We start from the raw sequence: 288358 nt of genomic DNA on the forward strand, positions 1-288358 counted from the left end.
CATGATGCAGCCTGCTGTTTGGTGGAGGAAGTAGTATGCATCTCACCATTTGGGTAGCTTTGTATGATTTTCTAGGGTCCAAGTCTGGGAGAAAAGTCAGGCTATCTCAGGTGATGCCTTCTCTAGCAGAAAACAAGCAAAGTGGAAGGAAGGGGAGTAGGCAATGGAATGCCCTTGGAATTACCTGAATGATGGCCCTCCAAACAGAGTCTCACTTCCATGCTGAGAACAAACGGGCTCAAGTCTGCTTATTGGATAGTAGTCATAGTGGTAAAAAAAGGACCTGGGAGAAATTTTACAATCACTGTACCAAACGTCCTCATCTACTAATCTTCATCATGGGAACCCTACTTAATAAGTAATCCCCTCATTTATATTCACACACTAGCAGCTCTTTTACCTGTTGCCTGTATTACATACAGAGAGCCCATCTTTCATATCAAATAACTTTTACAAAACATACTATACTGTAATACATAAAAAGAAAAATATGTCTAAGTGCATTTTTGTGTATTACTCCTTTGTATTGTAGATGTCAAATCGTCATTATTATTTCTTGATTTTCCGGGCAGTACTTCCTAATAACAAAGGATGAACTGGTGAGTCTGGAAGATTTGTCTGCTTCTGTATCTGGAGCTGTATAGCCACAGCATGTATTGGACCAGGCATGTAGATATGCCCCAGCATGGAATGTTCTAGATGTTTACCATATGTTGATTGGTGAAAAAGATGTACACAACCAAACACCTATCAAGGAAGGCACGTTCACATGTTCCTTGATACAGAGAAATCATAACTTATTCACCTGTACAGTGTTTAAAGAAATGTAATGCCTTTGTCACAGTAATTGCAATAAACCAGGTAAATATGCAGATAATGGGAAATGATGCACAAGAACTATATTTATAAAGGATATAAAACAATTTAAATTAAAAATTAAAATGAGCTTGCAAGCACAAAATAGATACTGCTTGCAAATGATTTAAACTGTGGTCTACATAGTATAAATATATCCAGTTATATATTTCTGTATATGTAAAAAGATACACACACACACACACCACACACACACACACACACACACACACACACACACACACACACACACACACACACACACACACACACACACAGGAGCATGACCAAGCAAACAATTCAATAATCTGGGACACCTATACTTCCAATGTAGGACATGCCCCACAATTTCTAGACTTAATAAACTTCCTTTGAGCAGCTAGTAAACCTACTAGATGGCACAGCATTCTTGACCCTATTCTTACAAATATGGGCATCTCTTGCGCTTCTCCTCTTGTATCGCTTTCCCTAGTGATGTCTGACTATAAACTTGGAACTTCCTCCTTTAAATTCCCAAAAGCTCCTACAGCAAACCCTACTGATTCTAAGGAGTGTCAACACACTAAGGAATTATCCACTCATTTAGAAAATATGCATAGAGCTAGCAGCTGCTACTAGAGACAAGTTTGTTAGGAAAACAAACCACCCTTGCAGTCCACTTCCATAAATAAATTTTACAACAAAAGAAAGAAACTTTTTAAATTATTTAGTACATCCAAAACCCATCTTGTCAAGAATAATATCAAAAATATTACGAAAAAAACTAAGAATGCTATCAGGGCCACTATAGGAGCTCATGAAGGTAGGCTGGTCTCTGAAGCCAAACATAGTTATAAATACTTCTTTAGCTATGTTAGAAAACTAAAAAAAAAAATACTCCACTGTTCTCTGAACATATTCATAATGAGGCCTCTTATTCTGAGCCAACTGACATTCCCAATACCCTTGTGAACTAATTTACTGTCAACTTTATCCTTGAGACTTCTATTTAAATCCTGAAATACTGGAATCTCTTATTCCCGCAATTATCTCTAATGATCATTTACTGAAAGTACTAACCAAGATGAAAAATACTTCTTCCATGGGATCTGACATGGGTGCTTAATTAATAGTGTTAAACATGCCCTTAAAGGTACATTCTTCAAACTATTAACTTAAGTTTAGATACTGGTTCTGTCATTGATAAGTGGGGCACAGCAGTGGAGATGCCCCTTCAAAAGAGTGATCTTACAATCGATCCAGGTAATTACAGACCTATCAGACTTACAACCCCCATGCAAAGCCATGTAAAGCATTATAACTGACCTCATAAACTGTGATATTAAGAGTCTTGCTAGACTTGACCCCCAACACTTTGCTTTTGTGAAGGGTAAAGCCTGTTTGTTTAATCTAGTACATTTATTTGAAAGAGTTGTGGAGGCTGTAGATGATGACCACACAGTGCATGTGGCGTGCCTTGACCTGGCTAAGGCCATTGGCACCATTCCTCATGATCACATCATATAAAAGCTCCGTATGTTGTAAGGATAGTAAACTGGCTGAAAAACAGAACCCGCACAGTGAGAGTTGCAGCTGCCTCATCAGTAAGAATGAAAATGACCAGTGGTGTCTCTCAGGGTTCTGTGCTGGGACCTCTATATTTTTGGTATTTACTTCTCTGACCACCAAACAGAGAGTCAAGACCTCTAGCAAACAAAGCATGTGGATTATTGCAAACTGGGGTATGTTGCTAAGTCACTCTGTGGTACCCAAACCCTCCAGAATGAACTCTTCCTAGTAAATTCTTAGTGCACTAAAATGGGCTCAAACTAAATGCTAATAAGTGTAGTATCATTACTTTTGGTAGGCAACCCAGCCCTTCATCATACTTTGACAACAGACTTCTATAAAACATAAATGTAGTCAGGGACCTAAGTACTTTGCCTGATAGCTCCCTCTCTTTTTACTGTCATGTAACAATGATTGTCAGAAATCCTTTTATTTAGCCCAGCTGATTGCCAAATGAATATTGTAAAAGTCTAAAGAGGTAATTGCTCCTGTATACTCAACATTGATCAGGCCAGTTATTGAGTGCAATACCCGCTTTAGGATGTACCTCATTGAACATATTAAACAATTAAAAAGACCCTAGTGGTTCCCAACTAAAAATAAGCCTGAAGTTCCTGAGCTACCAAAAGAGGCTAGAAACTCTATCCCTTTATTCATTGTCTTACAGACTTTTGAAGGGAGACCTCTGTCTCGCGTACCACACTATTAGAGACCCAATTATCCTTGACCTGCTGTTTCTCTGCAAGTCCAGGATCTCCACCAGTACTGGAACCAGGGACCTAAATCTTCACCATCAGCTAAATAAAATACGATGGAGGACGAGGTTTATAACCTAGTACCTCCCAAACCACTGGAACATACTCAATCTCATAGAGCAGGAAATCTGGACAAAGTCTTAATTAAATAATGGGGTGACAAAGGCCAAAAATAGGGACAAGTTTTAAATATTGCTCTTACAAATTTAGAAAGTTGATAGAATAACAGGTTTTACATTAGTATGAGTTTTCTGAAGTGTATGACATCTGAAACTCAAATGTCTGTCATTATTTTCTGGCTTCAGTCCAATGATTTGTCAGTGATTTCCTAGAAAACCACAATTATGTGAAAAACAGACCAAAAATATGAGGCAAACATCTGGGCATTCTGCGAAAATCTGTACAGTTGAGAGGTATGACTCATGGTAAGCAGTGCAACTTACTGACTTCCTTTAAAGATAATGACCTTTATAGGTATCCACAAATTCACTCCAGGATTCACTGGCATGGCTTTCCTGGAGAAAGGGGAGGATACTGACAAGACAAGAATGGTCATGAGACACAGTGGCCTTGGAATGTCTATGAAACTATGTATCTGACCATACACACACACACACACACACACACACACACACACACACACACACACATCTCAACTGTCCAGATTTTCAAAGAATGCCAAGATTAGATTTTTGCCTCATATTTTTGGTCCATTTCTCATAAAATGTGTTGTTGCAAATCATTGACGATAGAAGTCACTAAATAATGACATGCATTTGAGTTTCAGATTTCATATTCTTCAGCATATGCATGCTAACACAAATCCTGTTATTCTAGCAACTTTCTATGTTTATAAGAGAAATATTTAAAATTTGACTCTGTTTTTGGGCCTTTGTTCACCCATTACTTTAGCATTTGTCCAGATGTCTTGCATTAATAAGTTGAGAGGTATCACACATCCACACCCCTCCACACACACACATACATACACTGTCTGACTCTCTTCCGTGCACACACACATTATATATAGTTAGATCACCAGCGGAAATTAACTCAGAATAGTACGGAACTTTGTTTTAAAACTGGAAGTAAAAGTAGACTGCCTGGTATTTTCTGAGGAGCTGCAGAAATCCAATGGTTCAATCTACCCAAGGTGTTCCAAAGAAATGAATGAATAAATGCATACATACATACATACATATACACAACCATGCAAAGTCAGGAATATTCCAGAATTCACACTGTTATCATTTGTTGCTTCTTGTTGTAGGTGGGTTATATAAGATCAAAGAATTCAAAATGAAAGCAAAAGGTCTGCTTTTCAAATCCTGTGCAGATAAAATGTTCTTTCCATTCTTAGGGTATTTTACAGCTGCAAAACGGTTGCACTCCTCCTCCTCCTGTTTTATATTACTTGTAACAATGAGACAGCACTCAGATGTCCTGCCCCTGACAATAATCACTCCATGATCACATGGCAAATCATACACTGTTTTCATTCTGAAGTTTATAGCTGGTAGATCAGTTTACAAAAGTATACAAGGGTAGAATGTGCGCTAGGATTGATGTGGTACATTTCTTCTATGAAAACCAAATTCAGCAATTTCTTGCTTTTCATTAATCCACGTAATGCTTGTTAGACATGGCTTGAGCTGGAAGTAGTTAAAACATTCCTTTCACTTTCACAATTGCTGTTCAAGCCCTGCCCCTGTGAAGATTTTCTGTACTGTAGGTGGGTGCTTCAGTACAAGGGCTTGCAGTTTTCTTCAGACGATACCAGAAAACTTGGAATTAAGGAGTTATAAAGGTACAGAAAATAAACACTTTCTTTATTGAGAGCTTTGGAATAGATAGAGGAAGCATTCTTTACTGCTTTGTCTTAGTTTGTCAGACTCTGTTGTTTATGGCATGACAAAGGTAATCTAAAAGGGGAAAAAGAGAGATCCAACACTAACTGCAGACACCAGTTGTAGCTGGGCCAGCCTGAAGTCCATATATACATGCTATCGTTTACGTGTGAAGCTTTAGTATAGTGATCTTTGAAAGGCAGGTTTGTTTTCCAAACAGGAGCAGCAGGTATTTCAGATGAAACTACCAGAATAATAATCTTCTGGGACTGTAGGTTGAATGGGTTTAAAGTTTACCCTTGAAAGGTTCTTGCTGTCTGGGATTGTTTATTATGGAAAAGTCTAAAATGTAGTAGTGAAGAGTGGGGGTTTATGGGTTATTCGTTTTACAGAGTACCATTTGTAAATAACAAAGGGCTTGGGTGACTGTTAGTAAGTAAATGAGTATTTTAGTGACTGTATTTGAGAGTTATGTCTGACTTTTTTTTCAGAGATGTAGGATGAAGTTTCCATTTTCTGACGCCTGTGTAAATCTGTCTGTTATGTGTGCCTTTCTTAGGATTTCTTGCAACCTCTTTAGATTTCACATCAGAAGAAATGAAACTTAAGTGCTTCCTGTTTTTTTTTTTTTTTTTTTCCTGAAGCGTGCAGGGTGCAGCTCAAGTGTACGAAAACAGTGGAATTTAGACAGCAGTAAAATGTGATGCTGTTGTATTTCATTAACTTGAGTTAGTTGGAACTGTGTTATAATACGAGAGGGCTCATGTAGCTGCCTGGCCTCTGTTTAAAACGGTGACCACTGCACAGTTGTTATCTTAGTAAATATCTGATTCCTTTTGCTGTTTACTTCTTTCAAAAAGTAGTGATACCTATTGAGCTTTATGTGTAAAGTTGAGTACACATGAGTTATGGTAGGTTAAGGTAGCTTAACATGACAGAAACCAAGAATAAGGAGAAAAAAGACATGTCATCCATTGCTGTCTGTGTGTTAGAAGGCATTGGTGCCTGTGGAGTACATTTCATGCAAGCCGCTGTCAGTAGTGGTGAGAAGAGTTCATGAAACAATAACTAGAAAGGCTGATCCAGGAAGGAGACAATAACTGTGGAAGGCACAAATTATGCTGCCTGCAGCTGTTCAATGGTACTGGTAGGGCAGAAATGAACTGTGCTGCCTGCAGCTGTTCAGTGGCACAGGTAGGGCAGAAATGAACTGTGCTGCCTGGAGATGTTCAGTGGCACGGGTAGGGTAGAAATGAACTGTGCTGCCTGCATATGTTCAATGGCACGGGTAGGGCAGAAATGAACTGTCTGCCTGCAGATGTTCAGTGGCAGGCGTAAGGCAGAAATGAACTGTGCTGCCTGGAGATGTTCAATGGCACGGGTAGGGGAGATGTTCAATGGCACGGGTAGGGCAGAAATGAACTGTCTGCCTACAGATGTTCAGTGGCACGGGTGCTGTCTGCAAATGTTCAATGTCACTGGTAGGGCAGAAATGAACTGTTTGCTTGCAGATGTTCAATGGCATGGGTAGCGCAGATATGAACTGTGCTGCCTGGAGATGTTCAAAGGCACGGGTAGGGCTGAAATGAACTGTGCTGCCTGCAGCTGCTCAATGGCACGGGTAGGGCAGAAATGAACTGTGCTGCCTGCAGCTGCTCAATGGCACGGGTAGGGCAGAAATGAACTGTGCTGCCTGCAGCTGTTCAATGGCATGGATAGGGCTGAAATGAACTGTGCTGCCTGCAGCTGCTCAATGGCACGGGTAGGGCAGAAATGAACTGTGCTGCCTGCAGCTGTTCAATGGCACGGGTAGGGCAGAAATGAACTGTGCAGCCTACAGAAGTTTAATGGCATGGGTAGGGCAGAAATGAACTGTTTGCTTGCAGATATTCAATGGCACGGGTAGGGCAGAAACGAACTGTGCTGCCTGAAGATGTTCAATGGCACGGGTAGGGCAGAAATGAACTGTGCTGCCTGCAGCTGTTCAATGGCATGGGTAGGTCAGAAATGAAGTCTGCCTGCAGATGTTCAATGGCACTGGTAGGGCAGAAATGAACTGTGCAGCCTACAGAAGTTTAATGGCATGGGTAGGGCAGAAATTAACTGTCTGCCTATAGATGTTCAATGGCACAGGTAGGGCAGAAATGAACAGTGCTGCCTGCAGATGTTCCATGGCATGGGTAGGTCAGAAATGAACTGTCTGCCTGCAGCTGTTCAGTGGCATGGGAAGGGCAAAAATGAGCTGTCTGCCTGCAGCTGTTCAATGGCACGGATAGGGCAGAGATGAACTGTGCTGCCTGCAGATGTTCACTGGCATGGGTTGGGCAGAAATGAACTGTGCTGCCTGGAGATGTTCACTTGCATGGGTAGGGCAGAAATGAACCTCTGCCTGCAGCTGTTCAATGACACAGGTAGGGCAGATGTGAACTGTGCTGCCTGGAGATGTTCACTGGCACGGGTAGGGCAGAAATGAACTGTCTGCATGGAGATGTTCACTGTCACAGGGCAGAAAAGAACTGTCTGCCTGCAGATGTTCAGTGGCACGATTAGGGCAGAAATTAACTGTTTGCTTGCAGATGTTCAATGGCACGGGTAGGGCAGATATGAGCTGTGCTGCTTGCAGATGTTCAATGGCATGGGTAGGGCAGAAATGAACTGTGTTGCCTGAAGATGTTCAATGGCACGGGTAGGGCAGAAATTAACTGTGCTGCCTGCAGCTGTTCAGTGGCACAGTTAGGGCAGAAATTAACTGTCTGCCTGTAGATGTTCAGTGGCGCGGGTAAGGCAGAAATGAACAGTGCTGCCTGCAGATGTTCAATGGCATGGGTAGGTCAGAAATGAACTGTCTGCCTGCAGATGTTCAATGGCACGGGTAGGGCAGAAATGAACTGTCTGCCTGCAGCTGTTCAGTTGCACAGGTAGGGCAGAAATGAACTGTCTGCCTGCAGATGTTCAGTGGCACAGGTAGGGCAGATATGAACTGTCTGCTTGCAGATGTTCAATGGCATGGGTACAGCAGATATGAACTGTGCTGCTTGCAGATGTTCACTGGCATGGGTAGGGCAGAAATGAACTGTGCTGCCTGGAGATGTTCAATGGCACAGTTAGGGCAGAAATGAACTGTCTGCCTGCAGATGTTCAATGGCACGGGTAGGGCAGAAATGAACAGTGCTACCTGCAGATGTTCAATGGCATGGGTAGGGCAGAAATGAACTGTCTGCCTGCAGATGTTCAGTGGCATGGGTAGGGCAGAAATGAACTGGTAGGGCAGATATGAACTGTCTGCTTGCAGATGTTCAATGGCATGAGTAGGGCAAATATGAACTGTGCTACTTGCAGATGTTCACTGGCATGGGTAAGGCAGAAATGAACTGTGCTGCGTGGAGATGCTCAATGGCACGGGTAGGGCAGAAATGAACTGTGCTGCCTGCAGCTGTTCAATGGCACGGGTAGGGCTGAAATGAGCTGTGCTGCCTGCAGCTGTTCAATGGCACGGTTAGAGCAGAAATGAACTGTGGTGCCTGCAGCTGTTCAATGGCATGGGTAGGGCAGAAATGAACAGTTCTGCCTGCGGATGTTCAATGGCACAGGTAGGGCAGAAATTAACTGTCTGCCTGCAGCTGTTCAGTGGCACAGGTAGGGCAGATATGAACTGTCTGCTTGCAGATGTTCAATGGCATGGGTAGAGCAGATATGAACTGTGCTGCTTGCAGATGTTCACTGGCATGGGTAGGGCAGAAATGAACTGTACTGCCTGGAGATGTTCAATGGCATGGGTAGGGCAGAAATGAACTGTGCTGCCTGCAGCTGTTCAGTGGCACAGTTAGGGCAGAAATGAACTGTCTGCCTGCAGATGTTCAATGGCACGGGTAGGGCAGAAATGAACAGTGCTGCTTGCAGATGTTCAATGGCATGGGTAGGGCAGAAATGAACTGTACTGCCTGGAGATGTTCAATGGCATGGGTAGGGCAGAAATGAACTGTGCTGCCTGCAGCTGTTCAGTGGCACAGTTAGGGCAGAAATGAACTGCCTGCCTGCAGATGTTCAATGACACGGATAGGGCAGAAATGAACAGTGCTACCTGCAGATGTTCAATGGCATGGGTAGGTCAGAAATAAGCTGTCTGCCTGCAGATGTTCAGTGGCACGGGCAAGGGTAGGGCAGAAATGAACAGTGCTACCTACAGATGTTCAATGGCATGGGTAGGTCAGAAATGAACTGCCTGCCTGCAGATGTTCAGTGGCACGGGTAGGGCAGAAATGGACTGTCTGCCAGCAGCTGTTCAGTTGCATAGGTAAGGCAGAAATGAACTGTCTGCCTGCAGATGTTCCGTGGCACAGGTAGGGCAGATATGAACTGTCTGCTTGCAGATGTTCAATGGCATGGGTAGGGCAAATATGAACTGTGCTGCTTGCAGATGTTCACTGGCATGGGTAAGGCAGAAATAAACTGTGCTGCCTGCAACTGTTCAATGGCACGGGTAGGGCTGAAATGAACTGTGCTGCCTGCAGCTGTTCAATGGCACGGGTAGGGCTAAAATGAACTGTGCTGCCTGCAGCTGTTCAATGGCACGGTTAGGGCAGAAATGAACTGTGCTGCCTGCAGCTGTTCAATGGCATGGGTAGGGCAGAAATGAACTGTGCTGCCCGCAGCTGTTCAATGGCATGGGTAGGGCAGAAATGAACAGTTCTGCCTGAGGATGTTCAATGGCACAGGTAGGGCAGAAATGAACTGTGCTGCCTGCAGCTGTTCAATGGTATGGGTAGGGCAGAAATGAACTGTCTACCTGCAGCTGTTTAGTGGCACAGGTAGGGCAGATATGAACTGTCTGCTTGCAGATGGTCAATGGCATGGGTAGAGCAGATATGAACTGTGCTGCTTGCAGATGTTCACTGGCATGGGTAGGGCAGAAATGAACTGTGCTGCCTGGAGATGTTCAATGGCATGGGTAGGGCAGAAATGAACTGTGCTGCCTGCAGCTGTTCAGTGGCACAGTTAGGGCAGAAATTAACTGTCTGCCTGCAGATGTTCAATGGCACGGGTAGGGCAGAAATGAACAGTGCTGCCTGCAGATGTTCAATGGCATGGGTAGGTCAGAAATTAACTGTCTGCCTGCAGATGTTCAATGGCACGGGTAGGGCAGAAATGAACTGTCTGCCTGCAGCTGTCCAGTTGCACAGGTAAGGCAGAAATTAACTGTCTGCCTGCAGATGTTCCATGGCACAGGCAGGGCAGATATGAACTGTCTGCTTGCAGATGTTCAATGGCATGGGTAGGGTAGATATGAACTGTGCTGCTTGCAGATGTTCACTGGCATGGCTAAGGCAGAAATGAACTGTGCTGCCTGGAGATGTTCAATGACATGGGTAGGGCAGAAATGAACTGTGCTGCCTGCAGCTGTTCAATGGCACGGATAGGGCTGAAATGAATTGTGCTGCCTGCAGCTTTTCAATGGCACGGGTAGGGCAGAAATGAACTGTGCTGCCTGCAGCTGTTCAATGGCATGGGTAGGGTAGAAATTAACTATGCTGCCTGCAGCTGTTCAATGGCACGGTTAGAGCAGAAATGAACTGTGCTGCCTACAGAAGTTTAATGGCATGGGTAGGGCAGAAATGAACTGTCTGCCTATAGAGGTTCAATGGCACAGGTAGGGCAGAAATGAACAATGCTGCCTGCAGCTGTTCAGTGGCACAGGTAGGGCAGAAATGAACTGTCTGCCTGCAGCTGTTCAGTGGCATGGGTAGGGCAAAAATGAACTCTCTGCCTGCAGCTGTTCAATGGCACGGATAGGGCAGAGATGAACTGTACTGCCAGGAGATGTTCACTGGCATGGGTTGGGCAGAAATGAACTGTGCTGCCTGGAGATGTTCACTTGCATGGGTAGGGCAGAAATGAACCTCTGCCTGCAGCTGTTCAATGACACAGGTAGGGCAGAAATGAACTGTGCTGCTTGGAGATGTTCACTGGCACGGGTAGGGCAGAAAAGAACTGTCTGCCTGGAGATGTTCACTGGCATGGGTAGGGCAGAAAAGAAAAGAACTGTCTGCCTGCAGATGTTCAGTGGCACGGGTAGGGCAGAAATTAACTGTGCTGCCTGCAGCTGGTTAGTGGCATGAGTAAGGCAGAAATTAACTGTGCTGCCTGCAGCTGGTCAGTGGCATAGGTAGGGCTTCCCCCCACCATGCCCCAGGATTCACACTCCTCATTTCTTGATACACTGGAAAGTATTAGGGTACAACCCAACACCCTAATAATGGGCGATTTCAACTACCCCACCATTAACTGGGAAAACTACTTGTGTACCAACTCTTTTGCTCAACGTTTTCTAGAATTCATAAATTCCAATGCCTTGGATCAACTTATTCACACCCCCACCAGGGGGCAGCAATATCCTAGACCTGGTCATTACCAACATGGGAAACCAGTGTTCCACACCAGAGGTCAATTCCTCGTTGGTCAGATCCGACCACAAGCTAATCAGCCTAGATATCCACATCCCACCCCCAGCCCCAATTAGGGAAACCATCGTAAAAAACTTCTCCAAAGCCAACTTCACACTTCTTAAGACAGAAGTGGCAAACTTCATGACACCCATGCAGATGGACAATAGAGGTATGACTGCCGAATCCTACACAAATGCACTTTATAAGCACTTACACGAGTGCATGGATCATGCTATCCCTAACAGAACCAAGATGTTATCCTCCGAAAAAAGGAAGCCAATCTGGTGGTCCTCTGCCATAAACAAACTCTACAACAAAAGAAAGAAACTGTTGCAAAAAAGAGTAAAATCTCATGACTGGAGGAACTCCCTGGTCAACCTCAGTAAGAAGCTGAGATCCCTCATAAAATCCTCCAAAGCTACTTACAAAAACAAAATTGCCACTGACTCTAGACAACCACAAAGCATTCTATAGCTATGTCAAGAATCTAAATGGGAACACTCGGATCTGCTCTGAGTTACAGCACAATGGCACTAAATATACAGAACCAACTGATATTGCCAACATCCTAGCAGATAGGTTCAGTGCTAACTTTACCCCCCTCTCACCCCCTAGAGGGCCCATCTCTATACCGGAAGAATGCAAAGTTCCTATAATCATGGCTGCACAGGTAAAAAACACACTCTTCAAAGCCAAGAACACAGCATCCATGGGACCTGACAATATCCCAGGCTGCATTCTACATGAACTACAGAATGAACTGGCACCCTACCTAAGTACCATATTCAATCATTGCCTCACCTCAGGCTTTGCACCCACTGAATGGCGCACCGCGACGGTTATCCCACTCCATAAAGGGGGAGCCACGACGGACCCCGGGAACTACCGCCCCATTAGCCTGACGAGCCTGGTCTGCAAGGCCATGGAACGTATCATCGTGGAACTCATAAACAAAGACATTGGTAATCTCCAAACTCTGGACCCTACCCAGTTTGGATTTGTAAAAGGCAGATCATGTCTCCTAAACCTGATTGACTTCTTTGAAGAAGTCACCAAAGCCATAGATGAGGGTAAAATGGTTCACACAGCTTATCTAGATCTTGTCAAGGCTTTCGACACCATCCCCCACTCTAGAATTATAGATAAGCTCACTAAACTAGGTATAAATCCCTATGTCACAAGATGGGTTGCCAACTGGCTCACGGACAGAACCCACACTGTGAAAGTAGCGGATTCCAAATCCAACATCAGACCAGTGACAAGTGGAGTACCACAGGGTTCAGTCCTGGGTCCTCTCCTGTTTGGTATCTACTTCTCTGAAGTGCAGGCCAACACAGAAGGTCTTTGGCGAACAAAGTTTGCAGATGACTGCAAACTAGGAGCCATAATCATAACTCCTAACGATGTGGACAAACTACAAAAGGGCCTCACTGAGACAGATACCTGGTGTCAAAGCCATAGCCTGAAGCTCAATGCCAAAAAGTGTATTGTCATCCCCTTTGGTAAAAACTCTGTACCCATGAACTACCACATAGCTGGTAGTCTACTTAATGCCGAAAATGTGATAAGAGACCTTGGGACACAGATGGACAGTAGTCTCTCATTTGATAATCACATCGCCACAGTGGTCAGGAAATCCTTCTACGTGGCTCATCTCATCACAAAAGGATTCTCATCCAGAAAAAAAGAGGTCATTGTTCCCCTCTACTCATCACTCATTAGACCCATTATAGAGTACAATGCCCCTTTTGGTATGTACCTCACAAGACATCTACAACAACTGGAAAGACCACAGAAATACCTCACAAAGAGGATTACTGGCCTCAAACAGATGCCCTATGCTGACCGTCTCAAAAAACTACAGCTTTACTCCATCGCATATCGCCTACTCAGGGGCGATCTCTGCCTAACATACAAAGCTATGTCAAACCCAGAGCTATTGGACATGCTCCACTTAAAGAAATCCCAATCCCTCCGTTCTACATGCTCTAGGGACCTAAACCTTGTCACCACAATAAACAGAACATGCTGGAGGGATAGATTCCTGTCCCAGAGACTTCCCATACTCTGGAACAAACTACCTATCTATGTCAAACAGAGCTCCACATTAGCACTCTTCAAGAAAAATCTTGATGATTGGATGGGAAATGGGAAAATCACCCCGGGGATCACTTTTGTGGCTCTGCTCGACAGGGGCACAGGAAAATAACTTTATTGGGTGGCGAAAGCCAGGGTACATTTTTTGGCTAGGCTTGTATGGGCCCTAGGGCCGATAGCCTAGGTCCTACCTATGAACTGTCTGCTTGGAGATGTTCAATGGCACAGGTAGGGAAGTCAATGGTACGCGTAAGGCAGAAATGAACTGTGCTGCCTGCAGATGTTCAATGGCACAGGTAGGGCAGAAATTAACTGATGCACAGCTGTAGCTGTAGCAGTATGGGGGATTAAAGAGAGCAGGAAAGGAGCAGCACAAAGATTCAGGTGTAATGTTATGTAGTAACTGGGGATGGCTGAACTGATATAGCATGGGCTCAATTTTAGGGGCCCGTTCTGCAGGCAGAGTCTGCCTAGCACTAATCACATTTGCCATATAATCAGGTATGAGAAAAGGAACAGTGGCTGGCATGTGCTCTTGTAAACAAGCTAAAATATGGGGATGGGGAGTTGGTGGGGATACAGAAAGGCAGTCTAAATGAGTAGTGTTAGATCTGCACGACTTTTAAACACATAAAATACTGTACACCTCTTTATAGTACTGAATATGCCATTTATGTTCCAGGGCCACATCTTAAAAAGTATTTGACCCTGTAAATAACTTTTAACTGTTTTTTTTTAATTGAAAAAATGATTAGTGGCTATTAGTGATGTTAAATTCTGTTTGGTAAGTTATCTGATGGACAAACTGCTGCTTCCTGCCGCAAAGTATTTTTTACTAGAATTTGGCTATATTCTTTCTGTTTGTTAGTCTTCCTGCAATAACCCTCAGGAAATATATATATATATTTTTTTAAGCCTGAATACCTCATAAATGTACTGGTCATTATCATACTATTTTCAGATTAAGCATTACAGTTAATGGTAAATTCTTAATTAAAAGCTGATGGCTTATATAATTTTCGGTATGCCTAAAAGTTATATTTTATTGTGCAGAAAATTCAGCAAAAACAGTCATTAAGTGCTGTGCCTGCCAGAAGAGAGAACTGTGCCAGGGCAATTGATTTTTATATTTGTCAAGGGGAGCAGAGAGATTATGAAAGTAGTGATGGCCACATCTACGTATTCCTTTTAAGAAGTGCTGTGGAGAAAGCTGGATTAATGTGTGTTTTTTGTGGAAGAGGTAGTCTATTCCATGTAGCAGGGTTAATGACTCTATAGATGTGTAATTCATGGACCAGTGTTCCACAGAAGGTGGTGAAGGTGTTTATAACATAGAGAACAGTGTGCCTGTAGAGAGAGCTGGGAAGTGGGGAATAAAAGTTTAAATGAAATAATTTAAAAGTCTAGTCTAGTGACATACTTAGCGTTTAGTGCTGAATTTTGTAGGCAACCAACTAAGGTTAGTGAGAGTGTGTGGAGTTATGTATTTAGAGAAAGAAGCATATGCTTACCATTCTTTAGTGAGGTGCTTAGAAATGTATAACATGACAAACGGTAAGATTTAAGTGGGGGAGTTCAGATTCAAGCCAGAGAATGAAACTACTGCCAAGACCAGTTATGTTTTCAAAAGAAACTGCTCTTCTGATGCTATAGGGAGCACTGCTTTATCTGAGTCCACTTCTATTGATAATAAGAATGCAATATGAGGATCAGACAGGGTTAGTTTCTCAATGAGATCACCATGCCTACTAGAATGTTATTAGGGAAGGATGCAGTCAGGCATGGGGTTCTGTAGTCAGCTTTGCTCTTGTTCAAGACATCCTTTATTTTTGCTGGGCTGAGCTAGTGTTATTTATTTTTTATGAAACTTCCACAAATTAGTCACCCTAAATGCTCTTTCTTATGAGCAGAATGTCTTTGTAATATCTAAGAAGGATATGTCATTGTGATGTAAAGTAGATCTAAGGTGATATAAATCAGTAATCAGATTAATGAAAAGAGAGAAGAGCAGGAAAGCAGAAAATCACCATTGAGGTACTGAAGTGAAGACTGGTTAGTGGTTGGAAATGGGTTACTTGCTTTAACCTTGTTGAAACAGTCAGAGAAATAGTTTTGAAACCATAATGACAAATCTTGACTATGGTAAGAAGTGCGCTGTTGAATAAAAAAAAATGAAACCCAGAGTCCTAGACCCTGATCCAGTCAAGAAAAAGGTTCCTGTTGACCCTTAAGGCCCATGGTTCTGTAAAATGTTTTTGGTAATTGAAAGCAAAGTTATGCTACTACTAAAATCTTCCCTGAAGCCATACTATTCAGGTCAGAGGCATCCATTAGTTTAAAAATGTGCTTAAAGCAAATTTAAAGCAAAATATTCTAACATTTTTGATAACTGTGTACTTAAAAGTGATGGGCATGTAGTTTAAGATGACTTTGCATCACATGGTTTTGAGACTGGTGCTATTGTAGCAGACTTTTACAGATCTGGGACTCCTGAAGTTGTTAGGGAGAGGTTGTTAGTATGAGATACGAGACGAAAGTCTGTAAGCTTGCTAATGAAAGCTATCCAAGTAGGGAGATGTGTTTTTAGACCTGGTAACCCTTTGCCCAGTTTTGTTGCAGTGGCTTTGTTGAAGAAAAATGTATAAGCACAAAGCTAAGATCTTTAACAGCCGTAGTTATTGCCGTAGTAGAATGGTTAAGCCGAAGGGAATACCAAAGTCATTGTTAAGGTGTAATAAAATCAGAGCAGGTGAAACAGTACAATGTATGAAACAGAATGAAATGTGAGTGCTCTCTGTTGGATAACATATCGACTGTTCTAAGCTTGCACCAAATTTTGTTGGTGACAAAAATAAGTAATGCTGACCTTTTGCATTCATTTCTGCACTGGGTATAATTCCTAGGCAAGATGGCTTGGATTAGTTGACTAATTTGCTTTATTCATATTTTTGCAGTTTAATGAGAGCATTTGTGTCTTTGTTAACATGTCTTTACTAAATACATTCAGTTCTTACGTAGCCTCTCTACTGTCAAATTAAAACTACAAAGTCATTCTTTATACACTGTATAATTCAAGTACACAGTGTGTTCCTACCCACTGTATGGTTAAAAGCAGACACTGTCTCCTCAAAAACACTGTTCTTCTAAAAGTGCACATTTGTATCCTAGCAACACTACAGTTAAAGCAAGCTCTGTTTTTCTAAAAAATTAGAAGTATCCAGTGCTAGTCTGACAAGCAGAGATGCGCTGTCTACTTTAACTGACATGTAGTGTTTCCCTAACTGCTATACAGTTAAAAGGTACTCAGAGGTCTGTTAACCACATTATAGTTAGTTGTGCAATCAGTTCCCTACCCAGTGTGCTGCTGATGGTGGCAGTATTTACCTAACCACTGGTTTCTTTCAGCTATTTTGTTAAAAAAACAGAGGAAGAATAAGCTCTACAGCTTGAACAAGCAAATAAGATATCTTGTTAAGTCCTCTAAGGATAGCTGCAAGTCTAAATTAGCATCCCTAGCTAAAGACAATCATAAGGCATTCTTTAGCTACGTCCCAAACCTTAAAGGGAATGTGGATCTGTATCAGAACATTGAAGTATTAAAACTTTGAATGTTCTAATATCGAACACTATTCAGCAAACGCTAAGAATAGCGAAGCTGCAGAACAGTGAATTCTTTCCTCAGGAAAGAATTTGGTTGGTCGTTTCTGTGGCTTCGCTGTGGTGGAAAGTTACGGGTTGTGTTCAGGTAAGTGTGTGATTGTTTGTACGTTAGGTTAAGGGGCAGATTAAGTGAGTTAGTATTGGGGCGCGGGTTAGGTGTGTGTGCAATAGTGACAGAATTTAGGGTTAGGGGCAGTTTAAGTGAGTTAGGGTTAGGGCGCGGGTTAGGTGAGTGTGCGATAGTGACGGACCTTAGGGTTAGGGTTTGGGTTAAGGTAAGTGGATAGATAGTAGTGTATGTTTAGTTTAGTGTAGCGTTAGATGTAGGAATTTAAGTGTATGTGTGTGTTTGCTGTTTGTTTGATGTGCTTGTGTTGTGTGTATGTGTTTCGGAGAAGCAAATTTTTTCCACAGGAAAAAATTTGCTGTTCTGAATGTTCAGTATTTTCATGTTTAGATGTTTTGGGGCTGATTTAAATAGCATTCGCTATTTTCATCTTTCAATAACGTGATAGGAAATTGCCGACCTGCTAGCTGACAGATTTGACAATAACTTCATCCTCCTGTCCCCACCAGACATACCCCAAAGCATTCTTGACACCATTCCTCTGCCGAGTAGCTCCAAAGAACAGGTCATACATGCACTCTTCAAGGCCAAAAACATGGCATCTGTGGGACCAGATAACATCCCAGGCTGCTTACTAAACAGTCTAAAACAAGACCTAGCAGAGCCACTTGGCACTCTCTTTAACAATAGCCCAAAAACTGGCTTTGTCCCATCAGAGTGGACAACAACAACAGTAATCCCCTTGCACAAAAAGGGTCATCAACTGATGCTGGGAGCTATCGACCCATGAGCTTAACCAGCATTATCTGCAAGGCCATGGAAAGAATCATCATGAAACTTATCCACAAGGACATAGGTGACCCTCAAACCCTTGACATGACCCAGTTTGGTTTCAAAGGTAGATCTTGCTTATTAAACCTAGTGGACTTCTTTGAGAAAGTCACCAAAGCCCTGATGAGGGTAAAACAATACATATCACCTATCTTGATTTAGCCAAGGCCTTTGACACAATCCCCATTTAGGCATCTTAGAGAAACTCTCGCAGCTGGGGATTAAGGGGTCCAGATGGAGAGATGATAAGTCAGTAAGCAAAGGAGAGTAGTATTCCTGAAATCTGAATTCATCCTCAAGTCTTGGTGAGTACCTTCACGAGGTGGACTGTGTTTTTCACAAAATCTCACCAAGACTACACTGATATATAGACTGTATTTTAAATAGCATACATCATGGACAGAAATAGGTCAAAAATTAAAAAAGATAGTGGGGTGCACAAGACCCACGATAAAAAAGTGCCCAATCCTGGTAGGCGAGCTGGTGCCAGGACTGGAAAAACTGACAGTGTAGAATCCTCAAAATACAGAAACATTCCTACAATTGGGCCAGGCCAGGCCCAGAGGGAGGATGGCCCCCCTGTTGTAGAAAGAAGTAGCAATCCACAAAAATCACAAAAATTGATAGGCCATAAAGACGATAGAGTGGACTATTGAGGATAAGAAAAAAAAATATGTATTGTTACATTTATGGAAAAAGCCCAGAATTTCCAGACAGAAGATATACAAAAAGGTTAAGAGAGAAATTAGAGAAAAGAAAAATGCTTCCACGAGAAAAAAAAACTGTCAAGAGGCTTCAAATAAAAACTCATGTTCATTAATACAACAGATTCGAGAAAAACAGTATATAGACCAAGACTCTTTGATCTGTTTGGAAAAAGAAGCATCTGAGGAAGTGCAAAAATATAAACAACAAAACCTACAGAGTTTTGAAAAGTATATAAAAGAAATATAGACATGGGAAAGAAAGAGAGATTTGATATGGTGCAATATTTATGCAAAGTCGAAAGCCAAATTAATCAATACAAAAAAGGCAGCCCCAAAGATATTCGAACAGAAATACAGGCAAAGGCATCCAGATATGAAAATTTTCACAATGAAAAAAAATATATCACAAAGAGGGAATGTAGAAAAGAAGATTAGTAAAGTAGAAGTTAAAACAAAATAGAAGTTGAAGTTATGAAATGCCTGCAAAGTGAAGGATTTGATGTAGAAAGTCTAACACAAGTTACATCATAACATGATGGAACGACTCCCCAAAATGAGGAGAAACAGGAATATCAGGAGACATCTGAAGAAGAAATATTGACATGGGAAAGAAAAAGAGATTTAATATGGTGTAATATTTATGCAAAGCAGAAAGCAAAATTAATCAGTACAAAAAGATCAACACAAAAGATATTTGAAGAGAAATACAGGCAAAGGAATCTGGACATTGAAACTTTACGATACAAAAAATAAGAAGACAAAGAGGAAAAGTAGAAAAGGAGATCAGTAAAGGAGAAGTTCCAGAAATAGAAACTGAGGTTATGGAGTACCTGTTAATTGAAGGATTCAGTGTAGAAAATCTTACTCAGAAAGCACCACAGCAGGATAGATCAATGGGCATCCAAATTAAGGAGAAACCAGTGGAGTGGGAAGCAACTGGTCGGTTGCCATATGAAAATATTTTGGAGCTTTCCACAAGAGTCCACTTGAAGCTGGACAGTAAGGGAAGGAACAGGAAACTGTGGCAATTGTGACACAGTCAATGTTGAGGAATGATAGGCCAGTGAGTTCCCATATGGACCCAAAATGGACCTACGTCCAGTCCAGACACTCCCGGTCAACAAATATAAATAAATAAATATGACTGAGCAATGGATGACACAGGATGAAATTGAAGAGAATGATTATTTGAGAACTATTTTGGGTTCTGAATGCAAGTTCACTTATCGCAGAGGCAAAACTTTGGGGTCCCTGTTTTCTCATTTTAAACATACTGAGAGCGGTGGGGCCATTTATAAGCAATTAACTATATCTGGCGACCAATTGGTTGGCACCTTTCCTTGTGGCCACTGTGGTTCCTGTAAACAGGTAAACAAATCAAAACAATTTTCAAGTCAGAACACTAGCAAAGTTTTTGATTGCAAGGTTTTTGGCAATTGCAGCAGTAATTGGGTTGTCTATTTGGCTAGTTGTAGGTGTTCGGCCTTTTATGTTGGCCAAACCTCCAGACCACTTAGAACCCGCATTAATGAGCATCGCAGTGATATCAAGACCAAGAAGGAAACCAATGCCCTGTACCGACATGTGTTGAAACATGATCATGCCCAGTTCTCTTTCATGATTATTGACAGAATCATAGGGGACAGAAGCAACACCCAAGGTTGGCACAGCATATTAGATCATAAAGAGAAATACTGGATTATCACCTTGGGTGCACTTTTTTCTCCTGGCCTTAATGACCATTTATAATTGATCTTCTATCATGATATATATGTATTATATAGTTTTTTTGCGAATATTATTCATTGTTAGTACCATATTTCTCAATGGGAACATATATTGCTATATTGTCATTGTCAGCACTGGCATTTAATATTGTGATTTAGGTTTTTTTTTTTAAAAAAAAAATAGGGAATACAATAGTCACACCCTACATATATATAGTAAAACTTTTACAAGCGTAATATTTCCATTTAATTTTTGTACTATACATGTGTATCAATTTTTTTTATTTTTTGGCATCTGGTCATTATATGGGTTATTATGTGGTTGAGTATAACCTGTTCAGGATCTTATTACCTTTATTAACAACAATATCATTTTATTTTTATAGATATGTCACGCATCTCTTTATTTGCTTATGCATATTCATAAGCTATTGGAATAGACTATGGTTTCATTGGTGGAGGTAATTTATAAATATGTATGCTATGAACAAGGATGTATGTCTATTTATTTACACTGAAGAAGGCATGGATTTGCCGAAACCGGTCTGTGTCTGTGTTTAATAAAGCTATTTGACTTTATTTTTTGTTTTTGTGCTCTTTTCGACACATTAACTGCTGGCCATTTGGTTTACATACTTGGTACTTTCCAGCCGCGCGGAACCTACGTGCAGAGCATTTCGTTTGGATTGAAGAGAATGTGCCATAGGAAGATGCTATAAAACTTTCTATAGTTCGCCCACAGGAAATAGAAAACAAAAAATGTGCCCTCAGTTTAGAAGAAAATAAGCTAAGAGAAGAGTTGCTTGATTTAATAGACATAGATAGATAGATAGATAGATAGATAGATAGATAGATGGGTCTACTTCTTTTCGTTGAAAACTCATTTCACTGAATTTAATTTCACCTAACCCAAATCACTGAAAGCTCAAATTACTGAAAACTCATTTCACTGAATCTAATTTCAATGAAGTACTGGCACTGTGTAGAGTAGTGTAAGGCAAGTAAAAGGTATATGCTCTTTTCCCCATTGTAGTGCGGTCCTGGAGTAAGTATAAATAGGGGGTGTGGGAGGCACAGTCGCCTATACTGGGGGATGTGGGGGGCATAGACCCCACCTAGTTTGGGTTTATATTATATTTCACCAAAAATTTACAGTGTTGAATTTCAAAACTCTACATGTTAAACTATAGACATGCACACTTACAACACCAGTGACCAACTCTTTCCAGAAGACAGTTTAAACCCACACTAGGTGGGGGGCTACACCCACCCACACCCACCAATGTGGGGGGCCCCGCTAACTATATATACTAACTCCACAATTGCACTACAGTAGGGAAAAGGGCATATACCTTTTACTTGCCTTACAGTAGTCTACACAGTGCCAGTACTTCAGTGAAATGAGTTTTCAGTAATTTGAGCTTTCAGGGATTTGGGTTAAGTGAAATGAAATTCAGTGAAATGCGGTTTCAACGAACAGAAGTAGACCCAGATAGATATATTAAGATCAATGAAAAAATAAACTGCGGAAGGTCAATAAAACCCAAAAAGGCAGACGTTTGATAAAACAAATGAACACAGTAATTATGACTGTCCGTAGAGCTTTATTTATTTATTTTTATTTATTTTACATTTGTTAACAGGGAAAATCCAGCTGGACCAGGTCCATTTTCAGTGGAGGCCCGGGGAGAAAAGCTCCACAATTAAGAAGACATTTGTACAATTAGAGATATACATACAAAACAGGTACAAATGTATTTACAAGTAGTTATTCTTTACTTTGTTAACTGTAGTTAAACTTGCAGTGCAAGACTAAGATACAGTTTTGAAAAATATTTACAAGGGTTCAGTGAAAGGGTTTAGACAGATATATTCAGAGTTTGGTTTCCAGTAGTTACCAGGTTTTGCAGGACAAAAGTTACAGTTAGAGAGAGTTTCACAAAGGTAGTAAGAACTGCTTACAGATTTAGTAAGTATGTATAGAAGGGAGCAGAAAGAACAATATGATATATGATAAGAGTCAGTATTTCAATGTGCATAGATATCGTGTGATGTTTAAGGTATTCGCCTCCCATGCATAAGGTACAAGGTTTGATCCTGACCTCCGGCCAATGCATTATCTCTGGCCTTTGCATTATCTACTTATGCTTCTGTGGGGGTCTTTCCCCCAAACCATGCTGAATGTTTCCATCTGGAACTCATCCATAAATGGAAGACAATTAAATGGGGAGAATGAACAAGAAACTCCTCAGTGCTCAAGTACCCCAAGACAAATAGAGGAGGAAACAGACTTAGTCGAAGAAGAATGGCAGCACCTCCAAACAGCATGTGGGATGGCTACAGAACAGATATATGGCCAAGCAAGTGATAGAAATAAGCTACTTACAGGGGCACAGTAAACTAATTATATTATATAAGGGGACCTTCACTGTGTTACTACTAGACAGAGGCACAGTATTCTAGATTTATTCTGTACATTTTTGTACCATTTCATGGGGTGGCAAAAGCCACATCACTATGGCTAGGCTTACAAATGCCCCAGGGCAGATAGCCTAGTACTATACTATGAAACTATGAAACTATGAGTAGATTGATAGAGGATAGAAGAAACGTATAGGGATTGTCATGTGATACATGGGCAAATCCAAGTTGTCCTGAGATGAGATTTGAGTGATTTTTTTGAAGTTTGCATTTGTTGTTGTGGAGGTTATATTGGTGGAGAGATCATTCCATTTTTTGGCTATGATGTGGAAATAAAGGGCTTTTCCTGCAGTGTGGTTAGCAGTAGTAACACTGAGCAGGGGTTTATTGGAAGAACGTAGAGGGCGACTGGAAGAGTGGGAGGTTATTAGCTGACAGAGGGCTGGAGTTTTGTCTGGGTGGTTTCTGATATTAAAGACGTAGGTGAGTTGTTGGTAAGGTAGTAAGCTAGGAAATTCAAGCCATTGAATTTCTTTTAGTACTTAGCAGTGATGAGTTCTAAAGGGGGAATTGGCAAATTTAGCTATTTTGTTGTAGCATGCTTCTAACTTATCCAGATCTGATTTTTTAGTGTGGGTTAGGATAGGTGCTGCGTAAGTAAGTGTCGATAGGAGGTGTGTTTGAGCTAGAGTGATATGTGCTTTTTTCTGTGAGATAAGTTTTGTGCCTGTATAATAGGGTTCCCATTTTCTTATGAACCTTTTGAATAGTTTGTGTTATATGAAGATCAAATGCTAGGTTGTTGTCTATTTAAACTCCTAGGTGTTTTGTGTGAGTGGATGGAGATATGATAGTGCCATTCCTAGATGAGATAGAGAAAGTGGAAAGGGAGGATTTAGTTTTATTAGGTGTGAGCAGCAGAAGTTTGGTTTTGTTAGGATTAAGTATAAGTTGGATGTCGGTGATCCAATTTTCAATAGCAGAGAAAGATTCCTGGGCTAGTTGTTGGAGGGTATTGACAGATGGGGCTGCACAGATGAGAGTGGAATCATCTGCATACTGAATTAGTGAGGCTTGCTTAGAGGAGGTATATAGATTGTTTGTAAAAATCGTGAAAAGTAGTGGGCCAAGTATAGAGCCTTGAGATACCCCTATTGAGTTGGGGAGAGGAGGGGATAGCTCATTATTCCATTGTACAGATTGCTGTCTCTTTGATAGGTAGCTATTAAACCAGGAGATGGTAGAGGAAGTAAAGGATAGAAAATGAAGGCTGTCCAGTAATTTAGGGTGTGAGACCATGTTGAAAGCTTTTGAGAGGTCTAAGAAGGTAGTAGATACATATTTGTTGTTGTTTCTATGTTAATTAACCAGGTTGATGAAAGAGAGTAGAGCAGAAGTTGTACTATGGTGAGGGCAGAAACCATGTTGGGTGGATGAGAGATGCTTGTATCTAGGAATTGCATAACTTGTGAGTGTATGCATACCTCTAGGAACTTAGATAATGGGGAAAGAATAGCTATTGGCCTGTAGTTGGAAAAATCGTAAGATTTGCCTCCTTTGTGAAGATGTATAATGTAGGATATTTTCCATAGTTGTGGTACATAGGCTTCCTGAATGGAGGACCTGTTTATTAGGATTGATACTGGATAAGCAAGAGAGTCAGCTGCTATTCTTAGGAAGTTAGTGGGTATACTGTCAGCAGCTAGTGTGGTAGGTTTTAGTTTGTGGAGCAGGTTTCTAATTTTTGATGTAGGGACTGGAGAGAGGGAGAAGGATGGTTGGTTTGTAGTATTGTCAGGAGTGTTTCTAGTGGCTGTGTGAGATGAGGTATTGGTGTTTGTTAGCTGGTTGGATAGAGTCTGAATTGAGTTTATGAAGTGAGAGTTAAGCTGGGAGGTAGCAATTGTTCCAGGTTTTAGCAATGAGTTGATAGAATGCCAAAACTTTTGGGGGTTGTTTGCTTGTTTGTTTTGAAGGCCTAGGAAGTAGTTTTGTTTGGCCTGTTCAGTTTGTATTTTGGCTAGGTTTCTAAGTTGTTTGTACTTTTGTTTGGTTTGTTCAGAGCTGTCTTGTTTCCATTACTTCCAGGTCTTGTCTCTGGTTTTGAGGAGGGCTCTTGTGTCCCGACTTAACCATGGTGCGTAGATTAATTTGATTCTTCTCTTTCTTAAAGGTGCTATGGAATTTAGAACTGAGATAAATATATTATTCGAGTATTTCACTGCCTGATCTAGGTGTAGGGTTTTTAGAGGGAGCCAGTTACATTGGTGGAGAATGCTGTTTAGCATGTCTGGGGTTAAGTTACAATTATCCCTGATGTTTTTATAGGTTATGGGTTTGAGGATTTTGGTTTGTTTCCTGAGGAGGAAAGTAGGGAGAGCCATGCAATATAACAGAAGTAAACAGGATATATCACTGTGCAGCCAAATTAATAACAGGTAATGTTCTACCACAAGAACACAGGGTAGTAAAGGAAAGGATGGGGAGAAATTGAATGCTGTCATGGAAGTATCAGATAGAGAAAACTATAAAGCAATTAAGACAAAGTGTCAAGACTACAGAAGAGGGAACAGATCAACAAAAATACTCAGATAGATGTGATAAAAGCAATGCACATTATTAGAACAGATCAGGATCTATCGTGCACTATCACAAATAAACTAAAAATCTCAGCACTGGCAGAAAAAAATTAGAAAATATGCAGATAAATATAAAGTAAAATTACAAAATAAGCAATTTATTGATGACCCCAAAAAGTTGTACAGAGAATTGGGGAAACAAGGCAAAAGGAATTGAAAGACCACCCAAAAAAGAAGAAATAATACATTTATGGAGAAGTATCAATGAAGATCCTGTGGAACTTAACAAAGATGCTAAATGGATAGAAGAAATAAAAGAAAGAATAAGAAGTTCAAAGGTACAGGATATGAAACGAGACGAAGTAACAGCCAGAGAGATTGAAATAAAGTTAAGAAAAGTCTCTAACTGGAAAACCCCAGGCCCAGATGCAGTACCTAGCTTCTGGCTAAAAGTATTAACATCTTTGCACGAAGATTTAGACATGAGTAAGAACTATTTCTATGCACACCCCAAAGAGACACCAGCCTTGTTAACAACAGGAAATATAATCCTCCTACTTAAGAGTGAACCTGCAAGTTACCCTAAAAATTATAGACCAGTAACTTGCCTTCCAACGACGTAAAACTATGCACCCGAAATGATGATGACAGAGTCTATAGTCAGTTAGAAGAAAACTCAATTATGGCAATAGATCAAAAGGAAAATAAAAGATAGCCACATAGAATAAAGGATCTTTTATTGTTAAATAAAGTCATAGTGGAGAACTGCAAAAAGGGGAAGAATCTAAGTATGGTATGGATTGACTACAAAAAAGCATTTGACAGTATCCCACATCCATGGATAAAAGAGTACTTAAAATATATAAGATACACACTACACTGATTGATTACATTGCAGTGACCTTGAAACACTGGCAGACCACGTTGCAATTAAGCCATGATAAAGACCAAATTATTATTCCAGGGATAAAAATTCAAAGGGGGATATTCCAGGGTGACTCCCTGTCACTACTGCTATTCTGTACTGACCTTAACCCTTTAAGCTGTCTACTTACAGATTAGGGCACGGCTATAGTTTGGCTTCCAGAAAGCAAGAAAGCATAAAGACTTCTCATCTTTTGTTTGTCAATGGTTTAAAACTGTATATCTCTTCAGATGAGGAACTGAAAGCACAACTGCATGTAGTCAAAACTTTTTAAGATGATAAGAATGTCATTTGTTTTGTCATTCTAAGGGGATCCAATATCTGTCTGCCTGGGACGACATGGTTGACAGACCATGATGCTTTGCCAGAAATGGCCTGGGATTCCGGATACTGGCTAAGGCTCTTACCACCCTGTAGTGCCTTTTTTAGGCAAGGTTCAAATGACAAATTCACCACCCTAACAGGAACAGGCAAGCAAAAACTGAGGGTAATGCTACTCAATGCTAAAAGTCTAAATCTCAAAACGCACTCACTCGAGGCACTCCTTAAAATGGAGAACATTGATATCTGTGCAGTGACTGAGACCTGGTGCAAGGCTATAGAGAGCACCCCTGCATTACCAGGCTTAACTCATATGACACATTTCGGCCACCTAACCTGGACCTGAACACCAAAGGCAGAGGTGTGTCCATATTTATTAAGGATATCCACACCTCCAGTCTAGTTGCTCAGCATAATGCATCCAAGGTTATCCAAGTGCAGCTAACTCTGGACAAAACAGCAATTAAAGATCCCCCACCATGCCCCAGGATTCACACTCCTCTTTTCTTGATATACTGGAAAATATTAGGGTTTAACCAAACACCCTAATAATGGGCGATTTCAACTACCCCACCATTAACTGGGAAAACTACTCATGTACCAACTCCTTCGCTCAACACTTTCTGGAATTCATAAATTCCAGTGCCCTGGATCAACTTATCCACAGCCCCACAAGGGGCGACAATATCCTAGACCTAGTCATTACCAACACGAGTGACTGGTGTTCCACACCTGAAGTCAATTCCTCATTGGTCAGATCCGACCATAAGCTAATCACCCTAGATATCTACATTCCACCCCCCATTAAGGAAACCACAGTAAACAATTTCTTCAAAGCCAACTTCATGCTTAAGACAGAAGTGGTGAACTTCATGACACGCATGCAGATGAACAATACAGTTACAACTGCTGAATCCTACACGAATGCACTCTGTAAGCACTTACACAAGTGCATGGATCATGCTATCCCAAACAGAACCAAGATGCTATCCTCCAAAAAAGGAAGCCGATCTGGTGGTCCTCTACCATAAACAAACTCTACAACAGAAGGAAGAAACTGTTGCAAAAGAGAGTAAAATCTCATGCGTGGAGGAGCTGCCTGGTCAGCCTCAGTAAGAAGCTGAGATCCGTTATAAGATCCTCCAAAGCTAGCTATGAAAACAAAATTGCCACTGATTCTAGGGACAACCACAAAAAACATTATATAGCTATGTCAAGAATCTCAATGGCAACACCCAGATCTGCTCTGAGTTACAGCACAATGGCATAAAAATTATAGAACCAACTGATATTGCCAACATCTTGACAGATAGGCTCAGTGCTAACTTTACCCCCCTCTCAGTGCTAACTTTACCCCCCTCTCACTCCCTAAAGGGTCCATATCTATACAGGAAGAATGCAGAGTTCCTGTAATCACAACTACGCAGGTAAAAGCTGCACTCTCTAAAGCCAAAAACACAGCATCCATGGGAACGGACAACATCCCAGGCTGCATTTTACATGATCTTCAGAATGAACTGGCTCCCCACCTAAGCACCATGTTCAATCATATCCTCACATCAGGCATTGGGCCCACTGAATGGCACACAGCAACAGTTATCCCACTCCACAAAGGGGAGCCACCACTGATCCCAGGAACTATTGCTCTATTAGCCTGACAAGCCTGGTCTGTAAGACCATGGAACGTATCATCATGGAACTCATAAACAAAGACATTGGTAACCTCCAAACTCTGGACCCCACCCAGTTCAGGTTTGTAAAAGGCAGATCATGCCTCCTGAACCTGATCGACTTCTTTGAGGCAGTCACCAAAGCCGTAGACTAGGGTAAGGTGGTTCACACAGTCTATCTTGACCTCGCCAAGGCTTTCAACACCGTCCCTCATTCTGGAATTATAGCTAAACTCATTAAACTAGGTATAAATCCCTATGTCACAAGATGGGTTGCCAACTGGCTCACTGACAGAACCCACACTGTAGAAGTTGCATGCTCCAAATCTGACTTTAAACTAGTGACAAGTTGAGTACCACAGGGATCAGTCCTGGGACCTCTCCTGTTTGATATCTACTTCTCTGAAGTACAGGCTAACACAGAAGGCCTTTGGCTAATGAACTTCACAGATGACTGCAAACTAGGAGCTATAGTCGAGTCCCCAAATGATGCGGATATCCTAATGAAGGGCCTCACTGAGACAGATGCCTAGTGTCAGAGCCATGGCCTCAAGCTAAATGCCAAAAAGTGCATTGTCACCCCCTTTGGTAAAAACTATGTACCCATGAACTACGACATAGGCAGCAGTCTACTTAATGCCGAATGTGTGATAAGAGACCTTGGCACCCAGGTGGATAGTAGTCTCTCCTTTGATAATCACATCGCCTTAGTAGTCAGGAAATCCTTCTACGTGGCACACCTCATCACAAAAGGGTTCTCATCCAGGAAAAAAGAGGTCATTGTTCCCCAATGCTCGACACTCATTAGATCCATTATAGAGTACAACGCCCCTTTTGAAATGTACCTCACAAGACATCTGCAGCAGCTGGAAAGGCCACAAAATTAGCATATCACCTACTCCGAGGTGGTCTCTGCCTAACATATAAAGCTGTATCAAACCCAGAGCTGATGGACATGCTACACCTAAAGAAATCCCAATCCCTCCGAGCTACACACTCTAGGGACCTAAACCTTGTCACCACAATAAACAGGACATGATGGAGGGATAAATTCCTGTCCCAGAGACTTTCCATACTTTGGAACAAGCTACCCTTCTATGTCAAGCAAAGTTCATCATTAGCACTCTTCAAGAAAAATCTTGATGAGTGGATGGCAAATAGGAAATATACCGTGGGGATCACTTCTGTGGCTCTGCTCGACAGGGGCACAGGAAAATAACTTTCTTGGTTGGCGTAAGCCAGGGAACCTTGTTCACTAGGCTTACTTAGCCTCTTGGGCCGATAGCCTAGTACCTACCTATGAACCTATAAATGTGCAAAAGCAACCTTTAAAGCAGGAAAGCTGCAGCACCAAGAAAACATCAGTTTGGGACAAGAATGTGATATAAAAGAACTTGAGCAAGAGAGAGTGTATAAAAATTTGGAAATTTATGAAGGATCAACAATAAAACATGAGCAAATGGGAATAAAACTTAGTAAGGAATATTTTAGAAGACTTAAATTAATCCTGGAAACATCGTTGAGATGTAGGAACAAAATTCAAGCTATAAACCAATTTGCTCTTCCTGTCCTAACTTACAGTTTTGGAGTGACTGACTGGCTCCAAGGGTGTTGGACAAATTAGACAGGAAAACAAGAAGGATGCTTCATGCTCATCAAATGATTTATAAAAATCAGTGCATACTAAGATTATATATTTCCCATTCTGAAATTGATTACATGTATAGATCTGCACCGTGGGACTGCATACATATCTGCTGACCTCACAAGATCCAAACATAGTGAAAATGTTTGAAACATGAGGAAAATAAATCTAAGATGACTTCACTTCTAAGTCTAGCAGAAGCATATTGGCGTGAAGAAAGAATGGAAATTTAACCAGAATGAATAAAAATCAGGCAGCAACTGAATGTGCCAAAAAACAAAGAATATAAGGTGAAGGATCAGATGAGAAGGCAAGAAATGTGGAAAATGCATAAATATAGTTGTAAGTATAGAGAACTCCTGGAAGAACCTCATGTTGATCAGGATCGAATGCAGGAATGGTTAAGGAGAGGCGAATTCAGTCCAAAAGATGAAAGGTTAATATTGAAGGCCCAAGATAGTGGCCTACATGCACATTAGTTTATAAAGTACATTGAACATGTGGGAGAAACAGACAAATGTAGGTTTTATAAAATGGAATTAGAAACAGTTGCACACCTCATTCCTGGTTGTGACTTACTAATGGCAGAATGACTGTATACTGAAAGGCATAATAATGTGACAAGACTGTTACACTGGGTATTGTGTAAACATTATAATAATGGGTTGGGAGGGTGGCTTAATGGTTCAGGTGTCTGCCTTGCAAACACAAGGTGCAGGGTTGGAGTCTCACAAGGGATAATTGGCTAGGCTTAAAATGGCTCGCAAGGGCAGTTAGTCTAGTACTAATCTATGAACCTATGAAGTAGCTGAAAAACACTAGAAACATGAGCCACAAAGCATCATGGAAAATGATGACGTCTACATCACATGGGATCACCCATTACCAACAGTTCAAAAGATAGATGCTAGAAAATCAGATATAGTGGTCCATGAAAAGAAGACAAAAGTAGCATTGATCATTGAAACCACTACATCAAGTGACTACAGTGTCTTACATACAGAGAGACACAAAGTCATAAAATACCAAGATGTGCTTACAGAAACAAGGGCAATGTGGAAAAAAGGTACCCAGGCAGTTCCAATGATAGTAGGAGCAACAGGTCTTATAAAAAGGAATATACAGTCATATTTAGATATGTTACCAATACATGTAACTCCATACAAATTGCAGAAGGAGTCATTACTGGGAACATTGCGGGTAATGAGAAGAGCACTTCTGGCTGACATCAAAGATTGAAACAATATTAATTTCATGAACTTTAACCATACTTGGACTTAGGAATGGGGTGCAGTCCCATCATGGTATTAGAAACCCAAAGAATTTGGAGAAATAAAAAATGGAGATTAACCCATACATTAGTAGATGGGTAGCAAACTGGCTCACCGACAGAACACACACTGTCAAAGTTGGGAAGTCCACCTCCTCCAGTAGACCAGTTACCAGTGGTACAACACAAGGATCTGTGTTGGGCCCTCTACTGTTTGGAATTTATTTCTCTGAAGTCAAGGTAAAGGCAGATGGCCTGTGGCTTACCAAGTTTGCAGATGACTGAAAACTGGGCCCAGCCATTGAGTCCCCCAGTGATGTTACCATGTTGCAGAAAGGGCTGACACAAGTGATTGGTGCCAAACTCACCAACTAAAATGTAATGCAAAAAAATGCCTCATTATCCCATTCGGCAAAGAAGTAGCCCCTGCTAATTATGATATAGATAGTACCCTCCTAAGCACAAACTCAGTGGTGCAAGACTTGGGAACAGAAGTTGATAACAATCTAAACTTCGATCACCATGTGTCCATAGTGGTAAGAAAAGCATTCTACATTGTGCATCTCATAAATAAGGGCATTGCATCCAAGACCAGGGAGGTTATAGCTCCACTGTACTCAACCCTTATCAGACCACTAATTGAGTACAATGTACCTTTCTGTATGTACCTCATCAGACATCTGCAGCAACTGGAGAGACCACAGAGGTTTTTAACAAAGAGAATCTAGGGCCTCCAAAACATGACATGCATGGAAAGACTTAAAACTCTGTCACTGTACTCTGTATCATACAGGCTGTTGAGAGATGACCTGTGCCTGGCCTACAGAGTAGTTTTGGACCCTGCCCTAATGGAAATGCTGCACATCTGCAAATCAAATGGGACAAGAATAACTTGTTCCAGGGATCTCAACTTATCCTGTGACATTAACAGAACAAGCTGCAGTGACACACATATTTCCCAGCAATTGCCACTCCTCTGGAATAAACTCCCACTCCATGTGAAGCAGAGCTCCTTAATGACTCTGTTCAAGCGCAACTTTGACAAGTGGATGGGTGACCATAAATTCACCCTAGAGGTGGCATGTATGTCCCTCATGGGACAGATGCATTCAGTGCTGATCACAGAAGGGCTCTTCTAGCAATGACATCCTAACTGTGGTCAATAAGGGTGTTCGGGTTATTACACTGCTAGGCTTGCAAAGGTCCACCTTTAGCCTAGTAACCTCCTATAGGTTCATAGGTAGGTACTAGGCTATCTGCCCAAAGGCATTTATAAGCCTAGCTAGAATGTTTTGGCTTTTGCCACCCCCTTAGATTAGTTTCCTGTGCCTCTGTCCAGCAGAGCCACTGAAGTGATCCTTGGGGTAAACTTTCTGTTTCCCATCCACTCGTCAAGGTTGATCTTGAAGAGTGCTAGCAAGGAGCTCTGCCTAATGTAGATTGGAATCTTGTTCCAAAGCATGGGAAGTATCTGGGACAGGAATCTATCCCTCCAGCACGTCCTATTTATTGTTGTGGTGAGGTTTAAATCCCTAGAGCGTGTGGCTCAAGTGGATAAGGTTTTCTTTAGGTGGAGCATGTCCATCAGTTCTGGGTTGGACATGGCCTTGTATGCCAGGCAGAGATCACCTCTGAGCAGGTGGTATGCAAACAAATACAGCTGGAGTTTCTTCAGTCGAGCTGCATAGGGCATCTCTTTGAAGCCAGTGATCCTCCTGGTGAGGTACTTCTGTGGTCTTTCCAGCTGTTGCAGGTGTCTTGTAAGGTACATACCAAGTGGGGCGTTGTACTCTATGATGGGTCTGATGAGTGATGAGTAGAGGGGCACAATGACCTCTTTTGATCTGGATGCAAACCCTTTTGTGATTAGGTGGGCCACATAGAAGGATTTTCTAACCACTTTGGCAATGTGATTATCAAAGGAGAGATTACTGTCTACTTGGGTCCCCAGATCCCTTATTACGTTTTCTGTATTTAGGGGACTACCAAATATGTGGTAGTTTGTAGGTACTTTATTTCCAAAGGGAATAACTATGCACTTTTTGGCATTTAGCTTGAGGCCATGATTTTGACACCAGGTATCCGTCTCAGTGAGACCCATTTGGAGGATGTCTGTGTCAGCCGGTGAGTCAGTTATAGCCCCTAGTTTGCAGTCATCTGAGAATTTGGTCAGCTGTAGTCCTCCTGTGCTTGTCTGTACCTCTGAGAAGTATATGCCGAACAGGAAGGGTCCTAGGACTGAGCCCTGGGGAATGCCACTTGTAACCAGTTTAGAGTCAGACCTAGCTCCTACAACTCTCACCATGTGGGTTCTGGTCGTGAGCCAATTGGCAACCCATTTTGTGGCATAGGGGTTTAAGTTCAGGCTGGTGAGCTTGCCTATAATACCAGAATGGGGAATGGTGTCGAAGGCCTTTGCAAGGTCTAGGTAGGCTGTGTGTACCACCTTTCCCTCGTCTATAGCCTTGGTAACTGTCTCAAAGAAGTCCACCAGCTTTAGGAGGCATGATCTGCCCTTAACAAAGCCGAACTGGGTAGGGTCCAGTGTTTGGAGGTTCCCAATGTCTGTTAATGAGTTCCATGATGATGCACTCCATAGCCTTGCAGACCAAGCTAGTCAGGCTTATAGGGCAATAGTCCCTGGGGTCTGTTGTCACTCCACCTTTGTGGAGCGGAATAACCGTTGCTGTGCACCACTCTATGGGTATGTAGCCTGTGGAGAGGCTGAGTTTGAACAGTGTGTTTAGGTGAGGGGTTAGTTTGTCTTTGAGCTCATGTAGGATGCAGCCTGGGACACCATCCGGTCCCATTGATGCTGTGTTTTTGGCTTTGGAGAGGGCTATTTTAACCCGAGTGTCTGTGATTTCAGGGGCTCTACATTCTTCTGGTAAGGTTATGGGCCCTTTTGGGAGTGAGAGGGGGGTGAAGTTTGCACTGAACCTGTCTGCCAGGATGTTGGCAGTATTGGATGGTTCAGTGTATTTTGTGCCGTTTTGCACTAACTCCAAGCAGATCTGAGCATTGCCACTTAGATTCTTGACATAGCTAAAGAATGCCTTGTGGTTATCTTTGGAGTATTTGGCAAGTTTTCTTTCAAAGCTCGCCTTGGACGATTTTATGAGGGATTGTAGTTTCTTGCTGATACTGATCAGGGATGTCTTTCCTTCTTGGGATTTTACTCTTTTCTGTACTAGTTTCTTCCTTCTATTGTATAGCTTGTTTATGGCAGGAGTCCACCAGAGTGGTTTCCTTTTCTTGGAGGAGTGAGTCTTGGTTTTGCTTGGGATAGCACGGTCCATGCATTATTGCAGGTGCCCGTAGAATGCATTAGTAAAGGATTTTGCAGCTTGGACAGCATTATCATTTAGCATGGGGGCTTTGAAACTTTCCACCTCCGTCTTAAGTAACGTGAAGTTTGCTTTTGAAAAGTTTTTCATGGTGGTTTCCTTGTCTGGGGGTGGGGGCAGAATGTGGATATCCAAAGTGGTTTGTTTATGGTCAGATCTAACCAGCAAGGGGTTGACCTCCGGTGTGGAACACCGGTCACGCATGTTGGTGATGACCAGGTCCAATATGTTGTCACCTCTGGTGAGAGTGTTGACCAGTTGTTCCAGGGCATTTGAGTTTATAAATTCTAGGAAATGTTGGGCAAGGGAGTTAGTACTTGAGTAGTTGTCCCAGTTAATGTTTGGGTAGTTGAAATCACCCAATATTAGGGTGTTTGGTAGGACCTTTATGTTACTCAGTGTTTCCAGAAATGCAGAATGGGGGTCCTGGGACATGGTGGATGATCTGTAACAAGCTACAATTTGAATTGCAGTTTTGCCTGTTGTTAGTTGCACGTGGACAATCTCTGACGCATCGTGCTGTGCCACTAACCTGGAGGTGTGGGTATCCTTGATGAATATGGATACTCCCCCACCTATTGTATTTTGGTCCGGATTCTGTGGCCAAAATGTATGGTATGAGTTGTAACCTGGTAGTGCTGGGGTGCTTTCTGGAGCCTTAAACTAGGTTTCTGTTACTGCACATATATCGATTTTCTCCATACTGAGGAGTGCCTCGAGTGCGTGCATTTTGAGGTTTAGACTTCTAGCATTGAGTAGTATTACCCTGAGATTTTTGTTACTTGTGCTATTTATGACAGTGGGTTTGTCTTTTGAGCCTTGCCTAAAAAAGGCACTATGGGGGTGGCAAGAGCCTTGGCCAGTATTCGAAAGCCTAAGGGTGACAGGTGCAAGCTGTCTCTAGCGAAGCAGCTATGATCATATAAATAAAAGTAAATGTGAATGTTTCTTTCTCTTCCAAGCTTGAAAAACCTTAAAACCCTATACTACAGTTTTGCTGTGGCCTAACATCTGTTTTATCATGAAGTTATTTTCTCTGCATTACTTTTATCTACGGTATGTCAGATGCTTCTGTTTCTGTTCAGGTTGCACAAATGTTCTTTATATATTCAGATTGTGATACCTCTGTGTGTGTATTCTTCTTTGACCATATTGTTGTCTTTGACTTGTATTCATCATTGTTGTTGTTATGTTTAAATGGTTGTGTTGTGCTTTATGCCCTAAGTAGTGGTTATAATAAGTCTTGTTCAAGACAATCCAAGGCACCACAGGACCAAGAATCATCCGGAATTCTTTTAAAATCCAACTTTAATTTAAGCACAAAGTTGGATTTTAAAAGAATTCCGGCTGATTCTTGGTCCTGTGGTGCCCTGGATTGTCTTACTAGTTTCTTTTGGTACCTGGTGGCTGTTTTTTCAAAGTCTTGTTCAAGCCTGCTAACTGGTTAAACAAACCAGATAAGTAATCTAACCAATGCATTTAGCATGTTTCTAGAAAAGACTGTTTGCAGCTCTTTTATTATCACTTAATAATAATTGCTGACTATTTTTACGTGGAGACAAGCTGTGTGCAGGTACAAGCAATTAATCTTGAAGATTCTGAGCATTTTTGCTGAGGTTAAAGTATCTTTTAAAGGTACAATGGCAAGCAGTGAAAAATAAAGTTTGATATTATGAGAAGTGAATAAAAGCTTCCCCATCAGTTTTAGTACTTCAATGCTTATAATAGAACAGTGCCGAAATTAGCTTTATTTAAAGGTAGTCAGTGCACTTTTTCTTACAGCTAAAATTAATGTTTTCTGAAAGCATACACAATATTTTTCATATCTGGGAGAGTAATCGAGATAAGAAAAGAACAGACGGCAATTAATGTAAGTGGGAGTACAGGCTGTAACATGAGCTTTAGCATGGGTAACTAATTTTACATTAAGTAATGCCTGTGGGTGCAGCTGTCAATTTGTCAATACCTTACAGAGACAAGGTCCAGGGTTCAGTCCTGACTGCCAATCGCCATATATGTAGAGTTTGCATGTTTTTCTATGTCTGTGTGAAGTTAAATCCCAGCACTCCCAGTCAAAATTGACAGGTATGCCAAGAGAGTGTGACCAAAAATGAGCAGATATGTGGGCTGCAGCACAGGCTGTAGATGATGGAGAAGATTTATGCAGACCAACCACGTTACGCATCAACTGTGATGTCCTCTAGACAGTAGAACATGGTCCAAAGATGGAAAAAGCATATCAGGTCTAGCCAATCAGTAGTCTAAAAAGTGGCTCTAGATGATTTGGTTACATTGAATAATGTAATCAAAAAGGGGCATGCATATTTAATATGGCTGTTGGTCTAGGGGTATGATTTTTGCATTGTGTGTGAGATGTCTTGGTTTCAAATCCCACACAAGCTCAAATTTTTCTAGATCATTCTTCCCTTTTATTTATCACTGATTAGACAATTTACATAGTTGAATATCCCCTTTTGGAATGTACCTCACTTGACATATCAAGCAATTAGAGAGTCTATAGAGATTCCTAACTAAAACATTTCAGGCTAAAAGACCCTGAGCTACCAAGAAAGGCTAGAAGCTCAATCTGTTGAGGGGGGGTCTGTGCCTCACTTACCACCCCATTAGAAACCCTGTTGTACTTTGTTATGTCTTTGCAAGTCTTAAAGCTTAGCAAACACCAGAGCTAGGGATCTAAATCTTCACCAGCAGATAAACAGAATGTGATGGAGAGATTCACTACTCAGTGCTGCCCCATCTCTGGAATAGGTTTCTCTGTATCAATCTTTACATAGAACATAGATGACTGGATAGGTACTTGTAAATTTACCCTGTGGGGAAAGTGGTGTAGCCCTCCTTGAGAATGGGGTATAGCCTGTGGATGAGTATTGACAAGGAGTTGATGGTCACAAGACTAAATTGCCTTGAAATCCTATGAATCTGGTGGTCAGAATAGGACAACATCATGTCTGAATTACAATATCAAAACACTGATTTTCAAAACAAACTTGATGAAAAAGAGCAGAAAAAAAGTGTTCAGATGATAAGGCTGGAATGGTCTTAATCTTGTATCATTTTTAAATAAAGAATATAAGAAACTTATCAAACAGACATACACACAAAATTACCAAGCAAAACCATAAGTGAGTGTTTCTAATATATAGAATTCATTGTACCGCATCCCTAACCAAGGATGGCTAGACATTCAATATAAACTTTTATGGTTAAGGAATGAAAAGCAATCAGGACTGTTATTCAAAATATCAATTCTGCTGCCTTGTTTGAGGGCAGTCAGTCCACACCTCATTTGCAAAAAGGAAGCTTTATTTCCAAAATGCATTTCAAAGAATTTGGGTAGACTACCTTGCTCTATTTTTTCCCATTTGTTCTAGTCACATGAGATGCAGATGTCAGCCAGCTGGTTCTTGGTGAATAGTTTGGCTGCACTGATTGTCTATTTAGCTTTGTTTTCATCTCCCTTTGTCTCTGAGGATGTTAACCATCAGAGGCAAATATCCAAGTGCACTAGAGAAGTTTTCCACTGTTGTCATCCAATATTTTAAGTACTAGCTGAGAAATAAGTCCCTCTCACTAACCTCTAAATGTGCAGAAGTAACTCAAAGTCCTGGTAGAAGAAGACTCATCCCCTTGCATATTCCTAGGATGCAGATGTAGAAAATTTTTATTTTTTATTTTATTTTATTTACATTTGTTGACCGGGAGTGTCCGACTGGACGTAGGTCCATTTTCAGCGGAGGCCCGGGGAGAAAAGCTCCACAGTTAAAATAGACAGTAGTTACATTGGATTACATAGCGATTAACAATTTAACATAGCAATTACTTACAGCATATTTACAGATGAAGAACATAGTACATCAGTAGACAACTAGAATCTTTATCTGTGAGGTATATAACAGACATTAACAAATGTTACAATAAGAAGTTCCTGCTGTATAATAAGTATTAGGCTTATGAGCATCAGAGCTTGCTATAATCAAGGTAATTAATAGAGTGGAAAGAAAGGTAGTGGTTGGATAGGGTGGGTGATATTAGAGTGGTAGTTGCAAGGGCATAGCCAGCATGTTTTTAGGTGCGCTTTTAGTAAAGTTTTGAAGTGGGTGCATGATGGTATGGAGGTAATTGTGGGTGGAAGGGAGTTCCATAATTTGGCTATGGTACAAGAGAATAGTGCTTCACCAGCAGAGTTATTGGCTTTAGTGATCTGCAAGTGATTTTTGTTGCTGGATCTTGGTGGTCTGGTGGTGCAATAGGGTTGGAGTAGATTCTGGAGGGATGGGACATTTAGAGGATGGTTTACTAGTTTGTGGGCCAGTGAGAGTTGATACCACTGAAGAAGGTGAGGGAGTTCAAGCCAGCCCAGTTCAGCAAGTGAGACACAGTGGTGACTACGGTAGGATGCCCCTGTGGCGAATTTGGCGATTTTGTTGTAGTTGGTCTCTAGCTTGTTTATATCGCATTGCCTTAGGTTGGTATATATTGGAGAGGCATAAAGTAGGGTGGAGATAAGGTGGGAATTTGCTATTGAAATCTTTGCTGCTTTGGTGAGAAGTTGCTTATATCTGTATAATGCTCCTAGTTTTTTGTGGACTTTTTTTTTATGGTCATGGATATGTGAATGTCAAATTTTAGTTTGTCTATTTCCAGTCCTAGCAATTTGGTGTGTTCAGTTGGGTATATAGTGGTTTTGTCTTTTGCTGTGATGTTAAAGTGAGAGATGTTTTGAGTAAGTTTGGTGGGTTGGAAGATGAGTAGTTTAGTTTTGTTTGGGTTGAGTATTAATCGGGCATCAGATAACCAAGTTTCAACAGAGGAAAAGGTTTCCTGTGTGACATTTTGCAGTTTGGGTAGGGACTGGGCTGAGCAGATGGTTGAGTCATCTGCGTATTGTATAAGTGTGCCATGTTCGGTGGCAGAGGCTAGATTATTGGTGTAAACAGAGAAGAGTAGGGGTCCAAGGATGGATCCTTGGGGAACTCCTATGGAGACAGGTAGTTGGGGAGATATGTCATTCTGCCATACGATGGATAGTTGGCGGTCAGACAGGTAACTCTGAAACCAGTTGGTGACTGATTGAGAGAAGGATAGGTTATTGAGGACAGAGATAAGTTGTTTGTGTAGGACCATGTCAAATGCTTTAGATAGGTCTAGGAAAGTAGCAGAGGAGAGATGGCCATTGTTTTTATGCTGAAGGATAGTGTTAGTAAAGGAGAGTAAGGCAGTGGTGGTGCTATGGTTTGGTCGGAAACCATGCTGAGTACTGGAAAGGAGGTTGTTAGCAAGGAGGTAGTCTGAGACCTGAGAGTGTATGCATCTCTCTAGTATTTTGGAGAGTGGAGAGAGAATAGCTATGGAGTGGTAATTGGTTAGTTCTGTGGAGGGTCCGCCTTTGTGGAGGGGAATTATATGTGATACTTTCCACAGTGTGGGAACGTAACTTTCTGACAGAGATCGGTTAATCAAGATGGATACTGGGTAGGCCAGAGCATCAGCTGCGATTTGTAGGTATTCACTTGGGAGGTTGTCTGCTGCTAATTTGGTGGGTTTAAGTAAGTTAAGAGTTTTTTTTATGTTGGAGGTAGGTACAGGAGAAAAAGAGAAGGCAGTGGGGAGAAAATAGCATCTCAGTGGAAAATACCTCCTGTCACAAAGAAGCAGCCCCTAGGTCGACTCTGTTACAGAAATTAACTGCATTAATAAACAGCCACCATGAAGTAATAAGGTAAATTTATACATATAACGCTGCATTTATTAATTTAGTGTAGTTGACTACAAATAAAATGTTGATAAGCTAAATGTGTTCTGTGATATTTTAATTCAGTCTAATCTATTTATTGTATTCTTTTACCTAGCCAGCACATTCTTTTATGTGCATATGCACTTCCAGCCTATCCAAAATCCAGACTGTTGTTCACACTGCAGACTCAGAAGGCTTGCCTTGATAATTCCTGGTATCTTGCAGTTATTCTCCTAGTACTGTTTTTGTCATTTTCTATTCATTTTTTTTATTTTATCTTGTTTGTTTAGTTGATGGCCTATCCAGTTTTCAAATACCAATGTGTTAGTTCACTTTGGCTCAAGCATTACCAGTGTTGACTGCATATGTGCCACTGTTTTACAGTCTTAGTAGAGTAATTCTGTTGTATAAATTAAGCATAAACATTACATATCAACTGCAGTTAAACAGCAGCTTATTTGACTCCTGTATGGACTTCACTCTTGTTATACAAACCCACATACCTGTAAAGGGACTAGCACTATGGACTGCACTGTGTTATACAAACCCACATACCTTTAAAGGGACTAGCAGGTCAGGCTAGGCAGTTGCCATAGTAAGGCTTCTTTTTTGTCTTTTCCCTCATTGACATATATCAAGAGTATTTAGTGCTTTTTGCGTATGCTGCTAGTTTCTGTTGAAATATTTCCCAAAATATGGCAAGCAGCTACTGAGAACATTATTCGTTTACTAGTTTCCTAGATGACATTTTATTTGTTGTTGCTTTTGCCACAACCAGTTGTAGTTAATCACCACACTGCACTGTATTTTCTACATGTTAGTGTTTAAAGTAAACTGGAAATATTCATGTGACAGCTTCCTTCATCATCATCATCATCATCAGGCCTGCTTTCTCATTTTCTACATGGGGTCAGGGTATCATGTTAACTGTCATCATCTCTCTCGATTCAGTGCCACTCCTGCCTTCTTCAACATGCATGCCTGACTGTCACAGTTCTTCTTTCACACAATCCATCCACCTCTTTGCTGGATGCCCTTGTTTCCTCTTACTTTCTTCCTGTCTGTCCCAAATCTTCTTTACCAGATTGTCTTCTGCTTTTCTGCATGTGTCCAAACCACCGTAATCTGTTCTCTTTGATCTTTTCTGCAGTTTTGCAATTGGAGCTTTACTTTGGCTTCTGCTTTGATGTTCTCATTTCTTCATCTGTCCCACAGTGTGCATCTTATCACCCTTCTTAGGAGCTTCATTTCCATCACCTCTAGCTTCCTCATCTGTTCTGCCTTTACTGACCAGGTTTATGTTCCATACAGTAGTAGTGGTCACACCAGTGTCTTGTACACCTTATTTTTCAGCTTCTTGGACATTTTGCTGTCATAGACTACACAAGAGACTCTATGCCAGTTGGCTGCAGCCCCTGTGATTCTAGCTTTGACTTTCTCATTTGGAATTCCCTCTTCAGTCACCCCTCCCAGATATTTGAAGCTGTTAACCTGTTCCTCTATCTTCCCGTCTATCTCAGTTCTCAACTTCTTCTGATTTCCCCAATTTACTGCCATTACCACTGTCTTATCTGTGCTTAGTTTTATCCCGTGTGCCTTCAGTTTTGCATTCCATTCCCCTATCCTTTGCTGAAGTTCCTGCTGAGTCTGCCTGAACCCTGGTGCACACCTACTCCCACTCGGAACCCCTCTGTAAGATTGAAGGTTGGGAGGGTGGCCTAATGGTTAAGGTGTTTGCCTTACAAACACAATGTGCAGGGTTTGAGTCTCACACGGGATAATTGGCTAGGCTTTAAATGGCTCTCAAGGGCAGTTAACTTAGTACTAATCTTTGAAATCTTTGAAACAATGTCCATACTTGTTGTTGGGTCCTTGTAAATGGCCTGCATTAATTCTACCGATGTTTCAGGGACTTTGAACCACCATAGTACTGCCCAAGTCACTTTCTTGGGACCTTGTTATATGCTTTCTCCAAGTCTAGGAATGCCCAATTGGACTATTTCTTCATATCTAGCTTCTTCTCAAGTATCTGTCTCACTGCAAACATCCGGTCAGTTGTGCTGCATCCTGATCTGAATCCAAACTGCTTATCTCCCATCTTACATTCTAGCTTCTTCTCAAGTATCTGTCTTACTGCTAACATCAGGTCAGTTGTGCTACAGTATCATCTGAATCCAGACTGCTCACTTCCAATCTTACATTCTACTACTTTGCGTATCCGTTTATCAGTCACCCTCTCCAGAACTTTCATGCATTGTGATGGAGTTTGATGCCTCTATACTACCCACAGTTGTGTACGTCCCCTTTTATCTTGTAATTTGGCATGAGTATGCTCATTCTCCAGTCATCTGGGATACATCTTTCTCTCCACAATGCTATGAGTACCCTCAGGAGCCATTTCTCCCCCATCACACCCAGCATCTTTACCATATCTGCTGTGACCTCATCTGAGCCTGCTGCTTTACCTGACTTCATTTTCCTTAGTGCTATTCTTACTTCTTCTCTTCTTCTGTCATTGTAGGTTGTTTCTGAGGCAGTACAGCTCCTTTGGGTTTTTTTTCCTTTAGAAGTTGCTGGAAATACTAACTCCATCTGCCTTTGATGTCCTGTGGACTCGTGAGTAGGCTGTTGCTGGCATGCCTTATGAAGGGTGTCTGACTATCTTTTTTATCTTTCTGTGTTTGCCTTGCAACCTGATATAGTTTCTTTGTGCCACCTACTGAGTCTCTTTCCAGAAGCTGGTAGAGTGCCTCCAATGCACTATTCTTTGCTATTGCAACTCCTTTCTTAATGTGTTTGGTAGCCAACCAGTATTCCTTCATAGCCTGGTCAGTCTTTTCTATCTCCCACTTTTCCTGCACTCCTTCTTTCTTTTGATGACTTCCTGGACTTCTGCATTCCACCACCAGCTTTTCTTAAGTACCTTATTTCTATAAATGGCTTGGCCACACATCAGTTCTGTAGTCTTCACACATGCTGTTTTGAGGTGCTGGCAATTTTCTTCAACTCCACCTATTTCTTCATCTTCTTGGAGTGCTATAGCCCTGAGTAACTTCTTGAACTGTTGTAATTTCTCTCCAGTCAACTTCCAGGTCTTCAGCCTGGTCTCTGTTGACCTTAGAGCCTTCTCCGACCACTGCTTGCAGCTGATTGTGGCAACCAGTGGTTTATGCTGTGGGCCGACTATTTCACTGGGGATAGCTTTGCAATTATTGATTCTATCCTAGTGCCCTTTCCTTACTTGGAGGAAGTCTACCTGAGGTGCATGTTGGCCACTCTTGTATGAGATCTTGTGACTGTCTTTCTGATTCATGTATGAGATCTTGTGACTGTCTTTCTAATTCATGTGTTGTACACCTTACTTTTCAGCTTTTTTGGCATTCTTCTGTCTTAACTATCCCTGACACTTTATGCCACTTGGCTGCAGCCCCTCTGATTCTAGTTTTGATCTTCTCATTCAGACTTCCCTTTGACCTCCTCTCCAACATACTTGAAGGTGTTAAGCTGTTCCGCTATCAGCTTTCTTCAGTTTTCCCCATTTGTTGCCATTACAACTATCTTATCTGTACTCAGTTTCATCACACATGCTTTCAGTTTTTGTATTCCACTCCCCTATGCTTTGCTAAAGTTCTTGCTCAGAGTCTGTCTGAAATGCCATATCATCTGTGTACAGCAACTTTGTTAATTTGCTCCCACAGCCTGTTTTCTAATATAGTCCATCACCTGTGTGAACAGCAGTGGTCTGAGAGCTGAAACTGATGTACACCCACTCCCACTAGAAACCCCTTTGTGAGACGGAACACTGTTCATACTTGAGTCATTGGGTCCTTGTACATAGCCTGCACTAACGTTGCCAATGTTTCTAGAACTTCAAACAACCCCAGGACTACCCAAATCAGCTTTCTTGGGACTTTGTCTTATGCTCTCTGGAAGTCTAGCTGTGTCCGGTTGAGTTAATTTCTCATCTATAGCTTAACTGTCTGTCTCACTGCAAACATTGAGCTGGTTGTTCTGCATGTTGTCTGACTCTGAACTGCTTAGCTCCCCTCTTCATTTTTAGTACTCTGCACATTTGTTTATCACTCACCCTCTCCAGAACTTCCATGCAGCGCAACAAGATTATTGGTGTAAACAGAGAAGAGTAGGGGTCCAAGGATGGATCCTTGGGGAACTCCTATGGAGACAGGTAGTTAGGGAGATATGTCATTCTGCCATACGATGGATAGTTGGCGGTCAGACAGGTAACTCTGAAACCAGTTGGTGACTGATTGAGAGAAGGATAGGTTATTGAGGACAGAGATAAGTTGTTTGTGTGGGACCATGTCAAATGCTTTAGATAGGTCTAGGAAAGTAGCAGAGGAGAGATGGCCATTGTTTTTATGCTGAAGGATAGTGTTAGTAAAGGAGAGTAAGGCAGTGGTGGTGCTATGGTTTGGTCGGAAACCATGCTGAGTACTGGAAAGGAGGTTGTTAGCAAGGAGGTAGTCTGAGACCTGAGTGTATGCATCTCTCTAGTATTTTGGAGAGTGGAGAGAGAATAGCTATGGAGTGGTAATTGGTTAGTTCTGTGGAGGGTCCGCCTTTGTGGAGGGGAATTATATGTGATACTTTCCACAGTGTGGGAGCGTAACTTTCTGACAGAGATCGGTTAATCAAGATGGATACTGGGTAGGCCAGAGCATCAGCTGCGATTTGTAGGTATTCACTTGGGAGGTTGTCTGCTGCTAATTTGGTGGGTTTAAGTAAGTTAAGAGTTTTTTTTATGTTGGAGGTAGGTACAGGAGAAAAAGAGAAGGCAGTGGGAGAAAATAGCATCTCAGTGGAAAATACCTCCTGTCACAAAGAAGCAGCCCCTAGGTCGACTCTGTTACAGAAATTAACTGCATTAATAAACAGCCACCATGAAGTAATAAGGTAAATTTATACATATAACGCTGCATTTATTAATTTAGTGTAGTTGACTACAAATAAAATGTTGATGAGCTAAATGTGTTCTGTGATATTTTAATTCAGTCTAATCTATTTATTGTATTCTTTTACCTAGCCAGCACATTCTTTTATGTGCATATGCACTTCCAGCCTATCCAAAATCCAGACTGTTGTTCACACTGCAGACTCAGAAGGCTTGCCTTGATAATTCCTGGTATCTTGCAGTTATTCTCCTAGTACTGTTTTTGTCATTTTCTATTCATTTTTTTTATTTTATCTTGTTTCTTTAGTTGATGGCCTATCCAGTTTTCAAATACCAATGTGTTAGTTCACTTTGGCTCAAGCATTACCAGTGTTGACTGCATATGTGCCACTGTTTTACAGTCTTAGTAGAGTAATTCTGTTGTATAAATTAAGCATAAACATTACATATCAACTGCAGTTAAACAGCAGCTTATTTGACTCCTGTATGGACTTCACTCTTGTTATACAAACCCACATACCTGTAAAGGGACTAGCACTATGGACTGCACTGTGTTATACAAACCCACATACCTTTAAAGGGACTAGCAGGTCAGGCTAGGCAGTTGCCATAGTAAGGCTTCTTTTTTGTCTTTTCCCTCATTGACATATATCAAGAGTATTTAGTGCTTTTTGCGTATGCTGCTAGTTTCTGTTGAAATATTTCCCAAAATATGGCAAGCAGCTACTGAGAACATTATTCGTTTTACTAGTTTCCTAGATGACATTTTATTTGTTGTTGCTTTTGCCACAACCAGTTGTAGTTAATCACCACACTGCACTGTATTTTCTACATGTTAGTGTTTAAAGTAAACTGGAAATATTCATGTGACAGCTTCCTTCATCATCATCATCATCATCAGGCCTGCTTTCTCATTTTCTACATGGGGTCAGGGTATCATGTTAACTGTCATCATCTCTCTCGATTCAGTGCCACTCCTGCCTTCTTCAACATGCATGCCTGACTGTCACAGTTCTTCTTTCACACAATCCATCCACCTCTTTGCTGGATGCCCTTGTTTCCTCTTACTTTCTTCCTGTCTGTCCCAAATCTTCTTTACCAGATTGTCTTCTGCTTTTCTGCATGTGTCCAAACCACCGTAATCTGTTCTCTTTGATCTTTTCTGCAGTTTTGCAATTGGAGCTTTACTTTGGCTTCTGCTTTGATGTTCTCATTTCTTCATCTGTCCCACAGTGTGCATCTTATCACCCTTCTTAGGAGCTTCATTTCCATCACCTCTAGCTTCCTCATCTGTTCTGCCTTTACTGACCAGGTTTATGTTCCATACAGTAGTAGTGGTCACACCAGTGTCTTGTACACCTTATTTTTCAGCTTCTTGGACATTTTGCTGTCATAGACTACACAAGAGACTCTATGCCAGTTGGCTGCAGCCCCTGTGATTCTAGCTTTGACTTTCTCATTTGGAATTCCCTCTTCAGTCACCCCTCCCAGATATTTGAAGCTGTTAACCTGTTCCTCTATCTTCCCGTCTATCTCAGTTCTCAACTTCTTCTGATTTCCCCAATTTACTGCCATTACCACTGTCTTATCTGTGCTTAGTTTTATCCCGTGTGCCTTCAGTTTTGCATTCCATTCCCCTATCCTTTGCTGAAGTTCCTGCTGAGTCTGCCTGAACCCTGGTGCACACCTACTCCCACTCGGAACCCCTCTGTAAGATTGAAGGTTGGGAGGGTGGCCTAATGGTTAAGGTGTTTGCCTTACAAACACAATGTGCAGGGTTTGAGTCTCACACGGGATAATTGGCTAGGCTTTAAATGGCTCTCAAGGGCAGTTAACTTAGTACTAATCTTTGAAATCTTTGAAACAATGTCCATACTTGTTGTTGGGTCCTTGTAAATGGCCTGCATTAATTCTACCGATGTTTCAGGGACTTTGAACCACCATAGTACTGCCCAAGTCACTTTCTTGGGACCTTGTTATATGCTTTCTCCAAGTCTAGGAATGCCCAATTGGACTATTTCTTCATATCTAGCTTCTTCTCAAGTATCTGTCTCACTGCAAACATCCGGTCAGTTGTGCTGCATCCTGATCTGAATCCAAACTGCTTATCTCCCATCTTACATTCTAGCTTCTTCTCAAGTATCTGTCTTACTGCTAACATCAGGTCAGTTGTGCTACAGTATCATCTGAATCCAGACTGCTCACTTCCAATCTTACATTCTACTACTTTGCGTATCCGTTTATCAGTCACCCTCTCCAGAACTTTCATGCATTGTGATGGAGTTTGATGCCTCTATACTACCCACAGTTGTGTACGTCCCCTTTTATCTTGTAATTTGGCATGAGTATGCTCATTCTCCAGTCATCTGGGATACATCTTTCTCTCCACAATGCTATGAGTACCCTCAGGAGCCATTTCTCCCCCATCACACCCAGCATCTTTACCATATCTGCTGTGACCTCATCTGAGCCTGCTGCTTTACCTGACTTCATTTTCCTTAGTGCTATTCTTACTTCTTCTCTTCTTCTGTCATTGTAGGTTGTTTCTGAGGCAGTACAGCTCCTTTGGGTTTTTTTTCCTTTAGAAGTTGCTGGAAATACTAACTCCATCTGCCTTTGATGTCCTGTGGACTCGTGAGTAGGCTGTTGCTGGCATGCCTTATGAAGGGTGTCTGACTATCTTTTTTATCTTTCTGTGTTTGCCTTGCAACCTGATATAGTTTCTTTGTGCCACCTACTGAGTCTCTTTCCAGAAGCTGGTAGAGTGCCTCCAATGCACTATTCTTTGCTATTGCAACTCCTTTCTTAATGTGTTTGGTAGCCAACCAGTATTCCTTCATAGCCTGGTCAGTCTTTTCTATCTCCCACTTTTTCCTGCACTCCTTCTTTCTTTTGATGACTTCCTGGACTTCTGCATTCCACCACCAGCTTTTCTTAAGTACCTTATTTCTATAAATGGCTTGGCCACACATCAGTTCTGTAGTCTTCACACATGCTGTTTTGAGGTGCTGGCAATTTTCTTCAACTCCACCTATTTCTTCATCTTCTTGGAGTGCTATAGCCCTGAGTAACTTCTTGAACTGTTGTAATTTCTCTCCAGTCAACTTCCAGGTCTTCAGCCTGGTCTCTGTTGACCTTAGAGCCTTCTCCGACCACTGCTTGCAGCTGATTGTGGCAACCAGTGGTTTATGCTGTGGGCCGACTATTTCACTGGGGATAGCTTTGCAATTATTGATTCTATCCTAGTGCCCTTTCCTTACTTGGAGGAAGTCTACCTGAGGTGCATGTTGGCCACTCTTGTATGAGATCTTGTGACTGTCTTTCTGATTCATGTATGAGATCTTGTGACTGTCTTTCTAATTCATGTGTTGTACACCTTACTTTTCAGCTTTTTTGGCATTCTTCTGTCTTAACTATCCCTGACACTTTATGCCACTTGGCTGCAGCCCCTCTGATTCTAGTTTTGATCTTCTCATTCAGACTTCCCTTTGACCTCCTCTCCAACATACTTGAAGGTGTTAAGCTGTTCCGCTATCAGCTTTCTTCAGTTTTCCCCCATTTGTTGCCATTACAACTATCTTATCTGTACTCAGTTTCATCACACATGCTTTCAGTTTTTGTATTCCACTCCCCTATGCTTTGCTAAAGTTCTTGCTCAGAGTCTGTCTGAAATGCCATATCATCTGTGTACAGCAACTTTGTTAATTTGCTCCCACAGCCTGTTTTCTAATATAGTCCATCACCTGTGTGAACAGCAGTGGTCTGAGAGCTGAAACTGATGTACACCCACTCCCACTAGAAACCCCTTTGTGAGACGGAACACTGTTCATACTTGAGTCATTGGGTCCTTGTACATAGCCTGCACTAACGTTGCCAATGTTTCTAGAACTTCAAACAACCCCAGGACTACCCAAATCAGCTTTCTTGGGACTTTGTCTTATGCTCTCTGGAAGTCTAGCTGTGTCCGGTTGAGTTAATTTCTCATCTATAGCTTAACTGTCTGTCTCACTGCAAACATTGAGCTGGTTGTTCTGCATGTTGTCTGACTCTGAACTGCTTAGCTCCCCTCTTCATTTTTAGTACTCTGCACATTTGTTTATCACTCACCCTCTCCAGAACTTCCATGCAGCGCAACAAGAGTTTGATATCTCTATACTGCTAACAGTTGTGGCTGTCCCCTTTGTTCTTGTACACTGACACTAGTATGCTTATTCTCCAGTCATTTGGGATACTCCTTTTTCTCCATACTGCCGTGACTACCCACAGGAGCCATTTCTCTCGTGTCTCACCAACACTTAGATCATAACTTCACTGACCTCATCTGAGTATGCTGCTTTCATTGGCTTCATTTTTAGTGCTGTTCTTAGTTCTTCTAGGGTGCACTCCTCCTATTCTTTCATTGCAAGCTGTGTCTGGAGCAGTACAGCTTCTGCAGGTTTTCTTCATTCAGATGCTGCTGAAAGTACTCCTTCCATTGCTCTTTGATGCCTTGTAGACTGGTGAGCAGGTTGTAACTGGCATCTGTTATGAAGGGTGTCTGACTATCTTCTTTAGCTTTCTGTTTTTGCCTTGCAATCTGATAGAATTTCCTTGTGCCATCTACTGAATCACTTTCCAGAAGCTGGTAGAGTGCATATGTTGTCTCGTTCTTTGTTATTGCAAACCTTCTCTTAACTTCTTTGTTAGCCAGTCCAGTAGTTCTACTTAGTCTGGTCCATCTTTTCCATCTCCCACTTTTTCCTGCACTACTCCTTTCTTCTGATGACTTCCAGGACTTCTGAATTCCACTACCACCTTTCCTTATGTACCTTATTTCCATACCTGACTCAGCTGTGTTTGAGATGCAGACATTCTTCTACTCCACCTATTTCCTCTTCTTCCTGAGCTACTAGAGCTGTGAGTAATTCTTTGAACTCTTGTGCTTTCTCTCCAGTCAACTTCCAGGTGTTTAGCCTAGTCTCTGTTGACCTCAGAGCCTTCTTTGACTATTGCAGCTGATTGCACCAGCTGGTGGTTTATACATGGGCCACCTGTTTCTCTTGGGATGACTTTGCAATCATTGATCCTACCCCAGTGTCCTTTCCTTACTAGGAGGAAGTCTACCTGAGTTGCATGTTGGCCACTCTTTTATGGGATCTTGTGACTGTTTCACTTATTGAACCTTGTGTTGACCACCATCAAGCCATTTCTAGACTGAAGTCTAGAATGACTTTTCCTTCTTTATTCCTGTTGTGCCCTATCCATGTAGACTCGGGCAGTCCTCATATCCTATTCGGTTTGTCCCAGTATGTACATACATACTGTTCATCCATTATCAACACCAGTTCCTGTTGTCCTGCTTTGTATAGTAGGTCCTGCAACTGCTATCTGAATGCCTTATCCTAACACTGGAGCCTGATTCTCATGAGTCCGTCACTAATTCTGATAACACCTACACATTTCCCACACCATTTCAGTCTGTCCTCCTCATGAGTAGTAGATTTTTGATCCCAAGCCAAGTGGCTTTGCTTCACTCCCCTTCCATCTTGTCTCCTGGTTACATAGGATGTCCATCATCCTCCTTACCATCATGTCATTCTTTTGGAAGCTACATGCTGTCAGTGAACCTAAACTGAGTGTAGCAATTCTTAGTTCATGTCTGGCAGGTTGATTCATTTTACATCCGTCTTTCATTGAACACAGCTATCCCAAGTAACCCTGGACAACTGAACACTGGGCAGCCAGTAGCTTATTGATCCAGGGCTGCTGGGCTTTATGGTGGGCACACGCTAGCCAGTGGGGGCAGATATACCCTCCCACCATTAGAATGTGTCCGTGGTGTAGGTTGGAGTAGGCCAGGTCCTCAACCCACTTATCATTGGCAGATACCCAAGCCAATATTTGGCGACATTAGTCAACATAACCAGATCACCTATACCCAGTTTTTGCACCATCAAGTGGCTAGCCCTGACAGGGAGGGCAGCATGTGATCTGTGTTTTCCTATCTTGAGGTACTGCACATCACAGTTGATGCACAAAGTGGGTGGCTTATACAACTCTTCCCACTATAGGTACCATCTAGAATCTGTGCTATTGCCAACAACTCCATTCTTTGAGCTAGTTTGAGGTGGAAACCCTCTGCATGTTTTTTTAAGAATCCCACAGAGACACAGGGAGAACATGCAAACCCCATACAGCCATTGCCCAGAGGTCAGGATCAAACCTTGTACCTTGTGCATGGGAGGCAAAGACCTTAACTATTATGCCAACTAATCAGAAATGTGCTACCTACTACCTATTCTTTCCATTTCCATCATCTCTGGACACCATTCAGCTGTGGAGCCAATTGAATTTCACTCTGCAGTATCTGTCTTTGATAGAGACTGCATGTTATTTGTCCTTGTTAGAGACTGCTGCTTTCAGTCTTTGATAGGAACTAGGTCAGAATAAATGGCACTTATTGAAAAGAGCAGGGAAAATTCACTGCTGCCCTTTCCAACATTTTCCCTACTTAGTATAACTATCATCCTTGGTTCTCCCCTCAAAAAGTGACCACCAGCATAGTGGGATTAACTTGGTCAACAAATGATGGAAAGATGGATAGATAGATAGTTTGTTTACCTTACAGACTTACAAAATGAAAACAGGCAACACTGTGCATAGGTGTTCACATCCCAAATTCGTAGAGAAGAAGCTAAACAAAAAGCTGACAGTTCCTGGCATCTGTCCCAATTCCTTTAGAATTCTAATAGCCATTAGATGATCACTATGGGCAAAAATTGAAAAAAAATCTATATTTTTATCTTGCCGTGAAATTCTATACAATCCAAACCTGCCAGCATCATAACTACTTATTACTAATTTTATTTTTTTTTCTGTCTCTCATGAGAAAGACACACTGTCCTGCTTTTGTTTTATTGGAAAGCATCTACTTTATAATGCACTGGGAGAGTGCAGCTGATGAGATTACAATGTCCTGGTGTGTCTTATCAGATTACAGTTATGTGTACTTCGAATCGAAGTAGTGAGAAATACTCTCAAGTTTGAGAATCTTCACTAAAAATGCTAGTGATATTTAGAAGTGACTCTTACATGTTTGTTTCCTATATATGCATTACAGTCTCTGTGAAAGGTTCTTGCAAAAGACAAAGAAACATCTAAGATAACATTGCTTTTTAATGTGATATTTTTTGAGTATCAAGACCCATCTTCCTTTCCTGAGTCAACCAGAATGTTATATTCCCTGGCTGTAAAGCTCAGGTAATTAATGAAGTTGCTTGCAGTGGATAGCAAGTTTATTCACCTTCAGGCTACAAAAGCCTTTAATATGTTTATAGTCTAATGGAAGAGAAAGAATACAGCTTTGTATGATGGCACAAAGTCAAAGAGGTTTTAAAGTTTGAACTTGAATAGCTTTCAGTGTTTGACATTGCAAAAAATAGCTACACCAAATGTGTATGTTTTCATTGGCAAAAGACTTTCAGATATGGTAGGCAAAATGATGCAAGATCAAGAAAGACAACTTAATGAAGGAGGTTTAATGAGATTTCTTTTGGCATAACATGGTGTGCAATGACAAAGCTGAATAGGAGAGGAATGCCACAGAGGGGGAGAAGCAGTTAAGTAATTCTTTTTAATATGTGAAAGTATGGAGATCATTCTTTATTGCATACTTTTTCCTTTAATTAGATGAGGTCTTTTGTGAAGATGTCACCCACATTATTCAACATGACAAGCAATGTATTGCCTCAGGCTTACTGAGCATTACCTTCAGTTTCTGTAGAGTTTATAAGGAGAAAGTAGGTGTTATGTTGAGTAAACTATTTACTAAGGTAGACACACATTTTAACCTACATTTTGCATTCTGTTAGGTCTGACAATACCATCCCTACCAAAAATGGAAAGTCCACTCTTTCTTATACTGCAATAAATGCAGCGAGGTTAGAACTAGCTCTCCCCAAAGTCACTCTTCTGGATCAAGCAGACTTACTAAAGATAGGGAAGGAATTAATGATTTATGCATATTACTAAATTTAATTCCTTGACACAGGTAGAGATTGTCAGTGAGTTGAGTAGCTTTCATAGTTTCATAATTACAGTACTGGATATTGGGTACCTATGAAGCTTTTCAAACAATAGACACCATATTTATTGAATACATAAAAGATCCCATTAATGTGAATAATGATCTTTTAAATCAATGATTCAAGTTACTCTGCCAGATATTCAAAGGTAGTTTGTTCCATATCTTAGCCAGTGATTATGTAAAAATGTTGCTGTCAAGATGGTTCTACTTCTGTTTAGTTAATGTGTAACCTGCCCACCTCTTGAACTATTTAATGGCTGGAGGAGTTCTAAGTTCAATAATATCCTAAGTTTCCTGATTATGTAAGAATTTAAAGATTAAGCACAATTTGCATTTGCCACTTAGCCATCTGTAGATGGCTGAGTACAGTTTAAGACTCTCATTCATACTACTGCACTGTCCTTATAGTCTCAAATTCTTTTAGTAAATTTCCTTTGAACATATTCCACGATAAGATGGTGGTGTTTGTCATATGTATAGAATAAAGAGTTGTTGTTTGTCTTTCAGCTTTTCCCAGTTAGGGGTCGCCACAGCGGAACTCCGGTCCGCTAATGATTGGCAGTTGGTTTTTATGGTGTTGAATTGCCAGCCCGACGCCCAACCTTCAACGAAGGCACGCCCATTCAACGCATGTCTTTCGAATGCCCACTCGACCACGGGGAGGACATGCAGACTCCACACAGAAGGCACTCCCAACCCAAGCCGAGAATCGAACTGGAGAACCTCTTGCTGTGAGGCAACAACGCTACCGCTGCACTACCATGGAAACATGTATAGAATAAAAAGTTATACTTTTGATCATTTACATTATTATTTTTGGAGTATAATTCTTTATGTATAGAATAAAGAGTTATACTCCAAAAATAATCTAATGTAAGTGATCAAAATTTTAAATGAGGTAGAGTGTGTGCATGTACGTCCTAAAACTTAGATGATTTGTCAATGTCGTGTGTGTGTGTGTGTGTGTGTGTGTGTGTGTGTGTGTGTGTGTGTGTGTGTGTGTGTGTGTGTAAAGAAAACAAGAAAAAAACGCACCCAATGAAGATCAAAATTTTATTGCAAAAACGTGTTTTTGTCCTTCATTTGTCATGGACTTAATTAGAAAGAACCTTAAAAAATGTTTCCACATCACTGAATACCGAATAACTTCATCACAAAAAATCCATTAAAATATTTTGCAATTTTTTTTCCTCTACATTTCCACAAAATGCATTAAAAAGCACATTATACTGCAAACATAATAAAGTAAATTTCAGTTACCTGTACATAAAACATAAATCAAATAACCTCATTCATTTACCTGATATTCCCACGTTTTAATTCAAGCTTTATATTCAATAATTCATTTATACCTGAGGGACAATATATAACCAGTTTGATATACTGCCTCATTTTCCTTTCTCTGTTAATTTTGTTTCTTAATCTCCAAATATACAATCTAATTCAGCTTTTTCCACCTCACAAAATGTACATTTCTTCCACTTTTTACAATCCGGTATATGTTTGAACAGTGCATTATATTGTGGCCTGTTTTTGTTGCACACAGATAATCTCTCACTTTAAGCAGCAATTTCCTATTTCTTTTTCCTAAATAAAAATCAGGATAGGAACTGCATTTGGCAACATAAACCACAGATTCAGTGCTGCAATTAAAAAGACCATCTTCTGAAAATATTCTGTTCAAGTGTTCCTGCCAATAGATCAAACTGTTTGACATAAACGTATACTATTTACATATACTACATGCATAGATGTCAAAAAGCTTAAGAATCTTAATATTTTGTTTAATATCTAATGCAGACTTAAAGTTACAACATTTTCTGCAGGCAAACCTGGGCTCGATAATTGGCCTGCTCCTTTTTAGCATGTATTTCTCTGAAATGGAAGCAAATGCTGAAGGTTTATGGCTGGCTAAGTTTGCAGATGATTGCAAGCTGGGAGTTGCATAATTGTCCCCTTTGGGAAGTGAACCATTCTGGCTAATTACCGTGTTGATAATACGCCCCATAGAGTTGACCCAGTGGTCAGGGATCTGGGTACGCACATAGCCTTACATTCAGCCACCAAACAACTACCACCTCAGAACACAACACCTGCAACACATAGACCACACAGTCAGAGTGTCAAGCAGTCACAGCCCTTAAGGCCAAACACAATGCCAGACACACTAGTCATTGGTGACTCCATAGTCAGACACACTGACGTCCCGCTCACCAGACTGAGTAAGGAGAAGGTCACAGTAAGCTGCCTGTCGGGTACTAGAATCCGCCACATAACGCATGCACTCAGGTCTCTCAACAGCAGGTACAAGTACGACTCAATCATTGTCCACGCTGGTGTTAACGACCTGAGACGTGCCTCCTTGGACTACATGAAAAGAGACATAGAGGAGCTCTCTGATTATGTAGCCCAAGCAGGTATGACCCTGACCTTGAGCAGTATCCTACCTTCACCAAGAATGATGCCACAATACAGAGATAAGATGATCAGCTTTAACAATTGGCTTAAACTCTGGTGTCATTCAAAGGGGATCCAATGTCTGTCTGCCTGGGATGACATGCTGGACAAGCCACGCTGCTTCGCAAGGGATGGCTTGCACTTGTCACCCTGGGATTCGGATTTTGGCAAAGGCTCTTGCCACCCCATAGTGCCTTTTTTTAGGCAAGGCTCAAATTCTAAACCTACCACCCTAGAACAAAACAAAGAAAAAAAACTAAGGGTAATCCGCTCAATGCCAGAAGTCTCAACCTCAAGATGCACGCACTCGAGGCCCTTCTCAGTATGGATAACATCGATGTCTGTGCTGTGACAGAAACCTGGTTCAAGGCTCCTGAGAGCACCCCAGCACTATCAGGTTTTACCTCATATCATGCGTTCCGGCCCCAAAACCCGGACAATACCAAGAAAGGAGGAGGGGTATCCATATTCATCAAGGACACCCACACCTCAAGATTGGTGGCATTGCACGATGCATCGGAAACCATCCAGGTGCAATTAACCATAGGCAAGACTGCTCTGCAATTTGTAGCATGTTACAGGCCACCCTCACAAACTCAGGAACCTCATATGGCCTTCCTGAAAACACTGGAGGGAATAAATGTATCTCGAACACCATCATACTAGGTGACTTCAACTACCCTAATATAGACTGGGAACACTACTCAAGCCCAAACACTCTAGCCCAAAAGTTCCTGGAATTCATAAACTCAAATGCCATGGAACAACTAGTCACCATCCCCACAAGAGGAGAAAACATACTTGATCTCATCATCATGAACATGGGAGCACAATGTTCAACGCCGGAAGTATACCCCTCACTGGTGAGATCTGATCACAAACTAATCTCGCTGGAGGTCCTCATCCCGCCCCCGAAATGAAAAAGACCACAGTAAAGAACTTCTCGAAGCCGACTTCACACTTCTAAAGACTAGTGTGGTCTCCTTTAAGGCCCCTGAGCCGGCGGTTAACATTACTCAAACCGCTGAATCACTTACAAATGCCTTCTACCAGCACCTGCAGGGCTGCATGGATCAGGCAATCCCAAGCAAAACAAAGACTCTTTGTACCAAAGGCAAGCGTCCAGTCTGGTGGACCCCAGCCATAAACAAACTCTACAACAAAAGGAGAAAGCTACTACAAGATAGAGCAAAATCCTTAAAAGGTAAGACACCGCTGATCACTATAAGTAAAAAGCTAAGAGCTCTCATAAAATCATCCAAAGCTAATTTTGAGAAATAAATAGCTAAGGACTCTAAAGACAACCATAAGGCATTCTTTAGCTATGTCAGAAACCTAGGAGGAAACTCCCAGATATGCTCAGAATTAGTTCAAAATGATGTGAAGATTACTGATCCTACAGACATTGCCAACATACTGGCTGAAAGGTTCAGTGCAAACTTCTCACCTCCCCTAAAGGAGAGATATCTATACCAAATGATTGTAGCCCCCAAACATCTCTAACGCCCAGGTGAGAACTGCTCTCTCCAAGGCAAAGAACACAGCATCCATGGGACCTGATGGTGTCCCCGGCTGTGTGCTCCATGAACTCAACGAGGAATTAAACCCACAGTTAGGACAGCTGTTTAATCTTAGTCTCACCTCTGGATGCACTCCAGGAGTGGCACAGTGACTGTGGTCCCACTCCACAAAGGCGGTGCCTCCACCGACCCTGGAAATTACCGTCCCATTAGCTTGACAAGCCTTATCTGCAAAGCCATGGAGAGGATCGTAATGGATCTCATAAATAAAGACATAGGGAACTTGCAGACTTTGGATCCAACCCAGTTTGGCTTTGTCAAAGGCAGATCATGCCTTCTAAACTTGGTTGACTTTTTTGAAACAGTCACCAAGGCCATTGACGAGGGAAAGGCAGTCCATACAGCCTACCTAGACCTGGCGAAGGCTTTTGATACAATACCTCACTCGGGTATCATTGAAAAACTCATCAACTTAAATGTAAACCCATACATTACAAGATGGGTTGCAAACTGGCTGAGTGACAGAACCCACAGGGTCAGAGTTGCTGGCGCCATGTCAGACTCAAACAAGTGGTGTCCCACAGGGCTCAGTCCTGGGCCCACTCTTGTTTGGCATCTACTTTTCTGAAGTACAAGCAAACACAGGAGGGTTATGGCTGACAAAGTTTGCAGATGACTGCAAACTGGGCGCCGTAGTTGAAAACACATCCGACACAGATATCCTTCAGAAGGGTCTCACAGAAACGGATAACTGGTGCCAGAGCCATGGCCTAAAGTTAAATGCCAAGAAATGCATAGTCATACCCTTCGGGAAAAATAAGGTTACCCCTAGCTACCATATAGGTGGCAATCCCCTGAACACAGAAGAAGTTATTAGGGACCTGGGAACCCAGGTTGACAGGAGCCTTTCATTCGACACTCATATTGCTAAAGTAGTTAGGAAGACCTTCTACATTGCCCACCTTATCATGAAGGGATTCACATCTAGATCAAGGGAAGTCATAGTCTCCCTATACTCATCACTCATCAGACCAATGATCGAGTACAATGCCCCACTCGGAATGTATCTGACCCGACACTTGCAGCAGCTGGAGAGGCCACAAAAGTTCCTCACCAAAAGGATAAAGGGTCTCAAAAATCTGTCTTATGCAGCCCGACTGAAAGAACTCCAGTTATATTCAGTTGCTTACCGCTTGCTCAGAGGTGACCTATGCCTGACATACAAGGCCATGTCAAACCCAGATTTGATGAACATGCTTCATCTCAAAAATCTAGATCCCTCAGAGCCACAAGGGCGGGAGACTTGAACCTCGACACGGTTATTAATAGGACGTGCTGGAGGGATAGATTCATCACCCAAAGACTCCCTATGCTGTGGAACAAAATCCCGGTTTATGTGAGGCAGAGCACCTCGCTGGCCTTGTTCAAGAGGAATCTTGACCAATGGATGGGAGATCGCAGATACACCCCAGGGGTTACCTCAGTGTCACTGCTCGACAGAGGCACAGCAAAATAATGGGCATAGTTTCTCCAAACTAAAGGGGTGGCGTAAGCCACAAAACTATGGGCTAGGCTTATAAATTCCCTCGGGCAGATAGCCTAGTATGAACCTATGAACCTATGTGGCCACAGTGGTGACGGAATCCTTCTATGTTGCACAACTTATAAATAAGGGCATGTCATCTAGGTCCAAAGAGGGCATTATCCCACTGTACTCTGCCCTTATCAGACCAATCATAGAGTACAATGCTCCTTTTGGTATGTGCCTGAATAGGCATATGCAGCAATTAGAACAAACTCAGGTTTCTGACAAAAAAAATAAAAGGCATAGCAAACTTGCCTTATGCATAATGCCTTAAAGCCATTTCCCTCTACTCAGTCTCTCATAGATTGCTGAGGGGTGATCTATGACTGGGTCACAAGGCATCTGCCAACCCCAGACTTATGAATCTCTTGCATATTAAGTCAAGGACTACCAGAAATACAAGGTCAAAGGACTTGAATTTTGTCTGTGCCTTAAACAGAACATGGTGGACAGGCAGATATGTGTGCTACCCCTCCTATTGAACAGGCTTCCCATCCATGTGAAGCTGAGTTCATCTATTACCCAGTTTAAGCGCAACCTAGAACAGTGGATGGGGAATAGGAAATTTACACTGGACCTGGCACCCATGTCCGTTATGACGAGAGATAGCTTATAAATGCTTGGCACTCAATGTCCTGTTTGGATACAGGGCATCATTATTCTTTCAGGGAAAACTTGGCTAGGCTTAGGAAGACCCCACAGGTCATTAGCCTGGTGAATATGGTAATATATGAATCTATGAATTTATTCCCCCACACTGTTCCATATTATTTGATTAGCTTTGCATATCGTTCAGTTTACTTTTTTAATTGGGGTTTAAGCTACTGAATAATCTATAAAAATACTTTTATATTTGTTTTCTGTTTCAAACTAACAGTCTGATTAAATCTTGTTTGTTCAGATCAAAAGTTTTTGCTCTGCTGTTTTGATAAAGTTTGTACTGAGTTCAGAACACTGGCATTTTTACTACCACTGACATGCCCTCTGGCCAGCCTTCTGCTGATGCCTGCCATATTGCCTGCTGTCTTATGTTCCCTTGGGGACCATGAACATTGTTTTCCCCCTCTGCATTTGGTTATTGAAGCTGTGGACATAAAAACACATTCTTCTCTTTGTCCACAGGGAATTTGCAAACAGCCATATTTCTCTGCAGCTGACTGTCAGTTCAGCCATGAGTCCCCAGTCAAAAGTACCACAGGGAAATGTCTCGCTGCCTAGGCACCTGAACCCCACCTAATTCAACATTACAAAATATTAGTCATGCCTCTCAACCTGTTAATGCAAGAAATCAAGATAAAACCAAAAATAAAGGGAGACAAAGACCAAAAAATAGGAAAATATTATAATTATTGATCTTATAAGCTTATAAAGTTGACAGATTAACAGGGTTTGTATTATCATGCTTTTTCTGAAGAGTATGACTTCCAAAACAGAAATGTCTGCCATTGTTTAGTGACTTGAATCTTCACTGATTTGCCAGAAAACCACAAATATTATAAGGAGCAGATGAAAAATATTAGGCAAACATCTGGACAAGTTTTCATATACCACACAACAGACTCCCATGTATTCTGTTTTTCTGTTTTGTTGTGTTAGACTGTTGTAACCCAATGACATCACTCATACTTCACTGAGGAAGATTGTAAAGTTGCCTAGCCTGTTTACTGAAGTAAGATAAAATTCCTACAAGGCATCAGTGTTCAGGATTAAAGATTTATTTTCCTTGGTAGTTTCAGAATTTATTTCAGTCAGTTGCTGGTGTTTCTTGTTTTGATTTGTATATGTAGCCTGATGACAGAAAGTGGATTTGAACTATGTAATACCTATCCCTGTGTATAGCTGCCCTTCTTTTTATAAACCTCTCCTTCCTCTTCCCGAAGCTCTGCTTGACTTTCTTAGTGAATTAATACTTCACCGGTTCTGAGAAGAGTGAGTTATGTGAATCTTCCTCAAGTTCTGAGAAGTAATTTCTGCTCGTAATTTTCCTAAAGGTTGTCTCATACCCGTAATACCCACCTGTGCAGTAACTGAGACCTGGTTCAAGACTTCAGAGAGCACCCCTGCAATACCAGGCTACAACTCTTACCACACTTTTCAGCCACCAAACCAAGACCGAAACACTAAAGGTGGAGGAGTGTCCATATTCACCAAGGATATTCACACCTCCAGGCTAGTTGCCCAACATAAGCACAACTAACACTAGGTAAGACTGCAATCCAAATTGTATCTTGCTACAGATCCCTCACCATGTCCCACGGTTCTCACTACACCTTTCTAAACATACTGGAAATATTAAGATACAACCAAACACTTTAATACTGGGTGATTTTAACTATCCTGCCATTAACTGGGAAAACTACTTTGGTACCAACACCTTTTCCCAACAGTTCTTGGAATTCATAAATTCCAATGCCCTGAATCAGGGCTCCAATATCCTAGACCTGGTCATTACCAACATGGAGATAGATGCTCCAAACCAGTGGTCACCCCCTCATTGGTCAGGTCTGACAATAAGCAAATCACCCTTGACATCCACATCCCACCCCCACCCCCCACCCCCAGTAAGGAAACCTCTGTAAAAAAACATCTCTAAAGCCATCTTCATGCTACTTAAGTTAGAAGTGACAAACTTCATGGCACCCATGCAGACGGGAGCTGAAAGTTCGACTGCTGAATCCTACACTAAGGCACTGTACGGGCACATCCACTCATGCATGAATCGTGCCATCCCAAATAGAACCAAGATGCTCTCCTCCAAAAAAAGAAAGCCAGTCTAGTGGTCCCCTGCCATAAAGAAACTATACAACAGAAGGAAGAAACTGTTGCAGAAAAGAGGAAAATCCTAGGATGCAAAAAACTCCCTTACCAGCCTCAGTAAGAAGCCGAGATCCCTCATAAAATCCTCCAAAGCTAGTTACGAAAATAAAATTGCCAAAGATTCCAAAGACAGCCACAAGGCATTCTATAGTTATTTCAAGAATCTAAATGGCAATGCTCAGATCTGCTCTGAGCTACAACAGAACGGCATTAAATATACTGATCCCAAGGATATTGCCAATATCCTGGCAGATCGATTTAGTGCCAACTTCACCCCCTCTCACCCCCTAAAGGGCCCATCTCAATACCATAAGATTGCCAAATTCCAGTAATGATGGCCACACAGGTAGAAACCGCACTCTCCAAAGCTAAGAATACAGCATCCATGGGACCAGATGACATCCCAGGCTGTGTACTACATGAACTACAAAATGAACTGGCACCTCACCTAAGTGTCATGTTTAATCATAGCTTCACCTCAGGCTTCATGCCCACTGAGTGGTGCACAACTACTGTTATCCCACTTCACAAGGGGGGATCCACCTTGGATCCCAGGAACTACCGTCCCATCAGTCTGACGAGCCTGATCTGCAAGGGCATGGAAAGCATTATCATGGAACTTATAAACAAAGACATTGGCAACCTTCAAACACTGGACCCCACCCAGTTTGGGTTCGTGATGGACCAATCTTGTCTCCTGAATCTGATTGACTTCTTCGAATCAGTCTCCAGAGCTGTTGACCAGGGTAAGGTGTTCCACACAGCCTATCTTGACCTCACCAAGGCCTTCAACAGCATCCCCCACTCTGGAATCATAGATAAACTTACTAAGCTGGGCCTAAATCTTTACGTCACTCGATGGGTTGCCAACTGGCTTACTGACAGAACCCAGACTGTAAAAGTAGCTGACTCCAAATCCATCTCCAGACAAGTGACAAGTGGAGCACCTCAAGGTTCAGTCCTGGGATCACTCTTGTTTGGCATCTATTTCTCTGAAGTACAGGCCAACACTAAGGGACTCTGGCTAACAAAGTTCACAGATGACTGCAAACTGGGAGCCATTATGATGTGGATATTCTACAAAAGACACATACAGAAACAGGTGCTTGGTGCCAGAGCCATGGGCGCAAGCTTAATTCCAAGAAATGTATAGTTATCCCCTTTGGGAAAAAACATGTACCCATGAATTACTATATAGGTGGCATTACACTAAACACTGAAAGTGTGATGAGAGACTTAGGGACACAGGTGGACAGTGGTTTCACCTTCGATAACCACATTGCCACAGCAGTCAGGAAATCCTTCTATGTGGCACACCTCATCACTAAGGGCTTCTCATCCGGAAAAACGCAGGTCATTGTCCCACTGTACTCATCCCTCATTAGACCCATTAAAGAGTACAGCTCCCCATTTGGTATGTACCTCACAAGACATCTGCAACAGCTGGAAAGGCCGCAGAAATACCTCACTAAAAGAATCACAGGCCTAAAGCAGATGCCCTATGCTGACTATCTAAAAAAACTTCAGCTGTACTCTGTGGCATATCATCTACTCAGAGGTGATCTCTGCTTAACATACAAGGCCATGTCAAACCCTGAGCTGTTGGACATGCTCCACTTAAATAAATCCCAATCCCTCAGAGCCACACACTCCAGGGATCTAAACCTTGTCATCATAATGAACAAAACATGCTGGAGGGATAGGTTTCTGACCCAGAGACTTCCCATACTCTGGAATAGACTGCCCATACATGTCAAGCAGAGCACCTCCTTGGCCCTCTTCAAAAGGAACCTTGACAATTGGATGGGAGATAGAAATTCATCCCTGGGATCATGTCAGTCACCCTGCTAGACAGGGGTCCAGGGAAGTAAATATCGTGGGAAGAAATATCCGGGGAATTGTTTGGCTAGGCTTGTATAGGCCGTAGGGCCGATAGCCTAGTATCAACCTATGAACCTAACCAATGAACCTTAACCATTCTAATGAACGTCACAACCCACTCACCTTTATTTTAGATTTATGTGCACCTAGTACGCATCTGTGGCAATAACATACTTAAAATGGTGTATATTTAGGACTGCACATTTTGCTCACATTCTGCAACTCTCCCCAACACACAGACACACACACACACACACACACACACACACACACACATTTGATATTTTTTTTTGTTTGTTTGTTTACAGAATAGGTAGGTAGGCTGGTCCTTAGACCTAGTCCTTTTTTCAGCCACTAGCTGGGTGCATGTTGCACAAAATTACATAGAAGTCAAATAGTTGATAGCACAACATTACATAGAATGCACCATTTCATTTAATGGTTAAGAGTTTATAGTATTGCATATGAATGAAACTGTGCAAGTAGTAACAAAGAATGCATCATTTTTTTTTACAAGTACCCTAGTCCATTGCAAAATAGGTTAAGTAGGATTCTAAAGGAGTATATTTGTACAAGAGATTTTCATTTCATAGCAGAGAGTATAAAATGTTGCATGCAATTGACAATGTAAAGTTTGCACAGCACGTCAGTGTAAGTGTGTGCTGGAATATAATTGTAGTAGACCTGGACTACAGAGGAACATAAAGGGATTGGAGATGTAGCAACAGGAAGTGGGTCTTAGGATGCTTGCTTCAACAGCCTAATGCTTTCAGATCTGCATTCAATTATCCAGACAGAACCCTTAGAGCATGACACCTCACAGATGGCTAAACTCCACTGGTAACTTGCTAAAACCCAAGTTTGATGATTCTTTCACTATTTATATAGGACTTTATTCAGTACTGGAAAAAAATGTTACTTTTTTATCCCACACCAATCCAAATACTTAAAAAATAAGAAGTTGTGCAACCTTGGGAGTTATGGCATATCTAATTTTGTTTGAAAATTGTGAGTTCTCATACCCAGTACATATGGAGTGCAAAGAGCTTGCCCCTCCACAAAAGCATTTTTTGGTGAGCTGGCAGTCACTGAGCACGTCATCGATGATAAGGCAGCAATCCAGAGCCCCTAGCAGTGTTTTTTATAATGGAAGAATAAGCTGTTTCCCACTGAGCCCCACACTCCTCTGTACGGAAACCCTGTGCTTGTTCTTGTTACAGTTATGCAGAGTAACTCTTGACATGCTCATTACTGCTGGGTGCCTTGATCTTCCTTCCCCAGTTCTAGAGTAGTCATCCCACCCTCACCAGAAGAAGATTTTCCTTAAGGTTTTCTTGCTGGAATACATGATCTTGTACATTTTGGCATTTTAATCCCATCTGTTACCTCTTCAAACATTCTGTGAGTTTCACTTTAAAATGCATCATCTCATACTTATTAGCGTTTAATCCCAGATGCCACCTCTTCAGACAATCTGTGAGCTTCTTTTAAGTATTTCTAGAGCCTTTCCCCCATTTGTGTCTGTACCACTACCCCTGTATCATTTGCAGACAGATTTGCCCTATTAGTTAGATGATTTGTGATATCAGATAAAAAAAAATCCAAATGATGCAGTGATCAAACTGACCACTGCAGAACCCTGCTGCTTCTCAAAATATTATACTGTTCAATTAAACTGACCACTGCCGAATCCTGCAGCTTCTCTGAATGTTACATTATTCTTTAGCCATTAAACAGCTGTTAACCCATCCTGATATTTTCAGCCCTGACCTAGTTTGTTTTCTTACCGGTTGTACCATGGAGCTGAATGCTTTGCAGAAATCTGACTGGAAAACATGTACTTGAGTTATTTTTGTCCATTTGGTTGTGACATAGTCATAATACTAGGTCATACTGGACTTGAAGGGCAACCCTTTTTTGAAACTATACTGAAGATGGTACAATACACCATTTGCTTTCAGTTTATGTGACAGCCCCTGAGGACTTTTTTCACTGAATGTTCCAGGCTTATGATGAGATGTATTGACTTGTTAGATCTCATCTCCCTCTCTGAAGACTTTTCATTCAAGAACACCCACATGCTTAATTTGCTTGCCAGTAACCCCTCTCTTAATTGTGACTTGTACCTTAGTATAATCAGTTCTCGATAACTTCTCCCCTAATAGTGATCTATAGAGCAGCAGCATCACTATCCCTTCTTGGTAAAACTCACATAATTGTGACCTGTGAGCACTGTCCTTTCTCAATAACCATTCCTCTATCTGTGGCCTCTACTGCAGCATTATCACTGTCCCATCTTGGTAACCCCTCCCCTAATTGTGACCTGTACAGAGGCATGCATGATCACTGCCTTTGTCAGTAACTCCTCCCCTAATTGTGAGCTATACAAAGCATACTCACTGTCCCTTCTCGGTTACCTCTTCCTTAATTGTGACGTATACAACTGTATGATCACAGTTCATTCTTGGTAACCTTTCTCCTCTAATTCTCACCTAGCCAGCATGATCGATCTCTCTCTCTCTCTCTCTCAGTAGCTTTTCAGTTTTCATCATACTACTCCAGCCCCCACCTTGTCCACACCTGGGCAGACAAGGTCTATGTTGTCCACTTTTTATTTCATTTCTATTTGAGCCTCAGTTACTCTAGAGCAGAGCTTGCACAAAGCAATGTCATTGTATTATAAAGCATTACTGCTTGAAGATACAGTGATATGCAAGCTAGCAGAGGTAAATGAGTGATGCATTTATTCTCAGAGAAAAGGGAGAATGTGTGAAATAAAAATACTGCAGAATTGTTTCATATAGAGGAAGGAGATTTAAAATAATTTGCGTGTATTTCAAAAAGTGCTAAGTTTTTGTATGCCAAAGGAGCTGATAACTCACTATGGGCGTGTCTAACCAATCAGTTTTCTTGAAGGCTTGTTATGCAAAAAACATTTCAAAAACATTTTTGCATCAAAATGCATGAAAAGAGGATGATCCATGGGCGGACATGCTAAAATGGTTAATAAATTAACCTTGATGGAGGAGTAAGAAAGGCCATAGCATAGTAACTCGCAAATATTGTAAAACAAGAGAATAACTAACCATGAATGAGTGTTGGTTATGTTGCTGTTACCAACTAGAAAACATTTTCCATTTGCTAATACATGATTTTCTGTCTTGCCTGCATGGGTATCTGCAGCACTTCCTCAGTAAACAAGTGCCTAAATGGAGTTAAGACCCTGTTATCCAGGCAGTTATTTGACGTTCATTGAGTAAGGGGCATATCAAATACCCAATCGTGTGTGAGTAGATCCACTCTGTGAGGAAGCTTGTGGTAACTGCCCCCGACCATTTCCAAAAGAAGGGAGAACCACTGTTATTTTGGCCAGAAGGGAGTCACTATAGTAATCTTAGGGGATTCCTTCTGAATCTTCAGATGTACCCTGGATATCAGTCGAAAGGGTAGAAGACCATACAGGAACACAACAGTCTCTAAGGAAAAGAAAAAAAAATCTGTCCAGACTTACTTGCATGGAGTCCTACAGTAGAATGTTGCCTGCTGATTATTCAGACAGGAGGCAAATAGGTCTATTTCAACAATTCCCTATAGATGGATCAAATGTTGGAAGACACCATGATTTAGTTTCCATTTGTGAGGGATGGCCCTCATCCTGCTTAGCTTGTCTGCTGCACAGTTTTGCTCAGACAGAATGTAGGATGCCTGTGGAGTATGACTGTGCTGTGAAGCAATATCCCAAGCTAATATGTCTTGTCTGAAAAGGTGTATAGCCTGTTTCCCTTTGCCTGTTGACATACCACAACTGTGGTATTATCTGTAATAACCTGAAGCAGTCCTAGAACTAAAGATAATTCTGAGAGTTGAGTGCTTTGATCAAGGCAAGTATCTCTTTTATATTGATGTGCTTGCATCTGTCCTTGGTGTCCCTCATACCTTGCACTTTTATCCCTCCTGAAACTGCTCCCCAGGAAAAGTCCAAGGCATGTGTGGTGACTCACTGCTTTGGAACAGGGAGGAACAAGGGGAGACCCAGATCTAGAGATATTTGCAGTCTCCACCAAGTGATTTTTCTTCTGACAAACCCCAGCACTGGGATTTGAAAAGACAAATGATGTTGGTACTGAGATCAGAGACTTCAGATACAATTGTATCTTTCTCATGTGGAGTCTTACCAGGGGTATCATAAAAATCATAGATGCCACAAAACCCAACATCCTGAGGTATTACCTTGGAGTGACTGAAGTCTGGAATGTGGAAAACCTTAGAAATAGATCTAGATGTAGATCTATTTTTTTTCTGTAGAAGAAAATCTCTTTAAACTGAGGTGTCTAGCTGACACCCCAGGAAAACAGTCATGTGAGAAGGAGTCCAAACAGACTTTTGAATGTTCTCTTAGAATCCCAGATTGTGTAAGAGGTTTCACACCCAAGTATGGGATTCATAAAAATTTGAAAAAGATTCTACAAAGATAAGTCATTTAATTATGGAAAAGTGTGTATAACCTATAGCCTGCAGTGAGTTTTTAACTAGAGCTAGACACTCTGTGAACACTTTTGGTGCAGTGAATAGTCCAAAGGGTATGACAGAGAACTGATAATGCAATCCAGACACACAAAACCTTAAACGCCTGAAGTCTGGATGAATAGGGATGTGATGATAAACATCTTTTAAATCTAGTATTACCAGGAAATTTGAATGAGGAAAAAGAGGTAACAGGTTGTGACATGAATAATTTTTAATTTGGCATTATAAGAAAGGGAAGAAAAGATAATTGGATCTAATACTATTTTGAATTTAAGTGACTTTGAATTAAATGCAAGCCATAAGTCAGTTCTTAGTAAGGGGTTTTCTTTTATACCTTCTCAGAAAGCTAATTTAACTAAGGTATTGATAAATCTTAAATCATATATTTTGAAGATGAATTTACACCATATTTTGCATACTGTCCCATATTTTTCATCTAATGATAAAGTGTTTAAAAAACATACTACTTGTACTCCAGCATTACATTCAACTTTGCAAGTTTTCAATGCTGTGCATAAAAGTGAAAGTGAATTGAGACAAAAGTTACATATAAACAGTGATTGAAAGTTTTTTAGTTTGACTATGAAAGGAAAGCATTGCGTAATTTAACTGCTAACAAACAAATCCTTGTCATGAAAGCAAACAAAGGTAACAGAATTGTAATTCTAAATGTTAGTGATTTATAATCAAACCATGTTAGATTTACTTCAAGATGAAGGCTGTTACAAAGAAGCTAATAGTCATTAGATTGGCAAAAGTTTATCTAACATAGATTGCTTTATGATTTATTTATTCAGGGTTACATCATTCATGAACTCTGAGTTTTTTAAGGTAGGGTGTCCAGAAACGGCTAGATTTTTTGGTATTCCAAAAATTCACAAGGACAAAGTCAAGCCACCCTTCAGGTCAATTGTGGCAGCTGACTTCTATAAAACTGAAACTATCTCTATTTATTTAAAGTGTTGAATCCTATTGTACAAAATTCAGAATTTTACTTTAGAGATTAATTTAGCATATTAGAATTGTTACATAATTGTGAAATCACAGATCGTCAAGGATTTTTGGCTGTCACAACATTATATACTAGTATGCACCAGGGACTAGGGATTAAATATATTTGGCAGCATTTATCTAAATGTACTGACTTTGTCAATATTAATTTGAATACTATATGTATTTTAATTGAAATTGTTTTGGAAAACAGTTACTTTTCATTTGAAAGTAAATATTTCAAACAGCTCAAAGGAATAGCTATGAGTACCAGATTTGCACCTGTTTTTGTCAACTTAGTTATGTCATGGTGGGAAGAAGAATATTTAAAACACATAGTTTATTTAATGAGATGTTTTTTGTAAGTGATTTATAGATGATTTGTTTTTGTATTGGGGAGGTCAGGAGACTGATCTATTTTTTTAATGATTTAAATCAAAGTACTGATTTTTTAAATCAGAATACAAAAAGTTTTGAAAGTAAATTTTTAGGAAGGACACCTTTGTCAATACTTATCTACATAAACAAAGTCAACATCCTATACATATAAAATGTAAGAGGTCACTTTATTAGACTTAGCAGAATGACTAGTGTGGATGATGAGTTATATGTAACTGATGCAGATCATTTACCAAAATTAGTTTTAGAAAGAGGCTACAGCAAAGATTTCTTAGAGAGAATTAAGACAAAAATATTAATGCAGCAAGATAAATTTAATCCTATCTTGAAAATTAACGATATAGTATTTAAACAGAACACAGCACAACAGAATAATTGTGGAGCTAGAAAATTTAGTAGGGGATTTCCTTTGCCAGTTTCTAAAGATATGAGAGTAATAAAGGATATTTTGAATGGAAATTGGAAGATTATTCTGGATAATGAAGACTTGACTGAATTGTTGAGAAATAAGCTAGTATTTACTTATAGAAGTAGTAACTGTATAAGATCCATATTAGAGAGGTCAAGTAAGTCAGTAAACAGAGACTACAATATTTTAGGGACATACAAGTCAAATAATTACAAATTGTGTAGATATGTTACAGATACATCTTGCATTTATATTAAGAGCCTTCACAAGGAACTTAAAACCACAAAAGCCAAGGCAGCGGTGACTCACACACTCCACCAAAAATAACATATCCAAGAAATAATAAATAAGTAATTTATTTTTATTGAGCAGAAAAAAATGTGAACTAAACATTACAATATATTTTACTGGAATTAGAAAACATTGTTTGATTACATTTGGTAGCTTTTAAGTACTAAAAACATATATATTGTTTTTCTTGTGTATGTTTTTAAAAAAAAGTTTTCTGGTATGGACTGTCATTTTAATTGTTTGTTTTATTTATTTATGTAATAATTAGAGTCATTTGTATATTTAGCCAATGAGTGAACAGAGTGGATAGTATAAGAAGTGTTCAGTGATATTATGTAATTTACTCTGATGAAGTCTCCACATTGGGATGAAAGCGCTCAATAAAAATAAATTATTTCTTTAGTGGAGTGCGTGAGTCACAGTTACCTTGGCTTTCATGGTTTTAAGTTCACTTTTTAGCCTCGGTGCCTACAGCTGTTTGAGGTTTTTAGTCTTCGCAAGGAAGTTTGGGCTAAAAGTGATTTTGATTGTAATTCATGTAGTAGAGTTTATATAGCCCTTTGTAAAACCTGCGGCTGTTTTTATGTAGGTAAGACTAGAAAGCTTCCTAAAAGAATATATGAACACATTAAAAAGGTAACCTCAATAATCCCTTGGCTAAACTTGCAATAGAGTGTGTTGATTCAGAAAGTTTACATTTTTTGTCTTTGATAAAGTTCAAGTTGGTGATTTTAGAGGTGGTAACATACTTTTGGAATGTAAAGAAGCAGAATGGCAACTTAGGCTAGCTTCTAACAAAAGACCCAGATTAAATGAGAATATTAATATAAAATGCTTTTATTAGCTCAAAGACTATAAAAACGATGTATATTGTTACTAGTTTTGTATTTTAAGACTGTATATATGAACACATTACAGCTATTAAAAAGGTAACCTCAATAATCCCTTGGCTAAACTTGCAATAGAGTGTGTTCATTCAGAAAGTTTACATTTTTTTGTCTTTGATAATGTTCAAGTTGGTGATTTTAGAGGTGGTAACATACTTTTGGAATGTAAAGAAACAGAATGGCAACTTAGGCTAGCTTCTGACAAAAGACCCAGATTAAATGAGCATATTAATATAAAAATGCTTTTATTAGCGCAAAGACTATAAAAACGATGTATATTGTTACTAGTTTTGTATTTTAAGACTGTATATTCATATAATTAAGTGAGCTGCGGTGGCAGTGCTGCGGTAGCATTGTCGACTCACAGTAAGATGTTGTCCTGTTCGATTCTCAGCTAAAGCGTCTTCTGTGTGGAGACATGCGTGAATGGGCGTACCTTCGTTGAAGGTTGTGTGTCAGGCCTGGCAAGTTGGTACGTAAAAATCTACTGCCAATCATTAGTGGACCGGAGTTCCGCTGTGGCGACCCCTAACCGGGAAAAGCCGAAAGATACAACAACATATTCATATAATTAAGTGACACTTTAAAAAGTTCTCAATTTTATACGAGCAGTATTTTTTAATACAGAGTTTAAAGGTTAATTAATTAATTGATGATTTGTCATGTGATTTTTTTTTTTTTAGCTATATAAATGAAGGGATGTTAATTTATTAATTCTAAAGAAGTTCTCTTACAATAAAGAACAAAATTACTCAAAATTAATACCCTTGGTTTTCATCTTCTGTGGTACAGTCTAAGCAGAACATTTGTTTGTTTTTATTATCACAAACATTTTTAAGAAAGTAAGATCCAGAACTGATCTCCAAGCATTTTCTTTCTCTGGCACAAATCATCCTTGAATAAAATCCTTTCAAAACCTGGAGGAATTGGTTCTATTACTCCGTGGGCCAGTATATGTTGAAGTACAGGGAGAAATAAGATAGTCTGGTCTGGTGGATGGGGAATTACCACCTGAAAAGGAGAGATTTTCTTCCACTGCCATATGTGTCATTGATGACTGATCTTCAGAACCTATTTGTCTGAAACAATCTTTTGCCAAAGTGAAAAATGGAGATTTATACTTTCAGGAAGGGAAAAGGGACTGCCATGGGGGGTGGGGTGGGGTTGGAGGAGTTTGGGAACAAGGTCCTTAGTCTTTCTGACTTGTTGGACTGTCCTTGTTGTTTTTGGGGGGATGGGTCCTCAATACTTTTTAATATACACACACACACACACACACACACACACACACACACACACACACACACACACACACACACACACACACACACACACACACACACACACACACACACACACACACAATTTCTTGTTAAATATCTGTTTACCAATTTGGTCCAGACTATTTATTTTATTTTTTTGTGAAATTTGGATGAGGGGTTAGAGTACCCCTTAGAAAATTTTGGAAAAAAAGGACTGAAAAATCTTAGAGATTCCCTATATAAACTTGCCGCTTTCATCACACTTTTTGATAACCTCTGCATCATAGGAACCAAAAACTAAGTCAGTATCCAAAGGAGAATTTAAAATCTCATTTTTTCACATCATCTTAGAGGTTTTCAGAATGCAGCCAGGCAAACCTCATCAAAACAGTGCCAGTGGTCACAACCCTGGGAGAAGTATCAACTGGGTCGTACACACACTTTAAACAATGACTTGTACACTGAAAGAAACTAAATTATTTAAAGCAGGATTTTTCTTCACAACAAGAAACTGCAAACAAAATATTCGTCATACTTTCACAATTAGTCAATATGAACTTTAACATATGAGCCTGGCAATTTAAAATTCTGATCAGAGCTGCAGGAGAGTACCCCCATAGTTATCAGTAATCTTCCAACCCTTGTCAGAAAGAGTAGGACTGGAATTAACCAAATGTTTAGCAGCAATAGGATTAAATAAAGCTATAGCTGCTGGGTCAGGTTTAAGAAGGTATAAAAACTTAAAATACTTAGGAACATTATACAATCTATCTGTCTTTAGGAGCAGCAGGCTGACTAGCAGGAAAATTCCAGACAATGGCACTAATCCTCCAGAGCTGACTTAACTGGAGGAATGGGTTAAGATTCTGGAAATTCCTTCTGTAACAGCACATAGTATTTTCTTAGATATGGAAAAACCTCAGTGTTCTCCCACTGAAAACAGCGGCACATTCTGGAAATAGTCTCAGAGACAGAGAAACACCCATAGGTAGAATCAGAAACTGAGCTCTCATCTCAGTATAAATCAGAAAACTGAAGAAAAACCTCTGTGCCTGTCCCTTCATCTTGCTGTCCAGATTCAAACTCTTGAATCTCTTTATAAAAGAGGTAACCTTCTTTTTGTGTCAGAAACAACCTTATAAGAAGGATCAATGGCCTAAATTAAATCCTTAGCTAGAGCGAGATAACTACTCCTGTCTAATGAAATTTAAGGAGGAGGAGTAGATACATTTTTAGGTTTGTCTTTCTTTTTTACAGGACAGATTGGACAAACTGTGTTATTAATGGCAGTAACAGCTTCTCCAGGGATGGGCACAACATTCTGTCTAAACAGGGAAGTCTTCCCTGTTCCCTCTCCCAGGACTGACGAGAGTGGCTCCACCTCATACACTGAGGGGACCCCAGCAGCCACAGAGGATGTGACTAATTTTCGGTCCATAGTGGCTATAGTTGCTACACCACAGGGATCCGAGGTAAAAGAAGAGTGGTGTGAGGAAGAAGCTATAGCCCCAGTAGAGTCCCTCACCTGTCACTGACACAAATTGCTAACCTGCGGTGGTGGCAAAGGTTGTTTGCTTAACTTTTTGTTTTTGTGGCTGTAAGAAGGAACAACCATGGAACCAGTAGTTTGTTCCATTGTCAAGTTAAAAATGGTGCCCCTTTCCTGGGGAAACCAAGCAGCAAAACCTGATAAAGATGTAATGTAAATTTTTCCACACAAAAACAGAGTAAAAAACTTTAAACACTTTGCTAGTACCAAAATATAAGATACATACAGTTTTTCCACAGAAGAAAATGGTTTTCAGTTACTTTAAACAACTTTAAAACTGACAGGGAAAAAAAAAGAGTTCTCTCATTTAACAGTATAACTAAATATCATGACAGTCTGTTAAAACATACACTCATGGCTTAAAATGTTTACTAAACAGGAAACACAATAAAATAACAGTTTTTATAAAGTGGAAGGTATTTCCCCAAAGGGAACTTGTCTGCCCAGCAAAGGAACAGCACAAGCCAACCATCAAGCCTGAAAAGCCTGCAGTGGAGAGTACTGCTGGGTGACAGGAAAGCTTTGAAGGGCTTGTCACCTAAGTCTGTCTTTAGTAAGCTGACCTTGAGCTGACTGATGATTTGGGCACATGGAAGGTGTCCCGAAGCTTTGGAAGGAGTCTGGCTGTTGTATCTTTGGCAGGGTATAACCCATATAGCTAAGGAGCAGTGATCATTATGATGGACATTATTTGTGTTCTGTGCAACTATTTCAGACATGCTGGAACTGTTTATTACAAATCTAGATAAGAAACTGCAGCTGTGCTTTGTGTGTGAAAGCTGCTATGTAAAATGTTGCAGAGAAGATTGTGCCATTGTACTGTGACCTTAGTTTGTATGAAAAGAATACTGCCAAGCGTATGAAATGTGACTAAACGTGGGAAAGTTAAAGGTAATTGTCATAAGAGTATAACTTTCTGGAAATATAACAGCCTGAACTAACATTTAAATATTGAAAAAAAGGTTATTGAATAATACAATTGTCAGCTAATAAGTGTGAGCTGTGAATGGAAAAAATCCAGAAAAAAACTAAGCTGAGATACTGCTGAGATTTGTACTTCATTTTTGAATTTTAGTTAGCCTTTGTAGTCTGCAATTTTAGAGTCACTTTTGTGTAATCTCAGTAAACAACTTAATCCTTTTCTGAATAAAATATATTCCCACAACATAACTTATGCCTCAAGGACTTTCATTCGAAAACGAATGAATCTGACCTTTATACTGACCTTTTATTGATGCCAAGCCTGTCTCTGTCCAAAGCATTCATTTTATTGGTTTTATGCTTTATTTCTCCTCTGCTTTAATCCAGGTGTCTACAGCCACCTTCTCCTCATTAGTCCCTCACTTGCTGCAGTATTGTTTCTAGCATATTCCCTTCAGCAATTTCCTGCTCTGTCACCCCCAAACCAGGGTCCCACACAATAAGCAATTGGTATACAGGGATAGAAGTTACAAGTCACTCCAAAGCACTGAAGAGTAGACGGCCTTAGCTGGAAATGGAAGAATGGCATACAACCACGGGGCAGCAAACCGAATTACAGGCTGATTGGTACTGTTGCACAGAATGGTTTGACTGGATTTTATGCTTACTCTGTGGTTTAGTACTTTAAATTAGCAGTGGGGTGCTGGAGGCACAACATCTTGCAGGGGTATGACGAGCTTCATACCACAGACATCTTTAATTTGCTATTTTTTTATTATATTTATATTATTCTTGCTGTATGACTAGTGATGTGTTCTACTATGATAGAGAGTCCAACCACAGATAATGCAAGAACTGTCTGGGAGGTTTGTTATTCTGGCAACCATGAGGATGCCTTTTGCTGTCACTGGCTTCCTGGCAGGAGCAGCTAAGCCACACTATCTGCACATGCATACTCCTCCACATACACCAACAAGGGGCACCATCTCTTGCTTGAGTGGGTATGCCCATGTCTTGCCTGCAGCAGCTGCCCTCATCATTATGAGGCAACCAACCAAGGCTGTGTCAACAGAACAGTGGTGCATGTTGGGGTGGGGGATCACCATCCTCTCCTTCCAAGATAAATACTCTTTTCCTTCCTGCTTGTGCTATCAAGCATGTGAGCCACTAATCAAACTCTTGTTACTTGAGTCATAGTCAGAGCTTTAGTCCTCAATGCCACTGCCACAGGCTATTTTATAGTGAATTTTAATAAAACATAATAATCTGAGGGTATATTCAATGTAATGTCCTTCAGTCAAATGTCCTAGAGGTGTTGGAAATATTTATTTTATTTTTGTATTTGTTAACCACGTGGTGAGCTCATATACGACCCTTTTCTACCAAGAGTCAGGTACATAGCACAGTGCAGTACAATCAAAGTACCAAATAATAGAGAATAAATGTTACCATCAAAGTGCTATGAATAAATAAATGTCATTTGAGATTATACAATAAGTACAAAGTAAAAAACAGAAATCAGATCAAAAATGATAAAACTGTTTGTAAAACACACCCAGGAAGTAGCCAGTATTAATATATGTTGGTATGTGAGAAACCATTGTAGACAAACATGCAATAACATGGTAAAATCAGATTATTATAGACAATTGACCAGTTTCAGTCAAATTTTGATGGCTGGATGGGTGATGCAATTTATTACACAAATTAAGTGAATCAGTGCTCCTTGAAGGCTATTGGACCTGAATGCTGTAAAGTCAATTTTGAGTCAGTTATGGTGAAAATCAGTGGAAGGCAACCATACAGTGGTGGATATGGTATAGTAGATACTTCAACCAAAGTAACATCTATAAGCTATTTATGGATGCTTGAAATACAACAGTGTAGAAATTCCCTTACTGAGCAAATACTGAATAAGTAAGTCCATCTTCCCCCAGCTTGCCTAAGATAATTTCACATGCATCTGTTAGGAAGCAGGATTTGTACTGATTCATAAGGTTGTATATCCAGGTCTTAATGTTGACTTTTGTTCATGGTCCGTAATTCGCTGCATGAAAAGACCACCATTCCTGAGCTGGCCATCAGATGGTACTGCTGTATTCATAAAACTGTGTTCCCAGCATTACAAGGAGAACTTGTAACACAGTGCTGACAAGGCAAAGTGGCAGTCTATTTTCTTAATTCCTGGGAAGGTATGGGCTGACAAGGCAAAGTGACAGTCTAATTTCTTAATTCCTGGGAAGGTATGGGCATTTTGTAACACTTGTATGTCCTTAAGGAGTTATTTGCATATTCCCAGTGGACCTTCATTAAATGAAGTTTAAAGTATTACACAGTGGAAACTATTATGCCAGGTTCTTTTTGTTGTTTTTGCCTATTTGGCTTTTCTGTGTGTGACTTTTTTACTTGTTTGTATTGGCCCTTTTTTTAATTGTTGGAGTCACTCTAATGCTATAAATATAAGGATTTTTTATAAACTGATTGTTTTCAGACTATGGTTAAAGTTTTTATTTATGCTGTACTGATTTTACTGGTGAGTACAAGGGCAAAATATGTCTATGACCTATAAATGTCATTAAAGACTCAGAAAAAGTAAAAAGACAGTATGCATTTGGTAGCCATGTAGCTAGAGCACTTGTATGTCCTTAAGCGGTCATTTGTATATTAATCTTCAACCTCCTTTAAAAGAGATTTAAGGAGTTATGTGTAGCAGATGCTTTGATTTCTCACTTTTTTGTTGTTGTTTTTCTGGTGTGGCTTTTCTGTGCCACTGTTTAAAGTGCTGGTTTGGGGCCATTTAGATAAAAGCTGGTTTTCCTAGGGCACTGTTGAATCATACGCTTATGCAGCCTGAGTAATTAGTTCTCAGTCAAGCAAATATTGTTTTTAAAAACAGAAACTTCAATACCAGACTGATGATTTAATTCTCAGTGAAACTGAAAGAAAAAAACAAATGAAAACCATCAGTGAGCAAAGTTTGATAGTACTATAGCACAATTAAATAATTCACAAGCAGGAATGAAGAACTTACAGCTACCAACAGAATGGTTTAATGAACAAATGACAGAATGAGAAACACTTGAGCTTTGACTGCACCTTTTGTACTCAAGCTATTGTGTTAAACTTTCAGCCCAACTCAGTGTTTTAGTGTTGTGGGCACTATTGTTGGCTGTGTATTACGGTACTGAAACACAATCAACAGGCTGGGCACCACTGCAATAGGAGGAGGATTAATGCAAGCCTGGTCATACTGCTTTCAGCTGTCTGCTACTTGTAGTTTATGGAAGATACAGCTGCTTTTCACCAGCAGTGGTAGTCAGTGTCAAGTAACAGACTCAGAGTGACTTAATTAATTTGAAATTTAACATAATCACAGTCTGGTAGATATTTATTGCGTCTTCATTTCTGATTTGTGGTTTGCTGGGCAATTAAGAGTGACAAGAGCACCATGTTATATACTAAGCCACTGTAGGATATGTTGCATCTGTGTTCATGTTTGAATTTAAAAAATCTAAAACAGGATTATTAACAAATGGAGATTAATCATAATGTAAAAGGAACATACAGAAATGTTGAAGTACAGAAAAAGATTTTATACATGCATGCAATAAAAGATAACTGCAATGCGTAAGTTTGTCACTTACTAAGTCCTTAGTTGCAAGAACAGGAATACATATTAACATAAATGGAAGAGATTGTAATGACAATCCCAGATATGTTTAAGATCAGTTGAGTCTGTTCATATTCACTCAGACATATTTAAAAGTGGGGAAGTATGTTACAAATTGTGCCCAGGGCAGCTACCTTAGTACAGTTGTTTGAAGACCATTTTCTGAAGATGTTGGTTAAATACTCCACGCCTTTTAGATGACCATCTTTTTGGTCTGTTTTCACAAAAAAAATCTTTAAAAAGCATGAGAGCATATGTTGAAACATTTTTTTTAATCCTATAGTTTAAAAAAAAAAATACGTCAGGCACTTTTTGGTCAAAAAATGACCATTTTGTAGACCAGAGTTGAAAAGTTATGTAGAAGAAAGCTTTTGAAAGAGGCTTTTGGAGGGAAGGGAAGAGGCTGGAGCAGGCAACAAAGCAGATGCAGCGGTCCCAACCCTCTCAAGGCAGCGACCTTCATTGCTGACTGCGTTAGTTAGTTGCCCCTTCTCCAGATCTTTCCATCATTCTTAACTTCTGACAGGAGAGAGAGATTAAAACCTGTTTTCAACAGTCAGAGGTTTATCATGACCACAGAAACCTGGATGAGGGCGTTGATTATTTTAAGATACAATACAGATTTCAAAATCTTTACACTTTCGTGATGATTTTGATCCAATCAGACAAATAATGCTAGCAGGTCCAGTATTGAAACCGCTACTCACATCCTTGGCCATAAAACATGTTCCATCAGGAGAAGGAGCACCATTTTAGCCTAATCTACTGTTAGTCTCAAGAAACTGTTCTTTCGAGGTCCATATTAGACCTTTTGATAGTAAGTAAATTTCTAGTAGCCAAGAAGTTTGGGATTCTTATCTTCCAGTTCCTGTTACCCTACTACTACCAAATCCATGATTGCCACTTTGGAAACGACTGATGCTTACCTTTGTATTCCTATCTTCAGAGGCAGTGTGAAATTCTTAAGGTTTCCAATAGGATTCCAGTAGTTTTACTTCATTTCCATGTGTATGGCGCATTTTGCTGCTCCCAGAAAATTCATATTTTTAGTTCCAGAAGTTGCTCATCTTGGGGAATAGAAGTGTACATCTAGCTGTACCTGGATGACTATTTCAGGCCCTTTCTGAAGTGGAGCTAAAGAAAACATCACATGTAACAGTCTTTCTTTTGTCCAATGTGGTTATTTCTAACATGTACTTGAAGTCAAACCTGTTGCCATCTAACACAAAGATTTCCTGTGGACAGTTTTGGAAAGTTGTCAGTCTCAATGCCTTCTTTCTCACCTTTGCATTGGAAAAAAAAAATGATCGACAGGAACTTTGGGTGCTGACTTGTCTAAACATGGGCTAAACTTGGGTCTATATTAGAACACTGAACATTCCAAAACACATACACACAACACAAGCACACCAAACAAACAGCAATCCACACACATACACATAAACTCTTAACCTAACCCTACACTAAACTATACATACACCACTAACTATCCACTTACCTTAACAAAACCCTAACCCTAAGGTCTGTCACTATCGCACAGTCACCTCACTCGCGCCCTAACCCTAACTCACCTACCCCGCCCTAACCTTCACGTCCTCACAATCGCACACTTACCCTAACTCACCTAACCCGCCCTAACCCTCACGTCCACACAATCACACACTTACCTGAACCCAACCCGTAACTTTCCACCACAGAGCTGAAAATACCGAAGCAACAGAAATGAACAACCAAATTCTTTCCCTAGGAAAAAAATTGGTTTTGTTTCTTCGATTATTTTCAGCATTCACTTGAAACGGGTCGATATTAGAACACTAGAAATTTTGAAATTTCGGTGTTCTAATATAGACCCGCTAAACTCTTGGCTAGGCTTATAAGGGTCTCAGGGCCAATAGCCTAGTAAATCCCTGTGATCCTATGATCCTATAAATAAATGCAGATAAGGCAGGCTTCTAACAACAAGCAGTTATGGTAGACACATTCACAATAACAGACAACCGGCAAGCAGGGTGAAAGCTGAAATGGGGAGTGGATGCAATGAGATCAGTATATTAATTTAATGCTTATAGAACTGCACTGAGGGAGTATTGTAATTTCAGGGAGGTTACTGGCTAAGACAAGGCACAATAATAACAAACATGCTGAGTGCAGTAGTGGGTGAAATTTTAGGTTCTGCCTAGCTGCATGTGTAATGCACAGGACTAAGGCCATAATTGCCATACCAGTAACTGGGATTTATCTGTATTCCATTGGAAGGGAAAGGTTAGATACGTGCACAAAAATCCCTGTGATCACTTAGGGAGAACAAAATAAAAACATTACTTTTTGATCAGTCCGGCTATAAAGACACAGATCACAGTAGTGCTAATCCAAAACTACCATTAAAATTTTAAACTCTCTCAAATCCTTCTCATGTAATTCAGTAAACTCTCAGTTAACCAGCACCCATGGAGATTGGTAGATGCCAGATAAATGTTATTTCTGGTTGCTTCAGAGTTACTATTAAAAATAGGCCTGCCTAATACTGTACCCTATACTATTTGTTTGGCTTGACGTATTCTCATGCTGGGGAGAGAGGGAATTTATTCCTATTTTCCTTTTTAAAAAACTCTAAAAACATAAGGTATGTTTCTGGGGGGGGGGGTGGAAGAAAGTGCAACACATGAAAACTGTACAGAATTTCTTAGATTTTTTTATGCCATTTGCTTGAGAGTGCCGGTTGCTTGAGTTCTGGTTAATGGAGAGTTTACTATATAAAGATGTTACATCATTACACCTTTGAACTGAAAGTGACTTTAGTTTCTTCATCTTTTGGACTAACTGTCATGCTACAGCTCTTTGCAGTAACTCCAGTTCTTCATATTTGGAACATAAACTGTTTAGTGGAAATGATCAGTGTTTCCTTTGAAGATAATTTCTATGATGTATATTTATTCCTATCATTGATTATACTTGCTATGAGTAAAGTTGAAGATACATTTTCTGAAAATGATTTTCATTATATTTGAAGTGTGAAGCTATCTACATCATTAGTTGTACTTCTCACCTTGTTATCTGAAGAGTGAACTCTTTGTCTACAGCTTAGTGAGAATGATGTACCTTGTTTTAGCTGATATATCTATCTGTGCTTCCCCTAAATTCTCTTTTTTATGTTTTACAGCCAGCTGTGGTATTAGTGACTGATAAAAAACAGAAGGATCCATGCTAAAGGTAAGGTATCTTCTCATTTTGTATACATACAAGATCCAATATTGGAAACCTATAGGAAGACACCATTTTACCGTTTCCCAACAATGACTCAATAACCATAAAACAAAAAATTCCCATAGGATGTTTAGAAATATGCTTATACAAGGAACTAGAACCCTTTTTATTCTTAATATCACCTGAGTGATACGGGAATTTTTTGTTTTATGGTTTTTGATCATATTCAGCTTCAGAAACAAACAATCCCATGTTTTACATGAAATTCTTACAAACAAAGAAAAAATGTGGATCATTAAATTGGGGGCTCTTTTTTCCCCGGGCTTCAATGATCATTTTTGAAGCATCCCTATTTAAATTATGTATTTGTATTTATTTTTGGGTTGTATGTAGACAATTGCATTTGTTCATGTGGATTGTCAGCTCTATATTATTTTTGTATACACTAGAGGGCGCTCCATGTCTGCAAGGGATAAATAAGATAAAGGAGATAGCAAGTTAGGTATAATCATTTTTTGCATCATGTTTGGTTGCTAAAGAAGGCTGTGGCCGAAACCGGTACAACCATGTTGGTGTACTGTGATAATTTTTGCTGCCTTATCATGTAATAAAAATTTTTGGATATGCCACAGGAGTCGGGCGCTGGCTTTTTCTTTTTAAAAAGAAACATCTGTCCAATTTGCTGTTATAACTTACAGTTTCAGTTTAAAATTTTACTAGTATTTTAAGGCTGTTTAAAACTATGGCTGACGTGGTTTACTATCAAAAAAATCGAAAATAAAAAAAAAAAAGTGTACGTAAGTTTGAATTTTAACATTGGAAATGAACATTTCCGTATGTACCTAATGTCGAAAACAGCTGTTAATCGAGCGACATTTTCGACAATTAACAGCACTCCCACCCTTCCCTTAACTCCCTACCTAACTAGCCTAAACTCACATCTATGCAGGGGGGCAAGCCCCCTTGCACCCCCTTGTGGGAGGCTGCGCCCCCCACACCCCCCTAACTTAATATTCCAACTCCGAGATCGCACTACAGTGAGGAAAGGGATGTATTTCCCTAACCGCACTGTACCGCGATCCCCTTACATGAGCAAACGTTATAATTGCAACTGCACAGTCCATTCGCAATGATAACGTTCGCTCACATAACCTGCCGAACTATGAAATGTTCGAACATATGTTGTTCGAATACTTCATAGCCGTGCAATTGCACTGCGAAATATTGATAGTAAACCAGCTGACGTAATGCATCGTGTACAAAAATTACTGCTTTGTGTAAACAGTAATTATTGAACAGTAAAAGAAAATGTCATTTATGTTAAATATAAACTGTAACACTCTCACTGCTGATCTCAAATGTTCTCAAAAACTGCATCTACTTAACAATCACAGGCACTGCAATTGAAGTTGTGCCTCTACATTATAGTCAACTTTATTTTCCACTCACTTTTGACATTTTTTCTTTCCCCTCTGTTGGCATCTGTACTTCTCTAACTGCTGCACTTTGCCTTGCATTGTCTTTTTGTCTTGTTCATTTTTTCCATTTGATATGTTTGGAAAAGCATACTGTATTATAGTATTTAAAAAAGTGAGTATGAATAATATGCTAATGAACCCCTCCTGTGCATTTTGACTTACTGTGTGATCATACTGCCTTATTAACCTTGGAAATGTTTCTGCCTTCTTATTTGAAAGTAATAGAATCTGTGATGACTGGGTAGAGAAAACTAACTTTAAAATGTGATGACTTTACTTTGTTTCTTTAATTAAGACATTAATACATTTTAAGCTTTGCAAAATATGTAACAGAAAACTGCACTGTGAAATTTCATTTATAAGATTTCCTGACAGTGACAGGAACATTGTATTTGTTCTTTGCTGTAATGTAAAAGAAAAATATGGCTGAAAAAGCTATAACTTTACTCTGCAGTAATTGTGTATAAGATGCAGGAATGTTTCTGCAGTTTGTATGGAAAGACATAATTACTTATATGTAATTAAGTTGCACAAAGATTTGGAGTCAGAAATCCAAGGGCCGTAAAAAACTGAGTTAAAAGATTCTTCAAGGGAGACAGCATTCCAGAGAGATGTGAAAGCAAGCTCATTAGTTTGTGAATGTGGAAGAACTTGTTTGGTTACTTCTGTGAATGAGTTGGAGCTGATGTAATTGCCTTTGATTTCTGTGGAAAAGAAACTTAAACCTATGTAAAGTAAGTCCTTTTGGAAGACCTTGTTATATTCAAAACTATGCAACTTCTGCTTGCATTCGCCTGCTAGTATTTAACAAAAAATAATAGTTAGTTCCAGTATTCTAGAGCTAGAGTTCACCTCTACCAGTTCCTACACTAATTGTAACTAAAAAATAAAATAACTGCTGTGCAAATCTAAACCTTTGCATATTTAAAACACAAACACACACATGCTTTAGACTGAGTTCAGTTCAAGTATCCTCTTAACTACCACCAATATGTGATGATAAATGTAGCACTGATGGGTTTCATGGACATGCCACACAGGGTTGCCAACTTTGAATTAAAAAAATTCTGGACATGTACGTGAAAACAAAATACGTGTAATGTTGGTACTCGACATGCAAAATACATAACCTCCATGACTATCTGTATTGCCTTTTCTAAAGTTAGGTTAACTTCAAGCTCAAACTTTTGCAACACTACATCATCCAGCACAATCCTGCCCCTTATTTGTTCATCATAGTGCTGTTAGAACCCGCATTTTTCTGCCAGTACATACAGTCGTCTGTCAAACACTTCAACACACTCATCTGCTGCATTTACACATCTGCAAAATTATGCTGTCTCATGTATTGTATGTGTGTGTGTGTTTGTCTTTGTGTGTATATATAGATGCACATTTATTTGCTCAGAAAATTATATGTATGTATGTATATATATATATATATATATATATATATATATATATATATATATGTGTGTGTGTGTGTGTGTGCACAGAGAGGTGTATATATAATATAATAATATGTGTATCCATCTGTCTATGTGTGTGTGTGTATGTGTGTGTGTGCGCGCGTGTACACGTACTTGTATGTGCTCATCTGAGTTTGTGTATGCAAGAGACACTGTCTTTCTGCTTCTGCATCTCTTTGTATATGTATACACATACATACATACATACATACAAACACACACACACATATTTGTGTGTGTGTGTGTGTGTGTGTGTGTGTGTGTGTGCGCATGTCTGCTTGATTTTTTTGTGTACACGCATGTGTGTTTGTGTGAGTGCGTGTGTGTGTGTGTGTGCGTGTGTGTGTGTGTGTGTGTGTGTGTGTGTGTGTGTGTGTGTGTGTGTGTGTGTGTGTGTGTGTGATTATATCTATGCCCTGGAGTAGGTCATTACTGCACTTAGAGAAAAGGCTGTCTGGTAAATAGTTGTGTTTATGTGTTTATTTTTTATTGCCATATTATTTTTTATATATTTTTAATGTAAAATAGTTCTTACACCTAATGTTTAAAAGTTGCTGTAGTATATGTAAATGGAGTCGGAGGAAACATTTTACATCCAAAATATAACAATTTAAAAATATCCAGGTGTTTATATTTTGGCCCCTTACATCTAAAACAATCGGTTTGTTGCCAGTCACTGGAGAGTGAAGTTACTAAGTAATGACATACATTTGAGTTTCAGACTTTTATTTCCTTCAGAAAATTCATGCTGACAGAAATCCTTTTATTTAAGCAAAAGTTGTAGAGTGGATGTGGCAGAGTTTTCTGATGAAGTTCATGGTAATAAAGTGAACAAAAGCACTAAAACGTGGTGTCCCTGTTTGCTGTTGCCTCCCAAGGCTTTGTTTGTGGTTTCCTGTTGTGTTTCAGTTATTCAGTTACTTAGTTCCAGTTTGTTTTTCATGCCTTTAGGGTGGCTGCAGAAGACAATCCAGAGGATACCTTACTCAACGTTACAACTCACTGTGCCAGAGAATTTTCTGCAATTTACTGAGCATTTAACTATGGATGTTATGTGATCCTATCTCGCCTACATTCTGTACTGATGGGCTCGGAGCCGATCCCTCGTCTCCGACTCGGCACACTATGCTATAGAGCGAAGCCTCTTATTGGCTGAGCTATTCTCTATCCCAGGATGCACCACCACTAATCCCCTAGATCTCGTTTGCCGCTTGCAAGCTAGGACGTGGTCTCAAACTTGGCTGAGCTAAGTGCTGTTTTTTTTTCTAAAGTTTTCCTGTCAGGAAATTCTCTATTCTTACCCAAAAGCTGTTTTAACAGCTATTGTTGTTGTACAAGTGTTTTTTGATATAATTTTGTGGTAAATTTGTTTAGGGAAAGGTTTCCCGTTTAAGTTAGAGGGGCCTTCCCCTATTCATTAGCAGTTTCTATTTTTTTAAGGAGGTCAAGTACCTGTTTGAGTTAGAGGGTTCTTGGCCCTCCTTTTTGCTGTTTGTCATAATTGTATTGTACTGGTAATTGTATTGTACTGGTATTTTGATTTATCGTTAAAAAAAAAAAAAAAAAAAAAAAAAAAACTTTATTGTTGTTTAAAATCTGTGTTTTTCTGACTACAGAGTGTTCTTTACCACTGTTTTAGTGACTGTTTCAGAGACATTATGTCTAAAGAACATAGACCCTCAGGGTTCAAGAAGTGCATGAGGTGCAGTTATAAAATGTCGATAACTGATGATCACTCCTCGTGCGTATACTGTTTAGGCGCCAAGCACCTACAGGAGTCCTGCAGCGTGTGTCACGCCTTTTCCTCTAGGGTCCTCCAAGAGAGGAAGAATAAATTAATCTTGAAAGGGCTGATTAAACCCTCCTTCGAGGAGGCCTTATCTTCCTCATCCTCTCCAACTAAGAAAAAGAAAGCGTCGGCTCCGACCAGCCCGTCGGAACCGACTACTAAGAAATCCAGGCAGGCTTCTCCATCGGCTCCACGGACTTCGGAGCCAAGGGCGGAACGGTCTGCCTCGATGCCCCCAGTCTCGACTCCTCTGGTTTCAGAGCCGATGACTGGGGCTTCGAGAGGCGGGTCACCTTCATCGGCTCCACTGATTTTGGAGCCGATGAGGGTTGCCGGCTCAGACTCTTCCCCTTCGGTGCCGAAGCCCTCCTCGGCACCAAGGGAAATTGTTTTGGGATCTCCCTCGGCACCGATATTGGTTGAGTCCATTCGGAGCCAGTCCCCCAGTCCTTTGGAGCCGATGGAGAAGTCGGTTCGGACCCGATCGGTTTCATCTAGATCTTCCAAGATGTCTGATTCGGACATCGACAGAGTGCTCCTAAGACTATTTCAGTCTCCTATGTTCCAAAAATTAGTTTCGGCTCCAGCCCATTCGGCTTCGGAGCCGATGGCCCACCCTGTAGTTCTGGTTCCTCCTCCAACAGCCTCGGCACCGTTGGAGCCGGTGCTGGTGGAGCCGATGGAGGTTTTCGGGTCGGCCCCGACCCTTACTCCAACCCCGGCTCTCGAGTCGGAGTTCGGTACACGGACCTCCTCTGTCGGCCCCGGGGGGGACGCTTCGGGACTGATGTTTTCGGTTCCAAGCCTTCCTCTCGGTGCGTCGGCTGCGGGGGTACCGTCTACTGTTGTGGCCACGGGGGTTGGACCTTCCCAGGATTCTGGTGGTCCGGCCTTCAGGGCCATGAGGAGTGCGTTAGCCAAATCTTCTTTGGCTACCTCCACGGTCTCACCAGCACCTTCCCTACATATGGAGACTGGGTCTTTGGCAGTCCCCCTGTCCTTAGACAGCGGAGCCCCGGGGCCTGAGGTCACCCCCACTGGGGGTTCCCCCCCTCCTGGAGGTCCCTCTGAAGCTTCTTCAGAGGAACCCCCAAGGAAAAGATCATGCAAGAGGAAGCACGTTGACTCCCCCGATGAGTCTCTCACGTCAGACACTGATCTTGATGATGCAGAGGGGTCCCCTAAGTCGTCCTCAGATGATGTCTCCTTTGCAGACATCCTGGAAGCCCTCAAACAATGAGGCGGCTGGCACTCCAAACCCCCTTCTGCTGATGAGTCGGTGTTCCTTAAGGCCTTCGGGGCTCAGCCCTCCACCTCCTGGGTGTCTCCGCCCTTCGACGAGCTCCTAGATTTGATCTGTCGAAGGGCATGGGAACATCCAGACTCTGTGGAACCGGTGCCTGCTCGCCCAAATAAGTTCCTATCAGCACCCCCAGAGAAGGAGTTTTTGACAAAAGGTGTGGCTGTAGATGCCTTGGTGGTGGCATCTGCTACTAGGAGCATGGATCAGTACGGGAAGTGCACCCTCAGTTCAGCGGCCTTTACCTTAAGGTCCCTGAACTATTTAACGCACTTCACCAGGTTTCAGAGGGATCTGATCAAGGAGCTTTCAGATACCCTCTTGGGTAACCTACCTGAGCAGCTGGCCCAGACGGTTGGCTCTCAGTTGGCTACGCTGTCATCGATATCTAACTCGTCCATGAGGCTCATTTCATATGCGGCCGAGGGGGCGAGTAGAGCGGTGGGTACGGGTATTGCTCTACGGAGGCAAGCCTGGCTCAGCCTGTGTCATTTTGCAGAAGCCTTCAAGTCTTCCTTTGCCGACGCTCCCTTTGATGGGTCCTCTTTGTTTGGACCCAAGGTAAAGGACACATTGACCCGCTGCGAGCAAGAAGGTAAGACTTTGACTGCCGTAGGGGCACGATTTTCCACTCCCTTTCGGCCTTATCCCAAGGCTAAAAGAGGAGGGAAAATGTGGTTCTGTAGATCCCAGAAGTCTTATCCCTCACAGCAGGACGATCCCCCTTCTAGAGGCAGAGGAGGGGGAAATTTTTCTGGAAGATGCCGTCCCAGAGGCGGCAGAGGCCCCCGCAACACTGGAGACCATGAGTCCTTTTGCGGCTCTTCAGCCTTTCACAATCCCTGAGGGATTGCCCGACTGTGCAGCTCCGGAGCCAGTCGGGGGTCGTTTTTCGAGGCACCTAAAAGCCTGGGAAGGTATCACTCAGGACCGATGGGTGCTTCGAATTATCGCCGGAGGTTACGCCATCCCTTTTTCTCACTCCCCACCTCCGTCCAAGAAAATCCCGGACCTGCCACCCAGTCAACGGGAAATTGCAGCCATAGAAGTCTCAAAGCTGCTTCAAAAAGGAGTCATCCAACCGGTCCCCGCAGACCAGATCGGATTAGGGACTTACTCAAGATTCTTTTTGGTGCCAAAAAAGACCGGGGACTTGAGGCCCATTTTGGATCTCAGCATTCTAAATCGTTCAGTCAAAAATTCCAAGTTCTGAATGGTCACCCTACAATCCATTCTCCCACTGCTGGAGAAACGTGTTTGGATGTGCTCCATAGATCTCAAGGATGCTTATTACCACATCATGGTAGATCAGGCGTCCAGGAGACATTTGCGCTTCAGCCTAGGAGACAGTCATTTTCAGTTCCGCGCGCTGCCCTTTGGTCTCACCACAGCCCCCAGGGTGTTCACCAAATGTTTGGCGGTCGTGACTGCTCACCTGATGAGTCTAGGATTCCAGGTGTTTCCGTATCTAGACGACTGGCTCCTAACTGCCACCTCCAGGCGTCTACTATTGCAGAACCTACAAGCCACAATATCACTGGGCACTTCCCTTGGAATCACCTTCAATTGGCCAAAGTCTGTGTTGCTGCCATCTCAATGCACAAGATTCATCGGAGTAGAGATAGACTCAAACCGAATGCGGGTCTATCTTCCTACAGAAAGGATACAAACCATACAGGCTCAAGTTCGAACCTTGCTTCTCAGATCCAAAGCTCCAGCCAGAATGGTCCTGCAGCTATTGGGATCTATGTCCACCACTGTTCTTCTAGTCCCCCTAGCAAGGTTGCATATGAGAATTCTCTAGTGGCTTCTTTCAACACAGTGGTCCTTTCAGGATCTCCCTCTCAGTCACCTCATACGGATCACGGAAACCTGCAAACGGGACCTTCGCTGGTGCCCTCCAATCTGGATCAGGGTCGACCCTTCGTTCTGCCTCCTCCTATGGCCACTTTGACTACGGACGCCTCCCAGATGGGGTGGGGGGGGGGGGCATTTCCTGGGCAGGTCAGTCCAAGGCAAATGGCATTCAGAAGAGAGTCTTCTTCATATCAACATTTTGGAAATGAGGGCGGTGCTTCTATCTCTACAAGCCCTCCACGATTACCTCCCTCAGGGCATGATTGCCGTTCACTCCGACAACATGTCAGTGGTCTGGTACCTGAACAAGCAGGGAGGAACCAGATCCTACCCTCTTTGCAGAGAGGCCATGAGAGTATGGGAATGGGCAGTGGTGACCAGACGTTTTCTGATAGCAACTCATATCCCTGGCAAATCCAACGTGATAGCCGACAGACTGAGCAGAACTATCCTCTCTCCTCACGAGTGGTCTCTGAACAATACAGTGGCAACTCAGATTTTCAGCAAATGGGGAATTCCTTGTTGCGACCTCTTCGCAACCCCGCTGAACGCGAAGTGCAAAAAGTTCTTCTCCCTCACTCCAGCTCCGGGGGAGAGCCCTATGGACGCACTAGCCCATCCTTGGCCCACCGGCTTGCTATACGCCTTCCCCCCAGTTTCCCTCCTTCCCAGAGTGATCCAAAAGGCGTCTCACTTGGGGAGCAAAATGATCTTAGTTGCTCCTTACTGGCCTCGTCAGGTATGGTTCCCCTATCTTCGGAAATATGCACTGGACGGTCCATGGTTCCTGGATCAGATCCCAGACCTATTAATTCATCAGTCGGGACTACTCCACCAGTCCCTTCACACTTTGAAGTTAACAGCTTGGCTCCTCCTCTTCCGACTATAGTCAGGAATCATACCTTAGACCCAGAAGTCATACATATCTTATCTTCGGCCCACAAGTCTGCCACTAAGAAATTGTATACTAGCAAATGGAAGAGATTTGCTATTTGGGCTCAACTCCGGGGTCTGAATCCCATCACTATTCCTGTATCGGAAGTCCTAAAATTTCTAACTTCCCTATTCAATCAAGGTTCTTCAGTCTCTACCATCAAGGTCCAATTGGCAGCTATTTCCAATTTTCATGAATCTATAAACCCACCTTTAATGAGCAACAGATTGTGTAAGACCTTCATGAAAGGTGCTGCACTTTTATGACCTCCGATTTCTCATCCTGCTCCTCCATGGGATCTCGATGTGGTGTTACGTGCCTTAACTTCCTCCCCCTTCGAACCAGCAGCAACATGTGATATGAAATTTCTATTGTGGAAAACTGCTTTTCTGGTCGTGATTACTTCTGCCAGAAGGGTTTCAGAGCTTCAAGCTCTATCTGTAAAACCTCCGTACCTGGTTTTTCACAAAGATAGAGTATCTCTCAGGCCTAATCCATCCTTTGTCCCTAAAGTTTGTTCCAGTTTTTGACTACAACAGTCATTAGAACTTCCAGTTTTCTTTCCAAAGTACTCAAACAAAGCGGAATACATATTCCACACATTGGATGTCCACAGGCAATTGCGTTTTCATTTAGACAGGACCAAACAAACAAGGAAAACAGATCAATTGTTTGTGTCCTTTTCGGATAATAAATTGGGCAAAGCCGTCACAAAGGTCACTATTGCCAAATGGATCAGGGACTGTATTAGTCAAGCTTATTCCTCTTCTAATAAAGATCTTACGACCTCTGTCAAAGCTCAGTCTACAAGAGCTATGGCTACTTCAATAGCATTCCATTCTAAGCTTGCCATTAGTGACATTTGTGCTGCGGCTACGTGGTCTTCCCTGCACACTTTCATTTCCCACTACAAATTGGATGTGGCATCTCGGGGGCGAGCTTCATTTGGTTCTACAGTGATCAGGAGTATTTTCCAGTGAGCCACCCAGGATTTAGGTGCTAGGGACGCTGTCCCATCAGTACAGAATGTAGGCGACATAGGATCACATAACATCTTTTAGTTATGTACTCACCATAACTTTAGATGTTTGGGATCCATCTCGCCTACATTCCCAATAACCCACCCTCCTTCCCCCTGCCTTGGAGATCAGAAGAGATCGGACGGTCCGAATTCTATTGTTTCATCTTGAAACATCTGGCAATGTTATATAAACAAGTTATGTGTGTGTGCATGAATGCGGACAAACAAGATCTGGGGGATTAGTGGTGGTGCATCCTGGGATAGAGAATAGCTCAGCCAATAAGAGGCTTCGCTCTATAGCATAGCGTGCCGGGTCGGTGCCGAGGGATTGGCTCCGAGCCCATCAGTACAGAATGTAGGCGAGATGGATCCCAAACATCTAAAGTTATGGTGAGTACATAACTAAAAGTTATTGCTGGTGCCATTCAAGAAGGATTTGCCAGACATCCAGGCTTTTTGCAGACACAGGCTATGGACCTTAATGTTTTTTGTCAACAGAAGGGCGGCTCATGTAATTGGAACGTACCTGGCAGTCAGGAAGGAACTTTGGAACCAGCTGTTATTGCTAACAACAGCATTCTTGAACAAGCTTTTAAATGAATGGACAATCCTTTTTCAGGCACTGGTGAACCTTCTGTTAATTCCACAGTAAGTACTATTAGTAGTGATGACACTGCTGTGGATTTGGCTAAATGTAAAAAAAGCTATCTTTGAACTTGAAAAGCACACTATTAGATTTGTCACTCTTGACATCGAAGTTTCCTATTTAGAAGAATGTATCAAATGGCAATGTGTGTCGCAAGGTTTGTGGACATCTAAATTCCCTAACTGTGTTTCACTTGGGGGCCTTTTGTACATTGAATTAGTCAATTTATTTAGCAATACTGGCATCAATATTATGCAAATCTTGGTTACTTATTATCAACAGGAGATGGAGAAAGTTAAAGATGTCATGTGTGAACTTGATTCACATATCAAGTCCCATTCCTGTTTCTCCTCCCTTAAGCATTTATATTGTGGTATTGGTGCCAAGGCAGATAGGCAGAGAGCTTCCATTGTGGTGAGAAAGCAAGCTAAACTAAGGAGAGATATGTTGGCTTATGCTAACCATACTGCTTATTCTGTACGAGACAGTGGAGTTTGTTATGACAATTTTAACGGGACTAGCAACAAGTCGGATAATAGTGTGACTAATAATGTGCTAAATGTCAATGATTGTGTTGTGAACAGTAATATTAACGTATCTGTTGAACCATTGGGTTCTAATACAACTACAACCAGTGCAGGTACAAATTCTACACCTAACTCCAGCTATGCAGCAGTTGTCTATTTCTGACAATTCTAGTAGCTGCAATAATTCAGGTCCTTTTCTAATGGTCCAGTCAGGGAACAAACAGTCACCAAAATGGTCAGACACAATCGAAAGACAAAGGGAGGGGGAAGAACAAGAAGAAGAAGGGGTGATTTCACAAGATTTTTCAAGTATGGAACTTGATGTGCTTAATCTTTCTAGTGAAACTTTATCAGATCATGTTGTTTCAGTTTTGAAAGAGGGTTTTTCATTCATTCCTAGTTGTTCTGTGAATATTACCAAACTTATTGAATTTAAGCTCTTCCTGAGAAAGTTAAATTTAAGTTCTATTATGCATGATGTTGTTAGAGATAATTATTCTCGTGTTGATAGACCTAAATGTGCTACTGCATTCAGTCCACCACGCTTCAAGTTTTCAGTGACCTGTGTGAGAAAGATTTTAGACATATAAATTCTGATCACAATATTTACACTCTCAGTACAGAAGAATATAAGGCTTTGGTTACATTGGCAAAAAATAGAGAGCTCAGAGTTATGAGAGCTGCTAAGGGGGGGCATGATTGTAGTCATGAAAACAAGTGATTACACTCGATCTATTGAAGACGTTAGACAATGATGATACTTGTAAGAAAGTTGATATTGCTTTTATTAAGAAAAGTTATTTGAAGTTAGATACAACACTATTTGACATGTTTTGCCAGGGTGATGTTGATCACGATACTTATGACTTTTTACAAGTGGATCACCCTAAGATGGCAGTATTCTTTGGAATAGCTAAGGTGCAGAAAAGTCAGACAAATCCACCTTTTAGACCCATTATTTCTGCCAGGAAGTCAAAAACAGAGACAATTTCAATATGGCTAGATTATATTTTAAATCCTGTAGTTCAGGCTTCTAAATATTATTTATGTGATTTGTGGCATCTATTAGAGATTTTGAAGAATTAATTCCACCACAGGGCCTCTTTTATTTTGCTTCCCTGGATGTGAATTCCTTGTATACCTATATCAATCAGGATGTGGGGCTTGAATATTTAAGGGAATATTTGTGTAGTAAAACAAATTTTGATAATAGTAAGATCAACACAATTTGTTGCCTCATGAAACTTGTTCTAGGTAATAATTTTTTTAAGTTTAACAACCAGCTCTTTAAACAGACTTCAGGTGTGGCCATGGGTGTGAGGGTCACCTCTGCCTTTGCCAATTTAGTTATGGTAACTTGGGAAACTAAATTTTTGGTAAATTACCCTGAGGGTACATAAGATTTATGCATACTATCGGTATATTAACAGTTTGTTTCTATTAAGAATATGTTAGAATTTACACCAGAGGTTAAAACCACAGCTAGTGTATTACATACTTTAGGCACATTTTCTTGTGCAAGTTGTAGACTGTGTAGGTTTAGCAGTAATTCTTCTTCAATCACGTTTAGACATCTTAATAGGACCATTTGGGCTAAGGGAAATTATACTTGTAACAGTGACAATGTGGTATACATAGCAATGTGCCACTCTTGTCCCAGTTTTTACACTGTGAAGACCACCAGATGTCTTAAATGTAGGATTTATGAGCATTGCCTAGCAGTTAAAAAGAAAGATTTTACTAATGCCTTTGCTAGGTATGCTACTGTATGTACTGAATTTAAAAAGTTTTCTTTTTCTCTTTTAGATAGTGTATTCAGTAATGATTTTTCTGGTGATTATAAATCTTTGTTGGAATGTAAAGAATCTTTTTGGCAAATACACCTGGTTGCAGATCATGCACCAGGCTTGAACAAAAGCATCAACATTAAGTGTTGTTTACAGATGAAATGATTTAAATATTTATCTTTAGATTTCTTTTATGACAGTCTTATGTCTTTTATATGATGTATTTTACATGCATTTTAGTATACATTCATATATATCTTTAGAGATTTGATTTGAAGTCTATTACTGTTGGTCAATTTGTCATGTGATTTTTTTCAAATGGTCTTTAAAATTTTGTAGAGTGGGTGTGTCAGAGTTTTCTGATGAAGTGCATGGTAATAAAGTGAACGAAAGTGCTAAAAAGTGGTGTCTGTGTTTGCTGTTACATCCCAAGGCTTTGTTTGTGGTTTCCTATTGTTTAAACTATGTTAAAGTTAAAGAATATTTACTTGCATGTTTTAAACTGTCTAAAAACTGTATAGGAGAATTTCGGAGAGCACAGAAAGAGTCCATATGAGAGTGTGGGTGAATTAACTGCAGAAATTAGCACCTACATTCATAGATGGGAGATTGGGTGTAAGGTCACTACATTTGAAATGCTTGAAAATATTTTGGTGAGAGGAATAATCCCTCAGTACTCTGCCTGAGCACCTAAGGATTTGGCTGGCAAACCAGGAATATAACACTGATGAAGTTAGATACAACACTATTTGACATGTTTTGTCAGGGTGAAGGTGATCATGATACTTATGACTTTTTACAAGTGGAGCACCCTAAGATGGCAGTATTCTTTGGAATACCTAAGGTACAGAAATGTAATGTAAATTTGATCTGGGACACCCCTCCCAGTCTGGTGTTCACTCTATTTAATACAGAGAGAACATTTGAGAAGGCCAACCCACTTAGGTTCTTGACCTCTGCTCCTCCTTCCTCTCTCCTTGCACTTTACTTGTTTGCGTCTTTCGGCTTTTCTCGGTTAGGGGTCGCCACAGTGGAACTCCAGTCCGCTAATGATTGGCAGTAGATTTTTACGTGCTGGCTTGCCGGGCCTAACTCACAACCTTCAACGAAGGAACGCCCATTCACGCATGTCACACACAGAAGACGCTCTAACTGAGAATCGAACAGGCAACGTCTAACTGTGAGGTGACAACGCTACCGCAGCACCACCACCGCAGTCTCCTTGCACTTTACTAAACAAAAAAAATTGCACTTTATTTTGCTTTTGCCTCTTCTTAAAAGTACTCAATTGTATTTATTCTGCTGCATTTATTACTGCTTAGTAGTAGCCTGATTAAACTGTAACTGTTATTCTAAGCCTTTCAGTTTAAGTACTTGGGCTTCAGACCAGTTGTTTTACATTAAGAAGGTTTGTGGTCTGCACTGTTGAGGCAGGACAGGTAGCTTACATCCTTCTAAATTGGGAATTGCTGATTGAAGGCTCAGTGTCTGTTATTCTAAGTATATTAGTTCTGGTTTAAGCACTTGGGCTTCAGGCCATTTATTTTACATTAAGAAGGTTTGTGGTCTGCACTCTTGTGGGAGGAGAGGTTAGATTCTGCCCTTCTGAGCTGGGAATTTCTGGTTAAAGGATTATTGTGGATGCTTATTTGAACAGTTTCTTTCTGAAATTGATGCACCTTGTTTGCTGTAGCATAGACTAGATTCAGGCATGCTGAATCTAGCTTTGTTTGTATAACTTGAGCACTAATGCAGACCATCTTTTTTTGGAGAAGGTTCCCCTGCACTCTAGTGGCAGGAGTGTGCAGTTAGAACTTGTCTGATTGAAGACTGCTGGAACAGGGCTCTGTTTTAAGCTTTTTTTACTGGTTAATTGGATAATTTGTTTAAATCGGTTTGCTTGTTTTCTATTGTTATATAAAAAATTTGCACTTTATTCATCTGCTTTTACTGTATTTGTGTTTCGTCCTACTTTATTGCATTTATTCTGCTGCATTTATTACTGCTTGTTAGCAGCCTGATTAAACTGTAACTGTTATTCTAAGCCTTTGATTGAAGCACTTGGGCTTCAGACCAGCTGTTTTACATTAAGAAGTTTTGTGGTCTGCACTGTTGTGTCAAGACAGGTAGCTTACATCCTTCTAAGTTGGGAGTTGCTGATTGAAGGCTTAGTGTCTGTTATTCTAAGAGTGTATTAGTTCTGGTTTAAGCACTTGGGCTTCGGGCCAGTTATTTTACATTAAGTAGGTGTGGTCTGCACTCTTGTGGGAGGAGAGAGTAGATTCTGCCCTTCTGAGCTGGGAGTTTCTGGTTAAAGGCTTATTGTACCTGCTTATTTGAGCTCTTTCTTTCTGAAATTGGTATGCCTTGTTTGCTGTAGCATAGACTAAATTCAGACCTGCTGAATCTAGCTTTGTTTGTATAACTTGAGCACTAATCCAGACCATCTTTTTTGGAGAGGGTTCCCCTGCACCCAAGTGGCAGGAGTGTGCAGTTAGAACTTGTCTGATCGAAGACTGCTGGAACGGTGCTCAGTTTTTAGCTTTTTATTTGTTAATTTTTTAAATCAGTTTGCTCATTTGCTACTGTTGTATTAAAAAAATATACACTTTATGCATCACCGCTTAGCTAGGGTTAAAGTATTCTTGGCGCCATAAAGTCTGCTCCTTTAGAGCTAGCCAGTTTTTTAGTTTTAGCACTCAAATCTATTTCTTTGAGTTCAGCATTTGATAAGAACTCATTGTAAGCACTAAATAAGCTACAAATTACTACAGCACTCAACTTTCCTCACTTGTCTAAAGGAAAGCAGTTTTTAGTAATTTAATAAATAAGCACCTATCCAGACATGTCTAAGGGTCAGCTCCTGATGTTTTCTCCTGTCAACCTGATGAGTCTGGGCATCTTGAGGCAATGCAGCAATTGCCTCGTACACAGACAACCCTCTCCTCCTACCACCCAGCCCTACAACCTGTGAGAGATGCACTTATATAGCCAACCTAGAAGCAAAGCTCTCTTCACCCAAGACTGGACTAGACAGTCAAGAGGAGGAGGTAAACACTTGCACCAATAAAACCAAATAAAGAAAAAAGTAACCAGCAAAACCAAACCCGAACCAAAGCAAGAGACAAAAAAATCCACCAGCAATAGCGTACTTCAATTTTGATGCCCGCTTTCGTCACAAGACTTCCTCAGAATGCAAGGAAAATTACTTCAGACAACTCTTAAATAAGCACATTAATTACATGAATGCGATTAACAATTAATTAAAATTACTTGATTTAATGAAACACAAACACTTTCAAATAATGTTAAAAATATTTTAACTTGTTAAATAAGCAAAGCCCTAGTGTCACTATCTTTATCAACATACAACTTCCTATATTTTAAAAAACATTTAATATTTATGGCATCATTTAGCCCTGGAAATTTATCTGAGTTTAAACGGACTTGCCAAATTGTCTCACGCTGTTCTAAATAATTTTTATAATCCCCTCCCCTTAAATCTGAATGTACGATTTCTAAAACAGAAAATAAAAATTTTTTGAAAGAAGAGCAGACAACAGAATGCTTAAAGAGAGCATTGTTTTCATCTTTACTCCGTATACTATAAATGTGCTCCCTTATCCTGGTCTTAAGACATCGGGTCGTCATGCCCACATAGAAAGCTGAGCAGCTAGAACACAAGCTAATATAGACTACCCCCTTAGAATTGCAATCAACATAACCAGGAACCTTCAAAGTCCTGTCAATGGTTTCTATCCTAATGTACGGGCCTTCAGAAATAAACCTACATATGTTACAAGTGTGACAACAATGCATGCCAATTTTGTTGGTATATGAGGTACTTTTGTTGAAATCATGAAATTCTAAGGTTCTCTTCAAATTGTTGTTGTTCCTAAAAACAAAAGAAGGTTGGTTCCCCAAAATCTTTTGTATATCATGATTGCCCTTTATAATCCTCTAGTTGTTAGTAACAATTTGCCTAATTTGGCCCCCGTCCGAACTCATATCCAATGAACAAATAATATGCCTATTAATGTCATTCTGATGAGTAAAATTATTGTCAGTGGTGGCCAAAGAAGTAGGGTAATCTAACAAAGCTTTGAAGGAAGTGGGACGTCTGCTCAAAATCTCGTCGCTTAACTTAATCAATTCAATAGTTTTATATCCCCTCTCAGTAAACAAGGAAATAATAAGATTAAATTCATCAATAAGATCACAATGCTTAGAGGTCATACGACTTGCTCTTATTAATTGACCATGGGGGATGTTTCTAATAATGTGCCTAGGGTGATTGCTGAGATGATGTAAATATCCGTTTGTAAAAGTTTCTTTACGGAAAATTCTGCTATGAAATCTGAGCTCAGTTTCATCCCAATAAAGAAAAACATCCAAAAAATTAGCTTGCAACCCTACACACCCCTTGGTAAACTTCAAATAATCAGAAAATGAATTAATTTCTGAAATAAAGATGTCAACAGTAGAAGAATTTCCCTCAATGACAAAAAATAAATCATCAATAAAACGACAAAAAAATTTGATGTGAAATTTCTTGTTTAACATTGGTATAAATTCAGACTCCCACCAGACCATGACAAGATTGGCAAAAGCTGGTGCAGCAGGGGACCCCATAGCCACACCCCTCTTTTGTCGATAATAAGCTTGCCCTAACAAGAAAAAATTATTTTCTAAAATAATTTCCAAAAAATGCCTAATGGTGGAAATTGCATTCTTGGTCAACCCAACGTTCTTTTTGAGTAGAAAATCGCAAACAGCATCTATTCCTAGGGCATGAGGAATGCACGTATATAAAGAAACCACGTCAATGATGAAAACAGAGTGTCTTCGAAATCCCCATCCTGTAAAAATAACCCAAATTTGCTTAAAAAATGCCATGAATCTTTGACAAATGAAATTTCACTGGCCAAAATGGGCCCCAACACAGCATCAATCACAAGAGAAATACCCTCGGTAACAGAATGTGGTGAAGAGACAATAGGTCTGAGGGGAGGATTGTTTAAACTCTTGTGTGTTTTGGGTATTCCAAAAATAACCCCTATGCGTGGTTCTTGAACTATGCAAAAATCATAAACATCAAGAGTAATGTCACCATTCATGAGAAGTGCATATAATTCAGAATGAATAAAGCGCACCCTACGTTTTATTTCATAAAGGCTGATGGCCTCATACTCCACAACATTATTAATAATATCCAACATTTTTTGTTGTAAAGTTCTTGGGTCATAATAACAATGTTGTCCCCCTTGTCGCTCTTCATAAATCTAAAATCTTTACAAAATAATTTCAGATTTTTAAGTGCCATTCTCTCGTCATAGTTTAAATTATTTGTGATATGACTCTTAGTTTTCAGAACTTGAGTAATATCCTGGATACATTGTTCCTCAAAAACCCTAATGGTATGGTGCAAATGAGGGGTAAAATTTGAGGGTTTGGTTAAAATCTTTTTTCCTTCCTCTTTATCTGAAAATGAATTCATCAAATTAATTTTCTAGTGAATTTTTTTATATCAATAATAGTTTTGCTAAAATTAGCCCTAGAAGTTGGAATAAAATTTAAACCATATTTTAAAATTCTTAACTCACAATCAGTAAAGCAATGTTCAGTTAAATTAATAATACTGAATTGATCTAACGTCCTGTCTAGGTCTCGTCCCCTGAGGAGTTCGATCCCAGAAAGGTCCGACTCCTGGTTAAAACAGTGTTCCTGTTGTTGTTGTGATTCGGTCTCTTGTTGAAAAAAGAAGAAGAAGTAGTTGTAATGTTGGTAGGAATGTTTGTCGCAGTTCCACCCTTAGGTCTAACTGACCCATTAGCGTTTGAATTGTCTCCAGCACTTTCTTTATCATTACTATTAGTGTTCACAGAATCTTCACCAATAGCATTGCTGTTAGTTAAATAATTATCATTGCCATTGTTTTCAACAGTGGTAGTAACAGTTTTAGTGCTCCTCTGACAATCAACCTGGTCAGCGGTAACCTGCTCAGCAACCAATGGTGCTGAGTCGCTAAGACCAGAAGCAACAGTATTATAGTTCCTTTTACCCCAACTGTTGAAAGTAGGTGCACGAGTATGATTCACTTTAATAAAGGGTGCACTCCCTTTATTTGCAAAATTGTTATAAGTGCTGTGGTTCTCATAAGAAAAAAGATCACGAGTCAGTTTAAGTTGTTTGCAGCTGGTAACTTCAGCCGTATGTTGTTCAAGTTCTTCATGAATAACATCAAAGAATTCCTTTGCGTTTACTTCGCCCAACAAACTCTTTAGTTCACTTTCAATGGACACAATTTCCTCCTTTAAATCGCTCATTTTACTAAAATTATTGTCAATGAGCAATTTCAAAAAATCAATGCCAGCACTATTAAAAAAAATTAGTTAAGGTCTTAAAGAAAGGTAAATTTGCCGTAACGCCATTAGGGCATTTAAAAAATCTTAGTCCCTTGGGGACTATGTTCAACTCAATGCATCACTTAAAATAACAGTTTTCAAGGTCCAATGAGCGGTATCTCTTTAATAACCTTAATAAGAGACCACGTCTGTTGTTAATGTCTACAGAGTTAAACGATTGGCACAATTTACCTGTGTTGCCAAATGGATTTACAACCTCATCCAGAAAAGATTGTACTGTCCTGCAGCCTGCGACATTTTCGGGTGATGCTTTCCTCCGCGTTTTAGAAATCGTACATTCAGATTTAAGGGGAGGGGATTATAAAAATTATTTAGAACAGCGTGAGACAATTTGGCAAGTCCGTTTAAACTCAGATAAATTTCCAGGGCTAAATGATGCCATAAATATTAAATGTTTTTTAAAATATAGGAAGTTGTATGTTGATAAAGATAGTGACACTAGGGCTTTGCTTATTTAACAAGTTAAAATATTTTTAACATTATTTGAAAGTGTTTGTGTTTCATTAAATCAAGTAATTTTAATTAATTGTTAATCGCATTCATGTAATTAATGTGCTTATTTAAGAGTTGTCTGAAGTAATTTTCCTTGCATTCTGAGGAAGTCTTGTGACGAAAGCGGGCATCAAAATTGAAGTCCGCTATTGCTGGTGGATTTTTTTGTCTCTTAAACACTTGCACCACACCACACTCATCACATAGTCCCTCAAAACCTACACCACCAAAACACACACATAGCAACACAAAACACACACCTACATTTGCGGAGGCTCTCAATAAAAATCTGCTCAAACAACAGAAACCGCCAAAGCAGAAATGCATGCAACCTCCACCACCCAACACAACCCAAATGACATATAGCCCACAAACTCAGTCTGCCACTCAATCACAGCCCATAAGACATAACAACGTACCCAACACTCTAGTCATAGGTGACTCTATAGTCAGGCACACTGATGTTCCACTCACCAGGCTAAACAAGGAAAAAGTTACTGTCAGCTGCCTGTCTGGTGCCAGGATCCACCACATAATGCATGCACTCAGGTCACTCCACAACAAGTACAAATATGACTCTGTCATTGTCCATGTTGGTGTGAATGACCTGAGATGTACCTCCCTGGATTACATGAAAAGAGACATGGAGGAGCTCTCTGATTTTGTAGCCCAGGCAGGTATGACCCTAGCCCTGAGTAACATCCTGCCATCACCCAGAATGATACCACAATACAAGGACAAAATGATTGACTTCAACAATTGGCTAAGCTTCTGGTGTCATTCTAAGGGGATCCAGTATCTGTCTGCCTGGGATGACATGATCGACAGACAATGCTTTGCCAGATATGGCCTGCACTTGTCGCCCTTGGGATTCTGGATACTGGCTAAGGCTCTTGCCACCCCTATAGTGCCTTTTTTAGGCAAGGTTCAAATGACAAATTCACCACTGTAAAAGGTACAAGCAAGTAAAATCTGTGGGTAATGCTACTCAGTGCTAGAAGTCTAAACCTCAAAATGCATTCACTCGAGGCACTCCTTAAAATGGAGAACAACGACATCTGTGCAGTGACAGAGACCTGGTTCAAGGCTCCAGAGAACATCCCTGCATTGCCAGGCTATAATTCATACCACACCTTTCAGCCACCTAACCTGGACCAAAATGCTATAGGTGGAGGTGTGTCCATATTCATTAAGGATATCCACACCTCCAGGCTAGTTACTCAGCATAATGCATCCGAGATTATCCAAGTGCAACTAACTGTGGGCAAGACCGCAATCCAAATTTTAACTTGCTACAGTTCCCCCACCATGCCCCAGGATTCCCACTCCTCATTTCTTGATACACTGGAAAATATTAGGGTACAACCCAACACCCTAATAATAGGGGATTTCATCTACCCCACCATTAACTGGGAAAACTACTCATGTACCAACTCTTTTGCTCAACGTTTTCTGGAATTTATAAATTCCAACGCCTTGGATCAAGTTATCCACACCCCCACCAAGGACAGCAATATCCTAGACCTGGTCATTACCAACATGGGCGACCAGTGTTCCACACCAGAGGTCAATTCCTCATTGGTCAGATCCGACCACAAGCTAATTAGCATAGATATCCACATCCCGCCCCACCCCTCATTAGGGAAACCACTGTAAAAAATTTCTCCAAAGCCAACTTCACGCTTCTTAAGACAGAAGTGGCAAACTTCACAGCACCCATGCAGAGGGACAGTAGAGTTATGACTGCTGAATCCTACACAAATGCACTTTATAAGCACTTACACAAATGCATGGATTGTGCTATCCCTAACAGAACCAGGACCCCACCCAGTTTGGGTTTGTAAAAGGCAGAACATGTCTCCTAAACCTGATTGACTCCAAAATAAGGAAGCCAATCTGGTGGTCCCCTGCCATAAACAAACTCTACAACAGAAGAAAGAAGCTGTTGCAAGAAAGAGTAAAATCCCATGACTGGAAAAACTCCCTGGTCAGCCTCAGTAAGAAGCTGAGATCCCTTATAAAATCCTCCAAAGCTAGTTATAAAAATAAAATCACCACTGATTCTAAAGACAACCACAAAGCATTCTATAGCTATGTCAAGAATCTCAATGGCAACAGTCAGATCTCCTCTGAGTTACAGCACAATGGCACTAAATATACAGAACCAACTGATATTGCCAACATCCTGGCAGATAGGTTCAGTGCTAACTTTACCCCCCTCACCCCCTAAATGGCCCATCTGTGTACCAGAAGAATGCAAAGATGTTCTTTGTGTTTCACTGTTGCAGTCATAACTGTGGGGTGATCCTGCCGGCAGGCAGCCAGAGGTCGGCCAGAATCCCAAAGTCTGGGTCCGGCGTCGGCTGTACCAGCAAGCACCCTGACGTCAGAATGCAGGGATATAAAGCTGACAGACGACGCCATCTTCTCCAGTCTTTCTTGCCGTGCGGTGGAAAGCAGCTCGCAAGTCGTTGGTTGGCGTTTTCAGACAATGTGCTTTGATTGTCTTCGGTCCGAAGTTTTCTACTTCTCTTCTCAAGCTAAGTACCCCATTGGGGAAACTTTTTTCTTGCTCCTCCACGGCTGCACAGGTAAAAACCACACTCTCCAAAGCCAAGAACACAGCATCCATGGGACCTGACAATATCCCAGGCTGCGTTCTACATGAACTACAGAATGAACTGGCACCCAACCTAAGCACCATGTTCAGTCATAGCCTCACCTCAGGCTTTGTGCCCACTGAATGGCGCACAGTGACGGTTATCCCACTTCACAAAGGGGGAGCTACCACGGACCCCAGGAACTACCACCCCATTAGCCTAACGAGCCTGATCTGCAAGGCCATGGAATGTATCATCATGGAACTTATAAACAAAGACATTGGTAATCTCCAAACTCTGGACCCCACCCAGTTTGGGTTTGTAAAAGGCAGAACATGTCTCCTAAACCTGATTGACTTCTTTGAAGCAGTCACCAAAGCTGTAGACAAGGGTAAGGTCATTCACACAGCCTATCTAGATCTCGCCAAGGCTTTTGACACCATCCCCCACTCTGGAATTATAGATAAACTCACTAAACTAGGTATAAATCCCTATGTCACAAGATGGGTTGCAAACTGGTTCACTGACAGAACCCACACTGTGAAAGTAGCAGACTACAAATCCGACTTCAGACTAGTGACAAGTGGAGTACCGCAGGGTTCAGTCCTGGGTCCTCTCCTGTTTGATATCTACTTTTCTGAAGTACAGGCTAACATAGAAGTTCTTTGGATAATGAAGTTCACAGATGACTGCAAACTAGGAGCCGTAACTGAAACTCCTAATGATGTGAACATCCTACAAAAGGGCCTCACTGAGATAGATGCCTGGTGACAAAGCCATGGCCTCAAGCTTAATGCCAAAAAGTGCATTGTCATCCCCTTTGGTAAAAACTCTGTACCCATGAGCTACCACATAGGTAGTAGTCTACTCAACACCGAAAATGTGATAAAAGACCATGGGACACAGGTGGACAGTAGTCTCTCCTATGATAATCACATCACCACAGTAGTCAGGAAATCCTTCTACATGGCACACCTCATCACAAAAGGTTTATCAGAAAAAAAGAGGTGATTGGTACTCTATGACCCAGTATAGAGTACAACAGCCCTTTTGGTATGTACCTCACAAGACATCTACAACAACTGGAAAGGCCACAGAAATACCTCACAAAGTGGATTACTGGCCTCAAACAGCTGCCCTATGCAGACCGTCTCAAAAAACTCCAACTTTACTCCATCACATATTGCCTACTCAAACGCAATCTCTGCCTAAAATACAAAGTTATGTCAAACCCAGAGCTGTTGGACATGCTCCACTTAAAGAAATCCCACTCCCTCTGAGCTACATGCTCTAAAGACCTAAACCTTGTCACCACAATAAACAGAACATGCTGGAGGTATAGATTCCTATCCCAGGGACTTCCCATACTCTGGAACAAACTACCTATCTATATCAAACAAAGCTCCTCATTAGCACGCTTCAAGAAAAATCTCGATTGGATGGGAAATAGGAAATTCACCCCGGGGATCCCATCTGTGGCTCTGCTCGACAGGGGCACAGGTAAATAATTATCTTGGGTGGCGAAAGCCAGGGTACCTTTTTGGCTAGGCTTGTATAGGCCCTAGGGCCGATAGCCTAGTACCTACCTATGAACGTGTGAGTTGATGAGGAAGAAGGAGACCTCTGTTTAGCTAGTAGGTTACAACTGTATAAGATGTGGGTGCCCGGCAATGTGCATGGAAATAAGGGAACCCATGGTGTAGCCAAAACCATCACACTAGGTTCTACAGGAAAATGGGGATAGGCATAGGTACTGGTACATGCCCATGCCCTCAGGTTAAATGTTATAACTATAACTATGACCAAAGGCGGTATGTACTGTCTTCCTGCCCACAGAGGCAGGGTGGGGAACACAGCAGTGTTTGTACTGGTTAGTGGTTTCCAGTAATGAATTCCTTCTTCAAGATGAGGCTGCCCAAATGAGAATCATGTATTAAGTCTGTGATATTCCTGCTCCTCTCTGGCATGTGTATGGCATTTTTTACAGTTCTCAGGACAATAATTTCACTGTAAGCTATGAAGAGTTACATGAGGCTGCCACAAATAGTTTAGTCCATCTTTGAAATCTAGGATAAAAAATTGTAATTAACTGTGGTGGGCAGCATGTAGCTTTTTTTAAGCTCTGGAGTGAGTGTAGTTGGGAGGTCCAGTGGAATAAGGCCCTTTAGTTTGAAGACCGCAGTCAAGTATTTAGAAAACCAGAGAAGATTCAGAATAACTGTTAAGTGCTCGATGTTTAGAATCTCCAAATTTTTCATCATTTTGGTTCTCATTCACATTAATATCTCACTATACTAAGGCGGATTTGTTTTGTTCTAGAAATTAGAAGGACTTTTGATCTGTGGTTGGGGTCATTGATTTGGCTAATCATCTCTTTCAAAATGAAGATTATGTTCCACACCATTTCAGGCAGTTTGAAGTATATGAGGATATAAAACTATATTCCTTCAACCCTGAGTTGGTGACTCAACAATATTGTCCCAGGCCTTTGCAGTTTACTGTGAAGTGATTGCCATACTAATGACACATGTTTTCAACCTGTCAATTTCTACTGATTTTCTAGTGATGTATGGAAGGTAGCCATTGTTGTACCTTGTCATAAGGACCAGAAGTAGATGTTTTTTGTATTCTCCACCATACTTGCAATACAGGTAGAAATACAGATAAGCTAACATAATTATTGTATTCCCTTCTATGGTGCAGTATAGCTTCAGGGCAAAGTACTCTTAGCACCTAACTGTCCATGTGAACCTTGTATGATGCTTTCATTAATTCATTCTCCAAATATTCATTTTATCCATTTAATTGCCAGGTGTATTCTAGGTTGTAAGTAAATATGTAAAGATAATAAATCTGAATAGTTTTTGGGCATGAAAAATGTTGAATTATTATATAGTAAGCATGTTGGTGCGACTGATTGTGTGAAATGCGAGAGGATTTTAGGTGGGGTGTAGAATGGTGCCCGGAGATATTGATAGAATTCTTACTGTGGGCACTCCTCTGGAAGGTACAAGCAGTGGAGGTTTAACTACGTCAGCTGAGAAGATTGGACAATGTTACCGTACCTTGAGGAGCTGGCATGATTTGCATTTGTTTGTTGTACCTTGAGAAGCTGGAATGATTTGCATTTGTTTGTTGTGTCTTGTTACATTTGTAATCTGGTGAAGTAAGTGGTGCTGTCAGTTTAAGATGTTGGGTAAATAGAGAAAAGGAGCAAAAAAGACAACTGCTGTAGAGGGTGAAGAGTTGTACGAATCTACCGCGCCTCATCGCTCATATAACCCTTCAGATGTTAAAACGTTTTGTGTTGTATCTGATGTAAAGCAGAGAGCTTTTGGGTCGTGATTTCTCTTGTGAAGTGGTTGAGTCTGTTTTAATAATGTGGATGACTATCTTGTGCTGGCTATGTATTCTAGGCATGCTTTGTAGTAGAATGTTAACAGGGTCCATCATAAGGATGGTGGCACCAACTTTCTGTATTAAGGCAAGAAGCTGTGTTAATCCTTCCCAGTGGGCATTGCACAGAAGTGTACTTATGTTCAGGGAAAAAGTGTCAGCAGCTTTGCATTTGCTCATTTTATCCACAGAACACAGTCTCATTGATCTATGTGCTGTTAGGTCTATGACTGTGAATGGAACATTTCCCTGAAAAGGTGAGGCACTGAAAATGTTGTGGCATCTCTCTACAGCTCACATGGTAGTGCAAAATCATTGCATGAATAAAAGCTGACCAATGGTTTATTCTTTACTGTCACCCAAAATGTATTGTGCATATAATATGATGTGGAACTTCATTTTTTCGTTTGGATTAACCTTTACGTGACTATATAATCTTAGCAGCTTTGTGCCTGGTTACATTAAAAGCCTTGTTTACAATTTCTTTGAGTCGGAAGATCATGGCTGGTTGCTTTATTCATATTTTACAAAACTTGTGCCAGAAAGTACAGTCATCAGGACTGACAGAACTGTTTGGGACAGGCATCAAATTTTTACTCTTTTTTAGGTTCATAGATTCATAGGTAGGTACTAGGCTATTGGCCCTAGGGCCTATACAAGCCTAGCCATAACGATTCCCTGGCTATTGCAGGGCTACTGATGTGATCCCCGGGGTGAATTTCCTATTTCCCATCCAATCGTCAAGGTTACTCTTGAAGAGGGCCATTGAGGTGCTCTGCCTTACATGTATGGGCTTCTAATTCCTGCCAAGATATAATTACAGCAGTATAATCCGTGTTTAAAGGAGACTTTCCAGAATGTGCTAGTTCATTTTGGAATACTTTGAGATGCTCTATTTCCATCATGTTTTTCAGTGTTGCAACTCTGCAGAATGATGGTTGAGGAGTGGCATCATTGAATGAGGTGCTTGCTAGGAGAAGTATTGTTGGACTTGTGTTTTGAATGGTACTGGGCAAGAGCAGCATAGGATGGAAGATGTACATTTAGCTCTTAAATTGGTACAGCCCTATACTCCTCTGTGTCATGCAGCTCCTACTAGGGAAAAAAAGAGTGCATTTCATCAGTGATCATCATGAGGAGCAGTGCTACCAAATAATCCTGATAGTAAAATTGTGAACAGTGCAAGAAGAAATTTAGAGAAATTTGTGCTGAGAAACTATGAGTAAGTAGTAACCGCATTTATGCTTGATGCTGGAGCAGATTGTAATTTAATTCCAGGCACTGGTATTCATACACATAGTACACAGAGAATTGCTATTTAGATACATGGCTTGGGGTCTATATTAGAACACCGAACATTCAAAATGTTGAGTGTTCTAATATCGAACCCTAGCAATCAAAAAAAAAAAACATTGAACATTCGGAACAGCGAATTTTTTCCTAGGGAAAAAATTTGCTGTTCCAAAACACATACACACAACACAAGCACACCAAACAAACAGCAATCCACACACATACAGCTAACCTCTAACACCTAACCCTACACTAAACTATACAAACACCACTAACTATCCACTTAACTTAACCCAAACCCTAACGTCCATCACTATCGCACAGTCACCTCACCTATGCCCTAACCCTAACTCACCTAACCAGCCCTAACCCACACGTCCACACAATCGCACACTTACCTGACCTGCTCCCTAACCCACCTAACCCACATGTCCACACAATCGCACACTTACCTGAACCCGACCCGTAACTTTCCACCAGAGTTCTGAAAATGCCAAAGCAACAGAAACGGACAACCAAATTCTTTCCCTAGGAAAGAATTCGGTTTCCTGTTACTTCAATATTTTCATTGTTCGCTGAAAACGGGTCGATATTAGAACACCCGACATTTCAAATGTTCGGTGTTCTAATATAGACCCCATGGCTTGCAGTTCCTAATGATGGCATTCAAGCTTTCTAAGTTGTTAATGAATTGCACATTAGAAATCATTGCACACATGGCTGTGTATAGTGCTCCAGTGCTCAATTCAACCCTACTTCCATCTATAGCACAGCTACTGCTGTACTGTGCTGTGTGTTATGCATAATGTAGCATAGCAAGCACTAATAAATCTTAGCACTAGACCCCCCTATACTGTTGAGAAGGACAAGACTCCCTATTCGACCTTACCAGCAAATCAGTAAAACAGTTCACTGTACCGATCCAGGCATGTCCAAAGGGCAGTTTCAGGTGTACTCTCCGGTCCAACTGGTGAATCTTGGCATTTTGAGACAATGTTACAACTGCCTCGTGTACACAGGCAACCCTCTCCTCCTACCACCAAACACTAATACGTGTAAGAGATGCATTTTTAAAGCCAAACTGGAGGCTAAGCTCTCTCAACCCAGGACTGGACAAGGCAGTCAAGAGGAGAAGGGGATTACTTCCATCACACCATCAGTCTCACATAGACCTATGAAACCAGCACTGGCAAACAACACACATAAATACCGAAAACATATTCGGAGGCTCTAAATAAAAATCTGCAAAAGCAACAGAGACCTCCAAAGCAGACATCCAAGCAACCTCCACCCCCCCAACACAAACCATGAAACACATACTTCACAAAACCAGTGTGCCACGCAATCACAGCCCTTAAGGCAAAATAACATACCCAACACACTAAACACGCTAGTAATAGGTGACTCTATAGTCAGGCACACTGGCGTCCCACTCACTAGGCTGAACAAGGAAAAGGTTACTGTTAGTTGCCTGTTGGGTGCCAGGATCCACCATATAACACAAGCACTCAGTTCACTCCAGAACAAGTACAAATACGACTCTGTCATTGTCCATGTTGGTGTGAATGACCTGAGCCGTATCTCCCTGGACTACATGAAAAGAGACATGGAGGAGCTCTCTGATCACATAGCCCAGGCCGGTATGACCCTGACCCTAAGTAGCATCCTGCCCTCACCAAGAAAGATACCATGGTATAAAGAAAAAAATTATCAATTTCAACAATTGGCTAAGCTTCTGGTGTCATTCAAAGGGGATCCAGTGTCTGTCAGCCTGGGATGACATGCTTGACAAGCCATGCTGCTTCACTAGAGATGGCTTGCACCTGTCACCCTTAGGCTTTCGAATACTGGCCAAGGCTCTTGTCTTGCCACCCCCATAGGCTCAAAAGACAAACCCACCACCGTAAATAGCACAAGTAACAACAAACTGAGGGTAATGCTACTCCATGCCAGAAGTCTAAACCTCAAAATGCACGCACTTCAGGCACTCCTCTGTACGAAGGAAATCGATATATGTGCAGTAACAGAAACCTGGTTTAAGGCTCCAGAGAGCACCCCAGCACTACCAGGCTACAACTCATACCATACATTTTGGGCAGAAAACCCGGACCGAAATACAAAAGGCAGGGGCATATCCATATTCATCAAGGATACCCACACCTCCAGGTTAGTGGCACAGCATGATGCTTCAGCGATCATCCACGTGCAACTAACAATGGGCAAAACTGCAATTCAAATTGAAGCTTGCTACAGATCACCCACCATGTCTCAGGACCCCCATTCCGCATTTCTGGAAAAACTGGGAAACATAAAGGTCCTACCAAACATGTGGATATTGGAGGATTTCAATTATCCAAACATTAACTGGGAGAACTTCTCAAGTACTAACTCCCTTGCCCAGCATTTCCTAGAATTTATAAACCAAATGCCCTTGATCAACTGGTCAGCACCCCCACCAGAGGTGAAAACATATTGGACTTGGTCATTACCAACATGGGCAACCGGTGTACTACACCGGAGGTCAACCCCTCACTGGTTAGATGTGACAATAAACTAATCACTCTGGACATCCACATTCTGCCCCCACCCCCCGGTCAAAGAAACCATCATGAAAAACTTTTCAAAAGCTAACTTCACGTTACTTAAGACCGAGATGGAAAGTTTCAAAGAGCCCATGCTAAAGGATAAAGTTGTCCAAGCTGCAAAATCCTTTACTAATGCACTCTATGGGCATCTAAAGGAATGCATGGATTGTGCTATCCCAAGCAAAACCAAGACTCACTCCTCCAAGAAAAGGAAACCAGTCTGGTGGACCCCTGCCATAAACAAGCTATACAATAAGAAGGAGGAAACTAGTACAGAAAAGAGTAAAATCCCAAGAAGGGAAGACATCCCTAATCAGTATCAGCAAGAAAGTATGATCCCTCATAAAATCATCCAAGGTTAGCTTCGAAAGAAAAATGGCCAAGGACTCCAAAGATAACCACAAGGCATTCTTTAGCTATGTCAAGGATCTAATTGGCAATTCTCAGATCTGCTCGGAGCTAGTGCAGAATGGCACAAAATACACTGAACTGACTGATATAGCCAATATCCTGGCAGACAGGTTCAGTGCAAACTTCATCCCCCCCTCTCAACCCCAAAACAGCCCATAACTATACCAGAAGAAAGTAGTCCCCCTGAAATCACAGACACTCAGGTTAAAACAGCCCTCTCCAAAGCCAAAAACACAGCATCAATGGGACCGGACGGTGTCCAGGCTGCATCCTACATGAACTCAAAGATGAACTAACCCCTCACGTAAACACACTGTTCAAACTCAGCCTCTCCACAGGCTACATACCCATAGAGTGGTGCACAGCAACGGTTATTCCACTCCACAAAGGTGGAGCCACAACAGACCCTGGGAACTATCGCCCTATAAGCCTGAGTAGCTTGGTCTGCAAGGCTATGGAGCACATCATCATGGAACCCATTAACAGACATTGGGAACCTACAAACACTGGACCCTACCCAGTTCGGCTTTGTTAAGGGCAGATCATGCCTCCTAAACCTGGTGGACCTCTTTGAGGCAGTTACCAAGGCTATAGATGAGGGAAAGGTGGTCCACACAGCCTACCTAGACCTCGCAGAGGCCTTGGACACCATTCCCCATTCAGGTGTTATAGACAAGCTCACCAGCCTGAACATAAACATCTATGTCACGAGATGAGTTGCCAGCTGGCTCACGGACAGAACCTACATGGTAAGAGTTGCGGGAGCTAGGTCTGACTCTAAACCAGTTACAAGTGGCATTCCCCAGGGCTCAGTCCTACAACCCTCCTGTTTGGCATATACTTCTCAGAGGTACAGGCAAGTACAGGAGGACTATGGCTGAGCAAGTTCGCAGTCGACTGCAAGCTAGGGGCTATAATTGACTCTCTGGCTGACACAGACATCCTCCAAAAGGGTCTCACTGAGACAGATACCTTGTGTCAAAACCATGGCCTCAAGCTAAATGCCAAAAAGTGCATAGTCATCCCCTTTGGAAAAATACCCACAAACTACCACATAAGTGGTAGCCCCCTAAATATGGAATACGTAGTAAGGGATCTGTGGACCCAAGTAGACAGTAACCTCTACTTTGATAATCGCATTGCCAAAGTGGTTAGAAAATCCTTCTATGTGGCTCACCTAATCACAAAAGGGTTTGCATCCAGATCAAAAGAGGTCATTGTATCCCTCTACACATCACTCATCAGACCCATCATAGAGAACAATGCCCCATTTGGGATGTACCTTACAAGACACCTGCAACAGCTGGAAAGACCACAGAAGTACCTCACCAAGAGGATCACTGGCCTCAAACAGCTGCCCTATGCAGCTCGACTGAAGAAACTCCAGCTGTACTCGGTTGCATACCACCTACTCAGAGGTGATCTCTGCCTGACATACAAGGCCATGTCCAACCCAGAATTGATGGACATGCTCCACCTAAAGAAAACCATATCCCCTCGAGCCACACGCTCTAGGGATCTAAACCTCACCACAACAATAAATAGGACATGCTGGAGGGATAGATTCCTGTCCCAGAGACCTACCATGCTCTGGAACAAGATTCCAATCTACATTAGGCAGAGCTCCTCTCTAACCCTCTTCAAGAGAAACCTTGACGAGTGGATGGGAAACAGAAAGTTTACCCTGGGGATCACTTCAATGGCTCTGCTGGACAGCCGCACAGGGAACTAATCTAGGGGGCAGCGAAAACCAACACATGCCAGCTAGGCTTATAAATGCCTTCAGGCAGATAGCCTAGTACCTACCTATGAACCTAACTATGAACTTATAGCACAGCAGAGAACAATTATGTACTAAAGTATGCAAACGCAATTCAATACATTCATGTCCCTGTCTGCACTGCGCTCCACTGCCATGTCTAATTGTGGTTCATAAAGATATCCTAGTTATTAGACATGATGGCAGAGCAAGAGTCATTGACATAATGTGAGGGGGTACTGGTCAAGTTCCCACTGGTGAGAGTTTGCCAGCATCACTCTGAGGGGGACAATTCTGCTTGCGGTGACAGGTTTGCCTGCACCATAAGGAACTCCATTGCCAGAGGTGCTGTGTTCTTTTTTAAGTATATAAACATCTGTATTCATCCATAAACACAGAGGCTGAATGGTAGAAACACCCCAGATAACTTTGCTCTAAAGATAAATTTCCTTACTGCTCACTAAAATTGCTCACTGGCCACTGTGACACCCAATATTAAAACTACATACCTAAGCTACAGAACAACATCCCTTCCACTATTAGACAACAAGCAAATTCTTAGAGCTTCAAAACCAAGTATGATAAATAGACACAGCCTACTGAATTGTGTTGTGAAACAAAATTAGGATTTGTATAGTCCTTTGAGATCTTAACAAATAGACTTTTGTGGTTCTTCACATGAATGGTTGTTTCCTTAGGTCATTCCTTATATTACAGGCAATTAAAGTTTCTTGTTTAAGGTAAATTAAATAATTCAAGGTGATTTCAATGAAAGTGCAACACAAGATTGTCATGAGTCAAATGATGGCAGAAGAATCAGGAAAGGAAAAGTTAATTTAGAGGAAGGCGTCACTAATGATGTCGACCAAAATATGCTGGCTTAACCAAAGTGTAGCGATGATGATACCAAAAAACTGATTTACTGAATTTTAAACAAGTGGCTATGTATGTGTTTGAGGGAATACCTCAGGACTTGGGGCAAGTAATAAGTTATTGGCTGCATATGTGAGATAAAGTTGGGGATTGTGAGTTTTTGCATGAACAACATGCTGCCAAGATCCTTGTCAAACAAAAAGAGGAAAAGATTCATGGAAAAGCAGTAAAGTTTATTAGTCACGTTTAACAAACAGAACAGCAGTCAGTTTTGGTAAGACATGAAGAAAGAAATTTATGTTGGTGCGTAGAAGAAAGAAGAATGGATAGATTGGACTATGTAAAAACTAAGATCGTGTATAGGACTGGTTTATGTATTAAGAAAGAAGTCTGATTACTAGCGATTAAGTCTGGAAGTAAATATGGGAAACTGAGAGTAGTACTAGTCAAATTTATATCACAACATAAAAAGGAATTAGTTATTTTGCAGATACAGCAACAAGGAAAGCATTTTACTGTAGTGAGATGATCCATTTATGTGGAGAAGGATTATTCAGTATTTACATTTCCATAACTGCAGTTTGTTGAGGTAACTATGGAGTGTAAAGGCCATAAGTTGATATGAACTGACATTTCCTATTGTAATGAGTATTTTTGACTTATGGGATATTGGTGTTTAGCAATGTGAAACAGACCAAGTTAAAAAAAAATTACCTACAAGATGGATTATTTGAGTTTTTCTTAGTAGAGGGACTGTGCAAGTTCAGCTAAAGTGAAGGACAAATCAGAGAAGCAACCTCATCAACTTGATGAAGGGGGCATGTTTTATGCAGCATGTATGGAATACAATGGTTTACATTCATTTCCATATGAATTTAATTGGACTAAAATGAGTAGTCACAGAATAATAATCAATACCACTAGCAAGTAACCGACCTTGAGCAGAAAGCAAAAAAGTTCCAGCATATAAATATGAAAAGTTACTGCTCAGTTACTGTTTAGCAGACAGTGTTAATTTATTTGAAAAGAGACTGTTAGAACAGAAAAAACGTAAACTGTCCAGGGATATCTATGATTTCTCACATGGCCAGGTCTTCACTTGGAATAGCAGGAATGAAATCAATAGACAGACTGTTACTAACAGATCAGGTATTAAACCTGTTACTAGAAACAAAAGTAACACTAATGAAGGGACAAATAATCATGACTTGAATGCTTCTAGTATGAAGTTGTTCTTAAATGATAATGTTCATAATAATTGTGTTTCTAGTGTTGATAACAACAGTAATAGCCATGTTGAAAATATTGTAACAGCACAATTTGTTGATGCTTCTGTTACAGGAAAACCAACTGTTGATACAATAACTGGAAATGTTGATTCAGTGACCAGTAATACCAATTCAAATTTCAAACATTGGAAATAGTGGTGTTCTTGAATGTAAAGAGCCTGTAGTGCGTAGTAAGATATATAATGTGTCTAAGCATAGTAGTACTAATAAAATCTCAGAAGTTCCTACCCCTTTCCCTATTGCCGATATGTACCATCGGGGGAGGAGTCGCTCAATGAGTAGGGGGAGGCAAAAGAGGAAGGCAGTAACAGGAGAAATGAAGGAACCCATACTGAAGAAAATGTGGGAAAGGATGACCTAGTGTGGAATCTTTCACACAGGCCATTAACTAAGTACGAACTTGAGGTATTAAATAAAGGTTTATCTTTCATACCATCCAGACGAAGTAGTTTAACAGATACCATTTTGAATGTTAAACTTTTTGTTAGGAACTTGCAACTGAAAATGTTATTTAGTGACACTAGTTCAAGGGTATTGAACAAACAATTTAAGAAGCCTAGTCTTTATGTTCCATACTTACACCCTTTATTGGATGCCTTTAGTAAGATTGTAGAGAAAGATATTTATTCATTAACTGATGACACTGATACTAATATTATGAAAAATAACTTAACATCTAGACAAGTTAAAGCAATGTATGATGTGAGGAATGATAGAAATATTTCCATCAGACCTGCAGATAAAGGAGGTCCTATCGTAATACTAGATAAAATGTTTTATGATCATTGCATGTTTGAAATGTTAAGTGATACACATTTGTACAGTCCTATATCTAACTTAGATGTACAAAAATTTGTAGCCAGGCTGCACAGTACTTTAGATGACCTGTATAAAATGGACATGGTTGATTCAGACCTATACAAGTTTTTATTAGTATAAAATCCCATTATACCAACTATTCAGGGTCTACCTAAGATTCATAAGGACCCAAAACCCACCCCAATGAGACCGATAGTGTCTGGTCGAGGGTGGGTTACAGAGTCTCTATCTATCTATATATATATATATATATATATATATATATATATATATATATATATATATATATAGAAAAAACTTTAAGACCTATAGTAGATTCTAATCAATTTGTACTTAAAGATTCCAGACAGTTTTTATTGGATTTATATGAGGGGACTAGATTGTTCCCCGATTATTTTCCATTTGTAATGGTGACTACGGATGTTAAATCTCTTTTCACTAATATACCTAATGAATTAGGTCTGGAAAGCCTTCAAACATATTTGACAGTACATTCTGATATGCTACCCAATAAAATAGAGTTTGTTTGCTTGTTGCTGGAAATGGTATTGGAAAATAATGTGTTTTTGTTCAACCAAGATCTATTCTTGCAAAAAGATGGCGTAGCTATGGGCACTTATGTGTGCCAATAGCTACACCAATTTAGTTATGGCCTTATGGGAAGAGCAGAAATTATTCCATTTAGATTTATATCAGAAATATGTATGCTTCTATAGACGTTTTGTCGATGATTTATTTTTTCTTTGGACAGGAAACATAGAAGAACTGGATAGGTTTGAAAAGGAAGTTAATTCTTTGACCCCCTTTTTGAAATTTACTATGATCAGTTCTAGGAATAGCATTACATTTTTAGATATATCTATTTGGCGATTAGAAAATGGCAAAATTAATACAGGAGTACATAGGAAATCCTGTTACAAAAATACATTGTTGCATAGGGATAGTATGCACCCTAACTATATTTTTTCAAATATCATTAAAGGACAAGCTATCAGAGCATCGAGATTGAACCCCTCACAGAATGACTTTGAAGGTTAAGTGAAAGACTGCATGTAAGGAATTATAAATCAGCGGAAATAGAGAAAGGGTTCTTATATACAAAAGACATTAGAATAGATAGAGCATGTCCCATTTTCTCAGAAGAAGGGAGAGAAGCCTACAGAGTTGATAGAGTAAACATCCCTGAAAATATGAATAAAACACGAAAAATAGCTTTATTCTTTACTCAAGATATCCAATCAATTAAAGAAATAATTTTTAAGTACTGGGGTATATTGGTAGTTAATCCAGAGTTTAAGAAGTTGGTGGGAGAATATCCACATTTTGTTTTTAAAAATAAGAAGAATCTACACAGGCTATTGTGTTTTCCTAATTATGTGCAGCTACCAGAATTTGTAACCTACAGTGGCACCCAACCATGCAATAAATGTAATTTTTGTTGCCACATATCTAATATTAATATGTTTGTACATCCTGTAATAAGTCAAGTGTTTACCTTTAAATTAATGCTAATTGTGATACTAAACGTGTGGTATATATTGCTATCTGTACTTTCTGTACCGCATTTTATGTCGGTAAAACTGATAGAACGTTAAAAGAAAGAGTACGGGAGCACCTCTATCAAATTCGCATTACGTCTGAGATTAATGCACTTTCTAAGCACATTTTACAGACTAATGTCACACATTATTTTAAATTTTCAGTAATACATGTTAATTCACCTAACATTAGAGGAGGTGACTTGAAAAATTATACTGAACGAGCAGAAACAAGTTGGATTATTAGGTTACAAGCCCATGTTTTTCCTGGGCTTAATGAGAGAGTTCCATTGAAACCCGCACTTAAAAATAAGAAAATCAAGTATAAATGAATGTATTATGTTTCTAATGTTTATTACTGTATATATTTTTATCAATTTATTTTGAATGTTTTAAGATTTTTTTTCAGATATCCTGAATGATGCAAGGCCTTTTGTCAAGAATTTGATGGAAAATTTTTCTATTAAATATTATGTTTTGAACTATTTGTTCAGAAACAAGCTTTATAGCTTTTTACATACATCTTGTATGAATGCCTTTTTAAATGTTTATTAGCTAATTGCTTAATTGTTTTATTACGGAATTGATGAGACTATATAATAAGGATCTTTTAGTGCCTGTCTGTAAAGGTTTGATAAAGCTACATAGTGAAAGCGCTTACCGGACTTTTACTAATAAAAGGATTTACTACTTTTATTTCTTGAGCCTGGATTTGCTTCTTTATATATGGAGGTCTTAATAGACGTCTTTACTTAATAGAAGGTCTGAAGAGACTTATTTCGTGTATCCCACATTTGGATTTATTTTGTGTACGTTATACCCGAATTGACGACAGCCTGGTTTGACCCTGAGCAGTAACTTTTCATATTTATATGCCAAAATGAGTAGCTGTTAGATGCAACCTGACTGATTAAACAGTGTTTGCATTCAAACATTGAGGAAATTTTCATGATGACAGGCCATTAGTGACGGTTATGATGAAGAATACTTCAACCAGAATGGAAGAGGAATATTGTTTTTCTGCAATACAGCTGCAGTACAATGGTTGGAGAGGCTGAGCATTTATACATAAATGCAGCTGGACTAATTAAGCAGTGTTTTGTACTCAGCTGATCTGAAACTTTCCATGCCAAGAGTACATTAATGATGGCTGCAGTAAATATGTGTCTGTTTATGTATTTCAGTTTGAACTGGACAGCGGACCATTTCCAGCCACAACCTAGGCCATAAAGGCAAAAGTGAGTAAAGTGATATCAGTGCCTTGTTAGTAAAGTTGTTGTATGTTAGGATAATGTGTATATATATATATATATATATATATATATATATATATATATATATATGAGTCTACTGTATAAGTTTGAAAATACACTTCGAACTCGCACAATAGACTCAGGGTTACGCGAAAGTGCACTTAATCGAAAGTGCACTTTCACGAAACCCGCTTCAGTGAACGGCCTACATACTGCCGTTTAGTGCAGTAGTCACGGACCTTAGGGTTAGGACGTGGGCCATGGTAAGGGGATAGCTAGTAGGGCTATCCCCTTACCATGACCCATGCCCTAACCCTAAGGTCCATGACTACCGCACCACAGTGGAGGACATAGCACGTTTTCCTACTGTCCTCCACTGTGGTGCAATCCGTTCGTAGAAGCTGAGTTCGCGAAAGTGCACTTTCGTGTAACTGAGCGGTCTACTGCTCTTTTTCGAATACTTGGTATTTGATGAAAAGCAGTAGACCCATATATATAAATATAAATATATATATATATATATATATATATATATATATATATATATATATATATCAATACAGTACAGTACGTATTTAGTTATACTTGACATACAAATATGACATTCTGAAGATTTAAGTTTAATATCAATAATGTGCTCAGAAGGCATACTAATGAACAAAGCAGCATAGCTGCACATACAAAAGTAAAAGCACATAAAACATTACAATCGGTACAGTTTAACAGAGAGAAAAAAGAAAAAAAATCTCCAGCAGTGCAAAAGAAAATGAGAAGAAAGTGGTATACAACTGAACTAGGGGAGGGGGTTGACATAATGGTTAAGGTGTTCACCTTACAGACACAAGGTGTGCAGGGTTCAATTCTCACATGGGGTAATTGGCTAGGCTTAAAATGGCCCACAGGGGCAGTTACCCTAGTACTAATCTGTGAACCTATGAACCTAAGTATACATTTCTGTTGTGTGTAAAGATGTAAGAATAAATGAGGCATTGACTTTGAATTATTTGCAAGATGCATCATTTGAAAACTTCTTATGGTTAGATTTGTAATCAACAAAGCTTTGTAGTTGTCTAATGTATCGTAGGAGATTGTTCCAAATGGAGAGGCCTAGTTTCAAAAATGGGTTTTTACCTATTGAACTTTTCAAGGGGATCTAATGAGGGGCAGGCTGTCTTCCAAATTCTCTCTTAGGGAGTAACCGTGCTTCCTGAGTTGGAGTTTTTTCTTTTAGGTAAGGTTCTGGCCCTCTTTAAGGATTTTGTAAGGGAGAAAACCGAGAAGTAATATGGCTCAGTTTTTCACAAGAAAGCAGTCAAGGCCCTTAAGAAGACTGTACTGATGTGTGTTTGCATCTAGCTAGTCAAATCAACATATTTTATTTTCAGTGTTTTGAAGTCTGTATGCATTAGGGCAGGAATGCAGTGTTAGTAATGGAAGGCTGTAGTCAGTTTTGGGGATGAATATGTTTTCAGCAATGGAACAGAAGTGTAGCTAGGGTGGGGCAAAGTGCTATGGGGTGTGATCAGCAGTTGTCAAGCCGCTCTTCAGTGAATGCTGGTTTTGCATTAGCACTCCATATGTGCATTAACTCTAGAAGCTGCTTGCTACAGCTGTATCAAGTAGCTTGCTATAGTTTAAAATGAAATAAAAGCTTTTTTCTTTGCTCTTCAACTTAAGACAGGGGGCACCAGATTGGGGGGCAGCACCGGGCACCAGAAAGGCTTGTTATACCTCTGTAATAGAGCAATAGACTACAGGTAAGAGAAGATGGGAAACATTATAAAATAGGATGCAAGCATTTTGAGTTTATGTGTAAGTATGCAGGGATACCTTGTACAGCACTTTCAAATGATATAAACAAGCTGTTTGAAGTCATTTCTCATGAGTATGAAAAGAAGTTGTACTGAATGAATATGTGCCCAGCTGATGGACCCCTTTGCATAAAAAAATAATGTAAAGAAGACATTAGTTTTTAAGTACTGATGTAGTTGCCATAGTTTACTTTAAGTTTATAGGCTGCTAATACAGTACTGACTATGACTGCTGATAAAAATCAGGCAAATTTTTGTATGGTTAAATTGGCTGAATTATGGAACTATTTTAACAGTATTGCTTTGGCTCAATGAACTTTAGTATTAAGAGACAAGCAATTATTATTTTTTTTAATTTCAAAATAGATGCTGCAAATCATATTACTAGGGTGTGAAACATGGAAATAAGTTAAGGGGATATATTTTCTAGTTACATGAGGTGAGCAGCAGACTTATTAGTAACATAACATTTCAAGAGGTGCTTAGTGAACCAATGTTACTTTAAGAATAGTTTGCTTAAACTGCAAATATGTATCTTTTGAATATTATTTAGAGGATTAATTCAAGTCAGAAGTTTATGTATCTTCTATTTCAGACAAGTAGTTAAGTTGCTGTTCTAATTTGAAATGGTAGTTACTGACGTATTATATGCTAGTGTGTAGATTTAGAAAGTTTTGTCTTAATAGAGTCATGTATGATATTTCTTAGTTGGGGAAAATTATGGTATAAAAGGGTCATGTTGAAAGAGTAGAGTTTGATGTTGAAACTTATTTTCAGTGCTGAAGTAAGATTTTATATATATATATATATATATATATATATATATATATATATATATATATATATATATATATATATATATATATATATCCATACACACACACACACACACATATATATATATAGGTTCATAGGTGTATGCTAGGCTAATGGCCCTGGAGCCTTTACAAGCCTAGCCCGTAGAAGTGCCCTGGCATCGTGCCACCCAGAGTTCCCAGTGCCTCTATCAAGTAGAACCACTGGAGTGATCCCCGGGGTGAATGGATAGATTTGACTATGTAAAAGCTAAGATTTCTCTTGAAGAGGGGACAGTGAGGTGCTCTGCTTGACATGTATGGGAAATCTATTCCAGAGCATGGGCAGTCTCTGGGTTAGGAGCCTGTCCCTCCAGAATGTTCTTTAGATGTAGGATTTCTAACTGAGCTGGGTCAGATATGGCTTTGTAAGTCAAGCAGAGTTTACCTCTAAGTAGGCGATATAAGACAGAGAATAGCTAGAGTCTTTTGAGTATGTCTATGTAGGATGTGTTTAATGCCTAGGATCCTCTTCGTGAGGTACTTCTGTGGCCCCTCCAGCTGTTGCAGATGTTTAATGAGGTGCATGCCAAATGGGGCATTATACTCAATGACTGGCCTAATGAGGGAAGAGTAGAGAGAGATGATGACCTCTTTCTTCCTGGATGCAAAACCCTTGGTAATGAGATGTGCCACATAGAAGGACTTTCTGACCACAATGGCAATTGCGGTGGTCGAAGGAGAGGTTGCTGCCAACCTGCATCCCCACATCTCTTATAATGCCTTCAGTGTTCAGTGGGCTCCCATCGATGTGGTAATTAATGAGAAATGAGTTTTTATCAAATGGGATGGCAACGCATTTTTTGACGTTAAGCTTAAGGCCATGGTTTTAACATCAGTCATTGGTCTCAGTGAGGCCTTTCTGTAAGATGTCTGCATCACTTGGGGAGTTAATAATGGCTCCCAGCTTGCAGTCATCTGTGAACTTGGTTAGCCAGAGTCCCTTTGTGTTGGCCTGGACTTCTGAGAAGTAGATGCCGAACATGAGAGGACCCAGGACCAATCTCTGTGGGTGTGCACTCGTGACTGGTCGGCACTCTGACTTGGAGTCCACTACTTTTACACTGTGTGTTCTATCTGTGAGCCAATTTGCAACCCACCTAGTGATATAGGGGTTGATGCCTAGTTTGGTGAGTTTATCAATAATTCCCGAGTGAGGAATGGTATCAAAGGCCGTGGCCAGATCGAGGTAGGCTGTATGCACTGCCTTATCTTCATCCACATCCCTGGTGACTGACTGAAAGAAGTCAAACAAGTTGAGCAGGCATGATCTCCTTTGCACAAAACCAAATTGCATGGGGTCTAGAGTTTGGAGATTTCCTATATCTTTGTTAATCAGGTCCATGATGATGCACTCCATAACTTTACATGTCAGACTTGTAAGGCTAATGGGGCAGTAATTCCCAGGGTCTGTAGCTGCTACCCCTTTATGGAGAGGGATGACTGTAGCAGTGCGCTCTTTGGTAGGGACATAGCCTGAGGTGAGGTTGTGATTGAACAGGACACACAGATGTGGTTCCAGTTTGCTTTGTAGTTCATGTAGAACACAGCCAGGGATATTATTGGGTCCCATGGAAGCTGTATTCTTGGCCTTAGACAATGCGACTTTAATCTATGCTGCAGTAATGCTGGGTGCCTGGCATTCTTCTGGTGTTGTGATTGGTCCTTTAGGGAAGAGAGAGGGCCAAAGCTGGCACTGAATCATTTGGCTAGTATGTTGGCAATATCTGTTGGCTCAGTATAGGAGGTAGCATAGTGCAGTGACTCAGAGCAAATCTGTGTATTGCCGTGGAGGTTCTTGACATAACTATAGAAGGCTTTGTGATTGTTTTTAGTGTCTGCCACAATTCTGCCTTCATAGCTGGCTTTGGAGGATTTGATGAGGGATCTCAATGTTTTGTTGAGGCTAATAAAGGAGTTTTTCCAGTCTTGGGACTTCACCTTTTTCTGCAACAGTTTCTTCCTTCTGTTGTAGAGTTTATTAATGGCAGCGGACCACCAGACTGGCTTCATAGTGCAGTGACTCAGAGCAAATCTGTGTATTGCCGTGGAGGTTCTTGACATAACTATAGAAGGCTTTGTGATTGTTTTTAGTGTCTGCCACAATTCTGCCTTCATAGCTGGCTTTGGAGGATTTGATGAGGGATCTCAATGTTTTGTTGAGGCTAATAAAGGAGTTTTTCCAGTCTTGGGACTTCACCTTTTTCTGCAACAGTTTATTCCTTCTGTTGTAGAGTTTATTAATGGCAGCAGACCACCAGACTGGCTTCATTTTTTTGCAGGAGAGCATCTTGGTTCTGTTGGGTATGGCTAGTTCCATGCATTTATGTACATGTTTGTACAGAGCCTGGTGTATGATTCAGCAGTCATGCAGGTATTTTCCATTGGCATGGGTGCTGTGAAGTTAGCCACCTCTGTTTTTAGGAGCCCAAAGTCAGCTTTGGAGAAGTTTTTCAAGGTGGTTATCTTTCCGGGGGGTGTGGGTGAGATGTGGATTTCCATGGTGATTAGTTTATGGTTGGATATGACCAGGGAAGGATTGACTATTGGTGTAGTGCAATGGTCACCCATGTTAGTAATAACCAGGTCAAAGATGTTGCTTCCTCTAGTGGGGGGTCAGAATGAGCTGGTCTAGGGCATTGGAACTGATGAATTCCAGGAAGCGTTGTGCCATGAATTCCAGGAAGCGTTGTGCCAGTGTATTGGTGCTTCAGTAGTTTTCCCAGTTGATGGAGGGGTAGTTGAAGTCTCCTAGTATGCGAGTGTTGGGTTGGACCGTGATAGATTCCAGGGTGCTTAGGAATATGGAGTAAGAGTCTAGGGACATGGTTGGGAACCTATAGCAGGCTATGACCTGGATCGCTGTCTTACCCAGTGTTAGTACCTGAAGTATCTCAAATGCGTCATGCTGGGCTACTAGTCTGGATGTGTGCATATCCTTCATGAATATGGAGACACCACTGCCTTTGGAGCTTCAGTCCATGTTTAGGGGCCGAAAGGTGTGGAATGAGTTATAGCCTGGTGGCGCAGGGGTGCTTTCTGCCGCTTTCAACCAGGTCTCCGTTACAGCACAAATTTTGATATTTTTCATTATGAGAAGTGCTTCGAGCGATTTCATCTTGAGATTTAGACTTCTATCGTTGAGCAGCATCACCCTCCGAGTGCATTTATTTATAGCTGTTATGGTGGTAATTTGGTCTTTGGAACACCACCTAAAAATGCACTATAGGGGGTGGCAAGAGCCTTAGCCAGTACCCAGAAACCCAGTGGTGACAGATGCAGGCCATCTCTGGCAAAGCATATATATATATATATATATATATATATATATATATATATATATATATATATATAATATGGATTCCCTTTCAGATATCAAAAGCCCAGAATCCTGAATGTTATTTTCACAAGATGAAAATAATGAAAGTTAATGTCCAGAATCACACACTTTTTCTCAGGGCAAGTAAACACTTGCCCATCCTGGGGAAATGTGCCCTTTTCCCCACTGTAGTGTGATCCAGGAGTTGGTGTATATAGTTGGGGGGGATGTGGGGGCACAGCCCCCCACCTAGGTGGGTTTCAGGTAGTTCACTGTGTTCTGTGTAGTTTGGGGCAAGTGTTTACTTGCCTGGGAAAAAGTTTGTGTTTCTGGGCTTTAACGTTTGGCATTCTGAGCTTTCGATATTTGAAAGGTAATCATATATATGTATGTGTGTGTTCGAGTGTGTGTGTCTATATAAAACATAATACGTATCTGTTTTTCTAATTAAGACCACTACTTACTCTCTGATATAGTTTTAATACATATAGTTGACTTAGAACTAAATGTATTGATACTGTTTCAGTAAAGAGTTTTGATGCCTTTAGATTTTGAGTATCTATGATAAACTAGTAAGATTGTCATTTGCAATTTAGGCAACCCTAGTGAATTAACTAGCATCTTTAACACAATATATGGATTTGATTTTCAGTTTGATTTTTCAGTTAGCTACAGTCAAATGAAACATTGACATATGTAGTATGCTATGGCTTAACATAGCCATGTTTTCCATTGTTTGCAGTTGGAGTGAAGTTATTTTTTAAAATGAACACTAGGACTCAGAAAAATACTCACTGCTCATGCTAACTGCTCATTGGGGGTTGTCAGTTTGCAGGATAGCCAGAAAATGTGAGAGATGATTACGCAGTGAGAAAGACGTCATTACTGCCTCATTAACATGTCTGTGGATTGCATGCTAGCATGGCCAAACCACACACACACACACACACACACACACACACACACACACACACACACACACACACACACACACACAAATCCACTCATCAACAAACACACAAATCCACTCATCAACAAACAAGCCCTTCTACAGTGAATGAGACTCACAGAAACACTCACATGTTCCAACACAGACACATATAGCCAATAGCCAGAGTCTTGTTTCCATAGCTAACCTCCTCTAGTGTAACCACCCACACACACACACACACACACACACACACACACACACACACACACACACACACTATTTTTTTTTAATTTCTCCAAGTTTTTTGGGTTTCTAATACCATGATGGGAATGGACTCCATTCCTAAGTCAAAGTATTATTAAAGTTTGTGAAATTAGTATTATTTCAATCTTTGATGTTAGCCAGAAGTGGTCTTTGCAGCACTCGCAATGTGACCAATATTGACTCTTCCTGAAATTCATATGGAGTTACGTGTATTGGTAATGTATTTAAGTATGATTGTAAATTCTTTTTTTATAAGACCCGTTGCTCATACTTCTATTGGAACTGTCTGGATATCCTTCTTCCACATTGCCCTCATTTCTGCCTACAAATCCTGGTATTATATGACTTTGTGTCTTTCTGTATGTAAAACACTGTAATCACTGGGCGTAGCAATTACAATGATCAATGCCACTTTTGTCTTCTTTTCATGGACTACTATATCTGGTTTTCTCATATGTGTTTTTTGAACTGTAGGTAACAGGTGCTCCCATGTTATATAAACTTCAACAGTTTCTATAATGCTTTGTGGTTCATGTTTCCAGTGTTTTTCAGCTACTTCAGTATTATAGCATTTGCACAATCCCCAGTGCAACAGTCCTGCCACATCATTATACCTTTCAGTATACAGTCCTTCCCATTAGTGTATCACAACCAGCAACAAGATATGTGACTGTTTCCAATTCTGTTTTACAAAACCTATATTTGTCAGTTTCTCCCACAGCTTCAATGGACTTTGTAAACCAGTGTGTACGTAGTCCAATATCTTGGACTGCCAATATTAACCTTTTGTCTTTTGGTTTAAATTCACCTCTCCTTAACCATTCTTTCATTCAATCCTGAACAACATAAAGTTGTTCCAAGAGTTTTCTATACTTGCAACTATATTTATGCATTTTCCACATTTCTTGCCTTCTTATCTCATCCTTCACTTTATATTCTTTCTTTTTTTTTTTGACGCATTCAGTTACCGCCTGATTTTTATCTACTTCTGGTTTGATTTCCATTCTCACTTGACACCAATATGCTTTCCTAAACTAAGCAAGGAAGTTGTCTTAGAAGTATTATCATCACATTTCAAAACTTTCACTACATTTGAATCTGGTGAGGTCAGCGGATATGCATGCAGTCGCATGATTGCAGATCTATACATGTAATCAATTTCAAGGAGGCCCACACCTCCTTCCGAACGGGGAGCATATATTGTTGGTATACACCAGGGATGTCGGGAGGCATACGCACTGTACTGATTTCAGTACAACTTTTTTAGAAGGGGGGGTAGCTTTTTTGAAAAAAAAAAAAAAAAACGTACGTATTTAAAGGGTGTTGGCTCCTTTAAGGAAGATACCTTAAAGGTCGGAAGTGAGCTCACATCATGTCCAGCTGGCTGCGAGCGGGAAACAATCTGAGGTGGAACTTGGAAGGCAAGCAATAGATTCGCGAGCGGGAAACAATCGCAAATGGGTTATCGGAAGGCAAGTGTGTGAAGGCAATCAACAATTGAAGTGAGCTGGAACTTGGAAGGCAAGCAATGGATTCGCGAGTGGGAAGGCAAGTGTGTGAACTTTGAAGTAAGGGCGTTCAAGGCAAGCAATGGATTCACGAGCGGGAAGGCAAGTGTGTGAACTTTGAAGCAAAGGCGTTCAAGGCAATCAACAGTGTGTGTGTGTGTGAATGTCCCCACATAATACACCTGCTGGATATAGGTGTTCAGGCTCAAACCCTGTACCTTTGCTTCAGGGTAAGAACAGCCTAAAGTCCCTAACCACCACCATTTCTGAACTTTGTTCAGATTTGCTTTTCTAATGGTTATGAGCTATGGTGTGAACTGAAGTTGTGTTTCTCCCATTATTATTTTTGATGTTTGTCCAGGATTTTGTGCTAAGGTGTGAAGTGAGAACTGAATTTGTATAGCTTCATTATTGACTTTATTTGTCCAGGTTTTGTGTGCTAAGAGGTTGAGAGCTATCTAAATGATAGCCATTAAGTTTGTCTTCCTATTTTTCAAACTGCTGATTTAGCATAGTGGTATATATGTTGCACTGACTATAGTGCATATGGTTCTGGGTTCAAGACATGCATGGTGATAACACAGCATTTTATTCTAGCAACTTTTCAAAATTATACAAGCAATGTTTAAAATGTGTCCCTGTTTTTTGGGCTTTTGTCCCCTCCCCCCCAATAAATGTTGGCTTTTTCCAGATTTCTTGTGCTGCAAAGTTCAGAGATACAGCTGAGTGTCAACATTTTACAAGGAGCTGAGAGCTGCAGGGGAACTTAAGTTTAGTGCTGCTTATGCAGGGTCTGCTTGTACTGTTAATAGCACAACAGGTAGTGTACTTGCTTTTGATGCAGAAGGCTGTGGGTTCTTCTCCCACAGTAGGTAGATGCATTGCAGATACTGTACTGTGTTGTAAAGGGGGGTGGATGCTATAGTCTGTTTTGGCGAAGATATCTAGTAGTAACTATGAACCTGTTATCAGTTTTGAAATCCATCCCCTATTGCAATATTACTAGCTTATCATTGTTTTTAATGCAACATAGGCAATTTATTCCTCAAGGGCAACAGGCACATTATTTGTAGATGAAACCATGAAATATAAAGTTGTTTGCTAGCAGCAGCCTCTTCATTAGTTGCAGATTTCTCTAATGTGGAATTATGTAGATGGCTTTTACTAGTTCAGAGATTGTGCATATTTACTGATACTCGTGGACTGTAGAAGTTTGAGTAGACTTTTATGATGGAAGGTGTATCAAAGAACACGTGTATGTTTCATGTGCAAGGGGCCTATGATTTGAAAACAGCCCCAAAGTTAATCTTTATCTGCCACTGGCAAAATGTATTTTCTTTGAATGTGGGTTTCAATGCTGTTTCAATGAATGTGAGTTTCAAGGGCAGAGAAGTTTTAATGCTAAGTCTAGTTTCATTGTGAGACTGCATTGCTTTGTTTAGCAGATATTTATTGGTGTTCGTGCTGTAAAATGTAAAATAAAACTTTTTCTGGCAAATCATTTAGGAATGAAGTCACTAAATAATGACTGACGTTAAGTTTCAGACGTCATAATCTTCAGAAAAATGCATGCTAAAGCAAGACCTGATATTCTAGCAACTGTCTTAAGTTTATACAAGGTCAATGTTTAGTACTGTTTGTATGTTCCCCCAATATATTTGGCCTTGTCCAGATTTCCTGCATTAAGAGGTATGTGCAAATAAATTGCTTTATAGAATTAGGAATATCCAAACCTCTCAACTGTCCCCAATTTTGGCTCAAAATGTTGCTCTTCCCCCTAATAATCTCTCTGCAAAATAGCAATTTTGGAAGAAAACGTGGAGGGTTTACTTTACTTTTATAAATAACTGTAATGATCAGAGTTATACATTACTTTTATTTCAGAAATGCATGTAGATTCTCTAATTTTGTCAGCTGCTCTAAGTTAACTGTGCTCATATTAAAATGGTGTCCCTTCTTTGACAGGTTCCCAGCTGTATTGTCTGGCAATTTTATATTTTTGCATAACATTTTTGGTCCGTTTTTCATAAAATTGCGTTTTTCTGGCAAATTAGTGGCAAATCATTAAAGACTGAAGTTAGAAAATAATGGCAGACATTTGAGTTTCAGATTTCATACCTTTGAGAAAATTCATACTAATGCAAGACCTACTATTATTCTATTATCTTTCTAAGTGTATAAGAGCAATATTTAAAAAAAAATGTCCTTATTTTTGGGCCTTTGCCTCAGTTTTATTTATGAGTTTGTTGCTCTAAGAGGTTGAGAGGTGTGTGTGTGTGTGTGTGTGTGTGTGTGTGTGTGTGTGTGTGTGTGTGTGTGTGTTTGTGTGGTAGGTAGGTAGCATACCTCTCAACTGTCCAAATTTTGCAGAATGTCCATATTTTTGCCCCATATTTTTTGTCTGTTCCTCATACATTTTGTGATTTTCTAGAAAATCATTGAAGGCTGAAGTTGCTAAATAATGACAGACATTTGAGTTTCAGACTTCATGTCCTTTAGAAAAATTCATACTAGCACAAATCCTATTATTCTAGCAACTTTCTCATACTAGCACACATCCTGTTATTCTAGCAACTTTCTAAGTTCACGAGAGCATTATTTCATATCTGTCCCTGTTTATTTTAGGCTTTGTCCATATTTCTTGCACTAAGAGGTAGGTAGGGGTGTGTGTGTGAATGAAACATCCTAGTTAGGGGTAGCAGGTGGTTAGTAATTTACTCAAGCTCAAAACCTGTACCTTAGTTACAGAAAACAAAAGCATAAATTCTCTACCCCAACTACCATGCTGCATTTTTCAAAGAACTGACATTTCAGGTTAATTTTCAATTCAAAGAACCAAGTTTGAGTGAATTTATATTATATTACTGAAGAGACATTACAGCGAATGCCTCTTCATCGACACTAAAAGAGCGAACCGTGAATTACGAGAATGGCCGTAGCTTGGCTGGGGAGGGGGGTAGCAGTTTGAGAGCTGTGAGTACAAATTTGAAAATCCTAGCTACACCCCTGGTATACACTGATTTTTGTAAATGAGCATGAAGAATCCTTCTTGTTTTACTGTCCAACCTATCCAACACCTTTTGGGACCAGTCAATCACTCCAGGACTGTAAGTTAGGACAGGAAAAGCAAATTGTTTTATAGCCTGGAGTTTGTTCCTAGATGTCAATGGTGTTTTCAGTATTAATTTTAGTTTCCAAAATATTTCTTACTAAATTTATCTTTGATCTTTCATCAGTTCTGAAATATTTATACACTCCCTCTTGCTCGAGTTCTTTTACATACAATGCATACTTACAAATATTTCAAGGACGGGCAGTAATGCCCTTCTAGCTTGCCAGTGTACCAAAACACTTGTTCCCATATTAAGTGTCCAGGCTGTTCTAAAAATACCTAGACTAGTACTTGCTTTAATGTAATTTGGTAGTCTGTTCCATGCATCAGCTATTCTGTCAGAGAACCAATTAATACACTTCTCATTCCTATAGAATCTTCTACATTTGTTGTCTGATGATTCTCTAGTACTTTTTGATAACCACAAACATTCCTTGAGGTAGTTGTCTCTAAATGCCCTATGTACCTGAATAAGATCTCCTCTTAGATATCTGTAAGAGACACTGTACAAGTTCAGATATTTTAGTCTTTCATAATAACTTAAATGTTCACATCCATGGATGCTCTGGGTATATTTCCTCTCTACTCTTGCCAATTTACTCATGCTTGTTTTCTTATAGGGTTTCCATATGGTTATTCCATACTCAAGTTTGTGTATAATGTAACTAACAAACAATGACTGTGTCATTTTTGATTTCCTAGGCTTTATAAATCTTTTTATGCAACCTGAAGTTCTATAACTATCATTAATCAATTGGTTCATATGATTAGAAAAACTCGTAGCTGAATCTACCCATATACCCAGGTCCTTAAATGAGTTTACAGTTTCAATCACTGTGTGCTATATTAAATATTCACCTTTCAGTTTAAGTCTCTCAAATCTTATATGCATAGTTTTTTATGTATTTATCAACATATTATTCTCCTGTGCCCAGATTGTCATTTTAGTCAAGTTGTTTTGCAGACATGCCTTATCAGTAACACATGTAATCAGTTTACCCAATTCCAGATTGTCTGCACATAGACTGTAGAACACCTCAGATGTAAAGGTTAGGTCTGTAGAACATCTCAGATGTAAAGGTTAGGTCTGAAAGATGCAATCTAAACAACTAAGGTCCTAGGACAGAGCCCTGTGGGACACTCATGACTGTAACCAAGGATTCCACCTGTCCAGTTGGTGTATGATACTTGCCATGTCATATTTGTAAGCCATGCAGCTGTCCATCTTACTAAGAGTACATCAATACCTAGTTGTACTAATTTATTGATCAGTGTTTTGTGTCTGACTCTGTCAAATGCTGAAGTTAAATCTATATAAATTACATATCAACACAATTTTTCATTCATAGCTGTTATTATATTGTTATCGAACATATGTTACAGGTGGTAATAAATCTATTTTCAACATATGCATGCTGATATATGGTATCAAGTCCGAACCTATTCAGTTCTGACAACTTATCCAGTATTACCTTCTCCATTATTTTTCCACAACATGAAAGTAGATTTAAGGGTCTATATGATTATGGGTTTGTCCTACTCCCCTTTCCCTTAAAGACAGGTTTAATAAGCGCATGTCTCCAATCTTGACCATATTTATATGACCTAGTGAGTAATAGATATAATGGTACCATATGTTCTTGCTGAAGTGCTCTCAGGTCATTGTTACTAATTCCATATCCTCCCTGTGCTTTGTTTGCATCCAGTTTGTGCAGTTCGTTTTCAATATAATTTAATTTGATTCCAGCATCTAGGGTTACCTGGATGTCACTAGGACAACGTATCACCCCTTTTGTGGAACCAAACTGTTTTGCATAAGATTTTGTAAATATATCTGTTGTGTCTGAGAATAAATTTTAGAATCTGTACACAGTTTATCAATTTGTGTCTTTACTCCTTCTACATGTTATGTATCTAGAAGGTTTCCTATTATGCTCAATATCTTTATATACATTTTCTTCAACTTTTTCTTGATCTTGTCTTACACTGTGCTTAATCTGTTTGTCCACCTTGTTTATTTCAGTTTTCAAAGTTGTAGTTTGACCTCTCTTCCATTTCTTATATTTTTTGTCTCTCATCTTAATCAGATATCTTGTTCATATGGAAATATATCCCCCTGATGCTGTATATCTAGAGCCTGATCTTAAACATGTTTTTGATTTTTTTGCACTCAAACAATTTCTCTTTCAAAACTTTCCACATTCCATCTGCAGTTTTCCACTAAACACGTCACTCCAGTTAGTTTTACATAGTGACTGTTTTACTTCTATATAATCTGTAATTAACCTTCTGTGCATTGGTTTACATTTCAGTTCGGCAGAATTATCTAGCAACAAATTAACCTTTATAACCCCATAATCACTGCACATCAATGGTGGTAAAACTTGACTTGAAACAACAGTAATTTCTTTAGGAACACGAGTCTAGTATGTTCCGACCCTTGGTAGGTTTTTTACAATCTTATATTCCTGTCCCAAACTAATGTTTTCTTGGTGCTGCAGCTTTCCTACTTTAAAGGTTGCTTTTGCACATTTATCAATACCAAATGACATTCTTATATCATCTGAAAAAGCTTTGACCACTTGAAGTTGTGTTTTCAATTCCTCAACTGATGAACTGTACAGTTTTAAATCATCTACAAAAAAAGAAGAAAAGTATTTACACTTTGTTGTTTTCTGGGAGCCAAATTATAGCTATGACCTAATCTGTTAAGTAGGCAGTTTAAGGGCAAGACAGCAGCAGTGACAGAGAGTCACCCTGGAAAATCCCCCTTTGAATTTTTATCCCTGGAATAATAATTTGTCCTTTATCATGGCTTAACTGCAAAGTGGTCTGCCACTGTTTCATGATCGCTGTAATGTAATTGATCAGTGTAGGGTATATCTCATCCGTTTTAAGCACTCTTTTATCCATGAATATGGGATACAGTCAAATGTTGTTTTGTAGTCTATCCATGCCATACTTAGATTCTTCGCCTTTTTACGGATGTCCTTCAAGGATGCATCTGCAGTCCTAACATATGGGTTGTCCTGCCTCAGGCAGCCCTTCGGTCGGCCGGATTCCAAAGTCTGGGTCTGGCCTCGGCTGATGTCGCACTTCACCCGACGTCATAGCTGCTGGGGTATAAAGGCATCAGCCGACGCCATTATGACTTTATTTAACACTAAATGATGCTTTGTTTCATATGCCTTTCTTTTATTACCCTTTTGTTCTATTGCCATGATTGAGTTTTCTTATAAATGACTATAAACTCTGTTGACATCAATTCCAGTGTATAGTTTATACGTCGTCACAAGGCAAGTTATTGGTCTATAGTTTTTAGGATAGCTTGCAGGTTTGCTCTTAAGTAGAAGTATTGTTTTTTCTTGTTGTTAACCAGGCTGGGGTTTTCAGTTAGGAGCTTTCCTTAACTTTGCTCCAATCTCTCTGACCGTTACTTCATCCCATTTCATATCATATACATTTGAACTTCTTATTTTTTCTTATATTTCTTCTGTTCATTTAGCATCATTGTTATGTTCCACAAGATCTTCATAGTTACTTCTCTAAAATGTATCTATTTCTTCTTTTTTTGGTGGTGTTACAATTCCTTTTCCCCTTGTTTCCCATTCTCCATAAAATGGTTTAGGTCATCTATAAACTGCTTATTTTGTACTTTTCATTTATATTTATCTGCATATCTTCTATTTTTTTCTGCCTGTGCTGATATTTTTAATTTATTTACCATAGTGCATGATAGATCCTGATCTGCTTTAATAATGTGCATTACTTTTATCACGTCAATCTTTCTGAGTATTTTTGTTCATCAGTTTCCTCTTCTATACTCTTCTAACAGTGACACTTCTTGTCTTAATTGCTTTGTAGTTTTCTCTATTCAATACTTCCATGATGGCATTCAATTTCTCCCCTTCCTTTCCCTTAATACACTGTGTTTTTGTGGTAAGACATTATCTGTTATTAATTTACAGTAATATATCCTATTTATTTGTTATATTGCATGAATCTTTGTGGACAGTCCTAATTACTGTATTCATTTGTTTTGTCAAACTTCTAACTTTTTGGGTTTTATTTACATTCTGCAGTCTATTTTTTTCATTGATCTTAGTATGTCTTTCCATCTTAATTAAAACAAGCAACTCTTCTCTTAGATCATTTTCTTACAAACTGAAGGTACATTCTTTGTTCTCCGTTTCCTGTGGGCATTCTAGATAAAATTTCAGAGCATCTTCCTGTGCCACGTTCTCTTCAATTTCATCCTGTGTCATCCGTTCCTCTTTCATATGGGAACTCACTGGCCTATCACTCCATAATATTGACTGTGTCAGAGTGGCCACAGTTTCCTTTTCCTTCTCTTGCAGCGCAACTCCAGCTGAACTTTTGTACTGGTTTCCTGTGGTAGGCTCCAACATATCCTCAGATGGCAACTGATCAGATGTTTCCTGCTCCACTGGTTTCTCCTTAATTTGGGGATCCATTGCTCTATCCTGCTGTGATGTCTTCAGAGTTAGATTTTCTACACTAAAGCCTTCACTTCACAGGTACTCCATAACTTTAGTTTGAGTTTCTTTAACTTCTCAGTTACTTTTCCTCTTGTTTTATCTTGTGTATTGTAAAATTTTCCATGTCTGGATGCCTTTGCCTATAGTTCTCTTCAAGTATCTTTGGTGCTGCTCTTTTTGTATTGATTAGTTTTGTGTTTTCTTTGCATAAATATTGCACCATATTAAATCTCTTTTTCTTTCCGATGTCCATAGTTCTTCATCAGATATATCCTGTTCCTCCTGTTTCTCCTTATTCTGGGGACTTGTTGTTTTGTCATGCTGTGATATAATCTGTGTTAGACATTCTACACTAAATCATTTACTTCCCAGGTATTCCATAACTTCAGCCTCTATTTTTTAACTTCCACTTTACTAATCTTCTGTTTTATGTTATTGTTCCCTTTTTATGATCTTACTTTTTATTGAGAAATTTTCCATATCTGGATGCCTTTGCCTGTATTTCTCATTGAATATCTTTGGGGCTGTCATTTTCTGTTGCTTAATTTGGCTTTCTCCTTTGCATAAATATTGCACCGTTATCAGACCTCTCTTTCTTTCACATGTCCATATTTCTTTTTTATACCTTTCAAAAGTTATCCATGTAGCTTCATTCATTGCATTGCAGACAAGCACACACACGCCTACACAGTTAAAAGACATTAAACATCTCACCACCCCTACATGCTCACTAAAGGTACCTGCACCACAGTTATTACTTCCATAGGAGTGAATCAGTAACTACAGTGATGTTGGCTGAATGATTAGCTGATGATGAGCGAATCAGGATCCACAACCATTTCCTGGAAAGAGCACATGCTAATTAGCATTAACGAATCCCCCAGACTGTCACCTTAGCATGCATCACTTCCCATGGTATTGGCCTCAATGCTGAAGCCCCTCCCCTCCCATGATACTGCCCTTCATGTTGAAGCTCCTCCCCTAAGGAGAACTACAGCAGCAGAGTGTTCTCCGAATCAGAAAGACTTAATGCATTGGGGAAAATGTCCAACCTACGGCATCCCATTACGTTACGTCTTCCTAAATACCAGCTGAATAGTCATGTGGTTTGCTTCACATTTCATAGCTGCAGTTAATTGTGCTTCAGTAGGGTTATTCTTCATCTTTTAAATGTATAATGATTCTTTTGAAAGTCAAGATAGCTAGCCCTGTCATTTATCAAAAAGATATATGACTGATATATGTGGTTATTAGACAATGCAACTTGATGTAATGCTAATCATTCAAAGATGGGTGTGTTATAGTTTAATAAGATCATATGTTTCTGTTGGAGACATTGGCTAAGTTTCACTAGATTTAACTTTAAATTGAAATGATAGTGGGCAAAACAAAGAAAAATGTGTATGAAAGTTCAAGTTTGTAAGAGGCACTAGTTGGTAAGTTATTAGTGAATACAAGTAAAGAATTTTCACAGAAGTCAAACAGTATGTTGTATAGTGTGCACTCATAATGTTTATACTTTATAATCTTTCTTTAAATTTTATATTTATAATGAGGGATGGGTGTCCCTTATGAGGAACAGAGATTCTGATTAGATTTGGGGTGGTTTACTTACATGAAATATTTCAGTTTCCTTGTGAGAGTAAAAGAGAATATTAATAGCAACTTGTTGAAATGCAAACGATAGCACCCTTCAGGATAAATGCAACACTGCTAAAGTAAATAAGTCCAAGGAAAAAAGCAATAAGTATAGCATTGAAGCAACCAGGCAGCAGTCGAACCATAAAACAACTTTTATTGTTTTTGTAGATGCTTGTTAATAGAAGAGAATGTTTGACTTATTGATGGTGGTTGAGTCAAGATATTGAATGGAAATGTTCCTCTATGTTCAAAAGTTGTTTAAGAATGTCTGAGTTACCCCATCGAAAGGGAACACTGATGGGAGTATCTCACAACTGTAAAGTCATGTGCCCTGTACAGCTAGGAAAGACAAAGGCATTAGCCCTTTACACCAGCTACACTAAATTTGCTCCACAGGGTAAGACAAAGATGGAGGGCTGCAGTGAGACTGAAGTGGTAAAATGAAGTTATTAGTCTTCCAGGTAATAAATAAAAGATAAAGTTTATGATGTTTGCCTTGTCCACTGTTATTCTGATGAGAGGGCTTGGCTAAATCCAGGATGGAAGCAGAGACATAAAGACCAAAATAAATACAAGACTAGTGTTACATCTTCAGTGATTTCATTTCATTTTAAAATGAAACCATTGAAGGCAAAAACTGAGGCACTAGTTTTGTTTTTATTTTGTGATATAATAAAAGTGTTTATTTAAAGCTTAATTTGAGGCAACCAAACGTCTTTTGGAATTTAAGTTGTAAGCTATGTACCCTCAATACACTCCTAGGCAAATATGGATTCCAGGGAGAACAATTTGGTATTTCATCAGTTCCAGAAGCCTGACAACGTGTCAGGTTAGTGTGTCACTTTTAAAATACATTTTTGTTTTCTAACTGCCAATGAGCTGTTCACACTTCAGAAAAATGTCAAAGTGTAAAACAAACCAAGGGAATTAATGCATATTCAGAACTTGTCTGAATGAGTGCAAGGAAGATTTGCTATAAGAGGATCTAGAAGTTTTATAAGTTGTGACAGAAATTCCAGTAATACCTGAGAAATTGCATAAACTAAAACTAGCAGAAAGAGACAACTCAAAAATGCAGTTGTTGAGACGTGTCATAATGTCATGGTGGGCAGTCAGTGCAAGTCATCTTTTTATACATTAATCAAACCATACTGTAGCTTCAGGAAGGAATTTTCTTGTATACACGTCTCTTATACAGTTATGATTGTCACCATCTCATGTCAGCTAAGGAACCAGATGATGATAGAGATTCACAAATCAAGATTAGAAATGTCAATGTACATGCAGAAAGCTAGCGATGTCATGTACTGGCCTGGCATGACTGCAAATAGAACAGATGCTGGGAAGCTGCATACTTTGAGACATGTACAGAAATCAAAGTTAAAAGAAGGAATTATACCTCATGAAATATTGTCATTGCTGTGCAAGTTCACAATTCAGATGCTAAAAAAAATATACTAAAGAAACGTGCAGTAATAATAATTATGAAGTAACCTTGTGAGCATTAGCTTGGTAGAAAATTACTTTCTGGTCTTTATATAAGGATAAGGAATCCCCCCACCTGTGATGTCGTGATACACACAAGATCCACTTGTAGGTGGGCTTCTTTGAGCTCTACTGCCCCAGACCTGTCTCGACACATTTGGTCAAATGTCTGTTGCCCTATAACCATTCCGTAACATGTGTTTGAATGCCCCTTTAACACAGAGAGAGAGAGAGAGAGACTGATACTCATTTTAAAACCGGCCCTAACACCAGTGTCTTTGTTATCCATATGAGCTCATAGCACTATTAAAGTACTGTCTCAGAGATAAATATCCAAGATCTAGTGTTAATTTGCTTATCTGATCTAGTGTTGTTAATTTGTTTATCTATTGTTTAGTTTAAGTGAGCCTTCATTAGAACCCGACCACCAAAGAAATTAATTGCAGTTGTTTTGTGGGTATTTTGGAGTAGTCGGTTTGTAAGCATTTTTTGTATGATGCACAGAAGCTGGAGTATCTAGGGAAACCCCACCCACACATAAAAAGAACATATAAGTACTTGCAGAAAATAAGCAAACATCAGGATTTTATGGACCTCGATTACAGTGATTCTGTTTTGCCAAATAAGTCCCACCCATCTTGGCCATACTGTTTTTATAGTGTCTGTGTGAGACTCAGTACTACTGGACACCAGTTTTCCGAAGATTGTGCTGATGTTATACTTCTTGACTTTACCAAATAAAAAAAATTAACTGTGGTGCCATTGTAAATTCCTTCCATTTAATTCCATTATAATAATGCAAGCCTATAGGCCTTCTTCCAGCAGTACGCCCTTTGATTCCCAGCATGTGGATCTATGGCACATAGATGTGTTAGCATGATTAATGTTGCCATATGTGTGAAACGACCAGAATTTTCAAAACTTTGCAGATTTGCATGATGCGTTTATGGCATATTAGTCTCCAAACCTCAATGAGTTTCTATTAGTCATGTTCCAGTATACTAACTTAATGTGCATGTAACATGAGACTAATATTTGGATCCTTTTTTTTTACCTTTGTGTTTATTCTGTTAATCTGACAGCGAAGAAAAGTTACACTCATTACCTGCACAAAGGTGACGGTGATCAGTCCTGAAGGCAAAAAAACTTCATACAGTCGTGTCTTAAAGAGGTCAGTAAATTCTTGGGGATATACTTCTCAAAGTGTTTAAGAATTTTTATTGAATTTTTCATTTGCATGATTGGATTGGGTGGTGCATTGGTATAGTGGTTTATCTGTTTCACAACTCTTGCTTTTCCATTTTTCTTCCTAGCTGAGGTCTCTTCTGTGTGGAGTCTACATGTCCTCCCACTGTCAAAGTAGGTTTTTGCTGGATGCACCTTGCCTCAGAGAACAGTGGTCCTGTAAACTGACCATAGATATATGCAGTGCATAAGTGACTGGGTACATGTGTGCTGTGACAGACCAACATCTGCCAAAGATTAGTTTTCTGCTTTATGCCCATTATTAGTCAGAACAAGGTCTTGCTATCCTGAGGCCCTGAAAATGATGAAGTAGATATCAGAGAATGAATATTAAAGGAAGGAAGGTATTAATGATTTCACTTTGTTTTTCTTGTAGTTCAGCATTCTTTCCACTTACAGAGAATATGCTGTTTGGGAAAAGGAGCATCTTCTTGTAGGTGGCTGCAGGAAAACTTAAGGATTTAAACAGGATCATAATTTAAAACCTGGAGAAAGTTATGATGAGAAGGAACTTTGTGCTTAACAGTGTCTTCTCCGTAATCTGCTGTATGGATTGTATTCATCCCTAAGAGAAACAGCTCACTGGCTGCTGGATTCACTTTTCCTCCTCCAAGTAGCTCAGGTTTGTGCCTGAATCCAAGTCAGTGGCACAGTACATCACTTTTCCATTATTTCTTAATGTGAATGAATGATTTCTCACTAAACAATCTGGCCTCCTTTAACCTTAAAAATGATGACCTCTTGTTTTTATATGGTTTTTAATGTCCATCTTTTTTGTTTGTTTGGTTTACACCCTCAAAATCCTTTAAAATTTATCTACTTTCTACTGTACTGTAGTTTGTACATTCAGAGTATCCTGTCTGTCCCTGTTGAAAAAAAACTTGCTCCAATTTGATTTTTCTTGTGCCATTTTGAATGTTTGTGTAGATTCAATTTGATATGTTTTAAATATATTTTCTTAAATACAAAACAACATTTGTAGGTTTATATGTTCATGTGTGTCTACCAGTCTAATGATCACTAGGGTCTTTTTAAGCCTAGCCATGCATCCCAAATCTCTGACAAGTTTTATTACCCTTGCTAAGTGTAGGTAGGGGCTTGGGAGATGAAACATTTACAGGTTGCCTGTGTCCATTAGAGACATAGGTGCCAAATCAGGATTGAATTTCCTACTCCCCATCCAGTTGTGTAGGTTACACTTGAATTGGTTTAGGGAGCGACTCTTCTTCACATGGATGGGGGAGCCTGTTCCAGAAAAGGGACAGTCTCTAGGATACATACCTGTCTCTCCATCAGGTCCTATGTATATCACAGCCAAGGTTTATGTCTTTAAAATGGGTAAATCTGATGCTGTCTGTTTTGCAGATATCAAAAACAAGCAGAATTGCAGGAAACTAATAACCAAAGATATTCCAGCCAAATAGAACCAGGTCCTTAGTAGCTCGGTGTTTAAAAAGACATCACATAAATCAGGTAAAAGTACTGTGTATCATGAGGATGAAAGTGCTTAACTACCATTAAAATTATTTGATTCATCTGCCTTTTTGATCTCCAAGCTGTTGAGGGCCCACTTCTGTTTGGCAAGATTCTCTTTTTGGTTGTTTTGCAGATATGCTGGAGGTCCATCAGCATATATCTCCCCTCAACAGCCTGTAGGAGACAGAATACAGTCATAGGACTTTGAGGCAGTCTACATTGGATGTGGTATTTATGCCATTTATTATTTTAGCGAGGAACCTCTGTGGACATTCCAGTTGTTAGATGTGCCCGGTAGGGTACATACTAAATGGGGCATTGTACTTTAGTGACAGGTATGATAAATGCTGAATATAGTGGAATAACCTCCTTGGACCTAGATGCCATACCTTTGTTTATAAATTGCACAACACAGAATGGTTTCCTCACTACTGTAGACATGATGTTCAAAGGCTAGATTGCCATCTATGTGTGTCCCCCAAATCCCTGACTTCTGGGTCAACTCTTAGGGGTGTGTTGTCAGTCTGATAGTTAACAGGGGTTGATGACTTCCCCAAGGATACTATTATGCATTTTTTGATGTTTAGTTTTAGTCCATGGCTTTGACACAAGTTATTTGTCTGTCTCAGCCCTTCCAGCAGAATGTTAGTGCTGGTGGGGTATCTGCAAATCTGGTCAGCCAGAGGCCCCTAACGTTGGCTGTGACTTCAGAGAAGTAAATGCCAAAAAGGAGCAGTCCTAAGACCAATCCCTAAGGAACCCTGCTCGTGAATGCCATCCTTGTAGAGGTGGACTGCCCAATTCTACCTTCCTGGATTCTACCTGTGAGTCAGCTGGCTATCCACTGGCTGAGATAAGGGTTCATACCTAATCACTTGAGTTTATCAACAATGCCCAAGTGGGGTATTATGTGAAATGCCTTAGCCAGGTCAAGGTAGGCAGTGTGAACTGTTTTGTCCTCATCCATTACTTTGGTAACCTTCTCAAAGAAGTCCACAAGGTTAAGTAGGCATGACCTCCCCTTTAAGAAACCACACTGGGTTGGGTCCAGTTTCTGGAGATTTCTTGTGTCATTATTGATCATTTCCATGATAATTCTTTCCATAGCTTTGCATATGAGACTAGTGAAATGTATGGGTCTGTAGTTTCCAGAGTCTGTAGATGGCCTACCTTTGTGCAGAGGGATGACTGTTGCTATTCTACATTCATGAGGCACAAAGCCTGTTTGGAGGTTACGGTTAAATAACAGTTCCAGGTGGCCTGATCATGTTTCATGCTGTTTAGAATGCATCCTGGGATATTGTTTGGGCCCATGGATGCATTGTTCTTGGCCTTAGAGAGAGCTTTGAGGACCTATTCCCTAATGATAGTAGGGGGAGTTATATTTGATGGTATTTGATGTTTTTTCCTAAGAGGTGGCTGAGGGGTTAAAGTTGGAGCTGAATTTGTCTGCCAGTAGGTTTGCTATATCTTCTGACTCAGTGTTGGTGGCTCCATTAACAATGAGCTCTGCACACTTTTGTTCAGTTATTTTAGATTAACTTCTGTGAAGTACAGTAGGAATTCATATCCAAAGTTAAATTTTTTGTTCCTGAAGGGTTGCTGGTTGGCAAACCTATTGTGGACATATGGATGGAAATTAACCTGAACATCTGCATGGATGACCCCGGCATTAAGGAAACCATCATTCTCCTACTATATGTGGATGGAAACACTACTTTAATACCCTGCTCTCCTCTCCTCTTATTGACTTGTTTGCTCAATGTCTTCTACTTGTTTCCTTTCTCTCACTTGAACTGCTCAAAGTGTTTCACACTAGCGCTTTTCTCCTTTGCAGTCTTTCCATCAACTGCTTAACTTTCTTGTCCTTCACTGTTTCTTTCTGATTCATCAGTTTACTTGATCCTTCTTTATCCATCTAAGAGCATTATTTACTTGAGTATAATATGCAATCTTTTATTCATAGTCTATAATGTTGGTTTCTAGCTCTTGATTTTTCTACTGCCCTCTTTTTCATTTGCAGATGCATTTCTTTCATTTACAGATCCATTTGTATCTTGTGATTGCCCCCTGCGAAGCTTTGGACATTGTAGATCAGAGAGCACTTGCTATGTGCTGTATCTTTAAGAAGCATGTCAAAGACTGAGCATGCACGTGTAAATGTTAAGTACATGACATTCCTAGTGCCATTTTGAGAGTGCAGCCAGAGAGTGAACAGGTATGCTTGCAGTAGTTAGTTTGTATATAGGTTACTTAACTTAAAGTCAGTAAACTTCTATTGTGATGTGTTTGTGTAAAATAAAGCTCCTTGAACAGAACCCATGAAGGCTCTTCTATTGTGTCAAAAGTAGGAGAGTGACATTGTGTCAGAACCGGGATCACAGAGAAGAAGATTCAGAGCCATGAGGTACAGAGATGACAGTGAAGGTAAACTAAGAGAAATGAACACAAAAAAGAGCCAGAAAAGAAGCAAAGGTAATGAGAATACACACAAAAAGGACAAAACAGGGTATTACAAGGTCACAAAATGTATTATTAAACAAGCAGGAGGCATAAAAGGCTTATTAACTAAAGGAAATGTTTAAAGTAAAGGTGTCTGATGAAACAATTAACAGAATAATAAAACAAGCATTTTTAAAAAGGAAAAACTAGTATGCTTAAGGCAAAACGGGCATGTTTAGTGTAAAACAAGCACAAGAAAAATACAGTGGGCATGAGATTAAATGAGCAAAACAAACATAATAAGGGCAAAAGGGGCACATTAAGTGTAGATTAAGCAAGGCAACTGCATGTGTTTTGGCAAAGTGCTGTGATTTTAACATAACTACGGCTTCATATTGTATCAAGGGCATAACTACAGTTATTCAAAGTATCTCAAAGTGTGTAAAAGTGCATACAGTGTGTGCTTATTACTGTGCATGTATTTCTAAGAGTTATTTGTTCATTACTTAGGGCTATGCCCCCAAGGCATTTATAAGCCTAGTTCGAATTTTTTAATGGCTTCTTACCTTCTTATATGAAAAAATACTTTGTACCCATTTTGTTGTTGTGCCTCCCAGCAGTGACACGACAGAGATGATCTCGGTAACCCACGCATCTCCCATCCACAGGTCAGGATTTCTGAACAGAGCCAGCGAGAGGTGCTCTGCTCCATGGATGGGGACTCTATTCCACCACATAGAATCTCAGTCTCTGAGATATATCTCCTCCTCCAGTATGTATTTATTTATATCAGTTTTAAGGTTTAAGTCGCTGTTTCTAGTGGTTTTGGTGGATTTTTTTTTTTTTGAGGTGGAGCATGTTTAATTCTTCGGGTTGGACATGGCCATATATAGGCACATGTCACCTCCTGAGCAGACGGTATATCGACTGAATAGAGCTGAGTTTTCTTCAATGCAAAGTGCAACTATTTTGTGATGTGCAGTCAAAGTATAGCCATTTCGAAAAGTTTCTTGTGCTGGCTGGGTGTGTCAATTCACAAAGTGCCACCATTACAGAGTGTTCCTTGCACTGTAGAGAATTGTCTAGAAAGGTACTGCCATTTTGGGGAAGTTTCAGTGTGTTGTGTACAGTTTATTCACAGAGTGCCATTACTTTGAAATGTTATTGACTCTGAGCGTCTCCTGCCCAGTTCATTTGCATCTTGCAGTTATTTAAAGTGTTTCTTAAAATGATGATAAATTACTTTAGCAATACAGTAATCTCAGGAGTATTACGGTGCCCTAGAAACTTATTTCGCAAAGTCCAATTACACAGAGGCTTGCATCATGCAGTTATTTGACATGTTTCTTATACTAAGAGGTGATTTTGTGCAATACAGTAATTTCAAGAGTATTGTAGTGCCTAAGAGAGACTTATTTCACAAAGTTCAGCTATATAAAGGCTCATTGTGCTATTGAGCAAAGTTACAAGTACTGGCATAAATTTCTGTCATATGTGTGTGTTCATGCTTATTTTCAAAACCCTTCACTGGTATGCGTTAATATGGTAGATGGATTTCAAAAGCCCTTACCTTTTGTGTTTGATCAGAATATTGCAGAGAAATGGAGAATATTTGAGCAAGAGTACGATATTTTTATACAAGCAGCTTATTCAGACAAAGATGCATGCACCAGGGCATTCATTTTGCTAAACTTAGCTGGGTCAAAGGCCATAGAAAGAGAGTGTTCATTTGTGTATTCATCAGCAGTATATGAAGGAGAAGGAGAAAACCATTGTATTGTTGTACAGTCCGAGTCAAGGGAAGACCCCTGAGTGTTTGAAGCACAAGTTTAGAGAAATGTGTAACCCCTGACAAGTATTACACTAGAGAGGCATTTGTTTTACACTAGAGATCAGAAACCAGGAAAATCTTTTGCAGCTTATATAACTGGTCTGAGAAACAAGGCTAAAAGATGAGTTAATATAGGACAGGCTTGTGTGTGGTATTAATAATGCTGCTGTGAGAAAGATCTTGCTTCGTAATAGTGACTTAATGTTGAATAAAGCCATAGAAATTTGCCAAATCCATGAAGTGACAGAAAAACACACAAGTATGCTTGCAAGTGACAAGAGCATGGTTTCAGCAGGCTCCAGAGCAAATGTAGATAGTGTGCAGCACGTGGCAAACAGAAACAGGTCTACTAAGTACATGGTAGCCACAATCCCTGCTGGGTCATCAAGGAAACCACATAGTTTTCCAGCAAGTTCTAAGACCCGTTCAGTTAAAGGAGCATGCTCAGCACAGTACAAATATGAATTAGTAAAACCCAAGTCCAGCTTTATTGTTAACTGTCGCAATTGTGGTGCAAATCATGAGTCTAAAAGAGAGAAATGGTTAGCATTCGGTCAGCAATGTTACAAGTGTAAAAAATGGAACCATTTCCAAAAAGGTTACAAATCAGGTAAACTCAGTTATAAAGAAAGGTCACACAAAAAAGCAGCAGTTCGCTTTCCATGTGGTGGTCTGTCAGTAATTGGTGAAAGAGTTGATGCAGTGAATTTATTGGCAAAAAGCAAAGTGTTCTGTACTGTCCGGATCAATGGTAAATCCACAGAGCTTAAATTAGACACTGGTTCAACGTGTAATGTTATATCAGCAGACAAATTTGCTAGAGTGAGAACTAATGAGCAACTCAATGTGGCCAGTAGTGCGAAACGTGTTGCATATGGAGGTGAAGAGATTCAAACTGAAGCCTCAGTGATGCTTTCATGTTATTTGGCCAAAAACTGTTATAGGTTATATGTCAGAATACCAGTACAGTCTTTATTGGGTCTCAAAGATAGTTTGAGAATGAATCTGCTTTCTTTTATCAAAGAAGTTCATCACATATGTGCATCTCCTAGTTCTAATTTTTCTGAAGCCATTTTCTCAGAATATGCTAATGTTTTCGATGATGGGTTGGGCAAACTTCCAGTAGTGTATTCCATGGAGTTAGACCCAGAGATCACTCCAGTAGTCAGACCAGCAAGAAGAGTTTCGATAGCTATGCAGGACAAAGTTAAGGCTCAGTTGGATAAAATGGTGCAGCAAGGTATAATTTGTCCAGTGACAGAACCAAGTGAATGGGTATCGTCTATGGTAGCAGCTCACAAAAAAGGCTCAGACGAAATCAGAATATGCATTGACCCAAGAGATTTGAACAAAGCATTGAAAAGACCATATCATGCAATGCACACAGTCGAAGCCCTAATACCGAATGCCACTTTTTTCTGTCTTGGATGCAAACAGTTCATTTTGGCAAGTGATGCTTGATCATAAATCCTCTTTAGTAACCATTTTTGGTACTCCGTTTGGCAAATACAGACTTCTAAGGATGTCATTTGGAATAAATTCTGCAAGTGAAATCTTTCGGTGTGCAATGGAGCAATTTTTTTTGGGTTATCCTTGTGCCATAATAGTAGATGATTTACTGGATGGAGGCAATGGAGATGCAAAGCATGACAGAAACCTAATGAAAGTTCTATTCAGAGCACATGAAGTGAACTTGAGGCTCAATCCTCTGAAGTACAAATTCAGACTCCCAGAAGTTACATATGTAGGTCATTTATTTACCAATACTGGCTTGAGACCAGACCCAACCACGCAAGCTGCTATTCTTCAGATGTCAGCACCAGACAATGTTCAAGCTCTACAGCATTTCTTAGGCATGGTCAACTATTTAGGCAAGGTTATACCAGACTTTAATGAGTTGACACACCTTTAAGAGCACTAACGCACAAAGATGTTGCATGGTCTTGGTTAGAACAGCACCAGAAAGCGTTTGAAGACCTCAAGCAGAAAATTGCCACCCCACCTACATTAAGATACTATGATGTGAACAAACCAGTTACTCTTTGCTGTGATGCTTCAAAATTTGGTCTAGGCACAGTTATACTTCAAGAAGACAGACCAGTAGCCTATACATCTAGAACACTTACCCAAACAGAGATGTAGTATACTCAAATTGAGAAAGAACTTTTGGCAACAGTATTTGCAAGTTCCAAGTTTCATGATTATATTTATGGTCGAGCTATTCAGAGTGAAACTGACCGCCAGCCTCTAGTTACTATTCTAAAGAAGCCTATGCATTCAGCTCCAGCAAGATTACAAAGCATGATGCTTAAATTGCAAAAGTACAACTTCAAAATGGTCTATACAAAAGGCAAACTACTCTATCTGGCTGATATCTTATCCAGATCACCCAGGAATACAACAGAGCAGCTTGACACAGAGAATTTTGAATTTGGTGTGATGGCAGTGCATAAGTTTTATACCACCAGGCTTAATGAGTTGAGAGATCACACAAAGACTGATTCAAGTTTTGCAAACGCTCAATCACTACCTTAATGTTGGATGGCCTTCATAGCAATCTAGTGTACCACTAGAAGTTCAAACCTATTTTCCATATAGAGATGAAATGTTGATGGAAGATGGCATTATTTTTAAAGGTCCTTACAACATGAGTACATCCAGATTTGCATCGTGGTCACCCAGGTTCCGCATCCACTAAGAGGCGAATGAGAGAATTAGTATTTTGGCAAGCATTACTAAAAGACATTGATAAAGTACTTCCTTCTTGTTCACTATGTAATTGTACTAGACCGCATTTACAAAAAGAACCATTTCAGCTCCATCCATTTCCTGAACTACCTTGGTCAACAGTAGCCACTGATATCTTCGAGTGGAACAGTCAACACTACGTGGTATTGGTAGACTCTTATTCGAATTGGTTTGAGATTGATCTGCTAACTAATCTTACATCTACTACTGTTATCACTAAGCTGAAATGTCATTTCCCAGTCCATCGTAGTCCACACAAAGTCATTTCTGACAATGGTATTCAATTTACTAGCCAGTTGTTTCAGAAATTTGCAAGAGAATGGGACTTTCGACATATTACCAGAAGTTATGAGTATCCTCAGTCAAATGGCCTAGCTGAGCATGCTGTGCAGAGTGCGAAACTACTACAGGTCAAGATGTGACAATTCAGACTTGTTTTTTAAATCTCCTTAACCTTAGGAATATACCACGTGGCAATGTTCTCGGATCTCCTGCTCAACGACTTCTTTCCAGGCAAACAAGAACTATGCTAGCTATTACTACTAATGTACTAAAGCCTAAAGCCAAGAATAATAAGACCATCAGGGCTCAATTATTTAAGAAGCATTATATCCAGAAGTCATCATATGACAAGTCCAGCAAACTTCTTTCTCATTAACGGAAGGAGAAATGGTCAGAGTTTAAACAGAAAAAGATTTTGACCGCATAGGTCAAGTTATTGGCAAATGTTCTAAACCGAGATCCTACCTTATAGACTCAGAACATACGCAGTACAGGCAAAACCGTAAACATCTGTTACCTGTACCAGAATCATCATCACAACATTGTTGTAGCGACTTAGACTCTAAATTGCAGAGTGAACCAAATGTTGTTTACATCCCAGAGTGTGTTCCTACCTCTGATTGTATTCCTGAAGATGTTCCAAGTAAATGAAAGATCGAACATTTTTCAGCGACACCTCCAATCGTTAAGCCTAATTCCCAGTTTTATGTCACACGTTATGGATGAGTATCTAAGCCCAGTGTGAAATATGTAGCAACATGGATTTTACTCTGTATATATGTAGCATATCTTGTATAAATGAATGACTGATAATTGTCTGTGATATCTACATGCCAAAAGTTTCATAACATTGCATGTTTTGTTTTTTCAAGAGGGAGTATGTAGATCAGAGAGCACGTGCTGTGTGCTGTGTCTTTAAGTAGCATGTCAAAGACTGAGCGTGCACATATAAATTTTAAGCACATGCCATTCCTAGTGCAGCCAGAGAGTAAGCATGTACGATTACAGCAGTTACTTTATGTATAAGTTACTTAAGTTAAAGTCAGTAAACTTCTATTGTGATGTGTTCGTATAAAATAAAGCTGCTTGAACAGAACCCACAAAGACTCTTCTATTGTGTCCAAAGTAGAAGAGCGACAAGGCATCAAGAATGTCTTTGCATAATTAGCAAACTTTGTTACAGTAAACTCAAAAGACTAGCCTTGGCTTTGCTAATACCATTATTCAGGGGTCTCCCATCAGGTGTTAATCTTTCTGGCTGCATTAAGGTTCCTGCCAAGTCAACTTTATATTTATACAGGCTACTGTCTTAGAATAATGCCTAACAATATTATTTTACTCTGTTAGAGAAAGTTTAAGTTGGTATAGCTCTTCTTTCGCTTTATTAGAATGCTTTGTTATATGCTTTTCATGTCATGTGGTTTGGAAAATTTGACTCCACTTGTGTGCAAACATCACATATCCTGTCTTATACTTTCAGTATCAGCTTCCGTTGTTTGACATCTCTCTATAGCTTGGACAGCATATGTTATGTGTAACTGTGCTAGAATGAACTCAGGCTCACTTTTCCTGCTGTTTTGTTCTTTATTTTCCAGCTTAAAACTCAGCTTTGCATTGTCATTCACCAATAAAGGATTTATTTTGCCATGGTTTGTAATGCAGCCTAGCACATCAACAGTTGTTGTATGTTTGGATATACTGTCCATTTCCTTGTGTGGTATCAGACTGATGTTCATCATGCTTTCAGTATTACAGTAAGAATATTTTGCAATTTCCTGCTTTAAAAGCCCTCAGCTGGCCTGAATATCAGAGATTTTCCCCCTTCCCCCTGGAGCAGAAGATGCCCTCTCCACTGATGTCAGGACATAGGTTTATAGGTTCATAGGTGACTACTAAGCTAATGGCACAAGAGCCGTCACAGGCCTAGCTAATTATACCCAGGATAAGACAATATTATATCTTAATTCTCCAGATATGGGATGGGGTAGTATTAAGGTACTGGGTCTTTGGATGTTGGAGCCATGAGTCATTTTACAGACTGCCTCTGTCCATAAAGAACGCATGCAGTACCCTGGGAGTTAATTTATGGTTCCCCATCCTTTTATCCAAATTAGTTTTGAAGACAATGAGGGTCGGGCTTTATTTTGCAAAGATGGGAAGTTTATTCCATAAATGATGTAGCCTTTGGGATATGAATCTCTCTCTCGAGCAAGTTCTGTTAGAGTCACAAATAAGGTTCAGGTCCATGGAATGAGTAAACCTCGTATATGTTTTCTTGTGAATATGTAACATTTTCATCAGGGTTGGATAAAAGAATGTCTTGTAGGTCAGGCATAAGTCAACTCTCGATATGAACTGGAGTAAAGGGATAGGACCTTTAGTCAGTCTGCATAAGACATGTGTCTTACGTGTTGTATTTTTTGGGGCTGCTCCATTTGGTGTAAGTGCTTAGTTAGGTGCAAGCAGAATGAAGCATTGTACTCATTTATGACCACGATGAAGGCTGAGTACAATGGCACTTTTACTTCCTTTGATCTTGATGAAATGCCTTTACTTATAAGTTGAATCACACAGAAGGATTTCCTCATTACCATAGGTACCTTGAGGTCAGAGTTTAGGTTAATATCTATCTGTGTTCCTAGGTCCCTCACCACTAGGTCTACTTTTACGGGTGTGCTATCCAATATTATAATTTGCACTGATGTCTGATCTACTGAAGGGAATGATTATGCATTTTTTAGCATTTTGTCTCAGACCATGTTTTTGGCACCAGTCATTTGCCATTTTTAGGCCTGTTTGCAGGATGTCAGTATCATTTGGAGATAAAAGGATTGTTCCCAGCTTACAGTCATCAGCAGACTTGGTGAGCCAGAGGCCCCCAACATGGGCCTTCACTTCAAAGAAGTATGTACCAAACAGGAGGGGTCCCAACACTGAGACCTGTGGGACACCATTAATAACAGGTTTCTTATTAAAAGTGGATTCACCTATCTAGAAAACATGTGTCCTATCAATGAGCCATTTGGCTGTGTATATGATGATGTAGGGGTTTATGCCTAACTGAATAAGTTTTTATCTATGATCCTGGAGTGGGGGATTGTATCAAAATCTTTGACTGGGTCTAGATAAGCGGTGTGTACTATTTTTACCCTTGTCCACAACCCTGGTGATTTTCTCAAAGAAATCCACCAGACTGAGCAGCAAAACCAAATTTGGTCTGATCCAGTGTTGGACAGTTCCTATGTCGTTATTAATCAGATCCATGAAAACCATCTCCATAGCCTTGCAGGTAAGCTGGTCAAGCTTATGGGTCTTTACTTCCCTGGGTCAGTCGATGGGCCCCCCTTGTACAGGAGGAACAACTGTTACAGTCCTCTCTTCATCTAGGACAAAGCCTGTCCAGGGGATGTGGTTAAAGAGGGTTTCTAGTGGCTCTGATAAATTTTGTTTTAAGCTATTTAAGAAGCATCCTGAAATGTTGCCTAGATGCATGGAGGCTGTTTTTTGGCTTTAGCAAGTTCAGTAAGGACCTTTTCCCTCGTAATGACCAGTAGGGGGGTGGTTGCGGGTATTTCTTTGGGTGTGGTAGGAGATAATGGGGGAGAAAAGTTTGAACTGAACTTGTCGGCCAGCAGGTTTGCTATAGTTTTAGACTGGGTGCAAGTGATGTCGTTCATGTTTAATTCTGCACATTGCTGAACATTTCCACTGCGGTTATGAACACAATTAAAAAAGCATCATGGTATCTTTCACTTGGGCGGCTATCTTTGTCTCATAGTTTGCCTTCACAGATCTGATCAGCTCTCTAATTTGTATGTTTAGAATGGTGAGTGTCTTTTTTGCACTGTTTTACCTGCTCCTTCTTTGCTTTGCAAAGGATTTTTTTTCCTTTCATTGAATAGCTTGTTTGTGTTAGGGGTCTGCTATGATGGTTCATTTTTGCCAATAGTCATAAGTTTGACTCGTACAGGTACTTTCTCCTGTATGCAGCTATTAATGTGGTTTTACAGTGTTTTTGTGTACAGTTCAGAGTACACCTCAATGTCATCCAGGTTTGGAGGGACTTGGAAGTTTAATAAGCTGTCAATTGGTTTGAAGTAAATGGCCTTAGCAAAGTTCTTAACAAGTTTGGAGGTTGATGGGGTTTCTAGGTTAGTTTTAATACTAAAGGAGATCATTTTGTGGTCAACTTACCAGGGAGGAGTTAATGCATGGGAGGGAGCAGCATCTCCCCATGCTCATGAGTACTAGGTCTAGGATATTTGTATTGCAAGTTGAGGAGCTAACTAGTTGTTCCAGACTGTTTGTGTTGATGAAATCCAAAACCTCTGAGCAAATGAATTATTGGTCATGTAAGTCTCCCAGTTTATGGAGAGGTAGTTGAAGTCACCCATAAGTATAGAGTTAGGCTGAATATTAGGGATTCCAGTAGGTTTAGGTATGGGCTTTATTTTTCAAAACTCATGTTAGGGGATCTGTAACTAGCAAGGATATGATAGGGGTCATACCTGTGATTAGTTGGGTATGGAACATCTCAAGCGAGTTATGTTGTTAAACCAGTCTAACAGTGTACTTGTCCTTTATGCACACTGAGACATCTCCTTCCTTTGTTTTTTCCTGAGCTGAGGGGGATCTAAATGTATGAAAGACATTGTTGCCTTTGATAGTCGGGGTGATTTCCTTGGTTTTGAATCATGTTTCCATGACTGTATATCTGTCTGCATTCTCCAGCGTGAGGAGTGCTTCCAGGGAGTGCAGTTTTTTTTTTTATTTCAACTCAGCGTTGAGCAGCAGTTCCTTTAGTCATGAGTGATTTTTGTTATGTTGGAAGTTTTAACAACTTGGCATGGCCTTAAAAAGACACTATGGGGATACATATTTTGCCAGAGTCCGGAACCAAAATGATGACAACTGCAAACCACCTCTGGCAAAGCATTGAGGTTTTTCAATCATGTATCCCCAGGCTGACAGATATTGGATCCCCTTGTTGTGACAGCAGAAACTAAGCCAATTGTTGAAGTCAATCATTTTTTGCTACTACTGTGACATCAACATTGGTGAAGGTAGGACGTTAGTCAAGATTAGATTCATACCACCTGGGGCACACATGTAGAGAGCTCCATCATGTCTCTTTTCATATAGTCCTGTGAGGTACATCTTAGGTTGTTTATATCCACATGGACTATGACCATGTCATACTGGTACTCGTAGTTTAAAGAGTTAAGTGCATGCATAATCTGGCAGATCCTGGATACAGACAAATGTCTCACATTAATTAATGGATGATTATTAATAATTTATTAAGACATGTGAGAAAGAGATTATTGATTATTTTGGTTCTAGACATCGTACCAATTTTTAAGTATGAATGAAAGAAAGGTTCTAACAGCATTAATTGAGAATAATGACATCGCCATCAGACCAGAGGATAAGGATGGAGCCATAGTGATTTTGGATTCTGATAGATATATTGAGAATATGGGAATAATGCTATTAGAGAGCTCCACCTGTCTCAATATTAATAAGAGGAAAGTATAAATGATTATAAATAATCTAAATGCTAATCTATTGGACTTCTTTATGCAACGTAGACTTGATGAGAATTTATACAAATATTTTCAAGTGAATTTTCCAACCATACCCAGTATAAAGGGTCTGCTGAAAATACATAAACGTTTGGCCAATCCACCCTATATACCAATAGTATCAGGTGAAGGATGGTGCACGGAGACAATATCTATATGGCTAGAGAAGAAACTAAAGAGTTTATTGAATGAAGCTCCAGTGGTCTCAAAAAGATTCAACAGTTTCTAATGAGCTTGAAATCAGTTATAACTCAAATAGTTTCACGTGATGAACTGTTACTTGTTACCCTTGATGTGAATAGCCTTTTTACGGTTATTCCAAATGAATATGGTCTTTTAGCAATCAAAGACTTCTTGAGTAAACATGGGCATTATAATCTGGAAACCATTAATGTAATAATTGATTTATTATGTATTGCATTGGAAAATAATATGTTTATATTTAATGAGGAATATTATTGGCAATGATGGGGTGTCACAATGGGCACCCCATGTGCAAACACATATGCAAATCGATGCCTTGTCAGTTGGGAAGAAAATGTGATCTAGGGTCCTGGGAATAGATGGAATAACTGCCTTTCCTTCTACAGTAGATTTGTTGATGATGTTTTTATTTTATGGAGAGGTACGAAAGATGAGCTGAATGAGTTTATTTCATACCTTGAAAGTAGTACTACATTTCTGAGATTTACATTGCATATGTCAGACCAGAAAATTGCATATGTCAGACCAGAAAATTGACTTTTTAGTTGTGAATCTGATGAAATCAACTGAAGGAAAGCTGAGCACTTCGATACATAGAAAATCATGTTGGAAAGAAAAATTGTTAGCAAGAGACAGCATGCACCCCCCACATTGTTTTGAAAACATTGTCAAAGGCAATATTATATGAATGTCGAGGTTGTGCACTGATGTTGAGATGTTTAAACATGAATTAAATGACTTGATCTTCCATTTACATCTAAGGAGATATAAGAGGAGACATGGATTTAGTGGTTACAGATGCCAATAATCTTATAGAGGCACGAACATGACCCTGGTTTGAATTGAGATCATTCATTGTTTTAGTGACCCTCTCAGAGAAGTCCACCAGATTTAATAGACATGACCTTCATTTAACAAAATTGAACTGTTATGGGTCCAGTGTTTGCAGGTTACCTATGTCTTCATTTATCATATCAGTGATGATTCTTTCATCAATGGTCTTACATATGAGGCTGGTCAGACTTATAGGCCTGTAGTTACCCGGATTGGTGGTTGGACCTCCTTTTTGCAGGAGAATGACTGTAGCCATCTTCCAGTTCATGAGCACAAAACCTGACTGCAGGCTGTAGTTGAAAGGTGTATATAACTTCCAGCAATGATCACATTTAGCAAAAAGGCAACAGCAAAAAGAGGTCAGATGGTGAATGCACTCACAAAGAAGACTAAAACCTTGATAAAAAGATATAGATTATTAGGGAATCACTTGCAGTTTCTGATCAGAAAGAAATAAGCACAACTATTTTGCTGACTTCATAGCACAGAGACAAGGTGTCCATTTGTGCTGCCAGCAAATTGACTTTCAGACTCAACTTGGGCTGCTAGTGCGGTTGGCCAGGGGGATAGGATGAAGTGGCCAATAGTCAGCGCCCCCAGGATACAAGAACTGGTCAGTAGTCAGCTCTCATATCCTGGGAGAAGGTCTTGGAAAAACATATGCCTGTGCAGCCTCTGTTGGAGACCAGAGACCTGGACATCATATCAGATTACAGGCGGTGGTGATGTTATGATGTCATTGCACTAGTTACACCCACTTTAGGGATTTTGACCAGCCAATATCTGTATGATGGCTCCCAGCTCTGCATCTAAGACTGCCCATCAAATCTCTTACTTCATGGGGCACAGTTCAGCTACCACAGAGGTCAAATACCCAAGGAGTAGGAGGCCCACCTATTGAAGGTTACATCTTTTTTATTTTCTCCTTATTCACCAGATCAACCAGATGCCAGGCTAATCCTGACTCATGTCTCAGGCCAGTGAGGAAGTCAAGGATCTTGGTCCATCAAAGTTGGAAAGAAAATTATTAGCAGGGCCGCATACTTTTACATAGTTTTAAAAACATTGTCAAAGCAAGATTATATAGATATCGAGGGGTTGTGCACTGATGTTGAGATGTTTAAACATGAATTAAATGACTTGATCTCCCGTTTACATCTAAGGGGATATAAGAGGAGACATGGATTTAGTGGTTACAGATGCCAATAATCTTATAGAGGCACGAACATGACCCTGACTTGAATTGAGATCTCCAGATAATGAACAAGTACAAGGAGAAGAACAAATGTTTCAGAAAAGGAAACAAAATTAAAATTAATTTGAAATATAGTAATGATAATCGGCAATGTCTGTAACATCATTAAAAGCAATTGGAAGATTCTGCTGTCTGATTGTCAGTTAAAGGAAATAGTAGGAGAGGTTCCCTCATTTTGCTTCAGAAATAATTTAAATCTGAAATGTTTATTATGCATGGATACAAAGCCTGTGAGAAGGGAGATATTGAAGAAGATAGGAACTTTCCCATGTGGACATTGTAAGGCCTGTGGGTGAATTAATAAAGAAAATAATTTCCAGCGCCCTGTTACATTTAAGGTCTATATCATCCCAACTTGTTTGTCAACTGTTTGACAACTAATGTGATATATTTGGCAAGATGTTGTTTTGCCCATGTTTTTATGTGGGCAAAACAAATAGAATGTTAAAGAATCGTGTCTTACAGCACATGAGAGATTTAAAGCTGCTCTCTGATCATATTGCACTAGCACAGCATGTGAGGATGCACACAGGGCATAATTTCAGCTTTCTTGTATTACAAGTTGCTAAAGAAAGTAAGAGGTGTGGAGAAATTAAAAACAGAACTGAATTGGTTGAATCACATTGGATAGCAGACCTTCAGGCTGACAAATACCCTGGGCGTTGGTTTTGACTACGGTCCAACATTGGAAAACATTAGTTTGTTGCATTATTACTGAAACATGAAAGATGAAAGGAAATGAAAATTTGTAATTGGGGTTGAAGTTTTAGAACCTAATTGGACAGTTAATTTTAAGCTAGTAAGGTACAGTTATAATGAAGCATATGAAGGCGCTGATCCATGCTTTTATGTTGACTTTGGTCGTATTTATGTTACAGAGGATCATAAAGGCAATGGATTTATAACAGCTAAATGCTTTGATTCATTCTGAAAGTGTTTACACATGACAGGCGCTTCTTCAAATAATGCTTTATGTCAACTAGTATTTTCATACCGTGCAGCTACATATATATAATGATTGAAGTCGCTTTGATTCATTTTCTATTTTTAGAGATTGTGAACATGCAAGGGAACTTGTCTGTATATATGGTATATGATCAAGTACCTTTGCATTTATGTATGATCCGTTTAGTAAGCAGCTTTTGCTGTCTGCATCTTGAAGTTTTGAATAATCATATTTTTTAGCTATATATTCACAATAGTAGTATTTATGAATATGTATTGGTCAATTATACCATTTCTATGCCTCGTATTAAGATTGTACTTTTCTGGGACTTGCTATGACTTTGATTGGACTATTTCTAAAGATGCGTACCTCTTGCAATTTTGATTGGTTATTGAAAGAAAATGGAATGTAAAATAGGACTGAAATGCAAACCTTATTAGTTCATATCTGGGCCTGACCAATAGTATGGCTTGAATGAACCTTTACGATTGGTTGATTTTTGATGAAATGTGTTAGCATAGTCATTGTGATTGGTTACTTGTGTTTTATATACGAAGAATCATTTTTTAATGACAGGATCTCATGAAGGGTATTTCCTGAAAGCACTAATCCTTACTTTAATATATTTCATGTAGAAGTTTAGTTATGTTTTAAGTACGTTTTTATTAAAAGTAATTTTTATTACAGTGCTTGGTGGATGCTTTTCAGCGTGGTCGCCATCGTGGTTGTTTTGTTTGCAATTGGAATATTCATTTACCACGTACGGCCTTGGGTTTTCTTTGTCCTGTTTTGTGTGCTCGTTACTTGTATACCTTCCTCATCTCATCTTCAATCTACCATTTTCACAAAATAATGAAACTAGAGTTTGTGTCTAAAGTGCAGAATCTGAGAGTGATACATGGAGACAGACTGACATACAAAAACAAATATTAATTGCCTTTTCTAGATTGTCTTTTTATTTTATTTAAACAAGAAACATCTTTATTCGTTAAACATGATATAAGCCAGTCATACATTTATATAAATGAAAGCAAACCATATTGACATATTTTCAGTTGCAAACATTCTACATCATCTATAATCTATCCAGTCATTGTCAGTCAAGCATTACGAAGTGCATTCATTTCCTGCCTATCCTTAAACCTCATTCCTCCTCCATAACATTCTGCATGTGTTGTTCTCACAATTCCCATTTTCCTATATAATTTGCTCTTACCTTTTCTAAGGTCCACTTCCATTGTTTTATCTCTATTACTATATTCCGCCGTGATTTCCATTTTCTAGTAATTTCTTTTTGGCCTGCAAATTCATTAACAAGGCCTTACTACTGGCTAGGCAATTCTGATTCACACATAGCAAGCTCAAAAGTAATTTCCTTAGTTACACAAATTTGGTCACCCAGTATTTCTATTAGCGTAATCTGCAAGGAATTTTTAAAAGTCGAAAATATTTACACTCCCAAAATATATTCCCAATTACCACTTTCTTCCCCCATCCTTACTGTAACATTTGTAATCTACCTGAGGAAAAATGCTTTAGAGTCTGCTTGGAATATAAAAATACCTATGCAAACATTTCCAGTCAACAATCCTAAATGTTCTAGACTTTGTTGCATATTTGGCCATCCTATCTCAGTGTTTCTTTGTGAATTGCTTATCTAATCTCTTTTCTAATCCTTTTCTAACCTCCTCTGATTGATTCCTCTGGTTATCCTTTGCAATATTTTATATGCTCCATTTTTCAACAGCAGCTTCTGTTCTAGATTCTTCTAAAAACTCTATCACTGCTGATCTTTTGCTTATGTTCCCCCTATTTTTTTTTTTTTGCTATTTGCTTACACTCTATCAATCCTCGATAAGGAAGACAATCTCTAGTCAGTAGACTAGATTAAATCTTGGCCTCTTCCCTTCTATTACTTTTCCCTCTCTGTTTATTTGCTCCCCAGTACATATTGATTCTGTAATGATTTTTCTCGGTAATTCTAGATACCCTTCTTGCCTATTCTCTGTACCCTAATTGCAGTCATCTATCAGCGAATCCTTTCTCCATCCCATGCTGGCCAGTTCTTAGAATACTGAATTTTCAGAGATACCTTACGTACATCTACATTTCCACAATACTTCAATTGCTCATCCAATTATTTTGTATCTTTATTGCAACTATGGTCTAGTTATTTTATTGACTTTGTAGGCTATTTATTTACAATTTCTTTACAATCATGATTATTGATTTATTTTGTTTTGTTTTGCCTTACTCGCGGAGACGTAATCAAAGAATAATTAACTACATGACCAAAATTGGTTATATATCTTCCCCAAATTATGTGTCCTTCAAACTAAACAATCCAGTCATATGAATTCTTTAAAAGGTCTGGGTAGGCCTGTCTGAAGGAGTACCTAAAATTAAGCAGTATTAGTAATTTAAATTGGGTGATCTGATTATGACAGACATTAATTGTTTAGATGATATTGAGTAATGTATGGCCTTTTAAGGTGGCTAGTTGTACTGTTTTGTTTTTTACATTTTTCTAAAGAATGGTGAAAAGGTTACGCAATGCCCAGTGCTGTCAATTTTATTGCTAATTAGCCTTCTATATCCTGCTGGCAAGTAATGCATTAAGACCTGCTTTCCGTCAGGAGAAATACATACCAAAAGGAGCGGGCTGATGTTGTTGAGCCTCAGGACTCTTCTAGTGACGGAACTCTCTGAGTAAGGTGGCCTCACCTATTGGACCTCTAGGTCCCATCAGTGAAGCCAGTTGGCTGTCAACAGGGTGAGAAGGAGTTTATGTAATTACCTGCCCTTGTCTATAATGCCTGAGTGGAGTATTGTATCAAACCCTTGGTCAGAGTTAGCAAAATTGGCTGACAGTCACGCCTCAGTCATTATTTAGTGACCCACTCAGAGAAGTCCACAGATTTAAATAGACAGAAGCTTCATTTTTAACTTAAAAATCAGAACTCTGATGGGTCCAGTGTTTTGAACACCTGTCTCTTCATTTTATCATATCAGTATTAGTTCACTGCATCAATGGTCTTACATATGAGGCTAGTCAGACTTCCATGGGCCTGTAGTTACCGAACGGTAGTTGGACCTCCTTTGCAGGAGACCAGTGTGGTCATCTTTGGTTCTTGGGCACAAAACCTGTTTGCAGGTTGTAGTTGAAGGGTGTAATATAACTTCCAGCAACCCAGTCACATTGTAGAAGGCAGCTTGGCAAAAGTCAGATGGTGATACACTTCACAAAGAAGACAGAACCTTGATAAAGGCCTGTGGATTATTGGGGAATCCTTGCAGTTTCTGATCAGAAGAAATAAGCACAACTATTTGCAGCTCCATGCTTGCAGAATAAGGTGTCCATTTGTACTGCAACCAAATTGTTTCCAGACTCAACTTGAGCTTGCTTTAGTGCGGTTGGCGGGAGATGGGATGAAGTGGCCAATGATCCAGCCCCAGGATACAGAACTGGTCAGTAGTCAGTTCACCGTATCCTGGGAGAAAATCTTGAAACACATATGCCTGTGCAGCCTCTGTTGGAGACCAGGCCTGGACATCATATCAGATTACAGAGGCGGTGGTAGTGTTATGATGTCGACTGCACTAATTCATTTCCTGCCTATCCAACCTCATTCCTCCTCCATAACATTCTTGCATGTGTTGTTCCCACACCCCATTTTTCTATGTAATTTGTTTCCATCTCTTTTCTAAAGATCCCACTTCCAGTTGTTTTATCTCTATTACTATATATTCACTAAGTTGCATTGATTTCCATTTCTAATTTCTTTTTGCAGCCTGCAGAATTAAACCCAACAAGGCCTTTACTATAGCTAGCACTTGATTCTGTATCATAGCTCAAAAAGTAATTTCTTTAGTTACACAAATTTGGTCACCTAGCATTTCTATTAGCTGCACTGCATGAATTTTAAAGTCTGAAAACTCATTACACTCCCAAAAAATATGTTCCCAATTACCACTTTCTTCCCCATCATACTGCCAACATTTGTAATCTACCTGAGGAAAAATGCTTTAGAGTCTGCTTGGAATATAAAAATACCTATGCAAACATTTCCAGTCAACAATCCTAAATGTTCTAGACTTTGTTGCATATTTGAAAGCCATACATATATCTCTCCAGTGTTTCTTTGTGAATTGCTTATCTAATCTCTTTTCCCAATCCTTTCTAACCTCCTCTGATTGATTCCTCTGGTTATCATGCAATATTTTATATGCTCCATTTTTCAACAGCAGCTTCTGTTCTAGATTCTTCTAAAAACTCTATCACTGCTGATCTTTTGCTTATGTTCCCCCTATTTTTTTTTTTTTGCTATTTGCTTACACTCTATCAATCCTCGATAAGGAAGACAATCTCTAGTCAGTAGACTAGATTAATTCTTGGCCTCTTGCATTCTATTACTTTTCCCTCTCTGTTTATTTGCTCCCAATACCTTGATTCCTGTGGCAGTTTTCTCCAGTGAATTCTAGACCCTTCTTGCCTATTCTCTGTACCCCTAATTGCAGTCATCCTTATCAGCAGAATCTCCTTTCTCCATCCCCATGCTGGCTTAGTTCTTAGAATACTTTTAATTTTCAGAGATACCTTAAACACATCTATTCCACAATACTTCAGTGCTCATCCAATTATTTTAGCATCTTTATTGCAACCTATGATCTGTAGTTATTTTATTGACTTTGTAGGCTGTTGTTTATTTTACAGTTTTAACTGCAATCATGATTATTGATTTGTTTGTTTTGTTTTACTGTGCCTACGCAGAGGAACATAATCAAAGAATAATTAACTAAAGCCAAAGGTGGTACCATATGCCCCAAATTATGTATCCTTCAAAACTGAAAGCAATCCAGTCATGTAATTCTTTAAAAGGGTCTAGGTGAGCCTGTCCTGAAGGAGTACCTAAAATTAACATTAATGGTAATTTAAATTGGGTGATCTGATTATGACAGACATTAATTGTTTAGATGATATTGAGTAATGTGGCCTTTTTAGTGGCTAGTTGTGCTGTTTTGTTTTACATTTCTAAAGAATGGTGAAAGGTTACATAATGCCCAGTGTATCAATTTTATTGTAATTAGCCTTCTATCCTGTACATATTGAAAGTAATGGGGTAAGACCTGCTTTCACGTCAGAGAAATACATGCCAAAAAGGAGCGGGCCCAGTAGTGAGCCCTCAGGGACTCTTCTAGTGACAGAACTCTTAGTGGAGGTGGCCTCACCTATTGGACCTCCTGGGTCCCATCAGTGAGCCAGTTGGCTGTCCAGCAGGTGAGAAGAGGGTTTATACTTAATTTACTGCACTTGTCTATAATGCCTGAGTGGAGTATTGTATCAAAACCCTTGGTCAAGTTGAGGTAAGCTGTGTGCACAGTCTTGCCCTCAGTCATTGTTTTAGTGACCCACTCAGAGAAGTCCACCAGATTTAATAGACATGACCTTCATTTAACAAAATCGAACTGTGATGGGTCCAGTGTTTGCAGGTTACCTATGTCTTCATTTATCATATCAGTGATGATTCTTTCATCAATGGTCTTACATATGAGGCTGGTCAGACTTATAGGCCTGTAGTTACCCGGCTTGGTGGTTGGACCTCCTTTTTGCAGGAGAATGACTGTAGTCATCTTCCAGTTCTTGGGCACAAAACCTGACTGCAGGTTGTAGTTGAAAGGTGTATATAACTTCCAGCAATGATCACATTTAGCAAGAAGGCAACAGCAAAAAGAGGTCAGATGGTGAATGCACTTCACAAAGAAGACTGAAACCTTGATAAAAATATATGGATTATTAGGGAATCACTTGCAGTTTCTGATCAGAAAGAAATAAGCACAACTATTTTGCTGACTCCATAGCACAGAGACAAGGTGTCCATTTGTGCTGCCAGCAAATTGACTTTCAGACTCAACTTGGGCTGCTAGTGCGGTTGGCCAGGGAGATAGGATGAAGTGGCCAATAGTCAGCGCCCCCAGGATACAAGAACTGGTCAGTAGTCAGTTCTCGTATCCTGGGAGAAGGTCTTGGAAACACATATGCCTGTGCAGCCTCTGTTGGAGACCAGAGGCCTGGACATCATATCAGATTACAGGCGGTGGTGATGTTAAGGATGTCATTGTGACTAATTACGGCGCATTCATTTCCTGCCTATCCTTAAACCTCATTCCTCCTCCATAACATTCTGCATGTGTTGTTCTCACAATTCCCATTTTTTCTATGTAATTTGCTCTTACCCTTTTCTAAAGATCCCACTTCCAGTTGTTTTATCTCTATTACTATATTCACTACATTGATTTCCATTTTCTAGTAATTTCTTTTTTGCAGCCTGCAGAATTAAACCCAACAAGGCCTTACTATGGCTAGGCAATTCTGATTCTGTATCATAGCTCAAAAAGTAATTTCCTTAGTTACACAAATTTGGTCACCCAGTATTTCTATTAGCGTAATCTGCAAGGAATTTTTAAAGTCTGAAAACTCATTACACTCCCAAAAAATATGTTCCCAATTACCACTTTCTTCCCCATCATACTGCCAACATTTGTAATCTACCTGAGGAAAAATGCTTTAGAGTCTGCTTGGAATATAAAAATACCTATGCAAACATTTCCAGTCAACAATCCTAAATGTTCTAGGACTTCCGTGAGTTGCATATTTGAAAGTTTCATACATATATCTCCAGTGTTTCTTTGTGGAATTGCTTATTCTAATCTCTTTTCTCCTCAATCCTTTCTAACCTCCTCTGATTGGATTCCTCTGGTTATCATATGCAATATTTTATATGCTCCATTTTTTTCAACAGCAGCTTCTGTTCCTAGGACCTCTTCTAAAAAACTCTATCACTGCTGATCCCTTTGCTTTATGTTCCCCTATTTTTTTTTTTTTTTGCTATTTGCTTTACACTCTATCAATCTTCGAGTATAGGAAGACAATCTCTAGTGCAGTAGACTAGATTAATTCTTGGCCTCTTGTGAATTCTATATTACTTTTCCCTCTGCTGTTTATTTGCTGTCCCAATACCTTGATTCCTGTGGGCAGTTTCTTTCTCCAGTGAATTTGTGACCCTTAGTTGCCTATTCTCTGTAAATTTCTACTGCAGTCATCCTTTATCAAAGCAGAATTTCTTTTCTCTCCATCCCCTATGCTGGCTTAGTTCTTGTGAATACTTTTAATTTTCTCAGAGATACCTTTAAACACATCTCCATCTCCACAATACTTCAGTGCTTCATCCAATTATTTTTAGCATCTTTTATTGCAACCTTTATGATCTTGTATGTTAGTTTTATTGACTTTTGTAGGCTGTTGTTTATTTTACAGTTTTAACTGCAATCATGATTATTGATTTGTTTGTTTTGTTTTACTGTGCCTACGCAGAGGAAATGATAATCAAAAGTAAATAATTAACTAAAGCAGTGCAAAGGTGGTACCATATGCCCCAAATTATGTATCCTCTCAAAACCTGAAAGCAATCCAGTCATGTAATTCTTTAAAAGGGTCTAGGTGAGCTCTGTCCTGAAGGAGTACCTAAAAATTAACATTAATGGTAATTTAAATTGGGTGATCTGATTATGACAGACATTAATTGTTTAGATGATATTGAGTACAATGTGGCCTTTTAGTGGCTAGTTGTGCATGTTTTGTTTTACATTTCTAAAGAATGGTGAAAGGTCCGCATAAGCTCCAGTGTATCAATTTTATTGTACAATTTTAGCCTTCTATCCTGCACATATTGAAAGTAATGTGGGTAAGACCTGCTTTCAATGTCAGAGAAATACATGCCAAAAGGAGCGGCCCAGTAGCAGAGCCCTCAGTGGGATCTCTTCTTCTAGTGACAGAACCTCTTAGTGGAGGTGGCCTCACCTATTGGACCTCCCTGGGTCCCACCAGGAGCCAATTATTGTCCAGCAGGTGAGAAGAGGGTCGAGTACTTAATTTTACTGCACTTGTCTATGTAAATGCCTTTCGGAGTGAGTATTGTATCAAAAAACCCTTGGTCAAGTTGAGGTAAGCTGTTGTGCACAGTCCCTGCCCTCAGTCATTGTTTTAGTGACCCACCAGAGAAGTCCACTCAGATTTAATAGACATAGCGACCCTTTCATTTAATGCAAAAATCTAACTGTGATGGGTCCAGTGTTTGCAGGTTACCTATGTCTTCATTTATCATAATCAGTGATGATTCTTTCATCAATGGTCTTACATATATGAGGCTCATCAGATCTTATAAACCAGAAGTATACCCGGGTTTGGTGGTTAATCTCCTTGTAAGAGAGAATGACTGTAGTCATCTTTCCAGTTCTTGGGCACAAAACCTGACTGCAGGTTGTGAAGCGTTGAAAGGTGTATATAACTTCCAGCAATGACTGTCACGATTTAGCAAGAAGGCAACAGCAAAAAAGGTCAGATGGCTGATGGGTGTCTTAACTTCACAAAGAAGACTGGAAACCTTGATAAAATATATGGGATTATTAGGGAATCAAATTTTGCAGTTCTCTTGATCAGAAAGAAATAAGCACAACTATTTTAAGTTGGATTCCAAGGAAAGCATTGTGAGAGACAAGGTGTCCATTTGTAAAGCTTGCCAGCAAATTGACTTCTCAGACTCAACTTGGGCTGCTAGGTTGCGTTGTGTCAACCAGGAGATATGGGATGAAGTGGCTGGTTAAACAGCGCTTCCCCAGGATACAAGAACTGGTCAGTAGTCAGTTCTCGTATCCTGGGAGAAGGTCTTGGAAACACATATGCCTGTGCAGCCTCTGTTGGAGACCAGAGGCCTGGACATCATATCAGATTACAGGCGGTGGTGATGTTATGATGTCATTGCACTAATTACACCCACTTTAGGGATTCTGACCAGCCAATATCTGTATGATGGCTCCCAGCTCTGCATCTAAGACTGCCCATCAAATCTCTTACTTCATGGGGCACAGTTCAGCTACCACAGAGGTCAAATACCCAAAGGAGTAGGAGGCTCACCTATTGAAGGTTACATCTTTTTTTTTTCTCCTTATTCACCAGATCAACCAGATGCCAGGCTAATCCTGACCCATGTCTCAGGCCAGTGAGGAAGTCAAGGATCCTGGTCCATCATCACAGTACTGCCAGGAGTATTTTTTTTTAATGCTCTAACTTTTCCCCGACCTCTCAACTCACACCTGTTAGATCCTTAGAGCGGATATGTAATAAGGTGTGCTGCCATACCATCCCACCTCAATAGTGGCTTAGCAACTGCCTCTGCATCCCTTGGACAACAGCCTGCTCCATGTACACAGACTCTGCCAGAGAGCCACTGTGACCTGCACTAGAATGAACTTATGTTCCCAGGATGGGCACAACCATCCTCCTGTGCCAGAGCCTCAGACATCCGAGCTGCAAATCAAACCTGGATTGCCTGAGCTGTAATCAGGGCTTTATCTCTCTAGGCCAAGGCACTGGCAGTGAAGGATTATGTCTGGAGGTACTTGGCAAGAAATAATTGGGGGCTCAGGGTAGAGTGGCCACACAGAATCCAGAGGAACAGTAGGACATTCCATAGGGGTCGGAGAAGCGAAATATTAAATAAATAAGCAGCAATATTTCAATAAACTTCAGAATCTGTAAACTCTTTAAAGCAGCTCTAGCAAGGGATGTCTTAACTTCTTTTAAAAAATGTGTTACTCCTAGCCCAGTTGCTTGACATCAGTAACCAAACAGCAGAGTGATTCAGCAATGATTTTAATGCCATTATCTTTAAACTATGGAAATTAAAAACTCAGCTTCCTCTGGGCTGCTCTACCTATTCATTATCTCAAAGGAACTGAATCTAGTAATGAAACTAATCAAAATCATTAAGCCTTCTGTACAATAATGGCAATGTCGGCAAGGTCCTTTTCATAATTGATGGATGAGGAGAGACATGCATGTGCTACTTTACTTGAAAGTTTTCTCAACAGTTTACAGAGATCAGATAAGCAAGGACTTTATTCCAGTTGCTGCTTCACATCAAAAATATGAGGATTTAAGCCATATTCTAGACTTCTGCAGGTTATTTATCTCCACTGCCTAAATTAGTTTTGAACCGCCTTTACAAGGTATGGATGTGCTTTTTAAACCTGTAGAAAGCTGAAGTGAACATGACAGTGTCACTGACTCAAGAAGAAGCATGTTCACCTTTGACACTGGAATATCAGAGAGCTGTATGTTCCTCACCCACAACAGGGACTTGAATTCATTTTCCAGTATTGACATATTGCCTCCATGACAAGTGTTCATTCATTTTTGATCACTTCACACAAGTGTGATCAGAGAGGAGTGAAATATCGCAAATGTGAACATCAGTCAGGATTAAACAAATCACAAGAAAAAAGTATTTTTGCAGGAGGCAAGTATCCCCGCAATCCCTGTACCCGTTTTATTTATATAGAAACTCTGAGATTGGACCAGCTCAAGGCAAAAGGAAATCCTCAGTATACTGGACAACTTGACCTTCCAGGAAAAAGCCATGAAGTTGCATACTAGTAATCATACAGATGAGTGTCGATCACTAGTGTTTTAAAAACAGCCTGTCTCCTGACACTGCAGTGCTGCATAAGGATGGTGTTGTAATCCTTAGTGTGCCTTCCTTTGGGCGTATAAAAGGTCCCTTCTACTAGAGTTGGTGGTACCCCAGGTGGCAGTAAAAGATCCCACAGCAACTTTCAAAGAGTTGGTGTTCCTTATTGGTGTACTGTATTTACACCTTTACATTAAATGGAAACACTTTACATACGTATATACATTTTTCTACACACATCTCAATTCTCTTTTTAATTCAAGCTATAAAATGAACTGCCATACTTTTTTCACAAAGTGAAAATCTTACCTTTAAAGTAGATAAAGTGTCACAAAAGTTGTATAGATTTCTGTTTAGGCGTCATTAATTACCAGTTTTAGACTGTCTTTTTTCCTGCTCTTTGCATTTTCTCAAAACAAAACAAAACAAATGGCCATGATCACAGCTTATTTTTTGGCATCTGCTCATTAGAACTTTCTCCCATAAGGATGACTGACACCAGGAAGTACAGAGTTTTGTGGAGTCCAAGTGTATGAATCAGTGATTTTAGGGGCTGCACTGGTCTTTGCCCTCCTGAAAAAAAAAAATATGTGTTTATACAGGTAGCCATTTGAAATGTCAGGAACCAGCTAGACCGAGTCCTGAAATATGGAGACTGAATGGCCAAAAGAAAAGACTGATGTGTACTAAGTCCAAGATGCCATTTCTCAGAATATTCGCCCTTCTGCGAGGTATGGTGATCTTGGAGTTGGTGTATATAAGTTCAAGGGATGGGGGGGTTGCTCCTCACATGGAGGGTTGCAGGGGGCACTGCAAAAAAGTTTTAATAAAAAGAGATTTTCTTTTCAGCCTGTTATTTTTCAGATTTTCAGCACTCAACACTTCGAGTGCCAACATTTCAATAGGGAGCCATTTTTATGTAATGTTTTTAATTGTTTTCACTACAAACTATAAGTATGCAGACAGTAGGAAGCCATTACGAGCAGATAACATCTTCCATTACTGATTTTAGTCAGCCTGGAAATGTCATGGAGCTTCTGTTTAAGAGCCTAAGCATCATAAGTTGGGCTAGGGCAGATCCTCTTCCTGTTTTGAGCCAGTGTTAAGATGCCTGGGGACAATGTTCAGTGCAACATTTTCCTCATTCTACAAAATGTTTTAAATGTTTTACTTAGCTCACCAACTGTCAATGTTTTCCCTGTGCCTCAGCATCCCAAGTAGGTATTGTGACAGCCTCTGTGCACATAACTCCATTGTATTTTCTTCACTTAACTGTCAACATCCAGCGGGGTCAACGTCAAAACAATCTCAGTCTTTCTGTTAAGATCTTACAAACATATAAATAATTTCTGCTTTACATGTCCTGCCATCTCAGCCTGAAGTTGTTCAGGAACCCATATCAACATTTCTTTCATGTCAGGGGCTGGTGATCTGTGGATAAACCCCATTTACATATATTTTGGAACAGCATATGGTTTGGGTAATAAAAATGGCAGCAGAGATTAAAAAGTGAACATCCTAAACTTCTTTACTACTAGAGAATTGTTTAGTTCTGAAAGTTTCAAGATGAATCTGTACAGACCACCCTTTCTTGAAGCAAGGATGAATCTGAAATAATAAAAACAAATGTCTTTCTCTCCTTTTGAAATCAATTAGTTGGCAGCATTTTTTTGAGGAAAAATGTCAGTCTTCCTCCTGTCAGAAGGGGGTGGTGAAAGGGGACTTGGGGACATAAGTATTACATAGACATAGCCTTGTCCCTTCCCTGTCCTGTTGTCTCCCCTTGCATCTTCCCCTCTACAAGACTCTGGCGGTTCATGCAGAGGTTTAAGGTTGTGAGTTGTAGTTCTTGTGGTATAGGGTTTGATTCTCTCAGCCCTCATTTGCCTACTGTGCAAATTTGAGCATGTCACTTAACCAGACACAGCTCGGGGGCACCTCGGAATTCATGCTAGGCTCCTCAGTAGTCCCCTGGACTGCAAGCCTAGTAACTGCCTTTAAATCTAAGAACCTCTTTACTTTAAGGTTCTCATTGTTCTTGTCATTTCATAAGACCAGCGACATGGACTACGCATGTGTATGTCTACTCCATGCAGACGTACGAGTGATATTGCCTTAAATGTACTGATTTTGCATTGATTAGACATAATGTCTGGACTCACTTTTTATACTCTTTAGCAGTGAAATCTAAAGTGTATACAGTGATGGCAAAAGTGAGCGATGTATAGTCTTAAAATACATTTTTCCCTTTTGTTATTTTTTGATGAATTTGCCATTTGTGTTATAATGGACATTAGTTGAAATGTGTTTTCCTGGTAATAGCTAAGACACAGTTTAGTCAATCAAATAGCTTCACTTTAGGGCTAATTTTGGGTTAAACCTAGAAAGATCACCCTGGGAGTTGGACTCTACAGATGGGGGTGTTCCTGTCAGAAAGGTACATGGTCACATCTGTATTACTCAGAAAGAGCTGTTATTCTAATGATAACTTGACATCAGGAATCTACAACCCAGATAGTTAACAGGAGTGACAACTCACCACAGCAAAGTCACTGAAGTGTCCAAACAATTTTTATTTAAAAATAATAGTAAGACTATTGTTATGTAATAAAAGCAGTAAAACTGTTAGTGCTTTCATCCCCAATGTAGGAACTTCAGAACTAAATACAGAAAAAAACAACACATTTTAAATATGTTATGTAAACTAGGCAGTATGTAGTAATCAACCAATTACATTAAGAATTGGGGTCCATGTTTAGCTGCCGAATCCCAAAAATTCAAACCGCAAAATGATGAACATTAAATAGCAAACTGGACATTTATCAAACAACAGCAACTTCGGAAAAAAGTAGATCGATTGGCCATAGTTGGCCAACAACCAGGAAGTAATACGATGCATAAGGTAAGTGAAGGGAAATTTTTTAAATTTGCCCTATTCCCCGTTATAGTGCAATCTTGGAGTTGGTATATATAGTTGGGGGGTGTGGGGGGTGCAGCCCCCCACCTTGGTTGATTATGTGTGCAATGTTGGCTGACTATGGCCATTCAATGTATTTTTTTTATGTTGCTGTTGGTCAATAAATGTCCCATTCACTGTTTTAATTTCATTGTTTTGCGATTTGAGGTTTATAGTATTCAGTAGCCAAACATAGACCCTAAGAATTGTACTTAAACAGTTTAAAGAAACCACTCACCCCTACATTCCCCATTTATTACATATAGGAAATCTTAAAACTACTAATTAAAATCAAGTACTGTTAAAATGAAATATTATTGGAAAATACTTTCTATACCCATCCATAAATAATCCCCTTCTAAATTATATATAGTTTAAGTTTTAAAATACTCTCAATGGATATCACTTTGTGAAAACTAGGCTGACAGTATGCATTTATTTTCCACTTCAATTCAGCATACTCAATTAAATCAGCCAAAGGTCCCCCTCAAACTTATATTAGTCCTTTCCAAACCATAAAATAAAAAAAGTACTGGTTATTAAACTTATCAATATCCTTAGTTAGTGTGTTATTCTTATTATTGCGAATAATATCATACATATGTTCGTATATGTGCTTCTTAAATTTACGTTTCGTTTTGCCAACATAAAAACATACAACTTGGGACAAATAGCTAAGTAAACGTAGCCCTTAGTATTACAATTAAAAAAAAATTTTGTTTTTATCAGTGTATAATTTACAAACACAGCATTGCTCACCAAAATATGCCAGCACTGGGGTCAAGAAGCGCATTTATAAGTACCTTTTTATTATGTAATATGAAAACATCCCTACTCTCATTAAGTTCCAGTAGAGTTTTAAATGATCTTCCTTTCTTATACACAACTTGTAGTTTAACACTAATTACTTGCAGAACTTCCTGGTCCATGGAGAACACTACCTAATTCTTTTGCACAATTAGCCTTATATTATCACTATCTGTATTAAAAGTCTGAGTTTATTATTCTTGTTTACAATAGTTGCTCAGTCTTAACTCATTTGTATGAGGGGTCTGTAGCCGCCTTTCTTCCTTCTTACAAATTACTTTCTTAGACATATTCAAAACCAAAGTAGAAAGATAACCCTGAGTTAAAAACATTTCCTTCAATCTGTCACATTCATTCAAAAACATCTGAAATTCTGACACCATCTCCAATCAGCCTTGCTGCATATTGTCTTTAACTTCCTAACTTTTTTCTGCAACCCAGAGTGGTAACTAGAATAGTGTAACATTGTATAGGAAAATTTTGGTTACCTATAAATAATAGACCTGATCCTTCAGCATTAACTTTCACTTCCAAATCTAAGTAATTGATACTAGAGTCTCCTGTAGTATAAGTAAATTTTACAAAGGAGGTACATCAATTGTATTACTATAGTCAATAAATCATCCTTGAGCCCATCCCAAGTAATAAAATTGTCATCAGGAACATATGTGTATAAAAGTGGTTATTAAAATTAGTGTTAGAAACACATTGATTTCCCCTTTGTAACATCACTGTGCTCGCAAATGTCATGGGTGCCAGTCTGTAACTCCATTATGACTCAACTTTCTATTGTTAATGTCACACGACCTTCAAAATATATAATATATAATTGTTTTTCAGTTGGTCCAATTTACTAAAAGTACCAAAACATAAACCTCATTTTAGGAAAATCTCAGTACTTTCTATCAAAAATTCATTAAACCAATTAACTTCCTTCATTATGTGGTATCACACCCATATAACCTTTATATATCAATAGTGCAGAATAATATTTTCTTATCATATCTCTTACCTTTGTCCTAATTTATATAAAACTCATGAATCTTTTAATAAATGTTCAAAGGGTTGAAAACATGTTTAAGTTCAAGGTCCATATGTTGTAGCCAGAGGATGGGTCCTGGACCTCTCTGCATTCACTGTGTGTGAGTCTAAGTGGGGGATTATCACTTACACTTATAATGTCTTAGAGTATACCCAGAAGCTAGTTGGCATAATAGGTAAATATATAATCAGTGTATTATGTCTCTTTGGTAATTTGTCCTGAGCAAAGAGATCACTTCACAATAAAATAAATTCTTTTTGAAATAGCAATATTTACCACTATTCTTAGAAACCTCTTCATCATTGTCATTGCATAAGTAATAGATTCATCCTATTATTATAGTCATCACAATTCATAATAACTCCCCACCCCTTTATCTGGCTTCATTATTCTCAGTGTTCTATCTGAATGATATTATTTAAATAACCATTATTTCCAACGGACCGTCAATTGAAACACTTACAAAATGGTAAGACTTGGAAAGCATCTTTCTTCTTATATCAAACACTTTACAATTTTTTCATATAGAATTAACACTAGATCTAAAGCGAGGGGTTAAACAAGACCACCTTCCACGCAACTGCTAGCCTGTAATTCGAGAATCACCTCGGTTTTTGAACCAGTTATAAGTTCAATTTTCTTAAAAAATTTTAAAGTCCACTATCCATCTCTACAATACCTAGCTAGCTCTATGGTTAGTGACAAAATTAAAACCTTTAGATAGTAAATTAGTCACTTCAACATCCATTGCAAATTCACTGTAATTAAATAATTTAAAAACCCCTCTTTGGTTAAATATAATTTTCAGATTTCCCTCTGTCATTAAGTTCTCCCCCATGTTGTTCACTAGACGGTTCAAAAACTACAGCCTGGGTTGAGTATATGTCCAGTACATCCCCCATTGTGTTCACTGGCTTCACTTGGTTCCTCAATGATCTCTCTCTAATCTCCTTAGGGTAGATTCCTCTAAAGGGGAAGTAGTAGTATCCTCATCTGAAATAACTTCCCCTAAAACCCCTCCAGTTACCACATTGTTCACAATTTTTTTTTCATAAATAAATTTAAAAAGGCAAAAAAATTTTTTAAATTTGCCCTATTCCCCATTATAGTGCAATCTTGGAGTTGGTATATATAGTTGGGGGGTGTGGGGGGGTGCAGCCCCCCACCTTGGTTGATTATGTGCGCAATGTTGGCTGACTATGGCCATTCAATGTATTTTTTTATGTTGCTGTTGGTCAATAAATGTCCCATTCACTGTTTTAATTTCATTGTTTTGCGATTTGAGGTTTATAGTATTCAGTAGCCAAACATAGACCCTAAGAATTGTACTTAAACAGTTTAAAGAAACCACTCACCCCTACATTCCCCATTTATTACATATAGGAAATCTTAAAACTACTAATTAAAATCAAGTACTGTTAAAATGAAATATTATTGGAAAATACTTTCTATACCCATCCATAAATAATCCCCTTCTAAATTATATATAGTTTAAGTTTTAAAATACTCTCAATGGATATCACTTTGTGCAAACTAGGCTGACAGTATGCATTTAATTTAATTTTCCACTTCAATTCAGCATACTCAATTAAATCAGCCAAAGGTCCCCCTCAAACTTATATTAGTCCTTTCCAAACCATAAAATAAAAAAGTACTGGTTATTAAACTTATCAATATCCTTAGTTAGTGTGTTATTCTTATTATTGCGAATAATATTATACATATGTTCGTATATGTGCTTCTTAAATTTACGTTTCGTTTTGCCAACATAAAAACATGGGCAACAGTGACAAATAGCTAAGTAAACTTAGCCCTTAGTATTACAATTAAAAAAAAAATTAGTTTTTATCAGTGTATAATTTACAAACACAGTATCGCTCACCAAAATATGCCAGCACTGGGGTCAAGAAGCGCATTTATAAGTACCTTCATCCAATACCCCCACACCCACCCCCACTGCCTCTACATCTACACCATACTCCCCACCCACTAACTTCACTACCCCCTCTTCTACACAAATTCTATCCTCATCAACACCTCCCCAAAATCCCCCCCCCCCCAGAATGCACTCTCTTCTCTTTAAATCCCATACCTACATCTACTATCAAGAAACTCCTTCAGAAACTGAAACCATGTACCAATGCTCCTGACAATATCCCTTCTTACTTTCTTAGTATAGCTGCTGAAAGTCTTGCCTACCCTATTAGCATCTTAATTAACCGCTCCTACAAGAATGCATAGTTCCCCAAATCTGGAAACAAGCCTTTATTATACCACTACACAAAGGTGGTAACAATAATAATGTCACTAATTTCCGTCCCATAGCCATCCTGTGCCCCATTTCTAAAATCCTTGAAAAATGTTTGCAACTTCAACTCCTTCCCCACCTCCTAGACAATAATCTTATAACTCCCACACAGCACGGTTTCAGACCTAATCATAGCACCATGACTGCCCTTCTCTCCTTCCTTGAAATCGTTAATAAAGCCCGCGACTCTGGACTAATTGTTTCCACCTTACTCCTTGATCTGTCCAAAGCCTTGATACTATCTCACACAACCTGCTCTTAACTAAACTCTCCAAACTCTACCTATCCTCCTCCTCTTTGAACTGGTTCTCTAGTTATCTATCTAACAGAAATCAAGCTGTAAAATGGAAAAGCCACTTCCTCCTTCCTTAGTACCCCTACCGAGTCCCACAAGGCTCCATACTGGGTCCCTTCTCTTCAATATCTTTATCAACGACTTCCACAAATCAATCCCTTTCTCTAGCATCATCCAATACGCAGATGATTCTACTATCATCTGCTCTGCCTCTTCTATCACTTCACTACAAAAACTTACTCAAGATGCCTTCTCCTCCACAGAGCAATGGATGCTAAGCAATCATCTAGCTCTAAACGCTACCAAGACCAAACTAATGTTATTTACTCCCTCCAAAGTTACTCCTCCCGACATAAATTCATTCTTAATTACTAGTCAAAGCAACACACCTCTCGAAACAGTGTCAGAGACCAAACTACTTGGGGTCCAAATCGACAACCAACTTAAATTTAACTCCCACCTACAGACGAACATCAAAAAACGCATCAAAAACTTGGCATGCTTTATAGACAGAATACCTACCTCACATCCGCCACTAAAATCACTCTCTCTACTTCCTTCCTTATCCCCTCCCTTCTCTATGGGGCCCCACTACTTACTAATCTCCAGTCCTCACAAATAAAACAGCTTACCTCCGGCTATAACAAAATTGCAAAGTTCGCCACCAGCCATAAGTCTTCCACTCACCACTGTCTCTCCCTCCATAAACTAAAATGGCTAGAACTTCCCAAACAACTAACTTACACTCAACTAACTCTAGCCCATAAGCTTATTCTAAACCCTTCCCTCTGTCCCTCCCTTTCCTCTGCCTTTAAAATGCACCTACCTAACCGAGTTCTAAGGTCTAATAATCAAAATCTACTAGAAGTGCATAAACCTACTCATCCCCAGGCAAAAAACTTCTTTCATTCAGCCTCGCACGCCTCTGGAACTCCTTACCACCAAACATCCGCACCACCTCTAACCATTCTACCTTTAAGAAGTCTCTTTTCCTACACCTAGCATCACAGTGGGAATGCTCTTGCTCCCACCCCACATAACTAACTCTACTTAATGTACTTTAATATCACATCCTTCTTTTAGCTACTATACTTGTTCTCTAATTTGTATTAATTTTTTGCATTGTTCTATTGCTAACATATTTTTTCTCTCAATGTATTAATTGTTATGACTGCTATTATATATCTGAATAGTTTCACATTATTCTGACTACATTGTAATAATAACGTTCTGTCCCTAGACTGTCTCTGTCGAATATTATATGTATTTTTGTTTTTTTTTCTGGAGCTTTTCTCCCCAGGACTCCATTGAAAACGGGTTCTTTAAGGCCCAGTGGACTATCCTGGTAAACCAACTGCAATAAATAAATAAATAAATAAAAAATAAATGTAATATGAAAACATCCCTACTCTCATTAAGTTCCAGTAGAGTTTTAAATGATCTCCCTGTCTTATACACAACTTGTAGTTTAACACTAATTACTTGCAGAACTTCCTGGTCCATGGAGAACACTACCTAATTCTTTTGCACAATTAGCCTTATATTATCACTATCTGTATTAAAAGTCTGAGTTTATCATTCTTGTTTCCAATAGTTGTCAGTCTTTAACTCATTGTATAGAGGGGTCTGTAAAACCTTTCTTCCTTCTTACAAATTACTTTCTTAGACACATTTAAAACATTTCCTTCAATCTGTCACATTCATTCAAAAACATCTGAAATTCTGACACCATCCTAACTGCCTTAACATATTGCCCTTTAACTATAACTTTTTTCTGCAACCCAGAGTGGTAACTAGAATAGTGTAACATTGTATAGGAAAATGTTGGTTACCTATAAATAATAGACCTGATCCTTCAGCATTAACTTTCACCTCTAAATCTAAGTAATTGATACTAGAGTCTCCTGTAGTATAAGTAAATTTTAAAAAGGAGGTACATCAGTTGTATTACTATAGTCAATAAATCCCAATAAATCATCCTTGAGCCCATCCCAAGTAATAAATTTGTTATCAGGAACATGTGTGTATAAAAGTGGTTATTAAAATTAGTGTTAAAAACACATCTTTTTTCCCCATTGTAACATCACTGTGTTCGCAAATGTCGGGGTACAGCCCGCACCTATTATGACTCCTTTCTATTGTTAGTAATACTGACCTTCAAAATATATAATATGCAATTATTTTTCAGTGCTAATTCCATTAAAGTACCAAAAATATAAATCTCTCAGTGCTAATTCCATTAAAGTACCAAAAATATAAATCTCATTTTGGGAAAATCCGGTACTTTCTATCAAAAATTCATTAAACCAATTCAGCCCTTCATTATGTGGTATCACACCATATAAATCCTTTATATCAATAGTACAGAATATTATTTTCTTATCATATCTTACCTTGTCCTAATTTATATAAAAAATCCCATGAATCTTTTAATAAATGTTCAAAGGGTTGAAAAACATGTTTAAGTCTAAGGTCCATATATTTAGCCAGAGGATGGGTCCTGGACCTCCCTGCATTCACTGTAGGTCTAAGTGGGGGATTATCCTTACACTTATGTGTCTTAGGTATACCAGAAATAGTTGGTATAATAGGTAAATATATAATCAGGTACATATGTCTCTTTGGTAATTTGTCCTTGAGCAAAGAGATCACTTACAATAAAATAAATTTTTGAAATAGCAATATTTACCATATTCTTAGAAACCTCTTCATCATTGTCATTGCATAGTAATAGATTCATCCTATTAATATAGTCATCACAATTCATAATAACTCCCCCACCCCCCTTATCTGGCTTCATTATTCTCAGTGTTCTATCTGAACATAATTTTTAAGTAATATTATTTCATTTGACATCAAATTGAAACACTTAAAATGGTAAGACTTGGAAAGCATCTTCCTTATATCAAACACACAATTTTTCATATAGAATTAACACTAGATCTAAAGGAGGGTTAAACAGACTACTTCCATGTAACCCGTTGTTCAAGTCCAAAGAATCTACTCGGTTTTTGAAATAAGTTATAAGTTCAATTTTCTTTAAAAAATTTTAAAGTCCACTATCATCTCTACAATACTAGCTAGCTCTATGGTTAGTGACAAAATTAAAACCTTTAGATAGTAAATTAGTCACTTCAACATCCATTGCAAATTCACTGTAATTAAATAATTTAAAATCCCCTCTTTGGTTAAATATGATTTTCAGATTTCCTTCTGTCATTAAGTTCTCCCCCATGTTGTTCACTAGACGGTTCAAAAACTACAGCCTGGGTTGAGTATATGTCCAGTACATCCCCCCATTGTTCGACTGGTCGTCACTTCTGGTTCCTCAGTCTCTCTAATCTCCTTAGGGTAGGTTCCTCTAAAGGGGAAGAAGTATCTTCAGCTGAAATAACTTCCCCTAAAATCCCTCCAGTTACCACATTGTTCACAATTTTTTTTTCATAAATAAAAGGCAGTTTAGGGTAAGCTTTCAAATTGGTATAATCATTTCTATCCCTCTCAAATTTTTTTGTACTTATGCACACATATGTCTTAAAGATTATTAATATCTAGAAAAATCTTGTAATACTTGTTTTCATAGTTCTTGAAAATCAAGTCGGTAGTAATTACCTGATCAAGTTATTTTATTTTAGAACATAGAGCAATGAGGATTTTAAATTATTTAATTACAATGACTTTGAAATAGATGTTGAAGTGGCAAATTTATTATCTAAAGGATTTAATTTTGTTCCTGACCATACAACTAGTGTTGTAAAGAGAATGGTGGATTTGTTTTTAAGAAATTGTTTTTAAGAAAATTGAATGTACAACTGTATTTCAAAGACCGAGTAGATTCTTTGGCATTGATCAAGGAGTTATGTAGGAGTAGTCTGTTTAACATGTCTATATTACATTATCGAAAAACGTGTTAATCTAAGACATCTTCGCCGACCAGTAAACAGCAAAACCACAAATCTCCGAAAGGCCACATCAGCGAATCTTTTCCCAGAGGAAAAAATTGCTTGGCCAAACAAAAACAAAACAAACTTTCAAACCCTACAAAGTGGAGGCTTCACACCCCCCAATGTGGGGGGCTGTGTCCCCTATCCCCCTAATTAAATATACCAACTCTGAGATTGCACTACAGTGGGGAAAAGGGCAACTTCACGATGATGGCCAAGCATTTTTTTCCCCTGGGAAAAAACTTGCTGAAGTGGACATTCGGAGATTTGTGGTTTAGCTGTTTACTGATCACTGAAGACATGTTTCATTTTTTGATAATGTAATGTAGACCCTATTAAATCATCCTTTACATCTGGTGTTAATTCTAGATGAAAAATTGTTTGAGTTTGATATAAGATGCTTTCCAGTTCTCACCATCTTAAGTGTTCCAATTTGACAGCAAACAAAATAATATTACTTAAAACAAATTATGTTAATTTAGAACTACTCCTTATAAATCTCTGAGCAAAACTACTCTTCACATTTGAATGTTACCTCTATTATGCATTGTGATCTTTTCTCCCCTACCATCCTCCTCAGTTATCAATGTCCTCTTTCCCCATACTCTCATTGACTCACATCCAAATAGATATTTCCCACCTGTTCAGAGACTACTAGCACCATCTTAATTTCCGCATCTCTTTGCTTATAAACTTCTGAACCAGTTCTCCTTTATCTCTCATTGTTCCTGCATGTTTTTTATTATATGTATTGTACACAAAATAATTATACCAACCCCTGTTATTTTAAACTAGAGTAGCTGATACACTTTTATTAGCCTTTGTCTGCAAATTTGTACATGATTTATTAAACTTGCATGCTTTGTTTACTAATGCTTGAACCATTGTGCACTGATATCATCCTGATTTATTCTGTATTTTTTTGTATTCTCTATTTAAACAATTTTGCATTCACCTGAAACTGGTCAGTTGTGATCAGTGCACTATCCGATAAACAAACAAATAGGTATGTAAATAAATAAATAAACAAAAAATGCATTGCACATATTCTTTTATTTTCTGATGTTCACGTGTTACTTTGATTGCATTTCAACTGACTCATTCAGAATCTGAATGTATGTATTATGTCCTCGTGTTTTAAATAACCGGAATGAATGGGGAAAGGGTCTTCATACCATGGATGTTCATAGAGAACTTGGGTTTTATTTGAAAGGCTAAAGTTTCAATAAGGGTTTTTGACTTTTTATAGCCACAAAAAACTGAAAAAGGACACTAAATAATGCCTTATCAAATGTCTGTTAGAGGGTGTTACCTTGTACCATGTTTATATATATATATATATATATATATATATATATATATATATATATATATATATGTATTACCATGTTTATATATATATATATATATATATATATATATATATATATGTATTACCATGTTTATATATATATTTTTTTTTCCTTCTTAATCATTACTACACTAGGCAATATTAACTGCTCCCATATATGACAGTTGTGCTGTGCTACTTAAATCCTGTTTCACAATATTATTAAATGTTGGAACTTTTAAGCATGAGAATCTCACTTGGCAATGTGTTCTTCATGGTATTATAGGCTATCATAGGTTAATTCTTTACAGGACTTCCATTTGCTGTATCATTGCTCCATTCTGTCTTACCAGCAGTGATAGTAAGACATTACACTTATAATGTACATGTATAAGAGCAGATCTTTGGGAATATGCTCTTACGGCATAGTGTTTGGTGATGCAAGAAGTATTCAGATATTTATTGATAATTTTCTTAGCCCATTTGTCATGAACAACATAGTCAATGGTCTTCAAGTGAATAGTCTCTTACTATAGCAAGGAGTCCTAAAGATAAGAACATTTTGTTGCTGTTTCTTTTGTGCAGCAATGAACTAGAGGATAATGCTACCACCTATATTTACTCATAACAGTGTATAGCGCTGTAGTTCCTAATGATTGTTAGTTGGTAAGTCTGCTATGATGGTCATACAAATGTAAATGAAGATGTGTATAGTCAGCTAGTCCTGACTGGTTTCAGTTATGACAGTTCTGTAGCATAGAGGGAATAAAGATACAGCCCAGGTAACCTGAGGTCAGTAGTGACTTAAGAATATGATGGAGCAGGCATGTGAGGAGAGTGAGCTCATCTTGGGGGGGGGGGTCTGAGCTGGGTCAGTGGTATTCCTGGTTAAGCAGAAGCCTGCCAAAAGTAGCAAGGCAGTGCAGGGAGGAAGTATTCTGTTGGAATTCCATGTCTTAGAAACGTGAACTTTGTTTTCTCTGCACTTTTACCATTCACTCATACTTCTATATACTCTTAAAAGGTTTACTATCAAAATGAATGTTGAATCTCACAAAATCTGTTTAATTGCCTGAACTGACTTTTCAAATTTGTAAATGTCACTTTTACAAAATGTGGGAAATCATCAGCTCGACATCCACATTCGCACTTACTCAAAATGTCAGGAGGTGATGTCAGACCCTCAGGCACTTGTGCTGAAGCTGCCATAGCAATTATATGTCTACAGCACAAGTTTTTCAGTTTTGCAGGGGGGACAAGCCCCCATGCATCCCCATATGTTATATATTCCAGCTCCGACATCACACTACAGTGACAAAAGGATAAATTTCCCAGTCCTCACTGTAGTGCAGTCTGTTATCAGAACATCGATCCCACATTAGGGAATGCACACTACCATTTGCTAATGAGGAATCAAACACTTCTGGATCGGCGTTACGGAAACTGGAAAAGGCACATTCGACCATCCCACTTTTGCATAAGTGCCATTCCACATTTTGATAGTAAATCTCTTAAAACGAGTCTGCTTTTTGCATTTTGCAGATACTTTTCCTAAGGCTGACCATTGACCCATTAGAAGATATTTACTACCATAGTGTCTTCACTGTCATTTACGCTGCTTTTCATATTTTTCTGTAGAATGTATGTATTATTTTCCATCTGCTTTGCTTAGCTCACTTTGTTTTTCTTCATTAACTGTTTCTCTCTCTACTTTTGTTTTACTAATTTCTTTCTCCTCATACCCCAGCATTGTCTTTGCACTTCCTTCCAAAATAGCAAGGAATCTGGAAAATGCAGCAGCTTCTTCTGAGGCCACTTCTGTTTCATTCAGTGCTTTCCTCCTTACCCTACCACTGCTACATGACATCATAATTTTTGTATTTTACTTTTCTATTAATGTCTGTGAACTCATAATTCCTAGCTAGTTCCAGTGTGAACTCATAATTTTTCTGTCTTGCACTTCTGAACTTGTACATTTTATATTCCACATTTTTCTGGGACCTCAGAATGACTTATTAGTTTGCCTAGCATGTCTGTAGTCTGTCATCTGGCCCTGCTTTGGTTTCATATATATCATGCACCTGCTCTCCTGCCATGTGCATTAATACTATGGCTAGTCTGCCATTCTGGTTGCATAGTTTTGAAATCTGGCTACTTACTTCTTCCAGTTTCGGTTAATATTCCCTACATTAGACCCTACTCTAAGTACTTGGAGGTCACTGTTTTATATTGCACTGTATTTGTTCCATTGTTAGATGGATTAGACCCACAAAGCACAAGTAATTTTAGTAATTTACGATACAGAGTACTATCTGATTAAGTGATTTGTCCAAAGTTGCACACTATGCAAGGGGAGAATGAGGAAATCAGAGTCAGGACTAGACACCCACGCGTGCACACACACACACACACACACACACACACACACACACACACACACACACACACACACACGCACTGTAGCTCATAACCTTGCAATATAAATTGCAGATGTTTTAGACTACAAAAGATATGCCTTTATGTAGGCCTCTGGACTGTGCATCAGCAAACCTGGATATTTTTTTATGTCCTTGCTCAAGACTGCATAGTAAAAAGTAATTTTAAGTGTTTGCATAAGTGTCTGAATAGATTGGTGCAAGTAAAAAGTAATTTTAAGTGTTTGCATAAGTGTCTGAATAGAGTGGTGCAAGATGAAAATAAATAACCAGAGTGGTTCATCTAAGCACTTAATAGAAGAACGTTTTAACCCTTTATAGGTTACCTAGATTTTAACTGGATTTAGCCAGGACCCAATTAATATGGACATCACACCTTAGCCGGTTATCTATTATTACACCCAGTAATCTAGTAGATCCGACTAATCTTGTAATTGAGATATGGAAAGAGGTAATTCCATTAAGCCTATCTGTTGATGATAAAATAAACTGGCTGATAAATCTCCAAGTGTTCAGTGCTTGCGAGAGCACATCTGTTTCCCCAGTGCTGAGATGTAATCGTTTAGGTGCAGCCCATTCCCACGTAGCATTGAAGTTACACTGCAGGTTATCATCAGCTAGAGGTATTAATTTTTTGTCAAGAAAGATAGATGTAGATACATATTCTGAATATTATACATATTTTTGTCAAGGAAGACAAATGCATCATCTAAACATTAAGCCTGGTTGGACATAATTTTGAAGGAATAGCTCAGGCAGTAAAATTGTTACTACTAAACCAGTAGAGGATCACAAAGTCTGCTTCTACAGCAGCACAAATGGATTGCCTTCTGCAGTAGAAAGACATTTCTGCAGACAACCTTAATATAAAGTATGGCTCCTTCCAAACTGCATTAGTACTAGTAGTTGTGCTGTTGCTCATTTGCATATTTACTGTGCATCAGCTGACTGCTTGGGGTGTAGTAACATGTAGATTCTGCATCCTTACTGTGCAGATGTCTCTCCATCATGATGTAGCCTTTTCATTGTATTTCTGTATGCGGACTGGGCATGTGTGGTGCAGGCCTTAGGTGGGAATCGGACAGTTTTGCTTTTAGAAGCAAGGGATAGTTACAGATAAGCTCAAGGTGTGATGGTGGACATTAATTTAAAAAAGTGTGTAACAGCTACACACAAGCTGGTTGAGCTTAGCATCCTACCTAGACAAAATGAGAAATTCACAGACACAGGAAAGTACTGCTACACCACAGGTATGGGTGCTTTACATCTCAGCAGTGTGAGCTGAGATTCATGCAGCAACACTGCACTTTTTCCCACAGACTGCATGGAGGGCTCTCCATGTACGTACTCTAGCTGCTATGTACTGCTGCACAGATTTACAGCCTGCATTTTGTTTCTGTAAAGATGTATGTTTATGTTACTCACTTAGCCATATATAAAGCTGATTGTATGCCCACACTGCCAGACTGACATCTCTGCAATGTCTGATTGCTATGGTTATTCACACATCGATTATAGCAGTCTTGCATATTGAATAATTGCCTAATTAATTAATTATTTCTGTGGATTTTTTTGAAGCTGTCTTTGTAAAACATAAGTTAGGAATGAGAAAAAGTACTGGGAATCATGACAACTCTCACTGAGCTTCTAAATCATACCCCACATCTCCGTTTCTTATGCTGTGGATGATGGAGGAAGACTGTATACAATGTTGATCATCTGAAAGATCATTTGTGCAGGGTTTCTGGGTGAGCTTACACATCAGATGGAGGCAGTGGAAGAAGGTAAACATCTATCTATGTCTAAACTGCTTCTGCTGGTGAGGGTCATTGGGGTAACAAGAGGAGCAGCGCAAATCACATTTCTCTGTCCACAGCAACAGTCCCCAACTCATCTTGTGGGATCCCAAGTTGATCCCAGGCAAGATAAGATGAGAGATAGTCTCAACAGGATGTCCTAGATCTGCCTTAGGTCTTCTTTCTAGTGTGCCAGTCCTGGTTCCCCTCCCTTGGGAGACACCCAGAGGCATCCTCATTGAGCATGCAAACTACCTCAACTGACTTCTCTCAATCCGGATGATCTATGGCTTTGTTCTGATATCCACTGAGATTGCTTTTTTCCTTAGTCTGTCATGGAGAGTGAACCCAGCCTGCAGTATTTCTGGTACTGCAGTACTCCACTAAATAATTTCCCACCTCCCCCCTCTTATTCTTGAATGTTTTCCTGAAGTGCTTTAACTCATCCACTTGTGGTTTGCTGATCTCCTGCCAACCTACAGAGATAGTTAACTCTTTTCTGACATAAAACATTGATGTCTAATTTGGAGGGGCTGGCCTTCCTTCTAGCAAATCAAAATTAGCAGCACATTGCTGCAATGCTTGAGGTCAGGAAGACAACATCATCAACAAGGTAGCAAAGATGTAACAGTATGTCTTCAGGCTGGATATTCTTCAGGCCTTGCCTGAGCCTTGATATCATGCCAGTGAAAAGTCAGGAGGCAAGGTACACTCATGGCAGAGTCCAGAACTCGATTAGAATGCAATTGTCTTAATGTAGGAGAATGTGGACAACAGGTCTTGGTCCTCAAATACAGGGACAAAATGGCATAGATATGGGACCCCCATATTGTTAGCACCTTCCACAAAACATTCCAGAGTACACAGTCATATACCTTCTCCAGGTCCATAAAACACATGTCCACCATAGTGAAGGACTCCCACCACCTCCACTAATATCCAAGTACAAAGAGTTGTTTCATTGTTCCAAGGCCATATTGCTCCTTCTAATTCCCACCTGTAAGGTAGTCTTCTTGATGTGTTTTCCCCAAATGCTGAGAGATTTGATCCTTCTATAATTGGCATCAGCACTCCTGTCCTTCATTTTGAAAATATGGTCCACTGCTGCTGTTTGCTGTCCAGTGGCATTGCTCCAGTTTTCCATGCAGCATTGAAAATGCGCTTTAACCAAGACAACTCAACAATATTCAGCAGGGTCAGCATCTCCGGCTTGATCTTTTCCTCTCTTCTTCTGTCTTCTGAAGGTAGTATATACCAACTTCTGCATTTTACTTTAAGCTTGATGCTCATACCTATGCTGCCTGGAATACATGTCTTTTATTAAAAGTCTAATTTTACAAAGAGGACAAAGAACTCCGCTAGTAGTGCAGATTTCAGGAAACCAAGCTAAAAAAAGTACTAACAATTATTTGGGTGATGAATGCATAATTTCTTAGGCATCTATTTAAATACTTTAATGAAAGTTAATATTTATTTGGATGTGGTCGTCATAATTGAAGCCTAATTCAACAACACCCTGATTCAGTGAAAGTGACTGTTTTAACAGGCTACAACCCCTTGTGCAGGGATTCTACCCCTTGTAACCCATACTTACTAAAATCAGATTTTGGTTGCACCAGCTGTAGACAGGATATCAAGATTTGCATAAAAGAACCTCACTGAAGCAAGTATTATCTCATAGGTACCTGTTTACATGAACTGATTAGACATTCTTTGAAATAAAACATAAAGTCAGGTACCTATTTGTTTACTTTGTAGGCATCTTCTTAAAGGTAAACCAATAAATAATGTGATGTCTGTACAGTATGGCATCTGGTGAAAGCCTGTTTCACCTGATGACATTTTTGCCATAGGTTTTGCAGGAGAAATTGCTTCCTTATATTTCCACTTGCTGTACAGCATTTGGTTTAGTTACTTCAGTGAATGCTGCAGGTAGTGGCAGCAGATATTCAGCACTGTGTTTTAATGTCAGGGTTTCCAGCTACCACGGCATGCAGCTAGGTAGGTATGTATGTATAAATGTTTGCAGCAGGAAATTAGATATTACTGAGGGAAAAGACTGCTATAGCATATGCCGTCTATATAAAGTTCTTTGCAGGTGTTGGGACTTCGTGAAAAATCTTTTTTCTGGCTATCTTCAGTGAGAGACTACACTCTTCATGGAGATGCATATAGGCATCTGTATAAGCAAGGAAGCTCTCTCAATTAGTTGTTTCTCCATGTAGGTTCAAAATTGTGAATTATCAAGTCTGTTTGACTCATTAAAATTTCAAAGTAAATTTTTTTTATCCAAGCCTAGAGTGATATTTGAGTGGGTTGCATTACAGTCATGGCTTTGGGTCTCTTCTGTTGATGACGGCCCAATTTATTTGTGTGTTTTCTGTCCTGTGCTTTCTGAAGTAAGCGTGAAGTGTTGCTTTGGAGTATGTCTATTAAGGTATTCCTACTATAATATCCATACTATACTCATGATGGAGCACATGCAAAATAGTGCTCTTTAGCAATATATTTGAGACACAGAGAGAATGAGAGAGAGGTACATTTGTAGTGAGAAGTGCATTTGAAGTGAGTAGCTAATAGATACTTTCCCTCTAGGTCCGTAATGTTCTTCATATTTTTTTCCTGTGGTTTTAGATAATTTTATTGTTCTCCATATGTGTGTGTGTGTGTGTGTGTGTGTGTGTGTGTGTGTGTGTGTGTGTGTGTGTGTGTGTGTGTGTGTGCGCACATGTGCCACTCACAGTTCCTTGTGAGATTCCCATTCAGAAGGAAAAATGGGTGCGCACAGAAGAGTTGCTTCCATTTTCTTAAGATATGCTTGCATTTTTGGGTATTACAGAAGATCCAATTTAGGAGCAGTGTGATATATCGTTTATTGCTACTACTTAACAGTTCTTGATTGTTTTCTTTCAGTTCTTGGCTACTGTGCCTTCTGTGCAAAGTGTGCATTTTCTTCCTGCATCTGTATGAGTTTTTGCTTGATGCTTCAGTTTCTTTCCTTATCTCAAAGACAGGTACATTGACAATCCTTAAATAGCTTATAAGTGTATGACTCTGAGTGCACATACTGTGATGGACTGGTGGCCCACAAACCAGGAATAGTGCTGTACCTTACACCATTTTCTGCTAGGTTCTGGCATCTCTGTTACCCTGAATAGCGTATGTGAAGATGGTAAAGGCTGCCAGCCTAGCCAGATAGAATTGTTTAGATAATTCTGTCATTTGTAAATATTAATGTAAGCCACGGGCTTGTTCTCTTAAATGTGAAAAGACTGCATTGGATATTGGACTGTAAAACTGTAACAACAGTGCACTCTGCTGTAAGAAAGCTAAGTCAAGCATTTTATGACTGTCTTTGATGCAAAAATTCAGAGCCTATATGTCTAGAGGGAGGCATCGGCATCCTGCCTGTTGTTTTAAGACCAGAGTTAATGGCTAGAATTTGCATATATAAATGTCTTTTATTGCTCTGGTTTCTGACCAGGTGTAAAGAATGTAAATGTAATTTCTGTTAGCCTGGGAACACCAGAGAAGTGTGAAGAATGATGTCATGTGAAGCAGCTCTGTGTTATCAATTTAAAGAGAGAGAATAAGAGAGCTCTGAGCATTTTGTCTTGAGAACATCCAACATCACCAGCACAGTTTTGCTCTTTATGTAAGTTTATTTTAGAACTGTGTTTTCTCTTAGATATAGCTAGGAAATAGTAAGATTAAACTAGTTTGTTTTTCTGTAATGTCAGAACTTTTGCTACTGTTATTTTAATTATTTCTCTGTGATCTCTGAACTCTTGACTAGCACTATGTAGTAAGAAGTATTGTCTTGTGTTTTTATTATTTATTAAATATTTTTAAACCTTTCAACTGTGGATGTTTTATGTAGAGTTAATTTAAGCTCTAGAGTACATTGCATGTGTATAGTGATACTGTACCAAGTCACTCTAATAATCCTTGACTGTTCAGTCACACTTACCATTTGGATAATAATATTGCACAGTAATAATTGGACACCCTTTCAGAAGGTCCTTTGAGTAGCTGATATTAGTGGGTAGTGGCAGCTGGTGCTACCTTTTAGACTGGGCAGAAAAACGGCACACCTGGAGAACTTTTGCCAGCCTTCCCCAGGAGTGTCTGTGTGGTTGTATATAACTCTTGCTTTAAAGTGTGTATGTGTGTCAGCTAGTTGGGCAGGGACATGAAGCACTGGTTGGACAGAGAAGGTGCTGGAGGTTTTAGCTTGCCCACTAGACTGCGATCTGGACCCTATAGCTGTGCCAATGGGGAGTCTTATTCAGGACCTGGAGAGAAAGGGAGAAACCATCCCCAGACTGACTGTGATCTCTGTGTGCTCTTAAGGGAAATTGTACTTTACTGTGTGTGTATTTATTATCCTTTCCCTATATGGACGCCCCTCACTGGTGTTAGTGGTGAGGATTGCGGCTCCTTAATTGCTGGGCCAGGGCACGGGTGTCACAGCATAAAGCAAGTGTTGAAACATAAATGAACAAATAAATGAGCTCCCCACTTCACACAGAATTTTAGAACAGGCTGTTATTAGTTCAAGTTATCTGCAGACTTCAATCTGATATCTGGTAACTACTGCAAGTGTCACTCTTGAAGACTGTTCTTATAACTTCTTTTGTATTGTTTGTGAACACTTGTGTATGATGCTATGCCAGTGAAGAGATTCTACTTTACAGAAACCCTTACAGTGATATTCTGCTGTAAATGTAAAACATTACTTAGTTTGTACTTCCTTTGTTTCAGTAATGTTTAAATTATAATGAAAGGAATATATTGTACTAAGGCATATGTGAATTACTAACTTTGATACTGACACTGAAATATCTCTTTAGTCAAGGTTCAAAGAGGATGGCTTACAAACATAATCAGCAGAACAGCTCAAGAGTACAAGAATGCTTAGAGTATGGTCTAAAGGCCAGCTCCAGTAATGAGACAGATACACTGAAAACAATTCAACCAAAGAGTAAACATACTAAAAGTTCTGAAATCAGTAAGAGTTCCCATAATGGCAGCTCAGTCAAAAAAGAGTGGCCTGAATGTGGTAGTTCACAGAGTTTTTTGACCAGCTCTGAAAGAGATGCACCGAAAATGATGACTCATCCAGTGGGAGTACATACTATGAGTTCTGCAGACAGTATGACTGCCCAGCAACAAACAGACAAGACAGAACTATGGAGTAAGAACATGGACAAGAGCTGTTTAGGTGAGGATGCATCCAATCTGAAAAGGAATTATGGAAGAAATTCACTGCAAAATCTCACTCCTTCATCGAACCACACCATATTGGTAGAGGTAACAAATTTGTTTATTTTTAGTGATGTAAAGTTCTGAGTTTTTGGGCACTAGTGACTGGTTTCTTTTCTGACATAACCTTTCAGGGTATGAAAAGAGATACTCAGTATGAGAATAAACACATTTGTTGCAATGTGCATTGTAGGGGAGATGGATGTTGTATAGCTGTGTGTGCTGTACACTGTGTGCATGATGTATATTTCTGTGCAGTGCACTTTGTGTATCATGTATATCTCTATGCTGTACACTGTCTGCATCATGTATATCTCTGTGCTGTGCACTGCATGCACCATGTATAACTGTGCTGTACACTGCATGCACCATGTATAAATCTGTGCTGTACACTGCATGCACCATGTATAACTCTGTGCTGTACACTGCATATATCATGTGCTGCTGTTTGTGTTACAGTCATTACTATCTCTCAATATGCATGGCTGACTTTTTAAGTTCATGATAAGATTATTACTGTAGCGTCCTAGAGATATGAAATATGGGAGCGGATAATGACAACTTAACTCACTGAATGTTCAGTTCTGTACATATTAGACAAAATGCAAATTCTTGTTCTGGTTATAAAATATATTGTATAGTTTGGTTCTTTCTGCTGACTACTAAGATACCATTATTGTTTATATTTTATACATGTTAACCAGGTAGGCCCTCTATGCATGAATGTCCTTAGTCAAGGACAATCCTGGAAGTACTGTTTGGTCAAATGTCTTTCTCACAGTAGGCAGATGGATGTGGAAAAAATCAGATACTGGGCCTTTTTTTTAAACAAGAAACTATCACTTATGACATAGGCAAACATACATTTACAAAAATGAAAAAAATCATAGTGACATATTTTCAGTTCCAAATATTAATACATCACGTATAATCTATCCAGACATTGTCAGTCAAACATTACAATGCTCATTCAATTCCTGCCTTCTCTTAAACATCATTCCTCTTCCAAAACATTTTTCTGCATGTATTGTTCCCACAGTTCCCACTTTTTCTATGTAATTTGCTCCTATCCTTTTCTAAAGATCCCACTTCCAGCTGTTTTATCTCAGTTACTATAGTCACTACTTCTAGTATAGTTGGCTTAGACTTTAATTTACATTTTTTAGCAATTGCTGTCTTGGCAGCCACCAGAAATGAACTCAGCAAAGCCGTACTTTGTGTAGGCAATGCTGATTCTGTATCATAGCTCAAAAGTAATTTCCTTTGTTATACCAATTTGCCAACCCCATATTTCTGTTAGAGTAGCCTGCAAGGAATTTTTAAAGTCTGCCAACCTATTACACTCCCCAAAAGTATGTTTCCAATTACTTCTTTCTTCCTTATCACACCACCAACATTTGCAGTCTACTTGAGGAAAACTCTTTGGAGACTTCTTAGGGTATAAAAATACCTGTGCAAACACTTCCAAGCAACGATCCTAAATCTTCTAGACTTTTTTTGGAGCCATACGTATATTCCCATTGTTTCTTTGTGAATTATTTATCCAATCTGTCTTTCCAGTCCTTTCAAGCCTCCTCTGATTGAGTCCTATAGTTATCATGCAATTTTTTTATATGCGTTACTAATTATCCCATTTTTTTAATAGCAGCATCTGTTCTAGATTCTACTAAAAATTCTACCAGTGCTGGTCTTTTGCTTAGGATCAGCCTATTTTTTTCTGTTTGCCTATACTTTATCAATCCTTGATAACGAAGGCACTCTCTAGCCTGCAGTCCAATTTAATTCCTGGCCTCTTCCCATTCTATTACCTTTTACTCTATAACTAATTGCTCCCAATACCATGGTTCCTTTACCAGATTTCTCCAGCTAATTCTAGCTCCCTCTTGACTATTCTCTGTATCCCTAATTGCAGTCATCCCTATTGGAAGAATCACCTTTCTCCACCCCTATGTTTTGGTTAGATCTTATAATACTTTCTTCTAATATTCTCTCTGGTTATTGTTCTACTCCTTAAGGATATGCATCCAAAAATCACAGGTTCTCATTGTTTCTTGAGCTGCCCCCTGTTTCATCATCATCCCTTTCCACTTTGAATTACAGTATTTCTGCTTGTGCTATGTATAGGACCCTTAACTGTGTAGCTCTGAAATATCCCTTCAAATCAGGTAATTCCAAACCACCTTATTCTGTTTGAAAGAAGCAACTTATGTCACTTGAATTGTGCCCTGTTCCCCTCCCAAGATCACATGTTATTATTATTTCTTGAGCTTCCCCCTGTTTCATCATCATCCCTTTCCACTTTGAATTACAGTATTTCTGCTTGTGCTATGTATAGGACCCTTAACTGTGTAGCTCTGAAATATCCCTTCAAATCAGGTAATTCCAAACCACCTTATTCTGTTTGAAAGAAGCAACTTATGTCACTTGAATTGTGCCCTGTTCCCCTCCCAAGATAAAATCCTTCAACTCTTTATAAATTGCTATCCACAACTTCTCCTCTGCTTGATAAAAATATGCCTGACTTATGTATAAAACTAAAGGAACTAAAAACATTTTCAGTGCTAGTATTTTGCTACACTTTTCCAGTTTCTCAGTCTGTGTATTTTCTTTTGTTAAGTCTCTTCCCACATATCCTTAGCTACCATAACAGAATCCTTTTACTCCATACTCCTAAGTACTTTATTTTATTATGTCCCCATAAATATCAGTATTGCTGAACCAAACTGTGTATGCGTACATAATTTACCCCTATTGCTTTTGTTTTATATTCATTACTTTTGTATCCTGAAAAGACATGAAACTGTCTCAGAATGTTCCACAAACCTGAAATGTCCTTTTCTGGTTTTATCAGATACAAATAATATCATTTGCAAATAAATCCAGCTTTTCTTGACTACCTTACTAATTAATATCCTTGAATTTCTGAGTCCCTTATTTTCTTTGCCAATGGTTCTAAATATAACACAAATAAAGAGGAAAGAAGAAATCCCTGCCTGGTTCCTCTCCTCAAACAAGACTTATTAAAGAGGACCCCCCTCCATACTTTAATTTTCAGATCCGGCCCTTCATATATCTTCCCAATCAACATTATACTTTTATCAGGGAGTGCAAATGCTTCCATCGCCCTATTTATAAAATCCCGGCTTACTCTGTTAAATGCTTTATCTGCATAAAGACCCACCAGCTGTGGTATATTCATGCCTTCTGCTTTCCTCTGGATCATCATTGTTCTATTAACATTGTCAGTTGTTTGCCTGTTCTCTACAATACTGCGTTGTTCCTTATATATCAATTTTGGCATCACCCTTACCATTCTTTCAGCCATTATAGACATCAACACTTTATAATCAAGGTTTAGAATAGAAATGGGCCTATATGAAGCTTGATCTGATGGGTCTTAACCATCTTTAGGTATTACAGTCACCAACACTTTCATCCAGGATGTTGAAACATCTCCTCTTTTTGAAATATTATTAAACAAAACCTTTTAGATCTGTATCACCTTCTTTGCGCCTAGCATCCAAATTCCCACAAGAATACCATCTATCCCTGAGGAATTTTCTGTAGATTGGGTATACATCACCATTTTTAACATTGGCATGCTTAATTCTTCCATACACATTTCCCTTTTGGACTTTTTCTTGATTTTCACATTTCCTTGCATTATACAAATTTTCATAAAATTTCTGAAATATTTGTAATACCATAACAGGATCCCTGGGTATTTTTCTTGTTATAGGCTCCCTACATTTGGCAACAACCCTTTTTATTTTCTGTTGCCTGAGCTGTTGTGTTAAAAGTTTGTGTGCTCTGGAGTTATTACCAAAAAACAGTTGCTTAACAGGAATCTTTCTAAACTTGCAGTCCAAAAATAAAATGTTTTTTGCATCACCAGTATTTTCTTTTTACATCTTACTAAACTTATGCATATTATTGAGCTAGTCCCATATTTGCTCTTTAGTACTCTGCAGTTGTACCTTTCTTTGTTCTGTGAGATTCCCCTTATCCTGCAATATTTTAATCTTTGGTAGTCCCTCTAAATAATTCTTGTTACTTCTTAACCATGTCTCTTTTTCTTTTATTTCCACCCTATTTTTAATCTCAACTTTAATTTTATCCCATTCCCTAGATATATTTTCAGACAGAATTTCTATCTTCTCAAATAACTCATGAATAACTTCCACTATCCATTCCTTAAATTCTTCTCTTTTTAACAGAGAGGTAGGGAAACACCAGTGTCTCATTTTTATTTCATTACCCTACATTTTTATTTTAGTTATTATTGGAGTGTGATCTAAAATAGTTATTGAATGCATCTCAAAACTTTCAATTAAACATATATATATATATATATATATATATATATATATATATATATATATAATTAAACAAATATATGTTCTTGTGAAATATAATTTCTGTCTATAAAAAGTAGCAAGGTAACCAGCACACCAGGGGGTAAAAACTCTGTGGTAATAAATGCAAAAGTAACTAAATTAACAACTATTCCACAGAGTTACCATGCCAAAAACAGCAGCAAGAGCCAGTCCATTAAAAACAACACTGAAAGGCAGCAGCAAATGTCAGTTCAGGTGAAAAAACAAGTACTGATATAATATAAAAACTCAGGTTTATTGTATACAAACAGTAAGCGCTTTCACTTAGGAGCTTCTTCAGACCAAAAGATTCAACTGAGCAGAGAACCACATTAAATAGAAAGAGAACCCACCCCCATCAATTATGTAAATGAACAAAGTTAAAGGTACAGCCCAACATAACTACAACCATCTCATTCTGACTAATAAAAATCTAACTGATATAAATCAATATAAATCAGAAAAACATATACATATGTTAACATCTTAAACTATAAAAAAAAAAAAATATATATATATATATATATATATATATATATATATATATAAACATGGCTCTAAAAATACCTACATGATACCAACATATAAAATAAAAACAGCAAGAGAAGGAATATTATTTATGTAACCTCCTCCTGTTCAGGGCAGGTTTAATGGAGACCCTCTCATTTAACCCTCTGCCTCTATCTGCCTGTAAAATGATGATCCAATTCATCTCTCTATACTCAGTGTAGCTTCTAATATCACCTCCCCTAGGACTGGAATCCACTGCTTCAATTACCATAAACCTAAATGAGTGTTGAATTCCTTGTTCTATCACATGTTTAGACAGTGCATTATTAGATGTTTCTTTCTTAATATTATACAGATGTTCCCTCATTCTATATCGTAGAGGTCTATTAGTTTTTCCTATGTAGAAAGCCCTACATAAATCACATACAGCTAAATAAACAGCGTGGGAAGTCATACAATTATGGGTCCCTCTAAACCTAAATTCCTTATTCAGGTCTGGATGACAAAATATCACATCAGTGTCAATGTAGGGACAAAAATTGCTTGCACCACATGGTTCCGTATATCCATAGTCTATCCATACTGAACTATTTTTCCTGTTACATAATAACCTCTTTAGGTTCTTATGGTTCCGAAAACGAAATCTAGGAGCTCCACCCACTATATCACCAATATCATTATGTACTAGCAAGATGGGCCAATATTGTTGGAATAACTTCATAACATATCCAGTGTCACTAGAATAATAAAGGGGAATCTTAGTGACCCCAGAAGAGAAACATTTACATCCTGTGATCAATAAGAGACTCTAAACAATTTTTAGTAGATTTATATGATAGTCTGAAAGGAATAAGAGAACTTGATAATGTGGCTTTTGTTACACTATATGTGCAATCATTGTTTACTATGATACCGAATGAACTTGGTATTCAGTTTATTCAGAAGTACTTGCACACACATAGTCAACTTTCAACAACACAGGTTGATTTAATATGTTTCTTTCTAGAAATTATATTTAATAATAATGTGTTTATGTTTGGAGAACAAGTTTACTTACAGAAACATGGCGTAGCTATGGGCACTTCATGTGCCTATAGCTACGCCAATATGTTCCTTGCTCAATGGGAAGAAGATCTGTTGTTCCCCCTGATAAGGTTTAAGGAACATGTTTTATTTTATAGGCGTTTTGTGGACGATTTGTTTATTTTGTGGAGAGGACCTCAAGTTCAGTTTAATAGTTTTTTTGAAGTTATGAATGGTTTATTGGAATGTTTGAAATTTACTTACAAATTCTCACACAATGGTATAGAATAATTAGATGTATATGTAGAAAAACTTGATGGAGGGATGATCAATACAGGCGTTTTCCATAAAACTTGCCATAGGAACGCGTTCCTTTTTAGATCAAGTATGCATCCTGGTTATATTTTTAAGAACTTAGTGAGAGGACAAGGTATGAGGGCCTCTAGGATGAATCCTACAGAGGTGGGATTCCATGCTGAATTACTTAGTCTTGAAAAAAAAACTTATGGATAGAGGATACACGCATAAGGAATTAGAGAAACAATGGGAAGATTTGACAGTGTTAAGGGAGACTAGAGCTAATCCTTATTTTGGCCCATTATGTTCAAGTGAAGAGGGACATATTAATACTACTGGGGTCACTAAGATTCCCCTTTATTATTCTAGTGACACTGGATATGTTACGAAGTTATTCCAACAATATTGGCCCATCTTGCTAGTACATGATAATATTGGTGATATAGTGGGTGGAGCTCCTAAATTTCGTTTTCGGAACCATAAGAACCTAAAGAGGTTGTTATGTAACAGGAAAAATAGTTCAGTATGGATAGACTATGGATATATGGAACCATGTGGTGCATGCAATTTTTGTCCCTACATTGACACTGATGTGATATTTTGTCATCCAGACCTGAATAAGGAGTTTAGGTTTAGAGGGACCCGTAATTGTATGACTTCCCACGTTGTTTATTTAGCTGTATGTGACTTATGTAGGGCTTTCTATGTAGGAAAAACTAATAGACCTCTACGATATAGAATGAGGGAACATCTGTATAATATTAGGAAAGAAACATCTAATAATGCACTGTCTAAACATGTGATAGAACAAGGAATTCAACACACATTTAGGTTTAGGGTAATTGAAGCAGTGGATTCCAGTCCTAGGGGAGGCAATATTAGAAGCTACACTGAGTATAGAGAGATGAATTGGATCATCATTTTACAGGCAGATAGAGGCAGAGGGTTAAATGAGAGGGTCTCCATTAACCTGCCCTGAACACGAGGAGGTTACATAAATAATATTCCTTCTCTTGCTGTTTTTATTTTATATGTTGGCATCATGTAGGTATTTTTAGAGCCATGTTTATATATATATATATATATATATATATATATATATATATATATATATATATTTTTTATATATATTTTAAGATGTTAACATATGTATATGTTTTTCTGATTTATATTGATTTATGTCAGTTAGATTTTTATTAGTTAGAATGAGATGGTTGTAGTTATGTCGGGCTGTACCTTTAACTTTGTTTATTTATATAATTGATGGGGGTGGGTCCTCTTTCTATTTAATGTGGTTCTCTGCTCAGTCGAATCTTTTGGTCTGAAGAAGCTCCTAAGTGAAAGCGCTTACCATTTGTATACAATAAACCTGAGTTTTTATATTATATAAGTACTTGGTTTTTCACCTGAACTGACATTTGCTGCTGCCTTTCCGTGCTGTTTTTAATGGACTGGCTCTTGCTGCTGTTTTTGGCATGGTAACTCCATGGAATAGTTGTTAATTTTAGATAATTTCTGTCTAGCCTAGCCCAATTTTTGTACCTTGGGGAATAATATGTAAATTCTCTCTGAACTCTTACAACTGCATTCACATCTTCCATACAAAATATTTTCATAAATTTCTTCAGAACTCTACCCTCTTTTGTTATATTTTCCCTTCTAGGCCTCCCTTACATTCGTACTGTTATACATCAAATTCCAGTCCCCACCTGTAAGTAATATTCCATGCTGAAAGCTGATTATTTCTCCCAGAATTTTCTTAAGCCCATTTTAGAATGTTTGAGTAGAATATAAATACATGCCATTATAATCCTTCTCCCTTCCCAGTAGCTCCTTATTACTACAAATGTACCATTATTATCTTTTCTCCTTCTATCACTTTTGGAGCTCCACTCTCATTTAATATAAGTAATTCCCTTTTTCTTTGTCTCACATATTCCACCAAACAACCATCCTGAAATCCTTTATTTATCAAATTCACATGCTTAGTTCTTTCTAAATTTGTTTCCTGTGGCTTAGCTATTTGCATTCTGCATATACATATATGGGTCTATATCATATTGTTGAACTTTTAATAGTTTGAATCACTAAACATCAAACACAAGTGATCGAGCTATTAAAAGTATTATTAAATGAAAAAAGAAAAAAACTAAAGGGTGTATCGAACTATTAAAAATCCGAATCGCTATTAAAAGTATTTTTAACAAAAAACAGAAACTCTAAAGGGTGTAAGCAGGGGGGCAAGCACCCCTGCACTCCCCCGCTACTTAAATATACCAACTCCAAGATCGCACTTCAGTGGAATACAATGCGGAAACAGAAGACCTTTTAGATTTTCTGTTTTTGTTTAAAAATATTTTTAATAGCAATTCGGACTTTTAATAGTTCGATCACTTGTGTTCAATGTTTAGTGATTCGAACTATTAAAAGTTCAACAATATGATATAGACCCTAGATATATATCTATATATATATATATATATATATATATATATATATATATATATATATAAATAATAGCTTTTTTAAATATCTAGTTTCAACTTTTGTGTTACATGCATACACTGGTTAATGTTTTATGCAATTTTTTCTTGTCATATCCATTTGAACCTATGTCACATCTTACAAGACTTTTTGTTTTAATGAAAATCCTCAAAATACACACACACACACACACACACACACACACACACACACACACACACACACACACACACACACACACAACATTTCCAAATTTCCAAAACCTATTAACTTAATACTAACTCATAAGACTGTGTACATCTTCAAATAATGACATTTAACCATTTAACAGGATCAATTGTTCCAGACTGACAGCCATACTCACAGACTTGGATTTAATATATAAGGAAGGTCATCCATGCTAGGACACATTATACAGCCTGTGCTACTACTTCCGTTGAGTGCTGAAGTGCTGTCTGTTTTTTTCCTAACTTTTCTCCTTCCCCAGATGTAGAAAACAACTTTAATGCTTTCAGAAAACATTATCAACTATCCATTGGAAAAAAGAAATAGTCTGCTTTTATTGCTCCTTGTCTGACTGTCTTCATAAAAGCAAGAGAACCAGATACACAGTTACCTTCCAGTACAAACTATTCATATAGCACTGTGAACATTTGTGTGCTACAGGGAAACTTTTCATTACATTTAGTGTTTTTTTTTATTTATATGCTCCCCTTAAAACTTGTTATTAAATCAAGCAAAGGATCATAATCCAGTCATTCCTCTGTGCAAAAGTAAGAAAAGCATATCAGTTTTTCTTATATTCTGCTTTCTTCTCTTTTTACTTTGCAGTGCCTACATTTCATGAAACTGATCAAGAAGAAAAAAACACAGGGGCACCTGATTTCTTTAGTATCCCTATTACACACAAAAATAACTGAAAAAGCTTTACTTTATAGCTTGCAGTATATATCATGTATTATAAAAATACTATTAAGAACAAATTTTGTTTTACTTAAAGTTAACTCTTTCCTTCTTCTTCCTCCCTCCTAAATGTTCTTTCAAACATTAATGAGATTAAGTAGGGCATATGCTTTGGAGTCTCCTACAAGTTTTACAAAGTCAAAAAAAGCCTCCAGTATTTCCAGGTTTTCTTGTTCCATCATATTTCACAAATGTAATTATGCTTTGTAATCCCTGATTTATTCATCAACCAGCAGGTTTACTTCCTGTTGATCTCCATCTCCCAAATCCAGTCTCTGGTTCATTCCCAATGTACATCTGTGTCTTCTAGACAACTCTTGTGCTTTTTTTCTGTCTCTCTCTAGCATTTTCCTTTGGAACATTGGTAATAGTTTCACTGGCATAGTCTCTCTGTGGCCTTTTTTATCTGAGATAAAAAGCAGAATCCCCTTCTGTTTGAGACCTCACTTTTTGTTGGAAAAACTTTTGCATTTCCTCCTTAGCATGTTCTGCGTCAAAAAATTATTTGTCCCTAGCTGGATACAGTAGCTTGCATCTCACACTTGCTTCTCGACATTCCCTGATTGTTGAAATAAATTTACTCCTCTTCTGCTGAGTGTACAGTGAGTGATCATTTTCAACAAACACTCTGCAATATTTCACTTTTAGTATGTTAGCCTTCTGCAAAGTTTTGTCAGAATCAATTCTTTCTGCTGGTAGGATTGCATCTTTATTATTAAATGTCTGTACTGCTTTCTCATGGCCAGGTTTGGAGCATACACATGATGTGCCCTTTCAATTAATAACTCCTGCTGTGATTTGCCAGTCCAGTTGCTTATTTGTGCTTTCATAAAATTAATACAATTTGTTCCTTCCAGCTTCTCTGGTACAGCAGAAAATCTCAGCTTTCCACATGTTCTCTGTCCTATAATGCTACCATTTTTGTGAAACATGTCTTTTAAGTAGACTGATATTCAGCAGCCTTTTCTTCATTTCTACCTCTGATTTTTACAGTTTTATCAACTCATCTGAATATCTGTTTAAAGCTTCTTACATTTTTCCAGCCTTTTGTTATTTGAGTTGATATACACCCTCAATGTTTCATTTATTTTAATCAGCTCTGAGCACATTTGACTTATTGTTTCCCCTTGCATGCAAACTGGAGCTTGAACTGCTTTTTGCTGAGCAGCTGTAGGAGTCTTCCCAGATAGTGTTTTCTCTTTTGAAATTGATTTTTATTTCAGGTTCTCTGAATTTCTTTTTTGCTGGCATCCAGTCAGTGCACTTACTAGTCAGTTACTGAAATTTACCCAAAAAGACACATTCACTGGCTGTCTTTTCTGAGTTTCTGTCTTCACATTGAGAGAACTAAAGTTTAACTGTTACTCAGTGTGCAGCCATCTTGGAAGCCCCAGACCCTGTACTCTTGACTTAAGGAAGCAATTCCTAAACAGTTCAGAGACTTACTCCCAGTGGTAACTGGTGACTTCAAATCAGAGGAGGGGCTGCAGGCGACAGCTGAATGCACATGGCCAACTAGAAAGGGATGTGGTCAACTACAAAGGGGCAAAGCTATGTTACAGTGGGATCAACCCTGACCATGCTTACCAGTTTACATAAAATAAGTGCTCAGTCACTATTGCACATGCTCCATTATCTACCAGGATCTTAGAAACATGTTAAACAAACATTTATTATATACATGAACATATATGAAATAACATACATTAAGAATTACTCATAAACTTGCTAATTATTTTACATTCAGCTTAAAGTACAGACAGAAAAGTGTTACAGTTTTGCAAAGCTGGAATTACCACAACAGTAAACAGCAGGGCCATTTGTTTCATTCACACATAGCCCCAATCTCTATTGCCTACTCCACCCACAGTATCTGATTTGATCTTGTGAGGTTAAAAACAAAAAGGATGACACTATCATTAAGGTAAGTATTCTTTTTTTTTACATAAACAATACTAAGAGCTCAGAGCTTGTGGTCGATCTTACTTCACTCAAATGCATTTTACTCTTGCAAAGCAAACCAGAACTGCAGTCATTCCATTCACATGTTGGCATTGCCCCCATCTCAACTGCCTACCCAGAGAATCTGCTATGAGCCTGCAAGGTTTAAAATAATGAAAATAAAAGACCACAGTTACATTACTGTACTTCTTTCACATCACATAGCCAGGAACTTGCACGTGATCTTACTTCACCCATACACACTTTACTCATGCAGGAGTAGAGTTTGTTTCAACAACAAAACATTGACAAACCATCCTAATATATCTTGAATAACCCTGCAAAAAGATATCTGGTTAAAAAAGGGCATGTCATCCACAAATGACTTCCCAGAACACATTGCATATCTAGTATCTTTTTGACTCCTGACAGAATAATATATTAAAATAAAGTAATCAACAGCACCCAAAACACACAGACCACACACAGACCACTAGTATCTGGTTGAACCTGCCAGTGTATTATATTAAAAAAAATCAACAGTCCTCAAAACACATTGTCTCTTTAACCATGCCAGGATATTATATTAAAAAAGAAGGAAAGAAAGTCATGAAAAACCCCAAAACACACAGACCACTAGCATCTGGTTGACCCTGCCAGTGTATTATGTTAAAAAATGAAACTCATCAACAGTCCCCAAAACACATTGCCTCCCTACTATCTAAACCCTGCCAGAATGTTATGTTAAAAAAAAAAACAGAAAGTCATCAACAGCCCCCAAAATACACATGCCACCTACTAGCATCTGGCTGACCCTGCCAGGAAAAAGTGCAGAAAGCATCTGATTAGCTGTGCCAAAAAAAAGAACGCAATGATTTTTTTAGAGGGAGTTCATTTAAAAAAAATGTTCCTTGCCAAGGAATCCTTAGCTTCTCTTACTTACCTAACAAGTAATCTGAACAGTGGACAAATTTCAGTAATCCACTAAACTTTTTTTCTCCTACTCTCATGCTCATCCATTTCTCTTGCTCTTTCCCTCACAAATTAACTGTATTAAAGTGCAAGAAGAGAACGTGAGAGCAACAGGATTAATCAACAGTCACATTACATACTCTGATTACATTATGTCGCTGCTGACTTAACAGTCCATTCGGGTTCTAATTTACTCTAGTTAAAACCACAATGACTTCTAGGCATCTTCATTGATGCCTGCAGTCTTCCCAATCAGGACTGTTTTAAAACAGTCCGGCTCCAAAAAAAATTTTTTCTTTTTTCTCTAATGAGGAACTCGAGCAGGCATGTGCTTAGCTCCGAGTTCTGCAAAACATTGCATCTTCAACTTTACACACTAGTTTGCAGTTTGAACTGCTACTAGTGGTAAAAAGCACTATTTAAACTTTTTTCTTAATGAGAAAACTGAGGGGCTGCAGCCCAGCAGCCTGATACCACGAGCCACCCCTGCTTACTTCTCTGTGTACATGTTGTTTGGAGCTCTGCCCACCAATTTAAGAAAGCTGATGCTTGTAAGTGGATTCCATTTGTGCAGCCATTCCTCAGCATGCTGACATTTAAGTCATCTCAGCAAACTTAACAGGTGGTATCTCATTCTGTATTTTGACTTAAAGATTGTCTAACTTCAGGATGGAGACATGTTCTTTACCCAAAGGATTTATAACTTCAGACTCAAAAGATTATTTTTAAGTAAGGAGGTGCAGGAGACCTTGCCAGTGCAAAAACACTATTTACTGCTTTTTAGCTTTTTTGTAGTTCACCAGTTTTCTGGTTATCATCTTCTTTAACTTGACTAAGTGAATGTTAATGCAATCCCATGTGCTCATCATCTTCCTCCTCCTTTGTCATCATTAGCCCCCCTTTATCAATTTCCTATGTGATGTTGGCATCAGCTGTTCCTATCTCTCTCAATGCATTGCCCCTCTCCTAACGTTTTCAGCAGTCATGCCTGACTGTTGCAGGTCATCTGTCATGAAATCCATCTTTTTGCTGGATGCCCTCATTTCCTTTTGCCTTCTTCATGTCTTCTCCAAATCTTCTTCACCAAATTATCTTCTTCTGTCTTGCACATGTGATTGAACCAACAAAATCTATTCTATTCCATTTAACCTTCTCTGCAATTGGTGCTACTTTGGCTTTTGGTCTGATATCCTAATTTCTTCATCTTCATTCTCATAGTGTGCATCCCACCACCATCTCAGGCACTTCAGTTCCATTACCTCTAGCTTCCTCAATTGCTCCACCTTCACTGCTCAGGTTTGTGTATCATACAGTAGTACTGGTTACACCACTGTTTTGTACACCTTACTTTTCAGCTTGTTTAGAAGTTGTCTGTCACACACTAACCCCTGACACTCTGTGCCAGCTGGCTGCAGCCCTCCTGATTCTAGCTTTGACCTCCTCATTCAGTATTCCCTTATCATTTTGTAAACAAGAAACATATTTATTAAACTGTCACATATGACATAGACCATCTTACATTTATATAAATGAAAATAAACCATACTGACAGTCTTCCTTTATCCTTAGCTCCCTGTCACAGATACCTGAAGCTGTTAACCTGTGCCACTATTTGCCCTGTATTTTAATTTTCAGCTTCTAATTGTCCCCATTTACTGTCATGAAAACTGCCTTGCCTGTAGTTAGTTTCATACCTTGTGCCTACAGTTTTGCATTCCATTCCCTTATCATTTGCTGAATTTCTTGTTCAGAGTCTGCCTGTAATGCCATATTGTCTGCATACAGCATCTTTGTTGCTCTGTCCCCTCCAACCTCATTGCTAATTCAGCCTGTCACCAGTATGAACAGCAATGGGCTGAGAGCTGAACACTGCTGTACACCATCTCCCACTGGCAACCTTTCTGTGGCACCAAACATTGCTCGAGCATAAGTCATTGGGTCCTTGTACATAGCCTCCACAAATTCTACCAGTGATTCTAGGTTTTAGAACCACTGCAGAACTGCCAGAATCAGTTTTTTTGGGACCCTTCTTCTGTTTTTTTCCAAATCTAGGAACGCCTGGTTGGACTGTTTCATCATCTGTAGTGATCTTTCTCACTGCAGACATTGTGCTGGTTGTTCACATGTTTGTGCAAAGCATTCCTGAGAGTTTTTTTGTCCTAACATCATACACATGCTCGTAGAGCCTTTCTTTTAATTGGAGTTCTGTCTTGCTAGTAGAAAAGACTGTACAGTTATTGCAAGTTGCCACATAAAAACCTTCAGTGGCACAACTGCAATGATGCCAGTTATTGCTATAAATCTTACCATAATTGAAAACATTCGCTTTCTGTAATGTATCTACATTGGTTACATCTATCGCTCTTGTAAGTGCCTCACTTCTTATTACAACTGACAAGATGATGATGTGCATTTTCCTTCAAATTCTTAAAATTGATACCTCTCTTATACACAATGCAGGGTTTTAGTCCTACATAATTCACTAAGTTTCTGGTCAAGAAAATATTCCAGTTGTGACAAATAACCTTTTTGACTGCGGGACTATCTAGAGTGAAGGTTAAAATCATGGAATGACTAAAGCCAGAATCCATATTATTACATTCAAAAACAGGTGTTGTCATAACATGTTGCTAAAGACCTACCCAGCAAGGGGAGATATACGCCACCCCTTCTCTTGGTTACACCCTCAGATTGTATACTGCTCAACACTGAGTTGGGGTAACCCCGCCTTTTTAACATTTCAATGAGTCTAGAAAGCTCGATATGAATGATGATATTGTCAGATTTGGCCTTTAGCTATAGTCCTCTTTTGATAAAAAAAGGGTGACCGCCCTCATAATGCTGGAGGAGTCAAAGTGAATTACTGCTTTAAATAATTCTATTAGGTCAGACTTATTGCTCAGTACTCATTCTGTCAAGTATGAAGGGGCTTTTAAAAATGTGGATTTTACCTGTAAAAACATTACGTTTAAAAAAGCTAGGAAATTAGAATGGAACACGATTGCTGTGAGAAAGGACTGGCATAACTTCCTCCACCTTCTCAGCAATATATGGGTATGAGACCAGTAGTTCAATATTCACTATCCCATCTCCCCGTAATAGAGGAAGTTAATGATGCATTAAATGAGGACAATAGCACCCTTGTCCCTTTAAACACACCACCTCGAGGTTAGAACCCCTCCTCAACAAAAACATGTCATCACATTATACATCCTAGAAAGTGTTTTTTTTTTAAGCAAAGAGGGGAGCATCAGGACCACGAGGGAGGGAATGGGTGAGAGGGTGGGGGAGAAGGAGAATGAACTGGCAGTAATAATCCACAATAAGTGTAGGAATTTTAAAATATTCAAGTGTAGTGACTGCCACTGCCCTGTTATGGAAGCACATGCTAATTTCTTTGAACATGGTAACACTTTTATTTCCACAATGAGAGACTGCATCTGTTAACACTCTTACTGATTTTAGATTATTTACATGCAAGTTGAGTTTGGCTCTTTAGTTAATAAATGGTAAAAATGTTTTACCCAGTGCTATGTGTAAACCTAGTATTTTATTTCTACCACCTCACCTGTGATTGCTTTATTTGAAAAGATATGTGAAAATGACATACGTGATATTGTCTTTTAATTCATCACTTGATTTTAATTAGTCACTTGATAAATGTGGTTATGGGCCAAGTTCAAGTTGGAGAAAGGTGAAACTAACATGTTAAAAGCAATGTATTCCAATAGTAATATCCATCTAATGAAACCTGATAATTGTGGAGACTATGTGGGGAAAATGAGGGACTTACTTATAGATGATACTTACAAAGAGATATCAATTACTGAAATAAATGTTTATTTAGTCTAATATTGACTGTTTACTATAATACTATGTGATTTGTTAATAAGGATGAGTGGTATTATCTGGATGTTAAAATATCCAAAGGCACAGAGAATCATAGTTTTACTTCCACCATTTTTTTGCAAACCCACATTCTAATTCCCTCCTGCATTATGAGAGCTGTTACCCTTTTTATCAGAAGAGGGCTATTGTTAAAGGCCAGATAAGTCACCTTGCCAGGATGTTATCTGATGATACTATCTTTCAGATTGAGCATTTTGGACTCTTTGAGATGTCAAAGAGATAGGGTTACCCTGACTCAGTGTTGGGCAATATACAGTCTGAGGTTGTTACCAAAACAAGAGGTGATGTATACCTCTCCTTTCTGGGTAGGATTTTAGTAGAATGTAATGATAATGATGCTGTTTTTGACAGCAATAGTATGGATCCTGGATTTGGCCATTCCATGATTTTTAACCTTCTCTCTTGACAGTCCCTTGATCAAAAGGGTTATTGATCATAAATAGAGTTTTTCTTGATCAGTAACTGAGTGAATTAATTGGGATTAAAACTTTGCATTGTGTATAAGAGAGGTGCAGATTTTAAAAATTTGATAGAAGATGCATATCATCAGCATCAGTAGTAATTAAAAGTGGGCACTTATAAGCAGGGTAGTTGTAACCAATGCAGACCCATTCGAGAATGTGAATTTATTTCTATTAATAGTAAGATTTATAGAAATAATTCTCATCATTCCAGTTGTGACACTAAATATGTTGTTTATTTGTCAATGTGCAATTACTGTACACCTTTTATATTGGCAAGACAGAATGCAAATTAAAAGAAAGGCTCTATGAACATGTGTATGCTGTTAGGACAAAAAAAAAATCACATGAATGCTTTAAACAAACGTGAAAGAATTTCCAGGTCATCAATTTTGCTTTCATGTCTTGGAAAAGGTTGTTGTCAACCCTGGGGGAGGGTACATGGGGCAAGCGTCTTAAGAGGGGATCATATAAGAGTTCTATGCGGGATGTTTATGTGTAAATTTTATCAACTTATTATTAGTTTAAATTTTTCATTTTATTGATATGTGTTTGGTGTGAAGTTTCAGCATTAGTGTAGAATATATTTGGTGTGTTTTTACTTAATTCCTTAGGGCTGGACTTAAATAATATGATTGATTGATGGTGAATGCTATTTAATTGTAACTTGTTTACATTTACTTGCTTCTGATGAACTCCTCTTTGTTATCGGGGACAAAAACACTTAACCCGGTTGAGTTTTATTAAGTGAAATGTATTCTTCTCATGTCTGATTTATTAATTTTTTTCACTTTTCACCACTTTATTGTCTTTGTGGTGCCCAGGGTTTATGATTTCCCTTCTGTGGATTACTGAAATGTTTTTTTTTTTGTTATTGTTTCCCATACTAGGAGGAAGTCTACCTGAGCTGCATGTTGGCTATTCTTGTATGTGATCTTGTGGCTGTGTTTCTTACTGAACCATATGTTGGTTCCCATCAAGCCATTTGCTAGACAGAAGTCTAAAATGGACTCAACTTCCTGTTGCCTAATTTGTGGACCTAGGCAGTCCTCATATCCTGTTCTGTGTGTTTCGATATGTGCATACAGATTTCCAATTAACAGCACCAATTTATGTTGTCCTGCTTTTTATTTATGTATTAAACATTTGTTTACTGGGAAAAGTCTGACCGGGACAGAGTCCATTTTCGGTGGAGGCCCAGGGAGAAATGCCCCAGATGCATGTTTTTGGAATGTGGGAGGAAACCGGGGCACCCAGAGGAAACCCACACGACTGCAGGGAGGACATGCAGACTCCACACAGAAGGCACCCCAGCCAAGAATCAAAGTGGAGAACCTCTTGCTGTGAGGTGACAGGGCTAACTGCTGCACCACTGCACCACCCTTTATCTAGTAGGTCCTGCAACTACTGCCTAAATGCACTCTTCCTCACTATCACAACCCCGCTGTCAGACATATGCCTAGGTTATAAATATTGTCCTTGGAATGAATGTATCAGTAATTGTGATGATATCTGTCACTGTCTTCAGCAGACTGTCCTTCACCACATTTCCCACGCCATGTCTAGTCTATCTCCCTGAGAAATAGACTCTAGATCCCAAGCCAAGCTTTGCTGCCCTGCCCTAACACCTTGTCTCCTGGACACAAAGGATGCATAGCTTCCATCTTATCATCATGTCATCTACTTCCCTTCTACTGCCTATGAACTCATCACCTTCTCAATGTAAAGTGTACCATTTCATTTCTTCAGGCTCCACCCCTACAGACCAGTCCTGATGTTCTTGTTGTAAACCTGTTTGGTTTATACTTATTTTGCATACTTTTAAGTTTTCAATCATAAAATATTCAAATCCTTTCTTTGAAGGTATAATTAAGATATTTTGGTGCATTACGATTTCTGCTGCAAACATCACATAATTTTACTTGCTATCTGTACTACTTACGTGTGATTTGTATCTAAACAAAATAAAATAGTAGTGCCACGCTGATCCATTACAAAAAGGGAACACCAGAACACAGTGGTGATATGATATTGATTATTGGGCCAGCACAGATTGTACAATACAACTTGGTCAACTTGTGCACTACCTAAGCCCGTTGCACAGTGCATGTGCTTACTTAGTGTTTGAGATTTTCTTTTAATACCTGCTGTGCTTGGGAAGGTAATAAATACACCTCTTTGTCCCATTTTTATAAAAGATGTTTTAAAAATGCCAGTGTGAGAAAACTCTTAGTAACTAACTTGACTTTGATATTTAGACTTATGACAAAGATTCCTGAGAAAGACAGATTGATAAGAGAAAGTGTCTGTGTGTGCGTGTGCGTGTGTGCGTGTGCGTGTGCGTGTGTGTGTGTGTGTGTGTGTGTGTGTGTGTGTGTGTGTGTGTGTGTGTGTGTATATATATGTGTCTGTGTGTGTGTATAGGTGTCTGTGTGTGTATATGTGTGTGTGTGTGTGTGTGTGTGTGTGTGTGTGTGTGTGTGTGTGTGTCTGTGAAACAGTTCTAATTTATTTGCTTCTTATAACTGCATGACATACATGTGATGTAGCTGCTATAGTGAATGTTAGCAAAGGCTAGATCCTAGTTCTGTTTTGGGGGAGGAGGGGGGCAATAAAGACTTCACTGGGAATAAGATGGCAAGTAACTCTTGATGCGCGAATGTTTCTAAACTAGAATATGAACATGAGAATGTATCTGAATTAGACAGTCTGACACTCCAAACACAATAGCACTGAAAAATATATCTGTTGGTGAGCAAATAATATGCTGTAGAAAAATATATTCAGTTATATATGCACTTAAGGGAAAAAGTCAGTAACTTTTATTGACATAACATATATTTAGTATATACACAGAAAGGAAGAAGTTCAATCTCACATACTGTTATACAATAATTGGAATACCTTAAATCATTAGAGTGCTCTTATACAATTAAGACAATAAGAGTCTTGGTACTTCAATGGCAACATTTCAAGGCTATCCTAACAACTAAAAGTCGTAGTATGATTTTATAGATCTTATTCCAGTCACTTCTTTTTCAGTTTTAAATAACATTCTTGTTAAATTCAAAACTCTCTAGAAGGTAGGAACGGAGTTCATCTTCCAATTTTTTTGTAATAACTTTTCTAGCTACTACCAGATGTAACAGCAATTTTGATAGGATCAGAAAGTGTACTTGTATCAGAATTATGACACAAAAAAAACAAAGTATATAATGATAAAGCCTAAAATATTGACATTAAAAGCCATAAAATGTAAAAGATGCCATAGTGAAAATGTACAATCTTAAAAATATACTTACTTTAACTTACAAACACGCATACAACACAAAATCAGCTTTGAGTTTACACCTTAGAAAATGTCTGGCCCCCATACACTAAACCTTGCTCAGTGGCCCCCCCTTCCATTGCCCAATTGACCAGCTCATGCCTATCTCATTCCTCAAGTTCCTCCCTTTTTAACAGGTAGGTGGAAAAGTGTCAGTGTCTCATCTTTACTGCATTACCCTGTATTTATATCTTAGTAATTATTGGTGCATGATATCAGATAGTTATTGGATATGTGTCAAAGTTCTCAATTAAATTGACATGTTCCTGTGAAATGCAATTTCTGTCAAGTCTAGTCCTGTTATTTGTATTAATATAATAATTAATAATACTATGCAAACAATATAGAAAATAATACATACATTCTGTCCGAGTTTCTACTACTGAATTTACATTTTTATACCAAATATTTTCATAAATTTCTTCTGGAATCTACTGTCTTTTGTTATATCCCCCCCCCCCCCGATACACCCTCATTGCTGCAAATCAAATTCCAGTCCCCACCTTTAAGTAGTATTCCCTACTGAAAGATGATGATTGCTCCCAAATATTTTTAAAGCTCTAAAATGGCAGTTTTAGGTGGAATAGAAGTATATGCCAGCATAATCTTCATCCCTTGCCAATAGTCTTTTACTAGTACAAATCTGAAAGTATCTTTTTTTCTCTTCTGTCACTTCTATAGCTCCTCTAGCAATTAATATAAGTACTCCTCTTTTCCCCTGTCCCTAATATTTTACTGAATATCCATCCTGAAATTCTTTCTTTATCAAATTCACATGCTCAGTTCTTTCCAAGTGTGTCTCCTGCGGCATTGTCATCTGCACTCTACATTTCTTAATATAATTATTCTTTCTTTTTTGTTTATATATGTGAAGTCATTTACATTACAAGATAATATAGAAAGTTTCACCATTATGGTAAGAAGTCATTATTCCCACCTATTATATATGGCATCTTTTTCAAATGTCTATTCCCAGCTTTTGTGAAACATGCACTCATTAATATTTGTCAGGTTAATCCTTTGTACAGTTTTTCTTATCAGCATTTGAACGTATGTCACATCTTACAAGATTTTTTGTTTTAATAAAAACCCTCAGCAAACACACACACACGCACACACACACACACACACACACACACACCCAGAAGACCCACAGAACATCTTCAAATAATGAAGTTTAACACTCCTAGTATGAACATTTGCGCCAAATAGACAGCTGCTGACACAGGCCCCAATTAACCTGAACCTGAGATTATCTATGCTAAGATGCATGTTATTGCCTGTGCCTTTACTTACACTAACTGGTGTCTGTGCTTTTTATCTTTATTCCCCCACTCCAGATGTAAAAACTACTTGCATAATTTCAGAAATCATTAACTTTTAGCCTTGAAGAAACCAGTATTCTGTCTTTTATTACTATATTATTAGCTTACCTCCATGGAAAAATAAGAGAAAAAGAAAAATGCAGTCCTCTGTTGTAGCCTGAAAGATAAGCTGAAAAATGTATTCCTAAAGGAAAACCTTTCATTATGTTCGATATTATATTTACTTGTTTCCACCTAAAATTTGTTATTAGATTAAGCCAGGGGCCTTAATCCAAACATTTATCTATGTTAAAGTAAGAAAAAAATATCAACTATGTATTATGATCTGTGTACGTTTACACCCCGTCCCCCGCCTCAGCAACGCAAGATTACAGAATATTAATTTAAACATGTTTTTGTCTAGCTGTTCTCTTTTCCTACATTTCTCAAAGTCAGAAAGAGAAGAGGAAGAAGAACAAGACACCTGTTTACTTTAATAACTTTATCACATACAAGAACAACTAAAAATACCTTATTGTAAAATAAATAATTTATATTGTGAAAAGTTTCATAGAAATACTAAGAAAATAAATTGTTTCCTTACAGTTATCTTTTATCTTTCTTTCAGAGTCCTTCCAGAGATTAGTGGCATGAAGTGAGGCGACTGCTTTTTAGTTCCTCACAAGTTTAACAAAGTCAACAAAAGTCCACTCTTTCAACTTATGCTTGTACTGCTGTATTTCACAAATGTGAATGATATTTGCAGTTTCAACATTTATTCACTAATTTCCATGTTGATAGGCTTCTTCCTGTTCATCTCCATCTGTCATCTCCAAATTTCAGTTCAATTCCATGGTATTCATAATACTTCTGGTCAACTCCAGTGTTTTTCTGTGTCTCTCAAGCATTTTTCTTTGGAACAGTGGAAAATGTTTCACTGGCAAAGTCTCTCCATGTGCTTTATTATCAGAAGAATGAGAAGCAGAACCCCATTCTGCTTGATGGCTCATGTTTGTTGGACCAACTTTTGTATTTCCTCCTTAGCCTGTTCTGCACCAAAAATGACTTTGATCCTCCATGAAAAAAATATTCTGAAGACAGCTGGATAGAGCAGCCTGAATCTCACACCTGCCTCTCAGCATTTTCTGATTAGTGGAATAATTGTTTTCTCTTCTGCCTGGTGTACAGTCCGTAATCATTTTCCACAAACATTCTGTTTCCAAATTTTAATACTTTGCCCTTTTGCTACAGTTTTGCTAGGATCAACTTTTTTCTGCTGGTAAGTTGGCATCTTTACTAATAAAGGCCTTGGCTTTTTCATGGCCAGATTTGGAACATAAACATGGTGTGTCCTTTCAATTAACAGTTCCTGCAGTGAAATACCAGTCCAGTTGCTTATTTGTACCTTCATAAAGTTAATATAGCTGTTCCTTCTAATTTCCCTGGTACAGCAGCAGCAGTAAATCTCAGATTTTCCCTATATGCTTTGTTTAATTCTGCAATTTTATGAAACATCTCTTCTTGAGTAGATTCATATTCAGCCAGCCTTTTCTTCATTTCAACCTCTGATTTTTACAGTTTTATCAGTTCATCTGAATATCTGTTTAAAACATCTTCCATTTTTTCCAGCCTTTTGTTATTTGAGTTTAATAGTCCTTCAGTGTTTGCTTTATTTTAATCAGTTCTAAGCACTTTTGACCTATTTTTCCTCTAGATTACTAGAAGCCATGTCTTGCACCAAAGCTGGAGCTTGAACTGCTTTTTGTGGAACATCTGCAGGATTCTTCCCAGTCAGTGTTTTCTCTTCAGCTTTTCTAGTTAATGTTCTTTAAGACTCTCTTAGTTTCTTCTTTGCAGGCATCCAGGCAGTGTACTTACCAATGACTGAATTTTACTCAAGCTGACATCACTGGCCGCTGTTTCTCAGTTCTCTTTTCACACTGGGAAAGCTGAAGTTAAGTTGTTGATCACTGTGCAGCCATCTTGGAAGTCCCTTTTGTCAAGTGAGTTTGAAGTAGATGGCTACTATAGGACTGACTTTAGCTTGTAGACAGGTGTTTTAGGTTAGTTACTAAGGGAGAGATGGTATTAGACTAAAATAATTTAAATAGTTGAGAACCAATAAGTAAGTCTGCTGTGTGTTTGACTGATAATCATTTAACTTTTTTTATAGTTAAACAGTGGTGTCAAAGCATGGAGAGAATATGAATCTGTACATTTTGGTAGAAAGGGTCTGAATAGTTCCACTGTCCACCCCTATCTTTTTACAAATGCCACCCCTGACTGTCTATGTATGTGTTCCATTTTAGCCATTCTCTACCTGCACTTCTTCCTCTTTCCCTCCCAAAGCCATCTCTCCTTCCCCATTTCCTGATATTTTTTAACTCACAACTCTCTCATGCCTATAGTGATGTCTGCAAAAGTCTTGAATGATACCTTCAGCACCATTGCAAAGCACAAGCTGTCCATATCACACCATCAGCTCTTATGAGCACTCACTCGCATGGCATTTTCTTTAATTTTTTAAACCAGTTACATATGCGGCAGTGTGATGAATGAGTGCACAGGTATATATCTGTAAATTATTGGCTAAAGTTTTTATTGAAAAATGTCATTTCTATGTACCTTCCTATGCGCAGAAGAAACACATGTACATTGTACACCCTGATGTCTCAGTACACCACCTGTTACATATGCTCTGAATCACAGTAGTTGCATGCAGTATTTATTAATTTTGTGTGCTTCTTCTGTGTTTTAAAACAAACAAAAATAGAAGTGTTTATTAATTTTATGCCAGCAATTCTTTAGATAAGTTTCCTAAAAGTAATCAGATATGGAAATGAACAAGTGTCTTACATAAATGCTGTTAGTAAGCAGTTATCTCACAGGTCATCTGTCCATCTCCAGTTAAACATCTGTGCTCATTGGTTGTCAGCCCCCAGGGTTCTGCACAGGAGCAGTAATGCTAATGAGTGCAGCCCTCAGATGTCCCTGCTTTTTCCCCCTTTTTGGTCTGTACCCTGTAAAATGTGTAGTTTTCTCAAAAAGTCATCAAGGATTGCATGCACTAAACACAGGCACTTGAGTTCTGGATTTCATATTCTTCAGAAAATGCATGCTTATGCAAAACCTGTTATTCTAGATTGAAGTAGGTAGAAATTATGCACGTCTTCCACCTATGTCTTTATGAGCTGTAAACTATACACATATAGGACTGTTTTGAAAAATGTGTCTCAATTTGTAGAGAGATATAAGGGTGGTCATGTGGTTGTATTTAAACCTTCAGGAAAAGCATGCTAATATAAAGCCCATTGTTCTAGCAACTTTCTTATTATATAAAGATAATATCTGTTTATGATTTTTGGCCATTTGCCTAGCAATATTATGTAGCTTTCTCTTTCATTATTTTTTTAAATAAGAGAAATCTTTATTGAATTATCACTTATGACATTGGCAATCATATATTAATATAAATGAAAACAAACCATAAATAAAATTTTATGCGGCAGATATTGCACATCATATGTAACCTTCTATACAGTTAGTCATTCGACCATTACATAGCTCATTCAATTCTTGCTTTCCCTTAAACCTCATTCCTCCTTTAAAAAAAGCATGTATTGTTCTGACATTGTCATTCGAGCATTACATAGCTCATTCAAGTCTTGCTTTCTGTTAAACCTCATTCCTCCTTCAAAAGCATGTATTGTTCTCACAATTCCAATTTTTGCATCTACTTTGCTCCTATTCTTTTTCTAAAGATCCTTCTAGTTCTTTTATCGCTGTTACTATATTCACTACTTGTAGTATGGCTGGTTTAGACTTTGATTTCCATTTTCTAGTGATTGCTTTTTTGACGGCCACTGTAATTAAATTTGACAAGTCTAAACTGTGTATAGGTAATAATCCAAGAACAAGAAAACTCAGTGATGAACTGCACAATCACAGAAAACCAAACAAAATAAGAAACAAAAGACTGTACAGAAACACAGAGAGCAATAAAACGAAGTAATAAAAACAGAAAACTTTAATGTGAGCGCTTTCACACACTAAGGTGATTCATCAGACAACAGAAAATCTGACTTTGTAGGGAGAGGCTATGATGAGATGGCTGTTTCTAATGCCATAAGCACAACATTGGGAGAGAGATAAGGTAGAGCCAAACCGTATTTTTCTGGTACTACGGCCCTTAAGAGGTTTAGGCATAAGCGGCCTCAAGGTGTACCAGTAGTTCTTTCTTATAGTACTGATGTGAAATACATCAGAGACATTTTGTATAAAAATTGGCACATTTTACATACAGAAGACAAAATTGGAGGGGTGATGGGTCCACGACCTAGGGTTATATATAAAAATAAGAATGCACGCAAACAGCTACTGTGTTATCCTAACACCAGTAATATGGATCAATCAAATGTGACAAGGACTAGGAAGTGCAATGGCTGCAATTTCTGCCACCTAATAGATGAGAGTGGACAATTTACACACCCTGACATGAAACGAGTATGGAATTTTAACATGCAGGCTGATTGCAATACCAAGAATTTGGTTTACCTGGCATATTGTACTGCATGTTTAAAATTCTATGTAGGTAAAACAAATAGAAGATATGTGAACGAATAAGAGATCATATGTATTGTACTAGGAAAAAGTTGGAACATAGTGCATTAGCAAAACACACAGTATCAGCAGGAGAAACACATTTGTTTACATTTCAGGTTATACAAATTATATATGAAAATATTAGGCTGGGAGACATCTATGTCTATATGAATACGGCTGAGATGAAATGGATCTTGAGACTAGGAGCACATTTATGTTCTGGTCTCAATGATACAGTTTCTATTAAACCAGCCTTGAAAGCACATAGACTGATTAAGAAGTGAATCTATGTGGTTTTAAAAATATATATTTTTATATGTATGCATTTATCTTATGCATGGTGCACTTTAAATATAGCACATAGTTTTAATTAGATCACAGTTTTTATTGGCTGATTTGAATTTTTGAATGTATTTAAGGATTTTCTGGATGCATATTGTCTGATGAAGCACTGTAGTGTGTGAAAGCACTCACATTAAAGTTTTCTGTTTTTATTGCTTTGTTTTATTGCTCTCCGTGTTTCTGCACAGTCTTTAGTTTCTTATTTTGTTTGGTTTTCTGTGATTGTGCAGTTCATCACTGAGTTTTCTTGTTCTGGGATTATTTTTGGGATCTATGGATCATTTTCTTGGAACTCAGTGAGAATGGCTGATGGTTTTTTGCATCATTTGGAGGAAATGAGCTGTGAACAGGCAAGTCGATCCAGTAATGAACGACTACACCGTTGTCTTAACATTCGTACTAATCCCCTTCTTACTACGGAGTTGAACATAGGTACGCTGGCTGGGGATATTAATGTAGATGCCAATGTGCATGCTAAAGCGTTGAAGCGGGACATTGAAAATGATTTATTCTGCTGTAAACGCCTTCAATGCCAGAGGCATCACATGGAAGCCTGCTTGAAATTTAATGTAGTTCCCCAAGGTCTCAGGGTGTTAAATATGCCCACTTACAGAAGTACTTTTCCGGATTTGTTGACGAAGTGGAAGAGGATTAATCTCAATATGAGCAAAGTGTATATGCTGCTCATTATTGATTTCTTTGCACCTATTGAGACTGAATTGAAAGCACAGATAGTCTAAATATGGGGAACTGTCTAAATTAGCAGGAACTGATAATGCTGATGTTTTCTAACATGAGGTCATTGATAAGGTGCTGGCCTATGAATGGAAACTGTTATTGATTAAGAGAAAGAAACTTGTCCATGACATGGAAGATTTTAAGAATCAACGGGAATTTGCTTGGCCGAGAAATGAGCAACATAATGAATCAGTCACTACTCGTGGTCGAACAGAGGACCTGGTTGAGAACAACCTGGTAACCAGTCCAGTGTCAGATGGAGGAGTGGCTCCAATCATACAACAAGCTTCTGTAAGAACAGAATTATCTGCTGCTCACATGTCCCGAGATATCAGTCAAGGTATATCTGAATGTACTGCCAACCCCACCAATACGAATGGGGATGTAGTGGTGAGAAGGAAGACTACATTCACCACTAATATAGCAGCGGAGCCTACTCTCCCTCTTCTTTTTCAGGTTTGGAGCAAATCTGTCCAAGACAGGGACAATCTGCAGACAGGACAGAAATGGAAAGAGACTTCCAAGCACAACAACGGACATGCATTGAAAAAAATATGGGTGACGGCCCAAACCAGTTAGTATGGAATTTATCTAACCATTCTTTGACTGTTTCTGAGATTTCTCTACTTGCTAAGGGTCTGGGCTTTGTGTCCTTGACTACAGCAACTGCTGATGAGACATTATTAGAAATTAGACTCTTTGCCAGAAATGTTGCATTACGTATGACTTTTGGTAATACGAGTGAAACACAACGGAACATTTTCTCTAAACCTAGTACTTTTGTACCTGTTTCTTCACCAGCCTTAGATATTTTTGTTATAGCATGTGAAAACGACTTGTCCAAATTTTTTAATCAATGGAAAGCTATAAACAATGGTAATTTAAGTAGTGATGAGCGACAAGCATTGAAAGTTTTACAAAATAATAGACAAATTATTGTTAGACCTGCTGATAAGGGAGGACCCGTTGTGGTCCTAAATGTTGATTTTTATTTGCAACAAATGTTCTTACAGTTAAGAGATGTTCATGTCTATAAGCAGTCTGAGTTATCTACTATTGAGCATATACAAGAACAAGTTTTCATGGGATTATATGAATGTTTTTGCATGGGGCTTATATCCCGGAATCTATATAATTATTTTAATGTATAATTTCCATTTGTCCCAAAGTTATATGGTTTGCCCAAGATTCACAAAAATCCAACGAATCCTAGTTTTAGACCAATTGTATCTGGTGCCGGTTGGTTAACAGAGCCAATATCCATATATGTAGACAAACAGTTGAAAATTATTTTGGATAAATATCCATTAGTATTGAAGGATACAGAACATTTTTTACTAGATTTACATGGAGTTTTTGGAACTGGTGTTTGTCCATCTATCATTTTAGTGACCTTGGATGTTGAATTCCTGTTTACTTGTATTCCAAATGGAGAAGGTATTAACATGGTTAAAAGTTATCTAACAAGGGAAGGTTCCTATGATAGTAAACAGATTAATTTACTATGTTATTTATTGGAGGTTATACTTGACAACAATGTGTTTGTATCTGAAGGAGCGTACTATTGGTAACAGAAGGGTGTTGCCAGGGGCACCAGCTGCGCCAATAGTTACGTGAATTTAGTTATGGCAGAGTGGGAACATTCTAATATTATCAATAGTAGAGAGACAGGTGTTGTATTTTACTGGCACCTTGTAGATGACATCTTTTTTGTTTGAAACAAGAATCTGGATACTCTCTACAGCTTTATAGATGAGCTTAATAGAAGTAACACTTTTTTTATGTTTTACATATAAATAGTCACATACCATCATTGAGTTTCTGGATGTAACCAGTTCTGTAGGAATTGATGGCATTTTTACTACAGAGCTATACCATAAGGACTGTTACTGTCCTTCATTTTTGCACAGAACAAGCATGCATTCTCAACATGTTTTTTCCAGTGTGGTACAGGGACAGACTTTACAAGTGGCTAGATTGACCTGCAGTGATGGTACTTTACATAACAGTTTAGAAATGTTGAAATCTGACTTTGTAGGGAGAGGCTATGATGAGATGGCTGTTTCTAATGCCATAAGCACAACATTGGGAGAGAGATAAGGTAGAGCCAAACCCTATTTTTCTGGTACTACGGCCCTTAAGAGGTTTAGGCATAAGCGGCCTCAAGGTGTACCAGTAGTTCTTTCTTATAGTACTGATGTGAAATACATCAGAGACATTTTGTGTAAAAAAATTGGCACATTTTACATACAGAAGACAAAATTGGAGGGGTGGAGGGTCCATGACCTAGGGTTATATATAAAAATAAGAATGCATGGAAACAGCTACTGTGTTATCCTAACACCAGTAATATGGATCAATCAAATGTGACAGGGACTAGGAAGTGCAATGGTTGTACTTTCTGCCACCTAATAGATGAGAGTGGACAATTTACACACCCTGATACAGAAACGAGTATGGAATTTTAACTTGTGGGCTGACTGCAATACCAAGAATTTGGTTTACTTGGCTTATGTACTGCATGTTTAAAATTCTATGTAGGTAAATCGAATAGAAGATTTCGTGAACGAATAAGAGATCATATGTATTGTAGCAGGAAAAAGTTGGAACATAGTGCATTAGCCAAACACTCTTTATCAGCAGGAGAAACTCATTTGTTTACATTTCAGGTTATACAAATTATATATGAAAATATTAGGACGGGAGACATCTATGCCTATACTGATATGGCTGAGATGAAATGGATCTTGAGACTAGGAGCACATTTGTGTTCTGGTCTCGATACAGTTTCTATTAAACCAGCCTTGAAAGCATGTAAACTGATTAAGAAGTGAATCAATGTGGTTTTAAAAAATGTATATTTTTATATGTATGCATTTATCTTATGCATGGTGCACTTTAAATATGGCACATAGTTTTAATTAGATCACAGTTTTTATTGGCTGTTTTGAATTTTTGAATGTATTTAAGGATTTTTTGGATGCATATTGTTGTCTGATGAAGAACCGTAGTGTGTTAAAGCGCTCACATTAACGTTTTCTGTGTTTATTACTTCGTTTTATTGCTCTCTGTGTTTCTGCACAGTCTTTTGTTACTTATTTTGTTTTGTGTATAGGCAATGCCGATTCTGTATCTCAACTAAAAAAATAATTTCCTTAGTTACACCAATTTACTCACCCAGTATTTCTGACAGAGTAGTCTGCAGCAAATTTTTAAAGTCTGCCAACTCATTACACTCCCAAAAATATGTTACCTTTTACCTGTTTCTTCTCTATCACACCTCCAACATTTTTAATCTACCTGAGGAAAAAAATGTTATAGTCTGCTTGGGGTATAAAAGTATCTATGCAGACACTTCCAAGCAAAAATCCTAAATCTTCCAGACTTTGTTGCATATTTGGGTGAATTACATATATCCCCCCATTGTTTCTTAGTGAATTGCTTATCCAGTCTCTCATCCCAATCCTTTTTAACCTCCTCTGATTGATTCTTATAGTTATCATGCAATATTTTATATGTTCTACTAAATATCCTTTTTTAACAGCAGCTTCTGTTCTAGAATCTACTAAAAGCTCCACCAGTATTGGTCTATCACTTAGGATCCCCATTCCCTTTTCTTTGCCTATACTCCGATATTGGTCCTTGATAGGGAAGGCAATCTGTAGCCTGCAGTCCAAGTGTATTGTAGGCCTCCTCCTGTACGTTTAGCTCCCAGTGCCTTGGTTTCTTTGCTTCTTTTCTTCATTAAATTCCAGCACCCTCTTACTTGTTCTCTGTACCCCTAATTGCAGTCATCCCTATTGGCAGAATCTCCTTTTTCCATTCCTGTGTTAGCTTAGTTCTTAGAATACTTTCTGCTACTCTATGAATATAATATTCTGTATGATTATTGTCATTCTCCTTGAAAGTCTGCATCCAAAATCCCAGTTTCTCCTTATTTCTTGAGCTTCCCAGTTTCATCATTACTCCTTTCCACTTTGAATTATAGCTTTTGCTTGGGCTGTGTATAGGAGCCTTAACTCTATAGTTCTGAAATATCCCTTCAAATCAGGTAATCCCAAACCACATTGTTCTTTTGGAAGGATCAGCTTATCCCACTTGACGTTTGCTCTCTTCCCCTCCCAGATAAAATCCTTCAACTCTTTTTAATTGCTATCCACAGCTTCTCCTCTGGTTGATACAGATTTGCCTGACTTGTATATAAAACTAAAGGGAATAAGCATTTTCACTGCTTATATCTTGCTATCCATATCCATAAAACAGAGCTTCAAATTTCTCAGTTTTTGTATTATCTTTTGTTTAGTGTCTTCCCACATATCCTTAGCTGCCATAAAAGAATCCTTTTTAGCCCATACTTCATTTTTATCATGCCCCCATGGTATTGCTAAACCAATTTGTGTGTAGGTACATAGTTTACAGATATTGCCCTTGTTAAAAGTCACAGTTAGACGTTGCCCGTTCGATTCTCAGTTAGAGTGTTTCTATGTGGCGACATGCGTGAATGGGCGCTCCTTCCTTGAAGGTTGTGCGTTAGGCCCGGCAAGCCAGTAAGTAAAAGTCTACTGCCAATCATTAGCGGACCGGAGTTCCGCTGTGGCGACCCCTAACCGGGAAAAGCCGAAAGACACAAACAAATAAACTTTGTATCTCGAAAAGATTTAAAACTGTCTTAGAATATTCTACAACACTGAAATATCTTTTTCTGTTTTTATCAGATACAAAAAAATATCATCTGCAAATAAAGCCAACTTTTCTTGGTTACTATACTAGCTATATCCTTGAATTTCTAAGTCCCTTATTTTCCTTGCCAATTGTTAATATAAAGCAAATAACAAAGGGAAATGAGGACACCACTGCCTGGTTCCTCTGTTCAAACATTCATTTTTGCCCTGATCCCACCTCCTAATTAACTTTATTATTGTGTCAAGGAATGCAAATGCTTATGTTGCCCTATTCATAAAATCCCAGCTTACTCTGTTGGATACTTTCTCTGCATCAAGATCAACCAACAACAGTGGTATTTTCTTACATTCTGCTTCCCTCCGGACCATTATTGTTCTACTAATGTTGTCAAATGTCTCTGTCTCCTCCAGAAAATCACATTGATACATATCTATCAATTTTGGCATCACCGTTGCCATTCTTTTAGCCATTATAGACATAAACAGTTGGTATGGAATCAAAATGGACCTATAAGAATCTGGATCTGATAGGTCTTTACTATCTTTAAGTATTACAACTGCTACAGCTTTCTTCCAAGATGTTGGCGGTTCTCCTTTTAAAATACTGTTAAACAAAACATTCCAGATCTTTAGCACTTTTTTCCCCTCTAGCTTCCAAACTTCCACTGGAATATAATCTATTGCTGGAGACTTTCTTGTGGATTGGTTATATATCACCATTTTTATCTCATCTCCTCTGTATGTCATTCACCTGTAACCTTGGCGTATTTTCTTCCATAAACATTTCTGTTTGTACTTTTTCTTGATTTCTGCACTTTTATGCTTTATACAAATTTTCATAAAATTTCCAAGATATTTCTAATACCCCTGCTGGATCTATGGTTATTTTCTGTGTTATAGGCTTCCTAAGCTTGGCAGCAACCCTGTTTACTTTCTGTTACCTGAGCCATTGTGCTAAAAGCTTTTTTGCTCTGGCATTATTACCAAAGATCAGTTGCTTAACAACAGTCTTTCTAAACTTATGCATATTGTCCAGGTAGTCTCTTATTTGTTCTTTAGCACTCTGCAGTTGCAACCCTTCTTGTCCTCTTGAGATTTCCTGTTATTCTGAAATATTTTAGCCTTTGTTATTCCCTCTAGATATTAACCACATCGCTCTCCTTCATTCTTGAGCTAAGATGTTGAGAAGTATGTGTGTGTTTGGGGGGAGGAGGGCACAATGGGTTTTATACTGCATTATGGTAGAGTGAGCTGAGAAGATAGTTTTGTGTGTGACAATTATTAATGTATTTATTTAATCTCAATCATCTGAAGTGTAGCCATAGTCATACAAGTGGCTGTAATTAATACTGACGTGTGTGTGTGTGTGTGTGTGTGTGTGTGTGTGTGTGTGTGTGTGTGTGTGTGTGTGTGTGTGTGTGTGTGTGTGTGTGTGTGTGTGTGTGTGTGTGTGTGTATTGTGTGAGAGGGTATAGATGCTTTCAACTATTCCTGATTTTTTTGCTGCATATTTTGATCTGTTCCTTGTAAAGTCTGTTTTTTTATTCTGACAAATAAATGAGGTTTGCAGTCACCAAATAAAGAAAGACTTGTGACTTTTGAACTTAATTGTCTTGAGAAAAAAAGCACAATAATGCAAAGCATATTATTTTAGCAATTTTCTAATTATATAAGGGTAACAAGTGCTTCTGATTTTGGTCCTTTGTCCAGCATAATTTTGTATCTTTTTCCTTGAGCTGTGACCATAGCTCTCAGCCTTCAGTCTCCAGAATGGGGAACACTACATCTCATAGTGTGGAAGAAAAAGGGCAAAATGTTGAACATTTACTAACAGCTCACTGGCAACTTCAAGTAGGAAGCTCACGGGATGGTTAAAATGTGTTACCTTTTACTTATAAAAAGTTATTTTGATGAATTAATATGATTCAGTATTGTTTACTATGAATATTAGGTAAAAATGCTTAACACTGAATGTGTGACAGACCATTTGAATGTGGAACAATGAAGAATGTGGACTTTCTAAGACTAAAAATGAGATACACTTGAGTGGTATGACTGTGAGGTTGAGAAGTATGTTGGGTTGCAATGTGTTTCACACTGTACTATGACAGTAGTGAGATGAGATGATACATTCTTTGTGTGGCAGTTATTCGTGTATTTATTCATAAGTGTACATACACAGTCATTCAAGTGCCTGTAATTGATGGTCAAGTGTGCATTTGTGTATATGGGCCGGCCTAGATGCTCTCAACTATTTCATATTTTACTGAATGTCCCTTATTTTTTGTTTCATGTCGTGGTCTGCTCCTTGTAAAGTTTGTGGTTTTCTGCCAGTCAATAAGTATTGCAGCCAATAAACTGTGGCAGACATTCATTTCAGACTTGGCCTCCAGAATATACATTCTATTGCAAAGTCTGTTATTTCAATAGCTAATTATGCAAGTGCAACATCTAGTCCTGATATGTCGGTCTTTTCTCCATCATTGATTTATAGCTTTCGCCTTCATTCTTGAGCTAACAGGTGAAGAGTAGCGGCACAGCTAGGGGTTGGACGAAGGGAGCAGTTGCATCAGCCCAGTCAGTCGTTAGTACATTTGATAGCCAGTATTGTATTTGTGGACAGAACCGAAGTATTTTAGCAACCCATGTCTTCAGTGCATTGACAGTATTTATTTGTGAATGATGGCTTTTTTTTTTTTTTTTTGAGGGAGAACAGCAGCAAGTGCAAGAATAACCTAGCTGCACTTGTGGCTAAGCGATATCTTGGGGCTGCACTGGGTTTTGCACTGTATTCTGATAGTGTTCAGCTGAGAAGTTGCATTCCTGTCTGTCAGTTATTTATGCATTTCTTCATTCATTTGATCACATATGAAGTACTTCCTTGATCCACTTGAGCGGAAGCCTCCTTTACAACTAGTACTGCTGACCTTGTTGTGGTGATCAGTAAGTGAGAAAGTGTGATTAATTTTCTTGCCAAATTTTCAACATATATTGAATTAATATTTCTAATATATTCCAACTGGTAAAAACACTACCTGGATAGATCTAACATATCCAAATAAAATAAGAATTTATTGTTCTGTAAACAAACCGTACTTGAGCACTTTCACATTGTCATCAATGCTTCTTCAGACATTAATTAAAAACTAAAATGAACAAGGCTTTTCTTTTACACTTGTGTTAACTAATCAGAAGCACTACCAATTGTATATATAATATGAAGTAGTTAATGCTTTATCCGATCTTCTTGTGTCATCTTAGTGGTTTCTAGAACAAATTAATATTTAATATTGCTATGTAAATACATACATCATAAATATTGTTTAAAATACATTTGGTTAGCAGTAGCGTATTTGCTGACATTACAATGTCTTCACCAGAAAACTACACATCATTCCAATATAAAAACATATTAAAAATGTTCATCATTCTATAGCAGTTTACCTACTAATGCTATCCTGTTTAGCAGATACATATATAACCTTAGTCTGTTAACTATAACGATCAAGTCACTAGATGTTTAGTAAAAAAATACAAAGCTTCTTGGACAATCAGCCAATCACAATCAAGGTTAAAACCACATGACCTCAGCTGTAAAGTATCTGCCATATCGTAGATGCACTTGAAACAGAATGCTATTTCAGTAATTACCTATCACCGTTGAAGTCAGAATTAAAAACACATTAAGCCATATATTAAATCAGAGACATCATGTCTGTGACAATTATAAACTAAAACATGATGAATTAAAATAAAGAAACACACTAATTAATAATAAAAAAGTAAGCCATAGAAATCAAATTATTGAAGCACCAGCTAGTAGTCAATTAACTGTTATATAAATTCCACTTTAAAATAGGAGATGTATATAAGTACATATCTTTTGAAATATTCACTACTATATGAAAACAGATAAAAATATATATATATATATATATATATATATATATATATATATATATATATATATATGCATAAATGTGTATATCTGTAGTATAAAGGTCAAGTTAATGAAAAACAATAGTTGTCCATTAATGAACTAAGGGTCTGTCTCTTAAAAATGGTTTCACTGAGACAGCATCATTGAGACCATATAGTTTGCCAGCTTGTAAATTAATAATCCATTTTTGTTCAATTTTCTCAGTTATATTTCTGTTGTCTCCCATTCTGCAACTGTCCCATAGTGTTTGAAGTACCAAAACCTTGAAGGTATGTTGTTGACTTACCTGTGTCAAATGCTTAGTGTAGCTATAGATATATCTTTCCTATTAATCTTGTATATGTGTTCCTTAGCTCTCTCTCTAAGGGTCCTATTGGTCTTTCCCACATAAAATCTTGGACAGGTAGTGCAATAAGGTAAATAAACTAAATCATGTGTTGAACAATCTGCATAGTGTGTGAATCTGTATCCTATACCAGTAGTAGGATGTTTAAACAAATTATTGTTGGCCATATATAGACATATATTACAATTGCTGCAACTGAAGGTACCTTGTCTATTTGAAATGATCAACTGTCTAAATTCAATATTTTAATAACATATTCTCCCTTAATGGATTTACAATTTCTATAGGTAATCCTAGGTTTTGAGCCTACAACTCTGGAAATATCTTTACTGGCTAATAAAATATGCCATTTTTTATTAATAACATTAAGGAAGTCCTTATAATCAGATGTAAAAGATAAGAACATTCTACACTCACCTGATTGGTCACAACCAGCTTGTTAATGTGGTATGCTGTATTTTTAGAAAAATATGGTCTCCCTCTAACCCTTTTCTCATTAGTTAGTATGTTACGATTTTGTTCACATTCTCTTGTATTGAAACCTCTTCTTTTAAAATCATTTAGTTGTTTACAAGATGCAATGAGTTTGTCTTCATTATTTGTGAGGTGTAATAGATGTACAACTTGCCCTTTTTGTAATATTATTAAAGATATGAGTTGGTTGCATGCTTGGTCTCTCTAATAAGTTATTTCTTATTGGTCAGGTCATATTTCATTTCCCACACTGTGCCATGACTAGATTTGCATAGGAATTGGCACAGGGGTACCCATGGTTACTCCAATTTTTTGAAAATAATAAGTACCATCAAATGCAAAGATGCTGTTTTCTAATATTAATTCTATAAACAAGCACAATAGATTTGTATGAGGTCTAGAATAAACAGAATATATTTGAAGATGCTCCTTAACAGATTATTTTCATACATTGTTGGGAATACAGGTGAAGAGAGAATAAACATATAAGGTTACAAAACATGCATCATCAGGTAATGAATAGTTCCAATATAGTTGTATAAAGATGCTAAAAAATCAAGTGTATCTCTTAAGATGGTATTGGCTTTGTCTATAACCAGTTTCAGCATTTTTCCACATAGGTGGATATAGGCTCAGTTAATCAACCTTTACCTGAAACTATGGATGTTAAAGGAGGCTCAATTAATAAATAATCAGAGTTATTTGGTTATATATCCACTAGCGATACAGTCTAATAGGTCTCTATGTGCCCTAGATATCATGTCTTTTACTGTATCCTTATTAAGATTGATATATGTGTCAGGCTTTGATAACATATCATGCATTTTGTTTAAGTACATTACCTTGTCCAAGATCACTGTAGCTCCACCCTTGTCAGCAGGACAAATCCTTATATCATTATTGGTCTGAAGGTCTTGTAATACTTTATGCTCACTCCTGGATAAATTGTAATTTTTTATGTACTCCTGATTCATAATAACAAGCAAAAGAGATATATCCCCAATTTGCCCAAACGAGGAAGGGTTTCCTGCTCTAAAATAAAAGTCAGATTTTAAGCCACCTTACAATCCTTATGTTAAAACATTCAGATAGCTGGTTTTCACTGAACATAATAAAATGAAGACTATCTTGACGCAGAGAAAGCATTCTGTGAGTCATCTTGGAGTTTATGAGAAGGGCAGTAGAAGCATTTGCATTCTCTGATACTTTAATTACATTAATTAGGTGGAAGGGCTCCTCTCCGACAAGCTGTGTTTGAATATTGGAACATGGCAGGGCTATCCTCTTTACCTTTTGTTATTTACTTCATATTTAGAGCCATTGGCAAAGAAAACGAGAGCCCCAGAAGTTCAACAAATGACCTAGTATAGTAGTCAAGAAAAGGTAGTTTTATTTATAGATAATATTATTTTCTATCTGATAAATCCAGAAAAGGACATTTCAGTGTTATTGAACATTTTGAGGCAGTTTCAAGTCTTTTCAGGATATAAAATTAATAAAGATAAAAGAACAGCTTTATCTGTAAACAATGTACCCACATATGAATTGGTTCAGCAATACCCACAGTAATGGAGACATGATAAGATGAAATATTTAGGTGTTTGGATTAAAAAAGTATTCAGGGTTTTGCAGCTAAAGATATTTGAGAAGAGACTAAACAGAAGATAGTATAAACATTGAAAGCTATTGAATATGGATATGGATTGTAACATACAAGCGGTAAAAATATTTTTAGTTTCTTTAGTTTCACAAACCAGTCAGATATGTTTTTATCAACAAGAGGAGAAGCTGTGAACAATAATTAATAAAGCATTGAAGAAATTTATTTGGGAGGGGAAGAGGACAAGAGTTAAGTGGGATAGCCTTCCCATAGAACAAGGTAGTTTAGGATAACCTGATTTGAATGGGAGTATTGGATGGATTTTGTACCCCAAGCAGACTTTAGAGAATTTTTCCTTTAGGTAGACAGCAAATGCTGGATTTGCAATATGAAAGAGAGAGGTAACTGGTAACACATTTGTGGGAGTGCACCAAGATGGCAGATTTTGAAAATTCCCTACAGAAACGTTGGGAAAGAAAATGGCTGTAACTACTGAAACACAGGATCTGAGTTGCCTAGAAATAGTAAGACCTTACTAAGTTTAATGTAGTTGGCTGCCAAAAGAACAATTGGCAGAAAATCAAAATCTAAACCAGCTTTAATTGAAGTACTGAATATTGTAAAGTAGATAAAAGAAATAGAACTGCGGTGGTGGTGCTGCGGTAGCGTTGTCGCCTCACAGTTAGACGTTGTCCTGTTCGATTTTCAGCTAGAGCATCTTCTGTGTGGAGACATGCATGAATGGGTGTACCTTCATTGAAGGTTGTGCGTCAGGGCCGGCAACTCGGCACGTAAAAATCTACTGCCAATCATTAGCGGACCGGAGTTCCACTGTGGCAACCTCTAACCGGGAAAAGCCGAAAGACACAACAGATAAAAGAAATAGAAATTGGATCTTTAGAAAATGGAGGATGCAAATTGCATAGAAATGTTGCAATTTCTGGGAACAATACATGCAGAATAATATTCAGCAGGAGTGAGAATGAGGTTTAATGAAAGGCAGGAATTTAACAAATTTTGTAATGTTGGAGTGAATGCTATTTGTTAAAAAGAAAGAAAACATATGCATTGTGTAATGAATGAAAATGAAAAAAATAATAATATGGTTTGTTTTCTTTTCTATTAATGTGTGTGTGCCTATGTGATAATTAGTTTTTAAAAATGTAACATTTTTTTCCAAAGGTGAATTTAGAGATGTCATGCTTTTGTCACTGAAGGAAGCTTTGAGCAAGAACATATTTTATTTCAAAGTAGAATTTTGTGTCTTTTGGCTTTTCCCGGCTGGGGTCACCACAGCAGAACTCCGGTCCACTAATGATTGGTAGTTGATTTTTACGTGCCGAGTTACCAGCCCTGATGCACAACCTTCAACGAAGGTACGCCCATTCACGCATATCTCCACGCAGAAGACGCTCTAGCTGAGAATCGAACCGGCCAGTGTCTTACTGTGAGGCGACAACGCTACCGCAGCACCACCACCGTGGATTAGAATATTATTTCTATATCAGTGGCATTGCTATGGGTGTTGCCTGACATATTATGGGCTGTTTTGAGAAATTACATGTATATGATGGGAATTCATCAGTTCTTACAGTCTGTTGAAATGTTGTACAACTGTTCGCTTATTTAAAAAGGCAGTACATGTGAGTTAAAGCAATTTTTGGATTATTTACAACAATGAATTTCATATTTCTTTCACAGGTAAATATAGATTATTTACAGCCTATTTTTAGTGTAACCAAATGCATTGATAGCAAAAATTCTTTGCTTTATGCTGTTAACTTCCATCCTAAACACATTATCAGAACTATATCAAAAACATATTTTTATGGATTAAATATATTTGCATTACCAGTATGGACTTTGATAATGAGGCAAACATAGTAATAGATTCAGACATAGAGGTTATCATGCACATATCTGCACGTACCAACTCTAAGAACACACCTAGAATACAAAGTCTTATGTATAGATCTGGTAATGACCAGTCCAACAAAGACACTACAATTTCTTTTACTGTTAATTTTGGAATAAATAGGGTTTGTTTTTTAATCAAAGGCATTCAAAGTAGATATTTTTAAGATCTTTCTGATTTGTTAGACTTAGTTGCCAGAAAGAAAAAGCATTGAGAGTAATGTTAGCTGCTATAAAACTATATTTTTAGAAACATACATTGAGTCCTTCTAAAACAAATCCCAAACGTTGTTTTTCTTGTGGCAGTTGTACATATTGTTTAGATGTTTGCAAATGTTAGCTCTTTACCCCAGTCAGTATACTACAAAGACTTATGAAATCAAAACATCATAACCTGCATTACAGACTAGGTATTCTATATGGCTATATGCACTGTGATGCATCTCATAGAGGGTAGAACTCTTGCTGTTCTGAAAAGAGAATCGCCTTTCATCTTAGTGTTATGAAGGGTAAAAGAAACATCTTACGTATGCACAGTATAGTATATCACATTGCTTTATTATTGAAGTGTTCAGGAGTATCTCCAGATGTAAACATGTACTTTTACAGTATAAGGAAAGGTTATGGATTACTAATTTGGTTGCTTTATTTCAACCTAGCATTAGTGACAAGTTCTAATTTTTCCATTTCTTAGCAGGTCATCATTTACGTAACATTTCTTTCCATTTTATTATAAGTAATTCTGTGAAAAATTTGCAAAAACGTGTATTACATTATAATTATTGATGTGTGTGTGTGTGTATATCTATATATCTATATATATATATATATATATATATATATATATATATATATATATATATATATATATATATATATATATATGTGTGTGTGTGTGTGTGTGTGTATATACTTACATATATTTATTTATTTATTTATTTAACATTTGTTTACCGGGAAAGTCAGACCTGGAATGAAGCCAATTTTCAGCAGAGGCCCGGGGGAGAAATGCTCCAGGTGTATGTCTTTGGAATGTGGGAGGAAACTGGAGCACCCAGAGGAAATCCACATGAATGCAGGAGTACCCAGAGGAAACCCACACAAATGCAGGGATGACATGCAGCGTCCGCACAGAAGGCACCCAGCTGAGAATTGAACCAGAGAACCTCTTGTTGTGAGATGACAGTGCAACCACTCCACCACTGAACAGTGTACATGTGTTCTCTGGATATCTGTGTTAGGCACTGTGGTGCTATGCTCTTCACTTTATATATATCATTCCTATTATACATAGGAAAAGTAGTGAAAAATTAAGTTTTAATCCTTTTTCTAATCGCAGCAATGTTTTTATATGGCATGCAGTTAAAAGGTGCCCAGTCATAGAACTCAGAGATCATGATTGTGCATCTCTAACTGCTCAGTCAGGGGGAATATTTTTTTATTCCTAGTAGGTAGTACTCAATGGGACTGCAGGCAAGGGAAGGATACTTTTCATTTTAGAATTTACCATGCAGGCATATATCGGGCATTGCAGAGATGGCACTATGGGCACGAATGAGTTAACAAAGTTTGTTAAGCACCTTTCCACTTTGTTATGCTCTACTCTCATAATACAGTGTAAACCGTTGCCAGTGCAGAACAGCATGGGCAAGGTGAAACAACCTCACTGAGGGAGTGAATTTCTTGAATCCATTTCTTGAACATATTAAAATGTTTATTCATAAATTGATCATAAACCTATATTTTGTTACAAAGGCAGAGACTTTCACAGGGTCTGCAAGAGTAGTAGTTATTATACAGTGTAATCTCTGGAATAGTAGAGATGCTCTTGAACTTGTTTTTTTTTACCTCTCAACCTCTCAGGGCAAGAAATCTGGAACAAAAGCCAGAAATAATGGGATGGGGGGACAAAGGTCCAAACATGGAGACTGATTTTAAATATTGCTCTTATAAAATTGGAAATTTATTAGAATAAGAGGTTTTGCATTAGTATGTACTTTCTGAAGGATATGAAGTTTAAAACTCAAATGTCTGTCATTATTCAGTATTATTTAGTGACTTCAATCTTCAATGATTTTTCAGAAAACCACAAATTTTATGAGGAGCAGACCAAAAATATAAGGCAAAAATCTGGACATTCTGTGAAAATCTGGACAGTTGAGAAGTATGTTTCCATGTCAGAGCAGATGTCATCAAAGTGTTCTTGCAATCCCTGTTTGGCACCGTACTGTTCTTTATCACAGTAGAGTAAGCTGTAAGCTACACATGTGATTGATATATTCTATGGAAAACAACAGCCCATGTAGCGAACCCTTCCTGAGTCCCATGTTTTTGAAGGTGGATGTGAAATAGGCTAAGCCAGGTGCTCATGTTGGTTGAGTAACTTGAATAGTACATACAAAAATGAACTAATTATAGCATGGTTTATTTTTAGAGAGTAGCTGAAGAGGTCACAAACTTCGATCAGCTCAAGAAAAAACATTTCCATTCGGTTGACTTTTATTTATATTTCTTGTAGCAGTACCTTATTTCAGACAGTATTTGTAGCACATGCTTTGTGTACTCATATTGGGTGTGTGAAAGAAATCTGCTAGACTCTACTGTGTAAAGTGACTACAAATTCTTTATAGATTTTTTAAAAAGAAAATGAAAATGATCTGCAGTTCGCTAACATACCTCTCAACTGTCCATATTTTCACAGAATGTCCAGACTTTTGCCTTAAATTTTTGGTCTAGTCCACATAAAATGTGTGGTTTTCTGGCAATCACTGAGGATTGAAGCTATTAATTAATGGCATGCTTTGTATCCTTCAGAGAATGAATATAAATGCAAAATCGATGGTTATAATAACTTTCCTAAAGGAATAAGTGCAACATTTGAAATGTATCTCTGATTTTGGGCCTTTGCCCCCACCCCCCATTATAGTTTGCTTTGTCCAGATTTATTGTGCTCAGAGGTTGATTGATATGATTAATTAAAATAGTCTTTACTTATTAAAGTCATAATGCTAGGTAGCAACAGTGTGACAGTCAGCAGCATTGGTGATTCTTCCTGTGTGTCACTGAAGTTGTAATTGGTCGAAACTGACAGCTTGTCTGGCAATTTCCAGGCACTGAGCAAAAGAGCTCCTTACTAAAATGTATTGTGAATTTTGTTTTGTTGACTTGGATATGTTGGAATGAAGTGTAATATGTATTTTGCTTGAATATTTTGATTTGTTTGCAGAGTAGAAAAATGGGCACTTCATAAGTGGGGGTGATGTTTGTACCTTTGCATAAATTAATGTTTTGTTGATTGTGATGGACTTGTCTTCTTTCGGCTTTTTGCAGTTAGGGGTTGCCACAGCGGAACTCCGGTCCGCTAATGATTGGCAGTAGATTTTTACGTGCTGGCTTGCCGGGCCTAACGCACAACCTTCAACGAAGGAATGCCCATTCACGCATGTCGACACACGGAAGACGCTCTAACTGAGAATCGAACGTGCATCATCTAACTGTGAGGCGACAATGCTACCGCAGCACCACCACCATAGTATTGTGATGGACTTGTACAGCTGTAAAATTCTTGTTGTGTTATAATTGCTTAACTTTCTTTTAGTGAGCTGTTTTTTTTATTTGTATCTAAGTACCCAGATTTACTTCTTGCAGGTACTACTGGACACCTTACAGCTCTTTATCGGTTTAGAGGTTCATTGGTTCATAGGTAGCTATTAGGCTTGCAGTCCAGGGGACCATTGAGGAGTCTAGTTGAAATTTCCAGTTAATCCCATGCACTGCTTAATTATGTGACTTGGTCAAAGTCACACAGTAGGCAAATGAGGGCTGCAAGAATTAAACCCTGTACCACAGGAAATATATCGCACAGCCTTAACCCTGTAAGATGACAAAATCAACTTTAGCCTCATTATATATAATGGCACTTCCACAGTCTGACTGATATCCTTTCACTTAGAGCATGATTAATGAGCTTGCTTGCTAGGAAAACAAAAATCTCAACTGCAGATAATGGACATTACGTAAAACTTAATTTCTGACACAGTGATGATGATGCCTGTAAGAGTCATATCTTTTTTTTTTTAAATAGTTAAATATGCCCGTTTTGAGATACCAGGGAGTGGTCATTTAGCATACCTGTCATTATAGTCATACTTTTGATATGAACTGGTGTAACAGTGAAGATCCGTTCTGTAGTCTGCATTTTTTGTTTTATTGCCCTGGTGGTCAGGATTATTAGGTGAGAAAATGTTCAAGGCCAGTGATATCCTACCTATTTACAATTGCATAATCAGGTAACTGTCTAACACCATGTTTTCCAGCTTCTCTCCCTATTTTTTTTCTTTTTCTTCCTTTTTTCCTGTGCAAATATGTACATATGTTTTGATTTTGAAATGCATGTTTGACTACAAGAAATATGTTAACATTCGTTTAAATGCAAAAGTTCCTGTGTTTGTGTATACTGTAATATACAGTATGTTTGCCTCTATGTATAGGCAAAAGTTTCCTATATTCATGTATTTTATACATTAATGCCATGTTGATGTACAATTTTCAGTTACTGTTTGTGTAACGCAGGCTGAGCCTGCAATTAGTCATTTATGATCAGTGCTCTATACCAGAGTAAAAATATGTGTATCTATATATATATATATTTACACACACACACACACATATATATATATATATATATATATATATATATATACACACACACACACACACACACACACACACACACACACACACACACACACACACAGAGAAGTCCAACTTGGAAAGAAGCCAATTTTCAGCAGAGGCTTGGAGAGAAACACTCCACATGTCTTTGTAACATGAAATTGGAGCACCCGGAGGAAACCCACACGAATGCAGGGACGACATGCAGACTCCGCACAGAAGGCACCCCAGCCAAGAATCGAGCTGGAGAACCTCTTGCTGTGAGGCAACAATGCTACTGCTGCACCACTGCACCATCATGTATGTATATATATATATATATATATATATATATATATATATATATATATATATATATATATATATATATATATATATATATATATATATACACACACACACACACACACACATATATATATATATATATATATATATATATATATATATATATTAGATAAAGATATATGTACATATATAAATTAATGGTAATCATGCCTTTCATCTTGGTAAAGGACTTTAACAGAATGTCATACATTTGTATCTCTGATTACTTTGATATTTATACTCAGTAGCCAGTCATGTGAACTTGATAAATTGTTTGGAAGAGCTTTATAAGTGATTTCACACAATTCACAACCTGTCTTAAAATAATGTAATGATCGGAAATGACTGCCTATAGTAGTAGTCTAAGGAATATGTTAGGCAGATTCCGATAAAAGTTTAACTCAGCATTAGTTAATACATCTTTGTCACTTTTTCAGGTTACAAGTGTGAGGGAAAACAGTCAACCACGGGCATTTAAAAAAATGACTCCAGATGCATGGAATGCAAATTATGTGAAGATGCCATTTTCAGATCACAGCAGTTATGAGAAACGTTCATTTATGGTAAGATATGTATTATTTTCATTATTAGTGTTTTGTGTTCCAAGATATAATAAAATCAGCATTGAAGATTATTTTGTAGAGTCTTTGAGGACTGAGGTCTGCATTAGGATAATGTGTGGGATGCATAATAAGAGCTGGAAAATGCAGATGAAGCCCTTCCGTAAGAGAATGTCTGCACGTTGTTAAGGTTACTGTGGTGGTATTGGTCAAATAGTGACTGTTAGGACAAATAGTACATTTTGTTTATATAGCATTAAGAATGGTCGTAACTTATTATGGGGAGAATATTACAACACTGGGGGAAACTGAGTGTGTATTTGGAAGGGCTTGAGGAGCATGCTCAGTTGATTTATGGCTTATTTCTTGAATGCCATCGGATAATTCCTTTCCATTTACCAGAAGTTTCCAAAGGTTATGGATTGCTGAGTGTGACCAAATAACAGGATACTGCATGTAAATGACTGCAAGGTGCAACACACACACACACACACACACACACACACACACACACACACACACACACACACACACACATATATATATATATATATATATATATATATATATATATATATAAACAGGCAATCTAGAGTTTTTGCTGTATGATACCTTAAACCTTCTATAATGGAGCCTATGTAGGATATATGTAAAGGTCCCCTTATGGACATCATGCGCTTCATTTAATGGTTTGTCTGTGTGACCTTTTTATCCTTTGGCTTGGATGTCATTTGGGATATTTTGCAGGCACATTAATGTTTATGGGAATCAGCTGGGCTTCACTACCCTGTGTTTCTAAAGTATAGGTAAACAATTAATTCATGCTGTGCTGATGAGATCAGTAAAAAGGCACAAACATGCATGTCGACAGTAATATACTAGACCTGATTATCTCATTGGTGAGATCAGACCATAAATTAATCTCACTGGAGATCCAACCCCACAACAAATAAGACACAACTGAACACTTCAAAGAACTCAACCACTCACTTAAACTTAAGAGTGGGTAGTATCCAGGCGAGTCAGTGGAAACCACACAAACGCTTACACAAAACTTCTACAAAAACCTTCAGCAATCTCCGGCATGGATATGGATAATAATAAAATCAATAAAAAAATAACCACTTTCAGGCTTTCCACCAAGGGGTCTGGTCTGAGTGGAACAAAAAAATAAACAAGAGGAGAAAGAAAAGCTACTGACAGAGCAGAGCAAAAAAAAAAAAAAGGCATCTGCATCTCATATCAAAAAAAAAAAAAACTCACTCAAATAATATCATCCAAGGCCAACTGAGAGAACGACAATCATAAGGCCTCTCTTTAGCTGTTAGAAACCTGGGTGGAAACTCCCAAATATGCTAGCCTCCCAAACATCTCAGATGCCCAGGTGAGAGCTCCTTGTCAAAGCTATGGAGAGGATAATGGAACTCATAATAAATAAAGAGTGGGACCTACACACACACTGGATGACACCAATTTTGGCTTGTCAAAGGCAGATCCTGCCTCTTCAGAGGTGCCATGTCAGACTCTAAGCCCGGTCATCTAAGACCGGGTCCCGGTGGGGTCCCCGAAGGGGGGTCCTGGGGGCCCCTCTTATCTTTATTTTTTTTTTCTGAAGTGCAGGCAAACATATAGGGATTGTGGCTGGCAAAATTTGCAGAGATGACTGCAAGAGGCGCCATAATTGACACCTACAGACACACACAGACCAGACAGAGAGGTCTCAAGAGACTATAACCAGTGCCCAAGCAGCCATGCCTTAAAATAAAAAAATGTAAAGTCATACCCTTTGGGAAAAAAAAACAAGGTAACCAACTAATTACCACATAGGTGGTAATCCATTAAGAAGTTATCAGGGACCTGGGGGGAGGGGGGGGACCCAGTTGACAGTAACCTCTCTTTTGTTGACACATTGCCCAAGAGACCTTCTACATTGCCCACCTGATTTGCCCACATGATCATGAAGAGATTCACATCCAGATCAGGAGAGGTCATGTACTCCCCTACTTATCAGACCAGACCCCAATAGTGAGTACAATGCCCCATGTACAATACCCCTTACCTGCACACCTGCAGTTGGACCCACCCCAAAAGTTCAAAGGAAAAGGATAAAGGGCTCAAACATATATATCATAGCTGCCGACTTGAAAGCTCCAGCTCTATTCAGTGCATACTGTCTGCAGAGGTGATCTGTGTGCCCTATACAAGGCCCCATGTCAACCGGAATTAATGGACATGCTCCACGTGAGATTACTCCCCCTACACTAGAACACAGAATCCCAGAATCAGAGGCAGAGAGAGCCCTCACTGACTCTGTTCAAGAGAAAGAAGAGGGTGAGTGGATGGGAGATGGATGGGAGAGGATTGGGGAATCATCTGTGTCACTGCTGGACAGACAGACAGCAAACTAATGGGTGTAGTATTCTCATCCTAAGGGGTGTGGAAAGTGAACACACACACACTCTGGCTAGGCTTATAAATGCCCTAGGGCAGATAGCCTAGTATGAACCTATGAACCTATTTATTGGCCTTATTGTATCCATAAAGACTTAAAAGTAAAAAGTCATGGGCATTCAGAAGCAATGTAGCTAAAACACGTGATGTATTAAGGGGTCATTTGCATATACCCCATGGGCCTCCATTGCAGGAGGTTTAAGCTATCACACAGTGAAAACTCTAGCTTGGCTGGTTTTCTTGTAGTTTGTACTGAAAGGTTTGTCTGTGTGTAACCTTTTTACCCTTTGGTAACATACATACAAATATATATATATATATATATATATATATATATATATATATATATATATATATATATATACACACACATGCATATACATAATTGAATTGCTTTTAGTGCTGTTTTAGCTGCTTTTCTGTAAAAAAAAAAAATTCTAAGCTTGTTTCCTGCCTTTCCTGTAACTAGTGTAGTCCAAATACAGATTTGCTGTATCCAGAACTGTTTGTAAGCTTCTGAGCCCCCCAAGCCTTTCTGTGTTGGAGGGAAGCCTTCTAGCTTATCAGTGGGAGTGGTAAGCACTAGGTAGCCTGTATACCACAAGAGGAGTGATTTCTGGCCCAGAAATTGCAGTTTATTGGCAGTTTGGGCAGTTTTTCCATCTCTTTCAACTTTCTGGTTTAAAAGCCCACATTTGCGCTTGTTTCCCATCTTTCCTGAAACTAGTCTAGTCCAGATACAGATTTGCTGTATCCAGGACTGTTTGTAAGCTTCTGAGTGGTGCCAAAGTCTGCTCTTCAATTTTTTCCTTAGATCTGCTAGTTCTCTCTTTTCCTGCACTTTTACTAGCTTATTAGTCTAGCACTTTACCAGACTTCTTGTAGCAATTATTGTAGCACACAAAAGTGTTACCAGCACTAAACGTTCTACAAGGAAACCGCTCCAGTATTTATGCCCACCCCTCCAGACATGTCTGAAGGTCATTTCCCTGTGCTTTCTCCTATTAACCTGGTGAACTTGGGCATCCTGAGGCAATGTAGCAACTACCTCATGTACACCGACAACCCTCTCCTCTTACTTCTCAACACTCAGACTTGAAAGAGATGCACTTTTATATCCATATTGGAAGCAATGCACTCCCCGGCCAAGACCGGAATAGGTGGTCAGGAGGAGAAGGTCAACACTTGCACCAGGCCACATGGAACAAATAGCCCTCCAGAATACATATCAGCACTGCCTTCACATAAAAACACAAACCACAGACCCACCTTCATGGAGGCTCTCAATAAAAGTCTACCCAAGCAGCAGAGACCTCCAAGGCAGAAACACACTCGGCCACCACAACACAACACTAAACAAGAGACACATAACTATCCTAAACAGTGTGCCACTCAACCAAAGCCCCTAAGGCAAAACATTATATCCAACACACTAGTCATAGGTGACTTGATAGGGAGTCACACTGATGTCCCACTCACTAGGGTGAATAAGGAGAAAGTAACAATCAGGTGCCAGGATCCGGCACATAACGCACGCACTCATGTCCCTCAACAACAGGTACAAATATGACTCAGTCATTGTACATGTGGGTGTGAATGACATGAGACGTACCTCCCTGGACTACATGAAAAGAGACATGGAGGAGCTCATGGATTATGTAACCCAGGCGGATATGACCCTAGCCCTGAGCAGCATCCTACCATCTCCCAGAATTATACCATAGTGCATGCAGAAAATGATTGATTTCAACAATTGGCTAAGTTTCTGGTGTCATTCTAAGGGGATCCAGTGTCTGTCTGCCTGGGATGACATGACTGGCATACCTCAATGCTTTGCCAGAGATGGCCTGCATCTGTCACCCTGGGCTTCCGGGTACTGGCCAAGGTACTTGCCAGCCCTATAGTGCCTTTTTTAGGCGATGGTCCAAAGACCAAATTACCACCAAAATAGCTACAAACAAATGCAATCTGAGGGTCAGGCTGCTCAATGCTAGAAGTCTAAATCTTAAAATGGATTCGCTCAAAGCACTCCTTAAAATGGAGAACATTGAAATTTGGGCTGTAACAGAGACCTGGTTCAAGGCAGCAGAAAACACCCCTGCACTACCAGGCTATAACTCATTCCACACCTTTCAGCCCCAGAACTTGGACCAAAGCTCCAAAGGCGGTGTTTTTTCCATATTCATAAAGGATGCACACACATCCAGACTGGTAGCCCAACATAATGCATCAGAGATACTTCGGTGCAGCTAACATTGGGTAAGACAACAATTCAGGTTGAAGCCTGCTATAGGTCCCCAACCATGTCCCAAGACTCACAGTCCACTTTCCTAAGCATCCTGGAGACTGTTAGGATCCAACCTAACACTCTCATACTGGGTGACTTCAACTACCCCTCCATTATCTGGGAAAACTACGCATGTACAAATACACTTGTGCAACGTTTCCTGGAATTCATTAATTCCAATGTATTGGACCATCTCATTCTTACCCCCACTAGAGGTAGCAACATCCTTGACCTGGTCATTACTAACATGTGCGACCATTGCCCTACGCCAATAGTCAACTCCTCCCTGGTTAGATCCGACCACAAACTAATCACCTTGGAAATCCACATCCTGCCCACCCACCCTCCCCGCCCACAAAGGTAACCACCATGAAAAACTTCTCCAAAGATAACTTTGGGCTCCTAAAAACAGAGGTGGCTAACTTCATGGCACCCATACAAATGGAGAATAGTTGCATGACCGCCATATCATACATCAATGCACTGTACGAACACGTACACAAATGCATGGATTTCACCATACCCCATAGAACCAAGATGCTCTCCTCCAAAAAAAGTAAGCCAATCTGGTGGTCCCAAACTCTACAACAGAAGGAGGAAACTGATGTGGAATAATGTGAAGTCCCAAGACTGGAAAAACTCCCTTATCAGCCTCAACAAAAAGTTGAGATCCCTCATCATAGCTATGAAAACAGAATTGCAGCAGATAGTAAAGACAAACACAGCTCCTTCTATAGTTATGTAAAGAATCTCCACGGAAATACCCAGATTTGCTCTAAGCTACCTCCTATACTGAGCCAACAGCTGCTGTAGAGCTTAAAACAGCACTGTCCAAGGCCAAGAATACAGCTTCTATGGGACCTGACAGTATCCCTGGTTGTGTTCTATATGAACCACAGAGTGAACTCGCACCTCACCCGTGTGCTCTATTTAATCACAGCCTTACCACAGACTTTGTCCCTACCAAATGGTGCACTGCTGCAGTCATCCCTCTCCACAAAGGAGGAGCGACTACAGACTCTGGGATCTATCACCCCATTAGCCTGACAAGTCTGATATGCAAAGCTAAGAAATGTATCATCATGGACCTAATAAACAAGGATATAGAGAATCTCCAAACTCTGGATCCCACACAGTTTGGTTTAGTGAAGGTTAGATCATGCCTGGTCAACTTGGTCAACTTCTCTGAGTCAGTCACCAGAGCTGTGGATGAAGGTAAGGTGGTTCATACCTTGATCTGGCCAAAGCCTTTGATACCATTCCCCACTCAGGAATCATAGAAAAGCTCACTAAGCTAGGCATCAACCCCTATATCACTAGGTGGGCTGCAAACTGGCCACAGATAGAACCCACAGCGTGAAAGTAGCAGACTCCAAGTCAGACTGCCGACCAGTCACGAGTGGAGTCCCACAGGGTTCAGTCCTGGGTCCTCTCCTGTTTGGTATCAACTTCTCTGAGGTCCAGGCCAAAACTAAGGGACTCTGGCTGACAAAGTTCACAGACGTTTGCAAGTTGGGAATTCCCCAAGTGATGTTGACATCCTACAGAAAGGCCTCACTGAGACCAACGACTGGTGACAGAACCATGGCCTTAAACTCATTGCCAAAAAATGTGTTCCCATGAATTACCACATCGATGCTAGTCCACTGAACACAGAAAATGTTATAAGAGATGTGGGAACACAGGTTGACAACAACCTCTCTTTTGACCACCACATTGCCACTGTGGTCAGAAAGTTCTTCTATGTGACACATCTCATTACTAAGGATTTTGCATCCAGGAAGAAAGATGTCATTGTCTCCCTCTACTCTTCCCTCATTAGGCCAATCATTGAGTACAATGCCCCATTTGGCATGTACCTCACTAGACATCTGCAGCAACTGGAGAGACTGCAAAATACCTCACAAAGAGGATCCTAAGCCTTAAACATTTGTCCTATACGGACAGAGTAAAAAAACTCCAACTATTCTCTGTCTCATATCGCCTACTTAGAGGCACTCTCTGCTTGACTTACAAAGCCATGTCTGACCCAGCTCTGTTAGAAATCCTACATCTAAAGAAATCCCAGTCCCTCCGCACCACACACTCCAGAGACCTCAAACTCATTACCAAAATGAACAGAACGTGCTGGAGGGACAGGAACCAGAAACTGCCCATGCTATGGAACAGACTTCCCATACATGTCAAACAGAGCACCTCACTGGCCCTCTTCAAGAGAAATCTTGATGTGTCGATGGGAAATAGAAAATTCACCCTGGGGATCACTTCAGTGGCTTTACTTGACAAAGGCACCGGGAACTAAGGTTGGGTGGCATGATGCCATGGTAATTCTATGGGCTAGGCTTGTAAAGGCTCCAGGACCATTAGCCTAGTACATACCCATGAACCTATGTATGTATAGTAGAAAGATATACACATATGAACCCATACATGCACAAACGTACACATTTTCACTCCTGCTATTTATAAATTTCTGTACAAAGTTTTTGTTCCACCTTGCATCAGCCATCAAAACAGAACAGTAGCCATGACAACACAATCTGACAAAAGTAATCGCCATACATTAAAATATGTTTTTTGTAAAGATGGCAAGCCTCCCTGCACCCCACCTATATGAGATAGCTTTGTCCCCACCCCACCCCCTTAATTATATCTAACAATTTTACCAACTGAAAAAGAGAAGTTACACTCTTATGTTTTACCTTGTTTGCATGGGACATGCTGCTTACATCTAGCTAACATCCGACATTTCTTACTGTCAATTTTTATTCCTTTTGAACATATTCTGTTGTGCTGGTTAATCTTTATATATATTATATATAAATACATGGGTCCCCTACAGATGATCAAAATTCCAGAAGGCCGACTTTCATATGGCCGAGACCATATGATTGACTTGGAATTTTGAACACCTGTTAAAAAACAAAAACACAAAACAAAAACTTAGCTACATGTTGCTAGCAGGGGGGCAAGCCTCCCTGCACACCCCATGGGGAACTGCACCCCCCACACCCCCGCTATTTAAATATACCAACTACGAGATTGCAGTACAGTGTGGAAAATGAAAATCTTCCCATTTCGTGCTATTGGAGCTGTCCATTCAGAACGTTTGAAATACCAGAAGTGAATCATATGGTCTCGGCCATATGAAAGTTGGCCTTTTGGAATTTTGATCATCTGTAGGGGACCCAAATACATACATACATACATACATACATACACATATACATATACATTACACAGGCTAACAACCCCTGGGGTCTTTTTAAGCGTAGCCATGCTTCCCAAATGTATCTGGCAGTTGGACACCCCAGGGTCACATATAAAAATTTGCACATGAGAGGGTTGTGCTGCTCCTAGTTATATAAGGGCACTGGATAATGAGGATAATTAACAGCAAATGTTTACTTTATGCAAAGTACTGTATGGTCTGCACAGATATCTCTGTTCTGGTTGTGGAAATTGTGAGTCCCTCTAGTAAAACTAGTCACATTGTAGGAAATGTCCTTCTCCTGCACTCATCCTGATGTTTAAATCTGCTGTTTTAAAGGAAGACAGTCAAAAAATGGTTTTACAGAGGTCCATACTGGAATCCATTTTTGCACAGTATTTGTATCTGACATCACCAATAATATATGACAAATAAGCAAATATGTTTTCATATGGTGTTCTCTGTTCAGTAAAGCAAGTTTGTTTCCATATTGCATGACGCTGGGTAAATTATAAGTAGCATGAGAAGGCCTTGTGCCGCAGTGGGTTCTGTCAGGTAGCAGAGAGTTGAAGAAGTTAGATTTAGGATTTACTGCCAAAAATGCATGGTCCTGTGCAGTACCCATGACAAGACCTAAGTATATTCATTTTTGGGAGAAGGAGTATTAATGGGAAGAGCAGAAAAATAAAATAACTTCCACAATTATTTCCTTGGAAGTGGACCTTCCTGCTCAATACAGGAGAGCAGAGCTAAGGGTGACCAAGATGCACAGATGAACAGCTCATAGCTGGTTCTCTGTGAAGGGATTCATCATCCTCAGGCTGTAAAAGGTTGCTTGGTAGACGTACCTAGAAAACCACTTGCAGTTTTGGAGACCATACATGAAGAAAAATATTAGGATCTTGAGGTAGGTCAGAAGTGTCTGGCTAAAATGATTAGGCTATAGAGATGGTGTATGATGAGAGAATGATAACTATATGTTATTTTTAATTGATTGGTCATTTCCTGTATCCCTGAGGTGAGCCTGAAAATGGTCCAGTAGGATCAGTGCTCTACTGTGGTCAACAGTTACGCGTAAATGAATGCTGATTTACAGATCAAATTTAAAGCAAAGGATAGTGTAGACTGAGTTGTACATGACTAACGGACTAAAAGAAAGTTTCTTATTTTATTTTACTTTTTTTACAGGGGTAGTACACTGACTACAGCTGTCCATTTGTAAGTGATGCCCAAGTTTCAAGTCTGCAGTGGAGAAATCTCTTCTCTGAGAGAGCACTTTAATCTTGTCCTCCCTTCAGAAGTGATAAAATATAATTCTGAGAATCAATGTTAGGGGAGTGGTAAATGGTCACTACACAGGAAACTAGACTTGGCAGACAGGATTGTCTCCTTCCCTACATTAATTCTGTATAACTTGTCCTGTACTATAAAACACCCGACACACAAAACTACGCTACACAAAAACACGAAAACAAACACACGAAAAACAAAAAACCGACACAACCGACAACGACAACACACACGACACACACAATGACAACACACTAACCCTACCATGAACCCTAACCCTAACATCAACCATAACCCTAATCCCCTAACCTACACCACAGTTACCTCCACCCTAACCCCTTTAAACACTAAAACACCTACAACCCACCACTTACTTACACTCACTCACACTCACCCTACCCCCACCTAACACCCTTAAACCCACCCATATAACACCCAAAAAACACAGCACACTCACCCTCACACCACCTAACCCACCTAACCCGCTACTAAACTAAAGTACGTAACTCACTAACGTTTACACTACACCCTACTTACACGCGACACTACCTCACTCACACCACCACCACCTTCTCACAACCCAACCCCCCATCAATCACTACTTACCTGAGCAGCCTCCCTCCCTAATCACCTCCACTTCGCATTACGAGTCAGCTCACACATTACCCTTTTTAGTCTTTTTCGGTTGTCCGTCAATCACCTTTTCGATCAACTTGCTTGTCAGTCGTTTCGTCTCGGTCTTCTGCGTGTCGGTGAAGTGTCGTTTCGGTAATGTAAATGGGACCCCTGTATTCATATAAGTGCATACTGTAGTAGTGGTCAAGCAAGTGAATTAAGCCTAAAAAAGCCATGGTCAGTAACAAAGGTTATTTATAGAAATATGCTTACAAATATGAGAGCAAGCATTTATTGATTTAGGAATACATCATCTGTTGCCTGCCATTATTGTCTTGAACTACAAGTGAGGCCCAGAACCATAGAAGAATTGTCCCAAAACATGTAACAGGCAGCACAGTCTGAGCGATTTTTTATGCTTTAGAGGCTCAAGGAAGCAAAAGTGAGCTAGAGAGGCTTGAAGTTATACTGTAAGTGGAAAAGACATTGACAACCGATGACATAAACCATTAGAGTGTGAATTAGTTCTAGACATGTGAAGTTGGAACCCTGTTCCCGTTCATGTCAAGCATGCAGCTACTTAAAATATGTAATTTATAGCTGGGTTTGACTTATTTAAGAAATAAAAAGCCACCTACAAATATATGTCACTCATCTAGGGTCACAGCCAACATTCATTCTGGAAAAGGACGACTGTTATTACCTGTTGGTACTTTAAATGTTTAAACTGGCAAACGTTAAAACAAGGAAGAAGATATCATCATGTTACATAAAGATCAGTCTGCTTTCTTCACAATACTAGGGAATGAATTCAAAATAGAGACTTATGAAGTTGTGGCATCTTGAGGAAACAAAGTAAATGTGCCCGCAAGTTAGGGCAGTAGAAATCATGGCAAAGAAAAAAGGGAATGGAAGAGATCCGAGAAACTGGAAACAAGGAGAAATGAAGCAGAGTGGACTTAACAGAGTTGAAAAGAACTGGAAAATACACATGAATATACTTGAAAGAGACAATAGCAAATCTCTGCATTATGCAAAAAATAATGATAGAGGAAGAGAGAAAAACAGCTAAGATAATGGTTAAAATCCTGTATTTAATTAAAATAACAACACAGCAGAAAGAAGCTATAATACGAGAGGTGCAGCCACACGTACGTTAGATACACAGCTGAGTATGTGTTTTTTTAGCCATCTCTCAGAAACAGTACGACTCACAGAATGTCAGAAGATGTCTTTTAAGTGACTAACTTTTTCCTTATAGATCTGTGTATTGCCCAGTTATAGGAAGCATTAATCACTAGATATATGGTTGTGGGAGTGAGCCAAAAATTATGTACCGTTTAAGTGTGCAAACGACTGTTTCTGTCTATTTTATAGTGTTATTCCCTGTTTTTCCTGTTTTTATAAGATTTCATTGTTGGTTGCACTTCATAGTTTAAGTTTGCTTAAAAGTTAAACTACAGGCTAATGCACAAGTTTACAAGCTTTTGATAGCATTTAATCGAAAAGCAAAGCATTTATTGTGTTTTCTGTTCTGTCTGTGAAAAAAATTTGAAAAAAACAGAAAAAATTCTTGTTTTCCTAACTTTCCTGGCTAGTTTGTTCCAGTGATCAGATTTTGCTGATCCCTGGGCTTTGTCTTGGTTCCTGTGCTTCTCCATTTTCCTTGTTTGGTCGAAGTTTTTACTCAACAGTGGGAGTGAGGAGTACTGAGCTGCCTGTTTGTCCTCAGAAAAGTGGTTTAAGACAGTAACTTGTAGTTCATTGGCCATTTTGGGTCATTTTCTGCCTTTTCCAGCCCCCTGCTATAAAGCATGCTAGCGCTTTGCGCGATTAAAAGCGTTTTGGAGCGAGTTGCCACTAGAGCAGCATCGGGCAGCGCCGGTTTAACAAGGTTAAACTTTTTCTGGTTCCTTAGAACTGCTCTACTAGTAACTTAAACAGTATACCCCTTAACTAAAAAGCGCAGCACTTGTTCCTAAAAGCTTTTTTTTTTTTTTTTTTTCAAAAAACGCTCAGCACTTGTCTTAAAAGCATCCTCTTTGCAGGTTAAGCACTTCTATATTATACAAAGTCCCTCACTTGCGAACCCCCCCCCCCCCCCAGGAGTACCCACTTCCTTACTAAGTCCTCTCTTATTCAGTCTCATACCTAACTTCTTAATTCTTCTAGCATGTCATGTCGAAGAGCCAGAAGCTGGCGTCCTCTCCTGCCCAGCTGGTGAATCTGGGAATATTGAGGCAATGTTACAATTGCCTCATGTACACAGACAACCCTCTCCTCCTCCCACATAACACAAATACTACTTGAGAGATGCAGCTACTTAGCCAAACTGGAGGCTGAGCTCTCTCAACTCAGGACTGGCAAGACCAGACAGGAGGAGAAGGCAACTACACACACCACAAAACCAGCCTCACATAATGCAGCCACACCACTGACTCAAACACATAAACACACAAAGACATACTCGGAGGCTCTCTGGTAAATTTACCCTAAACAGCAGAGGCCTCCAAAGCAGACACCCAAGCAACTGCTACCTCAAGATACCCCACAAGCAACACATAAACCACAAAATCAGTGTGCAAAAACAGTCACACAGCCCTTAAGGCCAAATACAACACCAAACATACTTGTCATAGGTGACTCCATAGTCAGACACACTGACGTCCCACTCACCAGGCTGAACAAGGAGAGGGTCACAGTAAGCTGCCCTGTGGGCTAGAATCCACCACATAACACAAGCACTCAGGTCACTCCACAGCAAGTACAAATATGACATAGTCATTGTCCATGCTGGTGTGAACGACCTCCCCTGGACTACATGAAAAGAGACATAGAGGAGCTCTCTGATTATGTAGCCCAGGCAGGTATGACCCTGACCCTGAGCAGTATCCTTACTTCACCAAGAATGATGCCACAATATAGAGACAAGATGATCAGCTTTAACAATTGGCTTAATTTCTGGTGTCATTCAAAGGGATCCAGTGTCTGTCTGCCTGGGATGACATGCTTGAGCCACGCTAGCCATGAGGGGCCGGCTTGCACCTGTCACCTGGGATTGACCGCCGCAGCTTCGGCAGCAAGACTGCTGTTGTCACCCTGGGATTTCCCGGATATTGACTAAGGCTTTGCCACCCCATAGTGCTTTTTGGCCAAGGCTCAGCAAGGCTCAAATTCTAAACCTACCACCCTAGAAAACAAAATGGGAAGAAACTGAGGGTAATGCTGCCCAATGCCAGAAGTCTAAATCTCAAAAAATGCCTTTTCGAGACCCTTCTCAGTATGGAGAACATCGATGTCTGTGCTGTAACTGAAACCTGGTTCAAGGCTCCTGAGAGCACCCGGCACTATCAGGTTTTACATCATGCATCGCGCTCGGCCCCAAAACCCGGACCACACCACAAAAGGAGGGGTGTATCCATATTCATCAAGGATACCCACACCTCCAGGTTGGTGGTAACGCACAAAAGCCGGAAACCATCCAGGTGCAACTAACCATTGGCAAAACTGCTCTACAATTTGTAGCATGCTACAGGCCACCCTCTCAAACTCAGGAACCCCACACAACCTTCCTGAAGACACTGGAGGGTATAAATGTATCTCCAAACACCATCATATTGGGTGACTTCAACTACCCAAATATAGACTGGGAACATTACTCAAGCCCTAACTTTCTAGCCCAACGGTTCCTGGAGTTCATAAATTCAAATGCCATGGAACAACCAGTCACTGTTCCCACGAAAGGAGAAAATATACTAGATCTCATTATCACAAACATGGGGACAAAATGCTCCACACCGGAAGTATATCCCTCATTGGTGAGATCTGATCATAAACTAATCTCACTGGAAATCCACATCGCCCCCACCCCAAACAAAAAAGACCACAGTGAAGAACTTCTCTAAAGCAAACTTCACACTACTCAAGACTGGTGTGGTATCCTTCAAGGCCCCGAGCCAGTGGAAACTACAACCCAAGCTGTGGAAGCCCTTACAAATGCCTTCTATGAACACCTCCAGGACTGCATGGATCAGGCAATCCCAAATAAAACCAAGACTCTTTCCACCAAGGGCAAACATCCAGTCTGGTGGACCCCAGCCATTAACAAACTTTACAATAAGAGGAGAAAGCTATTACATGATAGAACAAAATCCATAAAAGGGAAGTCACCCCTGATCATTATTAGTAAAAAAAATAAGAGCACTCATAAAATCAACCAAGGCCAATTTTGAGAGAAAAATTGCCATAGATTCAAAAGACAATCATAAGGCCTTTTTCAGCTATGTTAGAAACCTGGGTGGAAACTCCCAGATATGCTCAGAATTAGTCCAAAATGATACAAAAATCACTGAACCCACAGACATTGCCAACATACTGGCAGACAGGTTCAGTGCAAAACACTCCCCTCTCCCCAAAAGGAGAGATAACTATCCCAGAGTGTAGCCTCCCAGACATCTCAAATGCGCAGGTGAAAGCTGCTCTCTCTAAAGCTAAAAACACAGCATCAATGGGACCGGATGGTGTCCCCGGCTGTGTGCTGGCATAACACGAGCTCAATGGCCAGACTAACCCGCACATAAGGCAGCTGTTTAATCTCAGCCTTACCACAGGATACGTGCCCAAGGAGTGGGTACGGCAACTGTGTTCCCACTCCACAAAGGCGGTGCCTCCACGGACCCTTGTAATTACCGACCCATAAGCTTAACAAGTCTAGTCTGCAAAGCTATGGAGAGGATCATAATGGAGCTCATAAACAAAGATATAGGGGACTTGCAGACATTGGACCCGACCCAGTTTGGCTTTGTCAAGGGCAGATCATGCCTTTTGAACTTGGTCGACTTCTTCGAAACAGTCACCAAGGCCATTGATGAGGGAAAGGCAGTCCATACAGCCTACCTTGACCTTGCAAAAGCGTTTGACACAGTACCCCACTCGGGTATTATAGAAAAACTTACCAGCTTAAATGTAAACCCATATGTCACAAGATGGGTTGCAAACTGGCTTAAGGACAGAACCCACAGGGTTAGAGTTGCTGGCGCTATGTCAGACTCCAAGCCGGTCACAAGTGGTGTCCCACACAGAATCGGTCCTTGGCCCCTATTTATTCGGCATCTACCTCTCAGAAGTACAGGCCAACATAGGAGGACTTTGGCTGACAAAGTTTGCAGATGACTGCAAACTGGGCGCCATAGTGGAAAGTGCATCGGACACGGATGTCCTTCAGAGGGGACTCACGGAAACTGATAGCTGGTGCCAGAGCCATGGCCTGAAGTTAAACGCCAAAAAATGTGTAGTCATACCCTTCGGGAAAAACAAGGTAACCCCAAGCTACCATATAGGTGGTAATCCACTAAGCACAGAAGAGGTTATCAGGGACCTGGGGACCCAGGTTGACAGTGGTCTTTCTTTTGACACTCACGTTGCTAAAGTGGTTAGAAAGACCTTCTACATTGCCTACCTGATCATGAAGGGATTCACATCCAGATCTAGTGAGGTCATTGTTCCCCTGTACTCTTCACTTATCAGACCAATGATCGAGTACAATGCCCCATTCGGGATGTATCTCACCCGACACCTGCAGCAATTGGAGAGACCCCAAAAGTTCCTCACCAAAAGGATAAAAGGACTCCAAAATCTGTCATATGCTGCCAGATTGAAGAAACTCCAGCTCTATTCAGTCGCATACCATCTGCTCAGAGGTGACCTGTGCCTTACATACAAGGCCATGTCCAACCCGGAATTAATGGACATGCTCCACCTCAAAAAATCCAAATCCACCAGAACCACTAGAGCAAGCGACTTAAACCTTATACCGGATATAAATAGGGCGTGCTGGAGGGATCGTTATCACTCAGAGACTCCCTATGCTGTGGAATAAAATCCCGGTCCATGTGAGGCAGAGCACCTTGCTGGCTCTGTTCAAGAGAAATCTTGACCTGTGGATGGGAGATCGTAGGTTTACCCCAGGAATCATCTCTGTGTCACTGCTGGACAGAGGCACAACAAACTAATGGGCACAGTATTTTTTCATATAAGGGTGGCGTAAGCCCTAGAAACTTTAGGCTAGGCTATGAGTCACAAAACTTTGGGCTAGGCTTATAAATGCCTTAGGGCAGATAGCCTAGTATAAACCTATGAACAGTATTTGGAGCTGTGTAGTCTTTTAAATGCAATGAGATGAGAGGACAGTAGTATTCAGTATAAAACATACATTTCTTCACTTTTAGGGAGAAATGTAATTTGATAAAATTAATTATATGAGAATACTCCGATGACAAAAAATATGAAGTGGTGAATAAGAAAAGGGCAGAAGCCAGGATGCTAAAACTGGGATTAAATGTAGAGGTATGTCTGCATATGCGGAAAATATACTGGCTTAAACAGTAATGGCTGTAGGAAGAAATGGACTACATAGCCAAGAACCTGGAAGAATTACCAATACCGGACTTTTATTTTCTACACATAGAAGACTGGGGGGCAAACTTTGACAGTCATAATCTGAACTCATTCAGGTAGTCAGTGTTCAGTTTTTGGAAGAGAGAATTAAAAATAAATCTATAACTATAAAAAAACAATGTTTTGGAACCAGCTGGGATGCATCACTGGATGGTAGGTAAAGACTTTAGCCTCTGTCAAAATACTTGTCGTGTATTTTATTTTAATGAAATTATAATAAAATAGGTCACAAAACTGCCAAAACAAATATACCTTCAATCTAGTACTGAACATAGCAGTGTAACCCCACCTTCCTCAAAATGACACACTATGCCATTATAAAATCTCTTACATATATATTCAACATATCCATATATGTGCAAATTTTTCCTGCACTCTTCAAATTCTCCATAATTATTCCTTTTCCTAAACATTGCAAAGACTACTGACCCATTGACAATTCATGTCCACTAACAAAACTCTTGAAAAAATAATTTATAAACAGCTCTTCAGTCACATTAACAAGCATGCTCGACTTATCAGCATGGCTTTCATAACTCATTTATCATCATGACTCCTCTCCTTACAGCAATGAACACTATTTACAACAACTTAAATGACAGTCTTCTCACAGGTAGCCTCTCACTGATGTGATATGGGCTTTTGAAATCATCAGTCATGCTCTGTTTCTTCATAAACTCAGAAAACTTAACTTTGGCAGTACTGTACTAAATGTTTTCAAAAGCTACCTGGACAGCAGAAGCTTTCAGATGTCTTTCAAAAACTCCCTGTCTGTAAAGATACCTGTACCACTGGGATATCAGAGGGTTCTGTTCTTGTGACTCTCCTGTTTTCCCTCTTTATTAACAAGTTCACGGTTGACTTATATAACCTCGGTGTTATTATATATGCGGATGACCTACTGCACGTTGAATCTAGTACAACTGTAACAGATCTCTAACACAGATTACAGATTGCCTTGTCATCACTTTGCAATCAAACCTTTAATAACAGACATTAGTAAACCCAAGTAAATCAAGCATACTGGTAATCACCTGGGTCAGAAATTATACCGCTTTATCCTTCTCACTATAAAAGACAACAATGGCATCTCTCTGCCTAATGGCACAGAACAAAAGTGTCTTGGACACACTCTAGACCCTACTCTTTATTTTACAAACCTCACGGAAAATTTAGACAATAAAGCACTTACTACCTGAAACTATGCTGTAAGATTGCATACCTTTCCTCACCTGTAGCCCACTGTGCCAGTGCTATATATATCCACAGATTAGAGTACCTTGTACCATTACTGTCACTACAGTCTAGTTGCAAACACTAGAAAACTGCCGTTAGCCAAAAGTAAAATATGCAGATATGTCCTGCTACCAGACACCTAGGCTCACCTCTGTGATCTCCTGAAAGGGTTCAGATCCATTGTTGTTTTTTGCATCTGACTTAGTGGATGGGTTATCAGATCTGACAGGATCCAACCTCAACAGTTTTTTCAAGCTCTTTGATCCAGGGCTCGGGCTTCTCGCCTACCCATAATCCCCTGCTGTCCATACAATACCTCCGATATTATTTGCCACCATTTAGTTTGGAATTTATCTGAGGGCTCAACACTCAACTTGACAGGTAAGTGATTTATCTGCAGTGAGTAGTAATTTTTTAAAAAGTGCAACACATGCTGGCACAGTATCCCTCCACAGGACCCCCAAGTGCTGTGTGTTTGTTCTTTAGGGGTAGATCACCTAGACACTGAATGTGAGTCCTGTCCCTCTTTTGAGGCCAGGGCTCTAACTGACTGTAGAAACAAATGAGTTTTTGTGGGTTTTTTCCCTGCCACGGCAGGAAAAGCAACCCCTTTAGGATCTGCACCTGCTTCCTATTCATTTAAGAAGGTAGCAGATACCTCTTAACAAAAGAAGGAAAAAGAAAAAGGGAGAGACAAAGAAGAAAGTAAAAAAAAAGGAGAAAGAAAAACAAAAGGGCAAAACTGATAGTAAAGACAGGGCTTGATAGGTATCCAGGACCATTTGGGTCCTTCTGTCCTGACTCCAAAAGCACTGAGGCAGTGGGATCCAACAAGCATTGAGGAACAGTTGGATCCATTCTTCATCTCCCCCAAGCAGATTTTCTGCACAGGCAGCCAGTCCTCAGCTACATTCACCCATTTTACAGTAAAGGTCAGCTGACTGGCCTTCTAGACCACCCTTTGTGGCCTTCTCTTTCAGTTTCTTTTGATGGAGAAGCTTGTCAGAAGCCAGCATCAACAAGATGATGCATATGATTCTGAAGACACAGCTCCAGATGTGGGGATTTCCTAGTGCCCCCACCAGGGGGTGCCAGGCCAGGTCCTGACAACACAGCTGGTGATATCTCCTTCTCCAGTCCACCCCTCAGATCTGGTGTCTCTGTCCCTGAGTGATACCCATGGGAGAGCTTTGTCAGAGCCAGTAGCCTAATCACTTTTGATTCCAATGGTTACCTTATCCTTTCAACACTGATACCATTGGATCAAGAGATCTGGGCCGAGCTTCAGGGCTCAGGATTGACTCTGAGGTCATTGGAGCCATCCCTGCCCTTGGGTGCTTCTACCTTAGATAGCTCAGCCCCAATGTCAGCTTAAGAGCCAAGTCAAATCAGGACCAGGGATGTTTCTTTACTGGGATCTTTGAATCCTAAGGATTCTTCCTTGGCTCCAGCCTTTCAGGCTTTCAAAAGGGTGCTTTCCAGGTCAAGAGAAGAGGTCTCTCACCTGGACTCGGCAGTGTTCCAGTCCCCTCTGAATTCTGTTGGACCTTCTTCCAGTCATCCTGTCAGACAAGGACAGCCAACATCAGTAAATCTTGAGGAACTCACCTGGGAAGTTCCTCATTCGGTTCCAAGCCATCTCCAAAGCTTCCCACTGGAGAAGGGCATAAGAAATGGATTTGCAAAATGAAATAGTTGGATTCCCCTCAGGAGTCACTGATAGAAGATACTAACTTCAAGGAACGGGACAGGTCCCCAAGATCACTTTTAAAGATGTCTCACTTGGAGATATCCTTGAATTATTGAAAGAGCAAGGGGGTTGGTCCCCCAAAGCCCCCCAAGAACTGTTGATATTCTTGAAAGCTTTCTGGGGTGGCCCATTTACTTTCTGGATTGTCTAACCCACTGCTCAGCTCATTAACTTGGTATCTCAGTGAGCTTGGAAGGAACCCAATGTGGTGGAGGCAATGCTGAGAAAACTTCACAAGATCTTAGTATCCCCTAAGAATAGGCCATATTGGAGCAAGGGTCCTGCCTCAGATGACATAGTTGTTGCAGTAGCACTAAAAAGGAGCTTTCTGAAGAGATCATATCTGTCCATACCCTTAGCAGGGAGTCAAGGGTGAAGGACAGATTCAGAAAGTGGACTTACGCTTCAGCGATGCTTGTTCCACATGCACTGAACTATTTAGCCCATGTGACAAATTTCCAGAGGTTCTTGACCAAGGAGCTTTCCAAGTCCCTCTTAGGTAAACTGCCTGCGGAATTGCAGTTAACCACCCTTCAGTTGATGCCTAACATGTACATGCAACTGCATTCCAATGCAGCTGATGGCAGGTCAAGAGCTGCAGGCACTGGCATTGCCATTAACCAGCATACCTGGATGCATCTCTGTGAGAGCTTCAAGACATCCTTTGTCAATGCTGCCTTTGATGGTTCCAAACTATTTGCACTCATGGTCAAAGAAACTCTCACCAGAAGTGAGCAGGAGGGCAAAACCTGTTTGCCATGGACATATGTTTCCACCCCAAAGGACTTTCTCCTGAAGCCAAAATGGAAGAAAGAATTTATGCTTCCATAAATCCCAGAGTTTACCTCAGGACTGCTCTGGTGACAGACCTTCCTCAAGGCACAGCAGGAAACAGTTTCAATGGGCGTCACACTGGTGACTGACTTCCCCTAGTGACTTGGGGTTGACCATTCAACTTTCTACCCATTAGAGCCACTGTGACCATGGATGCCTCCCTTATGGTGTGGAGGGACATTTGAAAGAAAAGATGGTTCAAGGCATGTGGATAACATCAAAGGACAAACTTTACATCTACGTCTTAGAAATGAGGGCAGTTCTCCTAGCATTGCAAGCTTTTCAGGACTCCCTTCCCAAGGGTGTGATTTCCATCCAGAGAGACAGCATGGCACTGGTCTGGTGCATCAGCAAACAAGGGGAACCCATTTATGCCCTCTTTGTTGAGAGGCCAGGAGGGTTTGGGAATGGGAAATGTTTTCCCTGCACTTTCTAGTAGCAGTGCACGTGCTGTAAACCTGTTATTTTACATTAAGAAGATTTGTGGTCTACACTGTTATGGGAGAGGAGAGGGTTGGTTCCAACCTTCTGAGTTGGGAATTGCTGCTGAAGGCTTATTGTGCCTGTTATTCTAAGTGTCCTTGTTCTGGTCTAAGCACTTGGGCTGAAAACCAGTTATTATACATTACAAAGGTCTGTGGTTTACACACTCTTATGGCAGGGGAGGATCACCTACACCCTTCTGAGCTGGGAACTGATGGAGTAAATCTTATTGTGTCTTTATTTGAGTGCTAGAGGGCTAGCTTGTTTACAATTTGAGCCAATGTGCCTGAGGCATTTGATGGTATTTGACAACCACTCTACTTGAGAAAAAAAGTGCTACTGGTTTCTGCTAAACACTGCAAAAACTGTGACTTACATTACCATAGCCACTGTTTTGGCACTTCTTTTCTGCTGCATTAATTGAGTGTTTCTTTGCTGAATAGCTGCACTTTTTGACCTTTTTTACAGTACTTAGTTAAAACTGACTTGGTTCCACTTTAATGAGAGTAGAGGGGGACCTGAGTCATTTTCTGGCCCAGGACTGTAGAGAGGAAAGAATAGTGTGCTGTTTATGACTGGCCACAGGGCATTGTTCATGTATTTTTTTTAATTGAATCACCTCTGTTATGCAAGTAGCGAGTTGCACAAGTCTTGGCTTATAACTTACGAGCAAGCTAAGGCTTACATTACCATAGCCATTGTTTTGGCACTTGTTTTTGTTACAGTTGGTTTAATTGAGTGTTTCTCTGTTGAATATCTGAACTTTTTGACCTTTTTTACAGTCTTTAATTAGAACTGCTTCTCTCCACACAGCAGCACCTAGCAGTGATCTGTATAGATGCTGATGTTTCACAGTGTAATTCCCCTTGTAATCTGTGTAGATGCTGATCTCTAAAAGTGTAAGTCTCTTTTTTTTTTTAACTTCTCCAAATCTTTTGGGTTTCTAATACCATGACAGGAATGGACCTCATTCCTAAGTCAAAGTATGATTAAAGTGGATGAAATTATTATTGTTTCAGTCTTTGATGTCAGCCAGAAGTGCTCTTCACAGGACCCGCAATGTGCCCAGTAATGACTCCTTCTGCAATTTGTATGGAGCTACATGTATTGGTAACATATCCAAGTATGACTGTAAATTATTTTTTATAAGATCTGTTTCTCCTACTACTGTTGGAACTGTCTGAGTATCTTTCTTCCACATTGCTCTCATTTCTGCCTGCAAATCATGATATTTTAAGATTTTATGTCTCTCTGCACAAGACACTGGGTATGGCAATTTCAGTGATCAATTCTGCTTTTGTCTTCTTTTCATGGACCACTATATCTTGTTTTCTCGCATCTGTCTTTTGTCCTATTGGTAATGGGTGATCCCATGTGATGTAGACTTCATCATTTTCTATGATGCTATGTGGCTCATGTTTCCAGTGTTTTTCAGCCACTTCAGTAGCATAATGTTTGCACAATCCCAAGTGCAACAGTCTTGCCACATTATTATGCCTTTCGGTTTACAGTCCTTCTGCCATTAGTATGTCACAACCAGCAACAAGGTATGCAACTGTTTCCAATTCTGTTTTACACAACCTGCATTTGACAGTTTCTCCCACATGTTTAATGGACTTTGTAAACCAACGTGTACATAGCCCACTATCTTGGGCTGCTAATATTAATCTTTCATCTCTTGGTTTGAATTTGCCTCTCCTTAACCATTATTGCATTTGATCCTGATCAACATGAGGCTCTTCCAGAAGTTTTTTATACTTGAAACTATATTTATGCATTTTCCACATTTCTTGCCTTCTCATCTGGTCCTTCACCGTATGTTCTTTCTTTTGTATTTTTGACACATTCAGTTGCTGCCTGATTTTTGTCTGCTTCTGGTTTGATTTCCATTCCTGTTTGATGCCGATATGCTTCTGCTAGACTAAGCAGGGAAGTCATCTTAGAGTTATTCTCCTCATGTTTCAAAACTTTCACTATGTTTGGGTCTTGTGATATCAGCAGATATGTGTGCAGTCCCATGAGTGCAGATCTATACATGTACCAAAATAATGTCACACTCGATAAACTTACAAGCGAAAAAATGAAACCGAGGTACTAAATGTGGGCACAACTTTAATGAAGCGCTTTTCGTCCAACCAATGTGTTGGACTTCTTCAGATACATTTAACAAACTGACTTTTAAATACCATTTTAAAATTGCATGATCAAGATTTTAAAGTAATATCATTAATTTAATATAGAATTTATACATATATGCATGTATATAATGCTGTGAAATTAAAATATATAAAAATAAGGTAGTATTATTTATAATATATTTAATGAAAATATTTTTATTCAGTGAGTTATTAGAGTGACTAAAATGTTTTTTATCTGTATATGAATGAGTGTGAGGTTTATTTATAGATGCTGAATGTTTGAATATATATTTTTAAATGAATTTTTAGTTAATTGTGTGAAGCTTATATATTAAATGAATGATATTGCTTTAAGATTTTGATCATGTGATTTTAAAATGGTATTTAAAATTTCAGAGTCAGTTTGTTAAACGTATCTGAAGAAGTCCAACAAATTGGTTGGACAAAAAGCGCTTCATTAAAGTTGTGTCCACATTTAGTAACTGGGTTTTGTTTTTTCGCTTCTAGATCTATACATGTAATCAATTTCAAGGACCCCCATACCTCCTTCAGACTGGGGAGTATATAATCTTGTTATGCACTGATTTTTATAAATCATTTGGTGAGCATGAAGCATCCTTCTTGTTTTCCTGTCTTATCTATCCAACATGTTTTGGGGCCAGTCAATCTCTCCAAAACTGTAAACTAGGACAAGAAGATCAAATTGGTTTATAGCTTGAATTTTGTTTCTAGATGTCAACACTGTTTTCAGGATTAATTTAAGTCTTCTAAAGTATTCCTTAATAAGTTTTATTCACATTTGTTCATGTTTTATTGTTGATCCTTCATCAGTTCCCAAATATTTATGCACTCCCTCTTGCTCAAGGTCTTTTATATCACATTCTTGTCCCAAACTGATGTTTTCTTGGTGCTGCAGTTTTCCTGCTTTAAATGTTGCTTTTGCACATTTATGAAGGGCAAATGACATTCTTCTATCATCTGAAAATGTTTTGACAACTTGCAGTTGTGCTTTCAGTTTCTCATCTGATGAGCTGTACAGTTTTAAATCATCGACAAAGAGAAGATGAGAAGTCTTTATGCTTTTTTGTTTTCTAGGAGCCAAATTATAGCCATGGCCTAAGCTGTTAAGTAGACAGCTTAATGGGTTAAGGGCAAGAGAGAATAGCAATGGTGCCAGAGAGTCTCTCAGGAATATTGCCCTTTGACATTTTATCCCTGGAATAATAAGTTGTCCTTTATTGTGGCTTAATTGCAAAGTAGTCTGACACTGTTTCATGGTCACTGTAATGCAGTCATCTAGTGTAGGATGGATCTTACACAATTTTAAACACTCTTTTATCCATTAATGTGGGATACTATCAAATTTTTTTTGAAGTCAGTCTGTCCCATACTTAGATTCTCTCCCTTTTTACAGTTCTCCGCTATGACTTTATTTAACAACAAATGATCCTTCGTTCCATATGACTTTCTTTTACTGCCATGTTCGAGTGGCCTTCAAAAGACATGCATAAATGGGCGTGCCTTCGTTGAAGGTTGGGCATCAAGTTGGCGCCTCGACACCCGTAAATAATCTACTGCCAATCATTAGTGGACCGGAGTTCCGCTGTGGCGACCCCTAACTGGGAAAAGCCAAAAGAAAAAATAGTTCTATTGCCATAACTGAGTTTTCTACTAAATCTCTTTAAACTCTGATGGCATCAATTCCAGTGTATAGTTTATACATCGTCGGAAGGAACGTTATTAGTATGTAATTTTTAGGGTAGCTTGCAGGTTCACTCAAGTAGCAGCATTGTTTTTCCTGTTGTTAGCAACGTTGGTGCCTGTTTGGGGTGCGTATATAAATAGTTCTTACTCATGGCTAAATCTTCGTGTAAGGATGTTAACACATTTAACTAGAAGTTAGGTACTGCATCTGGGCCTGGGATTTTCCATTTAGAGGATTTTCTTAACTTTCTTTCAATCTCTCTGGTTGTTATTTCATCCCATTTCATATCCTGTACCTTTAAACTTCTTATTCTTTCTTTTACTTCTGTCCATTTAGCATCCTTGTTTTGTTCCACAGGATCTTCAAATGTCTCCTTTAAAATACCCTTACTGTCTAGACAGATTGTTTTAACTACTAGAGCATTTAGTTTGCACATAGCTGAGCATTGTGCATCAAGTTCCTTGTCTTACTGACCTATTCAATATTTAAATTTCTCTCACTCTTCCCTAGTACATGAGCAGCCATGAATATGCACTTCCCGACTCTCTCTGTGGCCACTCTAGTTGAGATGGGTATTCTGAGGTATTGTAGCCATTGCCTCATGTACACTGACAACTCACTTATTCTTAATAAAACAGATGAAGTATATGAGAGGTGTAAATACACTTTAACTGAAGGAAAAAATCAAAACTAATCCTATAGAGGTTGTCAGTATCACTTGCACCACACCTTTTGCACAGGGCAAAGACCCTACGCATAAAACTACTTATGCTGAGGTACTTATAGGTAATCTTCCTAAAACACTAAGACCTCCTGCACAGCACAATCAAAAAAAGGTCCTCAGACATCATGTAAATACTCCTTAAAACTCCACCCACAACTATACATACTAACACTGTATCCAGTGCATCTATTGATAAGCTGTTAAGGCAAACCAGTGCACAACCAAGTTTCCTGGTCATTGGTTATTCTATAGTGAGGCACACTGATGTCCCCTTCACCAGACTGAGTAAGGGGAGAGTCACATCTGTTAACCGTGATAGTCTGACTGGGTTACATAACCCATTATCAGTGGAGGCCCAAGGATAAAAGCTCCACCACTTGATATAAAGATTAAAATACACATACAGACATTTAGATGAATGCTCTGTGAAATGTATAATATACAGCAAGAAATTACAATTGTTGTAGGATTTACAAGATCTTAAGGCTTTTGAAGCATTATACAATGAAATATAGGACTATGCAGGTATTGGCTAGATTTTGCAACACTCTATAAAACTTTACAAGACTCAACAATACTATAAAGATTATACACAACTGTGTAAAACTCTAAAATGACTATCCTAGACAGTACACGAATATAAAAGGTTGTACAAGAGTTCAACAGGACTGTAGAAGATTCTACTAGACTCAGTGAAACTTATCAAGATTCTACAAGATTCAAACAGATAAAACATGCTGTGCTTAGAGAAGTTCCAAGACCTGTGGCAAAGATTTGATTGTAAGATTGGCAATGCATGTAGTTGGAAGGTTTTTTGAAATATAATGGGAAGAGTCAAGAAGATTATCTTTCTGGTAAAGTACAAGGGCATATATGGGAATTAAGAAAGTATTTTTTAATGTGAACTTAAAACTATTGAGGCAGTCTATGGTTCTGATATAAACTGGTAAGGTGTTCCATAGCTTTGCAGTTGCATAAGAGTAAAGACAGCGGCCTGCCCTTTTGTTTGGTTGGTATACAGTTAGAAGTCATTTGTTTTCAGAACGGACGGTTCTGGTGGGGATATAGGAGTGTAGTATTGATTTTAAATCAGTATCAGGTTTGTATATCATTTTATATGCTAAAGATAGTTGCAGGAAGTCAAGATGATAGAAAAATTTGAGCCAGTTTAGTCCGTTTAGGGTGTGGCAGTGGTATGAGCGATAGGGTATACCAGAGGTGAATTTAGAGATCTTGTAATAACAAGACTGGAGTTTATTTGTCAAAGTTTTATGTAAATTAATGAAAATGGGGACCCCATATAGGAGTGAAGGGAGCAAATAGGTATTGGCTAGTGTTTTTGGTTGAGCTATCCATGAAATCTTTATGTCTGTACAATGTTCCTAGTTTGTAGTAAGTGTTTTTAATGTCATTGAGAATGAGTTGTTCAGATGTGAGTTTGTGATCTATGGTAATGCTTAACAGCTTTGCTTCAGTCACAATTTTAATTTCAGTATTGTTCTGTGAGTATATTTTCAAATCAAATGTGGAAGACTCTGGTGTGAAAAGCATCTTTTGTCTTTATTTGGGTTAATGAGTAGCTGTGCTTCATTGAGCCACGATTCCACTGAGCTAAAGAAATTTTGGGTTATTTGCAGGAGGTGCTCGATGCTGTTTAAGAATGAAATAATGGTGGAATTGTCAGTGTATTGTATAATGTGGCTTTGAGGAGAGGCAGTGTATAAGTTGTCAATGAAGATATTAAATAGGATTGGTCCTAGAATGGACCCTTGGGGCACTCCTGTGTTATTAATCTGGTATTGAGACAGACTGTTTTACCATTTTGCACATTGTTGTCGATTAGTAAGGCAACTAGTGAACCATTGTTGGGAGGTTTGTGAAACACCAGTGGAAGAAAGTTGCTGATGAGTTTATTGTGTGATACTGTATTGCATGCTTTTGACAGATCTAGTAAGATAACAGAGGTTAGCTGGCCGGAGTCCAAGGCTTTATTGATAGAATTCATAAAAAAGATCAGGGCTGTGATTGTGCTCTGTGCAGGTCGAAAACCATGTTGGGTTGGTGCAAGAAGTGTATTATTGATTAGATGGCATAATAGTGGTTTATACACACAGTTTTCTACCAGCTTTGAGTGGAGGGCAAGTATAGAGATGGGTCGATAATTTGTTAATTCATTGGATTTACCTACTTTATGCAAGGGGGTGATGATGGATTTTTTCCAGAGATTTGGGACTAGGGATTCCTTGATAGATCTATTAATAAGGATGTTGACAGGATATGCAATAGCTTCAGCAGCAAGTTTTAAGTATTCTGAAGGAAGATTGTCACTGGAAAGGGAATAAGGTTGTAGTTTCAGTTAGTTCAGTTAGCTGCATTTCTGAGGCTAGGATCCATCAAGTTACATAGGCACTCAGGTCATTGAACCACAGGTACCAGTATGACTCTGTCGTAGCCCATGTGGGTAATGGCCTGAGATGTAACTCCCTTGACTATATGAAGCAGACATGATCGAGCTCGCTGATTAGGTTTCAGCCTAGCACTGAGCAGCATACTAACTTCTCCAAGGATGATGTCACATTACCAACAGAAAATGAGTGATTTTAACAATTGGGTTAGCTTCTGGTGTCAGTGCAAGGTGGGTACAATATTTGGCTTTCAACCAACTGCATTGGACCTCTCCAGAGCCTTGTCTGATATTCAGTTTGGAGTTGTCTCCTACGTTGTTCTAGTTTCTCCTGCTTTTTTCATTTAGTGGTTTCCAGGAGAATGTGTGAGGTTCAAGCAGGCAAACTTGATTGGAGGTATTGTAGGGAAGGATCCTGAACCCTGGATCCAAGAGCTTGAGAATGGTGCCAGTGTGGGATCTGGCCAGATCTGATAACCCATCCATTGAGCCAAATGGAAGAAGACAACATAGATCTAGCATTATGGTAAGTACCTAACTTTCATTTAGCTGCCAGCAAACAGTAGGGAAACCTTTCTCCTTATCTCCTTTCTTTTCAAAAATCGCCCAACAAGGACATTGCCCATCATTGAAAACAAAACTTCCCATGGCTATTGTCTAGGCCTACCTCCTAAGAGATAATCCTGATGAGGTAATTATATTGGTCAGTACTTGCTTCAAAACAGGCATAGGTGAGATTTTCCAAACTTAGGCATGCAGTTTGGAACCACTTACCAAATTGAGGTAAGGAATCAAAATAATTAACCCTCTTTTAAAATCAAAACTTAAAGAACATGTCCTTAAGGAAACTTCCTTTTCTTGCTTCCTCTGTCATTGAAAGGCCATCCTTTACTACTCCTACAACTTTCAGTACCTCCATAACTTGTATTTATTCTCTTGACCATGTTTATACTCCTAGCCTCTTTTTTGTGTTTCATTCTTATTGATTTCAATACTTTTCTAAATTTAATATATTGTCAGTGAGTTCCTATGAGTTCCTCTGCAAATCAATTTACTGTGTGCTTAGATGTTCCATTACTCTGTGCTAATTAATATTCACAGTTCTACATTTATTATTTTTCTCAGTTCTACAGTTATTGTTTTATAATAATGTTCAGTCACTACTGTTGTGGTATTATAATGCTCACAGTACCATAGTTGTTGCCCTCTGGGCTCAGGTCATGACTGAAAAAAAAATCTGTCAACCAACTCACTTACCTGATTACTACATTTAAATAAATAAATGCATACCTATGTAAGATGTGATCTAATGTACTAGCAGACCTGATGCAACTCAACACCAGAGAGGGCAGTGGGGAGCACAACTTCACCTTCTTAGCAGAAGAAACAGTGATGTTGAGGATGCAAAGTATAGCCAGCCTTATTAGTATGGAAGGGAGGACTGTGAATTCAACATGTAAAGAAATTATTACTGGACACGTGGTGATTTACAGAATCTGATGAAAACAGTAAGGCACAGCAGTAAGGTCTTATAGTTATAGTTTCAGACCTACAGAATACTATATCTGCTACCCCAAGAAAAATTTTAGGAATAAAATTAGAATTTTTCCCACCCCATGGTACAAAAATGTAATGTACAGAATTAGAATAGAATGCTGTGTCTAGTGTATAGTGTTGGGACAATGACCCTAAGATATAATAGAATTGGCTTACTATCCCCCATTTCACTTGAAGAACAGAGATGACCCCTCTGGGTAAAATGATCTCATCCCCATCTCTCTTCCAATCTCTCTTGAAGAGAGTCAGTGAGGGCTCCTGATCTATCATCCAAAAGCATGTCTTGTTCATAAGCATGGAAGTAATATTTTGTGTATGTCCTGAGTCTTTTGTCTGTTGTGGTGTGTTTTTAGGTTTTTAGCTTTGGCCTCGATCCTGATTGGACATTGCCTCCATGCCCTGGGCATGTCAGCCGGATGAGCATGGACATGTAGACTGAATAGAGAGCAGAGATCTGAGGCGCAGCAGGCGGTATAGAGCCTTGGAGTCCTGCTCTTGGTGGGTCTGCAGAATTTGGACGCTTGGAGGTGAGGTATGTGAGGGGTGAGTACTTTGTATGGGCATTGCTGGCAATCATGGGTCTGATGAGGGAGGAGTATGGGACACAACTCAATCATTCTGGTGATGAGGGAATCCATTCTTGGATCAATGAGTGATGATGTGATGAATTAGAATGTTTGAGAATGTGCAAGGTAGAATGTTTTGGGTAACTGTAGGTCAGGAGAGATTTCAGGCCCATCCGTACTCGTGCTGTCTGAGTGATTTTTTGTTTTTGTAGTGGGTGGGTTGTTTTATGTTGATATTTTTGGGTACTTTTTTTTTTTTTTGTTATTTAGTTTAAGCATTTGGCAGCACCAGTTGTCCGTGTTTTGTGTGACCTTGTTGGCTGTTGTGAGTATGTTTGTGGTGTATGGTGTCCCTGGTGTAGACAGTCATGGGCAAGTTTGGTGTGTTCATTCCCTTCCATGTTTGCTTTGACATCTGAGAAATAAATGCTGAACAAGAGAGAGGAGTCCCAGGACATCCTGTGGGACACCACCACTTGTGACTGGCTTTGGAGTCTGACATTTCCAGCGATTTTTTGCTCTTTAGGTTTTTACCCTTAGGGTAGTTTGCAATAGTGACATAAGAATAAGGTGTAGAGCATTAAGGTTTACGATATCTATCTATGGGGCCTATCTATGATGCCTGAGTAGCCAACACAGGTAGGCTTTATGGAGTCCAGGTAGGCTGTATGACTGCTCTAGTGACTGTTTTGAAAAAAGTCAACCAGGTTCAAAGGCAGAGGCAGCCCTCAAAAAGCCCCGACAGCCTTTGGGTCAGGTGGTCTGTAGGTCCTATGTCTCTGTTATGAGTTCCATAATGATTCTTTCCATAGCTTTGCAGACCAGGCTGGTTAAGCTTATGCGCTGGTTAGGCTGTAGTTCTGTGGGTCTGTAGAGGTACCCCTTGTACAGGACCCACACTGTTGTCGCCACGTTCCAAGGTACATATCCTGAAGTGAGGCTAAGCTAAGGTTAAATTTTTTTTATGTGTGGTTTAGCTTTGAGTGAGTTCGTACGAAAACCCGGGATACCGTCAGGTAGGTCCTATGCTGTGTTTTTTTTTTGTTTAGGGCAGTTCTCACTTGGACATCTGAGATGACAGGGAGATCACATTCAGCTGGAATAATATAGACTTAAGTGTTCTGTTTGACTGAGCAATTGTGGATCAGAATAGAGATAAATAAGGTTTACCTAGATTTCAGAACACTGTAAACAGACTGAGAATGTGTGAGGAATTGTATTAAGGAGAGGCAAACTGAAACAAGGAGAGACTGGGATTTTGGATGCAGACCTTTAAGGAGAATGACAATAATCATAAAGAATATTATATTCATAAAATAGCAGAAAGTATTTTAATATTTAAGCCAGTATGGGAATGGAGAAAAGGGATTCTGCTGCAATTAGGGATACAGACAATAGGCAAGAGGGGGCTGGAATTTATTGGAGAAAACTGGCAAAGTATCCAAGGTATTGGGAGCAAATAACTAGAAAGGGAAAGGTAATAAAATGGGAAGACACCAAGTATTTATTCGGACTGCAGGTTAGAGATTGCCTTTCTTATCAAGGACTGATATCAGAGTATAGGCAAAGAGAAAGAAATAGGGGGTTCCTAAATGAAATACCAGCACTGATAGACTTTTTAATAGAATCTAGAACAGAAGCTGCCGTTAAAAAAGAAAGCCCATAAAATACTGCATGACAACTGTAAGAATCATTCAGAGGAGCTTAGAAAGGATTGGGAAGAGAGAATGGATAAGCAATTCACAAAGAGACAATGGAGGATATATATATATATATATATATATATATATATATATATATATATATATATATATATATATATATATATATATATCCATCCCAAATATGCAACAAAGTCTAGAAGATTTAGGATCTTTGCTTGGAAGTGTTTACATAGCTATTTTTATACCACAAGTAGACTCCAAATAATTTTTTTTCAGGCAGACAGCAAATGTCAGAGATGTAATGGAGAAGAAAGAGGTAACTGGGAACATATTTTCCAGAAGTGTAATGAGATAGCAGACTTTAAGGATTTCCTGCAGAATGCTCTGTCAGGGATATTGGGTGAGCAGACTGATGTAACTAAGGAAATGATTTTTTTGAGCACGATACAGAATCGGAACTGTCTAAACATCATAAGGCCTTGCTGAGTGTAATTATGTTGGCTGCCAAAAAAGCAATTACTACAAAATGGAAACCAAAGTGTAAACCAACTTTACTAGAAGTAGTGAATATAATAACAAATATAAAACAACTGGAACTCGGATCTTTAGAAAAGGGAAGGAACAAAATACATAGGAAAAATGGGAATTTTGGGAACAATACATGCAGAGGATGAAAGAGGTTTAAAAGAAGGCAGATATTGAATGAGCTATGTAATATTTAACTAACAATGACTGGATATTATAAACAGAAGTGTTCTCTTTTTCATTATGCTTGCCGATCTGGGTAGTACTCTTGTCCTAGTTTAGTCCATCCGCAGGTGTCCTAACATGTGACTATGGGCTAGCTGGATTACTAGTGCACTATAACATTTTAGAACTATCAGCTGATACAAAATTCCTTCCCTTTGTATACCCTATATAAAAATCATCATTTAACTCAAAATAGGGGTAAGAAATAATGAGAAGATGTTTGTTGTCTTCCTCTGCACCGTTGATTATGTTTTCTCTTGCTATACTTAAAGTATCATGTTCTCACTGCCTTTCATTAACATTTATATGGCTTACCTGTAATTTACTTACTTCAGTAACTTGCCTTGAGGTGGAAGGTGACATCAAAACTTCTATGTCTTCTCTTCCCATGTAAAAAGCAATTCTAGTAATAATCACCTTCTGATTTATTATCTGTGACAGGTGTAGAAATATCTTGGTGCTCTCCTTCCTTTTAAGTTGCTTTGCCTTTGTAGTATGAATGGAAAACACTGTCTCACTTTCCATTCTTTCTCTGTATTACCTTTTTTCTTGTAATGGCTATTTCAGTACAAAATATAGCCTCAGTTTTAATCCTTTCTTTGCTTACAGATACATGTTGCTTAGATTCTATTTTCACTAGAATTTTATTTTCTGCTTTATGTTACCAGAAGTGGAATCAGACCTCTTAATTTCCTTATGTGTGTCACTTTTAGTGTTTATTGCCACTCTTTATTCTGATAATCATCATTTGAGTACCCAGCTTCTTCTGTATCTTTTTTGACAGTAATACCTCTTTCAAGTGTCTGTACAGACTTCTGTCTTATATGGCTTTTTTTTCTTTGGAGTTTCCAGTTGGTTCACTTTCAGTTATTATACTGACATCTGTTTCATTTTTGTTTTTTGTACTTTTATCATTGGGATATGTTTCTGATAACAGACAGGATCTTTTTAATTTCTAACCAAAATCAAATTCTAGTTTGTTTTTAACTTATTTGCTGCCTCCTTTCGCTTGGTTTTGATTGTAAACCCCTATATAAGTGTCACCGCCTTTCTCTACCCCCTCATTTCCATATTGAGTAGGATGTACTGAGCTGCGTTTGTTCTACCTCTTTCTTATTAAGTGAATCAGCCTGCCACACCATGTCTATGGATTTTCCCACTTCCCACATTTTCATAGTTAGGCTTGCCACCTTTCATTGTGGCTAAAACCAAATTTAGACCACACCACTTTTACCTCCCACAACCCCACTCATGCCCTGCCCACTTTCCACCCATCTGCAGATTTACTATGCTTTTTGTAAACAAACAGAGTAAATCTTCTAATTTAACAAACTCTGATAGTCTGTTTATTTTTTGAAACAGAATATCAGTTGGTACAGTGTTTTCCTGACTACTGGACAATCAGTTTGATTTCTGGATAGTCAGGAAAAAAATGGATAGGTGACAACACTATCCATAGTGTTTTTAAAGGGAGAAATCATCTCCTAATATTATATCATGAGCCAAATTAGAGATTACAACTATAGGATGTTTCAGTTTTTCCAGAACTGTTTGAATTTCAACATGCATGAGGGGGGATGTTTTCTATTAGTATGGATGTAAATTACCTCCATGCTTTGCTTGTTGCATACCAGAGGACTCTCGACAAAGGTAACCATGCTTCCAGAGTCTAACATAGCTTATATTTCCCTTTTCTGTAGAAATGCAATGCACTTCAGAGCTTCGTTGTGGCACAATGACTTAATGCTGACTTGATTATCTTAATTTGTAGCATACGTTTCAGTTTTTACATTTCTATTACTTGCAATTCCTAAAACACGAGTAGCACAGAACTTAACAACATGAACCCTGCTACCACTCTTGAAACAATCTAAGACATTACTTGCTGATTTTTTGTTTCACAGAATATGGCACATTTCATACTGCAGTTTTAGACTTAGAAGCAGCAATTCCATTTTAAACATTGTGTCATTAACTAATAAGCATTTTACTAAAGTTACTAGTTGTTCAGAGTTCTTGTGATCACTTTGCGTCACCTATTTTCTTATATTAATAGTCAGAACACTTTTAAACCTATTTACTGCTAAAACAATTCTAGCATCTTCAGTTTTCTGTTGCTGTCATATTCTAGCATATTTACCAAATATATATTTAAGTCATGCATCTGCATTGTTACGAGTTTGTCATCATTACATTTTGTTTTTGTTTTTCATAGGTGATTTCAGGCCTTGTCAAAAATTCCTTTTTTATTTTGTCATAGTCCATGTAATCACTTCTTTCCATGTCCGTATACATGCACAGTGCATTTCCTGTTTGCTGGGATGACAGCATGTTCACACAGTCTGCAGAGTCTTTGTTGTGGCGTACTGCCTAAAAGCTACCATTTATGATTCCAGGTCATCCTTGCTTTTTCCAAGGTCTGCACATTTTTTGGGTTAGCAGCTGTGTTTGTCAGTACAACAAGCTGTTACTGCAATTGTACCAGCTTCTGGTTTGTCTCTACTTCTGACTCAGTGAGCATTTCCAGTAAGTTACCTGGAAGCAGCAGAAGAAGAAAAAATCCAGTAGCAGAAATGCTTCAGGAGAATGATAACTGTTCTGTAAGTAATTAGGAGCAAAATGTGTACAGAACTTGGTTGCAGAGGTTTTCCAAGGAAAAGTATATGATGAATCCTTGGCCAACTAAATGCACATGCACATCCCACAAGTGTAAGTCCAAGGAATCACTGGATCACCAGTTAGAATAAAACATGTTTATTCAGCAGTCCTTATCACAGATCAAAATATTTGTTCACTTGCCTTTGCAGGTTTTCAGAATGAAAACAAAACCGTTTTTTTTTTTTTTTTTGGTTACTTTCCATCAACTGTTTATAGCTCGTGCTTCTCTTCCATGCAACAGGCTATCTTATTAGAAGGCCAGGGATGTAGCTTCAATCAGGCCACAATTCCAGCTCAGTAGTCCAGGCGATTACTCCCAAGTATACTACACTAGTTAGCCTGGTTGTTGGGCTGTCACACTCTATACCAGTAGGGTATTTTAGGTAAGTTTTTACTCGCACTTTTAAAATTTCATATGAAGAATGAACTTCATGTCTTAGAGTTGTGGGTTCCTTCTTTTTGTATGGTACCAGTTAGCAATTAGTGCCTTGTTAAAAGGCTAATGCATTTTCCTGACAAGCAATGTGAACACTTTTCATTATCAAGCACACATAACTTTTTCATACTCAGCATGTCGCAAGATACCTATACACAGTTAGTGTGTGTGTGTGTGTGTGTGTGTGTGTGTGTGTGTGTGTTATGAATGAACTACTGCGGCAGGGCTAGCCACCTAGTGGTGTAAACCTTGGCTCAAGATAATTGTCACTGTTGAAGTGACACCCCATCCCTGTGTGCAAAATGGGAAAAGGGGTTGATGATGAATGGATGGAGTATGCGATGCATTTTTTTTTTTTTACTTTGCACAAAGTTCTTTCCACTCCTTGGATGGATTATAAAGTTAAAAATGTTTTCCCAATTATTCAGTTCTTAGACTCTAAAATGGCTAATAAAACTTTGAATGAAGTTAGTGAACTAGAACTTTGAATGAAGTTAGTGAACTTCTTATAGATGCATTAAGTAAGAATCTAATAGAAATAGTATTGAGTAAGGTGTGTTAACTTTAGTATTAACAACATAATGGAGTACAATCTGTAACAGGCAAAAATAGACAAATTTCAGTACTTCATAAAACTATGATTCAGATGGAGAAAAACTTTACAGTTTTCCCTGGAAGAATAAGTAGACTGCAACCTTGAATAAATGTTAATCATTAGACATTTGAAGAGTTCATTTTATAAAAGTGAAAATACTACTTTCTTTTTAACAATAATGCTTCCAAAAAAACTTATACAATGTCTGTTGTTCTCCTCTGAGAATAATGTTAATGGGATACGCTAAACCTTGGCACTGTCATTCTGATGTGTCTGGCCTATTTCACTGTTGGTGGGACTTGCTGTCAAATTAAAGCATGGTAGCATGAACTTATATTATGCTACTGGTCGTAAAAATAGAGATTTCATATTATTTCACAAATAAGAAAATGGAAAGATTTCATGAAATATTATTATTAAATATAATACACAAATTTGCACATAAAATGTTATTTTAGCTTGTGTGGCATTAAGCATGTACATATTAGAGCTTTGGAAAGAGAGTCCCCTGACTTGCTTTCTGAAATATAAATAGTAGTCCTTGAGTTTGGAATATCTAATTTGTCAGTGATAATATGCAACTTCATATATTAGTCTCGTTTAAATAATCCATCTTGTTCATGGTGATTGTATGATGTGTGTAAACTATGATAATAAGATAAGTTTAATTATGTGCTGCCAATGTAGTCAGTCTGGTGAAGACTATATATGCCAGGAAGTATTAGTAAATAATTAGTAAATAAAGCAGTATACTTTTGCCTTATTTATTTATTTTTGTTTTTTCGTATGGGACGCTTTTTTCTTTATTCTTTATTTTGTTGAATTATTAGAGCTAATATTTTGTTTATATTTCTATGCACATTATAATGATTTCTATAAACCAATGTTGTAAAAAAAACATGGTTAAACCCAAACAGAAACAGGTTAACTCCAGCATAATCTGCACCTTAGCCATCTATTACTGCTTTTATATCATGGAGGAATTAAATTAGTACACATCTGTTATGCCAGTTGACTAATGCAGGCCAGCATTTGGGCACATAATAGGTAAAAGCTTCCAAATGAGCTGCTGTGTGGAATAATCTACGAAATGATAATGGAAACCAGACTGCTTTAAAAACATCATATCAAGATAGAAGCAGCACCTGCTAAAAACTATTGAATATGAATACAATAGAGACAGTGGTTAACAAGAATAGAAGGTTCTTTGAATGTGTGTGTAGTAGCGAGAATGGTTAAAAAGAATACTGAACCTCTCTTTATTACTTAATTTTGAAATAACTGCCTTTCAACTGAGCAATGTCATTGTGTGATGGATATGAATGTCTACATTTGAATGACTCGGATGCAAAAACTATATCAAGAATGTTTAGTACTAAGCTCAAAACTGTGTGTTTAGTAAAATGTAATGTACTCGTAGTGGACACACTATGCTCATTTTGTTTTTGTTTACATGTTTTTTGCTTACTGCATTTGCCATCAGTAGGACTTGTACCATTTACTATGTTGTACAGCTTTGAAGAGTATTGTATAACCTTATTATAGCAATAACCCACGCCTGGGTGTGGGTAATGCTGGATTTACCCACGGAACAAAGCCAACCATGGGTAAATCCAGCATTACCCACACCCAGAAGTGGGTTATTGCTATTATACAATGACATTATTTAAGAAAAGAAATAATTACTTTTCTTAAATAATGGCATTGTATAATGCCTCTTTACTGCCCTTCCGCAGCTGTCTGGTATTCTGCGGCGGTTCTGATGTACTGCGCATGCCTACGCAGTACATCAGAGCTGTGGGCAAAAGCAACGGAGAACACAAGATCTCCGTTGCTTTTTTTTACTGTTCTGCTATGTTAAATGGGTTTAACATAGCTTGACAGCTTTAAAATAAGCAACGGAGATCTCCGTTGCTTATTTTAAAGCTGTCTCGCTATGTTAAACCCATTTAATATAGCGAGACAACTTTAAAAAAAAAAAGCAACGGAGATTGCAAGATCTCCGTTGCTTTTTACACTGTGTCGCTATGTTAAAGGAGTTTAACATAGCGAGACAGCTTTAAAAAAAGCAACGGAGATCTCCGTTGCTTTTTTTAAACCTGTGTCGCTATGTTAAACTCTTTTAACATAGCGAGATAGTGTTTTATACTGAGGGAAAAAGTCCGGGCGACCGGACCTTTTTCCGTTAGTATATTGAGGGATTTACAACGGGCACGCTGGTTGGGCTGGCCAATCAGCGTGCACGTTTTAGGGGAGGAATTGTATAATACTGTATAACTTATTGCATAATGTTTATTTTAACTTGTTTATCATTATTCTATACTGCTCCTTCTTGTAGATCTCTGATCATATGTGAAAAGGTTCAATTAACCAGGCTGCCTTCCTAGTTAAAAAAAATTAAATTTCAGTGGCATAAACCCTGCAATTCTCACTTGAGCGTTCCTTGCACCACTGCCTTCTAAAACCTAAAAACATGACTCCCTAACCAGCAGTCACTCACTATGAGTGCCTGATAGTTCCAGCTAAACATTTTTTCTTGTAGCTTGTAGTACATGTTTAGAGATAGCATGCAGTCTTTTGAAATGCTGTTAATGTCTTCCAGATATTTATCACAGATTGCTCTGGATTAGCTAGGACAAAAAAGCTGCTCTTAGGCTTAGTTTTACAAGTATATCCTCCCTTATCTGTTAATCTGTTAACTGTGTAAGTCATCTTGTGTGAGATGACTTAATACATTATGATCATCATTCTCATTGGTGCCCAAGCCTTTCGCTATATGGGTTGTATTCTACCTAGGATATAACAAGCAGCCAGATTCACAAAGCTCTGGCTCCCTCCAACACCTAGACCTTGACTGCTGATTGGTTAGACCTTTGGAGGGAAATAAGGAGTCAGAGTGTACACAATTTCAGTACTTCTTGCCCCCTTCAAAAGAAGCAGCTCTGAGTCTTCACAAGAGCAGTAATCATCTTCAATCTTCATTTCTGGCAGATAAGTCTGTATAGGGGAGCCTTTCCATTTAAAAATATTGCCCTTTTAAGAAAACATTGAAATATTTTATTTACTGACTAAAAATGGTATTTCCCCTTTATGAAAGACTGTACTTTTTTCAGTGTCAGATGTTTTCTGTTTCTAAAAGGAGACATATTTTTAAGTATTGGTATTAATTCTATAGTAAAAGTGTACTGCTTGTGAGAACGTTTATTTGTATGTGTAAGTTTTAAGGATTGAGAAGTATTTTACAGGGCAGGCAATATATTTTTAATGGAATGCTTCTGTACACTTCTTGACAAATTACCTTAATTTCTTTCTGTCAGAGCACTTCAGAAAAGGAGATCTGAATGCTGACAGGGATTTTTGTGTACTGCTTGTGCTTTATTCTTGAAAGGGGCTGTATGGAGAAATATATGAGTGTGTACTTATTATGAACACTTGAGAGACATCTTACCTTTTGACTGACAGGCTTCATCCTTGGCTGCAGAATGCCTACTTACTCTGGTCCTGCTGACGTTTCCCCCAAAGTACCTAAAAAGATGAAACAACAAAGTAAGAACACCTTGATATCACTGTGAGTTCAGACAATGCCTCAGCCATCAGTGGATGGCTCTTTAGTTGCTGACCATTGTTCCTCTGACCACTCACTTAGTACTCTGGGTTCCTCTGGTGTAGCCCTTTCACCCCATGATTAGGGAGTCAACTATGTCCTCAGTGGCTGTTCCAGTGTATAGTCTGGGCTTGGGAGAATTGTTTTGTTTGGGTCTGGGAGGTAATGTGGGAGGTTCTTCTCAAAATGCATGAGGAAAGAGACCTCTTGTCAGGGGTGGAGTGCCATAGCCTAGTCAGTCTTCTTCCAGGAAGGTCCCTCCACAGAAAAAAACAAAAAGTTAGACCTTAGTCATCTAAGGACATGGTGTCTGTTCATAGAGAGGTCCCTCCAAAGAAAAAACAAAAAGTTAGACATTGCTCATCTAAGGACACGGTGTCTGTTTGTAAAGATGATTTCTTTACCTTAGCCACAAAATGTATCGCAGGCTATTAATTCTGGAACTCAAATATCCTTACCAGAATGCTATCTCAGTAAAGAAATTCCTGAAGAATGTTCGTCAGAGGATTCTGACATTGACAGAGACATGGCTTTTTCTCCTGGAAATTCCCAAGCTCTAAACTCTGATTCTAATGAAGGCTGGTCCTCTTTGCCTCCTTTTGAGGAATTTTTTATTATCAGAAACTACTTCCAAGATGAATGAGGTATTATTGTGGAACAAGTGAAAGCCCCCCTAAATTGAGGAAATATTATTATATGTTGCAAGTGGAAGTGCCCCATTACACACACACATATCCCACCCATTTTACCAGTCTTGGAGAATGTGTTTAGTGCCACCTGTAATAACCCTGACCCATAACCTTCAATCCCTAAAAAGAAAGATAGACTTTACAAAGTACCTCAAGTTAACAATTTTTTGTTTTCTGATCTTAGATCAGACCCAGCTACCATTTAAATTTCTGTCAGCTAGAATCAAACTAATCAATACTAATCCCTATCCTGTGAATAAAGAGGACAAAGGTATTAGACAGATTTGGTAAGAGAATTTCCCTTCTTCCACTTTAGTGTAGAGAATTCTTAACTACAAAGTACATATGTGAAAGTTTATTTTTAGTTGTGGAGCCAGTGTGAGGGAACACTCTGCCACACACCTTTCAGAAGGTAGCCCCATCTGAATCCTGTTATTTCTAATCTATCCTGAGCATTAAAACATGCTTTGAAGAGTGGGTATAATTTTGCAGGAACTGTGTCTAGCGCCACTGCTACTGCTGCTGCTACAGTTTTGATTAGTTATGCCTTAGTACTTAACCAACTGTACTTTAGATAAGGAGGTTTTGCTTAACCCTTCTGCTACTCAGGTCCTCAAACAATTTGGTGAAAGAGGGAAATTAATTCAGGAAGTTTCTAAGATTTCCCAAATCTTCTACCCCTTTAAAGGTCAAAACTAGCAACCCCTGCTACCTCATGGCAAAAAGGCAACAAAAAGAGATGGCAGGAGGGAAGGAACAAAAAAAACAGGGATCCATTAAAAAAAGGGACAGTCTTATCCTTCAGAATGACTGTCAGCATTCTGTCGTCGTCCCCCCACACTCCCCTCCCTAACCACTCAGATCTCCCTAAATCTGTCACAAAAATTGGATCTCAACAGCCCCCCCCACTTGGCATCAGAGTGTATCAAACTCTTGGGTGAAGAAGGTGGTTCAAAAGGGGTACAGTTGGCGCTGGATACACATACCTCTTTTCAGGGGAATACCTCCTGAATCACCAAACAGAGCTTTTTCCTTAGGTTTTTCAGCACTCACTGATTCTAGGATTCATAGAATTGGTGCCTTTAGACCCAAGAGCGAATGGTTTCTATTCCAAAATGTTTATGGTTCTAAATAAAGAGCTTTCATGGAGACCATTTCTAGATTTTTCCTTTCTCAACCTGTTTGTGACGGTACCAAAATTCAAAATGTTGACCCATCAGAATGTCACCTGTTATTCCTTTTTTGAGTTTTGTAATAACACTAGATCTAAAGGATGCTTAACATTCATCCCCATAGCCACAAGCTTCAAGAAATTTCTCAAATTCTGTGCCTGGATTGCATTATCAGTTCTCTTAATTACCATCCAAGGGTGTTTGCAAAGTATCTAACTGCAGTGGTAGCTCATTGCAGACTACAAGGCATTCACATATTTCCTCAATTTACTTATCTTTACAGAGTCTTTTCCCAATGTCAAGTCCTTAACATGGGTTTCTTCAATCCTTACCAATCTGGGGTTTCACATAAACATTCAAAAATCATCCTTGACTCCATCACACAAGATTATGTTCATAGGTTCATACTAGGCTAATGACCACCAGGGTCTTTACAAGCCTCGTCATGCCACCCAATCCACTTTTGTCCCAGAATTCCATAGACGCCTACATGGTGGGGTATGTTAGTAAGGAGTTAGCTAAGGGTTACATGTGTGTGGGAGGGTATGTTAGTTGGGATTAATTGACTTAATGTTGACTTTTGTTCATCAGAGTCATGGGGGCCAGGCTGGATTTGTGAATTCCAATCTAGTGATCAAGGTTCGTTTTGAACAGGGTCAGCGATGAACTCTGCTTTACATAGATGTTGAGCTTATTCCATAGCACGGGGATCCTTTGAGACACATATTGGTCCCTCCTGCAGGTTCTATTTTTGTTGCAGACGAAGTTCAGGTCCTTGGATCTAGTGTTTCTGGTGCTGTTTGTCTTGAGGATGTGCAAGAGATCCATCAGAGCTCAATCCAAGGATGCCTTATATGCTAGACATAGATTGCCTCTCAGTAATCTGTAGGATACTAAGTACAGAGATAGGACTTTAAGGCGATCTGTGTAGGAAAGGGTATTCATACCCTGTATTCTCCTGGTGAGGAATCTTTGAAGGCATTCCATCTGTTGCAAGTGCCTGACAAGGTACATGCCAAAGTGAGCATTTTACTCAACGATGGTTCTGATAAGGGCAGAGTAGAGTGGTGCTATTACTTCCTTAAAACTGGATGCTATACCCTTGGTTATGAGTTGGGTGACACAGAATCATTTTCTTACTATTTTGGCTATGTGTTAAATTGAATGCCAAATTACTGTCTGCATATGTTCCCAGATCTGTAACTATTGGGTCAAATTTTAGGGATGTTTTATCAATAAAGTAATTAGCTTGGGTGGACACTTTGCCAAAGGTCACTATATGCATTTCTTTACACCAAGTTTTAATCTGTGGATTTTGCACTAGTCATTTGTTTGTGTTAGATCCACTTGAGGAATGTTGGTGTCATAGGGGGAATCTGTGATAGCTCTCCATTTACAGTCATCTGCAAACTTGGTGAGCCAGAGGCCTTTGACATTAGCCTTGATTTCTGAGAAGTAGATGCCAAACAGTAGCAGGTCCAACACTGAGCCCTGGAGTACTTTGGAGGAGACTGGTCTCTTGGTGGAGGAGGTCTCACTGATCTTGGCTTTTTGGATCCTATCTGTGAGCCAGCTGGCAATCCAATGAGTTATGCAAGGATATATGCCTAGTTCTCAAACTTTATCAACAATACCTGAGTGGGGTGTTGTATCAAATGCCTTGGCCAGGTCAGGGTAGGTGGTATGCACTGTTCCCCCTCATTCATAGCTATGTTTACTCTCTCAAAAGAGTTTACCAGGTTATGTAGGCAAGACCTTCCTTTAATAAAGCCAAACTGGGATGGGTCCAGTGTCTGTAGGTTGCCCATGTCATTGCCAATCATTTCCATGATAATTCCTTCCATGGCTTTGTATATTAGACTTGTTAGTTTGCTGGATCTGTAGCTCCTGAAGTCAGTTGATGGTTCTACCTTATGAAGAAGGATGATCATTCCAGGCCTCCATTCACCTGGCACATAACCTGTTTTGAGGCTGTAGCTGAAGAGAATTTCAAGTGGTTCTTTCAGGTTATGTGTTAGGCTATTTAGGAGGCCACCAGGGATGTTGTCGGTTTCTCTGTGAAGCAATATTTTTGGCCTTAGTGAGCATCTCCAGCACCTGCTGTGGCCTGTTGATAGAGGTATGCTAGAAGCGACTTCACAGCAGTAGTGGGAGGAGAGTGGGGTTGAAGTTCGAGCTAAATTTATCATCCAGTAGATTTGCTATGTCACCTCAGACAGTGAAGGCTGTGCCATTCATCACCAGTTCTGCACATTGTTGAGTATTACCTTTAAGATTCCTGACATAGCTGAAGAAGGCCTTGTGATTGTCCTTAGCCTAGGAAGCTATCCTGACCTCATAATTGGCCTTGCTGGACTTTATTAGACATTTTAGTTTCATATTTATTTGAATCAGAGAGCTCTTGTCTCTGTGAGACTTGCTCTTTCTGATTTTTGCCATGACATTTTTCCTTTTGTTACATAGCCTGATAAGGAAAGGATTCCACCAGTGTGGCTTGCTTTTGGTGTTAGATCTAGGCTTACTTCTGGTAGGTATGGCAACCTCAGTGCAGCCATTTACATGTTTGTACAGGGTTTCACTAAATAATTCTGCATAGGTAGCTGTATTCCCAGGGTTTGGGGAGCCATGAATTTTGACAAACCATTTCTTAGCAGGATGTAACTTGGATTAGCATAGGTCCATGTTTAGTTGGGTTTTCTGGACTTAATTTTATTTTGGGGGAGACAACTTTGTGGTCTGACATCATAAAACATGACATGGGGGGTGATTAGTTACAGCAAAAACTCAGAAAAAACATCTAGGCCCAGAGAAACCAAATAGCAATGCAGACTATTTAAAGTACCTAAAATTATTAGCTTTAACTTTGGATAAAGAACAAAAATGCACAGAACCAATTTAAATAGTAAGATAAGTGCAACTAGATGTACTTAAAATTTACTTCTCTGGATGCAAAAATGTAGTCCAAATGCTTCTGTTATCAGTTTGCAGCAGTCTCAACAGTTTCTGGGCTGTCTTCTAGACACTTCTCAGCAAAAGGCTTTTCTCACTAAGGAAAATGTAGATTTTTATCTGGAAACCTTCCTGAGCCTCTCCAATCAGTCTCAGACTTCAGTAAGAGAATATCTCTGGATTTTAGGGTCTGTGGCTTCCATGATTCTCATGAGTTCTCTCATCCGGTTATACATGAGAAAAAGTCAGTGCCTTTTAAAAACACATGGACCCAACATTCTTATCCCATAGAATTTCAGATTCCAATTTTGGGCTTTGTCATGAAGGAAATGTACTGGTGGAGACATCATGTGACTCAAAATCCAGGTTGTATCTTTCTTCCTCCTGTTCCAAGTCAATCTGTAATTACAGATACTTCAGATTTTACTTGGAGAACATTTTGTATTGGGTAAAGGTACAAGGCCTGTAAAACTGTTCAGAAAGACTTAAGCACATGTCAAAGAGGTGCTGATTGTGGATCATCCCATAAAATCTCTTCATCATCTGCTGTCCCCAGGATCTCTACAGATGATTACAAACAACACCAATGTGATGTAGCATATAAACAGGGCCACCAGGTCTTACCCTCTATGCAGGCTGGCTATGATGGCTTGAGAGGAAGCTCTAATGCCTTCCTTAACTCTCCAAGCATCTTACATTCTCTCAGAGCAGAAATATAGTGGCAAACAAACTTAGCAAGACCTGGTTAGACCCTCAAGAATGAAAATTGAATGAGGGGGTCTTTCAGAAATTGATCCAGTTGTGGCAAACACCTTGAATAGATTTTTAAAACAGACAGCAGAAAAAAATTTGCACCAGGATTCCTTGTAGGCAGGTCTAAAACAGATGCATTCTCTTTCCCATAGTGTGGAATGTTCCTTTATGCATTTCCACCTTTTACACTGATATCCAGGGTAATACTGAAGGTTCAGAAGGACCCTCCAAAAATCATTATGATGACTCCCTGGCCAAGGCAACACTGGCCTTCCCATCCTATGGATGTAGCCAGCGGCAATTACCCCAAGCTTCCTCACAGACTAGATCTACTCACATAGGATAAGGGGAGTTTGATTACAAATGAAGCAGGAAAGACTGTTACTAGCAAATTTTATAGTGGCAAGTGGACCATTTTTTTTTTTTTCTATTTGCTTCCTAGCCAATAACCAGGGTCCCATCATAGATTATGTGCCACTGGTTCTTTAATATTTGTGTGAGATAGTTTCCTCTGACCTTTCTTTTTTAACACCTTTACTGAATTATCACTTAAAAATAGGCAAAATACATTTATATAAAAGAAAACAAACCAAATTGACATGTTCACCGTTACAAACATTATACTTAACATATAGTCTTTACACAATTATCATCAATCCAACATTACATAAATGTATCAATTCCTGCCTTCCCTTAAACCTCAGTCCTCCTCCAAAGCATTATTCTGTATGTATTGTTCCCACAATGTCCATTCTTTCTGTGTAATTTGCTCCTACCCTTTTCTAAAGATCCCACTTTCAGTTCTTTTATCTCTATTATAATATTCACTTCTTCAAATACAGCTGGTTAAGACTTTAATTTCCATTTTCTAGTAATTGATTTTTTGGTAGCCACCAGAATTGAACTTAACAAGGCCTTATTATGTCTAAGCAATTCAAATCCTGTATCGCAGCTCAAAAAATAATTTCCTTCATTACACCCATTTGCTCACTCAATACATCTGACACAGTGTTCTGTCTTCCCAATCTATTCTAACCTAATCTGACTGATTCCTATAGTTACTGTGAAGGCTGCCAGTCCAGCTAGATAGAATTTTGTAAATAATTCTATGTCATTTGTGAATAGTAATATGATTTGTATGCTTGCCTTAGAAATGTAAAAAAACTGTATATTCTGTACTAAGCTTCAAGATTGTAACCATAGTGACCTTGCTGGAAAAGAGCAGAAATGTGTATAAACTACATGCCTATGCAAATGTATGTGTTGATGGTAAAGACCAGAATATACAGAGTTAACTTGCAAACTCTAAAAAAATAAGTGGAACTTGTTTATGACACTGTTAACTCTGCTTCAGCTCAAAGCAGACACAATGTCTAGAGTTGTAGGATTTCCTATTGTCTGAAAACAGAGATAATTACAGAAGTAATTGTTTTATGACTTCCAGTTTCAGGCAAGCTTCTAAGAGAGAAATATCAGCTTCTGAGAGATAAGTATTTTTAAAAGAGACATGTTCCTATTTAGCCTGGGAACTAGATGCAGGTGTAAAATAGTGATGTCATCTAGCTAACTCAGCAGTAATGTATATTGTTAACTTAAGAACTATCTCAGAGAGGAAGTCTGTGCATTTTGTATTTTGTTCTGGACCTGTAAACATCTATTCATTATTTCTCATCTGTATTTATCTTGCTCTGTAAGTAAGTTATTTAGAACATAGTTTCTCTTAGAGCTAGACAGGAAAATAGTACGATTAGTCTGTTTTCTGTATTTATGTGACACTGTCCTGCAATGTTGTTTTAAAGTATTTCCTGTAAATCTGAACTCTATTGTTACTGATTTGAGTTAATGAGTATTGTCTTGTGCTTTTATTATTTATTATTAAATATATTTAAAACCTTTAACTGTGGCTGGTTTTGTGTAGAGATATTTAAGCTCTAAGAGTACTTGCATATGTATTAAGTGTTACTGTACAGGCCACTCTACAATAGCCTTAGAAGTTCTGGTCACACTTACCATTTGGATAATAATAACATTACACAGTAGAATTGGTCACCCTTTGTAAGGGCCTTAGGATAAGGGTGGTTAGTGGCAGTTGGTACTACCATATAGTCTGGGCAGAAGGAGGCATAGCTAGTGAACCTGTGTCAGCCTTCCCTAGGAGTGTCTGTGTATTTGTATATAAATCAAATCTCAAAGTGTGTGTGTCAGCTACTAGGGCAGGTACACGAAGCACTGGTTGGACAGAGAGGGTGTTGGAGATTTTGGCTTGGCTACTCGGCTGAGATCTGAACACTATAGCTGTGCCAGTGGGGAGTCTTATTGGGGATCTGGAGAATGAGGGAGAAACCAGCCCCAGACTGACTGTGATCTCTGTGTGCTCTTAAGGGAGATTGTACTTTACTGTGGGCATATGTGTCATCCTGCTAATGTGCACATCCCTCACTGGTGTTAGTGGTGAGGATTGATTGATTACTGGGCCAGTGCACGGGCATCACATATTAATTGTTTGGCAGTGGTGGGATATCCACATCAAATATTAATTGGTTGATAGTAGTGAGATAGCCACATCACATATTAATTGAGTTGCAGTGGTGTGGATATTGAATTCCTGTAGCTTGTGTACAGTGAGCACTGAAGGTGCTTTTGTACTGTAAATCGGCCACACAGTGAACATTCAGAGTTCATATCACAATTGTTTTATTTCTTTTGTTAGCTTAGTTAGTCACGGAGAGCAGGCAGGCATGTCAGCAGAGGAGTATGGCAAGGTGACAAGGAGTCAGTTGGCTGAGATGTGACAGGCTAAAGGACAGGTGCATGGAAACCTGACTAAAGCAGACATGATTGCAGCTTTAGTGACAGCTGGATCAGGAAATAGCAATCAAGAGGAGGATCAGACTGGCCATGGAAATGTACAACTCTCAGAAAACGGACAGCTCAACCTTTCCACAGAGGACTTAAAAATACGTCTGGAGCTAAAGAGGCTTGAGTTGGAGGCCAAACATTTAAAAATGGAAGCAGCAGAGAGACTGAGACATCTGGAAGCTGAGGTGAATGAGAGGCAGAGGCAATATGAAAATGAGATGCTGACTCTTCCCCAGGGTCATGGAGGTAATGGGGAAGGGAGTAACTGAACCCCAGAAGCAACAAAAGTCAGTACATTTCTTCCACAATTTACAGAGGGGGATAATTTTGATGGTTTCATTCATATGTTTGAGAGGGTATGTAAACAGTATGATGTTGACCAAGGGCTCTGAGTACGGTTTCCTGACCTCATTACTCCATGGTAAAGCTGTAACTGTTCTGCCCAACTGTCTGATAATGACTTTTTAAATTATAATGCCATAAAGAATTGTTTGCTAGAATTTTTTAAGCTAACACCTGAAGCTTATAGGAATAACTTTCATGAGCATAAACACAAGGCAGATGAAAGTGTGTGTGAATATGTTGCTGAACTAAGCACTTATTTTCTTAGATGGGTGAGTGGATGTCAGGTCACCACTTCTGAAGGGCTGGCAGACCTTTTGGTGAGAGAACAAGCCCTTAGGGCTGGCAGACCTTTTGGTGAGGGAACAAGCCCTTAGCACTTTGCCTGAGGACATGAGGATCTGGTAGCTGATAGACAATGCCTTACTGTAGATGAGTTGGGGAAGAAGGGAGACCTATATATAGCAAGCAGGGCATCCCTGCACAGCAAAGGGACATCCAGTGTTGCTCATGGGTCTAAGGGAACCTATGATGGGCAGACCAGACTGCCCCAACAAAATCTGTCAGTAGCAGAAGAAACCACTAGTTCAGGTACACATCCAGGACCTAGGGTTAAATGTTTTAAATGTAACCAGTGGGGTCATGTAGCATACAGATGTCCACAAAGACAAGGTGGGGAACAAAAGGTGGGTGAGCCAGTAAGTGGGAATGACAAAATACCTCCAGTAGGTTGTCTTGAGACAACAGGGGCACCAAACTACCATGAGAGGTTATATTCTATCTTAGCGAATGGCATAGAGACAATTGCTAAGAGAGACACAGCCTCTGACATAACTATTGTGAATCCTGCAGTGGTTACAGAGGAGCACTACTTGCCTGGGCAGTCTACTCCAGTCAGAGCTTTAGGAGGGACCCCATTCCAAATACCTTTGGCCAGGGTTTGCCTTGACTGGGAGAGTGAAAAAGGAAGTCAGCAAGTAGGTGTGTTTGAGGATATCCCTGCAGATGTCCTGATAGGGATAATTTTGATAATGCACTACAATACGTTCATGCAGTTACATATAGTCAGGCTTGGAGACAAGCATGTGGGTCTGGTAGCCTGGGGGAGATGAAAATAGACTGCACAACTGCAGCCAGGATGGACTGGTGAAGTGGTTACTTCAGGGAGGGAGCTACCCTGTAGCAGTGAGACTGAAGCTGAGGCACAGCTGCTTGTTGGTGCTGATCTTCCCTTGTACAGAGTGACTGCAAGTGCAGAGGTGAGTAGTAGTACCCAGGTTGAGAGTGAGGCACCGTTGTCAGAGGATACCAGACTTCATATGGAAGGGGAGCTGTGAAGGGTTACAAAGAGACAGTTGATACAGGCTCAGCTGTCAGACTCTACATTACAAGACCTGAGGGAGGTAGCTAGGGAGGCACCTGATTCTCAAGGGAAAAGGGAATCTGTATACTGGGACAAAGGGTTACTGTATAGAGAGTGGACCCCTGAGGGAGGGCTAGAAGGTGAGAGAATTCAGAAGTTGGTAGTGCCTAGAGCCTACAATCTGGCACTTCTAGCCATAGCCCATGACATTCCCTTTGCAGGTCATATGAGCATAAACTGTACAGAGACGTATTATGCAGAACTTTTATTAGCCTGGAATTTCTAGAGATGTAACAGGGTACTGCAGGACCTGTGAGCAGTGCCAAATGGTAGGCGAGGCAGGAGACAAGGTGAAAGCTCATTTGATAGCTTTGCCTGTAATTGACGAGCCATTTCAGAGGGTAGCTATGGATATTGTGGGGTCTCCTGAGTACCCCATATTCCACAGGGAAAATGTATATCCTAGTGGTACTAGATTATGCTACGAGATATCCTGAGATGGTGGCTCTGTCCTCCATTGAAGCAGAAAAAGTGGTAAATGCTTTGTTAGAGATTTTCAGCAGGGTAGGTTCCCAAAAGAAATACTGACTGACAGAGGTGCCAATTTCATGCCAGACCTGCTGGCTTGTCTGTGAAAGTACTGTGGGGTGAAACACCTAAAGACCAACCCTACCATCCCCAGACTAATGGTGTGGTTGAGAGGATAAACTCTACACTCAAGATGATGCTACTGGCATTTGCAGACAAGTTTAAGGGGGATTGGATGAATATTTGCCCCATCGGTTGTTTGCTTACAGAGAGGTTCCACAGGAATCCATGGGTTTTTCACCCTTTGAGTTACTGTATGGGCATAGGGTGAGGGGTCCTCTAGACTTATTTTGAGCTGAGTGGGAGAGTGAGTATGAATCCCACAAGGAGTCTGTTGTGGCCTATGTCCTAAACCTCAGGGCAAGGCTCCAGGAACTCATGAGCTTGGCCCAGAGGAACCTAGCAGAAGACCAACAGCAGAAAAAGGTCTGGTATGACAGGAATGCTCAAGCTAGAGAGTATGCTGTAGGGCAGCAGGTAATGGTTCTCATTCCTGTCAGACACAACAAGCTGCAGTCAGCTTGGGAGGGATCCTACAAGGTGGTAAGGAAGGTTAGTCATGTTAACTACATGGTAGAACTGCTAAGGCAGGAAACAGGGGCACAAATTGTACCATGGTAACATGATGAAACCTTGCATGATATGGAGACCCTTGTGCTGAGTATTTACAGTGGATTGCAGGAGGAGTCTGAGAGAGATCTGGTGACTGATCTCGTCAGTGAGGCTCGGACTGACACCTCAGTGGAAGGGGTAGCAGTGTCCTAGCAGCTATCTCCTACCCAGATTCACAAAATCCTTGCAGTGTTACAGGAGTTTGGGGACATGTTCACTGGGAAACAAGATGGACCCACCTGGTGCAGCACCCTTTGGATACAGGACTCCAAAGTCCTATTAGGCAGGCCTCTTATAGGGTGCCTAAAAGAGTCAAACACACTCTGAGGAAGGAGATACAGGAAATGTTGGAACTAGGGGTAATTCAGAAGTCCAGCAGTTCCTGGGCCACCCCAGTGGTGCTGGTGCCAAAGAAGGATGACAGCACCAAGTTCTGTGTGGACTACAGGAAATTAAATAGTCACACAGAGTCAGATGCTTACCCCATGCCTAGGACAGATGAAGCCTTAGAGCAGCTGGTGGGACTAAGTATCTTACCACCACTGATCTTACCAAGGGTTACTGCCAGGTGCCCTTGACTCTCAGTGCTAGGGAGAGGTCAGCCTTTGTGACTCCTTTTGATTTGTATGAGTTCACAAAGATGCCCTTTAGGATGAAAAATGCCCCAATGACTTTCCGGAGGCTGGTAGATCATATCCTAGCAGGAGCAGGAGATTTTGCCCTTGCTTATTTAGATGATATTACAATCTACAGCCATTCCTGGCAAGAGCACCTTCAGCATCTCAGGGGGGTGCTGGGCAGACTACAGAGGGCAGGGTTGACCATTAGCCCAGCAAATGTCAGGTAGGTATGGCAGAGATCTCCTACCTAGGACATAGAGTGGGAAGTGGTAAGATCAGGCAAGTGGGAAGTGGTAAGATCAGGCCAGAACTGGCCAAAGTGGAAGCCATTCAGGCATGGCCTGCAGCTATTACCAAAAAGCAGGTGAGGGCATTTTTAGGGACATCAGGGTACTACAGAAAGTTTGTCCCCAGTTGTAGTACCATAGATACTCCCCTCACAGACCTGTCAAAGAAAAACAGGCCAGATAAGGTGGCGTGAACCCCAGCATGTGAGCAGGCATTCCAGAATTTTAAAGAAGCTTTGGTAGGACCCCTTGTGTTAGCCAGTCCAGATTACAGCAAAGAATTTGTTGTGCAAGTGGATGCTTTGAACTATGGGAAGGGGGCTGTATTTAGCCAGATTTCTTCAGAGGGAGAAGAGCACCCAGTGGTTTATCTCAGTCATAGGCTACAACCCAGGGAGGAATGCTATGCAGCCGTAGAAAAGGAATGTCTAGCTATAGTGTGGGCACTGCAGAAACTTCAGCCTTATCTGTATGGAAGAAAATTCACTGTAGTTACAGATCACAATCCCCTAACATGATTACATTGAGCCAGCCAGCAAAATGCCAAGTTGCTAGGGTGGAGCCTAGGATTGCAAGCATATGATATGATAGTGCAGTACCGTAGTGGGGT

General features: G+C 39.2%; 1 protein-coding gene across 1 annotated transcript; it reads left to right on the forward strand.

Moving 5' to 3' along the window:
* The first annotated feature begins 4683 nt into the window (after window positions 1-4683).
* On the forward strand, window positions 4684-236289 carry LOC122810662. Its single transcript, XM_044082231.1, has 5 exons — window positions 4684-4965; window positions 81773-81822; window positions 139864-139952; window positions 189922-190381; window positions 235978-236289. Exons 2-5 carry the CDS (start codon window positions 81814-81816, stop codon window positions 236287-236289), a joined length of 870 nt encoding a protein of 289 aa, XP_043938166.1. The 5' UTR covers window positions 4684-4965; window positions 81773-81813.
* Window positions 236290-288358: the final 52069 nt, after the last annotated feature.

The sequence above is a fragment of the Protopterus annectens genome, chromosome 9.part0, assembly GCF_019279795.1.
Source record: "Protopterus annectens isolate FY-2018-M chromosome 9.part0, PAN1.0, whole genome shotgun sequence".
In the NCBI taxonomy this organism is placed as follows: domain Eukaryota; kingdom Metazoa; phylum Chordata; order Ceratodontiformes; family Protopteridae; genus Protopterus; species Protopterus annectens.

Excerpts from the sequence above, each read along its gene's own strand:
- LOC122810662 (XM_044082231.1), top strand. Across the intron at positions 139,953-189,921 it reads TACAGTCGTGTCTTAAAGAG|TCAAGGTTCAAAGAGGATGG; the intron begins GTCAGTAAATTC and ends ATATCTCTTTAG. Across the intron at positions 190,382-235,977 it reads ACCACACCATATTGGTAGAG|GTTACAAGTGTGAGGGAAAA; the intron begins GTAACAAATTTG and ends TCACTTTTTCAG.